Genomic DNA, 243793 nt, shown 5'->3' on the forward strand with positions numbered 1-243793 from the left:
TCCAAGTACTCTCTAATGCTTTATATACGTTAGCTCCCTTAATTCATACAACAACCAATGATATTAAGTTCTATCAGGAACCCCACTTTATAGATGAAGAAACTGAGAATGCTTGTGTTACATAGAACTTGAGTAATTTGCCCAAAAGTGGCAGAGATGGGATTTGAACCAGCCTCTTAGCCATTACACCATACCACCTCTGTCTGCTTATTGCACTGTGAAAAGAAAATGAAATCAGATTCTGCCAGGGTCTAAGCTGAACAGTTCCGCGTCTGCATGGGCCAAATTAACCTGGTAATTGTAGCATCCCATACCACCTCCTGCAGAATGGAGCCAGGTGACATCACTCTTTGGAATGACTCCTCTGTCCAGTTTTCTGGAGTGTCCAAAGCAGGACTGGCTAACCAGTATGAAATGTTTTACACCTTACAGTGTCTCCTGGAACTGCCCAAAGAAGCTGTTCCTTTCCCTCCTCCCCTTTGAACAGTCAGAGATCTGCACCCCTGCTCCTGTCTGTCTGCCTTTAGCTAACCAGCCTGCTGGGGCTTGTTACTCAGGGCATTCGTGTGAAAATTCTGGGTGTCTTTGAGTAAGTCACTTACTCTCTTTGGCCTCCAAATTCCTCATATGTAAGCTGGACATAAGGATACCTGCTTTTCTCACAAGATTGTTCTAAGGATTCAGAGAACTTGCATGATACAGGAGGGTTTTGAACAGCGGGAAGGACCAAGCATTGAAGGAGTTACCACCAAGAGACAGCCCTCGGCAAGTGATGGGGTGTAATAAGAGGGAGTGGCCAGTAGGTGGCAGTGCGTCAAAGCAGCCTGTGGAATGCCTGAAGAAACTTCTATTAACCTTTCTCCGCTAGGTAAATGAACCTTAGCCCCCCCACCCCATACATACATCTAAAAAGGGAAGCTCAGAGAGCGGAAGTGCCACTTCCAAGGACCCACCATAACACGGCGGCAGAGCCAGGATCAGACCCAGGTAGAGGTGGTCTCCGAATGTCTTCCTTCATTGAACGCCTATTTATCTTGTTCCTCCCGGGTACAAATGCTTATGTGAGATCTTTCCCATGAGTTTTATTGCTCAAAGCTGGGGGAGTCCCATCCATCCTGGAAGGCTGCCACCTTCCACTGCCTGTACTTACTGGAATAAGTACTCACCCAGCCTAAAGCGGACACCGGACAGGGAGAGGTGATGGACTAGAGGCTAGGAGACCTTGTTCCAGCTCCAATATTACCTCTAGCCTGCTTTGTGACCTTGGCCAATGCCTTCATTAGTAGGTCATGCAATCCATTTAGTGGGTGCTTAATTATAAAGGAATTTTTTAAATACCAGTGCATATCTGCCATAGTACAGCTAAACATTGTTTTTTTTAAATTGTTCCACTTGTATATAGGCATGCATGAAAATCCTGTGTGTCCGTGTGTGTGTGCGTGTGTGTGTGTGTAATGGGTCCTGATATCAAAGACAGTTCCTCTTATGCATCACAGTTTCACAGTGCTGAGAACCCCATCCAAGGACTATTCTAACTCTTTCTTCTTCAATACAGTGTCTCCTGCCCTTTGCTACCTTTACATTTCCAAGATGACCCTCAATCTGCCCAGGTACCTGGGTACATTTCTACTTTCAGCCTCAGCAGAGGCGAGGTCTGGTAAGCTCAGATCATCCGTTATTTAATATATTGAGAATGTACACAATACCACTTTATCTTCAATGCAATCAGTCACATGGGGTAGATATTCCCGTCTTCAGATGAAAAAAACTGAGGCTTAGAGAGGTGATGTGACTTGTCCAAGGCCTCACTGTTAGCAAATGCTCGAGGCCAGACTTGAACTAGGGTCAGCCTCACCCTCAGAGGATGCTGAGTGCACTGCCTGGGGCACAGAGAGGGCCCAGGGGCTCCTTCTCCTAAGGAAAGCAACAACCTCTCTTACCAGCACTTCCACTTCTTTTATTTCAAGTCACTTATATTTTTTTTCTCTCTCTCTCTCTCAAGTTTGATTGAATTTACACTTAATGAATCCAACTTTGTCGTTGAGGGGATGTTGGAGCAATAAGCCTTGACAAGGTGTGAATGATGAGGCAATCCGCTGCTCTGGGAGCCCTGGCGGGCCTCGGCCCAGAGCCAGGAGCTATCCCTGCTGCCTCCCTGGAGTCCTGGTGCACAACTCAGGCTCTGGGGAAGCAACCTGACTCCCTGCAAGGAGCACGGCTGGTCATGGGGTCCAGTCACTTTATTTCGGCCAAGAGTTCAGAACGGGCCTTTAGATTAGAATGGGTAAACCAAAGTGGGGAAAGGGGGTCAGCAAGATGAGAGAAGTGGGTGCCCGTTCTGACACTGACCTGCTTGCTCCATACTCTTGGGCGAGTCCCTTCACTTCCCTGGTCCTCAGTTTCTCCATCTGTAAAATGGGACAATGGCCTATGTTCGCTGTTGCTTTGTAAATGATGGGAGGAAGGCTCAGACTCTTACTAGAGTTTTACAAATGGCTGTTGGACAGCAAGTTAAACTACTTTGAAGTCCATCTCATGTTCTTTTACTTGCTGATAATAAACTGCAGCTCCACTGTCCAAGACCCTCCCCCTGCCCCTTGCCCCGTTGTGCTGGTAGGAGGGGACATGGGGAGGAGGGAGGATAACAATCTTTGCTAAAGGAACAAAATTAAATCTCAAAATTTTATTAAAGTGATCTTGCTTCTGTTAGGAAAAACAATATATGCGGAAGAAAAAGTGGAGATAAACCATGTATGCTCAGGAAAAGGGTGGCTGGGAGAATCATCCAAATGTTCAGTCAAGGGTAGACTTTTGCCCATTTCCCCCTAATTCTTATCTGAAATTTTCAATGTTTTTATTTTTAATGAAACAAAACACACATACAGAAGAGTGCACAGCACATAAATGTCGAGTTTAATGAAGAATTATAGAGTGAACATGTACAAAATCACCTCCATTGCCACCCCTTAGAAGCCTCTCAGGTGCCCTCTCACAAAACCATTCCTGTCCCATGACAAGCAGCTTTTTGCCAATCATCTTTTTGTTTCTACTTTTCATTGTCTTACTACCTAAGTAAGCATTGCTAACGAAGAGTTCGTCCTATTTTTGAAATTTATATTAATGGAATTATGCTGTATTTTGTGGGTGTGTGTCTATCTTCTTTAAACCAACATGTTTTTAAAATGTATTCTTGTTTTGCTTGTGGCTACAGTTGGTGCATTTATGATGCTATGTGGTAATACATTTTATATGTGTGTTACAATTCATCTGCCTATTCTAATGTTGGTGGACATCAAGTTGTCTTCTATATATTTTCAACTTTTCTACAATGAACATGTCATTACAGGTGGACTTCCTGGAACATAGTAGGTGTTCAATTAAAATTTTTGAACAAATGGCCCTGGCTGGTGTGGCTTGGTTGGTTGGAGCGTCGTCCATAAATCGAAAGGTTGTGGGTTCGATTCCTGGTCAGGGCACATGCCTGGGTTGTGCGTTTGGTCCCTGGTTGGGTGTGTATGAGGGTCAACCAATCGATGTTTCTCACATTAATGTTTCTCTTCTTCTCTCTCCCTCCTTTCCCCTCTCTAAAATCAATAAGCATGCCCTTGGGTGAGGATAAAATATTTTTTTAAACAAATGTGTGATAAATGATGTCATTTTTTTAAATTAAAAAATAGCTTCCGTGGTACTAGGCTATGAACAAAGGTAGATCAAAGGGAAAATTTTCCAGATTTTCAGATTTTCCCTGGGGCTTAGAGGAGACACATCAGGTTAAAGAAGAAGATTGGTGGATGTCGTCTCTGTTACCTAGAAAAGCCTCAAGCATATCTGAGTGTCCCATTTAAAATAAGAATAGGGCAATACTGGAAATGAAGAAAAACTCCAATAATCCTAGCTTTAGATGCATGATTAGAGAAAATTAAATTTACAGAAAGCATTGTAGTGAAGTAGGCACGGCAATTAATTAGGAATCAGAGGAGCTGAGTTTAACTCCCGACTCTTCCATCGATGAGCAGTGGGGCCTTGAAATGGCCACCCTGACATCCCTAACATTTCAGAGCCTCAGTTTGCTCATCTGCAAGGTTGGGCTGGTCAAGTGAAATGACGTAAGTGACTGCATTTTGTAAATGTCAGTATAAATGCCGGACGTTTTAAGTGAAACCACAGGACAGAAAGCAAATCTCTTAGAATGTCCATTTCCTAACATGTAACATCCGTTTCCTTCCTGCCTGCCACAGACCAGCCCCTGACTGAGACGCAGAGATACAGCAATGAGGCGCAGCCCGCCCATAAAACCGGGAGAGCAGACCAAAGTGGAATAAAAGTGGCCCCTGTTCATTATTAGGAACGTGACTTAATTGGAAAAGTTGGGAGCAGGAGTGAGAATAAGAGACTCCCTGGTCACTCCTGCTGTCTTGTTAGCACCATGAGGGAAGGGACGCTGGCCATGCCAGTCACATAGCTGGCACTCTATTTTGAATCCTCCCAAAATCCTGCAAGGCCCGGGAAGGTCTGGTTGCAACCATGCATTTGAACAGAGCCCCTGAACTTTTTATTTTTGAGGTGTTGATCTCTTCGGCAGTCTTGGGAAGCCCATAAATTTCTCCTCAAAATAATGTTTTTAAATGAAAACAATGCATATATATTTAACTGCATATGTATTTATAATGGAAATATTTTATAAGATTGCAAAGAAAATCGATTATGTTGAAATATAGTTTTCAACATTAAATGAACACATATGAAGATAGTAATAGATATATTTCTTTATTATTATATTAAATAACAAGCTCTTGAAACAGGTCTAACAACTAACACATGATTTTGAAATAGTGATGAACCTAAATGGTAGTTCGAGATACCTGCAACAGCTGTATGGGATAGGAAAACATCTGGGATTTTTATTGGTGACATGTCATAGTTCTGCTAATGTGACTGTGGTTTGCTGCTTACATTCAGAAGGGAAGAAAACGCTCCATTTCAATTATGAAATTAGTGAAAATAAAGAAAAATAGATATGCATAGTTTTCCCCATCCAAGTTTATAGACCTCCTTCTAACCATACCTCAAGTTAAAAGCCCCTGCAGGTGTTTGAAACTATTTCAGTTAAAGATAAAGTGTCCCTTACTGCACCCCTGGGTCTTTTTGGAAAAGATATCTCCTTTTACAAACACCTGAACACCCACAAAGACTCAGCATCTGTGGAGCTCAAGGTGGTGGAGGGGCGCAGGGCAGGGTAGAGTTGGGGACAGGGCAAGTCTTGTGACATAAAAGAAACCCTGAAAGGATGAATGTTTGGGTCAGATATCCCGCCACCCCCCCTCTTTGACACCAGAGCCTACAAGTCTATATCACACTATATACCGGACCACCTGACCACAGGTCTAAAACAGGACATTTTAAGACCACAAGGAGTAACTCAGCTAGTATACAGTAGTAAGTTCTGTTTTAGATATTTTGTAAATTAAAACACACACACACACAGAAAACCAATGACCTCAGCTTACTGCTTTAGGTCTCAGAAAACAGATTTCCCTCCCCCACCCCTACGCATGCACAAACCCTAAGGATAATACTAGGCAGGAAAGAAAGATAATAGCAGGAATAAACAAATTAGGAAGCACAAAAACAGTGAAATCAATAAATAAAACCAAGAGCTGATTCTTTGAGAGAGCTAATAAGAAAAGACCAACCTCTAGCAAATATAATCAAGAAAAAAGGCCCAAATAAAATCAGAAATGAAGAAGTGATTACAATGATGCATCAAAAAGATTAAAAATATTGAGGGGGGGGGCATTGTACATAATTCTTTAACAAATTTGCTTGAAACCATCAATTAAACAGACAATAGTCTAAAAATATAGAATAACCCAATTCATACAATAAACAATGTAGGTTAGATCAGCAAATGAGAAAGACTCTGAGGGAATGAGAAATTTATTAAAGAACGGCCCTCCCCGCCCCCTGAAAAGGCTGTTTGTATCCACCCTAGAGTCTCTGGAGAAATCTATCCAAATGTTACAGAACAATGCATTTCCATGTTACATAAATTATTCTTTAACATAGGAAAAATGCTTTTTTTAAAAAAACCTGCTAATTCATTTTGCAAGGCAAACGCCATCCTGATTTTAAGCCTTGATACAGAATTTTTTTTTTTTAAGGAAACAGGATCCAATATTATTTGAGAGTGCAGTTCCAGTGAACAGTGCCCAGCAGCACGTTAAAAGACAAAAACACCATGACCACAAAGGTTTCTCCAGCAATGCAAGGAAAGTTCAGCACAATACAACACACCAGATCAATAGATTACATAATGTGAACCATATGATTATCCTAATGGATACTAAAGAATGCATTTCTATAGATGTCAAAACGTTTTTAAATATAGAAATAGAATGACATTTCCTAACATAAAAATATCTATTAAAAACCAGACTGCATCCTTTATAATAGAAAAACATTAGAGATTTTCCTTTTGGAAAAAGGAACAAAATAAATGAGCTCTCTATCACCATTATTACTTAATATATATTGATATATTGCTGACGTAATAAGACATGAAAAACAAACCATAAGAATAGTTATTAGGAAGATAGAAAGCTTCATTAGCAGATGCTATGATTATGTCCTTTAAAAATCTTATGATCTCATTTAAGCTACTATTAGCAGTAATACAAAAATTCAATAACTGGCTAGATATGAATACATAATAAATATTTTAAAAAATCAGTAACTTTCTTAAATAAATGCGATAACAAGACAGGAACCAAATTTTAAAATGAGACCAGGTTCATTAACAAATATAATTAATTATATATTAAGACATTAACATGGCATACCAAAAATGTTCAAATTTTCTTAGAAAGTATAATAGAAAATTTGAATAATAAAAACATGTATGTTTCTCAACGGAAACTAAATACTTTAATATTTTGATTTAATGATTCAAGATACTCTCAAAAAATTACAAAAAGATTTCTTACAGAATTTGACAACATGCATTTTTGAAAAGAACAGTCAAAATAGCAAAGATATTCTGAAAAAGAAAAGAACAATGATAATAGATAACATTTAAGCAAGTCATCAAAGAACAATAACTGAAATGGTGTGGTAGTAGAACAGATTAGATCAATAGCTTGATTAAATCAAAGGTCCCCAAACAGACATGATGACATACAAAAAGGGTGCCACAAAATGTTTGGGAAGAGAAATGCCACGAAATAAAGGAGTTAAATGATAGTTAAGCAGAGAAATTAGTTTAGGTCTACACATTAAAATAAATAACTGATTTAGAAGGGATTAAATTTTTTTAATTATAGAAAAGCCAGTGGAAGATAAAATGGTGTATTTATCCCATTGAGGAAATTATTATAATTGGCCAAGTTTAGAAGAAATAAAAGAACTTACAAAGAGGAAGAAGAGACGGAATAAGCTATATTAAAATGCTAAATGCATGCATACACTAAAAGAAAAAGAATACACTAGGGAAAAGATTTGTATCATACGGGTCCTTAACTATTTTTAAAAATCTGATGTTCTTGAGAATCTAAAGAAAGTTAGGACTCATTCATACAGACATTCATACACACAGAGACACATAGGATTACACGTACATTCACATTAACATAAACATACACATACAGAGACACACATAAATGGTAAGTACACTTGTAGAGGGCTGGTAGACTCTCTAAGCCTCTCCTTGGTCCCAAGATTAGAATACCACACATCTAGACAGAAAAGAATACATTAAAATATGTAAGAACACCCCAAAGCCAAACAAATAAATGAGTATAAGTTATGACCAAACAATTTAAGAAATAGAAACAGTTAACATAAAGACAAATGATCAATAGGCATAAAACATGCTGCAGATTTTGTCTACTAAATAGCCAAATTGGTATGAAGATGACTTTTAAAAAGCAAACTAATGTTGATGAGGTTTCAGGAAAAATGCCACATTGCTGGTCCCTTTTGAAAAGTAACTTAAAATACCTCATAAGAGCCCCAGAACATCAATACTTCTTGATGTTTCTGACCTAATTGCCTTTTTTCTGGGAATTCATACTCATGAAATAAATCTGAGGGACAAAGATCCTCAAAGACATTCACACCATTTATGAATTATGTTAGTAGAACCCTCTAAATAGTAAAAGAAAGGGCAGGGGACAGCTAGACAATTTTGGAAATCAACCTAATGGAATGCTGTGCTGCCATTAAAATGAAAATAAAATTATATGATATGCTAAATAAAGAGTAAAATAAAATTGTATCATTTGTATTATAAAATGGTGGTGAACGATAAATTTATTTTTTAATTTCCCACAATGTTATACATCCAAAGTCATATTTTATGTTGAACATAGAGAAGACCCGATATTATAATAGAATCTGAGAAAGAGAAGAATCTTAAGGAGCTTATGGCTCTGTGACTCAAAACCAGGACTCCGGACTTAATCTAGTTGTGCATGTGAGCTATTTGAGACAAGCAGGGCCCTAGGAACTTATGTGATGAACTCTCAAGTTCCTTTTCCTTTCTTTCTCTCTTCGTTTTTTTCTTTCTTTGTTTCTTCCTCTAGTTTTTTCTTCTTTTTTTCCTTTGGAGGTGTAGGTGACTCTTATACTTCATGATCTTTATTCAAGATTACTACCACCCCAATCCCATCAAACTCATAAAGCATTCAAAATATCTGTGTCAGTGTTGGAATACAAGAATCTTTTAAAGTAAGGTGGCATAAATGAGCTCAAAATGAGATGAAAGTCCTCACATCTTGTAATGCGCCGCTCCTCTAGAATACAAGCTCTGCTTCTGTCTTCTCCCATCATTGAATCTCTAGCATATAGAACAATATTTGGCATATAATAACTGCTCAATAAATATCAGATGGTTGGCCGGAGGGATGGAGAGATGGAAAGATGAATGAGACAAAGGACCACCAAAAAAACAAAGAGAAGCAAACCTGAAAACCCTAAAATTCTAGGCAGATCATCGTTGTGGAGGTCCATACTGTGGTCAGGAAGGGCAAATCAAAAGGTATTAGTAATTGCTGCACTCAGATGTGAGAAAAAGACCATGCTCAGAGCCCTTGACAACGGCATTTGGCCCATCCTTCTCTGAGGTACACTGTAAGATGGTGCAATAAATTGAGATGGATAGTCACACCGATTAGAGAAGAGGCATGGTGTCCCCTGCTACTCAAATAATAAAAGCAAAGTAGGCTCGATTGAACCCTGAATGTCCCTGATCTGTGGGGTCTTTTATAGTTCCTGCTGGCATCTGGGCTTTAAACCTCATCCAGATGCCTAGAATCATGGGCTCGTGTTGAAAGCGAGCCAAGAGACAGTAAGAAGTGAGCTAATCTCAAGCCCGTGAATGACTCGGAGAACTGTGTCTGTCATGCTCACACAGACAGGGGCGAAAGGATATATTCTATAAAGAAGTGAGCTTCTGTGCCAAATGACTGCCTTACTAACAGATATCAACTACACGATGTGATAAACCGATGCCCTGACTCTCCAACCGAACCTTCAGAAACATAAAATTTCTCTTTTTCTCCACATCTAAGACGTAAAGAACTGAATTTGTTTCTCTTCTGACAGACTTCATTTCCAAATTCAGGCCCACCTCCAAAGAGTAGGTAAAACAAGAACAATCATCCAATTGTTATGTTCACCAGTACAAAAGAAGGAATTAATTCAGATATATAATTGAACAAATGTTCCCTAATGACATATACTTACTCCAAGAAATAGAAGGAAAAATTTTAATATCAAATATATTGTATATTTTCCATGAGACTGGAGAATATATTGAATTTATGAAAAGATAATTATCTGAGATAAGGCAGTTTTACTTTAAGATGAAAACCATGATTACAGAATTTTTAAATGTAGTAGAGGCAGTGAAGAACATATTAAACATTGAAGAAAAGTGTGTTAATAATTTAAATTGTCTGTTGAAAAAAATCTCCTAAAATTCATAGAGAAGTATAGTGAGATGAAAGAAGATGAGCAAGAACATCAGAGTAAGTTTAAAAGCAGCAATAATAGTTTGAGAGAAAAGCACTCACCAAAAGCAGGTAAAATTAATTAAAAGAGTTCACATCTAGACACAACCTGGTGAAATTTCCAAAAGTCAAACACACAGGAAAGGAGTCAAGAATTAATAGGTTTTGAATTTTTAAAATAGGATCAACCAAAATAAAAGTAAGAGAGTACATGTAACTTCTGAAAGAACAGAAAAAAAGGGAAGTAGAAAACGTAAAAAAATAGAACCAAAAATGGGGAAAGAAAACAAGATACAGTATTAAGTACAATGACAGAATTAAGAAAGAAGGTATTAATCATCACAATAAATATAAACAGATCAAACTTCTCTATCAAAGACAAAGATTAGCCCTGGCCAGTGTAGCTCAATTGGCTGGAGCATCGTCCTGTAAACTGAAAGGTTGCAGGTTCAATGTGCAGTCAGGGCACATGCCTAGGTTGCAAGTTCAGTTCCTGAATGGGGTGTGTACAGGAGGTAACTGATCGATGCTTCTCCCACAGTAATCTCTCTCTCCCTCTCTCTCTCTCCTCACCCCTTCTCTCTTCATTCCTCTAAAAAAAAAAAGACTATCATATTGAGTCTAAAAGCAAACTGTACTTAAACCAAAATAATAATGTTTAAAATAAAGGAATGGGTAAAAAATATTTTTATATATTTTAAATACATATTTTTAAATATTTTAAAAATAGTTTGCAAAAGGAATATAGGGAAAATATTAACATAAAAAGTTGAATTCAAACCAGAATTTTAAATGGCATAGACCTAAATTATTTGATGAAAGTAAAATCTTCATTTATGATGTCATGAACTGTAGGCATTAAATAACATGGCATTAAAATACACAAAGCAAACAACCATGCTGAGGAGTCTTACAAACACTATTCTATTCATACTTTCACTTCAGATCATCATGGAATAACTGGAAGCAAACTAGCCTTTCTGTTGTAAACACCTAGAAAACTGAACAGAAAATATGAAGCAACCATTTTTAGGCAAGTCTGACATCCAATAAAAAAACTACCAACCATGTAAATAAGCAGAAAAATACAACCAAAAGTGAGAAAAATCAATCATTGAAACTGATCCAGAACTGATATCAATGAGTATACAAGGACATTAAAATAGTATTACAACTGTATTTCATATGTTCAAGAAACTAGAGAAAGTAGAAAAGGTAAGTGTAAAAATGGTAGATATAAAAAAACAACTGACTCAGTCTTCTAGGGATGAACATTACAATATCTGAGATGAAATGTACAATGATTGGGTTAACAGATTTGACATTACATAAAAAAAAGATAAATGGAATTGAAGACAAAGCAATAGAAACTATCCAAAATGAAAACAGAGAATGTATCTTATGAAGTTAGTACTACTCTTCTACTAAAACCAAGAAAAACAAGTACCAAAAAAATGCAGAACAATATGTCCTCATAAGTAAAGCTTAAGTCAAGAATGAAATAAGATTGCAATTACAGGCTGGAAAATAATTATGATAACACCATGTATCAAAACTTATGAGTCTATGAGGTACTACTCAGAGGATAATTCATAATTCTTAATGTTGTTTGTTACGAAACAAAAAAAGAGACGTTTGTCAAAAACAATTAGAGGCAATTGTTTAGTTTCCTGACTTTCTGAGCCAGTGGATAGCAGTTGGAGCAAACAATAGACAAAATAAAAAAGCTTAATAGGAGAATCTGGGGAATGAGATGTGCCATTGGGACTTTGAAAGTTATGATTTTACATTCAAATTCTAGCAGGCTTTTGCAGGGAGGCAGAAAATGATAAGCCAATTCTAAAATTCACATGGAAATACAAGGGACAAAAAATAACCAAAACAACCTTGAAAAGACAGTTGGAGGACATACACGTAATTCCCAACTTCAAAACTTAGTAGTAAGTTACATAATCAAGACAGTGTGTTACTGGCATAATGAGAGATATATAGATCAATGGTATAGAACTAAGAGTCCAGAAATAAAACCGTTCATCAATGGTCAAATGATTTCCAATAAGTGTGTGAAGAAAATGAAATAGGGAAAGAGTAGTCTTTTCAACAAACAGTGCAGGAATAACATGGATAAGAATGAAGTTGGACTCTTACTTTACATCCTGTGCAATAAAATAACTAAGTTAAAGAGAAAATATGAGCTAAATTATAAAACTCTTAGAAGAAAACATGTAGATTTTGTGATTTCTTAAATAATATTTTCTTAGACCTAATACTGAAAAGCTCAAGCAAAGAAATAGAAAAATTGGACTCCATCAAAATTTAAAACTTGTATGTTTCAAAAGAGACTATCAAGAAATTGAAAAGACAACCCACAGAACAGGAGAAAATACTTGCAAATCTTATGATAATTATATATCTCTGATAACTACCTTATACCCAGAATATTTGAAGAACTTCTTTATATCTAACCCAATGGCAAAAAGACATATAACTCAATTTAAAATAACCCAGTAGGCAAATGATGTGAATAGGTATTTCCCCAAAGAAAATACTTTAGGGAAATGTCAATAAAACTACAATGAGATGCCACACCACACCCACTAGGATGACCATAATTTTAAAGATAGACAATAACAAGGATGTGGAGAAAATTGGAATACTCATACACTACTGAAAGTAATGCATAATTACTTACCTCAAAAAGTTAAACATAGTTACCAGTGATTCCACCTCTAGGTATATACCCTAGATAATTGAAAACATGTGTTCACACAAAAAAACTTGCACATGAATGTCCAGCATTATTTATAATAACCAGAAAGTGGAAACAATCCAAATTCCTATCAAGGGTGAATTAATAGAAAAGTGTGATATATCCACATAATGAAATATTATTTGGTCATGAAAAGGAATGAACTACTGATATATTCTAAAATGTACATGAATCTTGAAAATATTGTGCTAAATGAAAAAAAGACAGACACGAAAGGCCACATGTTATATGATCCCATTTCTATGAAATGTCCAGGATAGGCAAAGCCAGAGAGACAAAGTATATTAGTGGTTGCCAGGGATTGAGGGGGAGGGAACAATGGGAAGTGACAGCTTAATTGGGACCAGATTTCTTTTTGGAGTGATAAAAATATTCTGGACTTAGATAGTAGTAATGGGTGTAAAACTTGTGAATATATTAAAAACAAGCGAATGGTTCATTTAAAAGGGTGAGTTTATGGTATTTGAATTACCTCGCAATAAAAACATCTACACCATTGGGAATAGTAAAGCAGTTTTAACCAAGGATAGAGAGAAAAATATTATTTTAAGGGCATATTACAAAGAAATTACAAAATACGATGCTCTGAAAATTGAAAATTCTAATGAACTAGATTATTTTGTAAGAATATACCGTCTCAAAATAAACTAAAAAAGAAACAGAAAACCTGCATAGACTAAAAACCACAGCTGAATTTGAGATGGTTGTCAAAGAGTTGTACCAAGAAGGTACTAAATCTTATTGTTTCATTAGTAGACATTTTAAATTCAAGTTTGATAACACACACACACACACAGAAGAAAACTAATAACCAGTCATGCTTTGGGTTATGGATATAAATATCTTTAAAAAATAAAGGAATGATTGAATCCAGATGTACATTAAAAAAAATAATATACCACCACCAAAAAGGGCTCATTATGAGAATAGAAGGTCAATTCAGTATTTAAAATCCACTATTATAACTAATCATATTAATATGTCAAAGTCGGGAAGCCATATTAAATTCTTTAAGTACTTATGAGATAATACTCATACGGCCTGATTTTTTAAAAACCTACATCAAATCAAATGTCAACTTTATGCTTAATGACATTGTAATTAAAATCAGAAAGGAGCCAACAAGGCCCTTAACGATCATTGTTACTAAACTTTATTATATAAGTGCTTGCCAAGGCAATTAGCTGATAAACTGTGACAAAAGCATGGGATACATCAAAATACTTAACAAGGAGATTAGTAACATAAATTAGCATGTTCACTAAAAATGTTAAAATTTAGTCCCTTTTACTAAGGAAACGAAGCTCTGTATATTGTAAAAGTGCCTGTCAATCAATAGCAGTTATAGGTATGTTTTTTTCATCAAATCATTCTAATAATTTCCAAACCATTTGTTGATTTTTAGAAATTGTTGATGCAGTTTTTAAAACAACACACAACACTAATTAGATGGTGCTTTCTCTGAGCTATCATCTGACACGAAAGCCACACCAAATTCTTTCAACAACTTACCATTAATTGGTAGTCAGTGAGTGACTCAGTAAATCATTGTCTCTTAAGGTCCAAAATATTGCTCATAGTTCTGACTCATCTCTCAGCTTCTACTGAATTTACAGCAATTAATTTAGAGTTCTTTTAGCCTTTAAAGTATTTGGCTTTCTATAGATTGAATTTCTATTATCAAATAAGCCACAGAATTTACTATACTATTGCATTTAATTAAAGAAATCATTTATCAATCATCATGTACTTCTGCTTCATAGAGCTTCATAAACATTTGGCCAAATAAAGGCCAAAGCAACATGAATAGTTTAATAAATTAAGAAATACAATTTATTAAGGGAAAAAAAGTTAAAATTATTTTAACTTTTGTTATCAAATGACTAATGCATTTTTATAATTTATGAATTGAGTGTGTTTTCTTTTTGAATTAATACTTTATCTTATTTAAAAGGGCATATTTCTTTATTTCTATAAAATCTCTGTTTTCCTTTAGTTTTATATGTTCAAACAGTCTTAATTTGGGAGCATTAAGCTGTCCACTATAGTTTTTTTTAAATTTCTATTAAACTAAAGATACTTTTGATATTTTAAGTATTAAATTAGCTTAAAGTGAAAGCTCTTTTTCAAAAAGGGCAATTTCCCAATTGTTTGTTCCTATCACACAATTTTTGATCAATTGATAAACTTGATATAATTCTCAAACTATGACAAAGCATTATAATTTTCATTGTTTCAATTCCAAAATTCTCAGATATATTATAAATTTCTCCTGATCTTATATGATGATAAATTAGGAAAATATTTACAATCACTTAGTCACTTTAAGCATTTTATTGCGTCATCCAGGGGTAACTGAATGCAGTCACTTGGAAGGGCCAAATTAAAACATCAGAAACTTTCCTAAATTTTGGCTGAAAATGTAGACACTCTTCCTTAGTTATTCACAGGCGCTGTTGATATAAAATCTAATAAGGTTTTCATGGAAATATTTCTCGCTGAAACCATTTTTCTCATGTGTCAACAATAAATTTTGATAAATTATTTCAGATGTTGCACTTTCCTGCTTCATGAGATCAACAAAAACCATTAAATTATCTTCAAAGTCTTCAACTTCACATTTTAAATAAATTATTAAAACTATTTTATATGAAACAGTTGAGGCTTTGTCAATAATGATTGAATTTTTACTGCTTTGATTTATACATATTCCAAAAATTTATTTTCTCATTTCAGTAGATAAATATTTTGCAACAGCAAGTGCATAAATTTAGATTGCTCTAAGTGTATATTGATATTGCTCCTTTTTGAAAGTCTTTTAAATAAATAGTTTATGTTTGATAATGTTCAATTATTTTAACCATGAAGATGGCACTTTGTAGTTTTTCATTTGCTTTATCAATATTTTGATAATTTTTTCAGAAATTTTTATCATTGCCAATATTTTCTTTATGACTTATTTTAACATTTTTTATGAATTTTCTCATCAATGAGAGAAATGTTCCTATATTTAAACTACAAGTTTTAACAGAACATGTTGCCTTTCTGAGGAAATGTGGAAGTATAGCACTTTCAACTTTTAATTATACACTTTTGAGCACTCTTTGATCATCTGAGCCACATTTATACACTAACAATATAGTCACTTGTATTATTTTTATTAAAATAACCACGTTGTTTTTATTCCATTTACACAAATTATTTATGTTATTTTTCTCTTTTTCTCTTTTTTTACATAGTACCAAAATATATCCTAGGTTCTGGTTTCTACATAAAATCAGAAGCTATTCCTGGTGTAGTTCATTATTAACATTATTTCTTCTCTGTTTAAAAAGAACCTTAAGAGACTTATCCAAACTCCTCTGTATCTTTACTCTGGGTTTTACTTTTACTGTTTAATTCTAAAGCCTTAAGTTTAGAAACATCAGAACACTGCACAATTACTACTTCTGATGAATTATAGCATACTGAAAATAAACCCTAAGTAAAAACTAAACTATTTAGAAGTGGGGGCAATTACATAATTTGGACATGGTAATAAATTAAGAATTTTTCTAAAGCAGTAGATCTCAAACTGTTTGGTCTCAGAATTCTTTTACAGTGTTAAAAATAATTTAGGACAGCCTTATATCTTTATTGATGTGAATTATATCAATACTTATGATATTAGACATTCAGACTGATTACTTTTTTATTTTTGTATTTATTCAGTAAAACATAACAATAACAAACCTATAGAATGTTAACAGAAATAACATTTTTATGAAAATGACCATATTTGCCAAAATAAAACAATAGTGAAAAAAGTGTCATTGTTTAGCATTTTTGCAAATCTCTTTAATGTCTGGCTTAATAGAATTCAGCTGGATTCCGAGCTGCGCTTCTGCATTCAATCTGTTGTGATATCACGCATTATGTAGCCTCTGAAAAACTTAACGCATATGAGAATGAGGATGAAAAAGGCAAATGACATCTTAGTATCATTATTAAAAGTTTTGTCCTCTGAGACTCCTCAGAGACGCCCAGGGGTCACCCACGTACCCACAGGCTGAGAAGCACCGTCCTGAGGCACAGAGTTCTTCCTAAAGTGCAGACCATGAAGCCATTCTTCTTCCATGAAATGGCCCAAACTGCTTGCTCTAAGCACATGAGAAAAGATTTGACCCCGTAATTTTAAAATTACATAAAAATAATGAATAAAGTAAAAAGAGACCAAAATAACAAGAAAAAGTTGAACATTTCAGCATAAAAGTGAACAGCAGCATATGTATGTATAAACATGTTCCCAGAAAGCATAAGAAAAGATGCTTAACTCAGTTGTAAATTAAGAATAAGCATAAAAACAAGGTATCAGTTTCCACCTATTACACTGGTCGAGATTAAAAGGGATCATGCAATCTCTTGGTTAATGAATGCAGAAAGGAAAGTGTGAGCGGGGCCAATGGTTTGGAACGGGGGAGGGGTGGATTTGGAAGTATTTAGTGAAGTTCTTAAAACATTCATAATCTTTGATGCAGCCCTTCTGTTTTTAAGGAAATATTCAGGAAGGTTCAGAACAAGGAATGTTCAAGAAGCTCTTCACAATATTGTCTGTATCAGTAAAAATGTCAGAAAATGGTCAATAATAAGGATTTGGTACATGCATAACCCTGGCTGGTTTGGCTCAGTGGATTGAGCGTCGGCCTGCGAGCTAAGTGTCACTGGTTCGATCCTCCAGTCAGGGCACATCAGAGAAGGAAAACTCTGATTCCAAAAAACCTCCGCTGCCTTGCGGCATGCCTCTTCAGGGGAAAGGCTAAGGGAGTAAACCCCGACAGAAAATCCGGAGCCGGAGTCCCTAAGGCGGTTTGACGTTGTAGTCAATACCGGCAACTCCTGCGGCGCACCTGAAGCCAAGCTGTATTGACTCCGTCTTTCCCTTGGATCCTTCAGCTGCGAAGAGAGGGGGGGGTCTGCTGCATGGGCAACAGCAGACCCTCCATATCACCCTGCCCAGGCTCTGTAGCTTCAGCTTCACTGGAGAGGATACTCCAGCGTCATCGCAAGATGTCGATTCAACACGGGAGGAGACAGATACCGTGTCACTCCCTAGTCGGACTGCACAGCCATTCTCGGTGGTGCAGATGGACTCTTAAGAAGCTACACCATCGTCTCTCAAGACGGACGGCTGCCGACAACATGTACCATATAATAAGGATACAGCATATTCATAGGGTGAAGCATTATGCTTCCATTAAACATGATATAAATATATATTTATTAACTTGGAGACAGGCTCATGATATAATAGTAAAAGCATCATTCCAGGCAGCACAAAGAATTTGATTTCATTGTATTTAAAAGTGTATTATTCACATATCTATATTATATATAGAAAGTATATGTCAGGCTTTACAATAAAATATGAATGCTCATGAGCTTTAGAAGTTGGCTTATAGATGGGTTTACTTAATTGTTGTTTTTGCCTATCTACAATTTTTTCAACATGGATGGCTTTTACAGTAATATATATATATATATATATTTTTTTTTATTATTTTTTTATTTTTTTAATGTTGCTTAGACTACCACCCGACTAAGTTTGGTCCTTGATACTTCAGATATGAAGAAGGACTGGCTCAGGCTTTTGGAGACTGTGTTGTTGGCCAATATAAATGGTGCAAATGTACATGGAGAGAAGACTGCTGAGCTGCCTGGGTGTCTGGTGGAGAAAGAGCCCATGAGCCTCCTCCTCGGGCTGGAGGGAAAGCTCCCTTGGAAGCCGCGGACTTCAGGACAGTCAGGAGTTACCTGAGTTGCCCCATTTCATGGATCTGTGGCTCTTCTGTCATCTCTGCTGGGGCATCAGACGTTAGTCCCTGATAGTGTGGGCTCCACACTGCCCACTCAGCCCTCTGATTCCATCATCTGTTTCAATAATGACCAACCTCCATTCTCCTTCAGAACCCACAGTGCCACTGAGAAGGGCATACACAACCGTGCTCAGTTCACCCGCCAGATCTTCCATCCCCACCAGGCCCTTTGCTCAGAGCACCACCAAGAGTCATATCGCCCCACATTATGATCTGCTTACGGGCCTGTGTCTTCCATCAGACTCTGGCTTCTACCAGGCGGAAACCCATCTAGTTTGTATCTGAGGCCTCGGATGCTGTAAATCTGTACTAATCCTTGGAAATTTGGGGTAAAATTTCATTTTGCCTGCTGTTCCCCAAATTCATTCATTCATCCATTCATTCATTCAGGTATTCATTGAGGAGCATCTCTGTGCCTGATACATAACCTACTTTTCTGCCTAAATCGTGCACACCAGAAGCTGGCAAAGACCTTGGCAGTGACTAATGAGAAGCCAGAGCGACTGGATTTTGGTAGGGGCTAAGAACTGGTGCCTTCCTCCTGCTGTTCTCACCTGGCTCCCTGAGCCAAGAATTTGGACCGAGTATTCCAAAAGCACAGGACTAGGGGATCAAATAACAGCTCAACTATTTGGAAGCTGTATGACCTTGGGCAACTTCATCTCTCTGAGCCTGTTTTCCTGCCTGTAAACTTCGGGCTAATAACAGTGCATACGTCTTGGTTTTGATTATTATGTGAAATAATATATGTGAGGTTCATAGACTTGGGTTCAATAAGTGGGGTTTCAATTGTTGCTATTTTTCTCTTGGTGGTTATGTTTATTAGATGAGTCGGTTCTGGTGACACTGAAGGACTGTCTGAGACCCCACCAATAACTGCCATTCCCTAGACGTGGCTCATGGTGAGACCTGAGAACTCACATGATAGACAAAGCTACTGAGGCCCAGAGGAGATGTGACTTGCCCCAAATCACTCAGGGGCCTTATTGCTGTGGCCATCAAGACACAGGTCTGCCTCTCAGGCCACGTGTTCTCTCTGAGTAAAGAGGTGAGCCTTTTTTTTTTTTTTTTTTTAATTAAATTCCAAGAGAAGTGGAATTCCCCCATTCTCTTGCTCAGCTGCCTTTGCACGGTTAGTGAGTGGTGAAGCAGGACTGGTGTTCAAAGCACCAGCTTGCCAGCAGGCAACAATGTAACTCAAAAGGCAGGCTAGCCAGCAGGCAGCAGCTCAAGATGGCAGGTAGCAAGCCAGAGCAAAAGAGGAAAACTCCTGGTGGTCGTGATCATGAACTGCACATGCTGCTCAGAGCCCCAGCTGTTGCAGTCACTCACAGGTGTGGCCTGGATCTGCTCCTCAAAATATGATTTGGATGTTGAATCTGAGGATGCCACATATCATCAATGGGGGTAGGAGAAGCTTTATTACATAATGAAGCTTTCTGGAGAGACCAGGGAAGGTTCCCAAGCTGGTCTGTAAAATAACTCAAGAGAGCAAGAAAAGGAACTAGTTTGGGGTTTTATGGGGGTTTGGAGATGGGGCTGGGATAAGTGTTCCCAAGTGCACAGGTAGGGGCTTGTGTGGTGTGGTATTGAATTTTCCAACTATTGTTGTTGAATTGCCTGTTTTTCCTTTAAGTTCTACCATTATTTTGTTTCCCGTATTTTGAGGCTGTATTATAGGTACATGTATATTTATATAACTGATATATTTTCCTGATATATTTATCCTTATATTATTATGGAATGTCCCTATTTGTTTCTACTAATATATCTTATGTTAAACTCACCTTTAAATCTAAGGTGTGTCTTTTATAGAGAGCAGCTGGATCATGCTGCTTTTTTTTTTTTTTATCAAGTTATACAATCTCTTTTGATTGAGTAATTAGACCATTTACATTTTGATACGTAGGTTTTACATTTGCCATTTTTAATTTGCTTTCTATAGATCTCTTATCTTTTTTGCTTTCTGTTTCTCCTTTACTTTCTTATTTTTTATTAAATAAACACATTTGTGTACCATTTTAACTCATATAATTTTTAGTTACTTTCTGATTGGTCATATTGGGATTATAACATGCATGTTAATTTTTCATACTGGATTTAAGATTAATATGAACTTAGTTCTGGTCAAATATAGAAGCTTTGCTATAATATATAGCTCCATTCCCACCCTCTTTGTGTTATTATTGATGTATATATCTGTATATAAACCTAATAATACAATGCTAACATTGTTTTATACAATCATATGTGTTTTTAAAGTTTAAAGAATGAAACAATATTAACTCTCTTATTTTAACTCTTTGTTACATATTTATCATTTATGATTTGCCCTGGCTGGTTTAGCTCAGTGGATTGAGCGTCGGCCTGCGAGCTAAGTGTCGCTGGTTCAATCTTCCAGTCAGGGTACATCAGAGAAGGAAAACTCTGACTCCAAAAAACCTCCGCTGCCTTGCGGCTTACCTCTTCAGGGGAAAGGCTAAGGGAGTAAACCCCGACAGAAAATCCGGAGCCGGAGTCCCTAAGGCGGTTTGACGTTGTAGTCAACACTGGCAACTCCTGCGGCGCACCTGAAGCCAAGCTGTATTGACTCCGTCTTTCCCTTGGATCCTTCAGCTGCGAAGAGAGGGGGGGTCTGCTGCATGGGCAACAGCAGACCCTCCATATCACCCTGCCCAGGCTCTGTAGCTTCAGCGTCATCGCAAGATGTCGATTCAACACGGGAGGAGACAGATACCGTGTCACTCCCGAGTCGGACTGCACAGCCATTCTCGGCGGTGCAGATAGACTCTTAAGAAGCTACACCATCGTCTCTCGAGACGGACGGCTGCCGACGATCATTTATGATGGTTTTCATTTCTTCTTGTAGATTTAAATTACCATCTGGTGTCAACTTCTTTTGGCTTAAAGGACTTTTTATAGTATCTGGTAGGGCAGGGCAGAGCCATAAATTCTCTCAGCCTCTCTCTCTCTCTTTTTTTTAAATCTGAGAATGTCTTTATTTCGCTTTTATTTTTAAGGAGTTTCATTTAATATGGAATTCTTTGTTGACAGTTATTTTTTTCAGTAGTTTTAATATGCCCTTCTAAACACCTTTATTTTACATGGAAAGTCAGTAATTAAAGGTATTGATGCTTTTCTGTATGTGCTGAATCATTTTTCTCTTGCTGCTTTCATGAATTTCTTTGTCTTTGTCTTTCTACAGCTTGACTGTGAACTGTCTAGGTATAGATCTTTTTGTATTTGTCTTACTTGGGGTTTATTGAACCTCTGGTATGTCTAAATTAATGTTTTCCTTACGTTTGGAGTTTTCTGCTATTTTTTTTTCAAAGAAAAATTTCTCTTCTCTCTTCTTTCATTTTGGTGCTACCATTACATGTGTGCTAACAGACTTGATGCTGTCCCTCAGTTCTCTGAGACTCTACTCATTTTATTCAATCTTTTTCCTCTCTTTTCTTCAAAATGGATCATTTCTATTAGTCTGTCTTCAAGTTCACTGATTCTTTCTTTGGCCATTTTTAATCTTCTGTGAAAGCCCTCTGGGTGAATTTCTCATTTCAATTATTGTATTTTTAACTTCTGAATTTTCATTTGGTTTCTTTCAATAATTCCTATTTCTGTGGAGATTCTCTGTTTATTATTGCTATGCTTTTCTTTAATTTTTTAGACACAATTTTCTTTGGCTTAAAAAATATATATCTAAAACTACTTTGAGGTGTTTATCTGCCAAATAAAATACCTGGAGCCACTCAGAGACAGTTTCTTTTGTTTCCTCTGTTTTCTGAGTACGGGTTGCACCCCTTTGTCTTTGCTTGTTCATGTTACAGTATTTTTTGTTGTTGAAAGCTGAATATTTTAGATAATTGTAACAAGTCTGGATGCTTTCCTCTCTCCCCAAAGTTATTGTCATTAATTTTTAAATTTGTTTCTTTAGTAACCCACTTGAGCTAAAACTGTCTCCCTAGTAGTATGCAGCTACTGATGTCTCTGCACAGGTGTATTTGTTTGTTTGTTTGTTTTCTTTTTAAGCTTGGCTCCCTCAGGGTCATCCCTATGTCTGTACAACATAATAGTCAGCTAATCAGAGAGTGGCTGTGCTGGAACACCTCAAGCAAGCAAGGCTTCCATCCTCTGCTGAGATATGTGTGTGGGTAAGGGAGCAAGTTCAAAGTTCATGTCATTTTAAAGCCTGCCGAGCATTTTATTTTCTGCTGGACCCTTCCTTATACACATGTGAGCAGCCTTAGGGCCATCCAGTATTGTGGATATAGTTTGTGTCCTCTCAGGCCTCTGCTGCTTATATGTGTAGCCTCAGCCAGGAATATGGTTGGCGCAACTATGACCATAATCTCAGACCAGCAGAGCCCTTGGTCCTCCCTGTTCACCTGCCATCAGGATAACTTCTTCACCAATGCTGCTGGATGGATCTGTACAGTTCCAAATTAAATACATCCCTCCGATTTCAGTAGTGCAGCTGGCTGGCCTCATGGCCTGCTCCATCCTGGCAGAACCTCTGCACCAAGTGAGCTGAGAGGGAGGTTGAGGTTTGGAATGGCACAGGCCAGAATACCATGGTTCCATTGTCTTATACAAAGTTCAGTATATTTTCAAACATAAATGCTCCTTGGGTTGTTGTATGACTTAAGCTGCTTTCCAGAGGATTGAAAGGGCCATTTTTATCAGTTTTGTCCAACTTGTAGTTGCACTTTGGGAAGAATATTTGTTGATGGCCTTCCTTGGCCATTGCCTAAGGTCTGAATTTGAGGCTATAATTTTAAAACCAAGTTAACTGATCCCAAGCATGTGCTCTTGATACTGTACCATGTGGCTTCTATTATGTTGGTCCAGCATCTGACAAGATTTTTTTTTCATGAGTATTAACTTTATTTAGTGCCCAGGAAATCCTATAAAAAGTTTTTCTTATCCTAGTTTTAGAGCTAAAGCAAGTGAGGTATAAGGGATACTGAAGATGAATATTTACAAGTGAGAAAATTTGGATTTAGAGAGAAGAATGTTCATTGGCCAAGGATATACAGTGAATCAATGACTATGGAACTAGAACCTTGGTCTTCCATCTCCCAGCTAAGGGTCTTTGTGAATCACCCAGCTAACTTCCTTTGGGGGAGAATGGAGGATCAGAGTACTTTTCCTCCCCCACCCCTTCTTTCCCCATCCCAATGCCCATCATGGCCTTACTTGTGTTAAGCAAAAGTGCAGGTCAAAGGGCACTAGGTAATTGGCACTTCCTGCCCCTAGAGGGTGTTGCTCTTTCTAGAACATGAATGCAGGTTGCCTCGAAAGGTGACTTAAATGTTAAAGCAGTTTGGATTACAGCAATTGCATGCATTCTTTAGCTCTAGTTACAACAGGATTAATGTGTCTTTAATAGGTAACTATTAATAATTTATGTTGTTATCTTTACTAATATAATTCTATTTAAAATGTCCACTTTCATCAATTTTCTCAGGGATTTTCCTTCAACTCCTGGGTTTTATAGTTGGAGTTAGTAGCAGTCTATGAAAGCATCCATGAGTGGGGACTTAAGGCAAATTTTAGAGAAATAATGATCTGTTTTCAATGAAAGGAGATGCCAAAAACTATAGTATTAAAGCAAATAGATATCTGTGTATCATAATTACAAATGTAAAATAAAAAGCCTTCTAAACATCTCTGAAATTCCTCCAGCCTCATAAACTTAGGCTATTGGATTCTTCTGGTGACAGATTCCTTCATTTGGCTGTGGCTTACCTTGACTAGAAAGCCTAATCTTTTGTTTAAATAAAAATATCAAGTTCAAAATGGAAAGCATGCTGAAAATTTCCTTGTTGCCTGTCAAGACCCACTCTCTCCCCTTTTCTACTTTGCTCTGTGCCAGGAGGCTGACCTCTATGGACTGTATTAACTAGCTCCCTTGTCCTCTGGCTTCTAGCAGATTTGACCAATGGGAAGAACCAGTGGGACACCCATGCAGGACAAGTGAGAGGTTGTATTCATTTCCCCAGCTCTCTCCCTGATACTGTGGTTTGGCAGTGATCATAGTCCTCTTCCTAAGATATGTTCCTCCTATTGGTGGCCTTCTCCTATGGCTACACATCTCCCAAGGCTCAGGTAAGGGCTCTTTCTCTTGCCCTTGGCCCAGGAGTGGAAATGGCCTTGTTAATCTCTGGTTCTTTGCCAGCACCTGTTGCTTTCCCCGAACACCGCCCTCACCTCTGTAAATAGCCACGTGGTTAACTCCCCTGCCTTTCATTCCTTTTGAGTGCTGAGACCTGCTGGGACTCTGACTGATGGATGGATAAGGGAAAGAAGGCCAGTTAGGGAGTCCGGAAGCTTCGTTCGTGCTCCTAGCTCAGGTTCTACTTTGACAGGTGATCTCAGGTAAATCCTTTCTACTTGCTGGTTCTCATCTGTAAAAAGATCAGTTGGACAAAATTAGAGGAATTCCTATTTTTTTGCTCATGTACCTCTAAAAGAATTCTCAGAAACCACATAACCACATATTTTAAAAAGTTACCATCACTGTTTTAAATAGTTGTAAAGGTTGTAATGCCCTGCATATTGTAAATATTAGCATTTAAAAATAAAACTGTTACAGCATTTAAAAAATATATCCAATGAAATTTAAATATCATAGTCATTTTATACCTATCATCATCCATTTTTTAAAAATACATGAACAAACTCTTAACAGCTAGAAATTTTACAGTGTTCTTCTTTCTCCTTTAAATCATTTTTCCATTCTACTTCCCCCACAGAATTTTATAGGAATGTAATATATTTTTCTGCGTGTAAGTTTCATATGGATTATTTTAGCATAGTCTCTAAATCAAAAATGTTCCTGGATGGAAATTTTAAAATGTTTGCATTTCCTCTGATCATAATGCTCTTAGGGTTGAACATTCTCCTGAACTGAATCGTCAATACAATTCTAAGATACAGTTGATCACACTTTTGATAATTGTTAAACATAGAAAGTAAAATTAATGAAAATTTGTCTTTTAATTAGGTGGATAGAAGAGGGGTTGTGGTGTCTTGGTTAGAGGAAACTCTGCTCCCTGATATTTGGAATGAGCCCTAGGTTTGGTGCCCTAACCCCCACCCCCAACCCCCAACCCAGGCTTTACCACCCCGGGCAATGCCCCACAGTAAGATTTGGATGAGTAAAATACACCTTTATTTTATCAAGTGGGAGATGGGCAGCTAGCTGAGAAAGGGAATGTGGGAAAGGAGAACCAGGTTCATGCATTCACATCAAAGTTCTTTGGCCGGTCAGTTGTAGAAAATCATCCACATGGCAGCTGAAAATCTAGAAATGGATTCTCTTAAAGCTCTCTGTGGACAATTCCCTTCACCGAAGCTTTGGGTCTCTATTTGCTCATCTGAAAACTGGGGACGCCTATAGCTCTCCCTCATGGGGAATCTTTACGAATTAATTGAAGTAATGTATATAAAGCACCCGGAACGTGACAAACAGTACATCCAGAAAGGATCAGAGGATTGTGGAGGTGTCTCCTGGCTCTGACCTACCTGCTGAGTGTGATCTGTTTCCCTCCACTGAAGCCTCCCCCCTGAAGACCATGGGAACTGTCCTGATGTCTCTGAGATGGAAAGCAGAATGCTCCACCCCTTTTAACTATTTTGGTGGGGGGAGGGGTAAGTTTTACTCTCTATATAACCTTTTCCCAATGTTTTCAAAAGGTATCAGACTATATTTATCCACAGATGGCGATATCTGCCACCTCGGGAGGCGATAATTCCAGTGTACCCTCATGGTAGAAGACAGGGGCCATGGAGGTGTAGGTTTGGAGGCCACTGTGGCTACTTAATAGAACTCCCCCACTTCTCAGAGAAAGAATTCTAATCAGACTATGTGAGCCCAGAAAAATGACCATTCCTGCTTTCCAGGAATGGGAATAAAGTGTATATCCACTTATACCCTCCTGGCAAAACTAGGGCTGCCTAGGGGTCAATTTTGAATCAAACAAGCCAATGTTTGAGCTTTCTGCCTGAGAGACAAAATGAGGCATTGATATGCTAAGAAGCTGCTAACTGAGTCAGTTGTGCTGTTGGCGGGCTCTGATGTGACACCAGGCTAACATTATTGCTCAGACACCGGGCTTAAACAATGCCCACCCTGCTGACTCCCACTTTGCCACCAGAAAGGCAGCCTCCCCAGCACATCTACACGTCGACAGACTGGCGGGTTGAGTTCTGGATCCTCAGTTTCATTTCCTACTGATACAGAGAAATGCTGCTCCTTTCCTTTACAAAGAAACTGCTTGTGCCTCTTGCCCCTGGTTTGGTTTCAACCTCTTTACCATCTCTCAGAGCACGACTTTAATTTATGGACTCCTGGGCAGCTTTATATAAATGATTCTTTTTACTTTGAAATTTAGTTTTGTTCTGACATTTTTTTGAGAAGCAAGAAAATTGGTGGTAGATGTGGTCAATTGATTGTATCAACGGCCCCAGTTCTTTATCCCTCCCTGTATTCATGCCTTGGGCCATGTAATGCAGGATTCTGACTCTGGGCCCAGTTGCGGGACTTGTTTTGGCCTGTGCATGCTTATAAATATAATTTAGGCAGAAGCTTGAAAAGTGCACACACAGTTGGGCTTGCCTGCTTTTCTCCTCCACCATTGCCAAGTGAAAGTGCTCGGCTCGCCTGCTGGAGGATGAGAAATGTGTGGACCAGACCCATGTGCCCCGAGTTGTTCCAGCCACAACCAACAGAGATCAGCTAAGAGCCAGCCAACCCCAGCCATGTGAACAAGCCCGGCCAAGACCAGAAGAACCTTGCAACTGGCCAGGGGACTCATGAACTAAATCATACTTATTACTTTAAGCTACGGAGTCTTAGGGCTATTTGTTATGTAGCAATGTATTGGTGAAAGAGAATAAACATCGTGGCAGACTTACCCTCCAGGAGCAGTATCCAAGGGATCATTGAACCCACGTGCAACATCTCCCAAAGACCCTGGAAATTGTGATAAAGGAAGGAACCTTACCAGGGAGACTGAAATGCTTCCACTATGCAGGTGGGAGATCTGTGTCAGTGAGGCTGAGGATATAGCAAAGTAAATATCAGTACAGGCTCTACATTTGGACTCCGGGATCCAAAACCCAGATGCACTTAGGAGCTCTGTATCCTTGGGCAAGTTTATTTGACCTCTTTGTGCCTCAATTTCCTTATTTGTTAACACAGGGAAGATAATAAATACTACCTGCCTCATCAAGTTGTTACAAAAATTAATGGTTTTAATGCACTTAACATAGCTTATTGTAATCCCTAGGAAAGTATTTGCTAAATAAATAAATAAATAAATAAATAAATAAAGTGAGACTTTATTTATACCCACAGGTTAGTAAGTAAAAGCAGGTCTTGAGCACAGGTCATTATCCACGATAAAGCCAAAAGGTGGAAACAGCCCAATGGATGAATGGATAAACAAAATATGGTATATACATACAATGAAATATCTTTCAGTCTTTAAAAAGGGATGCAATTCTGATACATGCTACATCGTGAATGAAGCCAGACACAGACTAACAAATATTGTATACTTCCACTTATAGGAGGTACCTAGAGTAGCTGGGAGGAGGTAACGGAGAACTGTTTAATGAGTACAGAGTTTCAGTTTGGGATGATAAGAAGTTCTGGCCATGAATAGTGGTGATCATTACACAACAATGTGAATGTACTTACCGTCACCGAACCATGCACTTAAAAATGGTTATAATGGCCCTGACTTGTGCAGCTCAGTGGATTGGGCATCGTCCTGCAAACCGTTTGATACCCCGTCAGGTCACATGCCTGGGTTGCAGACCAGGTCCCCAGTTGGGGGCATCCGATTGATGTTTCTCTTCCTCTCTTTTTCCCTCCCTTCCCCTCTCTCTAAAAATAAATAAAATCTTTTAAAAAGTGGTTATAATGGTAAACTTTATATTATATACATTTCACCACAATAAAAAAAGAGTATTTCTTCTCTTGATGCTGATATTCAAGAATTTGGTTGAGCCAAGAACCAATCAGCTAATATTTTTGTTGCCTAATCTAACATATGTAATAGGCCGGGTTGGCCACACAGAAACCATTAACTTTGTCCCTCGCCTCATGGACTTCATAGTCAAGTTGGGGAAATGGAATGTTAAAATAATCCTCATTAGCAGGACCCAGAGAGTTTATAATTACTGTATTACCGGTAATACAAGGCAAGTTGAGTGCCATGCCAGGTGATGAGCCAATGACTGCTAAGAACTTGAGAGGTGTGGGCTTGTTAACAATACAGATATTTGGGCACCTTTCCAGGCCTATTAATTCAGAATCTAGGAGTTTGGGGGTGTGTGAGTAGAGGCTGGGAAATCTTTTTCACAAGCTCCTCCCACATGATTCAGATTGAGAATCCTTCAAAACCACACACAGTGAAATCAATTTAAAAGAAAAACAGCCTGTTTGAAGAATTAGATCTTATTGATAACACCGATAATTGCAAAAACTGCAAAATATTTTTACTCAGTAGAAATAAGCAACAGAAAACAAAACTGACAAAAACTAATGCTACACACAGTATAGATTGTGACTGACTAAAAATTGATGGAAGGACCTAAATCTGCTTGGCAAAATGTAGATCACAAAATTTGCCTGAGAAAATTAGACCCGGTAGGAATAATGGTCACAAAAGAAAACTCATATTGTTAGAAAAAAATAATCAGCAAAGTTTGATGTGGACAAACCACCAATCGATGTATCAAATTTTGTTGTCAAATATACAATGAAAATGATTCATTCTGATGAAAGTACAGTAATTTCTGTGTAGGTCTTCTAGCTTTTCAAACATTTCAGATATATTACTTTTCTTAATTTTTATTTGAAATAATTTCTAAAAGTTATATAGAAGAGTTGTAAAAATAGTAGACAAAAAACTCTTGCATACCCTTTACCCGGATTCACTAATTGTTAATACACAGTCATGTATTACCACTTAATCACATATATACAATATATGTACATAAATAGGTGTATATGTAGATTTTTATATAAAACATACATAATTTTTACTCTTGAACCATTTGAGAGTTGCAGACATCATGTCCCTTTTCACCAAAAGTAAGCAAGAACATCATACAACCCCAAGATATTTATCAATTCAGAAATTTAATGCAAGTAAATACTAGTATCTAATATCCTACCATATTAGAATTTCACCAATTGTCCCCATAATGTTTTTTTATAGCAATTTTTTCTTCACTCTGAGCTAGAGTCTGGTTCCCACTTCCTCTTTGCCTTCAGTTGTCAGACTTCTTTAGTCTCCTTCAATTTGAAACAGTTCCTCAGCCTTTCTTTGTCTTTCATAATGTTGACATTTTTGAAGAATGTAAGCCAGTTGTTTGGTAGAATGTCCCCGATCTGGGTTTATCTGATGTTCCCTCCTGTTTAGATTTGGGTTATACATTTTTGGCAAGAATTCTATGTAGGCACTGTTGATTCTTCTCAGTGCCTCCCATGAAGAGGTACATCATGTCCACTTGTCCATTTACTGATGAAAGATATATTGCATTTCACCTCTGGGCCTCACTCTCTTCATCTGGTCATGGAGATCACTGAGGAGTGTAACTGAATGGTGTCATGGCCCAGACATGCTCCACCGACTGGGTAGTTGTGCCATTGATACAAGCCATTGAGATCACATCATCGTTAGTAACATGATCACTAATACCTAGGATACCTACTGTGTGCTGGCATTCATTTTCTTTTCTGACCCTCATATAAAACATGCATGCATAATGTTATTATTCCATTTAACAGTTAAGGAAACTGAGGCTGAGAGACAGTAACGTGATGTGCTCAGGCACACATGGCTGGAAAAGGACTGAGCTAGGATTTGAACCCAGCGTGGTCTGAGTCCAGAGTCTGAGCCCTGCACTGTACCGCACTGTCACCTCATCCCAGTGACAATGTACCACGTGGCAGAAAGGACAGATTAATGCACCACTTTAGGGGGCTCCAGGTGACATGAGTAGAAAACAAGATGGACAAGCTTCTGCCATCCCCCTTCCTCGTCCTTCCTTCTGCTGGCCTGGGTCCTCCTCCATTCTGAGATCCAGCAGAACTAAGGTCAGGATTGCTGCTGTACTGGGGACATAAACTGCTAGACTTGGGACAACTGCCTCCAAAGCTCAGTGTGGCTCAGCTGGTTGGGCATTGTCCCGTAAACCAAAGGGTTGTGGGTTTGATTCCTGGTCAGGCACATGCCTGGATTGCAGGTTCGGTCCCGGGTCAGAGCATAGATGAAAGGCAACCCACTGATGTTTCTCTCCCTTTCTTTCTTCCTCCCTCCCCCTCTCTCTAAAATAAAAAAATTAAAAAAAATTTAAAAAACAAGAAAGAAAATTCCAAGGCCAAAGCAAGATGACTTAGAGACTGTCAATTTTGATTCCAATCACCAGAAAGTTCCACAGGGACAGCTAGAGCACTGTGGAGAGAGAATAGCTTGAATCAGACTGAGCTGCCACTGGCTGTTTGGTCAAGGACTTGAGCCTCCAATTTCTTATCCTTAAAATGAGGGTGATCGTACCTTGCCTGCCCACCTCAGGGAAGTAGTGGATCAGAAAAAAATACTGCCATCTTGTTTGGTAAATTGCTGAGAGATTTTGTAAGGCTGGATTGTGCGGTTCTCTCCTGTTGTGCAGAGACTCAGGGAGCCCAAGTCTCCTTGGAGGGGCTGTCACAAGAGAGCGCTTCCACTCTGGTTTAGGCTTAATAAAGAAACCCAGCTTGAGGAAAAAGACACCATTTTGGTGAAGTTCCTGCCTTATTCTCTTCCACACCCTTTAGAACCTATTGTTTCACACAAAAGGCATCTTCTCCGCCAAGATCTACCCACACGATTTGAGCCAAGCCCCAGGTTTTCTTTGGGACCCAAAGGCTACTTCTGAGGCAACTCTGTCTCCTCGTTCCCCTCACCACCTGTGACATGAGCTTGATATATACTTGCCACCCTCATTCAACAAGATCTCACCATCTTCCATCCTCGGTTACCCCAGCGGCTCCAGACTCCAGCAGGAGGAAATATACCTTTTGAGCATGTCTGTGCGTCAGGACCTAAGCGTGGCACCTTTACATCCCTGACCTCAGCAAATCCTCACAGTCCTATGTGAGGTTCAATATGTGAGGGGTCTGCCCAGCCCAGCACATCTTCTCCTGGGGTGGATCTCAGAAGTCTCTGTGTATTGGGTGAGCCTGCTCCCCTTGGTCATCAATAATTGGTTCCTATGGCACCTGAGCCAAGCTTGGTCAATCACATTCTCTGTCCTGAGAATCTGAATCGGAACACAGAAACACTGGTCAGTCCGTGTTGGCACTGAAGGGACAGTGGGGTGGCCATTTGGACTGTGAGCCTAGAGAAGCAGAGAGTGCCCACCTGAGGGAGGCAGGAAGAAAGGGAGGATGAGAGGTAAGAGGCAGAGACAGAGAGAATGAATTAGGATTGAGATGTCAAGAGACCTATGGCCCACAGTGATGACGAGAGCAAGCCCAGGTCCTGATGATTTTCTAGTGCCTAGCTCCAAATCTTCCCCCGCCCCTTTTTTTAAGGTATTTTATTTATTTATTTTTAGAGCAAGAGGAAGGGAGGGAGAGAAACATGTTGTGTGGTTGCCTCTCACACACCTCCACCTAGGGACACAGTCTGCAACCCAGGCATGTGCCCTGACCAGGAATCAAACCAGCAACCGTTTGGTTCACATGCCAGTGCTCAATCCACTGAACCACTCCAGTCCGGCTGCTGGCTCCACATCTTCTTTAGGCTTTGCTTCATTTTCCCTCTTTGGGTACCACAATCTACCTCCTAATTTAATAACACTTTCCTTCTTCTTCTTCTTCATTTTTTTTTTTTTTTTAGTTCAGCATGATTTTCTTACTACTGGTTACAACGGAAAGAATGTTGGTAAGACTGGTAGGTTTTAGATCCCCATTTTACCGAGACAAACTAGGCTCAAAGATTAAGCCACAAGCCCAGGATCACACAGCTCGTCAGTGGCTGAGAAACACGTGTCTCTGTGAATCCAATTGCTGACATGCATGGAGTATGTACTTTATGCCAGGTGCTTTCTAAAAGCATTACATGTGTTATCTCATTGCATCCTCAGAGCACCCCCATGGGGGAGATGCTGTCAGCACCATTTGAAAGATGAGGAAATGGAGGCAAGGGGAGATTGAATTATTTGCTCAAGATCATTAGCATGCAAGGGCCAGAGCCAAGGTTGGAACCCAGGAAGTAGACGGGATCTTAAAAATTAAGCCAAACAGGTGTTAATGCAGCAGTGCTGGTTCTGGGGACAGCAGGTTGGGCATGGCAGGGGTCAGAAGTTTCCAGAATTTGATAAATGTAGGTGTGTTGAATTGAATTATGGATCCTTAGAGAATGGGTAAGCCCTCGGAGGTCCCTGCTGGACTGTTTCCACCTAATGAAAGTGTCTATTCCTGGCAGCTCTGGCCAATGGTCATCCCGCCCCTGTGTTATGGTACCTCGGTTCCATCACCGAGCAAGTCGGGTCTAGTCCCTTGGGCTCTCACTAAATACTTGGCTCCTCTCCCTGTCCTTCTCCCCCTAGTTAACCCTTAGTTAACTTCCCAAACAGGGATAAATCATAGCTCTGGGGGACTGCAGAGTTTCCTCTACGGTTTGAGAAATGTGTGCATTCATTTAGAAACTAGATTTTGTCAGGAAGAGAGCAGGCTCAGCCCTGGTCCCCTCAGCATAACTTTCATGGCCCAGATGGAGAGAGTGAAGAAGGGACAGACCCTCCAGGCCTGGGACCCATGTGGAGGACATGCCTGTCCATGGTGGTGGTGGTGATTGAACGCACTCTGGGCTCCCTGAGGGGACGTGCTGACTGAGAGAATGTCCAGTTCCTATGGCCCATAGGTGGAAGACAAGCAGAAAGGGCTTGCTGTGGTTCCAGAAAGAGAAGGCCAAGAGGGACCCATGAGGATGTTCCCAGCGAGAGGTGCCTGGAAGCAGGCTGCAGGTCATTTCAGTTTGGTGTAATTGACCCTCGTGAGGAAATGATGAAAGCCAGAGATTTTCTCCCCACAAAATGTACATATAGACATAAATTTGCTTAAGACACATATTGCTTAGTTCATGTGTCCCCAAACCTTTCAAGGTCTCTATTTAAAGAGCCCTGATCCAGAGAGCCCCTGCAGTCTGACTAAGTTCCCTGAGAGGTAGGGTACTTCTACCCAGCCTTCCAGCAGGATGTTAGTCCATAGGCTGAGTAGGGCCCTTCCTCTTTTTCCTTCACCTGCGCATTTCGCTGTATTGCAGTGATTTTTAAACAAATGTGGTCCTGAGACCAGCAGCTTTAGCATCACCTAGGAACTTGTTAGAAATGCAAATTCTAGGTGGGGCCCAACAACCCATCTTTGCACAGGTCATCCCAGCGATTCTGAGGATCGTTCAGGTTTAAGAAGGGCTGCTGCAAGCAATTCCGGCTCTATGGTGTGTCTGCCCTACTACCCATAAAGTGCTGGGTGCATAGTAAGTTCTCAATGAATATTAATTGCATCACGTTTTCCTGACTCCCAGCACAGGCTTTTTTCCCGTTTGATACCCTACAGCTCTGAGTCTGGTGACTGAGATGCATTGTTATTTGGGTCTAGTTTCTTTCTATTCCAGGGCCTAAGGTCAGGCTTAGCTCCACTAGGCAGAGGAAAGGGCTTGGCCTTGAGGAAGGTGCCCAGAAACCTTCGCACAGTATGGAGTCAGAGACATCAAAGCTGGTCCAGGCAACATGTCCTCAGCTACCTGGTTGACTGGTGGATGGAGCAGGTTGGGGGCAGGCAGGCAGGGGGCTGACAGGCCAGCATGTATATGCCCAGGGCTCATGGGAGCCCAACTCTGACAAACTCTGCAGGCTGCCTGCCCTTGGTGCCTGTCTTACACCAGCTTTGGCCAAAGAACATACTTGCCAGGCTGGCAGGAAGGGAAATGTACACTTTTTAAAAAATGACTCTCCAACTTTTGAGGGATAGGGAAAACAGTTAGAAGATTCCTCCTAACCTCTTGTGTTTGTGTGTGTGTGTGTGTGTGTGTGTCTATTTGGTCCTGGTAAGAGTGTGTCTCTTAATTCTATGTTTCCTATGCAGGACTACATTCCCACATTTTCATTCTTCAGAAAGAGGAAGTGTCTTCTATACAGTCCCTCTGTTTCCTGACATTTAAAAAATAATAACATTTCTGGGGAGTGCAGAAAAATAATTTCTGTAACCCCTTTTGCCTCATATCCACTCCATCTATTTAAACTTAAAAATTTTTTTCTTAAGGTGGGGGCAGTGAAAAGATACTTGTTTATTCTTAATTTCCAATGCTTTTCTTTTTAAAAGTATAGTTATATTTTTCTCTTGAGGAGGGGCAAAGAAAGATTTCTCTAATGTCATATATCAGCAGTTCTTCAAATTTTTATTATAAAAATCAGTCAATTGCGGGAGATGTAGGATGGATCCAGTAATCCCTCTTGTCTCTTTAGGGAGTAGGTCCCTCACACTTAACTTTTTTTTTTTTTTAATTGACGTTTTGGGGCAGTTGAGGACAGAAAAAAAAAAAAAAATCTCCTTTAAAACTTCCCAAGTCACAAGGTGGCAGTTCCTCAAATTTAAAAAAAATCTGATTTTTTAGGGTGTTGGATAGAATTATTCTTGTTCACCTTTTATTTCACATAGAAACAGTTTCTCAAGTTTTTCTTTTTAACATAAATTTGATTGGGGGATGTAGGAGGGGGTTAACCCCCCCTTAAACTTTAAGCTTTCTTGTCTAACATCAAGCCATTTCTTCAAACTTTTATTTTTAAAATAAATGTTCTTTGAATTTTTTTTTTTAACTGGGGTAGATAGAAATACTCTGCTCACTCTGCATTTCATATAATTATAAAGCAGCTCCTTAAATACTTATCTTTAAAACCAGTCTGATTGGGGGTCTAGAAAGAGTCCCCTTAATCCCTCTTGTCTGACATAAAGCCAGCTCTTCAAACTTTTATTTTTAAATGACATTAGATTTTTTTGGAAGGGCGGCAGAGGCAATAGGAATATCTTCATGGAGTTTTCAGATTCTTCCATAAGACCAGCTCTACAAAGTTTATTTTAAAAATCAATCTGATTTTTGGGGGTGGGTGGTGGGAGCAGAAGAGTTCCCATTAACCCCTTGTGTTCCACTGAGAGGCAGCTCCCCAAACTTTTTTTCCAACGTGCAAATGACTTTTCCGAGGGGCTGCAGAAGGGGGGGAGGGCAGAAGGGCGTTGGGGGGCGGGCCCCGGGGGCGCGCGGAGGGCAGGGCGCGGCGCGGGAAAGTTTGGGGGGCGGGTGCTCCGCGGCCCCGGGGCTGGTGGGCGGGCGGCAGAGGCGCGCCCGGGGGCCGGCCGGCTTTGTGTGCGGCGCGGAGGCCGAGGCCCGGAGCTCGCGGGCCGCGCGGCGAGGCCGGCCCGGGGGCGGGTAGGGCGGCGGGGGGCGACGGCGGCCCGGCGGGGGGCGGCTCGGCGGCGGCGGCGGCGGCGGCGGCCGGTGCGGGCCGGGGGTGGGGGCGAAGGCCGGGCGCCCCCACCGCGCGCCCCCAGCGCCCCCGCCCCCCCGGCCTGAGCGGGGCGGGCGGAGGAGGGAGCGGCAGCAGCGGCGGCGGCAGCGGCGGCGGCGGCGGCGGCATTGTGCGCGCATCAGCAGCCCGGCCCGGGAGGAGCAGGACGCGCCGGGGCCGCCTCCTCCCGCACGGACCCATGAACCAGCCGGGCGGCGCGGCGGCTCCGCAGGTACGACGCGGGGCCGGGGGCATGCACTGCGCGGGGGACCCCGGGGGGCCGGGGCCCGGGGCGCTGCGCCACTTCATTGCAAGATTTGCCAAATGCAAAGTGCTTGGGCACGTTTGCGGGCTTTTTGTGGGCGCTAACGGGAGGGTCGGGGTCTGGATAGCCCCCTTCGGGCGTCGCGGGGTCCAAGGAGGGTGGGGGAGACGATGGGGTCTTTTCGGACCCCCAACTCGGCGCCCTCTCCGGCCCCGGGCTCGGACCGGAGCCCAGAAAACAAAGCGGTGAGAGAACAGAGCAGCCATTTCAGTTTGGACAATTCACATTTTGCAAAAATGCAACCCCTTCCAGCTCTCCCCCCTCCCCTCCAAATTTGCAATTTCCCCCTGACCCTCTCAGCGCTCCGGGTTTCTCATGACCCCCCGGGAGGTTTTTCCTCTCTGGACCCCCATCTTTGCAACAATCTTTTTTTTTTAGGCCATATTTCCCTTTCTCATTTTTTTTTTCTAATTTTTCTTCAAACGGTAGTTTTTTCCCATTAAAACGACGCCACCTAGAGGATACTATTTTGTAAATAAAAAAAGAAATTAAAATTGAAAAGAAATATTTTTTATTTCTTATTTTTTCAAAAGTTTACACTATAAGGCAGTGGAGGGGAAAGGGATTCTTTTTTTTCTTTTTTTCCTTTTTGGGGTGAAAATTTTCACTTTGACCTTTCCAGGAGCATGAAGACAATTTTTATTTCTGAAGCCAAATCCAGATAATATGTAAATGAAAATTAAGCTGGTATTTGAATGAATTCAGTGTTTGAAGGGATGAAAGCAGAAAGCCTCCTAAAACCAAAGTCAATTTTGTTGCCCAACTCATTTTAGTTTGAGAAAAAAACTGACTGAAATGAGGAAAGGAGGGAAATTGTTGAGTTTAGGGAAAACTGGGAGAAATTGGCTTTATGAAGCAATTAGAAATTGTACTTCATTGTAATTTGGAACTTGTTTAGCTCAGCGGGCAAAATAGACTAATTTCACCATTTGGGAATATTTAAGTTTCTCTGTTTCCAAGAAGGAACGATCTGAAAGAGAAAATAGACCCTAAAATGTTGGCTTTGGACACACCCAGAAATTGTAGGGTTTTTTTTTTTTTTTTAAATTTTGTATTTACATTTTACTGCATTTAAAATCCAAGGTTCTAAAGAAAAACAGAACTGGAAAAGTTAGAGTGAAATCCTCTCTTTTTTCCCCAGCGTTTGTTGGGTTTTGTGTTATTTTGTTTTGTTTCGATGAAATAATTAGGACTGTTTTCTGATTTTGTTTTCTGAAAGGTCTAGGCATTTCTTTTTGTTGTTGTTTATTCAGAAAATGTCAGGAACCTTTTCTGAGCAATATTAAGTGGAAGAAATGTAAATTCATTACATTATACAAATTGAGTAGCCCACAGATTTGTAGGAGAGACCGCCATTAAAATAAGATATGCATAATTAACATTATTATGAAAAAACTAACAGTGGATTCACAGAAGCTCATTTTTTAATGACATACAACTGAATCAGTTGATAAAGACAAGGCTTGAGGAATTCTTGGAGGAAGAAAATTTTCCCTTTTCTTGTGCTTGCTCACTCTTCCAATTTGAAAAATTTATTATTTAAAAAAAAATCCAAATTGGTTTCAGGCCTCTTTGATTGTGATGTGGGCTTGGTAGTTTATTAACATTCGTATTTTTTTCCACAAATTTGATTACTTTCAATGGGGAAGAAAAATCCATTAGCCTCTATCATCTTAGGTTATTTGTGATTTTTTTTTTTTAAGCATAAATTTTACTGACTTAAGAAGGAAAGATAAAAAGGGAAGGGCAGAAAGGAGATGAAAATTCTGATTCTTATCCACCTTCTCTTTTGGAACACTTTGCTAAAAAAAAATGAGGTAAAACACCAATTCATCTGATTCTGGCATCAAAATTTAATTTTTTTTTTTTTTTGAAAGAAAAAATCAAAATACAAACAAAAGCCAAACCCAAAGGTACTTGCCTTTGGAACATGAAAGCACATATGCAAATAGCATTTGATGTATTTTTTAGCCTTAAAATGGATCATATGAACGTGAGCAAAAAAAAAAAAAAAAAAAAAAAATTTTTTTAAGAAGACAAATATTGACCGAATTAAAATTTAACAGATAGATGAAAATAAGATACCCACCCAAACTTGGAGGGTTATTTGTGATGAATTACTATCTGATTGAACTTGCTGGGGATTTTGAACCAAAAACAAAAACAAAAAAAGTTCCAATTTTTCTGTCCAAAAGGGGGGGAATATTGTCAGCATTTGTCGGGTGGGATCTTGGGTGGGGAGCTGATGATGGGTCACACAGGGCTCGAACAGGAATCCTGGTGCCCCTTTCGCCAGCCACCAGATACCTTGGAAGAAATGGTAGCCCCAGTCCATGGATTCCCAACCCCGTTTTGGAGAAATTCCTATTTCTAAGGAGCTATAAATTCTGTGAAATATATTTGACAGTGGCAGAGGTTCGACATTTCCCATCATCGCCATTGCATTTGGGAGATTTTATTTTTTTAGTAACAAAATCCTTCAGGGCTGACTGGCCACATTCTGAGATATTTGGAATGAGCTTTCTTTCTTTTTTTTTTTTTTAAGTAGCATAATTACATTTTTTTTTTTCTGTTGAATTATTTAGGCCGATGTCTAGGACAGTCAAAGAATTTATAATTTCCAAGGGCTCTGGTGGCCTCCTGAGACAGTAGGCCTGGGTTTAGCAAGAGATAGAAGAGAGCTATGCCCTGGCCTGGGGAGGGATGGGTAGGCACCCCTACCAGGCATCGGAGAAAAAGTCAGAGTTGTAGATAACAGGTTATTTCTGGTACAAGGAATAAAAATAATTGCAGCATGTCCCTTTGTGTGTCCTGACTCTCCTGACACACAACTCAGATGCCTTCATTACATTCTGCTGAAATTTTGTTGTGTTGTCTACATTTTAAAGGGAACTCCTGGCTAGAAATTGGAAATCATTTCTGTTGTGTAGACCTGTTTTACCCTTGGGGGAAAAAAATGTTTATTCTGATCATGTTTGTTGTAGAGGAAATAGAGGTGCATGATGGTACTGTTGGAGGCGGGGCCAGTTTTCTTTTGTTTCTATTGGCGTCTCTCAGGATTGAGATCTGACCTGGGCTTTGCCTCTTTCACCTCCTATTTTTAGATGGAAATGCGACCAGAAATGGATATACGAGCTAATTTTTATTAGTCCATGTCTGCTCACCACACTCTCTCAGAATATTGGGCAAAAAATCTGGCAAATTGGACTTGAGGGGTGGTAATTTGATGATGGGCTGAGTTATTTTGGTGAAAGATCATTTATACTCACTTTCACAGTAGAGACTCTTATTACTTAATGTTTTGCTTCCCTGCCTAGGAGTTTTTTTTTTTCTAATAAGGTTTGAAATTTCAAGGGCCTGCTTTATAGCTTGACTTTGGACCAAGCAAGGAAACAGGGTTTGCTTATACTTGAGTCTTGCACAGTGGTGAACTTGAACAAGGCCTCTTGCTTTTTGCAGAAGGCAAGCAACAAAGATGGCTGGTCAGTGGAAGGCTGACCTCTCCCTGGTCCTAGAAAATAAATAGGCAATGGTTTGTTTCATTTGAGAAACAGAGTGTAAAAACTCCTTCATTGTCAGATACGATTTCACCCCACCTTTGACTCCACTCTTGGAACGCAGTTTCCTCTGACCCTAGAACCCTCATGTCTTCTCCTTGGTGGGGTGATAAGAGCTTCCTTGCTGTGTTCCACTAGATGTAGAAACCTGACTTTCCATGGTCATGGAGAAATTTGAATTTTTTCTGTGTTCTTGTAGTGTTTCATGTCGATTGTGTTTCCTTCCTGCTGATATAAAGTAAGGTAGATTTGTGGGTTCCCAGGAATCCTAGCTTTCTCACAGTTTTGCTGTATGACCTTGGACAAATCACTTTTTCCTTCCGAGCCTCAGTTTTTGCATTTATAAAATGAGATCTTGGGATCAGAACAACAACAATTATAAATAGGTTTCATCGCTGATTCTGACTCCAAGCTGCCTGGATCCCTGTGTTGAGAAGGATTCTGAGGTCACGTTCCTATGCCCACATCCTGGAGACTGGGGTGCAGTGTCTGCCACAGAATGGGGAGTGCACCTCTTATTTACCATACCTAGGTAGGCTGTGTCACGACCCATTAGTGGGTTGTAAAATCAGTTTGTTGCATCACAACCAGCATAAAAAGATAGAGTAGAATACAGGGGAACACAGAACAGCAGAGGTGTAGCACGATCCTGAAGGTAAGTGTTGTCTCATGAAACTCTTCTTTTATTTATATTGGCTGATGTAGGGACATCATGAGAAATGAAATTAATTGCTGCTGTGAGTCATGGTTAAAAAGAGACTGAAGGGTGCTGGACTACGTGATCCACCATGATGTGCTGCAACTGTACCTTGCTGCTTATACTTGTATTTTTCTCATTTATTATCTTAGCTGACTTTTATGTGAACCCTGTGGGGCAGGTGTCCTGGGCCACATGTTTGTCCCCTGGTTGAGCCTGCCTTCAGGGCCACCTGTGAAGAAGTCTCAGCTGCATGGTGGTCAGGCTCACACCCCAGCTTGCCGGCCTTGGATGAGACCTGAAGGACAGGTGCTAGAGTGAAGGCAGCATCTTGGCCAGATTTTCTTGATGGAAGGGAGATTTTGAGTTATTTGGAATCCCTGTCTTGGTGGGAGGGAGAGCTGTCACAATTACTTTTATTTCTCACTCATACTTCAAATTGCCAGAGGACTCTTTCTGGAGTTCATGTTTCGTCGTCGTCGGCAGCCGTCCGTCTCGAGAGACGATGGTGTAGCTTCTTAAGAGTCTATCTGCACCGCCGAGAATGGCTGTGCAGTCCGACTCGGGAGTGACATGGTATCTGTCTCCTCCCGTGTTGAATCGACATCTTGCGATGACGCTGAAGCTACAGAGCCTGGGCAGGGTAATATGGAGGGTCTGCTGTTGCCCATGCAGCAGACCCACCCTCTCTTCGCAGCTGAAGGGTCCAAGGGAAAGACGGAGTCGATACAGCTTGGGTTCAGGTGCGCCGCAGGAGTTGCCGGTGTTGACTACAACGTCAAACCGCCTTAGGGACTCCGGCTCCGGATTTTCTGTCGGGGTTTACTCCCTTAGCCTTTCCCCAGAAGAGGTATGCCGCAAGGCAGCGGAGGTTTTTTGGAGTCAGAGTTTTCCTTCTCATGTACCCTGACTGGAAGATCGAACCAGCGACACTTAGCTCGCAGGCCGACGCTCAATCCACTGAGCTAAACCAGCCAGGGCAATGGAGTTCATGTTTATGCTGTATTTAAATTGTAATCAGACTCTGTGTGTGTGTGTGTCTATATTTCTGTGTGTATGCGTTTCCTAAACACTCCAGAACTGCTGTGTTAGTCTCCTCGTCTTTTCAATATGTCAGACCGGTGGTGTCCAATAGAAATATGTCTTGAGCCACACATGTGAGCCACATATTTAATTTTAAATTTTCTAGCAATCCTTTAAAAAACGTAAAAAGAAACAGGTGAAATTAATTTTTCTAATTAGTTTATTTTAACTCAATATATCCATAAAATTATCATTTCAGTATGTCATTAACATAAAAACTATTAATGTGATATTTTACATTCTTTCTTGGGGGCTTGTTAAGTCTTTTCTGATTAGCCACATTTCATGTGTTCAGCAGCTGCATGTGGCTAGTGACTGTATTGGTCAGCACAGGGTCAGACCAGCGTTCCATCTGTCGTTACTGGGTGGCCTCAGAGAGTTAGAGATGCATCTTTCAAAGCTCTTGGTTTTGTTGATGGGACGTCCTTCCTGAGCCCTATCTCCTTGGAGGCATTTCAGTTGATAGCGGTGATGAGTTCCATTCATTTAGCCTCTTCTGGCTGAAGTGGTCCATGCCTCCCTTTTATTTGTCCCAAAGCAGTCTTTGGCCAGGGTTAGGCCAGAATGCTGTAGTTACAAATGACAAATGATGGCTAGAAACTTCAGCATGTGTGCCATTGAGGTTGAGAAGTGCAGGAGGCAGTCGTAGGAGGCAGGTTTTAAGTGAAGCATGGCCTGAAAGGATGAAGGTAAAACGAGACAGTGGGTGGGTAAGACCAGGGTTGGGGTTTGAGAGGAGGGGGAAGAGAGGGCAAAGGTGGTTTGTCAGTGAAGTTCATTTCTGAACTGAAGGCAAAACCACCAGGAAATTCCCCCAGGATAGATAGGCCTTAGGTCAGAAGCATAGAAAATTTCTGGCATTCACCCAGTTGGTGAAATGCAAAGCTGGATTTGAGGTCAACCAGACTAGAATTTGAAATCCAACCTCATGGCACAGGTTAGCTTTGTGTTGCTTTGGGGAAGTCACTTCTGGTTTTGAAACCACAGCTTCTGCATCTGGAAAAAGGGGGATAATAATCTTGACCTTGAAGGGTTGTTTTACAGTTAAATGAAGCAGCACATGTGAAAACACCTGGCCAGTCCTTAGAAAGTGGTCTTTGGAAGGGGGTCAACACTTGTTAGTTATCTCTTGACCCGGTGGCCAGCAGGTTTCCAGTTGGGGAGATTGAGTCCCAATAACAGCGAGTCCCCAAAATAAAACTTGTTGGCTTATCTTTATTGGGCAAAGTTAGGTAATAGCAGAAAAGGTACATCTTTTTGGTTGTTCTTTAAGACAGAGCAGGATAAGACATCTCCTGGGCCTTCTGCATCCTTCTTATCAAAGGTGTTCTCAATGATTTCATTCCAGGGATGCTCTAGCTCCTCCGAATAGTTCTGGATTTGTTTCAAAGCCTGTGGCACAGTGTTTAAAAGCAATAAATCTTAATCCTGGTGAACTGTGTACCTTTGAACCTCTTCTCACGCTGGGCCTGCTGTCTCTAGTGCCGTTTCCCTCTTTCATCTCTGCTCCGTGAGAAACCAGACCGCCTAGAACCACCTGCACGTGCTCTTCTGTGGAGCCCTCCCAAGCCTCCCCAGGTAGAGTTCATCTCCCCCCACTTCGCGGCACTTCCCGGATGCTCTGGACTCAGATGAGAATTGGTTGGTTGCATTTCTGTTTCTCTAGCCAGCTTGTGAGTTCCTTGAGGGCAGAGATCATGGGTTATTCATTTTCGGGTGTGGCACAGAGCAGTAGCTCAGTAAATATTTGATGACTTAATCTTATTTTTGGAAATAGCTCAGATCAGTGGGATTTGAGTCTAGTGAAGAGTAAGGTGACCTCTTTGGGTTTGGTGATTTGGTCAAAACTAGTATTGGATTAGGGAGCTGTAGCACTTTTTCTTAGAGCCGGCTCTGAAGGCATGGCCCCCTGAGAATGGTAAAGCAGAGGGGGCTTGTTGGTTGTGGGAATAATACTTCTTTGACTTTTCCTGTGTCGGGAAATTCTTAAAAAGGTCCCACCCTCTTCACTCTGTTGTATAAACTATTGCGTTAAAATGGCTTGGAGGCCATCTAGGATCAGCATCCAGATGGTCGATGTGCAGGTGGGGTGAATGGGGCTCAGTGTTTCTGAGGAGGTGGGGATGGGGGAAGTTTCGAGGTGGAAGGGGTTCGACAATACCCTGTGGTGCTCTACAAGCTGGTCTTCTTGGCCATGGGCCCAGGAACTGGACACGAAGGGGCCGTTTGCAGAGTCCCCCCAGACACGTGGACCCCTGAAACTTGAAGTAGCTAACTGTGTGATTTGATGTTCAACCAGACTCCATCTTTGATTGGTGTCTGGTGTAGATGCCAAAGATGAAGGAAAATTGAGAACATTCTGTTTATTTGCTTAATCTTTTTTGGTAAGTTTTATAAAACACTGCCATTTTTAACACTTAATGTGTGGATCAGCTCAGCAAGTGAGCACAGGATCCCAGTTGGAGGTAGACCTTATTTCCTCAGTGGTGTGTTCCCATATGTTCCTGTTTCTGAAACTGGGATGTGTGTTACAATAGATGTGATCTGTTAGCACACAGTTTCTGCCTCTTATGTTTTTCTTCTCAAAAAGCTGTTACAAAATCGATGGTGTATCTTGCATCTTGGAATTGAGGAAATAAGAATGTCATGTTCCTGGTGAAGTGGATTGTGAATTTAGGGATTTCCAGTTACGCATATATATATATATATATATATATATATATATATATATATATATATACTTAATTTAACTTCACTTATCTCTTGGTTTGGCAGGACTTCACATTGGGAAGAAGCCTCTGGAACTCTGAGTTAGCATCCCTTTCCCTGTATAACTTGGCTTCTCTAAAAGGTGTTAGTAGCCAGTGGGAGGGCAGTGGTGATCCTTTGTAAACCGTGGCCCTTCTGTACAGCCACATGCATGGGCTGTCCTGCCAGTGGCAGCACATGAGTTTGACATTTCCAAAGGTGGAATGAACAGATTGAAGAGTTCAGGGGCAAGGCCTGGCTCTTCTCTCTGCTCCAGTCTTTATCATTTTGTGATCTTGGCCAGAGTGTTTATTTCCCTGCACCTGTTCTCCTTGTCTGTAAAGTTGGGGTAGTAGTGATGATGATGAAAAGTGTGGCATAGGATTCTTGTAAGAAGTTGTGAGGGATGTGAGAAAAAAAGCTTTGTAAAGGGCAAAGTGCTTTTCACCTACAGTGAGTTACTTGTACACCATGGAATCCAGGAACGGTAAATAAGTAACATACATGGCTCTGCTCCCTATTTCCATGCCTGTGGCAGACGTTGCTAATCGATCATGCCAGTCTTTCCCATTGAGTCTGGCCAGTGGCCTCAGAGTCCTCCTTAGTATGATGCTACTGCTCAGTTGGATTTAGCATGGGATGGACATAAAGTCAATTTGTCATTCTTGATCTAGTGTCTGTCTGTCTCTTTCTCAGAAGTGCGGTGGAGCTCCTTGTCCAAAATCTCAGTGAAGACGCAGAGGTGGAACTTCAAGCCTCAGATTTCTCCTCAAGCAATGCTTTCCCTACTATTTGCACATACATTGTGTCAAAAGGAATTAAAGTTAATTTGGTCCTGAGAAATAGAGGCTCCTGACTGTTATAATTAGACACCCTCGGGGTTGTCAGCAAAGCAGGGCTGGATGACCTGCTTCTCTGCCTGATCCTGGAGTGATCAGGTTTCAAAGGGGAGATACTGGTGGCAGGGCCACTGGGTTGGGCGATGTCCCTTGTTCACTCCTCTAGTGCAGATGACATGGCAGAGGGGCAAAGCAGGCCTTGGGGTCCTTGGATGGTGACCTGAGTTTGCCATAAATTTGCTGTTTACAGACCATAAGACCACAGATCAGTTGCTCAGTCTCTGAGAATCTTAATTTCTACATCTGGGAAATAGGATGGAGTAATCTTTCACAAGAATGAAATGAAATAACATATTTGAAAATACTTTTTAAACCGAAGCCCTAATATGTGTGTGTGTGTGTGTGTGTGTGTGTTTTTTAACATGTGTTCGTTTTTGTAACTAGCACGAATTATTAGTGCTCTGTTGGGTAAATTGTTTAAACCCAGAGTCATAGATGGGTGCCCACAAGGTACATTGGGTGTTGGTCTCAGGTTTAAAAAGTTTGGTAGTTTTAGACCTTGACAGGGTATGCAATCACTTCCTCCCTGCCTCCCATCGCTGTCACATAGGTGACCCGCCTCCCATCGCTGTCACATAGGTGACCTGCCTGGCGGAGGCACTGGCGTTTGGGCCCACTAACACAGCCCACTGCCGCACCTCCCCCCCCTTCCCGCAAGCATCACACAGTGGACTTAAAAGTGCTTCATAAACAGCAAAGGGCTGGAGAAACACGTTGGCGGCGACAACTCCTTTCTTCTCTTACAAGGGAAAGGAGGGAGGCCGAGGTGAGCATGGTATTGAGTTGACAGAAAAAGGATATAAATATTTTGGCTGACAAAGCAGGAGGAGGCTTCATATATAAGCTAAGGAGAATAAATGGAGTCAGGCGGCGCTCGGTTCCCCAGCCTGCCATAGAAAACACAGGAGAACCTGCTTTCTAGTGAAGTGAGCTTTGTGTCAGGGATGGAATCTTCGATTCCCAGGGGCCAGCCCTGGGCCTGTGGGGCGGGGGGCTCAGAGGGAGAAGCAAAACCTGATACCTGTCCCATGGGTGGAAATGACTCCTGCAATGAGGAGGAGGCCTAAGTGTCCCTGAGGCCTGAGTGTGGCCCCTGGCTTGCTGGTAACATTCAAAGTCAGTAGCAGTTTTGGCCACTTTACTGGATGTGTTATTGTCCAAGACAGCATGCCTGAGGGCTGAGCCATTGCCACCTCTCAGCTTTGCGTCTCTGCCAGACAAATCCCAACCAGCCCCAAGACTACTGTAGAGAATTACGGATGTGAGTTTTGATAGGGTGAAATTTTGCTGAGAATGTGCGTTTTCTTTTATTTGGGGCTCAGAGTTCTGCGAGCCAGTCAGACCTAGGCAGGGCACTTGGAATACCCAGGAAGAACAGGTGAAGACATTTTTGGATGCTGGCAATTTTTAATTTTTAATTTTTGTAATTTCATCAGTTGGGAAAAATAACTATAAAATGTACGTGTGTTTATGTGGGTGTTTCTTATAACGTATGCTGGAATAGCAGGAAGTGAAAGCAATCTGGAATAAAACAAACTGGCCTGAAATGAAGCCTCAGGGAAGAGAGACTTCCCAGGGGTGCTGCTACTGGCTTGAGGTGGAACTTGTTGTGTGGCTGGTCTCCTTTTTGGATCAGAGGAGTCTAGAGCTGGAAAGGTAAATTAGGGATCATCTGAACTTGTGCCAGCCAATGTGCATTGCTAACCGCTAGCCACTGTGTCTCTTGGACAGTTGGACTGTGGCCAGCCTGAGTTGGGATGTATTGTAAAAGTCAAGTCTACACCGTTTTTTGTAGACTTCGTGTGTGTGTGTGGGGAGATTGAAAGATCTCAGTAATAATTTTTAAAATATTGATTACAGGTTGAAATAACACTTTATGTAAAATACATTATTCATATTAATTTCACTATTTAACTTTCTTTTTAAACAGTGAAGTGACTAGAAAATTTGAAATTCCCTATGTGGTTTATATTATGTTTTTATTGGACAGTGCAGATGGAAGCCAGCCTGTTCTCCTCAGAGAGGGGGAGTGACTTCCTCAGAGACACACAGCAGCTCCACCAGGTACCTGGACGGACAGCAGGACTCAGGTTGGGATGGAGAAGGAAGGATGATGTGGTGGTGCAGACATCAGTATAACAAGGTGGTTAGAATGAAGGGGTAATGGGAATTTATGAGAGGGCCACACACAGTAAGAGAGAGGGAGGAGAGAGGGAAAGGAGAAAGAGACAGAGAGGGAGAGGGGAGGGAGGGGGAGAGAAATTGATTTTGAGAGATGGAGATTCATAATTTGAGGGGAAAATTAAACTCTTTCCCACTTTGCTTCTCCATTCCCCTAAACATTAATTAACCACTTAGGAAGGAAGAAAGTAAATCTAACAAGGCAGGCAAAAACAAATCTAAAAGATTACCCCCAACAATTTCTCTGCTTGCCAAAGAATTTCAAAATCTGTTTTTTGCAAAGTCTTTGCGTTTTAACTGGGGTTTTTCTGAAAGAGAGTACGGTGCAGGGCATAAAAACCCAGGTCACATTAGGGGTTGTGGATTTTGGGTCCTGGGGCCTGGAAGTCATTCTGTTGCAGAGTTACATCTGTTCTCTGTAATGATTTGGGAAGCAGGGCTTCTAGAAGACCCAGAGGGCATCCTGCTGTAGTGGTGGGCAGGGCAGGTAGCAACCCTGACCTCTGACCTGGTACAGAGACTGGAGCAGGGTGTCTAGCCCCAGGGGGAATAGCAAAGCTCACTTGAACCCAGGTCTCTAACTTTACAGCCCAGTTCTTCTGTTCTTAGTGTTTTGAAAGGCATTTGAGCCCTATGTCAGAAATTCAGCCCACACATTTTTGTTTTTCAATTGGGAATGCTTTCTGTCAAAAGGCTGAAGTTTAGGATTCTTATTTATTTCACTTGATTTCTTGCAAAATAGGATTTTTCTGCCTCGAACTCTAATTATTACCCATATACCAAGTATTTATTATATGCTAGGCACTGGGCTAAGTGTTTAACATCTATTATTTCATTTAATTCAATCACCCTGGAGAGTACAGTTTTGTTTGTTTGTTTTAAATAATAAGGGTATTGAGATTCAGAGGTGAATGGAATTGCACAAGATTACACAGCTAATTAGTGGCAGTTGGAGTCAAGTTCAGATAGTCGTCAAAAGCCAGGCTTACAACAGCCTGTTGAGTCTTCAAAGCCCTAGCCCCAAACATGAGAGTAAAGAAGACTTTAAGGTGACCGTTCCCGTTTTATAGTTGAGGAAGGTGAAGTATCTTGCCCAAGGTGTGGAGTTGGTGATTGGGCTGGGACTTGAACCCAGGTCCTTTAGATGCTCCGCCCATGCCCTCTTGGAAGTTGTACTGAACCGTGGTGTCTTGGGAAGTTGCCCTCCGCACACTGTAGGGCCTGGGTCTGGGCTCTCAGGCTCTCGCTCCCCAGCTCCCAGCAGCGCCTCCGCAGACCAGCGGGTTGTGTGTTTCCTGTGCATAGAGCCTTTAATACCGCGTTTGAAAACAGTTGCAGAAGGTTTGCTGTAATTAATTACATTTGACATACTTGGAATCGGGGCCTCCTGGATTCAGAATGCAAATTTATGCCCAGACAGATGTAAGGTATGCTTGCAGCCAAGCGCTCTGGCACGTCCCAGCCAGGGCCTGCGGCATCGCTCGCTGCTCTGATGGGACTGCTGTCAGGGCCGGTGGGGTGGTGCAGGCAGGACTCACACTCGGGATTCCTGGAGCCCACAGGCTGCTGGAGGAGAAGAACCCGGGTCTCCACTCGGAGCCCTGCTCCTAACTCAGCCATGGTTTGGGGTAATTTTTTTCCTTGTCTTGGGCCTTGGTTCCCGTACTATGTATACAATAAAGGCTGGGATTAGATGATATTAGAAAGCATGATGCTACTATAGTTTGTTCAGGAGCAGCAGGGCAATTAATCCGAGTTGGAGTTTGGAGGGCAGGCTTTTCGAAGTACTTTGGATAAACAGCTGAGGTGGGAAAGGCTAGAAACAGGGAGGTAAGCAGGTGGCTATTGGAACAGACAGGAGAGGCGTACAAGGTCTCGTATTAGCACAAGGTGTTGCTGACTTCCAGGGCTCCTCATAGAGGAGGCACCCGTGCAGCATCAGCGCATCCTCCTGCCCACACACACTTACCCCACCATCTACATTAGATAGTTATTGCTTCGTACCAGATCACCCCCAAACTTAGCGGCTTAAGACAACAATAATGACTTATATTGTCTTTCATGGTTTCTGTGGGTCAGGACTTTGGGAGGAGCTCCGTTGGTTGGTCTAATTTAGGGTCTCTGTGGTTGTGGTCTATCATGGCTCTGGCTGGCTCATCTTCAAGTCTTCACTACTCTCATATTTAATGCTTAAAGCTTGGAAGACTTGAAGAGCTGAAGTCCCTCGGGTATCCATCCATCCATATCTATATCCATGTGGCCTCTCCAGCATCCATGGCCTGATTTCTGTGTGGCACCTTGAGGCTCCAATGTGCACGTCCTAGGAGAGAAAGAGTGGAGCAGGACTTGGCCTTAGCAACCGTGCGGCCTGACTTCCACCTCGGTCTGTTGGTTGAGGCAATCACAAAGACGTACCTCAGTTCAAGGGAGAGATGCACGACGTTTCTCACCTTTATGGTAATCTCCTTAGCATCCTTCTCTAGAAGGCTGAGTGCTGAATCACGCTATGGTCACCTGCGGCAGGTGGTATAGACTGTATTTCTACTCGGAGATCATCAGTGCTCATTTTACACGTTGTGGCCATCACCTTGTACTGCCAGTATTCTTAATCTTTGATGTCCCAAAGGGCAAACTAATGAGATCAAACATCTGTTGGTATGTTTTTATTAGCCATTTGCATTTCTTCTTTTGTGAATCTCCTGTTTCAGCATTTTGCCCTTTTTTCTCTTGGGGGTGTTTATCTTTTCCTTTATGTTTTTTTATTCAAAGCCTTTTGAATTTTATAGATACCGACTCTTTGTTATTTAGGTTCCAAGTATTTTTCACTAGAGTTATTTTTTTTTTAACTTTGTTATTGTTACTTAGTGGTGGTTAAATAAAATGTTTACATTTTTGTGTTTTGGATTCCGTGGTTTTTTTGGTGTTAGGCTTTAAAAGACGTTCCCACATTAAGAATTTATAGTGAAAAGGCTGCCTACAGAATGGGAGAAAATATATTCAAATCATATATGTGGTAATTTTCAGAATACGTGAAAAACTCCTACAACCCAACAACAACAAAATAACCCCATTACTTAAAAAATGGGCAAAGGACTTGAATAAATATTTATCTAAAGAAGCTATGCAAATAACCAACAAGCATACGAAAATATGTTCAACATTACTAATAATTAGAGAAATTTAAAACCACAATGAGATATTATCTCATACCCATTAGGACAGTCACTATCAAAAACAAAAACAAAGTAAGTAGTATTGGCGACGATGTAGAGAGATCAGAACCCTTGTGTACTGTTTGGTATAGCTGCTATGGGAAACGGTTTCTCAAAAAATAAAGAATAGAATTACCATATGATTCAGCAATTCTGCTTCTGGGTGTATATCTAAAAGAATTCATAGCAGGATTTCATAGAGGTGTTTGTCTACCCATATTTATTGCAACATTATTCACAATGGCCAAGAGGTGGACATAACTCATACCCATTAATAAATTAATGGAGCCCTGTCTGGTGTGGCTCAGTGGATTGAGTGCTGTCCTGGGAACCGAAAGGTTGCTGGTTCGATTCCCAGTCAGGGCACATGCCTGGGTTGTGATCCAGGTCCCCACATGGGGGCATGTGAGAGACAACCAATTAATGTTTCTCTCTCTCACTTTCTCCCTCCCTCCCCCTTTCTCTAAAAATAAATAAATTAACTCTTAAAAACATGAATGGAATGGATACACAAAATGTGGTATATGCGTAAAATGGAATATTATTCAGCCTTACAAGCGAAGGAGATCCTTTTACACCTTACAGTATGGATAAAGCTTGAGGACATTGTGCTAGGTGAAATAATCCAGTCACAAAAAGACAAATACTCGTATGGGGTAGGTAAAGCAGTTTAACTCATAGAAAGAGAAAGTAGAATGAGGGTTGGCAGGGGTCAACAGAGCAATGATGAGATGTTCAGTGGGTATAAGGTTTCAGTTTTACAATGAAAGGTTTCTAGAGACATGTTGCACAACAGCACTGTGACTGTACTTAGCACTGCTGAACTGTACACTTAAAATGGCTAAGGGGATTAAAAAAGAAGTGAAACATATAACCTAACAAATCAATAGTTTGTCTTCTACAAACATAACAGTCATAGTTGTTTATTTGCAGGGGATACATTCCAAGGTCCCTAAAGAATGCCAGAAACCATGGCTAGAACCAAACCCTATATACACTGCTTTTTCCTGGACATTCATATCTTTTCCCTTAAAGGAAGCACTATATGGCTTCTCTTCGGCGTATCCAGATCGCCAGCGTTACTACCTGAACTTTGGGACTAATATTAATTAAAAGAATTGTAACTTGATTACAAGCGCTGCAGGACCACGGCAGGTGATCTAATAACCAAGGAGGCTACCAAGTGACAAATGGGTGGGTAGTATATCCAACCTGGACATATTCGCATCCTGGGTGGATGGAGCGGGACCCTCGAGATTTTGTCACACTAAGAATGGTGTGCCATTTAAAACTTATGAGTTGTTTATTTCTAGAATTTTTCATTTCATGTTTTCACCTTTGTTGACTGGGCAGCTGAGACTGTGAAAGGTGAAACCTCAGATGACGGGCACTACTGTGCACTCATGAAATCCTTGTGCCTGTATACCATGCAAGACGTGTGTTGTGAGTACTCATAATAGAATTGTTTATAACATTAAGTACCTGGGAACAAAACAAAGACCTTATAAAAATATTCATCCTTATTTCTTCTGTGATTTTGTATAGTTTTGTTTCCTTACATTTAAATGGTTTATCTAACTAGAATGTGTTTGCTTTAGAGGAGGAATGAAAGGACCGGCTCCCCCCACAGCCCCCAAATGATGAGCTACTTGCTGTGTAATTGAATGATCAGCCAATACTTGAATGATCCATCTTTAACTCCTTGAAATGCTATCTTCATCTTATATTAAATTTCCATATTCTGGACCCTCTGTTACATTCTCTGGGTGTTTTAATACAACGCTTTTTAATTTGATCGCCTTAAAATAAACTTTTAACACTAGAATCATGTCTTAAGAACAGACATAACATATAAATTGTCACCTGTGGCGCTCACCAAGTTGGGGCAGTTTTCTGGTGAGCTCCTTCACTGCAAAGACTCCTTGCTACCCAGAGTGGGCTCAGGGCCATTATAGATTCGGAAACTGAGGTTCAGTGAGGTTGGGTAACTTGCCCTTGTGGCTAATTGGTGCTCTCATTTACCGTTACCCGGGACGTGGCAGCGGGAAGTTTGGAGCTTGGGTGTGTCCAGCCTCAAAGCGTCTGGACTTCTTTTAACAACATTCTGTGCCTCATGGGTGCATGGGTATCTTTCCGTAGGAACCCTATATACCTCTGCCTCATTGTGCCTGGCATAGAGTGGTGCTAGTAGGTGCTTATGGAATTGGATGGGAAGCCACAGTCACGGCTTATTTGAAACAGGATTTAGTAAATGGATTATTCCCTGGCTGCAATTAGATATATGCTAACATTTATTTTAATAAATTAATTCTAAATAATCAATGTAAACTAATATTACAGAAGAAATCAGAAAATAAAGAAATCAAAAGATAGTGCTGAATCAATTCTAGCCCCCTTATAATCACTATTAAAATTTGGTGCATTTCCTTCTAGTCATTTTATAAGCATGTTTTTATTATTTGAATCATAATGTATTAGACGTTTTGCCTCCTGCCTTTTCTTCCGTCTTTTCTTTGTTTTCCTAATCATCATTTTTCAAAACTGCATGATATTCACAGAAGAGAATGAACATAGTTTTTTAAAATCCTCACCCAAGGATACACTTACTGATTTTAGAGAGAGAGGAGGAGGGAGGAGAGACAGGGAGGGAGAGAAAGAAGGAAAGAGAGAGAGAGAAGCGTTGATATGAGAGAGTCACATAGATTGGTTGCCTCCGCACACGCCATGACCAGAGCTCAAACCCTGAACCTGGGTGTGTGCCCCGACCTGGGATTGAACTGCAGCCTTTGATGTGTGGGACAATGCTCCAACCAACTGAGCCCCCTGGCCGGGGCTGAAAATAGTTTACCATTTAAGCTGGTTCTACTTTTTCTCTTATGAAATTACACTGTAAAGACATCTTCATATATAAAATATTCTGATATTTTAAAGCCATCCTCTTTGAACATTAGTTTAACACATTTCCAAATATGCTGTCCTTTCTGGGGATATTTATTTGTATGAGGCCCTCGCAACCTCTGTTGATTTGGAAAATAAATGTGGTAAATTCTTTTAAAAAATGTTTCATTGACTTTATTATTATGAATAGGTTCATGTTTAATGGAAAAACCCAGAATATGTACAGAAGAAAGAAAAGACTCCATAATTCTATACTTCTCTATGATGATAGCTGTTGATTTATTGTTTATCCCTATATTAGTTATTTATACAAATATTAATTTTTCAGTAACCTATTTTTAATTTTGTTAGCCAGCATTCTCTAATAACTCATTCTGCATTTATGCAGATACTCTATTTTAGAATGATATTCCTTCCTCTTTTGAGATTCTAAACACCTTCTGAATTCATCCCCCAACCATCCATTAAATATTTTTCCCAACTATGGGTGTGACCCTTGATAGATGCCCCTGAATGAAGCCAGGCCTCTGGATTCTCCTCCTAGGCCCTCCCAACTGTGAATAGAATCCAGGTCCCCTTTCCAATAGATAAAGAATAGATCAGGCATGTGCTGCCTGCCTGGCTCCCCATCCTCCTGATGAATATTGGTCTTTGTAACTTCCCGTTTGAGATGTGAGTGCATGAAGCAGGGAGTTGCAGAGCTCCTGAGTTGTTGAACTGAACTGGACCGGTTTCCTAGAAAGCTCAGGTTCCAATGAGCCTCAGAGAACAGAATCATTATTGGAGATTATCTTGGAGAGGTATAGGATTATAGGCCTTTTTTTTTCTTTCTCTTTTGCATATATAACCTAAATTGTTTTTATTGAACATGAACCTCTTTCATCATAATAAAGTGAGTCAAGAAAATTTTTTTGAGGGATTTGCTGTATTTCTTTTTCAAATCTGCAGATTTCTAAAGTTTAGTATGAATAAATGCCTGTGTAGGAATGATAAAAACGGTGTGTGTTTGTGTATGTTTGTGTGTGTATTATGGAAATTGGTTAAACTAATATTTACCCTTGATCCAGTAATTCCTCTTTGGGCATATACCCGAGAGAGGAATTAAAATATAAAAATGTTTTATATTCAGAGATGTTCGTTACAGTGTAATTTTACAAAAGCTCAGTGGGAGGCCTGGCTGGAGTGTGCAGGGTGGGACTAAGTATTGTGGTGCACGAGGTTGCTCTGGCCCCTGGAAAAAGTTACTAGGCTACTGCTTAGATAAATGATATAGCAAACTGGTGAAGGATGTGCACTTCAGAGCCAGCTTATCAGATGCAAAACCCAAGTCTGCCCTTTTCCTACCACGTGACTTCGGGCACATTACTTAACCTCTCTTGGCATCAGTCTTCTCGTCTGTAAAATGGGTAGATTGAGACCTAGATGGGTAAAGATTAAGAGCACTAGAACAGTGCCAAATTGTTATGAGGTTGAAACCACAATTATCCATACAATGAAAAGGGATTGGACGTTAGAGATGTCCCAGACCTTTTGTTATGAATTCCAGCTGTGGCTGGTTGGTATCAGTTCTGTTGATAGACCATAGTGGGAAAGAGGCTGAGGTTGATTTGTGATGTCTAATCACAGTGTGGGGGTGGTCTAGCTTACATTTTCTACTCATGGGCTGGATGGTGTCATGGGCCCCACTTCACCCATGGCTGGAGGTTCTAAGGGTTATAAAAGGATTGAGGAATTGGCTCTGTAGTCCTTTGACCAAGAGATAGATGGATTTGAGACCATGTTTTCCAAATGTTTGTATTAAAATCTCTCAAAGCTATAATAACTAGAAGAGGGTGGTACTGGCATAAGCATGGGCACACAGATAAATAAGATAGATTACAATCCAGAAACAGACCAAACAGATCCAGCTGTGTGGTAAATTGTTCTGGTAACACCCTGTTTTGGTTAATGTTGGTTTTAAATATTTTGATGTTTGGTAAACATCTCTTCCAATTATTTTCCTTTTGCAATTTTCATGAGTCTCACTTAGATTCTACTAGATGAACTTCAGAATAATTTTTTCTGAGGTAGAAATTGCCTCAGATTGTATTAATTTTATGCATTGAATTGAATAGGAAGACATTTTTGCAATACTATGTTTTTCTGCCCAGTAATGTGGTCTATTTCTTTACTCATTCCTGCTCCCTTATATAACCCACAGTAGTTTTGTAATTTTCCACATAAGTTTTGGACATTTACAAGTGTATGCCTAGATATTTGATATTTTTGACTGCAATTATAAATGGGATGCTTTTCCTCATTGTATTACATATTTTGCCTAGTTAATGCAAATACATAGAAAAGCTACTGGTTTTAATGTTGTTGCTTTGTTAGTGGATAAAGTACAATATTATCTTTTTAGTTCTACTAGTTTCTTGTGGTTTCTAAGTAAGTGATAATATCATATGCAAACAACCATTTCCCTTCTTTTACAATATTGTCTTTTTTTTTCTTCTTGTGTTATGAGTTGAGTAGAGCAATTTGAATAATGGCAGGAATAACAAGTAACAAGTATCCATGTATTGTCTTATTTCTTCTTTTTGTGGGAAAGATTGTAATGTTTTGTAATCAAGTATGAAGTTTTATTTTCGTTTCCGATATGTATTCTTTATCACTAAGTAAACATCCTTATGGGTTGCTAAGAGCTTTTTCTTTTTAATTTTAATCAAGATAGAGGTTGAATGGAATGATTTAGGAGTGATTTTCACTGTTCCATATTTGAATTTTTTTTTTTTTTTTTTTTTGCGCAGTGGGGTGTGAATCATCCCCTCCCCCACATAAAGCTCCTTAGCAATGTGAGGGAGGAAAAAGGATGATGAATTTTTAACAAATGCCTTTTCATTATGTACCCAGATGGCCATATGGTTTTCTTACTTTGATCTGCTAATATGATGAATTATATTAATAGATTTGCTAATATTTAACCATCCTAGAAGGAACCCATTTTGCTCATGGTGTTTCATTATTTTAATACACCCTGGGTCTATTTTGCAGTGCTATTAATTAGTGAGATTGTCTTGCTTTTTTTTTAGTGTGTTGTTTTTGTCACTTTTTATGGGGGTTATGCTAGTACAGTGGGTTATAAATTGGAAATCTTTCCGTCATTTTTAGTGATCTGGAACAAGGAGGACAAATACATTTCAAATCATGTACCTGTTGGTGGTGGTCACTGAGATTGCTGTGTTGAGAAGGATTCTGAGGCCCTGTCATGTGTAAACAATTTACAGAGTGTAGGAAATGAGCGTTTAAGCATGCATGCCAGATGTTTATTTGTAGTCCTTGCCAGGAATTATTTATATTGCATGGGAATTAGCTATCTTCTGAAAGTTTAAGAGGACTTGCCTTTATAACTGTCTATCTTGTTAGGCTTTTGGAGATAATTATTTTCCACTGTAATCCTTTCTTCAATACTCTTTATGCTTTTGCTTTCTTTGAAATAGTTTTAGTCATTTATAATTTCTTAGAATTGTATTTTTTTTATTTCATCAAGAATTTGAACTTTTATTGAACAGGTTTTGTTTTGTTTTTTGTTTTTGGCCTCTGTTTGGTTATATTTCCTAATCTGATTTTCTCATAGTTGTAATTGTTTCTCTTTATTTTTCGTTGAATACAGATATCTAGGCCTATTTCTTCTTTTTACACTTAACCTCTTCAAGTTTTAAAGTCATTTGTCAATTCTAACTACTTAAAACATTTCCAGATTATTATATGTTAAGTAAATCTGTCCTTCTGCTTCCTCTCTAGATTTTTATTTCTGAATTGAATATTTAGCTCTTTATTTGTATTTTGCTCTTTAAAAGTAACAGTGCTTAATCAATGAATTTGCCACTCAGTGCACTTTTGGTTCACATCCCATAAGCCTTACTCTAAAATATGGTTACTATTTTCTTCCCTAAATAGTCTATAATTTTAGTTTTGCTTTTCTCTTTAGCCTAAAGATTATTTAAAAGTATAATTTAAATTTTTGCATTGCATTAGTTTTGATTTTTATCCATTTTTAGTTTATTGTGAGAGAATGTTGCCAGTGATGATTTTGCTTTTGGTAATTTATAGAAATTTTTGGATTTCTTTTAGAATATTAGCTTGTGTATGTGTTTAATTTGCTTGCAAAAAAAGTAATTTCTGCTTTTCGGGCTCATTGTTTGCTATAAACATATTTCTCAATTTCATATATCATTGACATTATTAATTACATTTTCAGATTCCCTGTAGAGTCATAATCATTTTTTTTGTTAACTATTTCAAGAATTTGAGAATCTGTTAGTATCCTTTGATTCTACAGTGTTTCTTTTGATTTTATCTTTTGTTCTTATATTACTTTATATACTTTATTGCTATGTTATTTAACAGAAATATACCTGCCTGCTACATTTTATTTGTTACACATTTATTACCCTTAATCTGTAAAAATAGGCCCTCCCTGACCTGTTTGATGTTTTCTACTTTCAGTTATAGTTTTTCCAGTTTTATAATGCATTTTCTGCTTTCTCCTTTAATTCTAGTGATTTTTTTTCTGGTGTTGGAATTTACCTGGTATAACTTTACATATTTATTTTACTTGTAACCTTTCTATGCCCTTTAAAAAAGTAGTTACATTTCTTTCAAATAGCAAATCGTTTTTTTTATACTTAAAAACTCAGAGTTTGAGTATCTGTGTTTTTAGTATGGAATTTACTCCTATTTATATTTATTGCAATACCTAATGTGGTGGTTGTTTTTTTTTTTTTTTTTTTTACATCTTTCATCTAATTATAGTTTTTTTCCCCTAAGTATCTATGTAACTATGTAACTGAGAAGATATATTTGATTCCTTCCCATGTGAATGGCAACTTCATTTTTGGTTACATATTTTATTTCTCAGTACTTACTCTATAGATATTCTGTAGTCTTATGTTGTTCATGTTTAAGAAGACAATTCAGAGGCCACATGATATTTTACTTTTGTGATTGATACCCTTCCACCCTTCCTGAATTTCTGTATCATTCTTTTTCACTCTTGAAATTTATGGATTATTCCAGGCAATATCTAGGTTTTGGTGTCTTATAATTAGTTTGCTAGATACATGGTATGTACATTTAATCTACAGATTTAGCTCTTAATAATTGGAAAATGTTTGTTCCATATGTTCTGCTGGTCTCATCTCTTTTTGGAGTGGCAATTTATCTATGTATAGTCATCTGTCCCTATTGTTTGTTTTCCATATTCTCTCTCTCTCTCTCTTTTTTTTTTTTAATTATTTTGGTCTCTTTTTCCCTCTGAGTTTCGTAAGTGCTTCTCTGGGTTATCCTTTGCCTCAATCACTCAACTTCTGCGCTCACTGCTGCTTCTGGTGTTGGTTTTAATTCTGCAGTGGCATTACTTGCTTCCTGGCAGTCTTCTAATTTCTTGCGCTTCCTTTCCATTTACCTCTGTTCTTGTTGTCTTGAATTTTGTTGAGCGTGCGAAGGAGTGTGTCTAAAATTTATTTCAGCTTCCTATAGTAAAACTAGGTTTTATATGTTCCTTCTCTGAATCTTCAGTGGAATGCTCATCTCCTTTTTTTTTTTTGTTACACATTTTTATTTCCTTTGCCCTCCTCCTGTGCTTCATTTTTTTATCCTAAATAAGGAAAGGTATGTTCTGATATGGTGTATATCCTAAATGATTTTGGTAGCTGCTTCCTCAGATTTTGAGTTGAAAGGGGAGGGGGCAGATGTTATAACTTCCCATGACAGATGAGTGGTCCGCAGTGCAGGACTGGGGCTGTAGGTTTTCTTAGTCTGGCTTCCATGATCTGGTTTAGTGAGGCTACACTGTGAAATGCCAGGGGTCTGTGCCCAGATTCTTTCCTAGAAGGGTCAGAGTTTAGATGGAAAGGCCTAACTGGAAGGAGCTCAGCTGCCACTGGGATTTCTCTGTAGAAATTCCCTGTAGAAATCGCCCCCCACCGTCCTGCCGTGTTTGGTTTTTATTTTACGGATTCTGTGTCGGTGTCTCAAGCAGGGTGGCTGGGAGATGGTCCGTCCTGATGCTCTTTGGTTTGTCCCCACCTCCCTAACATCCAGCAGAAGTTACTCAAGTGGGTGGCATGTGTGTGAAACCCTCTTCCAGATTTCAGGCAGTCTCTCTCTCTCTCTCTCTCTCTCTCTCTCTCCCTCTCTCTCTCTCTCTCTCTCTCTCTCCCCCTCCCCCCCCCTCTTTAAAAAAAGGTTTTTAATTATGGGAGACTACATATAACATTTATCATCTTCATCATGTGTGTATTGTACAGCTTAGGAGTATTAAGTACATTCACATTACTGTGGTACTGGTCTCCAGGACTTTCTCATCTTGCAAAACTGGAACTCTACCCATTAAACAATGCCCCAGCTCCCCCTCTCCCCAGCCCCTGCCAACGACCACTCTACTTTCTGTGAATTTGACAGCTCTATGAGGGGGGGATCCAAAAAACCCCCAGAGTTTATAAAAAATTTTTATTCTTACATGTTTAAACTTCCATCACCTTCCAAGTACGGTCCATTTTGATACAATACACCTATTGAGATGTTTTATTTCCACCGCTCAAAACAGTTTCTGAACTCGTCAGTTTTGATGCCTTTTAGTGCTTCTGCTGTTTTCTGTTTCACCTGTTCCACATCAGCAAAATGTTTTCCTTTGAGAACTGTTTTCATCGGAGAAGGAAAAAAAAAAAAGTCATTCAGGGCAAGATCTGGTAACTATAGAGGGTCTCGGGATGGGGGTCATGCTGTTCTGGGTCAAAAACTGTTGAACACTTAGCGAGGTGTGGGCAGGTGTGCTCATAAGTCACCCATAATGAAATAGGCATACGTGCTGAAAGAGTCTTCAGAAAAATTCACTGAAGCCAAATGTAGCCTCTCACAACAATGACAGCTGGTACACTGATGCACATGGGTTCCTAGAACACTCACCTAGCGGAGGAAGCCTGGACTACAAGGCGCCCGCCCTCCAGGAGATAATTCCGGGCTTTTTGGGTCCCCTTGTAGGTACCTCACATAAATGTTTGTCTTTTTATAATTGGCTTATTTCACTTAGCATTATGTCTTCAAAGTTCATTCATGTTTTTGAGCATGTGAGAATTTTCTTCCTTCTTAAGGCTGAATAATATTTCACTGTATGTGTGTACCACATTTTATTTATCCATTCATCTGTTGATGAGTTACTCCTACCTTTAGGCTGTCATGAATAATGCTGCTATGAGTATAGGTATGCACATATCTCTGAGATCCTGCTTCAGAGGTGGAATTGCTAGATCATGTAATAATTCTATGTTTAATTTTTTTTTTTTGAAAAATGATCATAGTTTTCCTCCTACTTTAAAAGAAGTTATTATGGAACGTTTTAGAAATATGCCGGGTAAACAAAGTTGTACGATGTCCGCTTCAACGTGTTGCCTTTCTGTTATCATCTGTACCTATCTGCTCTTCCCTCTCCGTGATGACAGTGGTTATATTATGACAGCTGCTTCAGGACAAAGTTACATAAATAAAATGGGGCAATCATAGCTGAAGGGTTGATATGTGGTTATATCTATGTAACTCATGCTCCTATTGAAATACGGAACATTTCCAACCCAGAATGTATCTTTGTATCCTTTGTCAGTTGCTGCCTCCTCCCTCAAAGATCACCTCTGTTCTCATTTACCTGGTATAGAACTGTGTATAAACGGTGCCTCCTATTTGTGTGTTCCTGTGGTCATTCTCCCAGGGTGGGAAGAGAGGAGGAGGTGTTAGCGGGCCCTGTGCTCTGCCTCACAGGACTCTTCTCTTTCACCCTTTTGCAAGGCGAGGCCTCAATGTCAGGTTCTGCTACCACTGCCTTTGGGTTTTGTTTTTATTCTGTCCTGCCAGTATTATAAAGGAACCCAGTGAAAAAGCTCCAGCATTTCCCCAACATTTAAAACTCATTGTATTATATTCAATACCCGCCTTTTTGTTATAAAAGCAATTATTCATATATTAAATTTTTGAAATATAGAGAACTAGAGGAAAATAAATCCATCATTGTTATTTAACTGCATAATCATGATTAGCATTGCTCTGTGTTAGTTGTGTCTTTTTTCTGTGTCCTTTTTCCCTTTGTGTCATTTAACTGTCACCATAGTGTATACAACTGTATATCCTGCTTTTTCATTCAATATTGAAATGTCATTATTTTTTTAACTGGCTCTATGAATGTCATGGTGATCATTTTTTATCGGCTCCATAGTAGCAGGGGTAGGTTGTCTTTTGTGCCTTGCACTGTACTAAGTCTTATGAGCTCATTGGATCCTCACAACATACATGTGAGGTATGTATGGTTACTCCCATTTTACAGATGGAGAAATTGAGGCCAGATGCAATGTCACACATTTGGTGAGTAGGAAGTCCAAGGGCCCAACCCCCAGATAGTCTAGTTTCTGTCCTCAAGACTTATGCACAGTGTTAAATCTGTCATCCCTTTGAGTGGGCTATAGAGGGACTTTTCCCCTCCATTTTACAGATACATAAACTGAGGCACAGAGAGGAAAAGGGGTTCACGTGAGGTGAGACAGCAGAGAAGTGGCAGAGCTGAGGCTGGAACCCAGTTTCCTGTCTCCTAGCACCATCTCCTCCCTGTTTCTGGAGGTTCTTGGTTCTGTCTTGGAGAGGGGGGGGGGTCCTGCCTTGTCCCAAGTTCTTCCTCAGGGGAGAATCAAGCTTCTGGTTTTCCCTGCATTCTCATTGGCACCGTTCCAAGCAGCCCTCATGCTCCTCGCCACTCTGGGCCTCAGTTTCTTCATCTTTGAAATGGGCCTCTCCTGTCTCCCACTCCTGTCTGGGCCGCTGCCGCGTCATCCCCTCTCTTGCGGACTTGGCCAGCCCCGCGCGTTCCCAGACGCTCGCAGGGAACTGTACTTGCGGCTGAGCTAGCATCTGCTTCCCCATCTGGTCCCAACTTTTTCCTTAATTACCCACTGAATTGGCTCTAACAAAACGCTGACAACTTGAATGAGACATTAGCTGATACATCAGCGTCCCTGCCAGAGCCTCATGGGCTTTTCCAGGACGTGACGAGCCCAGGCCCCGCAAAGCTCCGTGTACCCTGGCTGGAGTCCCCATCCAAGCTGAGTGGCGGGCCCAGTCAGGGTACAGGATTTTTATGTAGCTCATAGATGCCACCTTCTAGTGGCCAAACCCTGGGCTTTCTTGTGCTTGGGGCAGGGTCACAAACCTGGAAGGAAGTTCTGTCCTCTCTCCTGCCCCTCCCTTGGTCCCTAACCCTTCAGGTTGTTTGTTCCAAGTTACTGTTCTTCAGATTATTTTTGTTTCATTTTGCTGCTGCTTCACATTTCTGACTGGTCCTGAAGCAGCCAGACTAGTGTGCTTGGCTGGGGGAGGAAGGTTCTTGGCCTCTGGTGCCTCCTGCGTGCCTTTTGGGGCGCATTTTTTGCATCCACATGAAGGGGTCCAGAGAGGTTTGCTACCATCTTTAATTCTAACTTCTGTGACCCTCAGAAGACAAGATGGAGCTTCTGTTTTCTCACTGTAAGTAGGTAGGGTCAGCGGCTACTTAGTGGGTGTGAGAAGCAGAGGCTCCGGGGCCAGCCAGTCTGGATTCCAGTCTTGCCTCTGCTCCTTCCTCCCTGTGTGACCCCGGGCAGGTTCTCCAACCTGTCCTGTCTCAGTTGCCTGTTTTTAAACTAGAGATCAGAGAACCCCATGAGTTAATTATAAAGAGTAAATGAGTCAATACATGTAAAGTACCCAGCATGTAATCACTCAAATGTTACCTGGCTTCCCCCCTCTTTTTTAAAGCGCATGTGCCGTGGGTTAAGGTAATTACCCTCACTTTAGGGTGCATGGTCGTTTTTGGCTCATTACAGTCCCCCTTCTTGGTTTGTTAGGTTATTTCTTTTTATTCTCATGCTCCCTCTGGCTCTGCCCTTCCTCATCTCCAAGCCATCTGTTCTATGTATTTACCATGCGTCTTTTTGTTTACACGTGTTCTTGCAAAATGTGTGCTGTTGTTGTGTGTGTGTGCTTATAAAAAATTTACATCAATACCCTAGGGTCTAGATTTCATTCGGTGTCTCACTTTTGTACTCAGCTGCGAGTTTTTGAGCCCCTTCACGCTATTTCTAGCTGCTGGATGCAGCCCCCACATTTTACCCAGCTGCCTTTCAGTGATGGACAATCAGGTTGCCTTAATTTCTCCCCACCCCAAGTAGAGCTGAAGTGAGCATCCTCACACGTGCACCCACGGGGACTTCTGTGAGACCTTTGTTTTGATGTGGATGGACCCAGGGGCGGAACTGAGAATTGAGTGAAATAGAGTGTATTTGAAGGAAGGAACAGCAGTAGACATTTTCATTTCCCAATTTGAGTAAATCATAAATAGCACTTGGCCAATTAAGAAGTTGACTGTCTGTTGGGCTTTTCTTGAATCCTAGCCAAAGACCTCTTTTGTTTTTTTAAATTTTTAACTTGAAATCACATGAATACATTTTCTTCGAAAAACAATGGAGATGATAAAGAAGTAAGTAGAATAAAGAATAAAAATAGAAAGGGCCCCTTCACATCGCTCCCCATCCTCCTAAGTCCCATTTCCGGTAGGTAAGCACCAGTGACAGTGGGATTTACATGCTAAGTCATTTCTTGTACATTTATAGGCACAAATGTGAGCCATTCCTATGGTGTTATAGCTTAGCCTTTCTCACTTAATAGGATGTCATAAGGCCATTCCATGTTGGCCCCAATAGATCTGCCTCATTTTTTATCTATGTTCAGTATTTCGCTTTAAGGATCTACCGTAGCTGATGTAACTATTCTCCTTCTGATGGGTATTTTGCTTATTGCCAGTTGTCTGGCTATTATAACCAGAGAACCAGCACTTCTTGTGGTGCTGGTCTGCTGGTGATCAATTCTTCTAGCTTTTGTACTTCTTTATTTTTGAAAGATATTTTTGCTAGCTATTGAATTCCAGGTTGGCAATTTTTTTACTTTTAAGATGCTGCTTCGCTGTTTTCTGTTTTAATTGTTTCTGATGAGAAATTGGCTGTTAGTCTTATTTTTGTTCCTCTGTATGTTATGTCTTTTAACAATTTTGACTACTTTTTAGGTGGTCGCTTTCTTTCTGGTTTTAACTAATTTGATTGTGATATACCTCAGAGTAGGTTTCTTCAGCTTGGCATTCATTGAGCTTCTGGGTATACAGGGGTGGGCAAAAGTATGTTTACAGTTGTTTTGAAAAATGTGTAATACAAGAATAAATAATAATAGAATAAACTGTGTTTTGCATTTACCCACCCCTGTATAGTTTGCACCAAATTAGAAATTTTGGGCCATTATTTTTAAAAATATCTTTCCTCTCCTTACTCCCACTCCTTTTTTCCTGGACTCCAATTGCATGTGTGTTAGACCTTTGGAAGGTGTTTCAAAGCTCATCCATGCCCTGCTTATCTTTGTTCATCTTTTCTCTCTCTGTTTCATTGTTAATAATTTCTGTTACTGTGTCTTCAAGTTCATCAGTTTTTTCTTCTTTAGCATCGAATTTGTTCTACATCCCAGGCATTGTATTTTTCATCTCTAGAAGTTCGATTTGTGTCTTTCTAAATCTCCTGTGTTTCTCCTACATTCCTAACTTTACGGAGTATGTTAATGATAGCTATTTTATGTCTTTAAAGTCTATCCTCTATGGCCTTTCTGGGTCTCTTCCTATTCATCTGTTTTCCTGCTGCTTGAACGCATAGTACTTTTTGATTGGCAGACATTGTGAATTTTGCATTGTTCAGTACTGGATGTTTTTACATTCCTTGACATATTTTTGTTCCTTGTTATGTTATTGCTGGTGTATTATTTTTTTGTTGCTGCTGTAGCAAATTACCACAGACCTGTTGGCTGAAAACTTCATGAGCTTATTTTCTTATAGTTCTGGAAATTGAATGTCCCAGAGGGTCTCACTGGGCTAAAATCAAGGAGTTGGCAGGGCTGTGTTCCTTCTAGAAGCTCTAGGGGAGAATCTGTTTCCTCTTTTCAGCTTCTAGAGGATACTTGCATTCCTTGGCCTGTGGCTCCATTTCTTTATCTTGATAGACAGGAAGGTTGGGCAGAGTCCCTCTCATGCCGCCATCTCTCTCTCTCCTGCTTCCCTCTTCTGTTTAGAAGGATCTTGGCATAGGGCCTACTCAGGTAATCCAGGATAATTTCCCCGTCTCAGGGTCATCTGATCAGCAAACAGTTCCATTTATTTGCATGTATCCTGACATATTCACAGGTCTGGGGATTAGGATGTAGACTTCTCTGCCGCAGGTGAGGGGTGTGTGGGAGGCATTATTCTGTCCACCACAGCAGTTAAACTGTTGTGGGTGACCAGAGCAGTCTTCAGAATAGAGCAGGTTTGGCTCACTATAGCCCATGGGACACATCTGGTCTGCCACATCTGTTTTTATATATACAATTTTATTGATACACAGCTATGTTTATTCATTTATGTATAGTCTGTGGCTGCTCTTAGTCCAGGGTGGCCCACAAAACCTAAAATACTGGTGATCTAGCCCTTTACAGAGAAGGTATTATGGTCCCTTGTCTAGATAGAATTTTTCTCCACTCTTGAGGGCATATTTTTCTGAATGCTCTGTCTGATGCCCTTTGTCTTATGAGATTTCTCCACTTTGGCTGTTGGAAATGTGAACGACTCTTAGCCTGTGTGAGCTCTGAGCGGCATTGTGCCGGTTCCTTCTGGTGGTTCTTGTTCCTAATGTACTTGTGAGAATCCGTGCTAAAGCCGCTGAAGAATCGGAGCTCGCTCTCTCGGCACCTTCCTTTCCTCTGATTCTCTAACCTGAAAACCTAGCTTCCTTCCTTCCTTAATTCTTACCTCTGTCTCCTCAACTCAGGGAGACCCCTGAACTCTGCTCGGGTTCCCCCTCTCTGCACCGCAGCTTGGAAATCCTCCAGGCAGTCAGCTTGGGGCCATCACGGGTCCCACCTGTTTGCTTTTCCTCTCAGGGATTACTGTCCTGTCTGTCTGTTGCCCAGTGTCTAGAAATGATTATTTCACGTATTTTATCCAATTTCTTAGTTGTTTAAAGTGGGTGGTAAGTCTGGTCTCTGTTATTCTGTCATGACCAGGAGCCACCAGTATTTCTGTCAATATTATTTTGCATTTGTGAGGGTACTTTGGGAAGGCAGCATATGGGAAGGGGCGTCATGGGGTTGAAAACTCCATTTTAATGATATTACCAAACTGGCCCTGGTAAGGGCTGTGCCACTTTATACTTTTGAGAGTCTCATTCTAATAGGGGTTGTGGGTGGATGCATAATGATATGATGCTTTGAGCTCTATAAAATGCCAAGGGTTGTTGTTCTTAAGAAAGGGCTTCTCCTGGCTGTTCCTCCTTTGATTTAGGTCTCTGATAGCAATTTTGCTCTGCCCAGCTCTGCTCAGTCTGGGCATTGTAGGACTATTATTTCCATAGCAAGTGGGAGTACCGGGGGGGGGGGGGTGTGTGGATCTTTCTAAAGGATGCTACTTCCTTTCCTGATATCTGTTGAGCACTTACAGATTCTAAATAATGTCGCATGTGCTTCATGTAGTCATTGTGATATAAGTAATTCTCTACCACAATCCTGGGAGCTTGGGATGAAATGGAGAGGTTGTGTGGTTCACCCAAGGTCAAATGAGGATTCTTTCTGCCTTGAAACAAAATCTGCCAATCCATTCAGCAGACCATTCATTTTAGTCAAGACCCCCTTAGGCGGCAAGTGACAGAAACTCATACCAAACTTGCTTAAACTAAAAGGGACACGTATTGGCATACCTCCTGAAAAGTAGGTACGTAGGTCATGTTATCAGAAATGTGTTGCTGTGCATCTCTCAGCTCTTATTTCCTTGTGTTGACTTATTCACCAGACAGGTCCTCCCAGGTGGTGGCAGAAATGGCTACAGCACAGCTAGGCTTGTTTCTCACCACAGTAGAGTAGTCCCAGTGGAAAGAGAGCACCTGTTTCCCAACAGTTTCAACCAAAATCTCAAGGAAGGCTCCCCTTGGCCCAGCTTGCGTCACGGGTTCATCCCTGAGCCAATCACAGTGCTAGGGGAGTGTGTTGTTCTGATTGGGCAGATGTGGGTCATTTGATTCTCCCCCTGAGGTTGGGGACTGGAGATAGCCCTTTGAAACTGCTTAGATCGTGGGTTCCTGGAAGGATGAGATAGTCTGTTTTGAAAGAAGCGATGTTGAGTGGGTAGAAACAAAACCGTGTCCACGTCACCCCTCTGGCTTCCAACAGCAAGCCTAGCCACTCTAGCCCTGGGAGCTCCATTGTTCATGTTTCTCACAGGTCTGTTTGGTGCCTGCTTCACTGAATGGCTTGTCTCATCTGAGCTTGGTTTGACAGTTGCATTCTGCCCTTCCCAGGTTCTGGCTATTGGCTCTTCTTTCTCACCACCTGGGGCAGGTGAGGCCTCCTGGCTTTTGCTCCTTCTTGGCAGAACTGAGACTGGCACATTGACATGGAGCAGACTGGGCGAGATGTCAGCATTGGAGCCCCAGTTCCTCAGCTCCTGGGTGTAGGTGAACTGCTCCTGGGAGGTTCAATCTGGGAGAGCAAAGGAGTGTGTGTGTGTGTGTGTGTGTGTGTGTGTTGCATGGTGAGAGAGAGTCCACCGTGCTGTGCCCATGACGCTTTTGAGGCTACTGAATAAGAGGCCTGGTGGGGCCAAGTCTTACCCCACAACTGGCACCAGGAAACAAGGGCCTAGAAGGCTGGGGATGCCCCTAAACGCCCTCTTTTGTCATTAATAGGTGACTTTTCTGAGGGTGACCTGGAACCTCGTTCACTAGAGCCACCAGCAGAGGCCAATCCCATCCTCAGACCTTCCATTTCTGAGTCTTGTGAGGTGGGTGAGGTCGAGAATCCAAGCTTTTGATGAATTCCCCACACTGCTTGCTTCTACACACTGCGGGTTGAGAGCTCACTCTGGTCTTTGAGTAGGCTGAGTTTTTCTTTGAAGGATTTTTTTTTCCCCTAAGGGGACTATTTAACTAGTTTATCCAGTTTTGAGGATTTCCCTCCTTCAGATTTGAACTGCTCCTTTCAGAATAAGGAGGGTGGTCATCACTGTTTGAGCTTGGGAGCCGGTCTGAAGTGTGGGATCCATTTTTGAAGGTCAGCATTATTTTCTCCATCTAGTGCTTTCTAAGTTCAAGACATACACTGGAAATAACATGAAAAGGAAGGATGACACAGAGCGTGTCTACATTTCTAACTAACACACGCTGACCCCCAAAGCCGGTCACACATCAGGATCGCTCGGGAGAACTGGGAGGCATGGCTGTGTCAAAGGAATGGCGTCTTTGGCTTGGAAAAGCTCAGTGACTCAGACGGCATCATGTTTCATTGGTTCATGAGTTGAGACCCTAAAACTGTAGAGAAAAAAACCCGATTTTTACTCACTATGAGACTTCAAAAATTATTTTAGCCAAAGAACCCTTTCACAAATGAAATCTTAACATGGGAGCCCAGTGTATTAAATAAAAATGCTTTTGAAAATTGGGGAGGGAGGTCGAAATTATGATTTTCATGGGCCCTAGGCACTTTTTGCTTTCCTGGGCTCCTTCCTCCATAAAAATATGAAAAATTGTATTTTATGACTGCCTTGGTAGAGAGATGAGTATATTAACATTATATGTTAAACATTTTCTCTGACCTAAAAGCACAGCTTCTTTATTCTGATTTTTAAAGAAATGAAAGCGTTTTTGTGGGCCCCAGGTGACGGGGAAGTCCATTGAGGAGACAGGTCCTTACTCGTCCGACTGCCCCCTGCGTGACTCCGGAAGCAGGCAGAGGAGTGGAACCCAGTTTGAAGACCAATGCACAGACCCATTACTTAAACCTTAGTAGACACTGCTTGCCAGTCAGCATCACTGGGGAAGAATCGTGAAGTATCACAAGGGTGGAATGTCAAGTCATTCTCTTCCCCCAACTCCAACCCTGGTCTTACTCTCCAATCTTTTAAGCATCATTCCTGCCAGCTGATAATCTGTCCAGCTTCTGCTTGAACCCTTGTGGGGACAGGGACCTCATTATTGTGTTCGAGTTCTTTCTGGTCCAGCTCTGTAGGACTTTGTGGTACCCAGCAAGCCCCTGTGTCGTTCACCACTTATCCCCTAAGCCAGTGAATCTTTTAGTGCCCAAGCCACTTCTGGGTTGGGATCGGGGTCAGGGGTGTGGGGTTTGAGGTGCAGCTCTGCCACTCCACTGCTCTGTGACCCCAGCAAGGACCTCTCCCTCTCTGAGCTTGAGGTGCCCATTTGGGAAGGGAGCAGGTTGGACATGATGATCCTCTTACACATCGCTGTTGTGTGATACTAAAGGAAGACCAAGGCTTGTCCTGAGCAGCTGGTACCCGCAGCCAGGGTAATTCTGGGATGTAGAGAGCTTGTTGGCTCTTGCTTGGATGTCTGTGTCCCTGTCCCTGTGGGTCTGGGTGGGGCACAGTCATGGGTTTTGACAACAAAATTTGGGGACAAGGAAGGGGAATGGTCAGGTGGCTCGGGATGATCGCTCCGCTCTTTGTCCCCCACTCTGCTGCTGATTGACTTTTCCTGAGACTTAGGAAAGTGTGGCCCATCCCAGAGCCCAGTGGGCAGCCCTCCAGTGCCCTCCAGGAGGTTGGTGTGCTTTCCTCCCTGGGGCTTGCTGGGATGAGCCGTAGCCGAGTAGAAGTGATCCTTCCCTTTTCCCATCCCGTCCAGGCTCTCTCAGGCCTCTGGTGCTTGGAGGAGGGACGCTATGGTCCCATACCCTGCCCTCTGTACCCATGGTCCAGACTGTTTCTGTGCTCTCCCGCATGCCTCCCTTGACTCTGCCTAGATAGCTCTCTTAGACCCACCTCCTGCTGGAGCCATTGGCGTGAATGGGTTCCCAGCACGCCGAAAAGCGGGGTGCGGGGTGAGCCCCCCTCCTCCCCTCTCATCCAGCTGGTAATCCATGCCTGATGTTTGCTCACCTGGTTCCTGCTCTCCACGTTGTAATTATTGATTCCTGCACTCCCGCTTACCTTGCACCCGCTGGGCTGACCTTGCCACCGAGCACCAGCTCCAGGGGCTTAGAAGTTCCTGGAAACGTTGAATTATTACTGGCTTAATGAGTGCACCTCTGCCAGCCAGGTGTGTCCGGGAGAGGGCGTGAGTGTGTGAGGTGCTGTACAGGACACCGTCACGGCGCCGGATGAGTGTTCCTGGCTCTGGGGTCTGTCTTTTCTGGGTGGTTTTGTTTCTCACCGTTATGTTTTTACTTAAATAACTCGTCCAGTGAAATGCCGTGGGAGAAGTCGGTTTCGTAGAGTGCTTTGTCTGAAACAGCCTCCCTCCCCATCCACCTCTCTCCCTTCACACCTACTGTGCGCAGGACTGGCACCTGAGAGGGAAGCCCAGAGGCTGGGTGAAAGCCAAGTTAGTGTAGAACGCTCTGCTTTCTAAGTGGTATCTTCTCACTGAATCTTGGTTTAAAACAAAGTTTGTTTACTTTGTTATAAAGAGTAGCACACGCTCTTTATAGAAAAAGTCGGAAAACACAGAAGTCTGAGGAAGAAAGAAAACCCCCTATAGGTCCCTACCAGATGCTTATACCTTTGACGTTTTGATTGCTTTCCTTCTGGTTGTTGTTTTTATTACTATTTAACCAATAGGTGCAATAGATACAATTTTTCTCCTGCTTAAAAACAAAAACCAAAAACCAAAAAACAAACTCAACATTCTACAGTTAGCATTTCCCGGTTTTACTTGAAACCCTGTGGTTCTGGCTGTGTGGTGTTCCATGAAGGGGCTGCGCCCTGGTTTACCCAACGATACCCCATTCGGTGAGTGTTTTACTACTTCTGGTTTCCCCTATTATATATAATACTGAGAAGAATATCTTCTAAGTGAATTGGCGTGTTTGGATTGTTTCCCAGACTTTTCATCTGGAAGGAATGTTAGAGATCGCCCAGGCCCCTTCTCTAGCTTGAGTTGGACGTAGGTAACATCTGGGGGGCTCGTGAACACAGCTCTCTGGGCCTTCCCACAGAGGTTCTGATGCAGTGGCTGAGGATGATGCTTGAGGATCCGCATCCTCCCAGGCTCCCAGGTGGTGCTGATGCTGCAGATCTGTGGACCACCCAGCCTCTCCTCTGAGGCTGTGGAGATGGGACAGTGGGGGATGGGTGACCATTCCCCAGTCCAGGCCAATGGGTAGCTCCCAGGCTGGGGCACTGACCTCCGCCCCTTGCTGTCCCTGTCACCTGGGGAACCTGCAGGAGAGGGCAGCATTCATTCACACAGGGGGATCCTCTCCATCCCCATGCTGTTAGGATGGGATTTCAGCCCCTCAGGGCAGACAGCTGTCGGGTGCAGACGTGTGTTCAGCGCTGGGATGCAGGTGGGGCCGGGATAAGAGCTGGTTTAGGAAAGAAAGTGGTGAAGACCCTAATGAATTGTCTTACGTGACAGTGAGTGGCAGCATTTCTAGGACACAAGGGGTTAAACAGGCGGCTGGCACAGCCTCCCCGGAGCCAAAGGGGGAGCTCAGGAGTAAGTCATGACTGCTAATTAATTCAATTAAACTACTGTATAAGCTCCGCTGGTGTCAGTAAATTGTTAAAGTCTATTAAAAACCGGTGGAACGTGAGGAGGGTTTGGGGATGCTGCATCACCTTCCTAGAGCTCCCTCCCCGTGGTGGGGTGCACGGAACGAGGGGGTGTCAGAGGCCCTGTCTGCTGCCCCCACCCACCTGCTGCGCGTGCTGAGGCAGAGCCCACCTCTCTCCGGCCTCGGTTTTCTCGCCCCCACAGTTCAGTCATGGGCTGGCTCTGGGGCCCTCGCCCAGCCCTTCGGGGCCAGAGTTGTTAGGGTTTTCCGGTTCCTCCTGGTCAGAGGCAGCTGTCGCTACAGATGCGCTGCCCAGTGTTTGCCCTTCCTTCGCATCAGGGTCATCTGGTCAGTTTCTAGGGCGGATGCAAGGGCAGCAGACCCACAGGGGAGGTGCAGGCTCTGGAGAGCGAGGCGTGAGCAGGGTGGATTGCACCTCACACCTGTGCTGTTCCCCTGATGGGTGCTGAGTCAGGGGGCTGCTTGCAGCTTCTCGTTCTGCACCTCTTCCACGCTGGGAGCGGTATCCTCTTCCACTTTTAGGAGGAGGAGGCTGAGGCCGCCGGGGTCAAAGCAGCCTCCCTATGAGTAAGCGGTAGAGTTGAAATCTGAATCAGGGCTGCTGTACCTCAAAGCCCCCCTGGCTGACTGCTTTCTTCTGCAGATGTAGTTAAAGCTGTGTCTCCCAGCCAGACCCTACAATATTTGTATTGCAGTCACGGGGGAAAAAAAAAAACAACAACACCAGAAGGGTTCAGGCATGAGGAACCTGAAAGAGGAGCAAACATCGCTGTCCCTGGAGATATTTGGTATATAAGCAATAGTTGGCTGATTGCTTAGATACGTACACCTCTAAGAGCCAAGCTCCTGCAGTAGTGGGCCTGGCTGCTGGTCTCTACTTTTAGGGCAGTTTGTGCTCAGGGCAGCGTGGGAATCCAGGAATTGCTCCCTGGTGCTTGGACGCTGGGGTTACTGTCTGGTCTTCTGTCAGATCGCATCTTGTTCAGCCAAACAATCGGCCGGGCGGTGCTGGTGTTGAGGGAGGGTGGCTGTGGTCCTGGGTTTGAGGGTAGCCTTGATCATTAACTAATCAGCTGTGGATCTATTCTTAAACAAGCCCATTCCTCTCCCAGTTCTAGAAGCTTAAGCTTGTTCCCTTATCTCCAAAAGTTGGCGACAGACAGTATGTTCCATTTGCGGTCCATAGGGAGAGAAGAAGGGGAGAAAAAATTTAGGACTAGATAAACCCGTGAATGGACCATGCTCTGCCTTTGGACCTTTAAAGGCTCTGAAAAGTCCTGCAGTAAAGAAATGAGATTGCCCTGGTTGAGTGACTCAGTTGGTTGGAGTTTCATTCTGTACACCAAAAGTTTGCAGGTTTGATCCCCGGTAGGGGCACGTAAGGGAGGCAGCCCATCTATGTCTCTCTCTCACATTGATGTCTCTCTTTCTCTCTCTCTCTCCCCCCCACCCCCTAACCCCCTCCTCTCTATCCAAAATCAATAAACATATTCCGCAGTGAGAATTTATAAAAAGAAAAAGAAAGGAGATGAACTTTGTTTACTCAGCTACCCCCGACCCAGACACTCTTCTCCTCTTCAAGCACACCGTTTGTTTAATGACCTGCTGGCTAAGGTGAATAGACTTAAACACTTAAATTTTGCCCTAGGAGAGAGCTGCTATTTTACCTGGTTTCTCCACTTATTTTTGTCCTCAGAACACCCATTCAGTAAATTGGGTGAACCAGCACTTAACAAGGTGGTGTCTAAATCCCCTAAGTCAAGTTTTCTTAAACTAGCGTCCATGTTTGCTCTGGGATCCCAGACCCTTCAGGTGCCAGGCCCTCAAGACCTGGAATATACTCTCCTTGGGGTGCCCTTTGTGGGCATTTATGGGAGACCATGCTATTGGTAGGGGTTGGAAGTTGCCTAAACATGTGCTACAAAATCCCAATAATTCGGAGCTGCCAGTTTAAGAATTTGTGAACTGCTGCTGACCTTTTCAAAAGAAGGGTTGCCAAGGAAAATGCTAGTGTAAACAAGATCTTCAGGGGAAGGACTCTACAGTGTGTAAGGACTCAATCTATTTTTAAGCCTTCTGAAAGCTCTCATTGGAATATAAACACTGTGCTAATTATAAAACACCTTTTCTGTTCAAAACTGGTGTAAACAAGATGGGGGGCTGGGTGGAGGAGGGGAGCTGTGTTTGCTTGGCGCTGAAACCAGAGATTAAGCTCTGGCCACACTCGCTGACTTAGTTGCCTGTCTTTAAAAATCCAGATTTCCCGCTTGATTTGACAATCTGGATGCCTGGGCAGTGCTGGGCATGCATTCCCGCTGGCAACAGTCAGCAGGAATGGGCCGGATGTGGCTCTTTATCTTCCCAACTCTGGACCCCAGCTTGGTTGGCTTGGGGCAGGTACCTGCACGGCCCCTGTCCTATTGCCATTCACACCCCTGCCTTTCTAAGAATAATTCCCCCAGTGTGGAAGGGCACAGCATATAATTGCTCATTTCTTCTCCATTAACCATGGAGGAATGTCTCTGCCTTGTTCAGCAAAACTTTCAAAGATGAACAGTTCCAATAGCAACTAACCATTATTTATTGAGCACCTACTATCCATCAGGTTCCGTGCAAGAAGCTGGAACCGGCATTGAGAAAAACTGCTTCCCTGCCTCCCTGGGCTTGCTACCCACCACGGAGGCCATCATGGAGTGCACTGGAGGGTGCTTTTCAGCCTCCAGCCACATGTCACCCAGAGCTGTCCTGCCTGTCCTGTGCTGGATGGGGATTCTGAAATGATGGACGTGGTCCTTGCTCTTGACCTGCCATTGTCAGAGAGACAAGATGAAGAGTGAGGCGGACTCCTGAGAAGTCAGGCTGTTGGTTCCTTTTTTACCTTTGGGGCTGCTGAGCTGTGGTGGGGGAGAGCGGGGCCTCAGGGAGGGGCCCCTGATCAGGGACAGCTGCCGGAGGAGATGTGTGGCCTTGTGGTGTGATTAATATTGGGAAATGCAGAGAGGAAAGGAGAGGTCATCCTAGGCTCTAATGAAGAGGTAGGTTATAATGGGGAGAGACTTTATATGCAAATGGTATTTCAAGATGCTTAAAAATAGCTTCTGAGGGAGGATGCAGAGAGCAGGTGGTCTGCTTGAACAGCTATGTTTATAGTAATTGGGGAGTAGTGGGGTACCTGGGGAGTGGTGGGATGGCAGGGTGTGGGGGTGAGGAGGAGGAAGGGATGGCAGAGGTGTGGGGGTGAGGAAGAGGAAGGGAAAGAGAAGGTAAGTGGACACATGGACAGATGAACAGAAGGTACTAGGTGCCCTTGTGGAGGATCCTGAAAACAAGGTGGAGAATTGTGCTAACCACGGAAATGAGTAGGAGCAGGTATTAAGCCACATGAGGGCACAATCCGTGTCTGTCTGTTCATCACCGTCCTCAGTTCCCAGCAAAGGCCTGACATAGATGCATAGTAACTCTTTGCTGGGTGAGTGAATGAAGGTACTTATTATTTATCACATTTATATTTATGGCAGTAGTATGAGGAGATCTTATTATTCACTTTTCCCAATGAAGACGGGCTGTTGTTATGTGTCTGTGTGTCTGTATTGTAGCTTTGAAGGGAAGCAGGGGGACACCAGAAAGCGTTTTTGTAACAGCACCATGAAATATTGATCAATTTGGTTCCATTGTATGAACCTGGGACAACTTTACTAGCAGAAAATATGACCATGTTATATGGCTGTAATAAAATATCCCAGGTGGAGCCAGGCCCAGAAAACCAAGCAGCTGACCACGTGGGCAGGACTAGTCGATTCCACGTCTTTCTGCTAGAGTGAGTCTGCTGTTTATTCCTTCGTGGTATCAATGAGGAGCTCAGTTATAGACTGGAGGTAACAGGTCCCAGCAGAAAGTTTATAGAAAAAAAGCTTAACGCCGAATTCAGTTTGCTGTACTTCTACAGTATGGAAATGTCCTCTGTTGTTTAGTTGTGGGTGTGAAGTGTACCAGTCTAGTCTGAAAACTGTTCCCTGGGAAAGTTTTTTTTAATGTGTTGATTTTAGAGAGAGAGAAGAAGGGGTGGAGGGAAGAGGGAGAGAGAGAGAAAGAGAGAGAGAAACATCGATTTGTTGTTCCACTTACTTTTGCATTCACTGGTTGATTACTGTATGTTCCCTGACCAGGGATCGAACCTGCAGCCTTGGCGTATCAGGATGACGCTCTAACCAACTGAGCCACCTGGCTAGGGCCCCTGGGAAAGTTTGGAAGCAGAGGCATTATTTGATGAGTGGGTATCATGATATTGTACCAGATATGCATGTAACCATGAAGATATGCTTGTAACACATGCAGGTGGCAGGTTCCCCAACCTCCCCGCCCCCTGCCCCCACCTCAGGTAAATGACTAGGAGGTGAGAACTGCTGTTCTCAGTGTCCCTCTCAGAATGAAAGCATCTTGCTCAGCACGATGTGCATCCTATACTATACAGTCCATGAATGTGAGCCAACATCTTCATCTGGTGCCCAACCAGAGAAGCATTGCTCTGCTCCAGCTTTTCATTTTGAAAGAATTTCAGACTTAGAAGAAGTTGCAAAAATAATACAGAGTTTCCATATACCTTTCATGAAGCTTCCTCAAATGTTAGCACCTTATATAATCATAGTATAATGCTCAAATTATATTATGAAGTTAATATTAATGCAGGAAATTAATAATAATGCAATAATATAAACTAGTCTTCAGACCTTACTCAAATTTCACCAGGACCCCATATTGCATTTGGTTGTCATGTCTCCTTAGTCACTACCAGTCTGGGACAGATCCTTGGCCTTTCTTTGCATTCCATGCTCTTGACCCGTTTAACGAGTCCTGACTAGTTATTTTGCAGAATACCCCTTCGGGGTTTGTTGGATGTTTGCTGGATCACTGATTCGAGTTAATACAGTTCTGGCAGTAGGACCGCAGAGTGAGGCTGTCCCCTTCTCAGTGCATCACAGCAGGAGGTACGGGGTGTTGATATGACTTATCACTGGGGATGTGAACTTGGAACTTGGTTAAGGGGGTGCCTGTCAGCTCTCTGTAAAGCTACTCTGTTACCCTTCATATTAAGAAGTATTTTGTGGGAGGTACTTGGTGACTAGGCTGATACCTTTTTTCCTCCCCATACTTCTCTGTCCAGTCAGTTTAGCATCCATTGGTGATTCTTGCAGCAGCAGTTATCACTGTTGTGTGTTCAAATAGGGATTTCCTGATTCCATTATCCCTCCTACATTTATTTATTTGATTTCTAATATAGAAAGAGCTCTACTTTCTCTTTCATTTATTTACTTATTCACTTATTTGTATCAGTGTAGTCTCCTGGGTGTCTAAACAGACATAAACTTATGTCTGTTCTTTTATGGACTATAATGCATTACTGTCATTTTGCTGCTCACATGAGTCTCGATTGGTCCAGGGCTGCCCTTCGTGGAGGCTCCTGTGCCCTTTCGACAAGTCCCGCCATCTTTGGTCCCTTTCTCTCAGTCTCCATAGTGTCCCAGGCCCATCCTGTACGGTCCCTGCTTCAGCTCAGGAACCAACCCTTACTCCCCAAAGGAGGGCGAGCGTTTTTGTCTGTAGCCCTCATTTTGTTGTATCTCTCGCACGCACAGTGTCTGGTACATGGTAGGCTCACAGCAAATCATTTCTGGATGAAGGAGGGACTAAATGAAACCCAGAAAGGGAGGTTGAGTAGCCGGGTTACAGAGGCTGTAATACATACTTTAGTAACCCCCTCCTGGTGAGCCTGAATTCGAGAGCTGGACGGGGAGGGTCTTTTCCCCATCTCCTCTCCTTGTGCCTTAGGGTCGGGACTCACCAGTCTCGTTTTGTGCCTTTCAGCCTGTTCTCAGTGCTGCACAGTCTGAAAAGCAGCCCAGGGCATCCCCGATCTTGTAGAGCAGAAGGAGCCAAGAGCGTGGAGAGCAGCCAAGGGGAGTAGGGTGGCTGGCAGAGCCCGGACGTGCTTGCTGGTAATGACTCGGTTAAACACCGGCCACAGCGGGCAAGATGCGCCTGGGGTTGACGGCATGGGTCTGGTGCCCCCTTGGTGTGTCTGTAGCTGGGGGCCGCCGAGAGCCCCTCTGGCCTCCTGAAATACACAGGCCTCGCTTGAATATTTTATGAGTTTTTCTTTATAAAAGATTAAAACTCAGTCACATTGGCTTTGGAAAAGGCTGTGATAATCAGATTTTTATTTATGAGTTGATCGTGTGCGTGCGTGCTTCTGAAGAGGAAAACTGGCTGCTAGGCTCCCTTGTCATCCATTTTGGCAGGCCTTTATGCCAGGAGCGAACTTGGCAAGTGGTAGCCTTTTCATAGTCGAGAGGCTTGGCTGGCTCCCGGCTGCCCTGGCTGGTGTCCTTTGAGAACTGTGCTGGCCCCTTTGCAAGGGAGAACCTTCTCCAGGAGGAGCTGAGGCTACCGATACTGCCTTGGTTCAGAAGTTCAGGGTTGCAGAGTCCCTGGACATCCGCATTCTCACCGATTCTGCACGCTGGTCATGGGGAGCGGGCCAGGCAAGGATGGCTATCCCAGTTTGCAGAGGGAGAAACTGAGACCAAGAAAGAGGGAAGTGACCACCCCTTCACAGTGCCGAGGAGTCTGGAAATCATGAACATTTAAAAAAATGTCACGACGCCTGCGTGGAGCTGCAGGGGGTACCTGAACTCCAGCTGTCGGCCCCTCGTGGCTCTCCTGGGTTGGGGGCAGCAGCCTAGGTTTAATGCAGTTGAGGGAGATGTGGGAGGAGCAGGAGGAATAATTATAGTTGCTTGGAGCAGGTCACTTGGGAGGGAAAAGCAGTGTGAGCTTGCCTGGAACCTGTACTCACTGAGCACTTTCTATGGTGATCTTACTGGGGCAAGGGCAGGATGCCATTCCATCAGATATTGGAAGACCACCTGTCAGGGACAGCAAGCCTTCTGTGGCCTTCTGGGGGTGTAGCTAAGCATTCGCCCAGCCTGGTATGTTTCCAGCCCTTGCACTCAGCATATCTGTCCCCGCTCCAGCATAAGGTGGCCCAGAGTGGGAATGGGGCCCAGTCTAGCATTCTTTTTGATCATTTACTCATCATCTGAGAAGTATTTATTGAGTGCCTTCAGTATACCAGGCACTGTTCTAGGCACTGGGGTGAACCCCTGTGGGGTTCAAGATAGTGAAATGGGCAATGCAGTACAGGGTGGGGCAGAGCAGGTCTACAGTTGTTTGTATGGAGAATAAGAAAATAATTAGAAAGTAATAATACAGGAATAAACTGTGTCTCCCGTACTCACACCTGTAAACCCACTTTTGCCCCACGCTGTATGTAAGGGCTCTAGTGGTGGAAAACCAGGCTTCTCTGGGTGGCACCCTTGTCTGTATGTATTTCATCCTCAGGACAGCTCTGGGAGAGAGATGCTGTCACTATCTCCATTTAGCTGCTGAGGAAATTGAGGCTCGGAAGTTACTCTCTAACAGGCAGCAGAGCCAGGGTGGAGCCCGTGTGCCTGACTTCGCCGCCAGGGAGGGCGCTGCCTAGTGTTCCGGTTAGTCCGTGGCAGAGCTGGGCCGAGGGCTTCCGATCACCCCAGCCTCCCCACCTTGAGGCGATCTGTGTGAGGAAGGGTGCTGAGGACCTGCGGCCAGGGCCCCTTCCCATCTGGACTGGGCAGAGGCCTGGCACCTGATGGGAGCTGGGGAGCAGGTGGGGCGGTGGCTGGGCACTGGGGTCTGTGCAGCTCTGGGCCCAGAATGGAGAATTTCTGTTGGAAGAGCTCCCAGGTACCCCTGGGTCCTCTTCCTTCAGGCTTTTGTACCCCAGGTTCCCAACAGACCTGACTCAGCCAGTTGCCATGAGGATGCAGAAGTCACTTCCATGGTGTCTGAGAATTTTGCCTCAAGAGGGGACCAGAGACCTCCCAGCTGTGTGTGTGTGCACATGTGTGTATGTGTGTGTGTGGGGGGGGAGCAGGGATCCCTGCAGGGTGCAGCTCCTGCCAGACACAGTTCTCTGTAGTGCTGGGAGAGGTACTGTAAGAAGGTACTAGAGTAGATTTTGATTTTTCACTTACTTTCAGAGTCTCAATCTCCTTGCTTGTAAAATGGGGATAAGGGAGCTCACATCATAGGATGGTCATTGGCTGTTCATATCCAATGATGGATGTGAAGTGCCCAGCACAGTGCCCGGCTCATGGGAAGATCCCCGAGAACAACAGGTTGTGGTGGTATGAATGAGACTTCTTAGTGGGGCCAGTTGTCGTTTTGCTTAGCCACATACTTGCATTCCACCTGGCTGAGGGTGAGACCTCTGCCTGGGTAGACTGGTTCCCAGGCAGAAGTCAGTGTGATTCCGTTAGGAGTTGTGAGGTTATTAGGAGTGTGTGACGGGTTTCCCTTGGTAGTGTGCAGACTGCACCAGGGCAGAGACCGTGGCTCTCCCTTGGTGGCCCTGGCTCAGAACATGGCACAGATCAGGCCGTTAGTTTCTTTGCCATTTTAAAAAACTAGGTGGATGTAAAGCTTCATTGATCATTGAAGCTTTAGCATCTGTCAGACCAAGGTTGGAGTCCTGAGTTTTGTTTCTTCCAGTTAATAACTGGGTGACTGCAGGTAAATTACTTCCCTCTCTCATCTGTTTCCTCATCTGTCAAATCGGGACAGTGTTGTGCCCTTAGGTTCTGCTCTGAGGCCAGAGAGATCCAGAGAACTGTTCCTTCCTTTTGCCGATGAGGCTCAGGCTGTTCCTGTCTCCATCCATCCATTGAAGGCTCCTTCCTGGTTAGAGCAGCTGAGAATCCATATCTATTCTTCGGAGCCACCAAACACCTGCCTCTGAAGGAGAAACCCCAGAGGCGGATGGGGTCAGGAGCCAGGGTGCTCAGAACTGACAGAATTGGGAACATGCTGTGACCTCTCTTAAGGAGAGAAGAGAAAGAAACAGCACGTGGTTGGAAGGAGGGAAGAGGAGCAGCTCTTCATTCACCTTGGGGGAAACAAGACTTTCTGAATTTCACACCATCCTGAAAGTTTCCCACAAATCAAATCCTTTTTTTGGACTACTCCCTCCGTAAAATATTTTTATGACAAAGCTTCTTACAAAGCAAGAAATGCCTTCTATAAAGTGAATCATCACATCTAATGTTTCCTTTGTATAAAGCTGGTCTTTCTTATGTTGTGATATTTTGCCCTTTTCTTTCTTTCTTTCTTTCTTTCTTTTTTTTTTTTTTTGCTTCTATTATTATTTGTATTATCCAATGTGTAGTACATGTTCACTACTGAATAGTTAGGTAGTTCAGATGAGCAAAAAAGGAATAAAAAATCAAAACAATCCATAGCCTTCTCACCCAGAGATAATCGCTCTGGGTGTTGGTATTTGATGTATTTAATGTATATACTCAATAGACATATGACATGTACAGAGTTTAAAAGTTTATCATTTAGGAAGTGTTCACTGATCACTTACTATGTGCACTGTGCTAGGGAGAAATCACAGCCCAGCCAATAGATACAGTTCCTCCAAGAGGCAATTTACATAGACAAAGGGAAGGAAATATTGGAGTGGAAATGGGACTGAGGAAATGCCTAAAATTGATGCGAAAGTTGCCGTGGGCTCTGAAAATTTTGACTGGGCCCAGCAGCAGTTGGAGGCCGAGAAAGGGGCTGGAAGGGGCAGGGTGTGTTAGGAAACAAGGACATGTCTGAGAGAGTGTTGTTGTTTTTTTTAATCCTCACTCTAGGATATGTTTACTGATTTTTAAAAAGAGATTATTTATTTTTAGAGAGGGGGAAGAGAGGGGAAAAGAGAGGGAGAGAAACATTAGTATGAGAGAGAAACATCGATCAGTTGCCCCAACTGGGGACCAAACCTGCAACCCAGGTGTGTGCCCTGCACAGGAATTGAACCAGCGACCTTTTGCATTAGGGGATGACGCTCAACCAACTGAGCCACATAGGTCAGAGCTATTTATTGATTTGTTTTAGAAAGAGAGGAAAAGAGAGAGAGGGAGAAAGAGAAGGAAACATCGATGTGAGAGAAATATCGATCAGTTGCCTCCGATCCGCGCCTCCATGGAACCCACAACTTTTTTTTTTTTAATTTTATTTTTTGGTTATTCAATTACAGTTGTCCCATTTTTCCCCCATGAACCCACAACTTTTTGGTGCAGTGGGTGGGGCCGTAATCGAGCCACCCAGCCAGGGCTTTGTTGTCTGTTTTTTGTTTTTGTTTTATTTTTTTGCATGTGGATTTCCAGTTCTAGCACCATTTGTTGAAAAGACGGTCCTTTATTAATTTTCAGAGATCATTTGACTGTATTTGCGTGGGTCTTTCCCAAGCGCTCTATTCTGTTCCATTGATTGTGCGTCCTTTCTTTCACCAACAACATAGTCTTGATTATTGTAGCTTTAAAGTAAGTCTCTAACTCAGAGTGGGTAGTGCAAGTTTTCTGATTTTGTTCTTTTCCAATATTCTGCTGGCTACTGTGGGTCTTTTGTCTTTCCATGTATACTTTAGCATCAGTTCATCCATATCCATAATAAACTTGCTGAGATTTTAATTAGAGTTGTGTTGATTCTATAGATCAAATTTTTAGACTTGACATCTTAACAATATCGCGTCTTCCTTCCATGAATGTGAAATATAGCTGCATTTATTTAGATCTTTAATTTCTTTCATTGGTTTTGTAGTTTTTTTCATGTATCTTGTGCACATTTTATTAGATTTATCCTAAATAATTCTCTTCGTTGTTGATGTTAATATAAGGGGTATTGTGTTTTTAATTTCAAATTTCAATTATTCATTGTTACTCTACAAAAATTATTGACTTTTTAAATATTACTCTTGTATCCTGCAACCTTCCTATAATCACCATTAGGTCCAGTTTTTAAAAATTGATTTTTTTGGGATTTTGAACATTGACAGTCATGTTATCTGTGAATAAAGACTTCTATTGCTTCCTTCCCAATCTGTGTATTTTTAATTCCTTGTCTTGTCTTATTGCATTAGCTAGGATTTCCAGTATGATTGAATAGAGTGGTGAGGAGGGGACATCCTTGCCTTGCTCTCCATCTTAGGGGACATGCATCTAGTTGCTCACCATTATGTGTTAGTTTCTCACCACTAAGTGTGATGGTAGCTGTAGGTTTTTTGTACATGCTCTTTATCAAGTTGAGAAAGTTCCTCTCTATTCTGTTTTCTAAGGTTTGTTTTTTTTTTATTATGAATGGGTATTGGGTCTTGTCAAATGCACATCTGTTGATATATGAATGTAATTTTTCTTCTTATAAATTGATTTTCGAATGTTGAGCCAGTCTTGCATACCTAGAATAAATCGCATTCAGTTGTGGTGTGCACTTCTTCTTACACATTGTTGGATTCAATTTGTGAGTATGTTGTTGATGATTTATGCATCAGTGTTCATGAGAGATGCTGGTTTGTGGTTTCCCTTTCTTGTAATGTGTTTATCTGGTTTTGGTATTAGAGTAATGCTGGCCTCATATAACAAGTTAGCAACTGTCCCCTCTGCTTCTGTTTCCTGGAAGAGATTATAGAGAATTGGTATTATTTAAGTGCTTGTTGGAGTTTACCACTGAAACCATCTGGGCCTGGTGCAACCTTTTTTGAAAGATTATTAATTATTGACTTGGTTTCATGTACCTATATATGAATATACAAATATGCCTATATATGAATATATAAATATGTCTATATCATATACAGGAATATATATGCCTATATGTATAGGCATATTTAGATTACTTCTTTCTCCTTGTGTGAATTTTGGTAGACTATATCTATCAAGGAGACGGGCTTTTTCATCTAGATTATCAGATTTGTGGGCAAAAAGTTGTTCATAATATTTCTTTATTACCCTTGTAATGTCCATGGGATCAGTAGTGATGGCTGTTTTTTCACTTCTGAAATTAGTAATTACTTGTTTTATGTCTTTTTGTTTTGGTTAGCTTGGGGATAGGTTTATTAAATTTTATTGATTTTTTCAAATAATCAGTCTTTGGTTTCATTAATTTTCTGTGCTGATTTCCAATTTGCAGTTTCATTGATTTCTGCTCTAATTTTTATTATTTCTTTTCTGCTGATTGCTTTAAGTTTATATTGCTCTTCTTTCTCTAGCTTCCTAAGGTGGATGCATAGATTATTGATTTTAGATCTTTTTTTATATGTAATCTTATAAATTCCTTCTAAGCACTGTATTTGCTACTTACCACAAATTTTGATAATTGTATTTTCAGTTTCATTTAGTTCAAAATATTTTAAATTTCTCATGAGACTAATGCTTTGACCTGTGCCTTAATTAGAATTGTGTTGTTTAATCTCCAGATATTTTGGAATTTTCTAGCAAATATTAAAAAATTTCACTAGTTTTTTGTTATTTGTTTCTAGTTCAATCCATGTGGCCTAAGAACATATTCTGTGTGATTCCTCTTTTTTTTTCTTTCTTTCCTTAAAGCTTGTTAAGGTGTGTGTTACGGCCTAGAATGTGACCTACCCTGGTGAATATTCCATGTGAGCTTGAGAAGAATGTTTTCTGCTGTTGCTTGATGAAGTGCTCTATGAAGGTCGATTAGATCCAGTTGATTGATGGCGCTGTGCCGTTCAGTTTAACTATATCCTTACTGATGTTTTGCTTGCTAGATCTGTCAGTTACTGGTAGCCGATACTGATAGTGGGTCTGTCCATTTTTTTTCTTGCAGTTCTATCAGTTTCTGATGCACTGCTGTTAGGTGCATGCACAATAAAGATTATTATATTTTGGAGAATTAACCCCTTGTCCTAAGGTAATGACCTTCTTTATCGCTGACAGTTTTTCTTGCTCTGATTTCTACTTTGTCTGAAATTAAAATAGCAAATCTAGATTTTTAAAAAATTTTTCATTAAATTTATTGGGGTGACATTGTTTAATTAGACTTGTTTTAATTAGCATTAGCATGATATATCTTTTTCCTTATGTTTATTTTAATCCAAATGTATTCTCTGTCTTTATATTTACAGTGGAGTTTCTGTATATAATATATAGTTGGATATTGTTTTTATTTTTAATTGTATCCACTGTGAAAGTCTCTGAATTACTGTATTTAAAGCATTCCCATTATATAGTTATATTAATATCTACCATGTTTGGAACTGTTTTTTTACTTGTTGTCCTTGCTTCTTTATTTTCTTTCTTTCTTTTTGTCTTCCACTTTTTTCTTCCTTCTCTGGTTTTACTTGAACATTCTATATGACGTTGTTTCCCCCCCTCTTATAGCATCTCAGTTCTTTAAAAGAAATTTTTAAGTGTTCACCCTGGACTTGACAATATACATTTACCATTAGTCTAAGTCCATTTTCAAATAACATGGTACTGCGTCACGAGTAGTGCAGGTACCGTATAACTGAGTATTCCCAGTTGCTCCCTCCCTTCCTTTAACATTGCTGTCATTCATTTCACTTGTTTATAAGCTATAATCCAGTATATTGTTATTATTTTGAGCACAAAGTTTATATATTCAGTGAATTAAGAATAAGAAGATGAAAAGATTTTTTCTTTCATTTATTCCTTCTCTAACACTATTCCTTTCTTTATGTATATCAAGTTTTTGACCTGTGTTATTTTCATCCTCTCTGAAGAACTTAACTTTTTTTCAGGGCAGGGCAACTGGTGACACATTCCTCAATTTTGTCTTAATTTTTTTTTCACTTTTCAAGGATAATTTTACTGGCTCCAGATTTTTCTAGGTTGGTGGTTTTCTTCTTTCAGCACTTTCAATATTTCACTCCACCGCTTTCTTGCTTGCATTGTGTTTGCAGAGAAATCTGATGTAATTCTTATCCTTGTTTCTGTATGGGTAAACTGTTTTGCTTTTTTTCTCTTCTAGCTTTTTCAGGATTTATTGTTTATCTTTGCCTTTTCTGCACTTCAAATATGATATGTCTAGGTGTTGATTTTTTTTTTTTTTTTAATTCTGCTTGGTGCTCTCTGAGCTTCCTGGATCTGTGGTTTGATGTCGTCATTAATTTTGGAAAAATTTCAGTCATTATTACTTCAAATATTTCTTTGCTTCCTTTTTTCTTCTCCTTCTGATAGTCCCATTAAATGTATGTTACACCTTTTCTAATTCCCCTGCAGTTCTCCGATGGTCAGTTCTGTCTTTTCACTTTTTTTCCTCTCTCTGCATTGTCAGTTTGGAAAGTTTCATTTGTAGCACTTCCTTTTGATTCTTTGTTAAGAGTTTCCGTCTCTGCCTACACTCCCATCTGTTCTCTCATGTTGTCTACCTTTTCCATTAGAACCCTTAGCATATTAATTATAGTTATTTAAAATTATTCCTGGTTTGATCTTTTCTGAATCTGTGTCATCTCAGTCTTGCTCTGGTGCCTGCTGTATCTCTTCAGGTGGGGCTGTGTTTTTGTTTTGTTTTGTTCTTTGCCTTTTAGCCTGCCTTGTAATTTTTTGTTGTTGTTGTTGTTGAAAGCCAGAGATGATGTATCTAGTGAAGGAACTGATACAATCAGCCTTTTAGTGTGAAGTTGAAAGCCACACATGATGTACTGGGTGAAAGATAAATAGGCCTCTAGTGTAAGGTTTGTGTTTATCTGGCTAGCAGTTAGGTTGTGTTAACACTTCGCTGTAGCTGTAGGTGGCTGAGACTAAAATTTCCTTTGGTGCCCTTGTTTTTGTCTTCCCCCATTATCTCTGGGTTTCCCTAGAGACTCCCCAAGTAGGAGGAGGAGCCTCACAGGTCTTTCAACTGTAATCCTAGGGTATTATTCCGAAGCCCTAATGATGGGAAGTAAGGTGTGGGAGGAGAAGGATTTCAGAATTTTATGATTAGTTTTCAGTTTTAAAGGTTTTTTACTTATCTGTTTTTAGAGAGAGGGGAAGAGAGGGAGAGAAACGTCAATGTGTGGTTGCCTCTCTCACACCCCCACCTGGGGACCTGACCTGTGACCCAGGCATGTGCCCTGACTGGGAATCAAACCAGCAAATTTGGTCCGCAGGCTGCACTCCGTACACTGAGCCACAGCAGCCAGGGAAGTTTTCAGTGTTCAGTGGGCCTGTGCCCCTGAGCTGTGACCTTAACAAGTGCTTCGTAGGTTATTCTTGTCCTTAGGTGAGACAGGAAGTCCAGCGGGAATTGGAGTTGGGTGTTGCCTTTCCCCCATATCAGTTAGGCCCTAGGAAAACTCATTTTGGTTAGATTCTGGCAAATGTGGAATTGAACAGAATCCTCTGGGTATATTTCAGAATCCCTTCTTTTCCCCTCCCTCTGCTGGAACCGCAAGGAGATTTCTCCTCCATCTTAACCCTGAGGAATTGGTGAAGCTCCTGGAGGGAAAAACTCATGAAAAACTCCCAGGAGTTTTTCTCTCTGAAGCCAGTTCCTGCCCCATCTCCATGTGTCCCCACCAGTTACTGGCTGCAGTGGCCGCAGCAGCCATGGTAAGTGTTGATTCTTTTCATTTGCCCACCTCCCCACTTTTGGGGCCCGTGGTTTGCCCTGTGACCCCAGTTCTCTGGTGGATCTAAGAAAGGTTGTTGATTTTCAGTTTGTTCAGCTTTGTTCTTTCTTGTGAGGTACGAGAGTGATGACTTCGAGGCCGTTTCCGTGTGGAAGTGGAAACCAGAAGTCCACATCATCTCATTCTTCTTTCTCTTGGGATATTTCCTCTGGCGTGGTTTCTGTTGACCCGTCTTCCGACTCAGTGGTTCCTCAGCTGTGTCTAGTCTGCCGAGGAGCCCACCCAAAGCATTCTTCATTTCTCTTGCCATGTATGTGATACATAGCATTTCCTTTGTTTTCTTAGGGTTTTCATCTTTCTACTTATGATACCCATCTGTTCTTGCATGTTTTTAAATTTTTCCATTAGAGCTCTTAATTTATTAATCATAGTTATATTAAATTGTATTTGAAAATGTGCCCCACAGCTGAGTCTGGTTCTGATACTTACTTTGTCCCTCCAGACTGTGTCGTCCCCCCCCCCCCCCAGCTTTTAGCATGCCTTGTAATTTTTGTTAAAAGCCAGGCCTGATGTATTTTAGTAAGAGGAACTGAGATCACGAGGACTTCAGTGTGAAGCTTTAGGTTTATGCGGCCATGTTATGTTACTGGGCTGTGTATTACGTTCGCTGCAGCTGTAGGTTTCAGAGGCCTCAGTTTCTTCGTTTGTTTTTCGCCCCCTTGCCTGTTGTCTTTGGGTTTCCCTAAGAACATCTTCTTAAATAGAATCTGTGTCTTGTAGCTCTCAGTTGTCACCCACCGTTGCTATTCTCTATAACCTTTTTAAAAACTCCTTATCTAAGTATATGTTTATTGATTTTAAAGAAAGAGGAAGAGGTGGGGGAGAAGTGGAGAGAGAAAGAAACATCAACTGGTTGCCTCCTGTATGTGCCCTGATTAGGGATTGAACCTGCAACCTAGGTATGCACCCTGACTGAGAGTCGGATTTTCAGCCTTTTGGTCTGTGGGACGACACTAACCAACTGAACTGCCCGGCTAGGGCTCTAATCTTTTCGACGTAGTGGTAAGATATTAGGGAGAGGAACTGGTCTATACTCTTATGATTAAATCTCAGGTTGTTTTCGGGGGCTTAGCCCCTGGGCTGTATTTCTGAGCCTTTATAAGTGTTTCTGAGCCTTTTCTTTTTGTCCTTTTACGTGTGACAGAAAGGTTAGAGCACTGGCATGGTCCAGCTGCCCTTCCTCCAGGGCTGACAGGTCTATGATAAAGTAGTTTCTCTTGAGGACATGCTATATTCTGTTCTCAAAATTTCAAATGGTTACTCCCTACCTTTCCCACTGGAGCAGGAGCCTGTTGAGGCTACTAGGGTTAAAACCCACAAGGTGTGGTGGCTCCTCTAAGACTGGGTCCCTGGGATGTTTAAGTCTCCAGCTAGTTCACACTCAGCTTCTAGCAATTAGGCAATTACAGTGTGTGTTCCTACCAGTCACTAGCTCCACCCTCTGCTCTAGTTCCCAGTGAGCTGTATGGCTCTGCATTTGCCTCTCTCCCCAGTTTTCAGGGTCGGGGGTTGCTTTGTGACCCCAATTCTTCATTCAAAAGAAAGTTGTTGATTCACCGCTTGTTCCGTGTTTTTCTTGTCATGAGGACAGGAGTGATGACTTCCATGATTTTTCCACGTGAGAGCTGAACCTGGAAGTCCCCACCTGGTGGACTTTGATATTCTCTTGTTTCATGATTGCGCTAGAGGGCTTGGTGCCCTTAAATTTGCCTGGAGATGGAAACACAGCCAGGACCTGGGTGTGTCATAGTGCCGGCTGCTTTCCCCTTGCCCTGTGAGCCCTGCTTGGCCTGGCCGGACAGGTTAGAGTCTGTGCTTAGTTGTGCTCCTGCCTCTCATGGGGGGCATGAGCGATGGGTAAACCAAGCTGGGCTGGGCTGTTCAGGTCTGATCTGTGTTCTCTGGGCCTCAGTTTTTCCAGTGGTACAGTAGAGCGGGGGCAGAAACCCTTCCAGCTCTCGGGCTCTCATGAAACTAACACAACTCTTACTTGATGCTTCACCAGAGGTAAGGGAATGATTTTATAAGTTTGTTTTTATGGAACTGTTTTCGGGTGCCAGTTTTGTGTGTGTTGTTGCTGTTAAGCAGAGGCATACCTTGGAGATATTACCAGTTTGGTTCCAGACCAACGCAGGAAAGCAAATATAATACAGTGAGTCTCAAGACTTGGTTTCCCAGTGCATGTAAAAGCTATGTTTATGCTATGCTGTATGTGGTCCTTTAAGTGTGTAATGCCATTATGTCTAAAAAGTGTAGATACCTTAATTTAAAAATGCTTTGTTGCTCAAAAACTGCTCTCCATCATCTGAGCCTTCAGCAAGTAATCTTTTTGCTGGGGGAGGGTCATGCCTCGATATTGATGAAAATGCAGTATCTGTGAGGCGCAATAAAACGAGGTATGTCTGCAATAAAATGGCTTCCTAATAGGAGCAGTAGGGACGGTGTCACGTGAGGCTGCAGGAGGAACCAGTAACTCAGCCTGTTTATCCCAGACCTCCCTTCCTATGCTGAGTGCGTTTCTAAAGAGCATTTCCTCTGATAACAGCCCCGGCTTGTGGGGCTTCCGCATGCTGTGCGGGACCAGGGCGCTCTGAGCGTGTGATAAACCAGCGGCTCATTCACTCATCTCTGTGTGCAGCGGAGACCAGTGCCGGGCGGTCTCTGTAGGTTCTGAATCCAAAACTCGGAATCGCCTGCCTTCCGGAGCACTGAAATTTGGGGGGAAATCGCAATATATGTCCAGGTTATCTTCTGTTTATGTTCTTGATAGGGTGTCACTTAAGTCATTTAACGGCAGGAAAAGCATTTCAAGTGTTTTGCTTGCTTATAGGAAGGTTTATGCATTTAAACCTGCAGTTTGCTTACATTATTATCCTAATTCTACTACGCTGAATTTTTTTTTCTCATTTCTTAAATTTTAGACATGCATTGAACTTCATGATAGTGAATTTGTAGGTTCATGAGTCTCCTTTTTTTATAAAACCTTTTTAAAAGATGCAGGTTGGTCCTTGAATGAACAGGAAATTATTGCCATTTCAGTTTTTTTTTTTTTTTTAAAGGTGTAATTTCCATCTTGTATCCAAGCACCTGGCATGGTACCTGTGAAGGAGTATGTACTCATTAATATGTGGATTGAGTCAGTGGGGGCAGCAACATGCCTACATGTCTGTCCATGGGAACTTATAGAAGATGCCCAGAAGCAGAGAAGGCCCTGATTCTTAGCCCTCCTCGCTCAGATCGCTCACCTGTGCCTTGTGTCAGTGGCGGTGCCCCATTGGGTGACAGTGGTGGCTGCTGGTGCCTGTGGTGTTGGTGTTGAAGTGCCACTTTCCTGGGCTGAGGTTTGATGATAACTCAATAGGACCAGTTTTCACATAAAATGATTTCTCCTACCTGCATCTTAGCCTTGTTTGAGGTAAGAAAGGGAAGTCATGGCCAGATTAGTACATGCACATATTTTACATGAAAATGTGTATTCATCATTCTGCCCAAATCAGAATCCTGGTGGGGAATATGGAATTGTGCTTTCTCAGGATAAAATTTAAGGAAAATGAAGGAAGGAATAAGGGAGGTTGTGGAGTAGGAACATGACTCTGGCTCCGTTTTTATGCAGTGAGCAAGGACAGGGAGATGCTGAGGGATGGAGTGTGAAGAAGAGGGAACAGGGTGTGCCTCATTGAAGGGAGCCCTGTTCAGTCATTAATTAAACAAATAATCACAGAGCAGCTGCTGGGTGCTCAGCACAGGTGAACAAGATGGTCCCTTCCCTTGGGAGCGTGCGTGCATTCTCTCTCTCTCTCTCTCTCTCTCTCTCTCTCTCTCTCTCTCTCTCTCTCTCTTCAGGAAGGTGGGCAGTTTGGGATCACAGAAAAGGGGTACTTCCCCAGACCTTAGGATGCCAGTGAAGGCTTCCTGGGTGAAGGGGTGTTGCAGATGGAATGGGAGGTGTTCAGATGAATAGAAAACCAGCCTCTGAGGTGGACAGGACAGCGTGTGCCAAGGCTTAGAAGCAAGTGAGCAGACGGCACATTCAAAAATCTGCATGGTGGTGCGCTTGGAACAGAGGAGTGTTGGGAGATGAGGCGGGAGAGCTCAGAGGGGCAGGTCGTAAGACATTTTTCATGCCTGGTGGAGGAACTGGGGCTTTATCCTGAGAGTGGTGAGCTGTCAGGGAGGGGTTCATGAACGGACTCTTCAGGTTCCTGTTTTAGATCTGTGCCGTCTGGTACAATAGGTACTTGCCGCATATGGCTGTTGAGTCCTTGAAACATGGCGAGTCCAAATGAAGGCATGTTGTAAGTATCAGATACGTACCCTCAGGCTTCCGGGAGGGGGAAGAATGGAACAGAGAAGACTGGTTGGGAAACTCAGAGGTGGTCCAGGTGAGAGGTCATGCGGGGTTGGGTGATGGAGAGCTGGTGGTGCGCAGGGGTCAGATATGGGAGGGGCCTCGGTGTCAGAGCCAATGAGACTTACCTGTGGGTTGGATGTGGAGGGTGAGGGAAAGTGGATGACTCAAAGCTGACTCCAGCCTTGACATTTGCGGAACATGGGTAATTGGTAGTGCTGTTGCCAAATGGGGTGAGACTTGGGGAGGAGCAGGTACTGGTGGGGTGGGGGTGGGAAATGGGCACCTTTAGATACGCAGCGTTTACGATGCCTCTAAGATGAGCAGTGGTCAGCGCTGATTATGAAATCAGTGACTCATCCGCATACAGATGGCACTTGACTCAATGGGATTTGATTAAGTTACCCATGAAGTGTGGGTACAGAGGAATCCCAAAGCTGAGCTCCTGGAAGTGGAGGAGGTGAACCAGCCAATGAGGTGGGGGGAAACCAGGAGGTGAGGGTTTCTCAACAACCAAGAAAAGAGAGTTTCAGGAAGAATGGAGAGATCATCTTAGCCAAGATGAGGACTGAGGAATGTCCATGGGGTTTGGCAATGGGAGGGTGAGTTCACTGGTGACATTGGGGAGACTGATTTCATTGGTGTGCCAGGAGCACCAGGGTTGGTTACTTAGACTGGAGTGGAATTAAGAAGCATAATTGGTAGGTACAAAGTTGACAGGGGGAAGTTAAGAATAGTGCAGGAAAGGGTGAAGCCAAATAACATATACACAACCAATGGACATGAACTAAGGGGGGTGGGATTGCTGGAGGGAAGTGGGGTACTGGACAGCGGGGAGGAAAGGGAAAAGAAACTGGAATAACTGTAACAGCATAATCAATAAAATATACTTTAAAAAAAAAAAGAATGGGAGTGAGGAGGTGGAGCCATTGAGGAGTTTTGCTCTAAGTCGGGGGAGAGCTATGTGGAGGGGCATGTGGCCGTGGTGCTGATGTCATGGCCTGTTCTGTGCGTGGGATCTGGTGGAGAAGAGAAAACTGATGTTGCAGGAGAGGAGAGGAAATGGCCAGAGCAGACCTGATTTGGGGAGAGGGGCTGGGACCAGCGCCCAAGCGAGGCATTGGATTGGGTGGGAGAGGTACCTTTGGGCCAGTGCGCCCCTGGCCCGTGGTGGTAAGAGGAGTCATTTTCTTCCGATTGCTTTTCTTTTCGCAGGAATGTAGCCCTCAATGGAAAGCAGGTTGTTTGAGGTTTGAGGAGAAAGGGGAAAGTCTCAGATACTCTTGCAGGAAAGTGAATTGAGGAGGGAAATGGCTGGGTTGTACTAAGGGCCCACGTGAGAATTGTGGTCATAAATTTAAAGTAGACAGCAGGACTGGTTAGGCAAGGAGTTGACTGGGGGGTTTGCTAGGGAATAAAAGAGTATGCCGAGAGGGTTTACTGCGATGGGCCTGGGCTTAGCGGGGGAAGAATAGCAGGGGGAGGGGAGGTGGAGGGGCAGGTGGAGGGGAGATTGGCTGGGAGGGTGGAGTGAGGACTGGCAGAAGAGTCTGGGAGTCTGCAGATGTGGTGCTTGAGATTGAGATTGCTGCAGTGAGTGGTAGCATCATGGGTGCGTGAGGGTGAGGTGTAAATGCTGGGTGGGTCCTTGAGCTGGTGGAGGGGACGTGAAAGGAAGACCCCTGGAGGAAAGGAGATTAAAGAGCGGATTGGCCGGAGTCTAGGAGCTGTTCATCCTGCTGAAACTGCAGACGGGGGGTAGTGAGTGGGGCGCAGGGGAGCCTTACTCTTCAGCACATGTTGTCTATAGATGACACTGCCCCTCAGAGGGCTGGGGGGGGAGGGGTGGGCTGGCCACATGCTTCCGCGTTGTCGCCACTTCAAAGGAGGCAGAAGAAATGCTCTGGGGGGGGTGGGGGTAGCGAAGAGTAGTGAGGAGACCGATGTCACAGACCCAGCCAGTCCACCCTGGCCTGGCCTCGGCTCTGCCACCCATCTGAAGAGTGGGGATAATCCTTGAACCAGTCTCAGCCATCCAGGGTTAGGATTAAATGTACAGAATGCACAAAGTGAGCCCAAGCCGGATGCTTGGTTTCTGGAAAACGCCCCAAGTCTGGTAAGAACCGTCCTTAAGCGAAGAAGATTTGTCCTCAAACAAGAGAGAGATTGACAAATGAAGGAATAAGGAAGGTCGTGGAGAAGAAAGATGGCCGTGGCTCTGGGATTGATGGAACAGGAACGGAGCCTCCTGAGGGCCGTTTGAGGGTGATACCCGCTTCCGGTCATGTGTATTCTGGTCTGTTGGTTAAGCATCGGTCTTGAGGCACAAAGTGAGGAAACAGATAATGGTACAAGCTGGATTAAGTTAATTCCTGAGCTGTGTGTGGCTCGGGGCAGATGTGGGGTGTCGGGGAGACCTTGGGTGTGAGGATGTGCTTGGCCTTGGCCTGAGCGTGGAGAGGGAGGCCGACAGGGTATCCCATTTGTACAGCCCTTAATGCTTTATAAGCTCATTTGCTACGGCAGCTCCGTGAAGGAGCCGTGCTGGGATGAGGAGGAGAATGGGGCTCAAAAGGGTTGAGTCACGCTTTCACGCTCAGGAGCCCGGCCTGGCTCTCCCCAAGTGCAGGCCTGAGCAGCCTCAGACCCAGAGCCTGGTTTTATGAATGGCCACGTGACCAGTTGGCTGGCCAGGGTTAAAGGAAAATATGGGTGGCGTGGCTGGTGCCCCTGTGACAGGTGTGGGGCAGAGGCCAGGGTCCCCTGCCTGGTGGGAAGTGCTACCTCATGGCCCAGCCCCCAGGATGCAGACTCATCATGTCTGCTCTGATGTTTCCAGCTAGTGCCCCTATGCAAGCAGATGGACCTTTCCTCCCAGATGACACTATGGCCAGTCCGCTGCAGGTGCACTCAGGGGGGCACCTTTCCAAGGTCAAGTGTGTCGTTTTAGGAGCTAAAGGGAGAGCCGCCAGAGCTGCCAGTCCAGAAGCAGGTCCGGGAGAGGACATGACCACTGCCCTCTGGCCAACTTCCCACAAGGCTGCATTGGGATGAGAGTTATTAGCAGGGACAGAAGTGCCACCTGCTCTTTGTCTGGTCCTGGAAACCCCTAGCACTGTGCCCTGAGCATGTCTTTGTCACTTTTCCCCAGGCAAGGAGCACTGTCCCAGGGCCAGAGTTGGAAACCTTGAACTTGTCTCCCACCGGTTGGCTGCCTGACCTTTGTATAATATAAACCTGTTCTTTCTGGGCCTCAGTGTTCCTTCTGAAAAAAGAGGGGGCATGAGGGCCTCTGTGAAGCCCCCTTAACCTCTTCCCTTGATGCCCTACCCCAGTCAGTCATAATTGGTTTCATCCTTAATTGTGTCTGGATTTTTAATTGTCTGGACTGCAGGCTCTTTGAGGATGGGGTGAAGTCACTCTGATTCCCCCCTGTGTCCCCAGGACCTGGCACATGTCTCTAGAACCTGGCACATAATAGCTGCTCAGGTGTTTGCTGCCTGGATCACAGTCATGCTTACTTACTTGCAGCTCTGGGCACTCTGTCACTTAGAGGCTCAGCAGAAGCAGATTGGACCTGTCCTTTCTAACATCCCAGTGGAGGGGATGGTCTGCTTGCATCCGCAGGCTGTAATTTCTTGCTCCTCCTCCAGGGGAAGCCTCTCAAACGGAACCAGGCGCATTGAATGCTCAGTGGAAAAGGTGATGCCATGTAGTGGTCCAGGGACAGCCTCTAGAGGCAGACAGTCCTTCTGGTTCAAATCCCAGCTCTGCCTGATCTGCTGTTACCCCAAACAACTCACCCCAGAGTCTGAATCTCTGTTCCCTCTGTTTTAAAGTAGGAGTAGAAAATGTTACCTCATGACGGTGGTTTGAGGTTTAAAGAAAATAAGTAAAGTGCTTACTACAGTCACAATAAATGGAAGTAATTTAAGAAATGTGTAGTAAATACGTATTTGTTGAAAGAGTGAATGGAAATCTTCTAGAATCTGACTGCTCCTGGATTTATTTTCTTCAGTTTGTTATGGTGGAATTGCAAAAACTGGGACCTTTTGGCCATGAGTAGCAAAAAAGGATGAGAACTGGTGCAGAACTCAGAGCCTGGGAAGTGTCTTGGGCCTGTGACCAAAGTTTCTTTCTGAACCTCATCTATGTTCTGGAAATAATAGAACATATATCATTGGGTTGTTCTGAAGGATCAGTGGAGGTATAATGTGCACAAAATGCTTAGAAAAGAACTTGGCATGTTGGTATTATTTTTGTTGTTGTTTTGCTCTGTTTTCTGAAGATGCTTAGAAATCCTTTTTCCAGTATACATTTTTTAATTTAAAAATTTTTTTAGTGTTTTTCTTTCCTTTTTAGCTATTTAATCCATCTGGCATTTACTTTTATGTATTTTTCCAGCTGTCTTATGCTTACCTACTTATAAATTTTATTTATTTGTTTTTGCCACATCTGATTGAATTTAATAAAACTTTACAGAGAGTTGAAATCCCCTTCTCCAGTCTCAATTCCCTTCTTCTCCAGTGGTAACAACAATCTGGAATTTGGTGTTTATAATTCCCGGACACGTTTTATAATAATTCTTCATATGGATGAAACCACAACTCTCCCAAGGGATCTCGCAACTTACATTTTTCCTTTTAAAAAGTTACTTTGTCATACTTTCAGGCTTACAGAAAAGTTGTAAGGCTAGTATAGCTAATTCCTGTATTACTTTCACTCAAATTCCGCAAATGTTATTTCCCACATCCGTTCTCCCTCACTGTCTTCCTCTCCTCCCCTCTCTTTCCCCTTTCCCCTTAGCTCTCTCTGTATATAGCTTTTTTTTCCTAAGCCATTTGAGACAATTGCAGGCATGATAGCCGTTTACCGTTAAATACTTCAGGATGTATTTCCTAAAAGCAAGAACATTGACTTACATAACCACAGTGATCAAAATTAGAAAAGTCACACTCATGGAGAACTATTAGCAAAGTCTACAGACCTGATTCCAATTTCATCATCTGTTCGAATAACTCTTTTATAGGAAAAGAAAACCCTGGCTCACACAGGCTGTATTCACTTGTCCTGTCCTTCTTTACATCTGGATCAGTTCTTCAGTTTTTCTTTTGACTTTTGTGACCTTGACTTTTTTTTCCCTGGGCCTATTATTTTATAAAACGTCCTATAATTTGTGTGTGTCTAATGTTTCCTTATTATTAGATTCATATTAAGCAGTTTTTGCTGGAGTACCCGGAAATGATGCTCTGGCATTCTCAGTACATCGTATCAGGAGGCGTTATTACTGTTGAATGCCATTGAATGCTCTCTCCTTTGCCCCTAGATTTGAAGTGACACTTTTGCAATTCTCTAAATTCTCAAAGATACATGGCTGTGCTTCTGGACTTCTTATTCTTTTAAATTGATTCGTTTACCTAATTATGTGCCATTTTCTCAGCTCTTTTAATGATAGTACCCTCAATCTATCCTAGGTTTGCTTCTTGGTGTTTTACAACTTGTGTTACTCATGAGAATGGTATTTTTCCTCCCATTATATTCTTTAATTAATGATTGTTGATGTGTAGGAAAGCCACTGACTTGTGAATGTGTATCTTGTGTCTGGTTGCTGAATTCTAATGGAATAGTTTTTCAGTTGATTCTTTTGGATTTATTTTTTTTAATGTAGACAATTATATCTGCAAATAATGGCCAGTCCTTTTACATTGGCTGGGATTTCCAGAATGATTTTTAAAAGTTTTTAAAGATTTTATTTAAAGGGAGGAAGAAAGAGAGGGAGAGAAACATCAGTATGTGAGAGAAACATCGATCTGTTGCCTCTTGGCATGTGCCCAATGGGGGACCTGGCCCGCAACCCAGGCATGTGCTGTGACTGGGAATTGAACCTGCAACCTTATGGTTCACAGGCCAGCTCTCAACCCACTGAGCCACACCAGCCAGGGCTCCATAATAATTTTGAGTAATATGATAATGATAGTGGGCATTCGTGCTTGTTCCTGACTTTAACTAGAGTAGCTCTGGCATTATGTTAAGTGTTTGAGGAAAGTTCTAAAGAGGCAATCTTTATGTGGAGACTTTAAAAAAATTCCTAGTGAATTATATTGGTCTTCTTTTTAAATCTCAGTCTGACCTAGACAACCTACATTGAAGTTTATTTTTTAGAGTTGTCTCACTTTTGTAATTTAGTGCTATGTCTTATTTGCTAACATTTAAGGACAAATTTTGTATCTGTATTTGTGTAAGATTTGTCTATAATTTTCTCCCTTTTAAATTATCCTTGCCCAGGTTTAATAGGAATATTCTGGTTTTATAGCAAAAATTAGGCTGCTCCCCTCCCCTCAACAATTTAGAAGACACAGATATAATCTGTTTATTGAGGATTTGGTAGAATTTGCCAGTAAAATTATTTGAACGTCCCCAATAATTTTATAATTCAAATTTCTTCCCCTGATGATCGGTCTGTTCAGGTTTTCTATTTGCTCTTGAGTCAATTTTGCATAATTTTTTGTTATTTAGAAACTGATCTATTTTGTATACATTTAAAAATATATAAATATCTATTTAAAAATTTTTCTTTTTTCCTTTCTCCGTCCCTCTGTCCCCCCTTCTGATTCTTTAGTTATAGCCACCTTATCATTTCTTAATATTTTAAGTTTTATTTTCTGGGGGTGGAGGGGCATTGGCTATTTTATTGGTAATTTCAAAGAGCTTGCTGCCCATTTTATTATCAAATTTTTGTTTTCTGTTTCTTTAACTCCTGGTTATTTTTTGTTCATTTTCTACTTTCCTTTGGTTTATTATTTTTTTCCTGCACTTCTTTGCGTGACCACTTTGGAAGTATCCTGTGGCTTTGCCGGATAGTACTCTCATTGTTTGTGTGCTCTCATTGTCCTTTTTTAAAGTCTGCCATGTATTTTCATTTCTTTAAAAATAAACTTTTCTAAATAACCTTTGGGCTACATTTCCATTTTTTGTGGTTTTCTTTTTGTTTAATATTTAGTATTATTGCTTTATGGTCAGAGAGTATGGCCTGTGTGATTTCAAATTTTAAAAAATATTGAAATTTTCTTGGTAGCCTATATCCCATGATCAGTTTGTAATTATTCTAGGGTTTTTTGAGAAGATGTTTATTGTTTTGTAAGTGCATATAAAATATATGAAACTAGCAAACTGCTTTCAAGTTCTTTATTGCCTCATTTTTGTTTTTGTTTTTTTAGTCCTCTTGATCTGTCTATTTCTGGGAAGCATGTTGCGTTCTCCTCTAATAACTGATTGTTTTCCCATTTCTCCTTGTGTTTTCGACAAGTTTTGTCCCATGTAGTTTATGGATTGTAAAAGTTCATTACTGCATGTCCTTTTGGTGGTTGAATTTTATATCAATTAAAAAATCTTTCTGTTCTTTGTAATTCTTTTTCTTGTCTTTTCTTGTCATGGAGTCTGTTACCATTTCTGCTGTTTGACATATGCCTGGTGACATTTCGTTAGTTTAAAAATAAAACCTTTTTGTTTTAAAGTAGTTTAAGACTTCACAAGGAGTTGTAGAAATAATGTACCCTCTGCCCAGCTTTCTTCATGGATAGGATATAACATCATTGTAACCCTTTCTGTTGTAGCCTTTTGGGTCTTTTCTTTTAGCTGCTGACCTACCTACACCGCCCCCCCCGCACTCCCAACGGGGGCCGCCCCCCATTTGTTACACCATGGTTTTTTTACATTTTTTAATTTAAATTCTTTTCATTTAAAGTTTACATTTACTATTACTTTGTATTAGTTTCAAGTGTGCAACATAGTGGTTAGACAATCACATGCTTTACAAAGTGTCCCTGATATTTCCAGCACCCAACTGCCACTGTACATACTTATTACAAAATATTGACTATATGTCCTGTGGATTCCATGTTTCCTTAATGGGGGAATTTATATACCATTCATCTTTATTGTGATTGCTTGTCTAAGTTTCAACTAGCTTCTGCCACCTTATTTTGCTTTTGGTTTTCCATCATGTTTTCTTCTGCTTTTTGTTGGATTGCTCAAGTTTTCTTTAGTTTTCCCCTTTTCCTTTTTATTTATTTTTTCTTTCTACCACTGCTGCTTGGCATCCCCTCCCCATTGGTTTGGAAGTCATAATTCTATTTCTCATTTCTCACTTGTGGTTAAATTTTTAACAAACATACTTGAACTTGGACAACAATAAATCAATGTCTGTAATTACTCTCACCCTCCACACAAATATTTGAATTGCACTTATACTTTTCTTATCCTTTATAATCAGTTCTTGGTTAATGTGATATGGAATTTTATTTCCAGCTTTTAAAAAATCTGCATTATGTTTCTGGGAATTGTCTAAGGGTTGCTTTGAGGCTATATTTTCAGTCACTGCTGAGAGTTAACTTTGTTTTATTGGTTTTCTTTCTCTTCCTTTTAAAATTCTGTTTTTTCGTTCTTGGATTCATTTTCTTCATTGCTTTTCAGAAAAGATGTTGGGGTGGCCCCAGAATCTTTGTATATCTGAAGAGGTCATTATTTTTTTCTCACACTTGAGTGATGGGTTGGTTGGTGATTTTGTTCTAGGTCCAAAGTTCTTTTCCTCGGACCCTTGTAGCTATTACACTCCTGTCTCCTGGCCCTTGATCTTGCAGATGAGCAGTCTAATGCCAGACTGAGGCTTGTTTCTTGATGTGTTTTTTTCTTTAACCTTTATGGAAGCATTTAGAATTCTTCTTTGTTCTTGGAGTTGGGAAATTTTATCAGGGTGTGTCTGGGCGTCTTGTTTCATTTCTTCTCCTCAGTCAGCAGTTGAATTTTTTGCTCTGAAAACTGCAGCCTTTATTTGTGTTCTGTGCTCTAGAGAGGTGAGTCAATATTGGGTCAATATCAGGTCTCCAGGATAGAGAGACAGGGAGGCCCCAGAAGCTGGAGGCAGCTGGATTGCTTGGAGTGCAAGTGCTGCTGGACAGCTGGTCCAGCCTCTCCATGACTCACATTTCCCATCTGGAGAAGGCAGATGAGAACAACTCCTATCACACAGGTCATTGGGAGATGAAATAGGACCCACTAGTGAAGCATGTAGGACGGTGTCTGGCCCAGAGTTAGCTCATCTGTAGTGGGAGCTGCACTCTCTGTGGTTCTTTGGAGGTATCAGGAATGGAAGAAGAAGTGGACATTTGAGCTGGACTTCGAAGGATGGACAAGAGAAGACCTTCTCTGAGCCTTAGTCTCCTTACTCAAAATCTCAAAATGATGGGACTTGATAAATTCATTGGTATAGTTCTCCTTTTTTTAAATTTCACACAGAGGAATGGCTTGATGGGAGATAATTTCTCACTCCTGAGTATTACCTCTGGCCTCTTCTTCCCTTTTCTCCTTTCTCTTTCCCACCCCTCTGGTCCCTTTCTCCTCACCCGCCACCCCCACCCTACCCCACCCCCACCTTTGTCTCTTAAAAGGACTGAAGACTTGCCTACCTGAGCCTGGTTTGACGGAATACATGAAAAGTTAGATATCTTGTGCGTGATGTGTATCTGGCATGTCCTCTGCTGTCTCCTCTGTATCTGTTGCTACTTTATTGAGCCGTGCACTCACCTCTGTGTCCCCAGGTCTTGCCTCCAGCAGGTGCTTAGGAAGTGCTTACGGAGCAGTTGATGAATCAGGGCTCCGTGTTTACTGCATGGAGAGGTGATTGCTTCTCACTTTGCTGAGTAGGTCCCCTTGCATTTGCTGTTTTATAAAAGATTTTATTTGTGTGGAATGGCAGTCAGTTCTTTCAGGAAAACAAGAAGAACTGGTTTAGGACCATTGTGAAACTTCATTTTAATGGCAACAAGACAGGGCTCTGGCAACTTCAAAAAGGGCAATCAAGATTTTCTTGTTTGCTCAACAGAAAAAGCCATTTAGGGTGGTTACATGGGTTCAAAGTCACTGTAAATCCCATATAATTTTCAACTTCTAATGATTTTTTTAGACTCTCGGGTAATTGGTGAAAGTGTAATTTATTTAGAGGGGTGTTCTAGGTTGGTTTCGCTAAGTTGATGACTGTCCCAGGCGCATCTTGAAACATCACCAGAAGAAACTGCACTGGGGAGGAGACAAGGGGAGGGTGTGATTTCCAACACACTCTCTCTCCTGTTGGCATGGTTCACCAAGCAAATATTTTTTAGCATCTTTTCTGCCTGGCACTGATGAGACAGGAAAGAAAAGCAGGACGCCATCCTCGCCCTCTCATGGCTCAGCTTCTGGTGGAGGAAGCAGGCGGGGAATGAATGATTACAATGGAGTGTGGTAAGTGCAGACTGCACCCAGCCCAGGGGAGCTGGCGGGGCCAGGACAGCTTGAGGGTGGGGGAACAGTGTTGTGGGTGAGAGAGCGAAGGGCGTTCTGGGCAGTGGTTCCTGCACGGACAGAGGTTCTGAAGCATTTAGGATATGCCCAGCAGCTTGTGTGGGGTGAGAGGGCAGGGCACAGACCCATGTGCGCTGGATGGGGAGCCCCCCATTTTCCATCTCAGGGAGGCCATTGCCACTCAGCTACAGCTGAGCATGGCCATGTCAGAACATAGGCACAGCGTGGCCAGGTCTTCTGATTTATTTTTTTAAGAGAAGCTTTAAACCTGGAGTATTAATGTAAAATTTCCTAATTTTCAAATTATGGCAACTAATTGAAAAAAATTAAAAAAAATAATGCCCCCTTCCAACCATTCCAGGCCACATTTGCAAAACCTATTTAGGGGAAGGAGAGAAGTGAGGATGAAGAGGGGCTCGGGGGCCCTGACCTGGTCCTGACTGTGTCCCTCCCATTGGCAATGCCAGGAAAAAGAGCTTGGCCTTGAATTTGGGAATGGAGTACAGGTGATTCTGGAGAAGATCTTTTCCTGGCCTGACTTGACTGTGACTCAGAGAGTGGGAGTCAAAACGGTTTTAAAATTTTTTTTCTCACTGAATCTGGATGGGGAATGTGATGGTGGTAGTTGGGGCTGGTTTGTGTCTTTAGAACCTCCAGCCTTCTCTGCTCCCACCCGGCACGGTTCTGATACTGTGTGGAGTTTCTACCCTTTCCGCCATCGTGGAGTACAGGGTGAGGGCCAGATGAAGACACTCGTGGCCCTAAACTGGCCACAATAGCCACGAATGCTCATCTTCACTTGAAGTAGGTGAATAAATATTTTATTTAAAATGTGTATTTTTGAATACATAATACAGAGATGGCCAATAGATGTATAATGCAAGCCATATATAACTTTAAATTCTGCAGTAGCCACCTTAAAAAAGGTCAAAGAAGTGGGTGAAATGAATGTTAATAATATATTTAACCAAGCATCTCCAAAATGTTTTCACTTCAACATGCAATCTATATAAAAATTCTCAAGCTATTATACATTTTTTATTTTGTATAAAGTCTTAGAAATCGGTGTGTATTTTTCACAGACGTCACATCCCACTCTGGACTGGCCACATTTGAAATGCTCAGTAGCCACGTGTGGCTCGTGGCCACCGTATTGGGCAGTATGGATACAGCAGGTGAATAGAAGTGATCATTCCCCAGATACGAAAGAGTACAGTGTAGACCCCCTTACTGCGGTTTTGCTTTCTGTGGTTTCAGTTACCCACGTCAACCACGGTTTGAAAATATTAAACCGAAACTTCCAGAAATAAACAATTTATGAGTTTTAAATTGTGCACTGTTCCGAGTAGTGTGATTAAATCTCATGCCATCCCGCTCCGTCCCGCCTGGGATATGAATCACTCCTTTGTCCAGCGTATCCATGCTGTATGCGCAGTACAGGAAGATGTTTTGAGAGAGAGAGAGAGAGAGAGAGACCACATTCACATAATCTTAATTACAATATATTCTTATAATTGTTCCATGTTATTACTTATTCTTAATCTCTTACTGTGTCTGGTTTATAAATTAAGCTTTATCACAGGTAGGTATGTACAGGAAAGCACATAGTATATATGGGGTTCGCTACTATCTGTGGTTTCAGGCATCTGCCGGGGGCCCTGGGACGTAACCTCTGTGGATAAGGGGAGGCTGCTATACGAGGCCAGTTGCAAACCACTTATTGAGAAGGACACATCTGATCATGCTTTTCCCCTGCCTGAGCCTTGGTCAGCTCTCCATTCTCCTCAGGATGGAATTCCGCCGGCTGTGTTGCCTGTCCAGCCCCATCTCACACCCTCCCTCCCTCTGCCCCACCAGACTGACCTCTTCCTTCCTCAGACATGCCAAGCACCTTCCAGCCTCTGAGCACTCATGTTTGCTGTTCCCATGGGTCACCTCCTTCATCCCTTCCCTTTGCTTGACTTATGCCAAACCATTTCTCGGGTTAAATATGAATTGTTCAGGGAGGTCTTTACTGCTGCCCCTGTTGCCCACTGCAAACTAGATTATTTTAACGCTTGTTGCTGTCATGTGAGGGAAGAAGGGTCTCTTCTCAGCACCTACCACCATTGTAAGTATCTAGTTAGCAGTGAGGTAATGGGCTAGCATTTCTCTACCCATAAGAGGATGTGCTCCAGGAATGCAGGGACCATGAATGCTTTGTTTGCTTGTTTTATCCACAGCGGCTCATACAGTGGCTGCAGAAAATAGATGATCAATAAATATGAGTGATGTAGGGCTGAGATTCAGTCCTGTAGAGTAACCAGGGTCCATGGGAACCCCAGAGGGCTCAGACCCCTACCCGTGAGGCCAGGGGGTCAGCCCCGTGGCCCCTGCTCGAGCTCCTGCTTTCTCCTGAGCAGAGTCAGCCTCTCCCTGTTTCTCTCTTGACTGGCTTTCAGTTGCCTGTAAATTATATTTTTGGTGGCTGTTAATAAAAATATAGGGCTGAGGGGGAAAAAAAAAAGATTTCTCCTAATAGAATTTTATTAAATGGCACTAGTTTAAAAATGTCTCGTAAAAAGTTAATTAATTTGGGATTTGGGGATGAAAGGCGTGATATAAATGTCAGTTATTATTATTACAATTTCAGCCTCACACTCATGCTCTTGATCCAGCCCCTGATCTGGAGTTTCTCCTCCAGCCGGGGACTGGCAGCTCCGCTGAAATGCCAGAGGCAGGTTTGAGCTTTGGGGCTCCGTCGGGACTTTGCCAAGGAAGGCTGTCCTGCCTCTTCAGCTAGGATAATGCAAGGCCTGGAGAGCTAATGCCACTGACTGGGGGCTGGGAGCTGTTCTGAGCAGCGTGGCCTTGGGCACTCTGGGGAGCTCCGGTGGAAGCAGCTGTGAACATGAAGGTCACGTGCCTTGCCTGAGTCCGGTCGCGGAATCCTGGGACGGATGGGCTCTGAGAGATCAGAACCCACTCTCATTTAACAGAGAGAGAAACTGAATTTGAAGAAGGGTGGTGGCTTGCCTAACCCAAGATCACATAGCAGGTTAATTAAATTTATGGAGAAAAAGGCAGTGAAAGCAATTAGTGAAGTAGGGGAAACCTTCCAAAAAAAAGAAAATATCCAGGCAATTTAAAGGTGACAAGTCTAGAAACTGTCTTCCAAGGAACTAGGGAGTCCTGGGACTCATGCAGGTTCACAGAGACAGACAGCCCTTCGCACCTTCAAGACATCCCACCTTCATTTCCCTGACTGCAGACCTGGCCCAGTGTGCACCGTAATTACTTTTGAGAGGTGGGATCTAGCTGGGATGTTAATCATCCCCACAGCCCCTTATGTCTCTTATACCAATTATGGGCCAAGGAGTAAGGATCTTTGTGTGTCAGTTTCCTCATCTTGGGGAAATGCCCCCTGCAGGTGGGTGGGAGAACATGTGCTTCTGTGCCATGGAAGTGGCAGTGTGCCAGCTGGGGGTCTCACGCTCTTTGACCTATCTGTACTCACTGCGCTGAAAGGGAGGCTAGCATCTGGTTGTCAGGGGAACCTTATTGGACGCTGGTCCCACTGCAGGATTCCCGGCCAGTCGCCGCTCATTTCCAATGGTAGGGCTCACCTGCTCCTTCTCTGCAGCCCATTCGTTCTGTTGTGCGTGGCTCTGGAAAGGCCTGCTTCCTCCTAACCGTCCGTGGCTCTATAATCCTGGCTGTTTTGAGGATTCATCGATAGCGTCTCTCTTCTCTCTTTCCAAGTGGAGGCCTGCTGTTTTCCTGTACTGCCCTTCCTTCATATCGTGTAGGTAGACTGCCTGGTTCCGGGTTTGTGGAATGAAGGAAAGAAGCAAGCTCTCCTGGAACATGATCTGTCCGGGGGCTTGTTGATGGGTCTGTACTCACTGGTTGGTTGGGGTTATTCAAGGAACTTGGGACTCAGATGGAGCTGGATCGGAATCTGGGCTCCTCCTCCTGCAGAAGAGACTTCATCTCAGTAATGCTGTTTCCTCATCTGGACCGTTGAGGTGTAGAATACCTACCCCATAGCTTTATGGTAGGGATTAAAACAGGGAATGTGTGTAAAGTACTTCATACAGCACTGCGCACATAGTGGACGCTCAGATGGTGCAAATGATTATCATGAGCGTGACATTGAAGTGATTTCCACAGGACACCATCTTGGCTGTCCCAGGTAGCTAGTTCTTTGAAGTGCCTTATTACTTAAATCCGCAAAGTCCAACACAGGGCTTGGCACATAATCTCCTTCGTCGGAGAAGCTTCCAATTCCCACAGCCATGTGTTTCCTCTGATTACTAGGTGACTGTTGAACTGAGCTGAATGGAATGGAGAGCTCTGGCCTGCGTTGTGAAACTCAGGGTCAGGCCCTTGGCAGACCCTGTTTGGGACCAGGCCTTCCACGTCTCCCTGGCTGCTTTTCGTAGCGGGAACTGCCCTGATGTGGAAGCTTTTGAGCAAGTACAAGGTCTCCCAGCCTTTTAGAATGTGGGAACAGCTAATACTTGTCTTGACTAGAAAACAAGCACTGTGGTCCTATTTTTATGTTTTATTGTAGATAAAACTGTTACTCTTTAGCCCCCGCCCCTTCCCCAAAGAAAACCACAGGTGCCTCGGACTTTTGAAGGCCTTTGAATGGAATCCCTGGAAGAATGGGGAGCAGTGGGAGAAGGGCAAGCCCAGGAAATCCCCTTGGTCATCATCTTGTTGCTGTAGACAAAGGATGTCTGAATGGCAGCCTGTTTTCTTCTTGGTCGATGGCAGAGCTGAGCAGATCGTGTGGAAGGAGATTCTGCTGCTGCTGTAGGAACAGAGCAGCCTCCCCCCACCCCTCGTTTTTATTGGATTTCAATGAGTCTTTCTGCTCTGGGTCATATGTGCAGTGCAACCTCGTAAATGGCGCGGTGGAATTGTTGCTTGCTTTCTACTGAGAGCTTCAAGCACGCTCCATCGCATTGTCAACCTTGAGTGGAGAAAATGCAGAAAACCCAGGAGGATGCAGTTCTCCCAGGTGGCCCTGGGATTTGGGATAGGACTGTACTTGCTGAGAGGCACAAGCTGGTCAGAAGGCGGGGGTCGGAGGGGGGAGCAGAGACTGCCTTTCCAAACTCCATGGCCCCTGAGTGGCTCTTTGCCTGGAAATTCAGACCCTCACACTTTTCTGTGGAATTTTCAGGGCCCTCCAAAAGCTTAGCAGTTGTCAGAGCAGAGGAGGGATCCCAGGAGGCGTGTGGCTGTGGGAATTGGAAGCTTCTAGAAGGAATCTGGAGGCCCTCTCTTCTGACCTTGAAGCTAATAAGATGTTTCAGACCAAAAATTACTGGCTTAAAAAAGACGCATGTCATATCATCAGACCCACCTGATAGTTGCCAGTTAAGTGCTTGCTCTGTGCCACTCATCCATCCGCATAATTTCGAGCGCCCACCGTGTGCGAGTGTTGTGCTAGGAGCCAGCTGTGCTGGGGTGAGCAGGTGGCAGCCCCTGACATCATGGCAGTTACAGGTGCCAAGACTTAAGAAGGCAGTGCCCTCCTGCAGGTGAGGTGTGTACATGGGGTCAGATCTTTCTGATGGTGTTATCTCTGCACTTACCGGCTTGGTAGGAAACTTCCTGCTTTCCTGCATTTTGGAACTGGAAGTGCTAGGATCTGTTTTCCCTCTTCAACCCAAGAAGGGAAACTAAAGGCCTGTGGGGCGGTTGATCTCTGTCTATTTTCTCATCCTCAAAGTGGCAGAGATTAAGCTTGAAGGCAGATTTTCCAGTCCCCAGTTCAGATGTGCTTATGTTAAATGGGACAATGGAGAAGAAGGCCCTGGAACAGAGCAAGGCCACTGCTTTTGACTTCTGCATTGGAGCGTCCCATTTCCCACATGGAGGTAGCTCTTGGTTACTGCATATTGCTACCCGTAACTGGAAAAAAGTAATTAGAAAAGGAGCGTTTCCTTGCTGCTGAGGTACGAGAGCTGGGTCTGCAGGGTGGAAGTCCCATAACTTAGGGGGTCAGTGACTAGAAGGCAAAGGGTCCTCTGATGTAAAAAGAGAACTTTGCTCTCCCTCACTGTCCCTGCAGGTCCCTTCGACCTCTTTCCTCTCCGTGGACTGGAGACAGGAGTTGTTTGTACATTCATTCAAAGGCATTTGCTTCTTCATCTCAGTTCCTCTGGATCCCCGCCACAAGATCACCCAGCTTGAATGCCTCTGTTGTCAAGGTGCTCATTACCTCTCAGTTGTCCTCCTGCCCTAGAGGAGAAAGTTCCTCTTCATCCTGAGCTCAGCTGCCTCCCTCTGATTATTGTCCCCAGAGCCATGTGCTCCCCCTGCGCAAGGCCACCCTCGCACAGGAAGGGGCAGGTCTCGGGCCCCACACCGTTAGCTGCCACCACGCTCGCCCCAACTTGGAAAAGACTGCCCGCCAATGTATAAGTGTGTCACTGCCAATAATAGTGCAGAGGCTCCAAATCTGAGGGCCTTTCTAGGATCCTTTCCTGATTAATTAGGTCAGCGTCTCCAAAATCAATTTCCAGTGAAGTCGCGCCGCCTGGTAGCGCCATTCCCCACCCAGCCGGGCGAGGGAGTTGGCGGGGACGCGATTCCCTGGCCTCTGGCATAGTTCAGGCCTCGTCTCTACCTGAGAAGAAAGTCACATTACACATCTCTTCTGTGATTATCCTGACTTTTTACTTTATATGCCCTCCCCCTCAAATCTTCTATTAAACCCCCGTAGATCCTGCTTCAAACAGGCAATTAAACTAACAACGTAATTATATCCCTCAACGCTAATTGTAACTGGTTTGGGGGAAAAACAAAGAGAAAGAAGCTTTAAAATCTCTGGAAACTAAAAGCAGCTGATATAATTTCCAGGTATTTCTTGCCCCAGTGCATTTCTTTGACAGCCATGGTTGCTGGTGGGCTGGTGTCTGTCCACATAGCTTTGCACTTGGCCCAGATCACGCTCAGGACGACCTTGGGCCTGTGTCCACTCTCCTGAGCATGTGCTTGTGGCACTCCTGTTCCTGTCCTTCTCTGGTTTTCTGTCCCTCACTCTCTCTGACTCTATTTCAACCACTTTTATCCTCTGAGAAAAGAATGAGCAGGTGAGGAAGTTGAAGATGTTAGAGGAAACTGCATTTCTTCCAGTTCTTGCCAACGCTCCATCCTCCCCCATAGCCATGGGCTGCTGGACCCTGGGGAGGAGTCTCCCTTGGGGAGGCTGTGGGAGGCTGGGCAGAGCTGGCCCCAGCCCCAGGGTTTGAGCCTGTGTGTCACAAGGATGCTACAGGAAGAGATCTCCTGCCACTCCACCTGTTCTCAGTGTTTCCCTGGACCCTGCCTGGGGGCTGCCCGTGGCCAGGGAAGGAGGCAGGCAGGTAGGTAGTTGAGCAGTGGGACCATTCGGAAGAGTGTACCTCAGAGGACATCCAGCTCTGCCTTGGGGGGCCAAGGGGGGGAGTGGGGTAGGGCTGAGTAGGGATGTTTAGAAGTTTTCCTGGTGGAAGTGATTCAGTCTAAGATAAGACTTGGCTGGAGAATGTGGAGGAGACTTAGCCAGGCAGTGAGAGAGCAGCAGGTGCAGGAGCCCTGGTGTGGCCAGAGCATTAGGTGTGAGGACTGTGTTGGTGGCAGCTGGGAAGGAGTGTGGGTTTTACCGTGGCAGAAAAAGGGGACTCTGTGAAGGGCTTGCACAGGTAAATGACAGAGTCAGGCTTCTATCTTAGCCCAAAGAGACTGCAGGTGGGGGAGGGGCTATTGGATTGGAGGGCTTTGAATGGAGGCTGGAAGGCCTGTCAGGAGGTTTCTGAAGGAAGCTGGGCAGTTTTTCATGAGTGCTGACTGCCAGCCTGTCTGCCAGCCGTGATGGGGATGGACTAGCTGTGTGACTTTGAGGTGGTCCCTTCTCGGAGCCTCTGTTTCCTTACCAATTAAAGTGAGGGTAGCCATGGTTACCTTTCCATGTTGTGGGGACGTGTATCAGAACTTTTCAAATCTGTAAAGGTTCTAGCTCCGTGCTTGACATAGAGTGGACATCAGAGCGGTACTTTTGAATAGGGAGCATGTACCACTATGGCCAGGGCACTTCTTCCAAAATATACATCCCTCCTATGGGCTGCAGTAGGTCCAGAGGAGGGAAACTCAGGTGCTTATACTGTGTGGACTGACTCCTCTTAGGCACCTTAGCAGGACATGGTGGCTTTTCCATTGTGTCTTATCATCTTTGGTGTCAAGTCCTGAACCTGGGCCTCAGACCTCAGAGCAAGTGTGGGTCTCTGCCATTTCCCTTGTCTCAAAAACCGGGTTCCTCAGCTTGATGGTTCAATGTGCTGACGATGTTGCCCTTAGTGTAGGTGTAACTCAGGTTGGCACCTCAGAAATCCACTTCCTTTCAGTAAAGGTTTTCAAGCTTTCATGGCACCTGGTTTGGGCCAGGTATTCTGTCCCTCCCTAGGTTTGCCATCAGTTATGCAGATGGGACATTTTCATTAAAATTGCCATTAACTGGGTTTTTGGTTTTTTTTTTAAGCCAGTGAGCAATTTATAGATTCATTAACTTTTTACTACACTTGTGAAGCCAGGAAGAGGGGAATAAAGGAAATGAAATATTTGGCCCACCACATTTCACTAAAAGATGTGGAGGATGAAAGGCTGGATAATTAGGGCTGGTCTGAAGAAGTGTGAGGAAGGTCTGGGATCTTCCAGAAGGATCTAGAACTGGAATATCCTGGTAAGGAGCACCACAGTTTTCATCCCCCTCTTCCCTTCCGTTTCCCCTTCCCCAACCATAGATGATCCATCCTTTTGCTTGTAGCCACTGATTATTTTTTCACTAGACGGCTGCCCATCCTTTAGTGACACAGCTCCCCTGGGGAGCTCACTGCCTCTAGGCACATGATGTTTTTTATAGTGGGGCGCAGTCTGACTGCATAGAACTCTCATTTCCTTTCCTTTTGGGGGAGTTAGGTATAGCACAAGGGTTGGTATTGTACATGGGCTTTGGGGCCAGACAAGCTTGAGTACTAATACTAGCGCTGTTTCTTATTTGCTCTGTGATTTTGTGCAAGTAAAGTTGACCTCTCTGAGCCTCTGTTTCTTTATCTACAAAATCACAATAGTGTTAGGAACTCTGGGATGGCTCAGAGAAACAGCAGCAGTATTCTTTACCGCACAGTTAAGTGGTGAGGATAAAGTGGGCCGCTTTACTAAAGATGCCCAACCTACATTCACATTCCAGACTGTGCCATGGGGATGGACTCCTCACCTTTGAGAATTCTCACTAGGATTCAGCTCCTGACAGTAGTAGCAAGCCACTTTGCCTCTCAGGACCTCAGGTTCCCCACTCATAAAGTAGATGAATAATTCCTAATTAATGAGGATGTTGGGTGAGTTCAAACATATTTAATGAGCCTTTTATGTCACTGGCATGTAATAGTATCTCAGTCCACTCCAGTGGTCTGTAGTGGTTGTGGTCTATTGTACTAAAAAGGCAACAGGCTTAAAGATAATCTTCCCCAAGAGCCTCTTAGAAAATCTCATTGCTTGAAGGTAGTCTCAAGGTCAGCTTGTTCTGCTCCCAGGTGGAGCTTGAATGCCCAGAGTGCTGAACTTCCCAGTGGGTGGTATGTCCCTGGGTCTAGCCACCATGTCAGGGGGCTACATTCTTGAGGACAGACTTGTGTAGAGTCACAGGTCTTCAATCTGGAGAAGGATGTCATCCCAGGAAGTCACCTTGTCCCAAGACCTGCCTATACAGATGTGCAATGTGTGTGAACTAGAGTGAGTTTTCCCTCGGAAAGTAGTAATGATAGAAAGCTAAGCAGGGAGGAGGAGAAAAGGAGTCACGTACTTTTGAGCCACCCAGGGCAGGTGCTTTTGGGGGTACTCTCTATGTGCGTGTAAAATTATATGTATATGTAGTTTTGATTCTGTTCTTGTCATTTCCCTTTAGCACTTAGGCATTTTTCAGGTGGCTCTCTACCATTCATGAGCATCCCTTCTCATGGCTTTATAAGTAGATACCTGTTGACATTGTTTTGCATCTAGGTTGTTTCCCCAGTTTTTATTGTAAATAATGCAGTGAACATCTCTGTGCATGAGTCCTTTTTCTCCCTATATGCGACATTCATAGAACTTGTTTCTCAAAGTGGATTACTAGGTCAGAGGATATGAGAGTTGGAAGGTCTGTTGTAATAGTGCCAACTTAAAATTAGAGAAAGATGGCAGTGGCTGTGATAGCAGGGGGCATGCAGCTGCTTTGGAGATTGTGGTAGAAGAACTCCATCTGGGAGAGTTGACGTCGCAGAATGCTGCCTTCTCATCCTCTGTCGCAGCTGGTCCGTAGTGGCTGACTTGTTTTGTTTGCACAAGGACTTTGGGTCAAGCAATGAGCTGGTGGCTGGAGTGTTGACTTGCATGTGCCCAGCCTAAAACATATTTAAGGCTCCTGATTACAGAGCCCCACACTGGCCCTGACAAGGGAGCTAGAAGGCTAAGGCCCATGAAAGGAACTTGGAGACTGTGTGTAAACACGAGACCTTGAACGTGCTACCTCCACACTGAGCCTTTATTTTCCCTCTGTACAACAGACTTTCTGGCTCAGAAGACAGCGTACCAATGAGAAAGTGCTGGGTTTTGTGCACTGAAGGTGTTGTCCATGAAGTCAGTCAGGAAGAGAGATCCTAGCCTAACCTTTGAGTCATGTGTTGGTGGTTGCCTGGTGCAGACAGGGAAGGTCAGTGCTTTGGATAGACTTCTGAGAATTATATAGTGTCTCCAATGTCCCTTAACTGTTACATCATTGGACTTTCTATAGTTTCCCAGTTTTAATTAAATGTAGGCATTTTCCATATTCTGCTTTGGCCGTGAAGTATGCTAACTGTTGGGGTGGTGGTAGGTTGACTTTGAAATGACTTTTACGGCAATGGAGAAGTAACAACAATAACAATGAAGACAGTGGTAGCTGTTACTTACATAGCACTTGGTCTGTGCCAGGCACTCTTGTATAAGTGCCTTACATTTATTAACTCTTTTTATCATTTAATGATTTCATTAAATCAGTTCAGTTCATGAAAGAGAAGCAAGACCTGGGGTCTTGGAAAGGGAGACTGGAGCCAGGAGCAGGAAGGTACTTAGTATTTGTCTTGGAAGAAGACCTGGGTTGGAATCTCACTCCTGCCAGTACCTAGTGGCTTTGGGCAAAGTCACTTAACCTCCACTCCCTCCTCTCTGAGATGGAAATCATGACACCTACCTTGTAAAGAACGAAATGAAGTAATGGATGTAAAAATCCCGTCAATCACTAAACAAAGGCGTGGCATTGATAGAATGTGTTATTCCTACCTCACCCCACACTCAGCTCTGGGAACGTGGGTCCTCTTCCCCTTTAAGGATGCTGTGTAGATTCTCTCTGTGTTGGACCACGTGGAGGGCACTGGGGAATCCAGAGGCATGGCCCCTCCCGGGGAAGATGTATGGTCCAGCTGGGAAGATAGGTCATAAAAAGATGACTGAGTGTACCAGCTGGTTGATCAATACCATTTGAATGGCCCAGGCAGTAAGTGCTTTAAGAAAACAGGGGAGGGAGATGGGCCATGTGGCTTGGTGAAGGGGGGAATGGAGCTTTCAATGAAGGGAAAGGGCCCGTTCTTTCTTTGCAGAATGTAGTTCGAAACCAAGCCTTCCACCACAGCCAGGACAGAGACGTTTACAGGGTTGAGGCTATCCCTTGTGGGACATGAACGCTCTTGTCTTTTATGATATGGTTCATAAAACAGTGGTGTAAAGTTCCGGTGTGAATCTGGAGTAGTGGCCCTGAAGGTGGAACCCAGCAGGTATCAAACTTCCGTACCACAGAGCCTCCACTCCTGGTCTGATGAACCTCGTGTTTTAGATGTGGTTAGGAGACACTTCTATGCCCTTGATGGTTTAGCTCAGTGGATTGAGCGTCGGCCTGCGAGCTAAGTGTCGCTGGTTCGATCTTCCAGTCAGGGCACATCAGAGAAGGAAAACTCTGACTCCAAAAAACCTCCGCTGCCTTGTGGCATACCTCTTCAGGGGAAAGGCTAAGGGAGTAAACCCCGACAGAAAATCCGGAGCCGGAGTCCCTAAGGCGGTTTGATGTTGTAGTCAACACCGGCAACTCCTGCGGCGCACCTGAACCCAAGCTGTATCGACTCTGTCTTTCCCTTGGACTCTTCAGCTGCGAAGAGAGGGGGGTTCTGCTGCATGGGCAACAGCAGACCCTCCATATTACCCTGCCCAGGCTCTGTAGCTTCAGCGTCATCGCAAGATGTCGATTCAACACGGGAGGAGACAGATACCATGTCACTCCCGAGTTGGACTGCACAGCCATTCTCGGCGGTGCAGATAGACTCTTAAGAGGCTACACCATCGTCTCTCGAGACGGACGGCTGCCGACGAAGGAGACACTTCTAGAGTACCACTGGGAGCTTGGGCCTTCTGAGTAATGGCTCAGGGACAACTAGTCTTCCATATTATGAGTTTTCTGTAAAGGCTGGAAGTAAAAATATGCTGGCAAGTCATCCAGGCATGCATGTGTTGAGACATGGGGACTGGTTGGCCAGGCTTCCATTTCTCAGCCTTTTGGGGCTCTGTAAGCCAAGCTGGGATTCTGCTGGGTGGTGTGGAAGAAGATGATAAGATGCCTGTGAGGAAGTTATTGGTTCACACGGTGAGGCTGGACTTGGTTGGATCCCTTGATGAGCTGTGCAGGACACTGCCTTCAGGTGGTTGCAGCTCTCCTGGAGTTTCCTGATTGGATCTGATCGCCTGTGGGTTTGACCTTAGCGCCATCCCTGCTTTCCCCTACTGGACTCTGTATTACAAGGAACTACATTTCCCAGGTGCCCTTGCTCTCTGGACTTTGACTAGTAGAGCTAGAAGGATACACCACAGGCCTATTGGAAGATGGGACGAAAGTAAAAGCCCAGGGCATCTCTCCCCTCTCATTCTCTGACTCTTTCACTGTCTTCTGTGTCGCTCCAGCCCCTCTGTGATCCATTCCCATATGGCAGCCCTTGCCGAACAGCCACAGCTTCTGGTAACACCATCTCCTCCTTTTCTGTCCCCAGGCCTAGAGGTGGTAGCGGCAGCTTCCTCCTATGCCAATCCTTGGTTGTCTTTCTGTCCCCTGTTTGAGTTCTCAGCCCAGTCATCACCTGCATACTCAAACCCATATATTAAATTGTCCCATTTTAAAGACTTAGAATGGCTTCTGTTTTTCTGGTCCAGATTGTGTAGGATATGCCACCCAGATCAGGCCCCATTAGAGCATTTGCCTATTCCCATCCTGAATAATTCCATGGAAGCCATTGTAAGATCAAGGCTGCCCTAATAAATTCAGGGTGCCAGATATTTTTCCCCTGCAAAGAAAACAGAATTGTAAAATAATTTCAGAATAGTCTGGCTGTCTAGATTTCTCAGCAGGTGCCCATTGGGATGTGTAGAATTACAGCCTTTCTTTTCTTCATGGGCCTTTTATTTTGTAGGAAAATGGGTGACTCCTTCCTTTCCAACTGCGAGAAGAACTATTTTGATTTTTTAAAAATTCATGCAGTCATTCTCCCCCTCCCCCCATTTGCCTGGGCTGTTGATCTTGTGATATATTTATAGAGATTGTGGTTGGCTGACCAGGAGTTATTTTGCAATAGGAATTTGTAAGATTTCTACTTTGAGCATGTGTGGCAGACTTTTCTTTTTTAAAAAAAGAAAGAAAATTCTTTCTTAGAACATCTACTTTGCCCTTATGGAATAATTTCTCTTTCAAACCAAAGTGAGCCCCATGTTTTACACATAGTTTTCTTCTGTGTGTATTTGTTTCTGGTCGTCTCTCTTCTTTGAGATCTCTTTACTCTGAATTTTTAAAAGCCACAGCTCCTCCTTCATGTAGGAATGCTTTTGCAAATGAGAGGCAGTGACCAGAAAAAGAGTGCTCTGGGGGGTCAGGGGGCCTCAGTTTCTCTGTCCGTAAAAGGAGGGTGTTGGACTCGATTAGAGGGGACAAGCATGCTACCGTCATCCCCAGCTTTACCATGCTCACTGCAGACATCAATAATCAATCACAGTGATCTTCCTAGCTGAGTTCTGATGTGGCTCCAGAATCCTTCTTAACACATTGTCCCAGGCAGCCATGACTACTTGATTAGAATTGGCACTGAAATAAAACCTGTGTGCTGTTCTCGGACTAGCTGATTTCCTAGACCCCACTTACCACCATGGTTCTCTAAGTATTGGCAGTACGGTTCCTTTATGTTTTAAACCAGTTGATCTTTATTAAGCCCCTCTCATAGGCAGTACAGCCCTGAGTGCTGTGCAGCCCCGGAGGAGCTGTTTATAAAAAGCTGGCCTTGCTCTTGACGTTGCAGTTTGATTAAGAGCAACGCTGCAGAGGGTGGTGGTGTCCCCAGGTGTGATCAGGCATGCCCTTGGACCTCTAGGAGGCTGTCCCTGTGTTCAGGGGAGACTGTCGGGATCAGGGCCTGGGATCCAGCTAGTCAGAGAGGACGGCAGTCGGCGCAGGGGGACAGCACGCGCAAAGGCAGACACAACAAAATTAGCAAGTGTATGAACTTGGAGGGTCCTCAGAGTCCATCTGGTCAACACTCCTCAGTTTAGAGCCAAGGGAACTGCAACTCAGAATAAAATAGGGACTTGCCTGAGCTTTAATAAATGACATAGCTAAAATTTAATCATTGATAATTTTTATATAGCGCTTATCATGCACCAGGCATTATTTTGAGAGCTTTACATTTATTAACTAATTTAGTCCTATGTAACCTTGTGAGGTGAGTACTATTACTACCCCCATTTGGCAGATGAGGAAACTGTCAGAGGGTTAAGTGTTACAGGGCTCATAAGCTGTGGAGTCAGGGTTTGAACCCAGGCCAGTGCCATTCCGGGTTCTGTGCCGGGAACCACCGTGCCGAGTAAATCCTGCTGGAGGGACCAGGATACCTTTGGGTTTCTCCTTTACTGTATTAATTTTAATCACCACCATCAATGTAATCATGACATCATTCAGATCTGTGGCTCATGCAGTATTTATTATTAGCACTAGCTGAGAACGTTAGAGACTTGCAACCTTTTTATCCACCCAGCAGCAGTGGTTTGGGGGGACTTTCCCCCTCAATTTTACATCAGAGGGTGGTCTGATGTGAGCCAGGTCACTGAGCTCCTACTGGCCCAGACAGAATTTGAACCCAGGTTTGCCCGAGGGGCTGTCAGTCAAGCAGCCTCGTTGGGCAGAAGGACAGATGGAGGGCCAGAGGTGGCCTCTGCCAGCAGTCAGAGGACGGGGTCTCCTGGCAGGGGGCGGGGGCTGCTGCTCTTCCCTGAGGGCTGTCTGGACCCTCCGGCATCACCTTGGCCATCTACAGGAGCCCTTTACTTTGTCCCTTGAAGAGGTTTGAGGGAGCAGCCTCTTCCCCTTACTGCCTTACTTAAAAATGCCTAAGGGGGTGACTTTTAAACACCCTGTTCCTCAATTCTGGGTTTACTAATTTGGAGCTTATAACCCTCTATAAACCTATTTATAATAGGTTTTTTTTTTTCCCCATGAAGCGAAAAAAGTTTTCCTTTTATTCTTTATACCCCCTCCCCCCCGCACTTCCTGCTGATCTGAGGCGAATATTTATCATGTATTTAATGAGTAATCTGAGTCTTGGCTTGGCGAGACTGTACCAGGACATGGTTTATGGCTGATCTGGTTTTAACTCGCTCCAGGCGGTTTTCCCTGGAGTTTTCTGTAAAATCATAAACCTGGAGAGAGAATTTTTGTGGAATTCAGTCACATGACTTGCTCTTTTGTAAATTGAGAGATTAACTGTGTGACTGTAAAGAACTGAGACATTTTCCGTTTTTCTTTTTTTCTTTTAAAGAAAACAAACAGAGCAGCATTTATGCACCCAAAAGAGCGTGTCCACTCTTGAAGACAGGGGTAGTCACTCACCAAGGTCACCTTGCTGGGCCTTGAAGGCAGCGTGGCATAGGATTTGAGAATTGGACTTGGAATCAGAGCATCTGAGCCTCTTCCCAGCGGGTCCCTGCACCCTGCGGGCCTCTAGGCTCTCTCTTGCCTGCACAGCGAGGATGGGGACCGTCCTTCCCACATAGGGTGCCTGAGCCCAGGCCTGGCCTACAGGAGGTGCTCAGTAGATGCTAGGCACTCCAGGATTGCTAATATTATACCCACCTGAAGCCTTTTGTGCTGGATTTATAGTCCAGGCTGACGCTGTGTGGATGTGAGGGCCCTGCTCTAAGCATGTGGCCGATGAGCTCTGTCCTCTCAGCAGGCTATGAGGTGGGCACTAGCATCACTCCCGTTTCACAGAGGAGGGAACTAGGGCAGTGAGACGTCAGTTTACTTGCCTGAAGTCCCACAGCAAACGTCGGGGCTTTTGCCCCTGACTCCCAGTGACTGCCATTCCCACTCTTCATGTCCTTCTGTATGGTTGAGTCTTGGCGCCTGAGGGCTTTTTGACCGCTGGTCCTGGGGAGGAAGGCCAGGTCTCAGCTGGCCCTCCCTGGACGCGGCATCAGCCCCCTGCCTGGTCTCCACGCCTCCATATAGCCCCCTCCTGCAGCCCTCTTGCAGACAGAATTCAGATTATGTTTCTCCCCTGCCTGCAGCCCTTCATGTGGGGTGAAGGGTGGAAGAAAACTCTTTGTAGTTTCTCAGCAACTCTTCTATAAATGTAAAATTATTTCAGTATAACAAGTTAAAAACAAAAGAAACCAAACCCTGACTGAGCCTGACCACAGGGATAACCTCACACTTTCTGACGCTGCCTTGGAACCTTTTGTGACCCAGCCCAGTGGGGCGTTCAGCATTTACGCACGTGATACAACCAGGAACTATCGCCGACCCTTTAGGTCCAGGTGTGGGCTGTGGGCTCCGGCTGAGATGGCATCCAGTGGGCTCCCTGGGATGAGAACAAGGCTTGTGGTGTGGGTGCTGTGTCTCGCATGGCAGCCCAGGGCAGACTGCCACCCCTCCTCCCTGAGGCCAGGACTCCCTCTTCTGCGGATCCTGAGTCCGACCCCAGGGGTGGAGTGGACTCACCTTTTACCTCTGCCCTCCCCCCAGGTGCCCAGGTCTGTGCCTGGGGGCGACCAGGCCTTCTGCACATCACAGCTGCACTAGTCAATACACTTCTTAAACCTGCCATTGACTGAGCAGCCGCTTTGTACCCCCTTCACCCTGGGTGCTTCCCATAATACTCTGTCTCAGGTGATCTTTGTCACTCCCAATAGCTGTCAGTCCTGGAGATTTCTCTTCTCCACTGCCATCTCCAAACTATCATCCATTTCTCCCTGGAAGATGACAGTGCTTTCCTGTTGGGCCCCCTGCCTCCATCCTGTAGCCAGCAGTTGCTTTCAGAGGGACTCGTGCCTTCCAGGTGGCCAGTGAGCCTGGGAATAAAGCAGAAGCTCACTAGCCTGGTTAATAGGTGCTCGGTAATTAGTAGCTGTTGACGGTAATGACAAAGACAATGATCATGGTGATAATGTCAGTATGGAAAGTCCTGCTGCAGTCTGCATGGCTGCCCACCAGAGAGAGAAGAACCTGCCTGAACCGGGAAACGTCTATGAAATAGACAAGGCCCATGCTGGTTTCGTTCCTAGGAAGCCTGATTTATTTGACAGTTGACTTCAAGAAGCAAGGGCTTAGGAAGAGGCAGGAGGCCACCGTAACCAGGAGGAGTGAGGACAGTGTTCATTTCCCATGGCTTCCCCTGGTAGTTGGAACCTTGGCCAGTCCACGATGGCATCTCTGGGGCCTCTCTTAGCCTGTGGGCTCTGGCCTGGGGTCTAGGCTGGAGCTCTCTGGTGAGCCTGGGCCTGTCAGTGGGGGGTCCCTTCCTCCAGAGGTAAAGGCCCTTAGAGAAATCTGCAGCCCTGCGGCACTCGGTGCCCCAGGAAAGGCATGATGCGCCTTTCTCCTTGCACCTTGGCACCCGGCTTGTGTTAGCTTCATTTGCATCTAGGTTTTACTTTCCCCCATTGAGCAGGAGCTCTGTGTGCCCTGTTCTACCATCTATCCCCTTAGGGAAGCCCTTCTGACCCTACAGTGTCATTGGGTCCTGTTGTCAAAGATGCTCATGACATTCAGGCTTCTCTCCAGAGTACACAGCTCAGGTGGTAATTACAAATTGATGGCATGCAGTAATTAAGCAGTCACTGCTTGCCGTCCTCATTATTCTTGTTGCTGCTATGTCCCCAGTAACTACCCTGGTGGCCAGCACATTGTAGGCACTTCAGAGGTCCTGTTTGGGTGAATGAATAAGGAACCATGTCTGATTCATCTTAGTATCAATCTCCCAAGGCTTGCTCAGTACCACACCTCTATTACAAACTATAAATATCTGTTGAAAAACGGCATCACCCACCTGAGTTTTTGTTCGTGTGTGTGTGTGTGTGTGTGTGTTTTAATGGAGAGCTTTCTCTGGCAGCTTCTACCACCCCTCAAGCTTGGAACCCAGGGTAGTCAGTGTCTCTGAGTAACCATGTTCACTTGGGAAAGCAAATATACAAAATTAAAAACCAACTACCACATGTAGAAACATATTGCTGAATGTGATCGAAGAAGCAAGGTCTAATTAGAGATTTTATAATATATTTAGTTTCTTGGGACTGGAATCCTTTTTATAACGTGCAAAGCTGTTGTTGGCACAGTCACCCTTAATAGGTGTTTTTCAGGAGCACCTGGTGATGAAGAGCAGGGACTGCTTGTGCTCGATTTGGGGCCCTGCGTTTAGATAGAAAATCAGTTCATCTGCGTTGTTTTGGGCCTGATTTGACTTCTCAGTTCAAGAGATGAGGTGTGTTTCTGTACATGTGAGCCCTGGCCAAGCCATTGACCAGCCCTGTGACCTTGCGCAAGTCACTTGGTCTCTCCGGTTAATTCTTGATCAGAGGGGCATAGTTAAACTTTAGTGTCTCTTTGGGGTTATTGGAAGGATTCAACACAGTGTAACAATCTATAAAGTGCTGGCGGTGCTGGTGATTAATATTTTCATGTACCAGAGAGATGCAGTTCCATTTTTCTTGGCGCTAAGGCACAAGATTTTTGCCATCTTTCCTGACTCTTTCTCTCCACCCCCACATCCAGGTCATGAGCAAGTCCTGTCGATTCTACTTGCCAACATAATCAGAACCCAACCATACCACACTTGCTCCCTGCCACTGCCCAGGTCCCAGCCGCCATCATCTTCTACCTGGGCTGCTGCAGTAACCTCCTCTCTGGCTTCCATCTTTGCCCATGGTCCATTCTCCAAACAGCAGCTGGAAATGATCTTTTTAAAATGAAAGTCAGATTATGTCACTTTGCCAAAACCTTCCAGTGGCTCTGCACAGCAAAAGCCAAAGCCCTGGGCTGACCTCCTGTACCTCTTCTTTGATCCTCGCTCACTCCCGCCCTTGGGTCTCCACTCCGGCCATTTCCTTTCCCAGATACCACATGGCCATGTCTTCCATTGTTTGCCCAGTGACACCTACTTTGATCACTTTATTTAAAACTGCCACCCACAGCTCCTCCCTTATCCCCAGCCTCCTGATTACCTCCTGCCCTTCTTTAGTTTTCCCCTACAGTGCTGATTACTTCCAGGCATACAGTACATATACTTTACTAATTAATTTATTATACTTAATGTTACTGTCTCTCCTACTTGAATGTAATGGCCATGCGGGCAGGGATATACCCCAACTGCCTAGAACAATGTTTGGTACATAGAAGGAGCTCAGTAAATACTTGTCCAATGAGCAAATGACTTTCTCCTGATTTGAGTCTTCTGCTCCAGTAGGAGAGAGAGAAAGTTCAAGTTAATTGGGAGATTCATTGGATATTGGAAAGGAAAGAGATAGATGAGGCTTGAGTCGTTTTGGACCCACTCGTCCTCCTGTCCTCTGGCAGATGCTTTTGCAGGTGGGGTGCCTCATGTAGGCTTCCAGGTCAAGTGACTTGGTTTCAAGCATTGCTGAGGCTGAGCCACCTTCCTACAGGGTCATTTGTACCAGTTGGTAATTTAAAACAATTTATATATTCAAACTAACATGCATATTTTATTTATGTATGAAATACACGTGTTATGGAGTAATATGCATTTCATACTTGTGAATTTAACATTCATGTGAATAAGTAAGAAAGAATTCAAGACCCAAGAGGCATTGAGCATGCAGAGGACTGCCCTTCTCCTTGGGTACATATTCACTCTTCCCTTCCAAAGCTAGAGAGAAACCCTAGAAGTAATGAACTGTCGGAGATTTGGAATGGTCCACCTGTGGATTTGAAATTGTCCACCCAAAGCTGAGCACAGTGCTTGACGCATAGTAGGCTTTCAAGGAACTATCTGTTGAATGAATAAAGAAGTGATTGATGACATAAGATCAATTGTTATATTTCATCCAAGTGTAATTGCCAGTGCATGCAGTCCATTCATCTAAGCAACCTCATTATCTGTATTTCCTGAGAAATAATAACTAATGGATTCGATCATGTTTGCTGGCTCTTTGCTCTGTGCCAGGCCTCGAGCTCAGTGCTGGATACGTGGCCCCGGTGCGATGCTGGCTTTGTCCAGGAGGAGCACAGGGCCTGGGGGGAGGCTGGCGCCTCAGGAGCCAGGGTCCCAGTCCGTTGAGTTGGTGAAAGGCGCTGGTGGTGGTGTGTTAGCATCGTTGGAGAACAGTGAACAGGGACAAATAAAATCTGGTGGGGGTGGGGGGAATCATTGGAATCTCCAGAGAGGAAGCAATTTTTGAGTTTTGGTGGGGGAGGGGAAAGGCAAAATCCTAATTAGACCACTGCAGATATGTGTCGCGCCAGGTCCTGGGCTTGACTGGCCGAGGCGCCATCTTGGGGATGGCCCCTCCAAGATGTTGGCCCCCTCAATCCCCTCAGAGCTCGGTGGACCCTGAGCCCCCACATTTGCTGTGGCACCTCAGCCTCCCCGAACCTCTAGCTTGGCGCTCTTATCGAAGAAAGGCATTTCATTCTTTGAGATCAGGCAGCCAGGACCCAAGGAGCTGTTTTCCTCCATTGTGCAAGCATGACAAATCATTAATTTTTGATTGATTTGCTTAGAATTATGGGCGCCCCAGCATTCTTTCCGCCGCTGAACAGCTGTATAACAAATGAATATATCAGTGTGCACAAAAGATTGGAGATCTGAGAGAAGCAATTACATTGGTCACCCTCCCCCACCCTCACCCCTTCCAGGGCAGTGAAGGGAGGAAATTTTTACCAGAAATTCCTCAAGTGGCTTAAAGAAAAAAAAAAAAAGCCTTTTTATAATTGAATTAAATCTTTATCTCTTCATCTTTGCAGCAGATTTCCAAACACACACCAGTTTTCCACGTGCTTGGGTTTCATCCATCCAGGAGGAATCTTTAATAATGAAATTTCAACTTGTGAATTAGAACCAAAATGGAAAAAAAAAAGCAAATTCGACCCCTCCTCTTTCTTTTCTTTTTTTCTTTTTTTTGGTCGCTGCTATTCCTTTAAGATTTTGGAACTGTACCAGTGCACTAAATGTGACCTCCATAACTTTTAAATTAAGAATTTATGCTGGCTTGAAATTTATGAAATATTTCAGCATGAAAGAAAGCCTTTTTCCCTCAGGAAAATTGAGCAATAAATCACAGCACTGTGGATTTACTGCCCTAGAGCCAGCGAGAGATAGGATTTTTTTTTTTTTTTTTTTTTTTTGCTTCATTCTGAAAAAAAAAAAAAAATGTAATCATATAAGACAGCTTAGCTGCTATCCTCCCACTCTCTAGAATTTTTAATTTCAGCTGTTTCTGCTTGGATTTATTTCCAATATTCCTGCTCGGCTTTTCAATTTCCTCAGTTATTAAATTTTAATTCAGTGCATTAGCATTTAAATTAAAAAAGGGTTTATTTTATCGAAATCGTTGGCCAGCCCCCATCCCATAGCACATGAATTGCCTGTTTCTGCCATTTGCACAAAATGTGAAATGCAGCTAATGTATTACAACTTACATTTGCACAAATTTAGAAATAAAATTTCTGGGTTTGAAATAATATTTTCTTTCCAAGAAAATCCTTAATAAGAGAATGGAAAAGAACAACTTAACATTCATTTGGGAGGGGAGAGGAGGGTCCAATGGAACCAAAAATAGCCTTGCCCAGGTCCTAAGGAGACGCTGGTGTATAAGGAATGAATGGTGCTAGGAAAGGGGGCAGATATTCTTCTGAGGAACCTCTGTAAGTCAGCAGGAGGGTCTCTCGGCCCACTGTGCCCCAGCCCGTTTCATTTGCCATACAGGTGTTTGGTTAAAGTTGGGTCAACTCCACGTAGAATGATGGAGATGGAAGTAGAGGGTGAGCGTGGAGATGATCTGGTGGAACTGACATTCCTGTCCCCATTTTTACCTATGCAGAAGCGCCGGTCCGGGGGAAGGCAAGAGCTTGCCCCAGGTTCAAACCGAGACCCAGACAGAACCAAGGCAGGAAGCTGCATGTCCTCTAGGAGCACATGGCCCAGTGGTGGCATCAGCAGGAGAGTTTCCATTACTTACGCGATCACTACACATACCTGACCTGCGCTTAGTACTTTACCTGCATTGCTGTATTCAGGGTCATGGTGACCGGCCCTTTGGACAAGATCTCAGGGCTGAGGGAGTGTCTCATGGACACTCAGGAGATGCTGACTTGCAGCGTGGGATTCAGATCAGACCCAAGACAGGCTGGGGAAGACCCCTGGTGCTGTCCTGGCTAGCTCTGCCGCTTGCTCACCTGCTGAGTAATCTTATCCAAGTCACTCGGTTTTTCTATGCTTCAGTTTCCTGGACCCAGTAAGTGGTGGTAAGTGGTGGCTTTTGTAACTGTATCTAAGGTTGTTAATGATTACTATTATTACAGCTGAACCCATGCTAAGTACTTTTACATTACTGTATTTAAGTTATCTTTTTAAGTCTCATGCCAGCCCCCTGAGGTGTGTCCTGGGATTGCTGGATTGCCATTTTGCAGATGAGGAAACTGAGGCCTTGAGAGTAGAAGTGACTTGCCTAGGAACATACAGCTAGAACATGGCAGAACCAGGACTCAAACACAGACCACCTGACTCTAAACCCTGTGCTCTTAAACTTGAGTTCAAATTGAGATCAAGTCCAATTACACTGGATAAAGATGAATTTGTGGTTTAGGTTGGATCACATGAATTTGCTGGTATTACACTGTTTGGACCTAGGAAAATGGCTGTGTCAGAGGTGCAGTTGAATTTGAGCAGTAGTGATCGATTGCTATGATGTATTGATTGGTGACGACACCCACCAAGCTGGCCTGGCACCTTAGGGATCTCTACAACAGAGAGTTGGTGCCTTGAGCACTGCAGGCTTCAGGTGGCTGTCCCCTGTCATTATGGTGGGTCTAGACTCAGCCAGACCCAGGTGCTGTGATATTGACTTGTGCTGTCATTGACATCTCTTACTGTGCCCATTGTCCCTCGGCTCCTAAAGGGACATTTCACACCCTGTCGAGGTAACCCCCCTCCTCCAGTGGCTCTGTTTCCTCATGCACCACCTTAGTCTCTGCAGAGGGATTTGTTTAGGCAACTGTTTGAAGATGTTTAGCATTTTGTCTTTATTTTATAAAAATGGGTGGAAAACAAATGAGTGTTGTTAGCAGAGATACAAAGCTCAAGTATTTATTGTAAGCATCATCAAAGGGAAACGTAGCTGGGGATGATCAGATGTGCCAAAACAGAGACTCTTCACCCCTCCCCCGTCACGTGTCCACTGTACTTGAACTGGTCAGCTCTGTGTGAAATTGTGAAGGAAGGAAAAGGACAAAAAAGACTACATTGAAATGATGTATGAAATACTAGAAATAGGTGCTCAGAGTTGAGTCTGAGAAACGAGAGGTCATTGGGCATTTTACAATTGTTTTAGGCTCTCTGGGGCAGGATTCCCACCCCCTACCACTTGTATCTCTTACGATACGGACAGGAAAACGAGGTCTTCCCGCTCACCTTACAGACAAATTTTGAGGAATGCAAGATGTTGGAGAGGGGCTGTAATTGATCCTGTTCTCTCGCCTGCAGTGAAATGATATGCAAACCATTTTCTGCTTTGTTTCTCTTACTGAAATAATACACCGGCATCCCATTAATTTCTCCCGCCCAGGCCTCACATGTCTACCTCCCTGTCTGTCCTTCATCTTTCCACTGTCCTAGTGTGGGCAACAGGAGCAGTGTGAGCTCACCCCACTTCCCGAGTGGCTCTCCTAAATGTTGGCGGGGGATAATATATTACTGAGCTGAGGAAGGTGGGCACTGGAGTGGCCCAGACCGGGGCTACTTGTAGCTGTGGGGTGTTGGGTAAATGACTTAGACAGACACTGAGCCTCACCTGTAAAGTGGGATATGTTGGGGGACCTATTGAGAGGATTAAATAAGAGGCATTTCATGTCACCCATTAGCACCTCTGGGATGTTCTTCAGGGGGAGCGAGTCTGGGTGCCCACAGGGACCAGGCTGGAGGGCCTGGGATAAGGTAAGAGGGAGGGGTAGAGACTAGAAAACCAGCTACGTCAGCTCTAGCTGACTGTGGTGTTGTGGGACTGTGCGTTGCTGGATTAACTGGTTTTTGAAGAGACGCTGAAATGGGGCCTTTTGTGGGGGAGGTGAAATCCCTTTATTTTTATATATTTACTCTTTGGATCCAAGTCCGCCATCTGGTTTTGCCAGTCTGCAACTTCCCGTAAGCACTCATCAAAAGGTAGCTGCTGCTGTGTTTATTTTAGGTCCTCAATCCTTCATCCACAGTCCTGAAAAGCTCGGCAGCAGAAAGAGTTTTTGTAACTGTTGAGGTGGCAGAGGTTGACTGAAGGGAGAAGAGGCTGACTGCCATCTCCGTTTGTCCCACGTCGGGCTGACTGCACAGGTTTCACCACAGAAATATCTGTGTGCTTGAGTCCTGGGGGCTCCTCAGACCCTGCCCGGGTGGTTTCCAAACACAGAGCACATGTGCCAACGTCGCCTTTCTAAAATTGGAAGGATTCTGAATTTGGGAACAAATGTGTGCCACAGAGTTTTGAACCTACATTATTTGAATTGTGAACACTATTATTTTAAGTGTTTTCGCGAAGCTAGGGAATGCATCTTCAACCAGGGGTGATGGAGAAACCTGGGCGTTCCCCCCATGTTAGCAACCTCCACATCGAGGTCCCCCCCAGCACTGGCCTGGGAGTCAGGAACCCCAGGTATTTGTCGTTCAGTCCTCGGGAGACTTCAGGCGGCTCCCTCCTTGCCCCGGGCCTCAGTCTCTCCATCTGAACCAGAATTTTATGATTTCTGAAAACTGCATTTGATCAGCCTATTTCCCCTCCCCTCACCCCTAAATAAAGAGATTAAGAACGGCCACTCTCTATAGCCTCCCCCTGCTCAGAGGGTTTGGGGACAGAATATTTTAACATAATAGGATTTCCCCCCTCGATTGGTAGGAATAAATCTGTGGCTACTGTTTTATTGGAAATCCCAGCTGAAAATAAAAATGGTGCAATCCAATCTCAGATTTAGCTGGTTACTTACTTTTCAGCGAGTCCCTCGGGCTCTGTGGTTACGGGGTTTGTGTTGGCAGTGGGTGCTCAGCTGGATTTAAAGGGCCAAGCAAAGTCGGGTTGGGGGTGTGCTGACTCCCTGTTGCCACTGGGGGCATATTTTTCCAGCCTTAGAGGAAGGGAGCAGGGAGGGGGTCGTGGCCAGCTCATCCCTGTGTCTGAAGGATGGCTGGTGTTGAGTGGCAGGCAGACAGTGGGTAGAGTCTGTGCCTTCCCCCTTGGCTGATGCACGTGTCTGGGTTTCTTTTGCAGGCTGACGGAGCCAGTGCGGCTGGAAGGAAAAGCACGGCGAGCAGGTACCTTCCCCGGCCCCGGCCTCACAGCTAACAGCCACCTCTCCCTGGTCCCCCTTCCGCCTGAGATGGTGCATGGGCCAGACCAGCCCCCTTTGCTGGGAAGGTCCCATACTTCCCTGGAGGATGTGCAGTTGTGGGTGGCACTGTCCAGGCCTCCTGGTATCTTTGGGCATCTGTGACTGGAACCAAGGATGACTCAACCCAGAACTGGCCTCTGGCTGCTCCTGCTCAAGTTGGGGGGAACTTCGGGGGGAACCACAAGACTAAGCAGAATGAACTAGGCTTGAATGCCACCCCAGGGGAGCCAGTCCCATCCCAGTCTGGAACCCATTGGCCTGGCTTGAGTCCTGGCTTGCTCCCTTGAACCAGTCACTCCAAAGCAGGGGAATGGAATGCCCTGCTGAGCTAGACCAGGGGCTGGCCTGTGGGGGAGGGCTGGTCCCCAAATGAAAGCTGGGCTCATTACCAGAGAAGGTGGGAAGAGATGCTAGACTAGCCCATGCAGTGGACGTCTACCCCAGTGGTACGTGTTAGTGCTGCTGCTGCTCCCTCGGGTGGATACTGGAGGCAAGAAGAAGTCAAGGGACAGACAGGAGAGATGGAACAGGCTCTAGGATCACCTACTGCAATTGGGGTCAAGCAGAGGAATTAGCCCATGGAACAGTATATTTTTTTTAATGTTAATAGATTTTTGTAGAAGAAAGGGGTTCTGTGGCCCAATAAGTTTGAAGGACAGTGGGTTGAACACACTCCACTGATCTCTTCACTGTGGACCTTGCCAGAACCTCTCTTGTGCTAATGTGTGTGCTTGAAAACACCCAAGACAGAGAGGAGAATGCCAAGTTTCTCAAACGTACGTAACCGTGGACCCGTTTTGTTGAGGTGCATCCCACAAAGCCAGTGTTCCTTGGGACAGGCCTTGGGATACCATGGGAGCTGTTCAAGTTCTTCGAGCAGAAGAGCAACATGTTTCAGAAGGATCACCCTGGCAATTGCTCATGGAGTGAAGTGGAATAGAGGCAGTGACACCAGGCTGGAGGTCATTGTGACCCACATAACCCAGCCCCAGGTGTCTCCCACCCACCTCCCCAGTGTCAGGCTCCCCCTCGCTGGTCTGTGTTGGCTTCCTGATCTTCTCTCTGTTTCTCTAACACTCTCAACCTGGGGTCAGCCAAGTTTACCTGAAAAGGGTCAGACAGCAGACCATGGTCTCTGCGAGTTTCTCGACTTTGCCCACGTAATGCAGAAGTGACATAGATTATACGTAAATACACAAAGGGCCATGGTTGGCTGGCCCCTGGCCTCAGAGCCTTGCAGCTGAGGTTCCTTTGCCTGGAGGGTTCCTTTCTCTGATTTTTCCATAATTAGGACCCTTTCATCCTTCAGGTCTGGATTCTGTCTCCCCTTCTGCATAGAAGCCTTCCCTGACCTCCTTCAAGGACCTGTGACCTGTTTATGCTCTTTAAATATTTCACTTGTGCATTTTTCTCTGCCTCTTCAGTGCCAGCCCTGTAAGCAAGGGTCATGTCTGTCTTGTCCACTGTTAGGGACTGGCCTATAGCAGGTGCTCAGTGAGTGTTTATGGGCTGGATGTGCTGAGTGAGATGGGAGAAGATGGGGGACATGTGCAGGGATTATGGGTGTGGGCTGGCATAGAGGGGTGGGTGGCCGAGCTTTGGCCTGTGAACACAGGTGGTGACCCATGTCATGACCAGCAACTGCCCAGCACCTTGTGTTTCTCTCTTGTGCCCTTGGAAGAGGGATTTTGCGTGAGGACAGTGTATGCAACTGTGGCCTGCGGGGCAGTGGGAGTCTTGAGATGAGTGGTACCTGGTAGTGCTTCCTGGAATATCAGGGTTGGAAGGGACCTTGGGCTTTGTCCGGCCCCTCCCTCTCATTGAACACGTTGGGAGGAGAGGCCCTGCTTAGGGTCACATGATGAGTAAGTGGCCGTGTCAGGCCTTAAAGCTGCCAAAGCCAGGTGCTTTCTATACTCAGAAGCAGTGGGCTCAAGTGAGGGTCTAGCAGGCCTCTCCCACCATCCTCCCACATTCATCAAGCACCTGCTAGGTTAGGCCCAGTGCTGTGTGCAGTGGATCAGATGGATTTGATGCTAATCTATTTATCCAACAGATATTTGAGTGTCTGTCTGCTGCGTGGCAGGCACTGTTCAAAGTGTTGGGTCTACAGCAGGAGGGAACAGACAAAGCTCCATCCGTGTCTGAGGACTCTCACGCAGATGGGGTCCTTGCTTTCATGCATGAATCTGTCCCACACCAGCGTACCTGCCTGTTGATCAGAGGACAGAGTCGGGTTTCTCTATAGTCAGAGTGGCTGCCAAAGCTCTGCATTGAGCCTTCGCAGCCCTCGGCTGCAGGGGGAGGGAGAAGAGTGCTGAGGCAGGTTAGAGATGCTGGCCCCAGTCAGTGGAGTGGGCAGGTGGCATGTGTGTCATCTGTTTGCTCCCCCTGACTAGCCTAGGCTTGAGTATACTCAGTTATGGAGCCCCAAATTATTACCAAGGTGCCAGAATATACACCAGGAAGGACCAATCCAAACCTTAGGATTGTGTGTAACTTGAAGAAGTTTCTAATAATAACTACAGTCAAGTCAACACTTACATGTCAGGCTCTGGGCTAAATGACTTACATTTATTAACTTACTATTAATTTATGTAATCTTGTTGTTCTCACTTTACAGATGAGGAAGCTGAGGCACAGAGAGGTTTACGGGGTTCAGGCTGCCCAGTTGGAAGTGAGCAGTACAGCCAGGATGTTTCCCTAGGTCTGAGTTCTCCAATGCATGTGCTTAACCACTGTGCCCTTCACTTCTTGGTATGACGTGATCCGTTAACAGGTGTACACAGGGACCATTAGGGGCCAAGGGCTGTGCTGTAGGCTGGAGGCTTGTCAAGAAGGCAGGGACTCCGAAGGAGCTATCAAGTGAGTTTATATTGATTCTGTCATTAAAGCTAATAGAGTACCTTTGAAAGACCAAAGCAGAAATGTTATATAGTGACCCAGCATTTACTCCGAGAAGTGCCTTATGCATTAAACATCTAGAGGATTTCAACGTAGGCCTTAGCTGATGTTGGTGAATTCGACCCTGGCCTCGGGTTAGATTGGCCGGGTGGGCTTTAGGCCTGTAGACACTTTGTGGAGCATTTGACTCACTTAGTCCCCCTTTCAGTTGGGGAAACAAAGGCCTAAGGCTGCCTGAAGTCAGATGGCCCTGGTCAGGAATGACCTTGAGGGACCCGCAACCCTCTGACATGGCCTTCCACACTCCGCTCCCAGGCATGCCTCCGCCCACTCTGTTATACACTGGTCTCTGCTTACGTCCCAGCGCCTACTTTTGGCCCTGAAAACCTGATTTTGTTACTTCTCCAGAAGGGCTCTGGCTAAGCCCCAAAACCAACAGCATGGGCTGCTAAGGAATTAGTGTTAAATTGAGGGGGACAAGGAGAGCTGGTGTTTCTGATCCTAAGAGACACCCGAATGTGGTTTGGTTTACTTCCCTGTAACCCAGGCTGGGTTGATTTTACAAGACCAGTGATCCCAGCACTTGAGGTTAATGCTGACCTTGTGTACAGGTTACAAATCACGGAGCCCAGCTGCAGCCAAACCTCACTTATATTCTCAGGGGGAATGGGGGCTGCGGGGACCTTGACTATGGAAAATTCTAAAGGAAATGCGGTTTTCATAATCAAGTAAATGCAACTACAAGCTTGCTATAAGGAAGAATTATGCCTTTTTTTATTTTTTTTTTTTAAGGTTTTCAGAGCTGGAAGGACTCCAGATAATCTAGTCCAATGCTCTCATTCCAAGGTAGGGAAACCAGGGATAGAAAAGGTTAAGGGATTCATTTGTTGGCTGTGTGTACCAATTGCCTAACAGGTGATCAGGATCGAGTAGACAGGGATATTGTCGGGGTGAGGAGAAAACAAAAAACTCAGCCTTAGCCATTCGTTCTACAAAGACTTAACTGAGCACCTGCTAAGTGCCAGAGTCTGACCTAGTGCTGAAAATACAGCAGCGAACAAAGCATACAGAATTATTGGCCTGTGGAGCTGATGTTCTAGTGGAAGTGGAGGAGACATAATAAGTAAATAAAATCTGTAGTATGTGATGTTGTAAAAAGTGCTATGGGGGAAAAGCAGGGAGGAGGATTAGTGAACCAGAGGGAGTATTGCATCGCCAGGAAGCTGACATTTGAACAAGAATCTGAAGGAGATGAAGGACTGAGCCAAGTATTCATGGGGGAAGCACATTCCAGACAGAACAATAGGTGCAAAGGCCCTGGGGCAGGAATGTGTACATGATGTTGGAGCAACACCAAGGAGGCAGATGTGGCTGTGCAGGCTTTGGAGGCTGTTGTCAGGACTTTGGCCTTTATCCTGCATGAGGTGGGGAATCCCTGGGGATTTTGAGCAGAAGAGTGGCATGAATTTGGTTTTAAAAGGATCATCCTGGCTGCCAGAAGAAGAATAAATGGCAGAGGCAAGATGTTATAAGAAATGTTACCGAGGGTTCAGGACAAGCAGGATCTTAGAAGGAAGTGAGTTTCTAAAATGTTATTTTTTTCAGGCCTAAGGAATCCAGTTTCACAAAGCATTGTGTGAGTCCTGCATTCCAGGTACACAGCCTGCTTGGTCCTGGGATAGCGTGGAACAGCTGTTACCCCTGTGGCTCCCACTCTCCATGCTTACTCTGTAGGCATCTGTCTTCCTTGTCTTCTCTCTAGCCCCGCTCAGGGCCAAGCAGGTTAGCACAGTGTTGAAGAGCCCAGGCTGCCTAGGTTCAGATCCTGGCACTACCCACCTCCTTGCGCTAGTCACTTGATTCAGTTTCCTCATCGGTAAAATGGGAATTATATTAGCGCCTCCTTCATAGTGTTGTCAATGATAATAATACTAGTAAGAATTTTAGTATTATTATTTTTTAAAGATTTTATTTTTTTATTTTTAGAGAGAGGGGAAGGGAGGGAGAAAGAGAGGGAGAGAAACATCAATGTGTGCTTGCCTCTCACATGCTCCCAACTGGGGACCTGGCCCGCAATCTAGGCATGTGCCCTGACTGGGAATCGAACTGGCGACCCTTTGGTTTGCAGGCTGGCACTCAGTCCACTGAGCTGTACCAGTCAGGACTTAATATTACTATTATTAAGCGAAATAACAATTTAGTAATATTATTAAGTGTAATAATAATATATATACCTTTATCACATAGTAGGCATTCAATAAATGCTTGTTTTTATCACCACATTACCACCATGCTGGATTCCATTCCAGCAGGGGGTGGCAATTGATTTCTTGTAGAGCCTAGATATTGGAGAGAGGGATGGAGGTGGGGCTGGGGGTGGGGATGGAACTCGAATTTGTTGAGGGCCTACCACGATCCACCTGCTGTATTATGCAGTATGTCCGTATCTCGTTTTATCCTCCCAGCGGGGTCCTCTGAAGCAGTGCTTGCGTCCCTCTGTGTTGGAGGGAATTGAGGAGTAGATGTGTCCCATGTCACCCAAATAGTCAAATGGCTTTGGGCCAGGTTGAGTCTTGTCATTTAAGCCCTGATTTCTTTACGGGTGCATCATTTACTGGTGTATGTGTGTGGCTGCATAATTATTTTTTGAATAATGTAGTCTTATTGTTTAGCATTTTGGATTTCAATAGTAAAATTAAAGTAGCCCTAAACACACATATACTACATTTGCACAAAGTCATAGCAACAGTAGGTCCAATGCTAGTCAGTGATCAGTATGGTATCAGCAGAATGAATTACTTAAGAACTCAGGGTGTATTTTGGTCAGGTTGTATATTCCATCTTGACTCTAGTTTTATGCTCCTCTTATTGGAGCTTACTTGATTTCCAGAAATGTGTATTCTCACCCTACCAAACTTTGGACAAAGTGGGACCACAGAAATCATAAATTACAGGCTGACTCTGAAAGTTCAATTCCAAAGTGGGAAGAGGGGTCAGTTGCTTCTCTGGTGGGCAGGTTTCACTCTCTGCTTTATTAGTTACTGTTCAACCTGGACTCTGCAGATAGGGCGAATTCCTGAAAAGTCACCCATTCTTAGGTTCACCCTGTGGAGACAGCCACAGAAATGAAGACTTACTTATGCACATCAAAATCGGTGAATCATTTTTGCCAAATGGCCCTATGGCTCTTGAGCTTGAGGTGATCCTGCAGAGTGAAGTGACAGGTGTCTAGGGGCCTTCTGTTCAGTCCGCCTACCCAGCTTGGGTCTCCCCTTGCACTCCTTGAGCAAAGCAAGAAACTTCTTGTGACGCTGCAGCTATCAGTTCAGAGTGTTCGGAAGGCTTGCCTTGTCCTGAGGAGCGCAGTCTTGAGAATGGTAACTAGAATCATCTGACCTGTTCACTTCTTGAGGCCCTAAGTGACAGAGGCCCTTGATCTGAGAAAGCAACTCGGGAAATTTCCACAACCTCATCATCTGTCTGGCTCTGCCAACAAAACAGAAGAATCCTCACCCTTGCCTTCAGCTTCCTCTGGGTTCTGTGCAGCATGTGATGGTTAAGAACGTCGGTATAAGGCACACCCACCTGGACCACTCCTGCCTTCCCCTCTGGCAGTGAACTTGGCCGCAGTGTGTGTCCGCTGCTCTCCCCTTCATCGCTGCTCCACGGACTGGGGCCATGCCCTCCACTCCTTTTGTCTTGATGGGACCTAAAAATCCCTTCTACACTCATTTATGAGTGCTCCATCTATGGCCTAACAGCTCATCTTTTCCATTGTTTCACCGAACTTTTCATATATTGTCTAGCAAGTGCTTGGTAAGGATGGGGGTAAAGAAAAACCCTAGCATTTATTGAGCCCTGCTATGTGTGGGGGGCTATGCTGGGCACCTCTGTGCAACCCTGTGCTTTAATCTTATACACAACCCTTGGTGGTCAGCGTTCACATCCCCGGCTGGCACGTGGGAGAGGGCACTGCAGGCAGCTTAGGAGCTAGGCTGTGGTCCAGGCATGTAGTTTATCATCCCGATACCTTAGGAGGACCTGGGCTGTGTAGTTAGGAGTCTCCTTGGTGTGTCGGGGCGGTGTGCCCCTGGGCAGTGAGGGCAGGGCTGGGTGCTCACCCTAGAGTGTGTGGACAGAGCTGGCTATGCCTTACAAACGTCCGTCTTCCGACAGCTGGCCTCCTGGACTAGTGGGTGGACCCCTGAGGGGAGGAGGCCAGATGTAGTGCCAGGGAGGGGCACACTGGAGGGATGGCAGCTGGACAGCTCTGGGCATCATTTGTCAGGGTGGGCGGGATGTGGGAGGGGAAGTGGTCCTCTTGGGTAGAACCTTTCATTCCAGGGAGAAAGTGGCCAGCGGAGTTGTAATGAAAAAGGGGTGGTAGCTGAGGCACAGCCTGGCAGGAAAAAACGTGGGTGGCAGGGGGAGTGTATTTATTCTCTGTTTATACATCATCTAGTGTGGGACCAGCTTAGGGACTGCCCCTCTCTTCACTGATTGAGTTACCTGCCCTCTGGGGTCTGCTTTGGACCCATGGGTGCCCTGAAAGATGCAGAACAGTGGGCATGGGCCCCTCTGTTGCCACCCCTTCCCCACCTGCCAGTAAGCGGATTCTACCTGAACAAGAATTCCTGAGTCTACAGCGTCCCGACAGTTACGTGAGGGGAAGCGTGGTGAGGCGGGTCTCCAGAGAACAGTGCACCTAGCTAATGCATCTGATTCCTGCCATGGCCAGACCCCCTGGAAGACAAAGGCTGCGCTTTTGTTTAAGATGCTGTTAATATTTCTTTTCAGTGACCTAGGCCAGCTTTCCATGTACCAGGACACCAGTGAAAGAGATTTCCAGCTTTCCCCAGAAGGCCCCACCTGCTAAAAATCAGTTTGTGTTTGACAGCATTGCTTAAGACTCCTGCTTTTCTCTATTTTGGGCTTATAATAACCAAGGAATTAACTCTTAATATTTAAATCTTCATGCTGTCTTGCTGAACTGCAGCATTACCCAGCGTTGTGGCTGACTGACACCATACATTGAAGACAATTAAATTCCTAGGAATTTTCTCAAAAACTAATGGTAAATTTATGCATTGTAGGTTATTTTGAATTTCTAGACTGTTAAGAGTTGTTTAATAGGTTAATAGTTTTAATCTATTAATCTAATCTTTTCTACTTGACTATTTATTAAAATATATCAGTGATACATGACAGAAATGGAAGTGCAGATAATTCTGAGGGTTATTAAGGCCCGGGTGATGGCTTGAAGATTTGAAACACGGGCGGAATAGTAAATATAGACGCAGGCCTCATTACCAGGGTTTGTGGAAATGGGGGTTTTGTTGTAGGTTCCCTTTTTTGGTCCTTCCAGACTAGTGGACATTGCGACATTTATCCCTGTTATGCTTTCTGTCCTTGCAGCTAAAAACAGGAACCTCTTTCTATCCAAAGGACGTGTGTGAGCACAGCAACCATTTTGCAGCACGTCAGGGAGAGTTGGAGGTCAGCTGTGAACACAGAGCCCAAGTGTTTTTCTCTGTGGTAGAGATGGAGCCCCTCATTTTAAGCCTCTAGCATGTGCTCCATTCTGCCAGGACACTAAGGATACTAGGGGAGGCAAGGGAGTTTGTTCTCCATCTTTTAGAGCTTCTGGTCATTTGATCATTTATTTGTTCATTCAACAAGTGCTTTTTATTATTTTTCTATTGCCATGAGAACAGAAAACAAATTCTCAAAATGATCAAAAGCCCAAGTTGGAATTGGACAGACCTGGTCGAATCCTGTTTTTGTCCCTTGAAAGCTGTGCAAGCATGAAAAAGTCACTCTGCTTCTCTGATCCTAGGTTTTCTTATCTGTAAACAAAACTGCCTGCCATGTAAGGCATCGTGGAAGACAGTGAGACAAGAAGTGAATATGGGAAGCACCATGCCTGGGACATCATAGCCATTCAGTACCCCTTAGCCGTCCTTGTCCATATTTGCATTATCACCGGCACCTCTCACCCTTGGGTCGTGTTCTGTTGGCATCATTCAGCGGACGTCAGCTGACATCAGCCAGGGGCCAGCCACAGGACTACAAGACATAGCGGGGTGGAGCCCTTGCTCCCGGAGGTCTCCCAGAACCGTGCGGGATTAGTGGGAAGATTGGGGGCAGGAGCCCGTTAGATGCAGAAGGAGCATTCCCAGAATCACTGGTGTGAGACTGCAGGCCCCCTGAGACCTCAGCACCCCACCCATGCCCTGAGGACCCAAGCCTGCTAACTGATGATAGAAGGGTGACCCTGCATCCTCCAGAGTTATTGTCATTTTGCAGTATCAAATGATGACACAGTACACCTTACACTTAACATGCGTTATATCAATACACCTGGAGGGGGAAAAAGGCTGGCGTCGGTATTACCCAGCTACTCTATTTCAGCATTTCAGGGAGTAGGAAGTGTGTTACGTTTTGAGGAACTTTCCATTGGAAAGGTCATAGATAAGACTTTGACCCTTCAGAAATAAGCATCACATATTTATTCAGTTGACTCCTAGAAGCATCTCCAACCCATGTTACACCAAGGGACAATGGATGGGACATTGCTGTCTTAGTTCTGAGTGTCAATTGAAGAGGTTCAACCATCGACAGTTCATGAGTGGGTGGTGTTGAAGGGCGGCACCTGGAAGGCTGTGCTGGCATTGACCCTTCCAGGGCATGTGCCTTGGATCCTTAAATGAAGGGGCACTCATCGATCACCTGCCACATGCCAGGTGCTGAAATGTGACCATGAACCAATGGACAAAGTCCCCGTCCTCTCGTAGCTCATGTTCTAGTTGGGGTGACAGTGAAGAGGATGAGAAGTAACAAAGACGTTATATAAATGTAGGGTCAGTGCTGAGCAGAACGCGTGCCGCAGGGAAGGGGCTGTGGAGTGTCGGAGGCCTTGGACCAGGCAGCCAGCACGTCTCTCCTCGCGTAGGGATGTTTGAGTCAAGACCTGAAGGAGTGGAGGACTCCAGCCATGGAGGCCGCTGGGGAAGGGGAGAAGATTCCAGGCCAAGGAAAAAGGAAGCGTAGAGGCCCACCCAGGAGCTTGCCTGTATGGCCAGTGAGGGGGAACGAGAAAGGGGTGGTGATGGTAGCAGATGAGGTCAGCGGGCACGTGGGGCACATCACCGAGAGCCCTGAGGGTCAGGTGTGGAATACAGCTTTTACTCTGGAACTCTGGGTGAGATGCAGAACCATAAATGGATTTTGAGCCCAAGAGTGACGTGACCTGGCTTATTGTCATGGGATTGCTCCGGCTGCTGTGTTGAACATCAGTTCGGGGGTGTTGGGCTAGGGTAGGAGCAGGGAGACTGCCTGTGAGGTTATTGCAAGACAGAAGGAAAGAAGGCAGCTTGGACAAGAGTAGTGGCCATGGTGGGGGGTGGGGGTGGGGTAAGGAGTGTTTATTTTCTGGACATATTTTGAAGGTGGAGTTTATAGGATTTGCTGGTAGATTCAAGACAAGGATCATTCCAGGGTCTGGGCCTGAGGAGCTGGAGGGATGGAATTGTTAGTAAAGGAAATGGAGAAGACTACAGTTACTTGCTGGTGGCGTCTTAGACTCGGGGGTTAGTGGGAAGCGCCCAGAGTAGGAGTCAAAAGAACTGTTTCTTGACTTGGCGGGAGGGGCGTGGCAGCGGCTCAGTTTGGACCTGTTACATGTGGGTGCCTGGTAGGCATCCCAGGGGACGTGTCAGGCAGGCAGTTGGTGGTGCAGGTCTGGAGTTCAGGGGGCAGGTCCAAGCTGGAGATAGAGTTTGCAGTTCGTCTTCACATAGTTAATATTTAAAAGCGTGAATCTGGATGCGGTGACTTAGGGAGTAGATGTGGATAAAAATAGAAGAGGTTCTAGAGCAGATCCATGGGGCATGTCCGTGTCTAAGGGTTAGGCTGGGAAAGAGTAATCAGCAGAAGGCGGAGAAGGGGCCAGAAGACGAGAGGCCCACCAGTGAGCCCGCGCAAAGTGGGGCAAGAGTTGGACGGAGTGGGACACAGGCTCGTCCAAGGACTGGTTCAGTGAGCACTGAGACGGGACCATAGGAATGAGGTCACGGAGGTCACGGAAGGCCTCAGGAAGGACAGCTCTGGTGGAATGAGGGAGGCAGCAACCTCACGGGACTTGGACGCATTGCCAAGGAGGGGCTCACCAACATCTCAAATATATCATCCATTTGCACGCAGGTCATTGGTAGGTGGGCAGATGGGTAGAGCTGGAGGACTTGGTCAATGGACGGCCCCTGCAGCAGGGTAAACATGGCCCCTGAAGTCGTGGCCGGATGTGCGTTAATTCATTTAACACCCCATGCATCCATGCGTTCACGGAGAATGTGCTCAGGCACAGCTTGAGGCCAGTTAACCCTCATTCCTAATGAGTGGAGTCTTTAATGAAGTTGCATCCTGGTGGGAGTTAACCGAGTCATTATTTACCAGTGTGATTAGAGATTTTTCCCCTGACATTATTTCAGGTGGCTGAAGTACCAGAGTAAATAAGCAGTAGTCTTTGGACGGGGTGCAAGGGTCCTCAGGCTCAGTCTTGGGGTCCATATAGATGCACTGATCCCCATCCTGTGCAAGGAGATAAGGGGTCTGACCTTGACAAGGGCTTTGACGTCAGAGTCTAGCTCACAAGTTGTGCAGATGAGAAAACTTGAGTCAAGCAGGGACAGAACTGAAGTGTGGCGTGCTGAGGACTTCTCACAACTACTGCAACTTCGTAGAACTTGATAGAACATCAAACATTAGCATTTTGGGTGGAATGATGTAGAAATTGTGCCCAGAAACAGTTGTCTTGACTCCTGGGCACCTGGCATCACTGGGGACTCTTCCTCCAACATGGTCAGAAATGGCCTGAGTTCTTGGGCCTCAAATGTACTGATTTGTTATCTGGTTGCATTGCCTTGGGCTGCAGGGTTTAGCTGGACCTATTCCAGGCTGGGAGTTGGAAGAATTGTTTCCAGGCCAAGCTCATCACTGGAAGCTGTGTGACCTCAGGCATGCCATTGACTCACTGTGTTGATTGAGTCCCTGCTGTGCACCAAGTCTGGTGCGCAGGCAAGATGTGGATGTGAAGGGGCCTGTTCTGTGCTTCGGTTTCCGCCTCTGGGTCACAGGGCTCTTGAGAGCGGCAGGTGTGTTGGGCTGGGCCTAAGCACTTGGAGAACCATCTGGTAAGACCCAGAGGAAGAGAGTTGTTTCTGAAACCTCACCAGGCAGGCTCTGTGGGCATGTTCAGCTGGCCCGGTGCAGTAACAGGAATGAGGAAGAACAAAATAAAAGAAAGCTGAGGGTAGTGGAGGGCAGTAGTTTGCAAACTGAGCCACTTTGGAGCTATTTCTTCCAATTTAGTCTTATGCAGTGTATGAGTTTCCGGTAGCTGCTGTAACAAAAACCGGTGGCTTAAAATAATAGAAGTTTGTTCTCACTCAGATCTGGAGGGTGGACGTCCCAAATTGAGGTGTTGGCAGGGCTGCACTTCTCGAGGCTCTGGGGAGAATGGTCTCTGCCTCTTCCAGCTTCTGGTGGCTGCAACATTCCTTGACTTACAGCCACATCACCCTCCTGTCTCTCTGCAGCCATGTTGCCGCTGCCTCCTTCTCTGTATGATCCCCTCTTCTGTCTGTCCAGTCTCCCGTGTGTCTCTTATAAGGACTTGGCATTGCCTTAGGGCCCACCCAGATAGTCCAAAATGATCTCTTCTCAAAATCCTTAAATTAGTATCTGCAAAGAGCCCTTTTTCCAAATAAAGTCTCATTCTCAGGTTCTAGGGACTAGGATGTGGGCATATATTTAGGGGGACTACCTTTTACCCCACTACAGGGAGAAAGAAGCCCAAATGTGTATTCATTAGGCCAAGCTGTGCATATTTAAGAGAGAGTAGGGGTCCTGGATGCCTAATCAATACCACCCTCCTTGTTCAGGCCTCATGGGTGCTTTGGGGTCACTGCTGTGGGACCCCTCGGCCTTTCAGGAGCGCACTTTGTGAACTACTGTGTCAGTGGAAGGAGAGGGCTCTTAGGGAATTCCTTGGGCAAGGACCCACTTTGTCTGGCTTCTCTCCCAGCACTCTGGCATGAGTAGTAGCCAGCCACCACAGACGCCATGTACTTACTGAGAAATATCCTTTTAGTGCCGACTTTAGCTTTTATGTTGAAGTGTGATTTGGGTTAAATATAAAATTCATAGCATATCTTGAGCAACTATTTTGTAGTTATCTATATATAAATCTATTTTACAGAGACACAAATAGAATAGATTGTGGAGCGTCAGCATGTAGATAGATTCCGAGTGCTTTTCACTAATATACCTAATGATTCGTGCTGAGAATATCCAAGGGCTCCACTGTACATTTAAATGGATATAATTAAAATAACGAGCTCTATTTTAAAAAATGATCTATGAAAAAAACTTTTTTACAGAAGTTAGAAGGAGCTGCACCACTAATTCAAAGTGATATAAGTACTCCTGCAATTTCATTGTTATTAGGACACCTAATTAAATGCACAGCATCTGAGAAAAGCAACATTTGGGCTTGTAAATCTAAAGCATGAAGCCAGGGAAGAGAAGTTGCCTGTGTCCTCAGCGCAGCAAGGGGTCAAGGTGCCACGTTTAAGGGCGTCTGTATTGTGTGCCATCGTGCCTGTGGGCAAGGTGGATGAGACATTCAGAGAGGGGGTCTAACTCCATCTCCAGCAAGCTGGGCAGGCTGCCTGGAGGTGGGGTGTCGTCCTCATCATGACAGCTGCCATCCATGGAAATCTCTGTGCAAGCTCCCTGGCTCATCCCCTGCCGCCTCCCTGGTGAGGATCATAGTCGCCCTTGAACAGATAAGGAAACTGAGGCTCAGAGAAGGGAGTCTTTTGACCGAGGTCACAGGGTGTGTGGGCCCCCAGCCTTTCTGACTCCCACAGCTGCTTTCTCTCACTAGGACGTCATGGTGCTAGTGAGGTCCTTGAGAGCAGGAATGGGGGACACCAAGTCTGTTCTGATGGTATAGTCAAGTGCTTTCAGCACTCAGGCTGAGCTTCAGAACATGGATAGTGAAGAAAAGGCTGAGGGTGTTCTGGGAGGGGGCCTAATCTGTCCCTTCCCCTTCCCCATGGGCAGGTTGGACAGCCATTTCGGTGGGCTTCTTTGCTGGTCCTGGAAAGCACTGTGCTTGGAGCAACCAAGGTCAGGACCAGCGACGGTCAAGCGAGGGACAGTCCTCAGTGGCCTGCTCAGCGCCCCACCCCCACCCCCAGCCCTGTGGGCTGTGTTCTTGCCAGACTGGCACTGAGGGTTGGGCAGGACCCTGCCTTCCACCTTTGTGCCTAGTGAGCCCCAGAGCAGGCAGGACTGGCTGACCATTAGCACCCATGTGGTCTCATCTAGGGATAGGAATTTCGGCCGCTTCTGTTACCAGGTTCCACCAGGATGGTCATCTCTATGAGTCTATTTAGATGAGCTGTTGGATTTCCATTTTGGCAGTTGATCCTCACAAGGCTTTTTGAGTAGGTGTGGGGATTCCTGCTTCATGGACATAGAAACAGGCTCAGAGAGGGTCAAGGGGCTTGCTCACTGTCACCAGCCAGGAAGTGATATAGTTAGGATTTGCACTCCCTCTGGTCTGTGTCCTCAGCCCCTACACTGAGATCTGTGCCAGGTAAGCGCCTTCCCCTGAATCCTGTGCATGCTCCCCTTCCCCTCCCTTTCAAGACAGTAGATACCCATGGAACATCTCCCTTGGGGCCGCTGCCCTAGGCCCCATGCAGATATTGCCCTGCTGTCTCTGCATCACAGTGCTGAGGAATAAGTAGGTGCTGTGTTTCCCCATTGTAATGGTGTGAAGGCTGAGGCTCGCGGTGGGTGTGGGTGTGTGTGAAGTCCCACTTATTCAGAAACCCACAACTTGAGCAGGGCAGTGCCGAGGTTGGCCCTGGGATGATCTGGCCTCAAACCCTGGTGCTCTTTCCCTCTCAAGTCACATTTCATCCCCGCCAGGCCATCGGCCAGCCTCTGCTCTGGTGCTTCAGTGTCAGGGAGCTCCCTACCCCTAGCCTGTCCCCTCCTGTCACTGGCAGGAATGTTTTCCCTCCCTGAAGCTAGAGCTGTCTCCTTGTAACTTCTCAGACCTGTCCTGGTTATGGTCCGGGACCTCTCCGAACTCTAAGGCTTTTTTTCTGGGATGGGATAGGCATGACTCCCTCCCAGGGGGCATTGGACCTTAGTAGGGGACTTCTAGCTCAAGATATCTTCCGGAGGCAACAGCACCCAGAAAAGCCGGGAGCCTCCAATCCTCCTTCCCACCCACTAGCACCTACTCCGTTCTAGATGCTGAAGGGCAGGAATGGGTGACATGGGGCTGACGGGGGTGCAGGAGAGCACGCTTCCCTCTGAAAGTTTCTCTCCCAGTCCAGGTGTATTTCAGCTACGAGCCAGGATGCCTGCATCAGTCTTGGCGCCACTCCTTCCTACCCATGTGACTTTGGACGTTATTTCACCTTGTGCCTCAGTTTCCTCAACTGTAAATGGAGATAATACCAGGACTTAACTCTCAGGGCTGTTACTGAGGACGAGAGGAGTCAGTGTATTAGAACAGTGCCTGGCACACAGGGAACTCTATTGAAGTGTTTCTCAAATAAATAAAGGAAATCAATGCTGAGGTGATTGGATCATCCAGTTTTATGTTTCCCACGGAGAAGGGCATATGGTCAGACAGGGTCTGGCCCTGATGGGGCAAGCACACTGGGAGGGGGCGTCACTGTGCCCACTGGGTGCCGAAGATGTTCTAACTGTTCAGTAGTAACAGTAATGGTGGTTGTGTCTTGAGAGCTGTTATAGGCCAGGCACTGTGCTAAGTGCTTCTCAGGCGTCAGTTGATTGAAATCCATGTACAAACCCTGCTAGGTCCATTTTACAGTTGTGAAAACTGAAACTCAGACGTTAGGTAGCTGGCTCAAGTCGCAGAGAGGAAGTGGCTGACTCGCTAGGCCTCACCTGCAGCTGGTGTTCTTATCCACCTACCTTTTCATCCCTGTTCCGTTCATCTGAATCCTGGCCTGTATTAGTCAGCTCAGGCTGCCATACCCAGTACCGTACACAGGGCATTTTTTCCCAGTCCTGGAGGCTGGTGTCTGGGGTCAGGGCGCCAGCATGGCTGGGTTCTGGTGAGGACCCTCTTCCTAGCTTGCAGACAGCTACCTTCTCTCTTTGTCCTCACATGGTGGGGATAGAGTCAGAGAAAGATCTCTCTTCCTCTTCTAAGGCCACAGACCTATCAGGTTAGGGCCCCACCCTTATGACCTTATTTAACCTTAATTACCATGTGAAGACCCTCTTCAGGTATAGTCCCATTGGGGATTAGGACTTCAGCATATGAGTTGGGGGGTTGAGGACATCATTCAGTCCATAATACCTCCCCAGTGGCCTTTCTCTGACCCCTTCTTTGCTGGGGCCCTTCCTCTCTCTCTCTCTTTGTTCAACTTCTTCACCCTGGGAGAGAGCTGAGAGCTGGAAGGGACAGCAGATGTGATAGAACCTACCATGCTGTCATGATAGATGGAGCTGGAGCCCAGAGAGGAGAAGGGTCTTGTCCAAAGTCACACAGCAAGTCCACTATGGATCCAGGATCAGAACCTGGGTCCCTGCCTCCCCATTGGTATGCCAGTGGGTCTTGTCTTAGCAGGCCTTGAGGCTGGGCCTTGAGGATCACCGTGCAGATGCTTCTCTGGAGCGGTGGAGAAGGCTGGACACGGCCAGGGCAGCAGCCCAGGCCTGGAATATGACTTGATTTCCCACTTTGTGCACACCTTGGCTTCCCCACCTCAGAAGCAGGAGCAATGGTAACAGTCCCCTCCCAGAAGCATGACAGGCTCTTATGATAACACGGTTGAGGAGTAGATGGCAGGGACCTGACTTCATGCCTTGACCTGCCCTGGGCAAGTCATGATCTTGGCCTCGGTGTCCACATGCCCTGCCCACCTCAGAACTGAGCTCTTACCTTGAGGGTGTTTTCTGGTATCTGAAGAGCCACCTAGAGGCCAGCGTGTTAGAGGCCAAGTGTTGGCTCCAGGACATCTCAACCAACTTAGCCTTTTTGGCTTCTAGTTTCCCCATCTGTGGAACTGGAGCCGGGAAGAGCTTGGATGAGATGTCCAGGCCTTCTGCCAGGGAGCGAAGGAACAGCACCACACACTTTGCGCACGTGAAACCACTTAAACTCTCCTGCTCCACGTGCCGGTGGAGGAGTAGCAGCACCAGCCTCAGTAGATGCTTGTTAGGAACGTGGAATCTCAAGCCAGACCCCAGACCTGCTGACCCAGAATCTGCATTTTACCAACGTTCTCAACTGGTTTAGGTGCTGCACATTGAAGCTTGAGAAGTGATTGCCACCAGCCAAAGCTGCCCTTTTCGTTCTCTTATAACTCCAGTTACAGGAGTCACTGGGCACATGCAGACCTCCTGAGACCCCAGCTTCCCCATCTGTGAAATGGGTGGGGTTGGAGCCAGGCCAGCCCAGTGTTTTCAAACTGTGCTCCTTGGAGCCGCAGGCTTTCCTGGAGGACACTCCGGGGCAGCCATGGCCTTGGGCTTCAAGGGGAAGCTCCTGTGAGAGGTGGGTCTGTAGCTACAGATTTTGTAGCCCCCTGGGCTGGTGGGCTCCCGGGTAGGCCTGGGGGTGGGCATGGGGTCCAACTGAAAAGATGCCTCTTTTCCAGGGAGCGCTTGAAGCGCAGCCAGAAGAGCACCAAGGTGGAGGGGCCAGAGCCCGGGCCGGCCGAGGCCTCGCTGAGTGCCGAGCAGGGGACGATGACGGAGGTGAAGGTGAAGACAGAGGTGCCCGATGACTACATCCAGGAGGTGATCTGGCAGGGCGAGGCCAAGGAGGAGAAGAAGGCGGTCAGCAAGGATGGGACTGGCGACGTGCCCGCCGAGATCTGCGTGGTGATCGGCGGCGTCCGCAACCAGCAGACTCTCGGTGAGTGATTGCCCATCTGAGAGGGTTTGGGCTGGGACCAGAGTCCTGGGGAGAAGAGGCCCGGGGTCTCTGCCCCTCCCTGGCTGAGAGCCTTCAGTGGCTGCCCTCTGCCCTTGGCAAGAACTGGGCTCCTTAGGCTAACCTTGGCCTGCACAGTTCTAGTCTGGAGCTTTTTTCTTTTCACCTGATGTGGCAAAACCCTACTCATTATTTGAGACTTGTTGAGTCGAATGCATGGAACTCTGCAGACTGGTAAGTCCCCCATGCTGTGGGGCGCCCATGCCCCAGGTGGGTCTAGCACAGTCCATATAGCCTGGTGTCCCACGTGCCTGTCTGTATTTCCTCCTCCTCTGCTTGACTGTAGACTCCCGAGGACAGCTCCCCATACAGGTTCTGCTCAGGGGACATGCTCATTCAGGATGCAATTGGTGACAGACTAGTACTTTCCTCTGCCTCTTCTGATCTGGGCCAGGCTCAGAGAAGCTCTATGGAAATGAGCTTCTTAGAAATCATCTTTCCTCTCACTTTTCAGCATGAGCCAGGGGATACCCCTCAGGGGCTGCTTGCATTCCTGCCAGGTTCCCCAAGGCCCAACAGATATGTTTATTTAGCATAGGAGAGATGAGCCAGGTGGCGGGGATTGTGTCCAACTGGAGCGCCCACGCCTCATGTACAGAGGGGGGTCGCTTCTCAGCTGCGGCCGACTGTAACTAGGGGAGAGACAGGCTCAGTGTGGCCAGCTCTCTAGACGTGCCACCTGCCAGAAATGAGAATTTTCATGTGAATTCTTTTGGCTTTAAATGTTGGCAATGAATTCGACTTTTGAAATATGCCAAACAAAACATGCCTGTGGGTCAGAGTCATTCCATGGGCCAGAAGTTTGCAAACCCTTGTCTATAAACTAAAGTCCACATGCCTCAGCCTGGTGTCGAGGCCTTACCTTGTCTGTTTTAGAGTGCCTTCCTACTCGTGTCCCATGTTAAGTGTGTTCTTAAAAGTGCCATCATCTCCCTCTCCTGCCTGTCCTTCCTGGACTCATTCCTGACATCTAGGCTCATGTCCCATGTGTGGTATGGAGGGCCTAGTGGGGAAGTTCCCCTCTGTTTCCCCAAGTTTGGACTCAAGTCCTATTGCCTTTTCTTTCACACCTCTGGTAGTCAGCCTCGAGATCCCTATTCTACCTGTTGTTTTGCTGGTTTTGGCCACCATCAGCCCCACCTGGGTCACTGTGGCATCCCACTAACAGCCATGCCTTTGTATCCCCTTGCCCTCACCTGCCTTCCACGCTGGCTGCCAGGGGCCTTTGCCAAAACAGAACATTGAGCATGTCACACCTTGATTATAAACTTGGCATTCCCCCACTGTGTCTAGAGTCAAGGCCATAGCATGAAGAACCTCCATAGCCTGAGCCTTTTAACCTCCTTTCTGATTTCTGATCTTCCCGGACCTTTTGTTCCAGCACAGTCTGCCCTGCTGTAGTATTTCCTGCCCTTTGCCCTTGATGTTCCCTCTCCCTGGAATTCCTTTGACCATTTCTGCATGCCCCAATCCAACCCATCCTTCAAGGCCAACTTCATTGCCACCTCCTTCCAGAGGTCTTCCTTGATCTCTTCTGGTCAGAAGTTGTGTGTTGGTACCCTGTCTCTCACTTGTGCACTTCATATTATCTACTTTAGATTAGAGGTGCCCTGTCCATGCTTGTCACTGCCACAAGATTGGAAGCTCCTGGAGACGGAAGCTCCAGGATCTATCAGATCTATGTCCTTCTGCTCTCCACCCCCAACCCACAATACCTAGCAAGGTACTGGCTTCTAGGAAGCAGTGTTGACATTGGTGCTGTAACTGTCAGGATGGGGCTACGTTATGCCACAGTAACAAAGATCCTAAAAATAAAAAGTAACCTTGGTAGCTCAGAACAATGAAACTTATTTTTTAGTCATACTACATGTCCACTGTGGGTCATTTAGGGGCTCCACTCTGCTCTGGACCCATGCTAAAAGCAGCCATTGTATGGAATGCTGCCACCATGTGACAAAGGGAAAGAAAGCTCTGAAAGTACTCACATTGGCAGTTAACCTGCTGCAACCCAGAAGTGCTAATTCCATGCAGTCATTGGCCAAAACTAGTCACGTGGCCCACCCAACCCCAGGGAGGCCATGAAATGCCACGTTAGCATGTGACGGAAGGGGGGTGAACCAGAAATACTTGGTGAAGAGTGTGAGTGACTTAGCCCAGTGCCATATGAGAGAAGACTTTCCAGGGGCCTGCGTCTGGCCTCCGTCCATCAGAATTCACTCCCTAGGGCCAAGGACTTTCAGCCACTAGATGTGCTGGTTAACTGAGAAGAGGACTTCCTTCCTCCCACTGCGGGGTGGGAGGTGTTTTAGGCCTCATTGGACCTAGTTTGTGCTTCACCAGTGGATGCACAAAAGGGTAGTTGAAGTTGAATCTTGGGATGGAGCTGGTAGTCTAGATTCAGCGGGGAAAGCCTGGAGCAGCCATGCTAGGGAAACGTGGGCACCCCTCCCTGGGCCAGCTGCCTGCACAGTGAGAGGCCCCGGGGTCATTGGCCTTATGCCAGTCACCACGCTGGTTTCCAGCTCAGCTGGTGCTCAGCAGCAGGTCCCTGGCCTCGCTGTGCCTTAGTGTCCTCTTCTGTTAAATGAGGCATGCTCCGTGTCCTGGCCACCTGTGGGGTGGGAATCAGGAGAGGCAGTGGAAGGGAACATTGTTTTGTGAGGAGAATGAACTCGGCTCCTCAGACTGAGAGTGAATCCGGGGCTCTGTGAGTTAAAGCCATTGCACATTGGGTAAAGTACTTGAACTCTCTGGGCCTCAGTTTTCCCCAGGGCAGATTCATTGGGCTGTGTGAGGATTCAGGAAACATCATGTACGTAAAGCACTCAATACTGTGCTTAGTAAGTGGTTAGCTATTGTTAGTACTAGCGCTCGTATTAATAGTATAAAATACCTCTTCAAGGAGAAAGAGTAGTAATATTTCTGTGTTTCTTTACCCCAAGTATAAGAAATAAGCCAGTGTGATATAGAGAAGAAAAAAAAAAATGGGACGGAAGAGAAATTTGGCATTGAATGAAGGGTCAGAAGACAGGGTTCTAATGGGGCCTCTCTATTCCCATCTGAGAACTGGACAGGATTGTTCCGTCCCTGGCACTCCTTCCAGTACCGCCTCCCCAGAATTCAGGAACTTGGACTATCTTGTGAAATTTCTGAGTTAGCTGCTTTTGGCACACCCTTGTAAAAAGGTGTAACAGCCACAGCGAGGAGTTAGAAGTGGACCCACCATGATGGAGGCCTCACCTAACAGGCCCAGGGCGTTCCTTGCTGATCAGGGCCACTTGTCCGGCATCCTTCCAGCTCGACCTTTCTTGAGGGTGTAGTTTCTGCCAGGGGTCAGGCTCGGAGGAATGCAGTTTGGCTGCAGCACCAGGAAAGAAAAGCATTTACAACAGCAACAAAAAAATCAATGTTAGAATTGAACCTTTTGAATTCATCGAATCGCAAGATGGCACGTAGATTTTTATCTTGTGGGCCAAGTCCCGGTAACTGCTGCTGGCTCGCAGGCGTCTGTGCTGAAACTTCTAAAGGGTGGCACGACCCATTATTGATGCCTGCTGTGGATGCGGAAGTGGGCGGTGGGGCTACACATGCCATAGATTTGACACCCCTGTCCCCTTTATTTTATAGAAGAGCAAACAAAGGCCTGCGGAGTCACACAGCAGGTCGGTGACTTTTTCTTCCACTTTGTGGAGGCCCCACTGCACCTCACAGCGCCCCCTCCCACCCACTTCCGGAAGGGAATGACTCCCAGGGATCTTGCCTGGGGTGGAATGCTGGTTAGAGCCATCCCTTTGAATGAGCTTGGGCAGCAGTATGCTTCTGTGCCCTGGTGGCCAGGCATCGAGGAGTTAACATGTTCCCAAGGCAGCTGGCAGGGGACCGTGGGGCTCTGCAGAGCCACAGGCCTCCTGAGTGCCACGCTTAGGACTCAGAGCCGGGCTCTGTTGCCGAATAGAATAGCGGTCCTGTTTGGTCACCCAGGGCTGTGCCATGGGGGAACCTCCCGTTTGCCTTTTCTCTGAGCTCCATCCCCCTCATTACACCCCTCCCCCGCCACATCCTCACTGGCCCTTTAACAACCATCAGACAAACAGTGTTCCCAGTGATACAAATATTATCCGAGGCACTTCCCATGGACAAGCTGGGGTCATGGACACGTGAATGGCATTTGGCAGCTTCACAGTCTAGAAGAGCCCGGAGGGGCATCAGTGCCCAGAACACTGGCTGCCAGGCTTGCAGTGGCTGCTGCAACCTCTTTTGCCCAGCAATCCCTTGTGCTGAGAAAGGGCCCCCCTCGCGCTTAGAAAGGACGTCACTGTCATTGGAGCCAGGGTGGCACTTAGGGGCAAGTCCTTGAGCTTCCTTATTTAGCAAGAAGAGCAGAGATAATACTGACTGTGACAACTTTGTTGGCTAAAACCGGGGGTGAGTTCACAACTGCCTGTTGCCTCCTGACAAGCTGCCTGCAGAAGTCGGCACAGCAGCAGCGCCAAGGAATGGCAGAAGCACACTTGAGGTTTTGGGAGCTCCTTGGCGAGGAATGCTAATCAACACAAGGGACTACCATTGCGACTCCCCAGTTCCATGTTCATGACGTCGCTTATTGATCACTGCATACCGTCTTCACAGTGTACCTCAGAATCCTTCTCAACACAGTATACCCAGAAGTCACTGACGGTCAGCCAGAATTGAAAAATCTGAAGCAGAGAACTGCATGCCGTTCTTGTCCTAGATGGTAAAGACAAGGCAGGCTAGGGTGACAACAATGAGTTCCTCCAGCCCCTGGAACATTTTCTGGTTCAGAGAGAGAGAAGGCCCAGGTCCCATCATGGTGGTCCGAGTGTGCTACCACACAGTAGGTGCTCTTCTCTGGGCTGGACTATTGGTCCTTAATCCAGAGAGGTTGCAGGTGAAGGAGCCCAGGGAGAGCCCCAGGTGCCTGGAGACCTGGTGGCCAGGGCCTCTCAGGTGGTGCTGAGGAGCCCATGGAGGGAGCGAGTGACCCAGCCGGACTCCTCCTCAGATGAGGGGGTGGACCGAGAGGTGATTTCCAGAGAGTTAACTAACTCAGCGTACGGAGCAACCTCATGGCAGAGCTAAGGGCTCTTTGTCCTGGGAAGGGGCTGTGGGCCTGACAGATGATAAGTATTTTGGTGGGAGGAGATGGAGCAGACGCATTTCAGATGGCCCCAGCCAATACGAGGAAGTTACCAGGAGGTGATTTCAACTCAGTAAAAGGAAGGACTTTGTCAGTATGGGAACCACAATGGGATATAGGCCTGTGAAGGAGTGAGTTCCTGTCCCAGAGATGGGTGATCAGAGAGGGACACTGGTTGGGGTGTGGGAGGGGGAGTCAGGGATCACCTGGGAGACTGGATGCTGCAAGGATGTTTCTAGGTAGTGAACTTTGAGCACCAAGGGGTGGAGGTGTTTCCATACAGGCAGGGCTGCCTGGGAAGGAGGGGGGAAGCTCAGCCATAGCTCTGGAAGGAGCAGCAAAAGAGCAGACAGCCATTCAGACAAGACCATGTGGGTTTGGTCTGTGACAAGCCTGGCAGTGAAGGTGCCAGGTCCTGCTTCATGGTGCCAGCTGATAGTTTCAATAGGTTGTTGGCAGGGCTTGGGGCCTGAGCTTGCCAGAACCGACACTCGGCGTGTGTCGCACCCACTCAGAAAGGAGGAGGTTTGGCCTCCCTCCCAGGTGCATCTTGTCTCTGATGAAGACTCTGCATCTGAAGGTCTGAGGTGGGAAGGGGATCCCAACTGGAGGGTCCCCATTGGAAAAGACCGCCGGGCTCTAAGCCAAGAAACTCAGTGTTTGCCCTGCTGTGGGACCTTGGACAGGCCCCTTAACCTCTCTGAACTGTCCTGTCGGGATCGATCAGTGGGTACAATAAAATCTGCCAGCAGGTTTGTTGGGAGCAGAGTGACGTAATAGGTAGGAAAGTGTTTTTAAAAGGGGACAAAAATGCAAAACAGAGACCAGTGGTATTAGCTGAAGCCTCAGACGTTGACCTGTTTGGGGTGACCTCTGGAATGATAAGAATCTAAAGGACCTGTGGCCTCACACTTTTGTTCAATATCCTCTAAAAGAATTTTGAGAAACTGTATTCTCTTTCACATTTTTTGAATTGACATCTTACATTTTAATTCAGCGTTTGAGTAACTACAAAGGATATCATTTCTGGAGTATGTGTAAAAAAGTGTGGCGTGTGGGAATAAAACTGTGAACCCCTTTGACAGCCCGAACCCCACTGCGGCTCGATACCTGCCATCGTCGGTTTAAGAGACATGTGACCAGGCCCAGCTTTAACAGCAGTAAATTTTACATCTTTCCTTTTCTCCTTGAACTCATATTTCCAGGCCACTTCCCTCACAGGATTTTATCCTAATGTAATATATTTTTTATGCTTGAGAGTCTTTTATTGATCACTGTTTCACACTCATCTCCCACAACAAGATGTATGTAAATTGAAATAGAAATTTCTAAAAAATTTGTTGGGATCATAAAGCTCTATATTTTAAAACATTTTTTTCCCAGGTCGAGTTATTATTAGCATGCAATTTGCCAAAAAGAACAAATTTAAAGCAATCATAAATGTACAAGTAAAAAATGATCAAAAATGCACCTTTTCACAAAATGGACAGAGCTCTATTTCCTTTTCAATTGGCTCTTGTTTCTGCGAATTAACATTTCTTATATGTTGAAAGAGACAGGATTCAGCGTTAATTTAATTCCCGTGTTTTGGTTTTCCTAAGTGTGAAGGGCTTAGAAAGCTTGATCACATAAATAAGGCTCGCTCCCGGTGCTGGTGTGTCCTGCCAGCTGCCCCTACCTCTTGTTAGCGGACTCTGAGAATCCTGTGCCGGTACCAGACATGGTTGGGGGGGGTTAATGCCCTACAGCAGTAGGGATCCCCATGACTGCAGGGGCTCCGGAGGGGACCTGGCATGGTGCCACTGGGATGGCTCTGGAGCCTGGTGGCTGCCTTTGAGTCCAGTTCCTCGCAGACCACTAGCTGAGTAGCCCCAGCCTGGGACTACCTGCCCCACTAGAACTTAGAGGCTTATTGTTGAAATGGGTGTTTAGTTGCCCCAACCCCATGAGGACTTCTGGAAAGATGGAGGACAGAAGTGAAACCTGGGCATCCTTGGTAAATGTTAATGTGAACAAGCACCATCTCTTCTTGGTGCTTTCCCAGAGGCTGATTGCGTGGTAGGTAAGCACGTTGGCTCTGGTTCTAGACGGGCCTGGGCAACCTCTGGTAGTATGCGTGATTCCCTCCTACCCTCACTTCCCTCCCCTGAACATGGGGGTAGTAATTGCCTTTAACTGCTGGGCTGATGAGGATGAACTGAGCTGATATGTGAGAAGGGCCTGAGTCTGGACCCTGCTCCCACTTGTTGGCGGGGTGAGGTGGGCAAGTTGCTGCACACCTGGCCAGCTTCTGCTTCCTCACCTGTGCATTGAGGTCAAAGACCAGGCCTGTGCAGCACCTGGCACTTAGTAGAGAGTGACAGTGACACAGGACAAAAAGGTAACTGTTGAACCTAAGAGTGAGGAAGCATGCTGGGCAGGAAGCCAGGCAGTGGGGACAGGGGCTGCCTCAGCTGAGAATCCCCCAGAGGCCCTTCAGTGGGCATCCCACTGCACCAACCTGGGGTACATGGTGGCCATGGAGTTGGGTCACTATTACTCAGTGACAGATGAGTAGAATACCATGAATTTATTGAGCCCCTGCTTTGTGCCAGTCATGGAGCTAAAGACAAAGAAATACACAATTTGTCCTCCATGAGTTTATTTTTTCCCTGTGAGACAAGACACACGAAGTCACTGGATAACAGACTGCTAGGTTCCACACTGGTGTCAGGATGACAGTGTTCCAGTGATGATGCTGCCTGTGGGTCAGCTACCTCACTTGTCATACCTCATTAATCCTGACCTTGGTGATGAGTTGTAGGAATCATAGTCCTATATGTCAGTTGAGGAAACTGAGGCACGGACCAGAAATGGCATGTGTCTGAAGTCAGCCAGCTAGCGGCTGGCAGGTCTGAGCTGAGAGTCAGCCTCCAAGCCACGTCATCCACTCACTGAGCACCTGGGCTCATGGTGGGAACACTATTCATGCTCCATCCAGTCTTCTTGCATTATCCACATTTCCCAATGGGGAAACTGAGGCCCGGCCAGAAAGTGGTGGAGCTGAGACTCCATCTGAACCCGTGATTCTCATACCTGGTTGCTGGGCATCCGAATCCCCTGGGGACCCCTTTAAAAAGGCAGATTCCTAGGCTTCTAGCTCCAGCCATGCTAGCACGTTAAGCCTGGCATGGAGCCAGGGCCTTTGTATTTACGCAGGCGCCCTGGCCATTGTGTTAGGAAGGATGGGGCCAGGGCTCAGGTGGTGTCAGGCCTGCGACCCCTGCCAGGCTGGGTCCGGTGGGCTCTGCTTGGCCTCCTGCCATGGGCCTTTACCCTCTGCTCTGCATGGTGGGCTCCTCCGCCTCTGACTTGTCTGAAATATGCCCACTGGAAACTTAGTCCTTTCAGTCCACCTACTCTGGGGAGAAGGACCCAACACAGGGCCTGGGGTTAAGTGTTTATACCATGTTGTTTCTGCATGTCTGAGGGAACAAGGCAGCTCTTTAGCAAAGGAGGGGAGTCCTGTCCTTGTCAGACACATCTGTAGTAGGTCTGTGTACTTCCTGGTGTAGTGTAGGGCCACACCTTTGAGGTAGGTACTTTTAGCCCCATTTTACAGATGAACAGACTGAGGCTTAGTATGACTAAGGGAATTACCCAGGTCCTGCTGTTGGTAACTGGCAGAACAGGGACAGGGACCCAGATGTGTCTGATCCGAAACCTGTCCTCTCAGCGTCTGTCCCACCCTGGCAAGGACAAGTAGCTAGAAATTCTTCTAATGCATTCAAGTGACGATTTCCTCACATGCTTGCAATTTATTCCTTATTGTGGAGGAGCACTTTTACATTCATCGCCTTTTTTCTCAAGGAACAAGTATGAGAGTTACCTAAAGAAGTTGCCTTCTCTGTGTGACAGGTTTGGAAACTGAGACCCAGAGATGGCAAGTGACTCTCCCGAGGTCACTCAGAGAGTTGAGGCAAACCTAGAACTAGACCCAGACCTCTTGACTTGCAGGTCAGCGATGTCTCTGCTGGCCCTTGCTGCCTCTTTTTTAAAAAAATTATTTGTTTGTTTGTTTTGTTTACTTATTTTTAGAGAGAGGGGAAAGGAGAGAGGAAGAGAAACATCACTGTGTGGTTGCCTCTCACTAGTGCCCCCAACTGGGGACCTGACGTGCAACCTAGTCATGTGCCCTGACTGGGAATCAAACCAGTGACACTTGGCTCGCAGGCCGACGCTCAATCCACTGAGCCACAGCAGCCAGGGCTCCTTGCTACCTCTTTGCTTACTGCGGACAAGACAGCCATTGGAGGAGCCCCGCCCCCTGGATGCAGAGTTAGCGATCCCTGGAGGCATCCCCGTGGGTCCCAGGGCCTTGTGGTTGCATGTATTGGGTGCTGGCTGAGCGGTCCCTTTCTTTCCTGCTTTCCAGGGTCCTATGAGTGTGGAATCTGTGGCAAGAAGTACAAGTATTACAACTGTTTCCAGACCCATGTACGCGCACACCGAGGTGAGTGGTGTGTCTCTAGGGCAGAGGTCAGGGACCGCACCTCCCTGTTCTCTGCCTGTTTTTCCACTGGGACCCCTCCTGGGTGACTCCAGAGGAGGGGACGAGTGGCCTCCTTTACCTGGGAGAGTGCGCGGGGGTCAGGGGCTGCAGGACATGCCACCAGGCTTCTGTCACCAAGGCCCCCTGCCTGCCCCACACAGACCTGCTTCCTCCCAGAGTGCTTCCATGCTGCTCAGTGCCATCTCGGGTGCTCCCCAGGACGGGCCTAGAGTGGCGGAGGGGTGGCTGTCTCCCTTCTAAAGATGAGGACACTGAAGCTGAGGGGCAGGTGGGCTGACGCCTGACCCTCCCTGAGCCTGGCACACAGGGAGGAAAGGCACTGGGGCAGGGCCTTGGCGTCCAGAGGGAGATGTGTGGAAGGGCTGAGAGGCACAGCTCTTTGCATCTTGAGTTGGAGAGAGTGTCCCTGGGCACGTGGTAGTGGGTTCACCAGTCCGGCCACGCACTCACCTCCTCCTTCATTCTCTCTCTCCCCCTCCCCTCTCCCTCTCTCCCCCTCTCTACCCGCCCCCCTCCAGACACTGAAGCCACCTCAGGGGAGGGAGCCTCCCAAGGCAGTGAGTATTTCCCCCTCCTTGTGGGTTTCGGGGAGGGGGCGAGAGAGCCAGGAGTGGAAAGAGGACTCGTCCCCCCCCCCCCCCCCACTACCCAACCAGGAGGCCCAGGTGGCCTATGGGAGACACGTTGTTACAGGCTCTGGGGCCAGAGGGTCCTCATGAAACTGTAACATGGTACCTCAGAACAGCCTTGTCCAAACTTTGTTCCATGACATACCCATTCTAGGGAAGCTAATAGGTGTTCTGTCGGTAAAGGGTTCTCTGGCCAGATAACCTGGGGAAACGTTGAGTTCTGCTGAGATGCCCATGTTTCCTGCTATAGTGTTCTCAGGCCCTTCACTGGCAAGTTGCACAGGTACCTCCCAGAGGGGCCCAGCGTATAGAGTTTCCTCTGTCCTTTTGACTCCCCACCATGCGCTGGGCTCCGTAGCCCACGTTTGAGAACTTCTACTTCGGAGAGTTTTCTCATGAGCACCCATGGGCGCCAGACCCTAGGGTGCCGAATCCTGAAGCCTGGGATTGTAGGCCTTGACGTCAGGGGACAGTGTTCTGCTTTGCTGCTCAGAGGCCCTGCTTGCCCTCCCTCCAGATCTAAATCCACGGGCCTGGTAAGCAGCCAGCCAGATGGGTGTAGGCTGGGAGGAACTGTCCCCACCCAACAACCCTGAGTTCCAGAACCCAGCAGCGCCCCTCGCTCCCAGGTGTATCCCCGCAGAACTGTGTGCTCATGTCCACCCCCAGCCGTGAACTGGGCTGTCCTGAGCAGCACTATCTGTAACATCTCCAAACCGGAGCCCGAGCGAGCGAGCACCCGAGCACCCGGCTAGTTGCAGGGACGGGTCATGGAGCGTTCACACGAGGGGCTGCAGTACAGCGATGAGAAGCAGCGGCTTAGAGCCACACACACCGACACGGATGACCCACAGACGCCCGCGGCAAAGGCAGCCCCTCGCCAGAGCCCCTCCTCTGAGATCTGCGCTCAAGAGGGGCAACAGCAGGGACGCGAAGTCGTGCTGCCAGAGTCGGAACCCCGGCTGCCTTTAAGGAAGGGGCTTCTGGGTCCTGGTGTTTGAGTGGGCACTGGGTACACCGCTGTTTCGGGTTTACGAAAATTGAACAAGCTGCACACTTAGGATGTGTACTCTCTCTACGTCAGGGGCCAGCACACTTTTGTATAGGGAACCATATACCAATCATTTTCGACTTTACAGGCCACACGTTTATTTGTCACACGTTTATCTCAGCCACGTTGCACAGGCGTGAACTCCTTCTGTTCTCCATGTTTGTTATACCACCATAAAAACATTTCTTAAAACATACATAAACATGCGCCCCCCCCAAATGCAAAACAGGTGCCTGGGACTAAAGCAGGGCCTTCACTGCACTGGGTCTTCAGCACACCTACTGGGGCACTTTCCCATTCACTCTCTCTGTGTTCTTACCCGTGTGGTGGGTAGGCAGGTGCGGCTGAGGCTGCTCTTCCATTTTCTGGAGGAGACTCCGAGGCTCAGGTTGGCCCACAGCAGCCCGAGGGCCCCCATCTGGGATGAGGCCAAGGCCTACACCTCCTCCCGAGCCCCGCCATACCCCAGCCTGGTCCCTGGCTCCTTCTTCCTCAAAAGCTCCCTTCTCTTCCAGTTCCCATGGTCTGCCTGTGGTCAGCCACCCATTTAAAGAACTTCCCCATTTATCTCTCCTTCCTTGACTATTCTGGGCCCCTCAATGATGTGTTGTGTTCCGTCTGACTTCCGTTGTTTCCGCAGGCCTGCTGGTTGTTAAGGACTCTGTAGCCAGGGCTATTTTTAGTCTTTCCATCACTTTTCCCTTCCTTCCTGTGGCATTTTCTCCCCATGGCCAGTGTGCTGTATTTTATTCCCAGTGCTGCACCCCTGCCCTGACCAGGCCAGCAGTGCCTGCTCAGAAGGACTGGCGTCCTCACACCCCAGCCTCGTGACAGGAGCCTGGCCATAGAGGCCTGGAGCCAAAGGGTCCTGTTGAGGATAGCAAGTCCCGCCTACCCATTCTGCAGGTGTGAATGCTGAGTCCTGGAGAGACGTCTTACAGCTTGTTAGGGCTAGAGGTGGGCTTAGAAACCAGGTCTCACACCTTTAGTCCAGGGATCTTTCATTTGTTAGAAAGATTGTACTCATACATAAAGACATCTACCCACTTACCCATCTCTCAACTAAGAAAATAAAAGGCTAACTTCACATCTAGTTCTCTTGCTATTGTACCCTTTTATTCTTTGTTACAACTCTGGGAAATGAATGAACTGTGGTTCCCACTTTACAGATGAGAAAACCGTAGGGTGGAGGTTAGGGAGCGTGTCCGATGTTAGTCGCCCTTGTAAGCTCTGGAGTTGGGTGTGAGCTTGGGCAGCCTGGCTCCAGAGCCTGCCTCCCAGAATGGACCTGCAGCTCTCTTGGAGTTCTGAAAATGTGGTCTCACGTCCTTTCTTTGGGGATAACTCTTGTCCTCATCCACTCCTGCCTTAGGTGCATCTGAGAATGTGTTCCCTGTCCCTTTGAGATGTACTGGCATGGTGGGTGGGCGCTTCTCAGTGGCAGAAAGTAGGGGTTCCTGCTTTACTGGCGGTGGTGGACGTGGCCTGGCTGGGAGGAGAGGCCGTGTGTGCAGAGACATGGCAAGTGGGGCAGGCAGCTGCAGAGGGTGACCAGTCACTGGCCAGTATAGGAGGGGAATCCGAGGGGGTCCTGACTTCTCCATCTTTGTTCCCCAGGTGTCTGGATTATGGTCCAGATGGGACTTGATGGGGAGGTTATTGTCTAAGCCGGATCCTTGGCCATGGACCAGGATGGAAGCCTGAGCAGGGCTTGGAATCCTGGAACCACCAGCCTGGGCGAGGCCCCAGGAATCAACTCATCTGCTACTTTCCTCTCCCCTCAAATTCGGGGGGAAGCGGGGGTGCTGCATCCCGGGGTGGGCTTGCATTCTAGCTGAGGTCAAGCAGGACCAGGCCTTTCTTCTCCCCGCTCTCCCTGGCTGGCTCAGGCCTGATGGCAGAGCTGGTATGAGGGTGGCATGCCTGGACCCTACCCGATCCCCCCATCCTCAGAATGTCTGCATGTGCCAAGGCTGTGCGCACACCTCGCATGGGGACTAGTTGGTCTCTGTGGCCCTGGCACCTGCCAAGGCACTTTCAGAGACTGCAGATGCAGTGGATGAGGTGGGGGCAGAGGTGCAGAGGTGCCTCATGTCATCTGTGCCCCAATGTTCAGCTACATAGGGGTCAGAAACCTTTACACAGGATTGCCTGGCATTGCAGCCTTGGCGTGGAGGGATCTCATCAGATCCTGTAGTTGGGTGCTGAGGAGCAGAAGCGGGGCCAAGGGGCCAGTGCCCCAGCCCAGGAGCAGAGGGTAGCTCACCTGGACAGAGGGGCCGTGCACCCTGACTCAGCTGTGGCTTAGAATTAAGTCAGTATTTGAACCCTGGCTATTTCCAACCCCGGTGTGTAGCCCAAGCAAGCTGCCCAGGCTCTTTGTGCTGAGCGTCCTCAGAAAGACGGAGCGTTGGGCCATCCCTAGATCAGCTCAAGGGATGCACACACAAGGTCTGTGCTAGCAAATGTTGGAGGATTGCTGTGTGCTGAGGACAACACTCGGTGTGAGTCCAGCCTCTGACTTTGGATAGACCTAGAGATTAAACAGACTCGGGCCCTGTGTTCGTTATCTGTTGCTGTGTAACCAAAGCAGCAAACACTGATTCTCGATGATTTCTATGGTCAGAATCTGGGTGTGGCTTCACTGGGTCCTCTGGCTCTGGGTCTCGTGTGAGTCCGCAAAGTGTCAGCCAGGGTCATGGCCTCATCTCAGCTCCACTGGAGCAGCAGCTGCTTGCACACTCACCCGTGTGGTTGTTAGCAGGATGGGTTTTTCCCAAGCTCTTGGCCTGGGGGCCTCGGTTCCCCGCTGGCTGTTCACCGAGGCGGCCACGAGGTCTCTAGGGGGCAGCTTATAGCAGGCTAGCTCGTGGGAGTGAGATGGTGTGAGCCAGATGAAAGTCATGGCCTTTTGTAACCTAATCTCAGAAGTGACATCCCATCACTTGGCCGCGTCCTCTTCATTAGAAGCAAGTCATTAGGTCCTGCCGAGACTCAAGGGGAAGGGAACTCACCGCACATGGACTCCAGGTGGTCAGGGTCCTTGGGAACCATCTCCGAGGCTGCCTGCCCAGCCCTCTTAGCTGTGGGGCGAGTTATGACCCCACCCTTAGGAGCTCAGCTCCCATAGGGTGTGATTGGGGGTTGGTTTAAAGTCACTTCAGGGTTTCCCGGTCTCCTTGTGTACAGGACCCCTGACACCCCCAGAACTGATTCTCCACAGAGTTACCAGTTGGGGCCAGTCTGAGCTAGTCCCTTCTGTGGTTCCTGAGGCCAGATGAGCTGGCCCCCAAAATCCCACGCCAGGTGACTGAAGCCCTGGTCACCACATGTTCCCCACAGACAATTTCAGGTACACGTGTGACATCTGCGGGAAGAAGTACAAATACTACAGCTGTTTCCAGGAGCACCGAGACCTGCACGCAGTGGATGGTGAGTCGGGCCCCTGATTCCTCAGGAGTGAGTCACAGAAAGAGACCCCCTGCCCCTGTCCAGGGCTGCTTATCCAGCCCCCACCCTTCGCTCAGCCCGCCGCCCCCCACCCCCCAGAGGAAGGTCATGCAGGGGCAAGACCATGAGGGGAGTGGCCAGCCCCTGAGCATCCTGGGGGAGAAAAGGCCCCCTTCACACTCCATATATACTTCTGACTAGGTTAACCCAAGTGAAATTGCAGTTTCATAGATCAAAATCAGTCGAATACCAGCAATTTCATATCAATTTATTATATGATTTCATATTGAGTATTCACATGCTCTGGTGAAATTAAACCAATTTTTTAAAATGAATGATGGTATTTTAGTGTCTTATATTATAGAGTTAGAAATTAGAACAATAAATTTAGGTAATTTGTTTTTAGAAACATAAGAATCCTAAAAAATAGGGTCTTGGACCCAGGAAGGATCTTGGGGGCTCCCTCTAGCCTCACACCCCCAGCCCATCTCACAACAAGGCTTGCTACCTGCTGGCTCCTCCTTCCTCTTGCCTCCTTTACCCACCCCCCACAACATCTCTCATTTTCTCCTGCCCTGGCCCCTCAAATGGGCACTGGTGATCCAGGAATGGCAGACAGGATAAATGTCTGCCTGCCCCGGTGGGCGGGGGCTGGGGGGTCCCTGCTATGGGAGGAAGAGCGACATGGAGACACTGGTTGGGATGCCCTGTCCTGTGGCCCCTGGTTTCTGGGGCATCCATACCAGCCAGGGCAGCTCTCCTGGGCCCCAAAGCCAGCTCACCTGGACAGGGGCTTGAAGAGGCAGGTGGAGGCAGCTGTGGGCAGGAACTAACTGGGCTCCTGTTTGTTTCTTTCCTTCTGCGGCGGCCACCTCCCACCCGGGCGCAGTGTTTAGTGTGGAAGGGGCCCCCGAGAATCGGGCAGGTAAGTACTTGGTGGCTGGCCACCTCCCTAGCCCCCAGCCTGGGCTCCCAAGACCTGTTGACCTGGGTGCTAAGGGCCGTGTGTTCTCCCACAGACCCCTTCGACCAAGGTGTCGTGGCCACTGAAGAGGTGAAGGAGGAACCACCGGAGCCATTCCAGAAAATCGGGCCAAGTATGCGGGCCTCTCCTTGGGGTGGGGGCTGACTGAGGGTGTCAAGGCGTTCTGTCGCTAGAAGAGGGTGACATTGCTCCTCCAGCTGCAACATCTCTGGCCAGCCAGCCACTGGCCTTCTTATACCTCACTTTGCCCCCGTCAGATGGGCCAGTCTGTGTTAGGATTTAGCTTTTGAGAAGCAGCAGGTCAGCACAGGGTCAAGGTCAGGGCAGTGAAGGTAGCACACACTTGGTGCCCTGGCAGTCTGTTAGCCGTCCTGAGCCTCGGCTCCTCACCTGTGTCATGAGGATGACGTTTCCCCCACAGGTTTGTTGGGGGATTAAATGAGATCATGGATATCAGTCACCTGTTAATTAGCACAGTGCCTGGTACATAATAGGTGCTCGGAAAATAACTGGTTATTGTCATCTGAAGGGGTTTATCAGCCAGCAAAGCTGTCCACGGGAATGATATGCAGATGCTCTGTCCTTATTTCACTAAAACCCCAAGGGCAGGAGCCAGGCACATGACCTGTTTCCAGCACACTTGTATTGTGGGGGACGCAGCAGTGAGCAAGACAGATGTGACCCTCCCTTTGGGTAATGCACACAGGGAGGGGGCCCGTAGGTCAGTGAGCAATAGTTACAGTGTATCCAGAAGCACAGGGGGCTGTGGGTGCCAGGAACACCTGACCTGCCTTGGGAATCCAGGAAGCTTCCATGTGGGGACCAGGCTGGGAAACAAGCCCCTGCCTCCCACTCAGAGGGAGGAGGGCAGCACTTTTTCTGGGAATTGAAAGGCAAATCGATTCTGAGTTCAAATCTTAGCCTTGAATGCCGGAGAAAGTTATTTAGACTTAATCCTGAGCTGAGCTTGTGAAGAGTTTACTAAATGGGGAAGGGACTTAATCCGATTTGCATTTTAGGAAGACTGTTTGGTGGGGGACAGGGAGGGGGCGCATCTCACAAATGAGACTCATCTGGTCTAGCTAGCCCTTCAGAAATGTACATCTGTGCTTATCCCTCTCATTACTTCCTGTGCCTATCTTACTACCTTGTGAAAGATCTTTATTGACTCTGCCTTATCACAATAAGGATTAAGGCAGTTTTTGAAAAAACACACACACACACACACACACAAAATGAAAAGATGTGGAAATCTGAGGGAAGAGAAATCAAGGGAGCTCAACAGGGAACCTGAGATGCATCTCAGGGGCTTAGCTTGGTACCAGGCCCTTGGAAGGGTCTGGCTGGGTCCCTGAATGCCTTTTTTGTTTGTTTATGCTATCACAGCTGTCCTCACTTTCCCACATTTTCCCCCTTTTCCCACCTCCACCCAGCCTGCCCCCCTCAGGCAGTCCCCACACCATTGCCCTGTCTTCAGGTCTTGCATATACTTCCTTTGGCTAATCCCTTTACCTTCTTTCATCTAGTCCCCCCTACATACACACATGCACACTCACACACAGCTGTCAGTCTGTTCCATGTATCTATGCCTCTTCCTTCTTCCTTCTTTTTGCTCTTAAAGCACTCGGGAAACTACAGATGTGATAATATCTGTAAAGTGATGAGCACATTGCTTGCGTAGTGTATGCATATAAATGTTCAGTAAACAGTAACATTAAAATAATCTGGAAGGTAAAGAAAATGATGAGATCCTCAACACAAAAACTGCTAGAAGGTAGACTATGGGAAAACCCTGATGTGACTGAGACATGCTCCATGACAGACATTTGTAGACAAGATACAGAACAGGGAGCCTCAGCACAGCACTGCCCGTCCATTTCTTACCTAGCATTGTAATTGTGAAAATCAGCTGCAGAGTCCAACAGGCTCGGATTTGAATGCTGTTATCACCAATTCACTAGCTGCTTACACTCTTGAGTGTCCTCTGACTGATCTGGAAATTGGGGACAAGAACGTCCACCTTTTCTGTAGGGTGAATGCTTCAAGTGTCTAGCCAGCACCTGGCTCATACACAGGGTGTCACAAATGAGCAGATGGTTGAGAATGAGAGCTTTAGAGCCATCCCGCATATGAATCCCAGCTCTGCACTTAATCCCTGTGCGATGTCCTGCAAATTCCATAATCTCTCTAATCCACCATTTCCTTAATTCATAAATGGTGTGATGACAATAAAACACCTCTCAGGATTGTCTTGGAGATTAGCTGAGATTATATTTATAAAGGAATTAGTCCTTGACACTGACAAGGAAGCATTAAATAAATAGTACCTGTTTAATTACCCAGAAAGGTGCAGAACAAGATGAAACTTGTTCTATATGTCAGCAACTAAGCCTTTCAGACAACCTGTGCTAGGGCCTGGGAGGATCATCACAGATGATGTGGAACAGGGAATTGTGTTGAGAACATTAAGCCTGACGCTGTGGAAGTGGGGCTGCTAAGATAGTATGAGGCTATCCCTTGTTACCACTCAGGAGCTGCCTTGGGAGATAAGAATGCTGCTTCTTAGGTTTCTGTTACTTCTTATAAGCAGGCCAATGCCACAGAACCCTAAAAATAATGTGTAGATTAAGAGGAGCCAGTAGATTCATCATACACTGTGAAGGGACTAGTCACCACAAGTAGCAATCACAGGTTGGAAAAGCAGAGGGGCGGCGGGGGAGGGGGGCTGGTAGCAGTGCATGCTGGGAAATACGCCTTCCACGTGCACATCAGCTGAGCAAATTAGAGAATTAGGGACTTGGGGAGGAAGCCAAAGGCATGAAGGAGTAGAGGAATCCTTCCAGAAGAAACTGGTCTAAGGGGTCCTGTAGGGCAGCTTGCTCTCCAGCTGCAGATCTGAGAATTATTACCATCATGGTCTACCACGGGAAGATTCAGAGCAGTTTATTCGTGTCTACTGAAACGGAATAAGTCTGGATTCCTTTATAGGTTACTTGATTTTTACATGTGGATAAGGGAGATTCACGTGAAAAATAAACAAACAAAACAAACCAAACCATGGACACGGTGAAATTCTGCATAACAAGGAAAAGAGAATTTAGGAGACTCCGACAAGAGCATATCTCTGAAAATGGTCAACCACAAAACCCAGGAGAAAATTCAGTTTGACAGTCACAATTGATTTTATGACCTTAGGCCACTTGGGCTGTCTTAACAATGGGTGGCTTAAACAACAGAAATTTATTTTCTCACAGTTCTGGAGGCTGGTAGTCCAAGGACAGGGTGCCAGTATGATTGGGTTTTGTTAAGATCACTTCCAGATACCTTCACACTGGGAGGCAGGGCATCTACACCTGAATTTATGGGGGACATGGTTCTGTCCATGGCGTGAACCCTGTGAAAAAAGAGCCTGAGGTTGTACGGTAAAAGCACAGCAGGATGAGATGAAAAGGCCAAGAGGTGTGAGATGAGGAAGGATTGCAGAGAAGCTGAAAGTCTAAGGACAGAACTAAGACTTCCATTACAGTATGCCCTCACTTATCGCGGGTGTTACATTCTAGACCCTCCCGCAGTAGGTGAAAATCCGCAAAGTAGGAACCTTACGTTTATTTTAGTATTTATATATATTTTAAGGCTTTATAAACCCTTCCCTCACACTTATAAACTGTTCCCAGTCCCTTATTAACCTTTCCCACTCCCTTACTAACCTTTTCCACACTTTTATAAACACTACTTATGTTCTTAAACATATTCTACACTCTTAAACCTACGTAACTTTAACGACACACGTACACAGTACCGCAAAATCCCGCAATATAGCAAAAAATCTGCGATAAATAACTAAATATATTACTTTTAAAAATCCCGTGATACAGTGAAGCCGCAGTAAGTGAACCGCAATTAGAGAGGGGCTGCTGTATAGGTAGTAAAGAGCAGAGTCGGTCTATAGAAATGGAATTAGTGATGTGAACGACAGATTAGAACAGATGAAATAATAAGAAATCATGATAAATATGGAGAACGGGGAAGGAGTTCCAGGTAATTGATGATGATGTACCCGTGGAACAGAAACAATACTTCATAGATATAATAGAAGAAAAATTTGCTGGGCTGAAGGAAGATCTGTGTATGCAGATTTAAGGGATCGTCATATGTCAGGTAGCGTCAAGGTAAAGAAACCCATAACTAAATAGATCTTAGTGACTTTTCAAAACTATAAATATGAAGAAACAAATTGTGTGACCATCTAGAAATAAAAAAGCAAGTTGTATCCAAGTGAATCCACAGTGGACATGCCTCAGTCTTCTCTGCAGTACTGAGTGGCAAAGGTAATGAAATAGTTTTGAAAGGAAAAGGTTGTTGTCTTAAGAATTTTATGTCTAGACAAATTGTGATTTATGTGTAAAGAAAAAAGCCACCACTCAAAAACACACTATACCTCCTCTGTCTCCACCTTCAAGAAATTTGAAGTTCTACTCCAAGGAACTGAGTGGTAGAGCCCACTTAAGAGCACAATTATGAGGAAATAATTCACAGTCTGAGAGCACTTGTGAATATCAAAGCCAGGTAAATGAGAAGTAAGTTTAAAATATTGCTGATCTGATTGTAAAATTGAGTGCAAAAGACAACGCTCATTCTAAAATATTAAAAGTGAGTTTTAAAAACAAGAAAGAAGGAATACCGAGGGATACAGTAAAGGCTGTAAAACAAGTCCTACTCACAGTGTGGTCCCCAGAGTGTCTCCTAAAAGCTTACTCACAAAGGAAATGCAGGTCCCACGCCAGACCTGTGGACTCAGAACCTCGGGACCAGGGCGCAGCAACTTGTGCTATAGCAGTCTCTAGATGATCCTTATACATGCACAAGTTTGAGAAGCACTCAGTTAAACTTCCTTTCTCAATGGTGGGAGACATGAAAATATCACTTCCTGCTTGATTGTAACATTTAGAGAAATGTACGTACTGTCTAAAACAGTGGTTCTCAACCTTCCTAATGCCACGACCCTTTAATACAGTTCCTCATGTTGTGGTGACCCCCAACAATAAAATTATTTTTGTTGCTACTTCATAACTGTAATTTTGCTACTGTTATGAATCATATGCAGTATGTATTTTCATTGTTACAAATTGAACATAATTAAAGCATAGTGATTAATCACAAAAACAATATGTAATTATGTGTTTTCCGATGGTCTTAGGTGACCCCTGTGAAAAGGTCGTTCGACCCCCCAAAGGGGTCGCGACCCCACAGGTTGAGAACCACTGGTCTAAAACAATGTATTGCAGAATAATGAAAAGGCAAAGAGAAGAGTTTATGCGTGGAACAATAGAAACTTCAAGGAAATAAACCAGAAGGGTGGAGCATAAGGGGAAAAAAACACAAAACAAGTTAAACCAAGTCAGTTACAGCAATAAAAGAAAATGGCATGATCTCTTTTATGAGAAGACAAAGATTCTCAGGTTAATTTAAAATAATCTAATTAGGGGCTTATCAGAGACATACCTAGTTAATTCATTAATTTTTCTCTTTCTGAGGAAGCTCTTTGGTGTTTCCTTAACTAAATTGAATTCCCTACTCAAACTGTCTTAGCACTGTAAATGTCTCCTTTAAGAGCACCCACATGGTTGCAGCTTTAGATTTGTATGATTATTAGATTTTTTTCTTTGTCTCCTTTTCCAGACTGTAAGCGCCTTGATGGCAGGAACCATGACTCTTTTTTGCTCAACATCTTGTGCCGGCATTTAGCACAGAACTGTTTAATGAACGAAAGTACAGGGAAATAAATGTCTTTAGGCACATGCAAGCATGTAGAAAGGAGGATCTGACACAGTAATTACCAAGAATTAATGACGTTAATGCCAGGCGAACTAATAAAACTGTATAATTAAAAGAGCAGTGGTTCTTAAACTTTCCCGTGCACGAGAATTTTCTAAGGGGTCTATTAAAACACAGCTTGCTGGATCCCATCCCTGGAGTTTTTCTTTCAATATATCTTGGTTAAGTCCTAAGAACTGGCATTTGTAACAGATTTCCGGGTGACGCTGATGCTGCTGGCCCAGGGACCTCACTCTGAGTGAGAAGCACTGTGCCAGAGAACAATAGGGTAATGTTGATAATAAAGGGATTTTCGCAGTGAAGATTTGTGTCTCCTGAGCAGACAAATAAGTCTCCTGAAATCAACAAGTAAGATTATATAGGAATATAATTAATACAGTTAACCTAACAACTTTGAAGCCTACAAATAGTAGCAAATAGATCTTTTTCAATGTTGATGAATCCGTTACAAAAATTATTTAACTAGAAAAAATTTCAAAGCTTCTATATTGAAAGAGAAAAATTATAAACAGAATTAGAAGCCAATTTGACCAAAAATACTTGTAAGTAACATACAGAACAAAATGTTGGTGTCCTTATCTACAGAGTTCTTAGCGATTTAGAAAAGGTAAGTATGCCTGTAGAAACATTGGTGGTACACAGAAAAATCATGAAAGAAAAACTGCAATTAAACAGGAGAAATAGTCAATTTCCTTGCAAGTCAAAGAGGTGGAAAATACAACCAGCAGTGCGTTCTAGCTTCCCCTATCAGTCACAGTTTAAGAAGATGATAATACTTAATGCTCACTACAGCGTATATAGGAACAGTCATTTTCACATCTTTCTGATTGAGACAAAAATTGGCCCAACCTTTTGACAAGTAGTTGGTGCTGTGGTCATCAAAAGCCTTAGAAATACATGCCCTTAATTTATCCCATGGAAATAATGTGCAAAGATTATGCACAATAATCTTTATTTTGCAATGATGTGCAAAAATAATGAGCAAATGTACAAAAATTTCTACAAGGATGTGGATAACAGCATTTTTTAATATATATATGGGAAATTATTTTGAAGCAATCTAAACGTCTCCTAGTATAAGGAGACTAGCGCAGAAAATTCTGAAATCCAGTGGGAACCATGCAGCCAATAAATGCAGTAGAGATCGAAGTTTATTGATTGAGCAAGATGTCCACAAAGTATTGTCGATTGAATGCACCAGGTTACAAAGAAGATATAGATCAGGGTTGCTAATTCAAGGCCCACAGGAGCCAGACAGGTGACGTCAGTATAATGGGAGTGAGGGGCGGGGTCTGGGGTAAGTTGCAAGGTGCACGTTTACCCAAGGGGTAGCTACTACTCTTTGTTTGGGGATTATAGATGATTGAAATTTCTTTTTATTTTTTTTAAATTTTGTATTTATCAGTATTTTATAATTTTCCCCCAGTGAACAATATTACATCAGAAATTTTTAAGAAGAAAGAAGTTAGGCAGACCCAAAAGAGAGGTAAAAATAAAGTCTGGTGGGGCCTGAGAGGAAGAAGTGACCTCTTCTGCTGGGGGGTGGGGGGTGCTTGGGGGCAGGGGAAGGTCCTGGAGATGAGGGGACCCAGATGTGGCCATTGCAGAGGGCAGGGCTTGCAAAGGGGCTTATAGAGAGGTTGGCACTGGAGGTCAGCTTGGGTCAACACACATTTCCTGAGCACCGGGGCCTAGGGGTGGAGCGATGAAGGAGAACAGCGTGTGCCAGGTACTGTTCTAAGCACTTGACATACAAATTTAATCCTCACAGCAATCCTCTAAGGTGGTCCTGTTATTATCCCTGTTTTACAGATAGGAAAACTGAGGCACAGAGAGGTTAAGAGATTTGCCCAAAGTCACACAGCTCCAGATGGCAGTGCTGGGATTTGAACTCAAGTAGTAGTTGACTTAAGTGGGCTCCCAAATCTAGTTGTTGTCCCAGAGTGAGGAGGAGTTTGAGGGGAGGGAGCACGCTGCTGCTTCTGGGTGGGAGCTAGGCACCTAGTCCCACACTTTCTTTTCCTTCTTGGACAGAAACTGGCAATTACACCTGTGAATTCTGCGGAAAGCAGTACAAGTACTACACGCCCTACCAGGAGCATGTGGCCTTACACGCCCCCATCAGTGAGTACCTTTTGTTGTTGGGGGGGGGGGGGGGTGCTGCCATAGGCTCAGCTCCAGGGTGTTGCTACGGGAGGGTCAAAGTAAACCTGAGCTTGGTCTGGGCGAGTCACTACACATCCAGTTGTGACCTGGGGCTGGAAGAGGTGGGAAAGCCCCACCCTTAAGCCAGGAAAGCCTGAAACCTCCCTCAGTGGGCTGAGAGGGTGAGCACCACTCATTCAAGTCCTCCAGTGGCCTCTGAGTCATGCTCCTGAATCCTCTTCCCCAAAGCCAGCACCCCAGGATGCAGCCTCAGTCTGAACCCATGCAGAGCCTAACCCAAGCTAGGGATGGCCCACTGGACAGGCAGGCTCCCTCTTTGCCCTTAGTGATGGGAAGGGTGAGAAGCTAGGAGTGTTAAACCAGGCCTCAAAGCCCTGAGTGTTAATCCCAATGGGGCCACTGGCTTGCATGCGACCTTGGGCAGACCCTGTCCTGCCTCTGACCCCCAATCTCTCCCTCCTCTCCTGACCCAGAAGGGAAAAGGTTCTAAGGACTCTTCCCGCAGGGACACAGTGGCTTTCCATTCTCCTGCTGCTGCTGATTTCCCAGCTCCACTTCTGGATACTGGACTGGGCTCCATCCTTCAATCTCAAGTATACAGTGAGCTAGGAGGCCCCTCAGTCCTCAACCAAAGTCCTGAAAGGCAGAGCTGAACCACCTTGGCAGGGCAGATGTTTAAGGGCAGATGGAGTATCCCGGCTTTCGTTTCTCCGGGCAGAGCTGTGCGGACCCCATTCCACACTGGATGGGGAGATTGAGGTCCAGAGACAGGGAGCGGTTATGGCAAGGTCAATAGGGGGTTAAGACCCACAGTCTGGGAGCCCCAGGACCCTTTTGAAGCCCCCAAAATAGCACAGGCAGGTGGTCCCCCAAGGGCATTCGGTGGGCAGGCAGCTTCCCCAGGAAGTTCTCCCTGCTGGGCAGAGCAGCAGAGGCTGAGAGTCATCGATGAGAGTGGTCTGAGGTCCATAACTGGGTTAGGCTTCTTGTCCTGCTCAACTACTGACTGGTGGGTGACCTTATGCCTGTCACTTCCCCTCTCTGGGCTCAGGTTTTCCATCCGTGGAAGCTCTTGAGGTCTTTCCAGCCAGGGGTCCAGATTCTAGGCATCTCCAAACCCTCTAGTTGGTGGTCCAACTAGAGGAATCCATCCTGCCACTGAGACTAGGGATGTATGGGTCATCCATTTCCCACCACATATTCAGGTCCTGTGGGGTGGAGCAGGGGGAGAGTACACAGTTTCTACTTGGTGGGCACAACCCATCCACTTGGCCCACTAATGGTGCAGGTGCTGTCATCAGGGCTGTGGCTGGGCTTGAGCTCCTTGGCCTGGACCCTCTGGGAATTCCTCTTTCCATGGGCCAGGACTGGCAGCTGTGTGTGGGCATCTGTCCTGCTGCCCAGAATGCACTTAGGTGTTAGTTACAAGGCCAACCTACAGCCATGGTTTCAGCCTTCGGAGGGTACCTTCAGTGCTGCTTCTTCTGCTCTTCTCCAAACTTCTGAAAAAGTTGAATACAGTCATGGAATTAGTAAGAGGGGGAGCTTGGCTTTGAACCTTGGAAGGCAAGCTCTAGACCCATTCTCTTAACCATGAAGCTATCCTGCATCACATGTCAGATGCTACAGCGCGAAGGGCTTCATTGCTTGCACCCTGATTTTTTCCTTAATATCTAAATGCTTTTCTCTTGAAGAGCCATCCCCTGTCTCTCTCTTCCTCATTTTCTTTCTCTCTCTGTATGGACTCTCATTCTATGTCTTTCTGCATCTCTCTGATGAATAAATCTTTCTTCTCTTTTATTCACTGAAGTCTGAGGACTCTAGGATCAGCTATGTTTAAATTATGACATGAGAGATTTAGGCTAGATCCAAAAGAGGACCGATTCTCCCAGGCTGACTAATGGCCCCTCCAGTGGCCTTTGGATCTAGAGATCTGTACATTCATGGAATTAGGGGCTGGATTTGACAGTTTCAAGTGGTACCGAGGGCCAGGCCTTGAGAGACCCTGGGTCGGGAGACTATCTGGAGGGATCTAGGCAGAAGTTCTTACAAACGGAGTCATAATATGTACTCCTTTGTGTGTGACTGCTTTCACTCAGCAAAATATTGCTGAGGTTCATATACGTTGTCATATATATCAGATATTCCTTTATTTTGACTACTGAGCCATTGTATAAAAAAAGACTGGTTTGTTTAGTCATTTGCTTGTTAATTTGAGTTGTTCCAGTTTTAAGCTGTTGTGAGTAAAACTTCTATACAAGGCTTTTTATGGACATGGGTGTTCATTTCTCTTGGATAAATACCACGGAGTGGAATTGCTAGGTCATAGGGGAGAGTTCTTACCCTCCCACCAGTCACAGATTCCATGTACCTGCCAACATTTGGTGGCAGTGGGCTATTTAATTCTAGTTATTCTTGGGAGTGTATAGTGGTATCTCATGTTAATTTGTATTTTCCTGGTGACTAATGATGCAGAGAACTTTCATTTGTTGGCCATTTGTTTATTTTACTTTGGAAACTATTTAAGTCTTTTGCCTATTTTTTGGTTGGGTTGTTTGTCTTTTTATTATTAAGTTGTACAAGTTCTTTATATATTTTAGATCCAGGTCCTTTATCAGATTCATATATTGCCTGTGGGCTTTCATACAGTATCTCATTTGATGAACACTTTTTCATGTTGATGACATCTGATTTATTATTTTTTCCTATGGTTGGTGCTTTCTGGGCCCTACCCAGGATATTCTTGTCTACCTCAAGATGATGAAGATATTCTCCTTTATTATCTTCCAGAAGCTTAATAAATGTAGCTTTTGCCTTCAGGTCTGTGAGCCACTTCAAGTTATGAGCTGATGAGAGGTATGATTTGAGAACCATTTTATTCCATGCAGATATCTGGTTGTTCCAGCACCATTAGTTGGAAAGATTATGTTTTCCTCATTGCATTGGGGCCTTTCTTGAAAATCAATTGAATGTATAAGTAAGAGAGTTTATTTCTGTCCCATTGATTTATTTGTCTGTGGTCTCACTGGAGTTTTATAGTAAGTCTTAAATCAGGCACAGTATTCTCAATTTTTCAGCATTGTCCTATTTAAAGAATATTTTGTCTATTGTAGGAACTTAGTTTTTCCTTATAAATGTTAGTCTTCCTGCATTTTCTACAAAATATATCTAACTGGGATTTTGTTTAGGATTACACTGAATCAGTAGACCAGTTTGGAGAAAATAGACAGAATAATACTGTCTTCCAGTCCATGAGCATGGTATATCTAAGTATTTATGTCTTAATTTCTATCAGCTGTAGTTTGTACTTTTCAGCATAGAGGTCTTGCATATATTTCATTATATTACTTCTAAGTATTTTATGTTTTTGACATAACTGTGACTTTTTATTTTCCAGTAGTTGTTGTGTATGTAAACACAATTGGTTTTTTTAATATTGAATTTATAACCTGCAACTTGGCTAAATTCACTTATTAGTTCTAATAGTTTTTTGTAGATTCTTTGGGTTTTCCTTGTACATACTGTTGCCATCTACTAATAAAGGCAGCTTTATTTCTTTCCAGTCTGTATTCTTATTACTTTTTCTTCCTTGCTATACTGATTAGAACCCTCCAGTGCAGTGTTGAATAGATGAAATGAGTGGATATCTCTGCCTTGTTCCCGATTATAGGGTTCAGTTTTTCATTATTAAATCATTTTCGTCATTAAGCATTGTGTTAGCTGAAGTAGGTTTTCATAGGTGCCCTTTATTAGTTGAGGAAGTTACTTTTATTCATAGTTTACTGAAAATTTTTATTACAAATTGATGTTACATGTTTTCTCTTACATCTATTGAGGTGCTTCTGTGATTCTTTTATTCTGATAATGTGAATTACATGGATTTATTTTTGTTTCTTTAATAATTCATTATACCTATACTTTATTAAAATATATTAAGACTCGGTGAAACTGAAGAGAGTTACGGTGTTGGAATATTTATTTGTCAGAAAAAATGACTTCTTTCTTTGAAGCTTCTTTTTCTTGAGTAGGTATCTAAATTACTTTAAGACCTAGGGTAGTTTGTAGACTTAATTTGCTTTCAAGAACAAGTTTTCTGATTACTTCCATCTGAAATTCCCCAGAATTTTACCTGGATTTCAATATCACTCCCAAAACAGACCCCTTAGGAACCAGAGAACTAGGATTAGCAGAGTACTTCATATCCAATTAAAAGCTTGTTAACTATGGTCATAAACAAGAAAATAAATATTTCTGGTGAAGTTTTTGAAACACTTTTATTGAAGTATATTGTTATAGAATAAAGTGCCTGTATTTAAAGTGTACAGTTTGATAAGTTTTGACCTATGTGTGTACCTATGAAACCATCATTACGATCAAGATGATGGACATATTGTCGCTCCCAGAGCTTCCCTTTGCTCTTTTATAGTTCGTTGCTCACCACTTCCCCGTCCACAGGCAAGCACCCATCTGCTTCCTATCGCTATAGATGACTTTGCATTTTCTAGAATATTACATATATGGAATCTTACAGTGTGTACTCTTTTATCGTGTGTATGGGGGTGTCTGGCTTCTTTCACGCACCACAATTGTTTTAAGATCCATCCATGTTTGCATGTATCAGTACTGCATTCCTATTCATTGGTAGGTTATAGTATTCCATTGTCTAGATACAGGAAGTCCTCCCTTGAAGTCGTCAATAGGTTCTGTGATTTTAAGTGAAACGACATATGACAAAACCAGTTTCATCATAGGCTGATGGATGCAACAAGAGTGAAGTGCCTGCAACAGCTCCTCAGTGTTATAACGAAATAATATGGAGTGAAATTACATTATTTGAGGACCTAATGTGTAGGTAGCACAGTTTCCTTTATTCATTTATGGACGGACATTTGGGTTGTTCCAGTTTGGAGTTAATACAAATAAAGCTGCTGTGAACATTTCAGTAATTATCTTTGTAGGGACAAAGGCTTTCATTTCTCTTGGGGAAATGCTTGGGAGTGGAACGGCTGGATCATATGGTAGGTATGTTTAACTTCTAAGAAACAGCCAAATTGTTTTCCGAAGCAGTTTTACATTCCAACCAGCAGGGTACTTTTCATGTGATATTCTCATCTAATTTGGTGATCAGAGTAACACTGGCCTTATAGAATGAGTTGAAAAGAGAATTCCCTGAGTGGAGTGTCAATCTGGTTACATTGATTGATAATATTGTTTGAATCTCTATACCTTCTGAGACTTAAGAAAGAAAAAAAAAAAAAGGCTTGTTCTATCAAGAACTGAGAGAGAAGAGTTAAAATCTACAACTTTAATTGCAGATATGCTGTTTCTCCCTTTAGTTCTGTCAGGTTTTGATTCGTGAATTTTGAAGCTTTTGTTTTTAAGTGCTCGCACTTGAGATCATTATGTCTTGATGAATTGATCCTTTTTAAATTGTGCAATGCCCTTTTTCTATTGGGTGATACCCATTGTCTGATATCTACATTATCTGATATTAATATAGCTACTAAAGCCTTTTTAGGGTTGATGTTTGTATGGTATATCTCTTTTTATTCTTTTCTTATGGTCTATGTGTGTTTTTACACTTGAAGTGCATCCATATAGCTGGTTCTCACTCCTTTATGCAATCTGGAAATCCCTGTGTTTTAAATATTCTTTTTTTATCTATCTATTTGTCTGCCTGTCTATCTATCTGTCTTTTAGAGAAAGGGGAGGGGAATAGAGGGAGAACAAGAGGGAGAGAAACATTGATGGGTTGCCTCTCACATGCCCCCAACCGGGTATCTGGCCCACAACCCAGGCATGTGCCCTGACCAGGAATCGAACCTCTTGCCTTTCAGTTTGCAGGATGATGCCCAACCCACGGAGCCACACCAGTCAGGATAATCCCTGCTTTTTAAATGAGGTGTTTAATCCATTTACATTTAATATATTTTTGATATGATTGGATTTAACTTTACTCTCTTGTTGTATTTGTTTGCTTTACTTCTTATTGCTCCTTTTTTTTTTTTGTCTTACCTTCGTTTAGTATTAACCAAGAATTTAAATTTTTTTCTCTATTAGCTTTCTACCTATACCTCTTTTTATTTAATGGTTACTCTGTGGTTTATAATATAATATTTATCTTTAATGTATTACAATCTGCCATGAATTTGTATCATACTACACATTATGTGAGAACCTTATATCAGTATAGTTCAATTTACTATCTTCCTGTCCTTTGTTCTATTCTTATATCATACAAATAAGTCTTATATCGTACATACATATCATACATAGACTTACACATATAAGTCCAAATAAGTTATAAACCCAGCAGTTATTTTTTTGCTTTAAGCAGTCAATTATTTGTTACAGTAATTAAGAAATGAGAAAATGCTTTTTATATTTACTCACATATTTGCTGTTTTCTGTACTTTCTTTGTATAAATCTTAATTTCCTCTATTGTCATTTTCTTTTATTCCCTGACAAACTTCCTTTAACATTTCTTACATTGTAGGTCTGTTGGTGAAAGATTTTCTTAACTGAAGATGTTTTTATTTTACCTTTTGAAGGATATCTTCTCTGGATATGAAATTCTGGGTTGAGATGTTTTTTTCAGCACCTTATGAATGTCATTCTTTTCTGTTCTGGCTTATGTTGTGTCTGATGAGAAGTCAAAGATCATTCTGATTGTTATTCTTTACTTAATATATCTTTTTTCTCTGGATAATTTGAAATATTTATATTACTGGTTTTTATAATTTGTTTATGGGCATACAGTTTTCTTTGGTTTTATCTTGTATGGGATTCATTGAGCTTCTTGGATTAGTAGTTTTATATTTTTCATCAAGGAAAATTTTCAGTCGATATTTCTGTAAATATTTTCCTTCTCCCAACTTCTCTTTCATCTCCTATTGAGACTTTTATTTACATGTATGTTAGATTATTAGATGATGCTTAAGGTCAGCTAAAGCTCCCTTCAGTGTTTCAGCCCTGTTTTCCTCTGTGTTTCAATTTGGATTATTTCAAGGTTATTGATCTTTACTTCTACAGTGTCTTAATTTTTATCATTAGAAATATCCATCAAGTGAATTTTTCATTTCAGCTGTCACCTTTTTCATTTCTGTAATTTCCACTTGGTTCCTTTTTACATTTCTTTCTTCATTATGTTCATGTTATCCTTTCAATCATTGAGCATATTCATAATAGCCGCTTTAAGGCCCTTGCCTGCAAATTCCATTATCCCTGTCATTTCATTATGTTTCTATTGACTGTTTTTTATGTCTTGAGTATTACTTACATTTTCCTGCTTCACCTGATGAATATTTGTATTTATTCTGTGCTGCACATTGTGGATGCAGTGTTGTTGAGTGTCTGGGTTTTGTTATCTTTCTTTGAAAAATGCTGACTTTTGTTCTGGCAGGCAGTTAATACAGATTTGCTTGATACTTCAGAGGCTTGTTTTTAAGCTGTGTCGGTGCAGGTCTGAGGTGTAGTAGCCCCTTCTTATGCACAGTTTAACCTTCCATGGTTTTAGTTACCCACAGTCAACCGTGGTGTGAAAAGATTAAAGGGAAGAATCCAGAAATACGTAATTAATAAGTTTTCAGTTGCGCGGTGTTCTGAGTAGCAAGACGAAATTCTGTGCCATCCAGCGGCATCCCTCCCAGAATGTGAATCTCATTCCTTTGTCCAGCTTATCCACACTGTGTGACTGCCCACCCCTTCGTGGCCGTCTCAGTTACCAGATCTGTTGTCACGTTACTGCGGTGCTTGTGTTCCAGATGAGCCTTATTTTAATAACGGCCTCAAATGCATTCACATAAATTTTATTACACTATGTTGTTATAATTCCATTTTATTATCCTTGTTGCTAATCTTTTAGTGTGCCTAATTTAAAAAGTAACATCTATCACAAATATGTGTGCATAGTAGAAAACATAGTATATCTAGTATTCAGTACTACCTGTGGTTTCAGGCATCCACTGGGGGTCTTAGAATGTATCTCCCGTGGATAAGGGGGCACTGCTGTAGTTTTTATGCTAGCGTTAGAATAATCCTTCTATGGCATGGCTCTTCTGGGTCTCAACTGACTACCCAGGTTATCAGCACCATCTTCTCTCTGGCAGGTAGGAACTCGCGCATCCTCTAACCTTGTGCAACCTCTGAATTCTGACTTAGCTCACAGCCCCCCAATAGTTGTTGGCAGCCAGAGGTGCTTTCTGTACACATCAGTTTGGCATTTAGCTAAAGACTTCAAGGGGTCCCTGTGCACATTTCTGAAGTGTTTTGTTGTTGTTGTTGTTAACTGTTTGTTTGTTTTGCCTGATCCTTTCTTCTTTGTTACTGTGCCCTGCACCTTCCGGCCATCTTAGAAGCCCTGATCTCTGACCCCCGCCTCCTCAGTTCAGGGTGATGACAGCGCCTCCTTCGGGCTTCACCTCTGCGCTGTGGTCCAGAATGTCCCCCCAGGCAGGGAGCAGGCGTGGTCATGGAGGTCACGGGAGGTCATCTCTCCTGATTCACAATCCTGCGCCTCCTTCTGTTCAGGGTCTGAAAACTGTTGTTTGCTGTCTTTTATCCAGCTTTACAGTTGAATTTGGAGGAGGGCTAGTTTTATACCAGTTGCCCCATCATGGCCAGAAGTCTCCACTTATCTTTCTGAGACTAAAATCCACGAGGAGGGGTTCCCAAATGGGACTTTTTGCCTTGCCTCCCATTCATTTCCACCAGCCTTTGAGTACACTATTCCCATTTGCTGTTGATTTCAGTCTACGCCCCCCACCCCCACACCTAGTAAAGGTTTCAGGGAGACCCCCTGCCATCTCATCTCCCTCTTGGTGGCATGGTTACTTGTTTTGAATCTCTGTGTTTTCTGAATTTTTTGCTCCAGTTAAACTTTGAACTTTCTAGAAAGGAGGAACCGCTGTGTTCTCTTATTTTTAAATATCTCTTAATGTGTAAATATTAAGAGAGATATATTATATATTTCTTATAAGAACAGTCAGCCAGTCTTTCTAAAACTTTTCCTTTCTCGGTGAAAGCCCGGATAGGAATTCCAGCCTGATAACATTCCATGTGAGCAGGTCAACAGATGGTGCAAACTATTGAGTGAAATGAGTTAGGAGCCTGGGAAATCCATCCTGGCTCAATCCGAAACTGCTCTGTGACCCTGGAGTGGTGCCTGTCCCTCTCTGAGCCTCTGCCTCTGTCTGCCTTATACCCTTGGGGCCAATGCGGGGATAACATGGGAGACAGGCTTCCCTGGAGGAGAAGCTGGGAAAGGTTTAGACTCCTGGACTTTTTCCGTGGACCGAGAAGGGGTTTCACCCTTCTAGCATGGGGGTCTATGGCGCAAGAGGCCACTTCCTCGGCCAGCCCCGAGGGCTCTTGGGGACTGAGAGCGTGACCCTCTCAGGTGCTGCCCCCGGGTGGGAGCCACCGGACGATCCAGACACGGGCTCTGAGTGTTCACATCCAGAGGTTTCCCCGTCTCCACGCTTCGTGGCTGCGAAGACCCAGACGAACCAGTCGGGGAAGAAAGCTTCGGCCTCCGTGGTCCGATGCTCCGCCCTCTTACACCGCACCCCTCCAGCCACCCAAACCCAGACGTTCCGCACTCCAAATTCAGGATCTCCGGCAAGCAAGGCAACCGCAGGTACCAGTGGCCTTCGTCACCCCACAGCTCCTCCACTCCCCACCCTTCACCCACCTGCCACAGCTCTGCCTGGGGTCCTTGTTCCTTTGCAAGGGCAAGGGTGGGGGGTCCCATAGTCCTCTGGGATGAATCTGGGTTCAAGCTCTGGCTCTGGCTGGCCCTATGACCATGACGAGCCTCCTGACCTCTCTGAGTCTAAGTTTTCTCATCCTAAATCAGAGGGCTGTATAAGATATTTTGCAAACCTTTTTTTTCTTTAAACAGGAGAATATTTTTTTCCCCAAGTTATGGCCTAAGGTGTTTTTAAAAATGTTTTTAATTATTTGCCAACATTTGAACCTTAGGAGATTTTATGTAAAGCTTGATTTCTAGCTGACATTGACAAGTCCGATCTGGCAGTTCTGGGCCAACGTTCCTGCAGGGCAACAATTGGCTTGGGGCTGAGCCACAGCTGACTCCTTCCACAGAGCATGTGCTCCAGTTTTCCACAGTCCCCACCACTCCCTCCTGCCTACCCAACACAATAGCCATGTGGCAGGTGTCATTTCTCATTGTGATCACCCTGTTGTCTGTCTCGCATCCAGCCCTATCCATCCATTTATGTCACCTGCCTGGACCCCCTGCCCCTTGGCATGAGTTTGCATCCCCCAGTCTAAAAACTCATTTCTACGAAGAGCTCTGTTCTCGTGGCCTACCTCTGCCTAGTACTGCCTGTGAAATGGCTCCATGAGCGATAACCCAGCAGGAAACCAGTGGATGCCAGCTCCAGTGTTTCCGAGTCCATTCAGAGAGTGGCTCAGACCCCAGAAGGGTGACCACACAATAATAAGTTCACAGCAGCATTTCTCCCAGGAAAACTGATAAGATGCATTGTGTGCTGAGTACCAGTTATCAGGAATCCTGATTCATGCCTTGGGCCTCATGCCTCGATGGGGGATGTAGGGTGGAGTGATGATGTAGTCCTTCTGGAACCGTGGGCTTTTCAGTTGCTTTCAAGAGGCCTACAGCTCTCCATTAAATATACACATGATCAAACTGAGTGCAGAAACCCGGTAGATTGGACTGGTGATATAGCCAAGTGACCCATTGTATCTGCCATTACTCTTTGGTTCAGGGGGATACTGTTGGACAAGGATGTGGTTCTTAAAAATGTTTGAAGATATGCTTATTATGCTTAGATGTCATAAAAGGAGAGTAAGTACTTAACTTTGAATGAAATGGATTTTCAGGGACTGTGTCAAGAAAAGCCAATAGCCGTTATATTTTCCTAGAAACAGACTGGTCATCATGAACTCACTGGTGGTAGATGTTGGCTCAACTAAATAATGGGATCATGGCTTTCAAACGTTGCTTTTTATTCCTGACCTTGTGGCTGGGAGTTTTTATATCTGTAGTTTCTGTAAGGAACTGCCTGGCAGGGGCTTTGTGGCCTATGTCAGCTCTTGGACCTCAGTGTCCCCAAGTAAGCATCCAGCAAGCTATGGGACTTGCTTCTGGCTGCCTTTATGTGACCCAGAAGACTTGGGGTTGGGGCGGGGGGGGGGGGGTGTGACACCTGGGTTCACCCGGTTGCAAGCAGGACCCTGCATGGTAGAGCTGCAGGTTGTCACCGCCTTCACCGTGCCGGCAGAGGCAGCCCTTCCTGTGCAGGTGTGTGGGCCTGTGTGCGGGACCTCCCTGCGGCATAGCCCCACTGCTTTGTGGCCAGAGGTGCCCGTGGCAGGGAGATCCGATCAAAATTTGCATTGTGAACTGAGTAGCAGGAAACTAATGATAGTCTCAGTTGTCCTAAGCTCTACAGTAAGTTCGTTAGGCTGCACGAGAACCCTCTGAAGAGGGGCCAGCCTCCCCCTGCACGCACAAGGGTCTGGATGGAGAAGGGAGTCACCTGTCAAAGAGGAAGCGTCTGCCTCGAGAACGAAGTCTCCTCATTCTGCCATCTTAGAGGGTTAGCAGCATGTTCAGCCCCAGGAACACGACAACCTCACTTTCCTCTCTTTTATTTTTTTTCCCCTGTAAAATGGAAGTGAAACATGGACCTCATAGAGCTATTGGGAGGATTAAGGGAGAACATGGGTGTAAGGCATCTGGATCAGTGCCTGGCACACAGTAGGTGCTCTGTAAATGAGCACCCCCCTCCCCAATTTCCTAGGCAAAAAAATTGAACTTCCTTTGCCAATTTAAAGGTGACACTTTGAAGAAGGCACATGTGTAGCTCTCAGCCCAGGCGTTCTGTAGACGCATTTTGAAGAGAGGGTTGTACTCATGATGGGCAGCTGCATTGGGAGACACTGTTGGGATCGCAGGGTGGAGCAGGAGCAGGGCATGTAGGAGCTGCCTCTGGCTTCCTCTCCCATCACCCCGACAATCGTCCAGAACCCCGGTCCCCACGGTCGGAGGGAGCACTTGCCCTTCTGGCTTGGGGTGGGCTGGGTGACAGTGGCATTTCCCAAAGTGGGTTCCTGAAATCACCTTTTTTTTTTTTTTTTTTTTTTTTTTTTAGGGATACTGTATTAAGGAATCTGATAATTAAAAATTGGCTTCGGTGGCTACATTCATTTGGAAGGCTGGGTTAAATAAAGCAAAACAGGTTTCTTTTTGGTTGAACTTCTCAGAGCCCTTAATAGCCTCATGCAAGTTGTTTCTCCTTAAGGAAGAGGCTGGTTTGGCTGCGCGTCCCAAAGTGACTTGTTTGCAGGAGTCTTTATCTCCTGGAGCACCCAGCATCGCAGTTGTACCAGGAGCTACTTGGCAAAGCCGAGTCACCTTCCAGTTTGGATGCTCTGTCCCAATACCTCCTGCAGGTGGGGGAGGGGCGGGCACTAAATGGGTGTTTTTCCACCAGCTGGACACTATCTCTGCCCCCCCCCCCCCATGGCTTCTAGACAGTGCCTGGGAGAGGGTGGGCCACTAAGGAGAGTGCCACCCATAAGCAGACACCCAAAAAATCACTCAGGAGCTGGTCCTTTTCCCAGGGTGAACTCTGACCCGACCTCACCTGGGCCTTGGCTTCCTGGGGTGTGGGGCTGCCCCCACTCTGTCTGGCTTGCCCTCTCTCCCGGGCACCTCCTTACCACCCAGGGACCACTTGACAGGTGGAGCTGGAGCTAGCTGTCTGGCCCACCTCCTCTGCCAGAACCGCCACCAAGAGATGGTCTGTCATCCTGCCTGCTCCGTTGCGGGGCTGAAACAGCAGAATCTGGCATAGGGACTAGTCAGGGGCAGGTCCAAATTACTTAGTGTCACAAATGTGGCTCCCCAGGGGCCAAAGATGGGCAGCCCAGGCCCGTTTTCCACCTGCTCACTTGGCTGGATTTCATCTGTGTGCTCCTAGACAGGCCTCCCACACCTCCATCCCCCCATGCCTGGACTACCACCCTCTCTGGGCCCTGTGAGGCGGCTCTCCTGGGGCCCTGACCAGGTATCAAGACAACTCAAATGAGCTTGAGGAGCTGGGGGTTCTGGTTTGGGACGTTGGGTCTCCTCACAGTGCTGATTCCCACAACATAAGAGCCCTGGACCCCAGCCTCTGAGCCGCCTCTGGCATGCCCCGGCTTTGGACCCAGTGCTGATCAATCACCACTGTTTTCTCTCGCTCTCTCCTGTCCCCACCCAGCAGAAAGCGCTTTCAGTCGGAGAGTAGAAAGCAAAGCACAAAACCACTTTGAAGAGACGAATAGCAGTTCCCAAAACTCCAGCGGTGAGTGTGCCCTGTGACAGGTGCCCTGTGCTGAGGGGCTGCTGTCTCCATCTGCTCCCACCCGCAGTGGCAGCAGCAGGCGCTCTGTGGGCTGGGGTCTCCGTGAGGCATGGGGGTGGTGCTAGGAGGATGCCAGGGCCAGGCAGAAGCCCAGGGGCCTCCTCTGGGCCTCAGGGGTGTGACAGGGACAATGGCCCCTTCCTGTCTCTTCCCCATGGAGAGAGGAACTCCCCCACCCTGTAATCTGCAACATCTGCTCACATGGCCCCAGACGGTTGGGCCTGGAAGAGCCATTTCCATGTTTTTAGGGCAAATACTGCAGCTAGTTTCGTTCCAGGAGAGGCAAAGAGGGTGCAGTAGAGAGAGCTGTGCCCCAATAGAGCCTGGCCCTGCTTTGGACCAGGGACTATCCAAAGGTTCCCTTCCAGCCCCCACCAGCCCAACGTTTGCCTGAGGTTCATGGTAGTGTGTGGGCGCCCCCTGGTGGCTGCCTCCCCAAGTCCCTGACAGCGCTGAGCGTTCCTTAGAACAGAGCGCCGCTCTCCCCAGATAGAGCTGGGTCAGGCTGGAGGGGCCATGGGTGGCCACCTCTGTCCGAGAAAGGCACAGCAAGGTGGCCTGCACAATGTCAGCCAGGACAGGAAGGGAGAAGAATTCCGACGCTGCTCATAGTAAAGTAACACACTCACTCTTTTATGCAGTTGAAATTTCATTCATCATACTCTGTTTCGGCTTGTGCCTGGCATATCCTGGTCACTGCTGGGGTGTAGTCAGATGATGGACACAGCTTGACTGTCAGTCAGGGGCTTTATGAAATAGTTGGGAGCACAGACCTGACCGTGGAAGCTTCTGCATAGGAATCTGAGTTCCAGCTTCCAGCTCAGCTCTACCACTGATGAGCTGGTGTGGGAACAGCACATGTGTCCCTGCTCTGGAGAATAATCAGCAAGTGTCCTGCATACATTACACACCCACTCATGTGGTGGGGTGTTTCTTTTTTCTTTTTTGAGTAAATCAAGTGATTTGATTAGTGCTCTGAGCAAGGGAGTTGAGGTGTGCTGTGGGAGCCCCAAGAATGTGGATGTGATCCCTTAAACCATAGAGAGCACATTGACCTTTCCCAGCTCCTTCACCCTTTGCAAAAATGTAATCCAACAGCATCTCCAGGAGGAGGGCCTAAAAGCGATGGAGTTTTGCCCAAGGCCACACAGGAATAAGCAGAGTCAGGACTGGAACTGCAGTCCCCTAGGAGCCTTTGCTCAGCCAGCCAGGCTGCATCCCCCCCCCTCCTTCCCCCAGAGCTGATACTCAGAATTGGGAACCCACAGTGTAAAGGGCAGCCACCATTTACTGAGCGCTTACTATGTGCCTGGCATGTGTTCAGAGCTGTTTGTGTCTCGCCTGTTTTCATTTTTGCCCCAACCCCGGGAGGAGGGTTGGGTCGGTGTTATCTTTACTTTTTGGATGAGGAAACTGAGGCTCAGGAGCCGTGGGTTGTGGCCCCAGGTCCCCAGCTTGTACGCGGTGGAGCCAAGACTCCATCCTGGTCCATCCGGCCCCACTCTGCCGCCTCCTGCCTCTGAGGCTCCCCTGACAACACCAGGAAGTGTGGGGAAAGTTCCAGCAGGCAGAAGCTGTCAAAGGTGCAGCCCTAGCTGTGGCTACCCTGCTGTTTGATGCCAAACACTCCCATGTGGTGCCAGGACCTAGAAGCACCTTCCTGTCCTGAAGCGGGCAGCCCCGTGTGGCCCTTTCTCACTGTACTCTATCAGCTCAGGTTTTGAGAGTTTGAGCGAGTCCTAGAGGGGTGGTCCTGGCTGATCTTGCCCTGCCCAGTGTCCCAGCCCCACCCCAGGGTGTGAGCCTGCTCAGGGGCTCCCCCTCCTCTGAGGGCCCCATCCGGCTCACTACTTATTTAAAATGGAAGGAATGACAGTCCTCTCAGAACACCAGAGCTGGAAGAGACTTAGCTAAACTGTTTCTCTTTTGCAGAAACTGCAAGTCCCCTGATTTCCAATACTTTCCCTCTCCTACAGAGTAAGTGATGGTCCCATTGGGGGGCTGGAGAGGGCGAGGCAGGGCAGGGAAGGAACTCAGTGGCCACACGCACTTAGGGCCTCCCCAGAGCATCTGACCGTGGGCCGCCCTCCCAGGCAGACAGGGCAGCTAGTGACGCAGGAGGACGGTCCAGCCCCAGGTGGGTGGAGGAGTTTGGATGGGGGTCGGGCAGAGCCCTGACGGAGCAGCCTGCCTCTGCCCCTCGGCCTGGCAGGAATACAGGCCTCCTGATGCCTGTGCACCACAGCAGCCCCAGGACACTTCTTCTGAGCCCCCTGTCGGCCATCCTCTTCCTCTCTCTACCCTTTTTTCCTTTGCACCCCTTCTTCTTCCTCCCTCATCTCTGCTGGACACTAACTCAGGTATTGGGGACAGAGACAAAGGGAAAGGCCTGCTGGCACACTTGTTCACGTTCCTGTCTGCCCTTCCCTCCTGCCCTCCCCCTCGCCTCTTCCCTTTCTGCATTTTATCCTGCTGCTTCTTGCTTTTCTGTGGCTTTCTCTGCGTCTGACCCTGTTCTCCTGTTTCTTCTTCCCCTGCCTTTCCTCTCTGTCCGTTGCCTTGTCTTTGGTCCATGCATACGTTAATCCATTCATTTACTCAGCAAACAGTGACATCCATGTGCTTCCACAGGCAGACAGATGGGCTGTGGAACCAGTAAGACATGGCCCGTGCCTGAGAGAGCTCCTGGTCCCTCCTCCAGCCCATCCCCAGTGCCCAGAACAGTGCCTGGCACACAGTAAGCACTCAATAAGTGGCTGCCTGACTGCGTTAGATGGTCTCTGTATCTGCACGTCTTCCTCTCTCCATCGATCCCTCCTCCCTCGAGCCTTCCCCTCACTAGTTAGTGACAGGAGCCGATCAGGCTGGGCCCAGAGCCCCAGTGTGTGTCGGGGTTCCCAGTTCCAAATCTGCCCGCAGCCCAGCAGGAAGGCATCCGGGGTTGTTCTGCCCCTAAAACAGCGACTTTATTTCTCCCCACAGAACCCTACACGTGTGGCGCCTGTGGAATCCAGTTCCAGTTCTACAATAATCTGCTGGAGCATATGCAGTCCCACGCAGGTAAGGGACCTGCCAGCCCATGTGGGTGCTGTAACCTGTCCCTCCCCCACCCCAGCCCTCTGAAAGGCAGAGGTGGCAGAGCCAGCCTGAGGGCCCCAGGGATGGCCACTCCTCCCCAGGGACCTGCCCCCAGGGAGCCTTGGTCAGTGAGATATAATGGGGGGTGGGGTGGGGCTGTGTGTGCCCTGGGAAGACAGCAGGCTTGGGGGGAGCACAGAGAGTGGGCACAGAGCTGAAGAAGGCTTCTAGAAGGTTATGGCTCCTGTGCTGAGTGTAAAGGCCCAATAGGAGCAGACCAGGAAGGGGACATGAAGGTGGATACAGAGCGGGTTTTGAGATCAGGGTGCACAGAGGCAGGAGACGCGAGTGGGGAGGCCTGAGCCTGGGCAGCCTGGGCCTGCACCCCATCTTGGCGCAGAGGCGCCAGTGACCGACCAGGAGGGCTGGTGAGAGCACAGGTTTCTGCGCCCCGGCCCGAGTTTTGGATTCTGTAGGTCTGGTCTGGGACTTGCGTTCCTGAGGCGTCCTCAGCCTGTGGCCCCGCTGCCAGGCCAGGGACCGCAGGGGAGAACCACTGCTGCCTGCCGTCCGGTCCGCCTTCCGGTGTGCTTTTTTGCCGTCTGTTCAGCCTGCGGCATTCACTCCCTCACTGGAGCCACCCAGCCGTCAAGCCGATACTCAGCCTTTAGGGTCTTGTCACAGTGGCACTCCATTCCTTGTCTAATTGCTGTTTTAGTCGAGGAGACACCATTTGCTGTAACAGATACGTGCCCAGTCCTCAGGGTGGAACAGCGACGCACTCCTCAGTCTCATAGTGCGGGTGGCCCAGTTGGGTGCCTTCCACGTGGTGACTCAGGGACCCAGGCCCCTTCCGAACGTGGCTCCATCCGCCCCTGGGTCTTCTGAACAATCCTTCTTTACCACTTCAGATGACAAGTGACATGTGTCACAGATGCTCAAATTACAGGGGCAGGAGAAATGCGGGAGGCAGCTAGCTGCCCCTGGCACTCCACCCCCACCCCCACTCAGTAACCCCTGGAGGCAATGGAGATGATGTGAGGCCCATACGGTGAATCAGTAATGGCAGCTGCTGCTGTTCCTACTGCTTTTATTATTATTGCTTGTATCTCTCTTAGGTTTACAAATCTCATATAACCTTCCAGGTCTGGCCTGACTAGCACAGGGTAGTACAGGACTAGACCCTCTTTTAGGCTACGTCCTGTTCTGTTAGTATAACCTCTCTCCATTCATTCATTCATTCATCCATCCATTTATGCACTCATTCGGCATAAATTTATTGGGTATCTGTCTGATGTACATTAGGCTCTAATTGACATGATTTGGGGAAGCCTATTATTTATATCTAACGGACTTGTTAAAACCAGGATGAAGTTGGATTGGCCACCAAGACACTGTTCTGTGCTCTGGTGTGCCTCCATGCCCTGTGACCATGGGCAGGAAACTTTGTCCCCCTCTCTGAGTGTCTCTGTCTCTAATACAAAGGCATGTAAGGCAGTCCTGCCCAGCTGCCCTCCTCACACCAAGCTGTCCTCTTCCTGTGTCTCACACCTCCCACTTGCCCTGCACCAGGGCAGGCCTTGAATGCCAGCTTGGGACATTTAGTCATGACCTTATGAGGCATAGTGACAGCAGTTGGGAGGCTGCTCAGGGACCACCTTCTGAGACTCCCACAACCTAGCTTCCTTGCTCCTCTCCCGTGAAACCCCAGCCCTCCACCTGCCCCTCTGCCAGCTTCTGGAAGCTGAGGCTAATTAGGGAAGGCTCTGGGAGCCTGGGCTTCGCCATCCCTCAGACAGTTGGGCAGAGGCCATTAAAATGCAAATCAAGGCTGCACCTTGTGGTGGCCCCTCCTCTCCCAAGCATCTCCACTTGTTTTCCTCGAAGAGCTTTGGGCTGCTTTGTTCTGGTCCAGTGCTAGCAGAGAATGCAGGAGGCAATCCAGCTCAAAGCCAGGCTGAATCCCAGCCAGGCTGAGTCGGGATTAAAGGATTGACTCCATACAGAGAAATTAAACGTCATGATCTGCGCAGTTCACAGCGCTGCTGATAAGGGGATCAGCCTCGTATAACACCAATCTCATTAAGAGGCTGCTGACTGGCACAGGGTAATTCCCGCTAATAAACTTCCTTTCTGGGCTATGGGAAACCCTGTCTTGCCTCTGGTAACAGTTCAGGAGCCCATTTTGGCGGTAATGATGCTAAGACAGCTAACATTTAGGGAGTGATTATTATGTGTCAGGTGTGGTTATTTCATTCGATCTCTTGAACAAGCCTGTGAGGTAGCTGACATTATCCCACTGTACAGATGAGGAAACTGAGGCTCAGAGAATGGAATCACTGGTTCAGAACAGCACCACTGCTAATGTGATTGTAGCTCTTCCTTGGTGTCAGGACTTAGTCTAAGAGCTTTACACATATTAACTCACTTAATCCTCCAACAGCCCTCTGAGTGAAGTGTCTGTATCAGTCCCACTTTACAGATAAGGAAATTGAGGCACAAAATGGCTACATAATTGCCTAAGGCTATGAAGTCACAATGTTAGGCCAGGACCCAGACCCTCTCAGCAACCACCCATTTAAGCTGGATAAACCGATAGATGAGGTGGACGGTTACCAGAGGCAAAGTCCTCTCCGAGGTCCTTCCTCCCAATCCCTTTTAAAAGTACATTGAGAAAAGAACTCATGCACCCCTATGTTCACAGCAGCGCTATTTACAATAGCCAAGGGCTGGAAACAGCCTAAGTGCCTAAGTGCCCATCAGTAGATGAGTGGATCAAAAAACTGGTACATTTACACACTGGAATACTATGCAGCAGAAAGAAAGAAGGAACGCCTGCCATTTGCAACAACATGGATGGAACTAGAGAGAATTATGCTTAGTGAAATAAGCCAGGCAACAAAAGAAAAATACCTTATGATATCACCTAATACAAGAGACTAATGAACAACACAAACAAATGGACAAAATTGAACCAGAAGCATGTAAACAAGGAACAGAGTAACAGTTATCAGGGAGGGGGGAGAGAAGGGGAGTAAGTAGGGGAAGGGTTTAGTAAAGGAACTAATATATAAATAACCCATGGACATGGACAACGGGGTGGGGATTGACGGTGGGAGAAGGGGTGAGCTGGGTCGGGGGGAGCAATGGAGTAAAAAGTGGGACAACTGTAATAGAAAAACAATAAAAATAAATTTAAAAAAGTAAATAAAAGTACATTGAGGAGGACCACAGCTAAGGAGAGGCGTGGGGACTTTCCCAGGAACCCCACCAAGAGGCATGGGGACTTCCAGGCAGCAAACAGATTGGCATTCACAGTTTTAGGATTTTGGAATGGCCACATCTGATTTCCAATCTCTCTGAAGCACTTCGCCTCTCTGAGCCTCTGTCTTCTCACCTGTAAAGTGGGCTCATCAGCACTCTCCACAGGCTGGCTGGGAGTTCTGGAGATGACACGCGACATAATCAGGGCTGTGGCACATACTAAGATAAAATCGAACAAGAGCCAGCTCTTCTTTTTCCATCCCCTTCCAGAAACTACCACTTTCTCCTTCCTGCATGGGTCCCTCCCTGGGAGACAGCCTTTATTCCAGCGTTGCATCCACACTGTGCACTAGGTTCTGCTCCTTCCCTGCATCATCTCTTGTTAGTCCTTCCAGCAATTGTGTTACATCTGTGTGATTATCTTCATTTTTCCTAATGATGAAAATGAGGCTTCCCAAATGTAAAATACCTGTGTGAGGAGGAGCCAGGATTTGGAACTAGGCCTCAGTCCCAGAGGCCATGTTTGCCTTCACCCACCACGCTCCGGTTACCGTCTGTTATTAGTTCAGTCCTCTTATCCTTTAGGGTAACATACCATCTCCCCTTTATGCCCGCAGCGGACAACGAGAACAACATCGCCTCCAACCAGTCCCGATCGCCACCTGCTGTTGTGGAAGAGAAGTGGAAACCCCAGGCCCAGAGAAACAGTGCCAACAACAGTAGGTGTCTCCCAGGCCAGAGCGCAGGGGACTCGTGGAGGTCTGCCCCACGTACCTGCAGACCCTGCTCTGGTGGTTCCTTCGGCCCCTCACTCCACCACCTGTGCCTCCCATGATGACAGAAGACCATGTATAACAGTCTCCAAAGCACTTTCACACCTAAGACCTCATTTGTGTGAATTACGACCTCATGGGATGAGCAAAGGGAGGCCCGGGGAGAGGAGGTAATCTGTTTGCGGTCAGAGAGCACAAATTAATGACAGAATCAGAACTGGAATCCACTTTCACAGTTTCTTTTGGCTTCTCTTTCCTGGCATTGTGGCCTCATGTATTTTATTCACTAGAGATCCCTTTATTAGAGACCATTGCTATACTGAGGAAGAGGTTAGACTAGTTGACTTCAAAAGTCTAGGTGAATGGCACGTGCAGCAAGTATGTTGCACACTTACCACTACGTTCTATTCCCATGCTCACGGCAGGCATTATTAATCCATCAACCATAGACTTATTTTCATGAGACTCATGCATTGAAAGACAGCTAGCAGCACCCATTTGTGTGCCATATGAAACTGGTTCATAATTGCTAATACTAGATGCTTAGACTATTAGGCTGCTGCCAGACCAAGGAGCCTCAAAGGCCAGGATTAATCACCTCTCTCCTTGTGTCCCCTGCCAGCCACAACCAGTGGTTTGACATCCAACAGCATGATCCCCGAGAAGGAGCGGCAGAACATCGCAGAGCGGCTGCTGCGGGTGATGTGTGCCGACCTGGGTGCACTGAGCGTGGTAAGCGGGAAGGAGTTCCTGAAACTGGCCCAGACGCTGGTGGATAGTGGCGCCCGCTATGGGGCCTTCTCGGTCACTGAGATCCTGGGCAACTTCAACACACTGGCGCTGAAGCACCTGCCGCGCATGTACAACCAGGTGAAGGTGAAAGTGACGTGTGCCTTGGGCAGCAATGCCTGCCTGGGCATTGGTGTCACCTGTCACTCCCAGAGTGTCGGCCCCGACTCCTGCTACATCCTCACTGCCTACCAGGCCGAGGGCAACCACATCAAGAGCTATGTGCTGGGTGTGAAGGGAGCAGATATTCGTGACAGTGGCGACCTGGTGCACCACTGGGTGCAGAACGTGTTGTCAGAGTTTGTGATGTCGGAGATCAGGACAGTGTATGTGACGGACTGCCGGGTGAGCGCGTCCGCCTTCTCCAAGGCCGGCATGTGTCTCCGCTGCTCAGCCTGCGCCTTGAACTCGGTGGTGCAGAGCGTGCTGAGCAAGCGAACACTACAGGCCCGCAGCATGCATGAGGTCATCGAGCTGCTCAACGTGTGCGAGGACCTGGCGGGCTCCACAGGCCTCGCAAAGGAGACCTTCGGGTCGCTGGAGGAGACCTCACCGCCGCCCTGCTGGAACTCAGTCACAGACTCGCTGCTGCTGGTACACGAGCGCTATGAGCAGATCTGCGAGTTCTACAGCCGGGCCAAGAAGATGAACCTCATTCAGAGCCTCAACAAGCACCTGCTCAGCAACCTAGCAGCCATCCTGACGCCCGTGAAGCAGGCGGTCATTGAGCTGAGCAACGAGAGCCAGCCCACCCTGCAGCTAGTGCTGCCCACCTACGTCAGACTGGAGAAGCTGTTCACGGCCAAGGCCAATGACGCGGGCACCGTCAGCAAGCTCTGCCACCTCTTCCTGGAAGCCCTCAAGGAGAACTTCAAGGTGCACCCAGCACATAAGGTGGCCATGATCCTGGACCCACAGCAGAAGCTGCGGCCTGTCCCGCCCTATCAGCATGAGGAAATCATTGGCAAGGTGTGTGAGCTCATCAACGAAGTGAAAGAGTCCTGGACTGAAGAGGCTGACTTTGAACCCACTGCCAAGAAGCCCCGCTCCACCACTGGTGAGAACCCCACAGCTCAGGAAGACGATCGGCTGGGGAAGAACGAAGTGTACGATTACCTGCAGGAGCCCCTCTTCCAGGCCACCCCTGATCTCTTCCAGTACTGGTCGTGCGTCACCCAAAAGCACACGAAACTCGCCAAGCTCGCCTTCTGGCTCCTCGCAGTTCCGGCCGTGGGGGCCAGGAGTGGGTGTGTAAATATGTGTGAACAGGCACTTCTAATCAAAAGGAGGCGACTGCTCAGTCCAGAAGATATGAACAAACTCATGTTTCTGAAATCCAACATGCTTTAAGACTTGACTTCTGAACAAAAGGAAAGGAAAAGAGAATGGTAGAAAAAAAAAAAAAATACACAACACTGTCGCAAACAAAGAGAAGGAATTTAAGTTCTAAACACTGTGGACCTCATTATAAATGCCCCCTGGAAACTTAAGTGCTTTTTTTAGTGTGTGTGTGCATGCGTGTGCACACCCGCACCTGTGCACACATGTTCAGGCACACGTACTGTGGATGCGGGCATGGGGCTCTTTGCTCATCCACATGGCCTCAGAAGCTTCGCACACCCATGCACACACATACTACCCTGGTGCATGTACACATTCCTGCTCATGGGTGTGTGTGCATTAAACTGGGTGTGTCAGGAAAGCTGAGTGGGAAAGAGGGAACACACTTCACCTCCTTTTCTCAGTAAGGGGCTTTTAAGACTCCGTTTTCAGGTGTGCAGATTGGTAGAACGCTGATGCTGCAAAATGTTCAGGCAGCTGAGATCTGAAGTGACTTGACGCTCTCCGTCCTTCACCCCGTGGCCCCTCCTTTTCCTTCTTGCCCCGCCCCCACGCCCTCCTGAGCCTAACGGACCCCGCCCCTCCCCTCCCTGGCTGCCCTGCTATGGATTCTCCAAACTGCATCAGATGGACAGTTTCTGCACTGGACTTTGTTCTTGTTCACCTTCAGGGCATTGAGCTGCTGCCTTCGAGACGCCTTCGGTGTCCCGGGGCCGCCGCCTTAGAAACACACCTATCTATCTCCCCAAATCAGGAAAGGAGACTTTAAGAATATAAAGCTGACTTTTGGCTTTTTAATGTAAGAGAAAAAAAGACATATTTCAGAGAAGTATTGATGCTGTCTCCACTCCTTAATATTTTTTCCTAACTTTTTAGCAGTTTTTACCTTTTTTTCCTCATTGGGTTTCTTTTTTTCCAATTTAATTGGGACTCTGCTAGGAGGCACTGAATGTCTATAACTTATATTTTGAAGGTTTTTTTTTTAATTGCCCTTTTGTTCCTCAAGTCACACTGTAAACTAGCTCATCTCAGTGGTGTATTCACTCTCCTAAGGTTTTTATTGGCCTTCCCTGTACAGTCCAGTGTTGGTGTATTTGAACAGCAAAGACCATGAACTTGTCTGTGCTGTTTGGAGACCAGGAGTGGGGTGGGAGTCACAGGTTTCACAAATGTGGGGTTTGGTGGAAGCCATAGGGAAGCGTGTGGCTTAGGGGTTCTCCTGAATGTAAGCGGAAGACCCGCCCTCCTGGCTCGCTATGTCTGGTACTGCGAATGTCTGATTTATATACCCAGAGTGCATTACACTACTCACCACATCACTGACACTTCCAGCTCAGCAGGGACTCCTGAGTTGCTCCATGTTCACGTCTGTCACACCTCAGACCCACGGCCTCCCCTCCCTGCCAGAATCCCAGGCGGTTCCCACGGTTCCATTGTCCTCGGCCCTGGGGCCTCCCCGTGAGCCTCAGCCCGCCTTCCAGGACAGTAGTTGAGCATGGTGCCTTGTGGGCCAAATGACTGATGTCTTGAGGGTAGAATGGCATTAGGCCGCATTGAACTTGATGCTGTGAAAGATATCTTTCGGCTTTTCTCGCCTTGAGCAATTTAGTTGCTATACACTTGGTCCAAAAGCTGAGGGTGGCCCCTTTCCCCCACAAAGAGGTGATTCTGTCAGGATCAGTGATCAGCCCCCCCCCCCCAACCCCACCTCTCTGTGAATAAAGTGCTGGTGGTCTCACGTCCTCTGGTGCCCGTGGCTGTGGCATAGAGATGGTTACACCAAGGGCCTCAGGCTGAGGAAGACCATCGTTCTGGGGGGCCGTTCACAAAGGCACATTTTACCATCCTGGGAGTTGACTGAGTCCACTCCATCCCTTCCTAGTAATAAAGCATTACTCAACTGCAAGATACCTCGACTAAAAAAGCACTGTACAACGGCCCTCTCCCCCAGGTCCGTGGCAGGCAGGGAAGCAACATTAGTGGGGGCCAAGCCTGCTCGCTTTGCCTCGTGAGAACTAACACTCCGAGTCCTGGACATACTGAAGTGCATTCAAGTGGGCCGTTTCCGCGTTCTCTCCAGCGAGCCATGGTCTCAGCAGCCACCCTGCCATTTCCTCTCCCGGAGAAGTTCTGTGTTTCCTCCACAGCATTTCCAGCTGGGATCACGCCATCAGAAGAGCCTCCATTCACACTGGACACCTCATGACACTTCCTAAAGTGTATCAGCAGACTTCGACTGGACCTTCAGGGGCATTCCAGACGGTGGCTACAGGATTGCTGAGGAGTGACAGATGCCTACAGCTAATGGTTCCTCCAGCTTTGCTTTGCTGCTGGGGACAGGCCCCCAGCCTGGCATTGTAAACACACCAGAAGGATCTGAGCTGCTCACTTTGTGTGGTTGGTGGAAACAGCCTTGGAGCCCATCCTCCCTCGACTTAGAGCAGAGCTGTGCTGGGATGGCCCCATTTGGGGGCCAGTTAGTTAGAAAACAGGCATTTCATTTTCTTGTAAAGCCATCAGAGACCAAGTCCAGATGTGCATTTAGAGTCTTGTTTGGAACGTGGGATGTCTGCCCTCCAGAATGAAAATTTGAGTAAGGCTCCCTTAAATTCTAGGTATCTGGTCATCTGTGTCACCTGTTCTGGTCTCCCATTCCACCTTAGTTCAGTCCTTGGGACAGGTTTGATGTGAACGCCACAGGGTACCCTGAAAGCTGTCTCTTGGGGCTGCCTCAAGCACATGTGGTAACAAGGGGGTGGGTAGCCATTTGTCTCTTGCCACCTCTGGTTCCCCGGAAACTGGTGTTGCCAGCTGGAAAGACTGTACCACACAGGCAATTTCCATAGTGCAGATCTGCTGCATGCAACCAACAGCTTAACAACCCAAAGATCTCACAGGTCCAGCCACTGGTCCCCTGATTTACAGCAATATCCACCTTGTTCCAATTCTAGTTCAGCCAAAGGACTGAGGTAGGCTCTTCCACATAATCTCCAGGCACTCAACCTGGCATTGACCTACAGAGGGGTTTTGTCTTCTGCTTCCTGGTTCCGTGACAGCTGTAGGACTTGCCACCACAGGCCCGTGGCAGCTGATAGGCCAGAAACCATTTCTGGCGTGTTCTGGGGCTCCAGGTGTTCGCCTGCTGACTTGGACACAAGTCAGTCAAGCCATGTGATTCCCAGGACAGACTGGTCTTTGTCGGTCACACACAGACCCAAGAGAAGACTGCAGGGGCTTGGCCCCACATCTGAGGTCAGTGCGCCTCACCACCAAAGCCCAGGCCAAGGACCATGCCTCGTGGGTGGTGCCTCAGACTCGGAGTAAGTAGCCCAGGGGTCATGGCTCCACCAAGAGCAGCGGTGCCATCCCAGTCCTCTGAGTGGATGCTCCTGTCCCAGCACTGTTCTCCCTTCCCTGTGCCTAGGTCAAGCAGCCAGGCCCCCCTCCGATGGGAAACACAACAGAGGGGCCACCTGCTGCTCTGGCATCCAGCCCACGTGACATCCTCGTGCTTGGCATTCAAAGAGTGGCTCTTGGCTCAGAAAAGGGTATGATGGCACCTTGGGAAGTTATGGGGCTCCAGGATTCCAGGAAGGACTTTTTTTTTTTTTTTTTACACCAGGTCTGGAGGCTGCCAGAAGTGCTCTCCTTTGGTTTGCTCCTTTCCTGCACTTTGAAGAAATGCCAGAGAAAACCTCCACATGGCACATCTTCCACTGTGAAGCCAAACTTCTGTCTTTCAGAGTCCCCTATGCCTGTAGGAGGCGCACTGCCTCCTCCTGGACTTGGACGAGGCTCCTTGGAGAACAATCAAGGATACAGCGCACCTCTCTGGGCTCCATAGGTTCACGAGAAAGGTTTGACATGAAGCTGGGATGTGGATGGAGAACAGCAGTCCCATGACCAACGGCCCAGACAGGGACAGGACCTGGATATTGTCATCACGCTGGGTGTGCTTGCAGAGACAGGAAGAGGAAGTGCACAGGGCACAGCCTCCTGCCCCCTTGAGCTGGAGTGGGTTCATAGCTATGCCCTTGCCTTGGGAACCGGTCAGCACATGTTGTACCTGAAGGAGTGCTGCTAGGCGGGCTGCTGCTTTAGACAGAACCTAGAGAATATGTACAACCGGAGACAGTAGAGGGGGGCTCCTGTCTTGGCCCCACCCCAACCTCCTGGATCCCCCCGGGCCAGTGAGAGAATTGGGAGGGCGCCTGCCTCTTTCTTCACTGTGGCTAATGTTTGCTAGGCCAGTTATGGTGAACCAATGATATGGTGTTTTCCCCTCTTACGTTTCCCTCCTGGTTTCCCCTTTTCAGGGTTTTCTGGAGGGTTTTGTGGTTTTTCTTTGGCTCTCATTTGGCTCTGAGGATTGTAGTCGATAAAGGCCTGTCTTTCCTAGAAGGGGGCCCTGTGGTTTCTGTGCAAAAAGGCACCTGCTCCCACTTGGATGAGGGTGAAGATCCTGTTTGTATATTCCTAGCCCCACTGCCACCACCACAGTGTCGCTTTAAAGATTGCACTTCTGTACCAAGAAGGATCTGCTAGGTTTGCAGCTGGGCGTCAGCATCGGGACCCGGAAGGGTCCTCCCCATCTGCGTGCCCCCCTGGGCACCTTGACTCTTCAAACCAAAGTTCCTTATAGGGGCACAGCCCAGCCTTGACTGCAATCTCTGGGGCCTGAGAGCCCCGTGGCGCTTCCTGAAGTCCAGGTTGGCCAGGGACCTTGGGGTCTTGAGGCCAGCCGGAAGAGGGCACTCCTCCCACAGCCCAGGTGCCAGCCATCCCCTGCCAGGGACCTTCCCTCCCACCCAGCCAGGGAGCAAGCTCGTGGACTGGCATGGGGCTGGGACTCACCAGCCAGGAGACAGAGCGACCTGCAGGGCCGAAGGCTCAGTCCCAGCGGGCAACACATCCCGGGCCATTCAGATCCCAAGCATCAGGAAATCATTTTGTACAACCACCTGAAGCAGAGATATTTTTTAAACCGTATAAATTATTTTCAGTTCTCTTCTGATCCTACCTTCTTTTCCCCACAACTTTACATCGGTGATTCTTTCACATCAGGTAAATCTTGAGAAAGCCTTGGTGCCCCTCCCTCCCGCGCCCCACTCAGTAACCACGTGCGTGAACCCCCATCCTTTCTCAGTAGTAAAGACGTTCTAGGCAATACCATAGGCACATCGGACTGTGTCTCGCGCTTTGAGTGCAAGAAACTCAAGTCATCTTAAAAAAATACAAAAAAAAATTACAAAAAAACAAACACAAAAAAATATCTTTTTTAGGCCAGAGTTTTCTACAGGTATTAATGAATATTTTTCTTAATCCTTATAAGTTTTATGTGTTTAATATTTCTTAATACCGGTAGCATTAATTTATACTTTTGTAGCAACACAATATTTTTATAAACAGCCAGTGCTTGGCTCAAGTCTCCACGAGGGGTTTATACAGGGCCATCTTGGGACCCTGTGTACCATGTACTGTATTTGAAAAAAAAAAAAAAAGTTACCTAGTGTCACCCTTGCTGTGTTAATTAAGAAAAGGCGTTGTTTGCGGTCTCCCGTGTCGGTGTGGGTCTGACAGCTCTGCAAGGAGTCACATTGCATGGGGGTTGAGTTGACGGTTCTTGTGTGATGTGTAAGCCCCCGAGGCCAAACTTGAGGGTTTATTTAAGGGTTTTCTGTTTGTCCTTTTGGGTTTTTTGATTTTACTTGGTTTTGGTACCGTTTCTCCATTTACAGCCAAATCCATTTCGGGATGTTTCAAACTTTTACTGATGTCAAATGGAGGAAAGGAACAGAAGAAGGAAAGATTTTTACAAAGTAATAAAATTTAAAACTGCGCTGTTTCAATGTTGCTGTTTTTAACTGTCTGTTCTTGTCCAAAAGTGGGACATTCCCAGGGAGAAGAGGAACGTTCCACTTGGTTCCTTAAATCACCAAAAGCCCCAGCCCAGAATTCAGAACGCCTCTACCCCATGAATTCTTGCAACATTCTTTCCCAGTTGGTTGATGCCAAGGCAAAATGACATCCTTTTAATGGTTAGAGAGGATCAGTTGCTTAAATGATTTCATGTCAGTGTTGTATTTATGGTTTTACAATAAAACAACCTTTAGGAAGATGGCTGTGTGTGGTGTTATTTCTTGGATCTGAGGTTGGGCCATGTCATCCAATTAGGAACATGTACTGGTGAGTAGAGATGGACCAGAAGTGTGGCACTTGGGGGTGACAGCTGGAGTCCATCCCAGGGGGGACACTGAGGTTGGGGTGGCTGACTCATCTGAGCTCATTGCTTACCTCCAGCACCAGACCGGGCTCAGCCAATGTTTGATACATAATGGCAAGACATAGCCAAAGGGAGACGTGGTCCCTGCAGGCCTGGCTTGTGGAGCATTGTCCCGTGGAAGAAAGGAGAGATGTAATCTGACTCCCACAGACCCAGTGCCTAAGAAATGCACCCAAGTTCACCTTGCCCGATGGTCATTCATATGCCTCTTGTGACTCTTGCTTTGGCCTCCCAACTGATGTGTATGACATTATGTGTTGTGTGTAACATCTGTTTCCTGGGAAAGTGTCCATGGCTTTGCCAAATTCCTGATGACATCTGTGAGCACCGTCCACGTGACCTGAGGGGACCAGCCCTGGCAGACTCGCCCCACCACAGGCCTTGCCCAGAGCCTCACACTCCAGGCATGGACACCTCAATGCTTCACTTGAATAGAGTCCAGCCGAGGGCAAGTCAGGCAGAAGACACCACTGGAAGGCGAGCTGTGGTCTGAGTGCAGAGGGAGAGGTGACAATCCCTCCACGAGCAGGCCTGCTGCTGCCAGACCATTCAAGGTGTCCAGTAGTGGGATGCCAGACCGCCCAATGCCCCACGGTATCCCTGTCTTCAACCAGGTACTGGCTGCTCTTGGAGAGAGTGCTATTCGGTCAGCTGAACAGATGCCATCAAATGACACATGTAACTGCACACCTAGGCTCAAGCTGGGCCAGTCTCCCAGCGGGCATGAGCCCTGCCCCAGGAACCAGCCTTCTGTGGGAGTTTCCTGCTGTTACGTGTACCATGTGGATGAGCAAGCAGTTGAAATTTAATCAAGGGATTCTATGTAGCCTCAAACCAAAGTCCAGAGTCCTCCTGTAGCTGACAATCCCCCTACCCCCCACCTTGGAACATCACAAATAAGGCCTGGGCCTGGCCCAGACCCTTCATGCAGCTGAAGGTCCAGCCTCTGGATTTTGAAGTTTAAGACAGAACGTCTGTTAAAACAGCCATATCTATTTTGTATCAGAAATGAGTATGACTACTTAGGGGTCAAGAGAGTCTTCAGGGAAGCCACTTGCTGAGAACAGGGTCTTGGGGCCTTCCAAGATGGGCATCATGGCTCCGGACTCGGGGTCATAAGGGTGCTTCAACCGCACTGCACCCCTGCGGGATGAAGTCAGGATCCGAAGGGATGTTTTGTTGGGAAGGTCTTGGCAAGTGTCATGGAGACAAGTGCCTCCTGGACTGGGAGGGGCTGGGAGCCAGCAGGGGCGGGGCCCTGGCTCTGGCGTGCAGGCCCAGGGCTGCCGAGACTTAACTTCTCCAGAGAATTGAGAAACCCGGGTTTGTATGTGGAAACGCGGTTTTTAAATGGTGAGCTCGGAACTACAGGCTCCATCCAGCAGCTGGCCCGCACACCTGTGGCACCCTCTGCTTTTAAGCATTTGTTCCTCAGGTCACTTCAAAATCCCCCTCTTCGGAGTGGCAGCTTCAAACTGCCATTGGTGGCTCTGCTGTGTGAGGGATGCATGGAGGGGAGCAGGGTATGGCGCCATTTGTTAGTTCCAGGCTGGAGAGCATATCTGTTACGTCCCCTTGAACCTGTGCCTGGACCCCACCCACTTCTGCCCAGATAGTCCTGGCCATGACCCCAAACATGTCCCTCAACAGTCCTCTCCCCACACTCTAGACTTCGGAGGAGACAGTGGGAGGGGGGATTGATGTGGTCTGACCAAGGGGGTTGCAAGCTTGCTATACCCAAATCCTTCTGGGTTTATGTCCTCATCAAAAGATGTGGAATTCCATCCCTTCTTCCTTCTTCATAGGTCTCTTAAGCAAATGGGCTAATGGCATGAGAAGGACCCTTGACTGGTCACCACGTGGAGAAGAGGCGCTGGCCCTGCCTGGGATTCCGCTGCCCCAGGCAGCTTTCTGCTTCAGGACACGGAGCTGGGCTTGGCCTCCCAGCAGCAGCTGCATCCAGCTGAGCTCTGGGTAGATGAAGCTAGCAAGAGATATTTATCAATTGGATGTTTGTATATTCAGATGTCTGAACTGGAGGCTCCTAGAGTCGTGTTCTTGGGCCAGGTCTGTGCCTAAACCACCTCAGATGGTCTATCAATCTGAGCGGAGGAGAAGCCAGGCCAGACTGAGGGCCGCTGGTTCTGGTCCAGGGCCCTGCTGGTCATGGGGACGTAACGTGAAGGTCAGTGAACATTCTCCTTCTGGGGCAAAGGGCAGAGTGAGGGTACCAGGAGGTGGGAACTCGAGGGCCTGGTGGGGGAACAGCCCAAGGCTTTTCAGTTTTCAGCAACGCATCTGTGGCCAAAGTAAAACATTGGAGGGGGTTCCATGGGACAAAGGATGAGAATTCTTTCAGGCACTGACCTGCCTGGTCACGCTAGGGTACAACTGTATTGTCGCTGGTGCCCTTGTCAAACCTCTCCCAGAAACAAGGACCCAGGGTTTTCCCCTCTTTTTCTAGCTTTATGGGGGAAAAAAAAATCTTTTATACTATTGTGAAGTAAATAAAACTGGGACTTATGTTTCATAACTTGCATAGCTAATTCCACATATGGAAGATAGTTCTATTACATTTCCAACATGGACATTTTTCATGAGGAAGGCTCCGCCCCAGCTTTGTCTCCCTGTCCTGCCCACGTCTCATTACACTCACGATGACAGTGAACAGTCGGGACATGGAGTTTCAGGAATCTATGATTTGGTTTTTATTTAAACCCAGGTCTCTTGGCCCAGCTTGCCCAGTGCGGGGCTCTGGGACACACACGGGCCTGCAGCTTCCCTGCCGTCCTCTGGCCTCAGACTGACCAGTCAGTTGGAGAAACGCAGCAGCTCCTCGTCTCCTGTGGACACAGAGGCTCAGGGAGTAGGTGTGGGGCTCACCTGAGGGTCCGTGGGAGGGGAAGGTCTGGGGAGCGGATACCCCACGGAGGAGGAAAGGCAGCTCAGGCTGAGAGAGGGCCCGAGCCTGAGGCCAGAAACTTCCGCTCGCTGAATGACTCGGTACCTCCAAATGCATGCCACAGACTGATCTGATTCTTTGCTCTTCTGATTTACTTTAGACGCCGTTTCCCAGTGGGGAAATAAGGCACAGTAATCTTAAATGGCTGCTATTCCCTGCAATGCTATTACAGGCACACCTTGGAGATATTGCAGGTTGCGTTCCAGGCCACTGTAATAAAGCAACTGTCACAATAAAGTGAGTTGTAAGCTTTTTGCTGGTGGAGGGTCTTGCCCTCCATTTGTAAAAAATTCGATATCTATGAAGCACCATAAAATGAGGTGTACCTGCCTGTTCTCATGGCACCGCTATCATTTTCAGCAACAGCCGCCGTTAGCACTAATTGCTAAGCACTTTGTCCCATTTTACAGAAGAGAAAACTGAGGCTAAAGCTGGCACTTGCCCGGTGTGGCCAGCCTGATTGTGGCAGCACCAGAATCAGCCCAGTTCTGCTGGGCTCCTCAGACTGCCCTGCACACTTTCTGCCTGCACCTGATACCTCGGGTACCCTCTCCCAGCTGGGGTAAGGCCTAGGGCTTGGCCCTGTTTTAAAGATGGAAGCTGAGGCCCGGAGAGTGAGTGGGGAAGGGGTTACCTGGTTCAGAGTCCAGAACTTGGCTCTTGCAGCCCCTACCTACCAGGGCTCTCCCGCCTGGACCCCAACAGTCCCTTGGCCCAGCCTGACACCCCACAGGGCCTCCTACCATCGCCAGGGATGCCACAGTACTCCTTGCACTCCTTCTCCGAGTAGAACTTGTTGCCGTTGCCTTGGCAGCCCCCATAGGTAAAGCGGACACACTTTCCCTGGATGGCATCAAACGCCCAGAGCTGGATGGAGGCTCTGCAGGGGCCATGGACTATGGGGAGATTGCAGGCCGCTGTGGGGTGGGAGACAGGCACACGGCATTAGTAATCCTCACAGTTGGCTAATCTGAGGCAAAGGACCTAAACCAGGGCACCCTGCTCACCTAGATCTCCTCATCCCTCTTTTCTATAGTGCAAAACTGGAGCCCATGAGAAGAAATAACTTGCCTAGTGTCACCCATATCAGAATGGCAATTCCTCTAACTTCAGGAAACTTGCCCTGGAATTCCACCACTGGAACATCCTCTCTTAGCTCCCTGTTCGGTTGGCAGGCGGTTTGTTGGGAGGACAGAGTGATGAGAGGCAGCATGCATAGAGGCAAAGGGCCCGAACTCACCCACAGTTCGGCAGGTCTGCAGACACTCCTTCTCAGAGACAAAGTTGTTGCCGTTGCCCAGGCAGCCGCCATATTGGAAAATCTCGCAGGCCATGGAGGAGCCATTATAGAAATACCTGTTGATCAGCCCCAGGCAAGGACCTACTGCATAGCCTAATTGGCAGGAATCTGGGGAGGGGCAGAACAGCAGCACTTAGTGCTTATTGTGTACCTGTCACCAGGCTGGACACTTAACATGCATAATCTCATTTAGTTTTTTATCTCTGCACTAAGAGGAAGGATTACCAACTAATTTTATAGATGAGGAAACTGACTCAGTGATAAAGTGACTTGCCCAGGGTCACACAGAGCTGACGTTCAAAATGTCTTTTGGACTCTAAAATCAATACTCATTCCACTCCATCACAGGGGGAGTTACCAGTGATCCACAGAGCCACTATCCTCTGTGTTGGTGGTGTTTGCCCAAAGACTCTGTAATCATAGTAGCTGTCACAGTCACCAGCACTGATGCCACGGGAGCCTGACCTCTTGACTGAGGTCCCACCCCCATGCCTTGGCTCTCCTTGATCCTGCCCCTGGAATGCATTGCTCCGTAAAACCCTACCTGGATGCCTGGACACAGCATAAATTCCCCTTCATCCATGAAGCCCTTGGTCTCCTCACCTCTCCATCCTCTGAGCCACTCCAGCCTGTTAGCTGACCCTCCCTTTGGGGTCCATCACTTTCATCCCTGACTGCCTCCACCACTTGAGCAGAAGTTCCAAAAAGACGTGCGTGGTTTGTCTCTGTGACTCTAGTGCCCAGCGCAGGGTCTGGGGTGGAACAGAGTTCAGTGTTTGTGGAGTGAGTTGGAGAGTGAGTTGTTCATAAGCGCTGTCAACTACACAAAGCATCCTCACAAGAGCTGTCTCTGGTGGTCAGCCCAGCAGGTTGTTATCCCATTGTATAGATGAGGAAACTAAAGCTAGGTGGCTACACAGTGAGGCAGACAGCGTGAGAAATGGCTTCTTATCATGGAACTGAGACCATGCCTTATCTTTTCTTCCTTCACAACCCATGGCACAGGGCAGAGTACTTGATTCTCCTTTTCTAGGCCTAGTCCTTGACTCTAGCCGAAAAGTAAGAGATTTCACAGTCATGAGGGCAGGCAGGGTGAGCCAATCATGGGTCCTTCCTCTCTGGAGTATGGCAAAAGGGGGTGAAAAGTGAGTGATCATTACCTTCTTTCTTCTTGAAATCAGTTACGAGTTGCCCAGCCCCCGATCCTTCCTCTTCCTGGGGCAGCACAGCCCGCCGGGCTCTCTGTGGGGAAGAAAGAAAAGAAGCTATTGCAAGAACCTTAGCACTCGTCGGCAGCCGTCCGTCTCGAGAGACGATGGTGTAGCTTCTTAAGAGTCTATCTGCACCGCCGAGAATGGCTGTGCAGTCCGACTCGGGAGTGACATGGTAGTATCTGTCTCCTCCCGTGTTGAATCGACATCTTGCGATGACGCTGAAGCTACAGAGCCTGGGCAGGGTGATATGGAGGGTCTGCTGTTGCCCATGCAGCAGACCCCCCCTCTCTTCGCAGCTGAAGGATCCAAGGGAAAGACGGAGTCAATACAGCTTGGCTTCAGGTGCGCCGCAGGAGTTGCCGGTGTTGACTACAACGTCAAACCGCCTTAGGGACTCCGGCTCCGGATTTTCTGTCGGGGTTTACTCCCTTAGCCTTTCCCCTGAAGAGGTATGCCGCAAGGCAGCGGAGGTTTTTTGGAGTCAGAGTTTTCCTTCTCTGATGTACCCTGACTGGAAGATCGAACCAGCGACACTCAGCTCGCAGGCCGACGCTCAATCCACTGAGCTAAACCAGCCAGGGCACAATATACAATATACAATATACAATATACAGATGATATATTATAGAACTGTACACCTGAAACATATAATTTTATTAACCAATGTCACCCCAATAAATTCAATAAGCTTTTTAAAAATTAAAAAAAAAATGCATTATGACCAAGTAAGTTCAATTTTAGGGATGTAAAAGTGGTTCAACATCAGGGACTGTATTAATATAATTCAGTATGCTAATAGATTAAAGGAAGTAAACTTTGAGAATCTCAGTAGATGTTGAAAAACTTTTGATTAAATTCAATGCCCTTAAGAACCTTAGCACTATTGCTCACCTATACCCCTGAATACATAAACCATTTGTTTTGGGAATCAGGGTGTAGACAGAAGCAGGGCTACTAGACTGGTTAATGGCCTGTTTTCCTGCAAGCATCAACCTGAATTCCAGAATGGGGATCACAAGACAGATGTCTGGTCTGAAATGAAAAATCAGAACCTCGAGGTATAAAAGTGCCTCACGTCCAACCTCCAGTTGGCATGCCAAAAGAATATAATAATGGAAAAGAAATCTGCCCCAGAGTTGGAAACCAGGGAACAACAGCACTCCCGTGCAAGAAGCTTGAAGGCATTTATACACAACAGAGTATGGGTACGACTGGTTTGCAGGAAATGCTGCTGACATTGGATGCTCCTTGCAAAGGAAAAGCTCTCTTGAGGGTGAGGAGAAAGGACCTGAGACTGAACCTAACACTCCCAGCTGTGGTGGTGTGTGGGGGGGTCTATAGAACAGGTCAAGGGGTCTCCTGAGTATAGAGGCCCCTGAGGCACGATTCCATGGCAATGTAAGAAGGGATAAATAGGAAAATTCAGGCCACAAGGCAGTCTTCCTGCCCACCAGCGAGACATGGAATGTGCAAATGTAAAACTATAGTAACCTTCAGCTGTTTCCTTCCCCTTTTAAGATGCAAGTGGAAGCTGTGATCAGGGACTCCACTGTCTACCAGACCCATCTGAAGCTGGCTGCATATAAGCCTGCCTTGGTGAGAATGAAGGAAAAGAGAAAAATCATGGAACAAATTAAATAATGCAGCTGCTCAAAAGAGTCAGATTGAGTTGGAGAAATATCTCCACCAAACACTGGATGACAGTAAGAAAAAGGAAAAAACTTACACCATCAGTGAAATTCAAGATGACATTGCATCACTATAACAGGAGCCAGCAGTTATGGAATGAATAATACAAGAGATGTAGAAGGTTATTAGAGATGGAAAAGGTTTTGTTGAATTTAACTACACGGCAAAAATAATAAACTACAGTTTAGCGATTATCAGAAATAAATTCACATAATAGGAATTCTGGAAGGAGAAGCAATCAATATAGAAATAATAGAAGAAAACTTCTCTCATTTGAAGGAAGACTTGAGTTGTCCAATTATTGGAGCTCAAAGGGAATGAGGCAAAATTAATGAAGAGCCCCACCCAGACATTTCCTAGAGACGAGAGAGAAAGAGCCCAATGGCCCTTGGAAAAGATGACATTTAATGACTGAAGCTGCAGAGTGATATCTAAGATTCTAAAGGGAAAAGGTTGTAACCCAGGGATTCTTCACTCATCCAAGAAGGTGACCATGTGACATAAACACAGAAGACATTCCCAGACATACAAGGATTGAGTAGTTTCCCACTCATGTATCTTTCTGGGAAAAATTACTTGTGGAAATATTCCCACCAATTGAGAAGGGAAAATAGAGGATGTGATAGCAAAGAAATTATGGTAAATTATAAAGCCAATAAAATATATAGGTTAAATTGTTGTTAAAATGGTCGTACAACTTACTGTGAATGTTAAAAGTAATTCTATAAACAAAAGATAGAAAATATAAACATCAATCTCAGATAATATCTACAAAAACAGGGATGTAAAACGCCTGGAAGAAAGTAATGGAAGTGTGCTACAAGTCTCTCCTTTGCAAGGGCAGTCATTAGTTAGTGTTTCATTCTTGACATTGATGAGGAAGTACAGATTCTGCTGTGATCTGGATTGAGATGGCAGATTGAAATGTTCCTCAAAATTGCCCTAATACCTGACAATTAGCAAAAAAATGAATTAAAAAATACCAGCCCCCAAATGTTCATTAACATCACTCAGACAAGGAAAGGGGCATAATTTAAAGCCAAAACTAAAATTGTTGATCAAGGAAATAATTCAGATATTCTGAGGCTGAACAGGAGGGTCAACAAGGGTCAGCTCCTAGTCCTTCTGCCCTCCAGCTCCAGGCTCTGGCAAGTCATCAAACCCCTGATAACTCTCCCTAATAGTCCCAAATCCTGAGAGAAGAGAATTGAGGGGAACCCTATCATTTTCCTCTTCTGTCAAAGGAGCACTGAAAATGACTAGTGAAAGAAAAGAAGAAAGGAGACTAGAGGCTGACTCCCTCTAAGTGAAGGTTCTGGGGCCATGCAGTCTAATGCTCCAGGGAGTGTCACCATGAGACAGATGAACATCACTGACAGCCCCAGCCAGGGGGAATGAAGCCCACCTCGGATACTCAGCAGTCCTTCAAAAGAGAAAGCCCACGAGGGTATTGCAAACAACTTGGACTTCAGAAAAGTGGATGGAACACAAAAACCCAGACCTTGCATTAATTTTGAAGGGGAGGGGACTGGGGTCAAATTTAGTGGGAAAAGAACCAAGGAGTAAATAAAACCTCACACCCCATCAAATTAGAACAAACAGAAAGTCTGGCTAAAACTGACTCAACAAGAGCAAGATAAAAAGAAATGATACAGAAATAACCCAGACCCACTTCAGAAGTTCATGAATAAACAGCCTGAACTAGAGAAAGAGCCAGGTGTCATGAACTACCTAGACCTCCCCTCAGGAGTGGAGACAGCTGGAGGAAGCCCTCTCACTCAAGGTCATGTTCCCTTCCCAGACTGTTCATCATGGAGAGAGTAAGGCCCGCCCCTCAGCACGGTCATGGAACCCCAGTTAAGAACCCTCCCAGTTCCAGAGCTCCCTATTGGGTTGGCTGAGCCACTGTAACTGCGTTGCAGTTCTGCTTGGCCCTCTGCCCAATCCTCCCTTTGTCCCTTCCCTTCCACAGGTGACACCATCTTAGAAGAGAACACAAGGAGCAGAAAGAAACTCCTTAACGACCTCAAGCTGTAGAATGACTTACTAAGAACATGCATTTATTAAAACAAGACTCAAAGATGAAATGGTAAATAACAGAATGAGCTGAAAAGAGAGAACCAGGACCAGATAAATAAATTGAGAGCCCAAACAACATAAATTCGGGGCAAGTGAATAAATTAGACATAGTAAGGAACGGAATGGGTGCTGCTAAGTGGGATGACTGTCTTAGAAGAAAGATCGGTGATAATCCCAGTGAATACAGATGAAAGAAATGAGAGGAACTACTAGATGCTGGAGACAGAGATGCTCCAGGATGAAGAACAAGTGCTCCCAAGGTAGCAAAACCCAACAAAAGGGATAGATAAGGAATCCCATGCAAGAGAGTTCCCGAAATGCAAAGCAATCTAATCTAAGCATGTCGTATTCCAGGAGATTCTAATGCGAAACTCTCGTCACAAAGACATGTTCTTGTTGCTGACTTTGTCCAGGCACCTGGGCAGAAGAAACAAAGTTTTTACAGAGAGAAGAAATGTCAGGTTGGCCTCTGGCTTCCCACGATGATCATCAATGCCTGAGAACAATGGAGCAAGGCAAATGAAGCTTTTTCTGAGGAAAAGAAAACAAACCCAAGAATATGACACCCGGTGTCATTCAAGTATGAAGGACATGAGGAGACAATCTCAAACAGGAAAGAATTCAGGGATTAAAACACTCGTGAACCCTCCTCGAAAACACCGCTAGGTAAAGAAATGGCACTAATGACGAGATGAATAGAAATAAGTAGCTCAGGAATGGAGAAGCTGTGGTTATATTCACTAAGGGTGAGTGTAGAATCCATTAAAATACAGAACTACTACTACACAACTGGGAATTACGGTGACCGCAGTAATCTGGACAGCATAAAGAAAAAGGGGACAGGAGACGGGACAAAGTTTGAGAGTGCTAACATTTGTCTTTCAAATCATAGCGACAACAGATATCCTCTAAAAGCATGTCCAGTGATGCCTACCTCCTAAATGTTTTTTCATAACCTTGACTCTACTTAGATCCTTCTTTAAGGAAGAAATCTTTTGTGGTGAAGAAATAGCTACTTGAAGTTCAAGAAGTCCACTTCATTTTTTTTTTTAATGTAAATAAAACTACAATCAAAGCTTTTAAAAATTAGAAGTCGCCTCTGTAATATAATCCCATTTAGTAACAGTATATCTGAATCTGTGTATCTGTCTAGCCAATCTTCCTGCCATCTGTCTGCCCATATGCATGTCAAGATTCCTGGAATGATGTGAATTCTGGTAGTTTTGGGGCGGTGAAATTTTTTAAACATGTCAGTTTCGTTAATACTTTTCTGCATTGTCTTAATTCTCTGTAATGAGTATATGTTAGTTTTATGAAATCAATGGTAACTTTTCTTAAAAACGTAGAAGCAAACAAATAGTATGTTAACTTAATTCTATGCAAGATTAAGGACATTATCTTTTTTTTCTTTTCTTGTATATTTTCAATGTTCAAGAATACATTTCCAAATAAACGTTATATTTATACACACATATATAGATTTATACACACATCAGCAGAATAAGATATATAATTTTCAAATAATCAGAGGAAAAAGGAATGAACAAAGCTTAATCAATATGGCAAAAGGCAGGAAAGTAAAGAGTAAGGAAGCTCGGAAACTGAAAAGGCAGTGCGGCAGTCCCGCCCTATATCTTGAGAAGCTGCTTGCTCTCAGGTTTGCTGTTCGTTTGTTTTAATAGAAAGATCGATTACTTTTATTTTCATTTATTGAGTATTGTTATTTCATTATTAAATATTTTACTGCTTTTAGGCACCTTTTCTAACATGGCATTGAGTTCTAGCTCTTGGAAAGACTAATTACCTCATTTCGTATGCGAGAAAAGTGAAGGGGCAGCTACTAGCCTAAATGGCAGAACTGAGGTTGAGCCCAGGGGGGACTGCCTTCCTTCAACCCCTCTCAACGACCCCCTGCCTCACAGCAGGGCCTAAGCAAGGGCAGCAAAAACCAAGGGGGCTGGGAGCGGATGGAGTAGGGGAAAGAGGTACTCACTGGGGGCGAAGTGGGCTCTGGTTCCTGCTCGCCGGGGACGCACTCTCCTAGGTCAGAGGACAGGGCACACAGGTAAGGAAGAGGACCCCGCCTGGGGAGCACCCTAGAGCAGAGAGGACTTTGCTTCTTTCATATTGCTGCCCATATGCCAGCTGGGCATCGCACTGAGAACGGCCTTGTGCACTAGCCTCTTCACGAGTGGCTCCGCCCACGTGCTTGCGGAAGGTCATTCATCAGAAAAGCTACAGGCGGAGTGGTCCTCACCGTCGGTATCGTTTCCACCCCCACCCCCAGCATTTCATCAGCACCATCACAGAACAGCAGAGGCTAACATTTCTTGAGCACTTACAAGACACCATGCACAGCACTATTGCATTTAATGGCTTTCTCTTCTCACAGCAACTTATAAGAGAGACACCATTATCCCCATTTTACAGGTGAGGAAAATGAGGCTCTGGAAGATCAATCAGCCAGAAGCCAGCCACACAGCTCAATGTGAACCCAGGTGCTCTAACTCAGGAGGTCATGCCTTTCACCCTGACACTCTAGGACCTCCTTAGAGGTTCCTATGGATTCTGGGTATACCCTCACTTAGACATGTGGCAGTAGAGTGAACACTGAATTGGTTCTAGCCCAGGCTCTGCCAGGTACACGCTGTGTGACTTGGAGTAAATCCAGGGCCCCAGCTGTCTTCTCAGTAAAGAAGAAAGGGAGACTGAAGCCCAGCCTATCTCAGGGGGTTATAGGAAAGACCCGGGGGCGAGGAAGATGTTCTCTGGGGGCCACGAAAGTTGAGGAGGAGACAGAAGCGTGAGGGGGTGGGGGCGCTGTTCACCTCTGTTGGCCATGGTGAAGATGGAGTCCTCGGGGATGCCCACGCCCAGGGCAACCAGCCTGAACTCCTCCAGCAGGTTTTCCCGAAGCTGCGGCTGCCGCCCTGCGAGTGGAAAGCAGAGAAGACACCTAGTACCGTCGAGCCCAGGGCTACCAGGACCTGAGGTTATTGTGCCCAGTGATTTTCGTTTAGGGGAGGTTAGGAACTATTGGCCCAGTTCGATCACTTCAATGCATTTATGCAAAGATCAGCTCCAGAAAAGGAAGGCATGTCCCTCCCAAGCCCCCACCCATGCCTCCTGAATCCTGGGTTCCTTTAAGGGCCTGAAGGCTTTGGAATTCTAGATATCAAAAGAAGAGGATTCTGCCTAAAATGGGAGATTGACCTCTACCTCTTCCAGAGAGAGTAAGTGTTCCCACCTTTCCTATAACTGAAGTTTTATCAGAAGGAAAAGGCAAAACTCCCTGTTCCTCCCCACTCCACTTTCCCTAAATCACAGGTCTCCTCCCATCCCCAGCTCCAGTGAGCTTCTCTAGTCCCAGGCCTTTACCATAGAGCTTGGCGGTAATAGTGGGTCCATGGTGGTGGCTGACTTTCTTGGTCAGAATAATGGCATACTCGTCATAGTTGGTGTGGACCACATAGGACTCTATGGTGATGTTCCATTCTGCATGGGAGATGCAGGAAGACAAAGGGCTCCAGGGTCAGAAGGCTCCTCTGGCCTGCGATCCTTCACCTAGTCACCCACACGTCCTCTAGTCAGCCATCCTGTCTACCCATCCCTTCCATTTACTCGTTTATCTCTTCACCCATCTCCACCGTAGAGTCATCATTCATTCACCCACCATCATTCCATCCGTCTTCTCCCTATATCAATCCACGAATGTATCCATTTTCCTCCCTCCCTCCCTCCCTCCATCCTTCTTTCCCTCCTTCCTTTCTTTTTTCCTCCATCCATTAAATCACCAATTTATCTAATAGATGATTCACTCACTTATCTGCCATCCACACATACGTATATTCATTTACCAAACATTTATTTATTCTCTCACTCATTTACCCATCCATCTACCCAGATATTCGTAGGATTCAACCCCTAACACAATTATTTGATTCAATAAACATTTGCTGGATAAATGAATAAATTCAATCCAAGTTCCTCTATCACTTAGCACCATGCACATGGTAGATGCGTCACAAATTTTTATCAGTTGATTGCAGATGCCTGACACGAAGACTGATGAAATCTTGCTCTTATCCTCACTCACACCGTCCCTCTAATTCTGGATGTGCATGTACGAGAGAGAGAGAGAGAAAGAGGGAGGGGGAGGAATTTGGAGGAAGGCTAGATGATGCCCCAGAAAAACAGGTGGAAAGGTTACAGGAGGAGAGAAAGCTGAGACACAGGAAAGAGAACTTCAGACATGTAAGAACCGAGCAAAGAAGAGGACGGTGGGTGTCTCCTTTGACTCAGCTCACTCACTGGCTTTGTGGTAGAGGAACCTTCCATCCGTGTCCGTTTTCTCGTAAATCCCAGAGATCTCCTCACAGACACCTCTCCTGGAAATGAACAAAATTTTTTACAAAAGGTAATTCTGGTGTAGGCCATGGTTCTGACCGCCCCCCACCCACCCACCTTCTCCTCCCAGGTCCTTCCCAAATGTCTTTTCTTTTTTTAATTTGGAAAGTAATATTTTCAAATATCTTGTTTAACCCTGACACCAGCCCAGGGAAACACCCATTTTACATATGAGGGGACAGATCCATGGGGACTAATGGGACTAATCCATGCCATCTCTCGGCATCTCTCGGCAAATCCAGTACTAAAAATCAGCTTCCTTGACCAAATCTGTACATTATCCTGATGCACTGGGAAGTCAGAGTGACGGGTTAATGCATTCATGTATTACTGCATCTCTCTGGCCCCAGACCCCTTATCTGTGAAATGAGGGTAATGATAGATAGTTTTTACCTCACCAGTTTTTACCTGGAAGGATCACATGTAAAGAGCTCAGAGTAAGCACCATGTACATCTTAGCTCTTACTGTTATGATGGTTATTATTTATTGAGCAGCGTCTATGTGCCAGGCACTGTGCTACATGCTGGGGATATGGAGGAGGGCGAGACAGACCCTGTCCCCATAAGCAGCTTAAGATTGAGTGGGACAGGTGAGCAGGCAAGAGGCGCCCTGAGAGCACAAAAGAAGGCATGTAACCTGGACCTGGGGGGTCAAGGAGGACTTCCTGCTTCCAGGAGGAAGGGACACAAAACCTAGGTCCTGAAGGATCCGTAGGAGTTAGCCCAGGGAAGAGGGAAAAGGTGTCCCCAGTAGAAGGAACACATGGCACAAAGACCAAGGGGTACAAGAGGATGAAGGATTCCAGAAACTGAAGGAAGGACCATATGGCTGGGTCACAGAGCACAGGGAGCGAGTGGGACCGGGAATGGTGCATGCTGGGAGGAGCCTGGAAGGCCAGGTCAATTGGGTTTTATTCCTGAGGGCAATAGGGAGGTGATATGGAAAGAACGACTTGAATGGAAGGTTTGAGATTAGAGGTGGGGAGAAATGAAGAGAGGCTGTTGTAGACAACCAGGAAAGGAAGGGAAGTGGCTAGGACTGAGGTTGGTGACGGGGAAACGGGGGAGAAGTGAACAAATTGGAGGCATTTCAGAAGAGAACAGACGAGGCTTGGTGATGGGTTGAATGGTCCATGGCAGCAGAAAGAAGAATTAAGGGTACTCCTCTCTGGTTTGGGTTCCCAGATTGGGTCCCTGGCAGACTAAAGTGCCCTTACTGAGCTAAGGGACGGGCCAGGAGCAAGAGCAGATTGAAAAGCAGGCATAGTGTTGGAGGCACTGTCGCTGAGGCGCAGCCGGGAGGATTAGAAAGGAGCCTGACTCGGCAGCAGACAGCGGAGGGCTCTCCAGCTCCGAGCCCAGGGCCCGGCTGGAAGGCGAGATCTGTAACTCTGCAGGACTCGGAGGTGACTGAAGCCAGGTGGGCTGCTGGTGGGCCCTGGGCCCTCTTGCCCCTCCTCCCCCACCCCCCAAGCTCACCGCCAACGAGTGCTGGTCGTGCTGATCTGGTTCTCCGTCGCTCCCGCTCTCAGCAGCAGTGTGCTCACGGCCATCCTGTCCTTGAACCTCGCCAGCCACGGGCACGTGGAGCCTATAGCCATGTGGAACCATTTCCCATAGAACTAGGAGGCAACCACAGCGCTGAGGGTCTGGATTTGCCTCAGACCTCGAAGGAGACTTGGCAGGTGTCTGCTCCCCTCCCTCCTCTGAATGACTGCTCCTTGTAAGTGATAACATCTTACAGATAATTGTAGGCCACACAGCTTCAAGGAAGGATGGAGCCCTCAGAACGGAGCTTCAGGCACCATGGCAAGCTTAGAAAGGAGGTGTTTAGGTGGGGTCCCACCTGCCTGGCAGAAGCCTTATTATGTTGTGATCTGAGGTTTCTGTCGGGCACTTGAATGGGGTCCAAATCCTTGTGCCCTAAAGTCATCACCAACTAGTGGTCCCCAAGAACTGGAGTTGGGGACAGGGTGCTCACCACCTCGCAAGCAGCCCATGGCCCCGTTAGAAAGTATCTCCTTTCCTTGAGTTGATCCAGGACAAGCCTCACCCCTCTTTCTCCTGACTGCACATCAGAGGGTTGAGACAGCCCCCAGTTCCCTGCAGAAGTCCAGTGAGCCCGAGCCCCTCCACCACTGCCGACCACCTCCAGGCCCCGCTCCTCACCACCCCTCCATCCATGGCTCCTCCTTGTCTCTGAAAGTAAGTAAAATCTACAGGACACCACGGCAAGGGGCTGAGAGCCCCCCATACCAATGTGCAGACTGAGCCCTGGGTGGACAAGTTTCTGTTCCAGGTCACCCAGTAATTCGGGCCAAGCTGGGCCTGGAAGGAAGTCCTGGGACTCCCCACACACAGCACCCATATTCCCACCAGCCCCGATCTCCAGCCTGCTTCTCGTCTCCCCGGAACCCCATGTGCCCACCCTGGGCCACCAGGCCTGTGAAGGCCAAGAACCCAGGACGGGCTAACAGAGATGCTGGGGAATGAGGTGAGTGGTTGAAGGGTGAGAACTGGGGGGAGTGGGCAGGAAGAGTCCTGAAAAGCTAGGCGTTGTGGGGGTGGGGGTAGGGTGGCCGCGGGAGTCAGCAGTCAGCACAAAGCCTCCTGCGTGGTGAGTTCTAATCAAAGCATGGGTTCCCCTTGGAACCTGAGAGGACAGGTTTGAATATGAGGGCATTTGACTCAGGATGTCAGACAAGAGTCCCACAGGATGGCAGGTGCATTGAGTTGTCACTTCAACAAGTCCCAGAAGGTCAGAGCAGCAAAAGCCTTTAGGGATCGCCCCCCATGGAGTTCCAGATGGGGAGAATGAGACCCTGAGGCAAGCAAGACTGGCCCCACGGCAAGGCCCAGCTGCTCAGACACTGCCCTCACCCGCCGAGAGGCCAGCCTTACCCTAGCGAGGTTGAAGTTCTCCTGCACTTGGATGTCATCCGGCAGTGTGGGCACAGGGTTGGCAGTCACCGCCAGGCAGGCGGTCAGTAGCAGCAGAGCCCCGAGACCCTGCATGGCTCTGGCTCCTCTACCTAGGTGGTCCCTCGCAGGCTCAGTCTGGGGACAGAGGAGCTCTCTGCCTGAGACAGCTGCAAACTGAAGCTGGGGAGGGGTCAGTGAGTTGTAGGTGACTTTGGTGTTTGCCCTGCTCGGACAGGACCAATCAGGGCCTCAAGGCCAGGTCTGATCGATCCCTTGTAGTGCCCTGGCTGGGGTCAGTGGTCCGAAGGGGCCAGGCTGTCTGTTTCAGAGTAGGAAGGGCCCAGATGCAGCCCAGGCTGCGTTCACCCCCAGAAAGGCTTCCTCAGAGACACTCACCTGTCATGGGAGTATGTGAGGATGCAGGGCACAGATATCCCTGCCCTATCCTGCTGGGTCATTGTGCCTACATCTCACACTCTTGTGAGTCAGGAGGATAAACCCGATTGGGCTCATTTCTCACATGAGAAAACTGAGGTGGGGGGAGAGGAAGTAACTTATCAGAGACCACAGGGAAGTCTATAATATCTTGCCCCTAGTGTTCCTTTTCTCACCACTTGTTTCCCATAGCCCCAGCAAATCAGAGTAGAAATAATGATGGTGATGATTATAATAACAGCTCCTGTTTACTGAGCACCTATTATGTGCCAGCTATGTTCTAGCACTTAAACACCTACCCACAACTGCCCCATAACCTAGGAGCTAGTTTCCCCCTTACAGACAGGGAACTGGAGTCTCCAAGAGGTAAATGACTTGCCCAGCATCTCACATGTGCTAAGTGGCATTGCTGGGGAAGGCAGTGTCTGCTGTGGTTGAGAACAAGGACTCAAGAGCCAGACTGCCTTCTGCACCACTCACCAGCTGTGTAGCCTCAGCAAGTGACTTTCTCTCTCTGTGCCTTGGTTTCCTTATCTGTAAATGGGGATACTACTAGGTCCATATCATTGCTGTGAGGGCTAAAGGAGTTAACACTTATAAAGCACGAGGACAGTATCTGGCACATAGTTAGAGCTGAATATGCTGGTGGCGGGTTGCACAGTGTCCCCCAAACTCCCATGCACCCGGAACCTCAGTATGTGACCTTATTTGCAGATGTAATTCGTTAAGATGAGGCCATCCTGGATGAGGGTGGGCCCTAAGTCCACAACTGGTGTCTTTCTAAGAGAAAGAGGAGGGAGATTCAGACAGAGACACAGGGACACACAGGGAAGATGGTCAGGTGAAGACAGAGGCAGAGTCCGGGGTAGGCAGCTGTAAGCCAGGGCCAAGGGCTGCTGGCAGCCACCAGAAGCCAGGAAGGGGCAAGGAAGGATTCTTCTCTAGAACCTTCAGCAGAGACGTGGCCATGCTGACAACTTGGGGTCAGACTTCTAACCTCCAGAATAAACTTCTGTTGTTTTAAGCCACCTAAGTTGTGCTACTTTGTTAATGGCAGCCTTGAGAAACTATACAGAATTCATTACGTTAAAAAATTTGAATGAAAACATTTTAAACCTAGGTCTATTTTTCTCCAAAACTCAAACTCCTGCCAGGGGTGCTGCAGGCTCTCTGTATGATGTGCTCCTCTGGCGGTCAGGGCCGCTGTCCTCACTTCTTCCCTGCTCTTGGCATAAAACATTCCAGACACATAGCAACCTCCCTGCTATGGCTGGGAGTGACCCCTTCAGACAGGTGGTTCCATAAGCAAGACCCCTGTTCATGTGAGAATCCATACTTCCCCCCACATAGTGGCACCAACAAACGGCATGTTGGAGCCCCTTAACGCACTTGTCTTCCATCAGTATCAGGAACAGAGAGTCTCTATTCATCATAATAAGTGAGCGTGTTTCCTTTGCTCCTGCATTGACATCTTGGCTACTGATGTCACCTCCTTTTTGCTTTGGCTGCCAGGAAGCTCAAAGTCATGTTACAGGTTTAATCACAGCAATCATGTTGACGTATCGGTATATTTTGGGGACAATTATCTTCCCTCTTGTTCAAAGTCTTTTACTGTTTGGTTAATGGTGGTAGTGAGGAGGCAGTGTGATTTAAAAGGAGGACTGAGGAGGAGACCCAGAAGCCCTGGCTTCTTGTTCTGTGTGACTTTGGGATGACTCTCTCTCTGAAGCCCACTTTCCTCATCTGGAAGATAAGCCCCCACTCTGTCTGCCAAGGGGTTCAGTGAGGCCATGTGTGTAACAGTCCACTGTTTTACCTGTGTGATAGACCTGGGAGAAACCAGGTCCAGGATAAGAATGAAAAAATAACAACGGTCATTAACAGGAACAGAGTCACCTATGAAGCTTGCTTACAGCGTAGCGTGAGGGCCCCTCTGATCTTCACAGCATTATTAGGATTGTCAACCCCACTGACTCATGGGAAGCCCAAGGCCCACAGCCTGAAGAACAATCTGGGCCTCTTTGGACAGGGCTGCTCATTCAGCCCCACAGCCTCTCCTGGGGGATGGGAGAGGCCAGACCAGGATGTTGATTTCTTCTCCTGCCTCCAGGGATGTTTGCTCTCTGAGATTATTAACCAGCACAAACAGAGGGAGCAAACTCTGCCAAGACCCACTGGACTTTGAGCTGCTTTTTAAAAATTAACCCCAGGAGGGACACCAAGATGCACAGCTGGCAGTGTGGTCAGGAGGGGCTGAGCCCTCTTCCCTCTCTGGACACTGGGGTGGCAGATGGAGGGTCTGAGCGCCCTGCCCCCTAGCGGACCCACGAACCCAGGAGTCCACAGGAACTGGCCAGGCTCTGGAATGATTTACAAGGGGAAGGGAAGGGCGTGCCCCTCACAGGAGGCCTCAGAGCCTGAGAGGTGCCCTGAGCAGTGGGGAAGAGAGGCCTTATTTTCACGAGAAAACTCAGGCTCCAGGAGGGAATGGGATTTGTTCAAGGCCATCCAGCGCGTAGCCAAGCTGGGGGCCCGACCAGCCTGACTTCCAACACCCCACTTCACCCCATCACGTGTTCATTCGTCCACTCATTCATTCAGCAAATACACACTGGGTGTGTGTCGGTGAGCACAGGATGGAGAACTTGACAGGACTCTCACCTCACTCCTGGTCAAGGCGGCACGAAGGAGGCGGGAGGAGATGACTAGACCGCCTGGCGACTGCAGGGATGTGGGAAGCGGAGGCCAGCGAGGGGAGTCTAACCCGAGGAGGGGGAGTTAGCTAGACAGTAGTGCATGGGGTGCATGGGGGGGTATTCCAGACAGAAGGGGTAGCACCTGCAAAGGCTTAGAGGAGGCTCTGAGAGGGAGAGAGACAGAAAGAAGTCCATTTGGAATACAAAAACCAACCGACCAAAACCATAGTTCTGGAGCTTGGGGGACAGAGGAGCATGGCAAGACGAGGCTGTGGGTGTGGCTGAAGCCTGGCAGTTGGCCCAGTACCAGGCCAAGGGGCTTGCTCATTGTCTGGGGTGTACGAGGAGCACTGGCCAGCTTTCAGAAGTGAGGGGCCATGCAGATTTGTAAGCAGGAGGAATCAATGAGGAGGCAGTGGAAGTGGGAAGGAAGCCCAAGGAAGCCACGCCCTAGGAGCGTTCCAAGGACACGGAAGGAGCTGGTGACTGGACCAGAAGGGACATCAAGGACATTGGGCAGAACTCAGACCAAAGGTCAAGGTTCGGGCCTTCCTCTGCTAATGGTAGAAGGGGATGGCAGAGGGACCTTCTTTCCCCACTGAGGAGTGTCCGGCTGTGGGCTTTGCCCCAAGTGCCCGACTGTGCCCCACTCCCTTGGACTTGGAGCCAAAGCCTGTCCGTTCGTGGCTGAGCTGGAGGTGGGGAGCACCCAGGACTCTATGACCAGCGATGGGAGAGAAGGTGTCCTCACTGCGCCGTGATTTCTAGGCTTTGGTTCTCATTCCCCACCCTTGTCTCAAAGAGTGAGGCCATTCAGAGACTTGGGTCTCAGTTCTTGTAACTTGCTGGGTCACCGTGGGGCAGTCCTTCCCTTTCTGGCCTTGCCTTCCTCATCGAGACCTCCAAACAGGGGTAATATAGTACTAACTCACTTGACAGAGCTTAAATAAGAACCAAATGAGGGACATTTGTGACAGTGCTCCCCAAGTGTACACACTGGAGGGACCGATGTCATCACAGACACTTAGCACAGCTTGTAGTACCAGGCCAGCTCCATAGAGGCTGCAGAAAGGCATGAGCACCCGTGTCCATTAGAGGGCAGCAGAGGACTTCTCGAAAGACCACGGGTTCCCTTACAGATCCATAGAACCGACCAGGGGCCAGAGGCTAAGGCGAAGGACCGCGGAACTGGCAAGGCCCATAGAACTGTTTTGACCAGAGGACTCCGTGCCGTAGCCTACTTAAAATGGTGAGTGTCAAACATCCAGCTTCTACCTTGCTTATCCCCACCCCAGCTACAGAGCTGGATGCTCAGGTGGGGCCTCTTTAAAAAGAGATCCCTGGGAGAGCCTCCCGGTGAGCCAGAATTGGGTACTGCTGCTATAGACGAAAGGTGGCTGCAATCTGAATAATCACCTAATTAAGGTGTGATGTGCCAGACCGCATGCTGAGCACGCCTCAAGCACGTCTTACTGAATCTTTCCATTAAGGTTCTATCATTTTACTACGATGGCAGTCATATTTTGCAGATGGGGAAACTGAGGCTGAGAGAGCAGGTGATGCAGTGTCAAATGGCACCCAGTGAGTAGCTCTGCATCTGTCTCCCTACCACCCAAGTCACAATGCTGACCTCTGAGCGCCTGTTCCTGATAAACAATAGGACCTTGGGCCCTGGATTTTCAGAGACCTGGGGCAGAGGGTGGGCTCTTCCCCTTCACCAACTCCTCACAGCTGGAGTCAGGCTTATGTGGGTCTGGATGTCCCTTCCCCAGTCAAGAGCATGCTCAGTGTCTGCCACCCTGAAATCTGACCCTTCTCTTCCTCCTTGGGGCTAGCACTGTGCTGGGCACATAGTAGCTGCTCAGTGAACACAGGCTAATTGACTGACTTTGAACTGTGAGGTCAGACCCTGATAAGGACAACCCAACTAGAAGACAGCTGAGAGAGACTGGGAGGTTGACCCCTCCCCAAGTCCTTAATAATAATCAGTGACTGAGTGACTGATACAATGAATGATGCCATTGAAAAAGCAAAGAGCCCTTGCTCCATGGTGGGTTTCCTTGTGTCATCGATTTTGAATTAGTCTGTGTATCTGGGAAGATTCTCAAGGCTTCATCTCCCAGAGGGATGGTTAAGCAGCTGACTTTGCACCCAGACAGACCTGGTTTCCAGTCATGGCCATGACCCCTTCCTGCCTATTTGATTTTAATTAAGTTACTCCCTCTCTCTGAACCTGAGTATTTTCCTCTGTTAAATGGGGTTAAAACAAGCTCAAAGGGGTGCAGAAGAATGAAATTATGAGAAGCATGTCATGTTCTTGGTCTTTGGAGAAAGCCTAGCAAACAAACAGTAAATGCTACCCCTGGGTGGCGGTGCCCTTGGGTATTGTCAATTTAGCTTCCTGATTGTGAGAGTGGGTGGCTGAGCCTGGAGAAGCAAAAAGTGAGACTTTGGAGCTGTGTTCTTGAGATCTGGCTGCCCAGGGGACAGAGCTTGTGGCCCAGGGTCTCATTCCCTTTGCACCCCTGAAGAAAGGGCTCCCAAAGGAATAAACTTCCAAAGGCGTGTCTGCATCCAGGAAGAGGACGCATGCATTTCCTGTTCTCGGGTTGGTCTCATCTGTCTATTAAAGCAGTACCTCCAGGGGCCAGCCTGACTCCTGGCTGACTGAGCTGACATCACCCAGTGTCCTGGGAGGGACTAAAATAGCTCTTTTCTGAAACCACAAGGCAAGCTAGACTCTTTGGCCTTTTTTTCAATGAAGACAAATGAATGTCTCCCAATCAGCTGCCCTGGAAGGGAAGCAGAAACTCTTCCCCAGCTCTTTCATTGGGTGAGAGTCCCAAATGGGCACTTCTGTCCCTGGAAGAATCCTTGAAGGAAGAAGTCAGCAGAGCTGGATGTCAACAAGTTTATGAGTCTGTATAACTGGAGTCTAGATATGAATGCAATTCCTCTCCTGTGAGTAAAGGAATGGTAGAATGTCTGTGTTGAGTATCCATTAGTAGCATTAAAAAACAGTAATAATAAGTAGCACTTATATAGCACTGACTGCATGCCAGGCCCTGTCCTAAATAGTTTATATGGATCCACTTTTTCAATTTTCACATCATCCCCTATGAGTGCATATTAACCTCTCACAGGGTAAACCAAACTTATCCCTATTTTGCAGAGGAGGAGACAGAGGTTCAGAGACCTTAACTACCTTGCCCAAGCTCCCATAGCTATATGCTGGGCAGGCTGAGAGAGGGAGTGAGTATGCCCAAGATTCTGTAGCCTGGATTTCACCCAGATCTCCACCCAGGGCCTCATCCACCACGCAAGGGCTAGGCCGTAGGGGTTCATTTCTAATCCTCTTGTTTCCAGCACAAGCTTCCCAGAATCCTGCTTTACTGGGTAGTTTGTAAAGAATTCCTTTATCTTTGGGGTTGGTGAGGGTTCCTCTGGGGACGGAAAAGACCTTGAGAAGTCCCTTCTTCTGCTTCATCAAAGACCTCTGCAGGGCTTGGCTTTGCTGGGTTGTGCTGGGCTTGCATGGAGATTGATTTCTTCAGGGAGGCTGCTCCATGGGCTCAGAGGTTCCTGAGCTGGACAGAAACTGCTCCTCTATTTGCCCTTCCTCTGTGGTCCTACTGGGTGGCACTTGACCCTGTGGTTGAGAACATGTATTTAGGAGCCAGATGACTCCAGTATAAATCCCACTTCTGCCCTCTTCTAACTGAATAACCTTGGAAAATTCCAGAACCTCTTCTTGCCTTGGTTTCCTAGCTGCAACATGAAGATTATAGTAGTACTTACGTCACAGAGTTGTTATGATAACCTTATACATGGCAAATACTGGGAACAATGCTTGGCACCACATAAATTTGATAATTATCATTTATTCCATTGCTAGCAGTCGTCACTTTTATAGTCCTCCCCCCCCACCCCCCCCGATTGTCTGGAAGCTTGTTGGGAACTGGTCAGGCTAGTGTCCTCCATGCCTAGTCCAGCAGGCCTGGCCTTCAGGTAGGGACTTAGTAAATGCGTGGTGGGTGAGAGACGGCATGATCAGAGCCATGAACTAAGTAAAGGTTCTTATGAAAGACCCCTCTGCCCAACTTCCTTGAAGGCCAGCCCATGTAGATGGGCTAGGAGCTTGTCTAGCTCACATAGTAGGGCTATCGTAGCATGTTTAGAACCCGGGTCTCCTGACTCCAGTCCTGGTCTCCAACTACAGCACGAACCAGCCTCCAAGTTCCAGTAGCTTCTGCTCCTTATTTCATAGCAAGACCACCCCTACCTGCCCCACCTGTCCTCACCTATTGGTTTGCTTAAAATAAAGGAAGATGAGTTTTTGGAAGCTCGGTAAGAAGATGGAAATGGAAAAAATCCTTTAAAAGAACACAAAATACCCTTCAAAGCAGTTGAAATGACCCTGTTGTGTATAACATTAAATAAGTATGAATTGGGGGCAAATGTGTCACTAGACAAAGGGAAGAAAGACCCTGAGTGAGAGAAAGCCAGGCACATCTGGGTGTGCGAGAAGGCTGATGTGGCCAAAGCAGACAGAGAGACGGGAGCAGGATGTTCTTGGCAGAAGGATCTTCACAAACTTGCACATTGACTTGACCCATTGGGAGTCTATCGCGGGGCTGGTTGCCCAGATGAGACCTCATAGCCTTTTAAAAGCAAGTATCCCCAGGAGTGCCCTTCCTGAAGCTTGTGCTGCCCTACAATCCATCGTGCATTGGCTAGGAGTTGGGATCCCCAAGGGTCTGGAAAACTCAAACAGGGTTCTAGACATACAGCTTACTCACTCCGTAGACTTGTCAGCATCCTAGAAGCTACGGATGACCCTTCTGAGCTCTGGTGAACATCCCCACTCCCTGCCGAAGATCCCAGATAATCCCTCCCAACTTCTATACAATGTTTTAAATTTTCAGAGATCTTTTAGGGACTTGGGATTCTGGGAAATCCCTCAGGTATTTCAGGATTTCCAAGTGCTGCCGCCAATTCTAATGTTCTGAGGTACCAGAGACAATGTTCTAAGTTTGACTGTTCTGGAGTGCTACCTTATTTCATGGGGCCAAAGAAGTGCCCCCAAATTCCAGCATTCTGGGGAACGCCCATACCTTTCAGGGTTCCAGAAGTGTCCTCTGCAATTCACTAGTTCTCAGTAACGACCCCTGGATGTGGAGACGTGTTACAGGGTCCTAGGGAATTGCTCTGGTGCTCATGGATTCTGGACCAGCAGCAGTTCTAGAGTGAGGTTGCTGCCTGGGAGATGGACACACAGCTCGTGAGATGGGAGCTGAGACCTAGCCCCTTAAGCCCCGTGTCTGTCTCTGGGAAAGTAAGTGGGGGCTTGCTGAGGTGGAACGAAGGAACTGGAAAATTGTGGCTGGCTCCAGTGGGAGAAGGGATCATCCAAACACAAATGAACCAGCAACAGCCGGGGTCCCCCTGGGTGGTCCCTGTTCAACCTCCCAAGGCAGCGAAGGAAAGTCTCACGCTCAGAGCCAGGAGTCACCCCTGCTGGAAGCTGCAGACCTCCCAGTAAACACAGGGCCATCATGCAGTGAGTGAGATCAGGGCTCTGGCAGGGCAGGAACCCAGGCTCCAACCTGCAGCGCCACCCAAGCTGAAGTGGCCTCAAGATTACCTAGAGTAGAGAAGTGACTTTATGGCACGAATCAGGCTCACCCTCCTCCCTCCTTCAGGTCTCTGTACTGGTGTCATCTGCATGAGACCTTCCCTGTCCCCGATTTAGAACTGCACCTGCACTGGCAGATGGACCTCCCCAGTGTATTTTGCTCTGTGGAATTTATCACTATCTGACTTCCCACGTATTTTATCCACTTTCTTGCTTTTTGTCTGTCTTCCACAAGGGAAAGGATGTTTCTGCTGTCTTCAGTGCTGGCTCAAAGTGGGTTCTCAAAAAATATGTGTTGAATTTTTTTTTTTTTTAAACCCAGATTGTTGATTCCATCTAATTGTCATGTTGACTACAAGTTGCTTTTGGCAACTCATCTGCAACAGCCAAAACCTCGTGCTATTGTCTTTCCATATATCAGTGGGGTCAATCCTTGTGGCCATCCTGTGAGGGGCTATCATTGTGTCCACTCTGCTGGTAAGGCCACTCAGGCTCAGATCAGTTAAGTTACTTGCCCAGGATCACTCACAGATAAGTGATAATGCTGGTATTTGAACTTGTGTGGTCCAGCTGCCTGTGGTGTCTCCCATTGCCCCACATCCCTGGGCTCTGCCTCTGTGGACATTGGCTATCCACTGTCACCACTGTTAAACACCCTGATGCTCAGTCACAAGCCTTGCCTTTCAGCTGGGGGCTCCAACCTGGCCACCCATTTCAGGGACCTGTCCTGCAGAGAGAATCTCAGTCAGAGGCTCTGCATTGGGGAAGGCTCAGAGAGGCCAAGTAACCTTCCCCAAGTCACACAGCATGCTCAGGTTTAACTGTGATGCACCTTGTCTTTATCTGTGGGTCCTCACTCCTCTGGGGATAGGAGGGCATAATTAGGAAACATCCCCAGGGCTATTTTCTAGTGTGGCGGGTAGGAAAGCACTAGGCCTTTTCTTGCTTGGGCTTGCACTGGGCAGTGGGGTGGGAGCAACGGGACTTGATTTCCTCAGGCCAGGCCTGTGAGGAAGTCTGAGCTGTTCCAATGATGACTGCGACTCCCTCCCCATAGGCATCTCCAGGCTCCCTGCTCCTCCCAGTGCTCCCAAGCCCGTGACCGAGGGTGGCCTGCTCAGGGCAGAGCCCAGGGTCCAAGTCTCAGCAGATTCCAACCTGAGGCCTGGCTCAGGTACTTTCGGTTGAAGAACTTTATCACCTCCCCACACTGGTCATTTTACTGGTCCTCCTGCCACCAGCTCACCCTCACCCATCAGCCCACCTGCCACAGTGGCTGGTGTGAGCTAAATGCAAATCTAAGGTGGTGACTTATCAAGACCCCTCTGCAGCTCCCCTTTGCCCTCAGAACAAGCCCAAAGTCCGGATGTGGCCCACAAGGCCATGCACTTCCACCTCTGGAACCTCAAGGTGCCCGGGCCTTTGCTCCACAGCCCTCCACCTGCCTGGGCCAGCTGCTGTTCACCTTCTGAGCCTTAGTCATAGCTCTTTGTCAAACCTTCCCTTCAACAATTGCCAATTGGGGAATCTCCTCTGCAACTCTGGTACTCTGGCTTCTCCTTCAAAGCACATGTGTGAGGTTGTAAATGTCTGTTTGTGTCCCCCACCAAAGTGTGAGCTCCCTGGGCAAAGCCGGCTTGTTCCTTGCCAGTCTTTCCATCACCTTGATATGCCGTTGGTACCAGTGGCGTTTTTGAATGAGTAAATGTATGAACTAACAAGGGAATGAGCCATCTGGGACTCAAGTTTCTCTAACTACAAAATGGGAAAGTTAGGTTAGCCTTGTGGTTCTTTTTGTAATGAGAGCTTTCAAGGGCACCCCCAATTTCTCATGTCACATCTGGACTTTGCCTTAATTATAGACCGTCTGCAGCCTACTGGGCACTGTACCCGGAATCCTGAGATTCCTCACCTCCCTGATCCTCATCAGAGCTCAACGGGACAGGGAGCCATGTCCCCAATTAACTGACTGAAACCAGAAAGTGGTCTGGGGAGGGTGCCAAGGCTTGCCCAGGGTCTCGGAGCAGGTCTGTGACATCAGAACTTGGGGCTCATGCTCCTTCCAGCGCAAGGCCACATGAAGCTGGCACGGAGAAGCATGCCCCTCAGTCTACCACCTGCCCAGGTGGAGGCCAAATCAATTTTCTTTAGGTCTCCTTCCTGGAGCTGCTCAGCATTCGTTTTCCCCATGATGTCCCAGCGGCACAGAATTGTTGCTCAATTAAAATGCATGTAATACATGAAAGGAGATAGAAACCTGGAATATTCCTGATCAGAAGGGGACACACACTTCTGCCAAGAGTCCTTGCCTGCTCTTCCTCACAGTCGCCCAAGAACTCCCTCCCTCTGGGATGTCCCCATGGGAAGTGACAACTGAAGGATACGATGAAGCAGACTTGGAACTGAGGCCTCTTTATTGGTATGCATCTTTCATCACATGCTACCTGGTTTCTCCTGAACCCAGTCTCATTGCTCGTTGTCTGGGGTGGCACCCTCCCTTTGCTCCCTAAACCTGCCCTCCAGCCTTCACCTCCTGGCCCCCAGGAACTGTCCTTGCCCAGCTAGACTGTAGAATGGACCAGCAGTTGCTACCGTCATTTAATAGATGAGGAGACTGAAGCTTCAGAGCCAAGAGCCCAGCCCAAGATCACATGGTGGTCTCTGGGCTTCCATTTTGTTCTCAGCAGGGTGGGAGGACTCGGCTAGGGTTCTGTGTGCTCTCACGGGGGGGCGGCTGGCTCCGGCCACGTCGCAGGGAGCTGCTGATCTGGTCCCTGAGGGCCTCCAGTCTCCGGGCCAGGTTTGGAACTGTGGTCCCGCCTGAGGGACATGGTGAGACTTAAGGACTGCACTATCCTGGGCTCATCAGGTCCCAACATCCCCTGGGGAAGCCTCCGGTGGGACCCCTTTGCCCCTGCCTCCCACATACACCACAGGCTCTGGTATACATGTGGGCATGAAGGTGACCCTAGGAAGAGAATTCCAAGTTTGGAAACTAGAAAGGTCTTAGGAACTACTTACTCAACACCTGATTCAGAAATGGAAAGACTAAGGTCTGGAAAGAGTGGATTCTGGCCTAAGATCACAGAAAACACCAGGGGCTCCTCCCTCTTTCCCTTCTTCACCTCTCAGCACTGGCGACGTGTTCGGGGGCCCCATGGGCAGGGGCGGTGCAGAAGGTACCACCTCCTCCTCCGTAAGTATCTCTGCCAGGACTCGGGTCTGAGTCCAGTCGCTGTGACTCCTGGGCCAGGGTGAGTCAGGTGGTGGAGGTGAGCCTTCGAGTGTCCAGGCCTCCTCCTCCCCCTCCCCAGTTTTCCAGGCCTGGGCCCACCTTTCTCTTGGGCACTTGGCAGAGCCAGGGCTGCTTGGGGGTCCCCAGGGAGGGGGCCGGGCAGACAGGGTCACGCCATCTGGGGCCTTAGGGCCAAACACCTGCAGGAAAGACCAGAGCTGACATTGGATGACCTCAGTCCTCTCTGTGCCCCACTTCCCTGGGGCCCCAGGAATGTCAGATGGACATAAAGGGGCGGGGTATTGGTCACTTTTTCTGTGGGCGGCAGGTGGCCCTGGTAATGTACGCTCTGGAGACTAGGAACGCCCTGAGGGCAGGGACCTTGTCCGGTCTGTATCAAAGAGCGTAGGGGAGTCCGTGAGCGAGTGAGCGGCACATGAATGAGCAATGCACACGTGAGTAGTATCTAAGTGAGGGAATCAGTAACCAAGTGGCAGAGTGAGTTCCCAAACGAAGGCAGGGTGGGGAGGAGCAGGAGGCGAGGTAAAGAGTGATTCCAACCCTGAGCAGGAGCCCAAAGCCAACCACTTGCCCCCATGACCCAGCCTGGGACCCTGGAGGCCCTGGAGCTCTGGAGCCTCCTGAACTGACCCCCTAGATCAAGGTCTCCAGCTTGCCTCGACTTCCTCACCCCTGCTTTGGTCTTTCCTACCTGGGGCAGGTGGAGCTCCCTCCGTGGGCAGGCCCAGTGGGCCAGCGGTGCACGGCACAGAGGACAGAGGTGGCAGCAGGGGCAGGAGCACAGGGGTGGCAAGGCCTGCAAGAGGGCATGTCAGAGGCTCTCTGTTGTCCCTGCCCCTTGGCCCCCATTCAGGCTGGGTAGAGACTCACATGGCAGGAGGAAGCTGGCACCATCACACAGGAACATGGTGGGGCGGGGCTGAGGCCGGGCCGGTGGAGGTAGCAGGCAGAGAGGAGGCGCCTGGGAAGAACAGTGGAGTCTGTGCTTGTAGCCCTCAACCCCACCACCAGGCTGGCCCCCACATCCCGTTTTAACGAACACTTCTGGGGCACTGACTGCGTGCCAGGCACTGTTTGCAATGCTTTTCTCTGTGAATTCATTTGATCTGATCTTTAAAACAAGCCTGTAAGGTGAGCACTGTATCATCTCCATTTTACAGATGAGGAAACCCAGGCCGTGAGAGATTCCATGACTCACCCAAGGTCACACAGTGAGTAGGTGGCAGAGCTGGATTTGAACCCAGGTGGTCTCGACCCAGAGGTCAGACTCTTAACCATTCCATTAACGAACCCCTTCCCCACCTGCCCGCTGTCCCAACGCCTGTCTCTGGGCTGGCGGCCGTACTCACTGCTCCAGCTCGCGGACCTGCTGGGCCAGGACACGCTGTTCATCCCGGGCCAGGTCCCGGCTACTCTGCAGCTGGCTCTTTTCTCTCCTGGGAAGAACAGATTCCAGGACAGGGACGGGAAGCAGGGCTGGTGGGGGTACCAGTCAGCCCCGCATTGCCCTGTAGTATGAACCCCAGCAGGCAGATGGGGCCAGAGGAAGTCAGGGACCGGGGAGGCAGCTTGGCGGCGGCAGCCCAGCAGTGAGGGGCAGGCCCCGAGTCCGCGGCTGGGCCCTACCTGAGCCTCTCGTTCTCCAGCAGGAACTCCTGGAGCATGCCGTAGAGGTTCTGCTGCGCCCAGGCCGCTCGGGTGCCACTGAATCCGGAGACTGCAGGGAAGGGGGCGACGGCTGGATCCACAGAAGCCCAGACATCCCGCCGCACCCCCAGGGAGCTCGTACCCTTGAGGTCCATCTGGCCCAGCTGGGACCGTAGAAGACGGTTCTCCTCCTGGAGCTGCAATATCTCAGTCTCCAAACACTGGGGCTGCTTTGCCAAAGGGGACTGCAGAGAGAGGGGCCCAGCGCTGCCGTTTTTGGTTGTGCAACAAGGGCTTCCAGGAGTGAGGAGTGACGAGAGCCTCACCACCAGCCCATGCTTCACCCACCAGCCCTGCGCCCTGGCGCAGGCTACATCCACCTGGAGGGGGCACCTTGTGCTAGTTGCATCAAAGTGCCTACGGCCTCACCTCAGCTGCATGCCTGCAGGGCCCACTCCAAGCTGGACCCTGCTCCAAGTTCAACCCAAACGCAGTTCTGTTCAAACCTCAGTTCAGAGTCGGACCCCAAACAAGGCTCCACGTCAGACCCCACCTCAACTCAAACTTAATCATGATACCAGCTGGGATCCAGACAAGACCCTGAATCATATCCCAAATCAGATTCCAACCTTAGACCTGCCATGACTCTGCCCATGACCCTGACCCCACCCCATTATCAGGATTTCAGCTCTAACCCTAACTCAGACTCTATCCCAGATTTCAACCATGACACCAACTCAGGCTCCAACTACTGTCTGGCCCAACCATTGCCTCTGCTGTCCCTACCATTGCCTCTGCTGTCCCTCTGCCTGTGTCTCCCCCCATTCACCTTGGGGGCCGGTGGCCGAGTGACGACCCTCTGAGCTCGGCTGGCGTATCGCAGGGTGCTCAGAGTCTCAGGAAGGCACTGGGCAGAGGGGGACACGCAGGCCACCTGGGGAGGAGGATCCTGAGCTTTCCTCTCTGGGAGCCCCTTCCTCAGGCCCCACTCTTCCCTGCCAGCACCCCTCGGGTACCATGAGAGTGACCCCGCGCCCCCCCAATGAGTCTGCCAGCAGCTTGGTGAGCTTGCTGTCTCGAAAGGGGATGTGGCTTTGCTTCCGCCGTGGGTCCAGCAGCAGGGAGATGCAGTGACCTGGGAGAGGAGAGCAAGGCCCAGCAAGGTCACACCCCTGGCCCAAAGATACACGGCTGGTCTGTGCAGAGCAGGTTACCTCCACCCACACCCCCAATGCCCAACAAAGGGCACGGCGCTCAAGAGGGGCTCTGGAAATGTCTGACAAGTGGGCTGAATGAAGAGGAGCTCCCTGAGCATCTCCCCATGCACGGCCTCTGGGGTAGAGGTGGGAAGACAGGTCAGGCCCCTTCCCCTCACTGAGCCTCAGCCTTCCCACCTGCACAAGGGACAGGCTGATTGTCTGTGGGCTCATCCTCTGCACTTGAGTGTGTCTACCTCTGAAGTTAGAATGTAGCTTTACTCTTGTAGAATAAAGTTTATGAGATTTCTAGACTCATCAACAAGGTTCTAAGAGGGGAGGCACAAGCCAGCCGCAAGCTGAGGCCAGAAGGAGGCCTGTGGCTCCCGGCTCACAGCTCTCATGCACTACGACCCCTCTGGTCCCATTACTCTTCTTATTCTCTCCCCCCATCCCCACTTCATGGACAGCTACAGCTCAGGCAAGAGAAGGGGCTCAGGAAGCCGGACCCGGACCCCAGGCCTCACCCAGGGCCAGCAGGCTGCGGTTGATGCTGTTGGCCTCGAGCATCAGTTCCCCATGGGACCCTGTGGCCGCCACCTTCTCACTGCCAGCCAGGTCTACAAAGCACAGCTTCCCACCAACAGGGTGTTCCCCAGGATCCACAGGAGGCATCTGCTGGGACTGGGGGATCAGGGCTTGATGAGGACCTGGTTTCCACCATGACTTCCTGTGCACACCCACGTAGTTTACGCATGCAGAGGCGGACCCTGGGCCAGCTCCTTCCCCGCGGTGGGCGCTCACAGTTTGGCGGCTGATATAGAGTGTGAGCAGGGCATGGCTGCGGCTGGAAGCCTGGTTCAGGGTGTGAGCCGAGCTCCTTCGACGGCTAAGACCTGGAGGGAAAAGCGACAGGAGCTGGTGGCAAGAGCAGGCGGTCACCAGGGACGGAAAAGGGGCAGAGGCATCCTGGTGAGGGAGGGCCCAGCTGGTGCAAGGCACAGCAGAAAGAATGTGACATGGGGTCTGCCTCTCGCACCAACAAGTGTGTGGCAGGGGGAGCCAGAAAGAAATGAGCAGAAGAATGTCAGTCTGATTTACATTCGATAAACATCCCTCATAGTGCTGTCTGGAAGGAGGGAGAGGGAGCAGAGAGATCAGCTGGCATAACGCCGGGCTGGGCAAGAGCCCAGATTCTCAATATCCCCAATACCTGTCACAGGGTGGGTGCTCAATAAATATTGGATGAATTAATAAGACTGGAACAGAGGAGCCCTATAAGCTAGGCTGAGAGTGATGACCTTGGCCCTCAGGACACTGGAAAGCTCTGCAGGGTCTAGAGGGGGAAAGGGCTGTGGTTTACTGCACGGAAAAGCACAGATGGGAAGTGGGGAGCCATGAGGTGGAAAGACCTCTCTATGGAGCAAAAAAGAGGCCTGACTGAGGCAGAGGTTCTGGGCTCGAAAGAGGGGTGGGCCCAGAAAGAGTGTGGAAGGCAGAAGCAGCAGCTCTGGGGGACCATCCTGGTGCAGCGTCTGCATTGTTGTTTTGCTGGCTCTGACCTCGCACAAGCTCCAGCTAGGGTCCCGGAGTGCATTCAGTGAACAGTAGAGGGACGGGCTTCCCTGTACCCCAAAGCTCCCCTGAAGTTGGACGCACCCATTTGCAGAAGTTCCATCAGGGCCCCCAGACTCCCAAACTCCACCACCCGCAGCTGCTCCACATAGAAGCCCCGGGTCTTGTTCCAGCGAACAGGGAGAGGCCGGGGAGACCCCAGGCTCAGCAAGTCCCGGACCTGGGAGATGAGGGTGGAGGGTGAGAGAAGGGGCCCCAAGTCCACCCACGCCCAGACCTTACCGACAATAGTACCCCCATCTATGCTGCGCCTGACCCAAGCTCCTTGGGAAGGAAGGCTTCCATTGAATTGCGCGGTCTCCATTCATGCCAGTCGCCCACCTGCTCATTGTAGATCTCTAGATAGGAGGCGCGGAGAATGACAGGGGCACCCAGGTGCTGCACACGGTCTAACAGCCAGGTGAAGGTCCTCTGCATGATGCCAGCCAGGCTGGGCGGGACGGACACCCCCTCTCCCTGGGGGTGGAAGCATTGCCACAGTAATAACTACCTTTTCCAGCGCCCTTGGTTACTATGTCCCTAGAACAACGCCATGTTCCCATATAACATCTTTAATTCTCAGTCTATCACTTCCGTTTTACAGATGAGAACTAGTCAGTAAAAGGACAAGTCCCTTCACCTCGCTGGGCTTCAGACTCCCTGTCTGCAAACGCACGGGCTGAGCTACACTGTTCAAAGCCCTTCCCACCGGGCGTTGTCCGCGCCTTCGGTAGCTCCCCACTGACGTGACATTGGGGGGGCTCTTCTTGCGCTCAACCCACCTGGGGAGGAGGCCCTGTCAGGGTGTAGGTCTTCCCGGAGCCGGTCTGGCCGAAGGTGAAGACGGTGCAGGAGAAGCTGCGGGAGGCAACGGTATGCGGCTGGATCCGGGCAGCCGGAGGGGTGCGGCGCGTGGGGGAACGGGGGTGCGTCGGGGCGGTGCAGGGCTGCGGAGCACCCCCAGGGCCTCACTCACCCGCGCAACGCCAGCTCCCCGAGTCGCCGCACGCCGCACGCCCGGAACACATCCTCCTGCGTGCGCGCCCCGTCCAGCACCGCCCCGAAGCGGAACGCCACTTCGGGGCCCCCGCCCGGGGGGCTCACCTGAGGGAGGGGGCAGTGGAGCAGGGGGCGTGGCCCAAGGAGGGCGGGGCCTGAACATAGTTTCCTGGGGGTAGGGATGAGGCGCTCTCCCGTAGGTTTTAGGGGCTGGGGTGCGGGGCGGGGGTGGGAGGGGTTCCTCACCTGCAGAGTCCTGGTCCCTGTGCAGTGCAGCACGCTCTGTTCCCCTCGACGCAACTCGGCAGCGCTCATGGGACGCACCCTGGGGGTCCAACGGGACGGTGGATGGTCCATCCCGATGCCTCCATCGGTCCCTTCCTCTCTCTGGGCACATCTTAGCTAACCCACACCCACCTGAGCACCACTTGGATGGGCGTTTCCGGCCCCTCAGGCCCCTGCTCCAGGCTCCGCGCGGGGTCCCTGTGGCAGCAAGGGGAGTTAAACCATCCCTGTACCCAGCGGCTCCTCCAACCTCCCAGAATCTCTGCTTACCCATCGGGGGATCCGCGTTCCTCCATATCCTGCTTTGCTCACAGAGTTAGCTCTTCCCGAGTCTTGTTCCTTTTCTTTCCGGCTGCCCTCCCTTTTCCACCACACGGGGACTGGCTATACACTCCCTACATCCCCACGCCCATCCCCCCTTCCCAGGCAGTCATCCATCCGGAAAGGCTTGGGCCTGCCCAGGGCCCGCTAGTTAAAGATTTACCTACCCTCACCTCTCGTGGAGAAAGTCTTTCCCAAGCTCGGGACCCCTAGCTAGGGGGTTCTGGAGTCTGAAGATCCCTTGCTCTTACCCACTCCCATCAGGAGGGACCACGTAGACCAGTCTCCTCTGTGTACAGATGAGGATACTGAGGCAGGAATTGGAAGGGCAAACAGGAAGCCTGAGCAGAGCATGGACCAGGCTCTCCCTACTCCCTCCACATACTTCTCCAGTTTTGTGATCTTCCTCTCCCCTTCCCCCGTCCCTAGCAGCTCCAGCTTCTTTGAATCCCGGGGCTTTAGGGGTGGGAGGGACCAGGTCTCAGCTCTAGGAAGACAGGACTGGATTAAGTTCTTGACTGAGTTGACAGAAGGCCCCAAAGTGCCTGGTTAAACATTGGGCCACCTGTTTCTCCAATACCAAGGCTGACCCAAGGCCAGGACTATTGTTTAACTCTCTCCTGGTCTGGCTTATGAAACCCGCAAAGGTGTCGGTGAGTGTTCTGAGCGCTGGGCAGAGGAATCCTGTAGTCTTGCTAGGGAGTTAGGTAAGTACAATCTAGTGTGCAGGGGCTTTGGGGGTAGTTCAGAGGCCTGTAAGGGCAGGGAGGTGAGGGTCGCTGGTGAGTGGTTATATGGCTTTCTAGCAGGAAGGATCTAATAGGGAGGGTAAGGTTGAGCAAAGAGGGACTTGTCCCTGGCTCTGCCACTAACATACCTGAGTCCCTGGGGCAAGTCATTTCCCTTTTCTTAACCTGTTTCCTTCCTGTAAAAAGAGATTTATGATTTTGCGTAGTTGTTCTGAGTTTTCTTTTCTTTTTTTCTTTTTAAAATGTTTTATTTATTTATTTCTAGAGAGAGGGGAAGGGAAGGAGAAAGAGAGGGAAAGAAACATCAATGTATGGTTGCCTCTCACACACCCAGTTGGGGACATGCCTTGAAACCTGGGCATGTGCCCTGACTGGGAATCAAACCGGCGACCTTTTGGTTCACAGGCCGGCACTCAATCCACTGAGGCACACCTGCCAGGACTGTTCTGAAATTTCAACGAGACAAGGTACAGAAAGGCAGTCCCTGACATACAATGGTTCAGCTTAGGATTTTTTTACTTTATGATAGTGCAAAAGCAATAAGCACTCAGTAGAAACCATACTTTGAATTTTGCATTCTAATCTTTTCCCAGACTAGTGATATGCAGTAGGATTCTTTCTCATGATGTTGGGCAGCAGCAGTGAGTGGAGTTCCCAGTCAGCCAAAGGATCACAAGGGTATACAACCGATAGTCTGTGTGTAGTATTAAATAACCTGGCTGGTTTGGCTCAGTGGATTGAGCGTCGGCCTGCGAGCTAAGTGTCGCTGGTTCGATCTTCCAGTCAGGGCACATCAGAGAAGGAAAACTCTGACTCCAAAAAACCTCCGCTGCCTTGCGGCATACCTCTTCAGGGGAAAGGCTAAGGGAGTAAACCCCGACAGAAAATCCGGAGCCGGAGTCCCTAAGGCGGTTTGACGTTGTAGTCAACACCGGCAACTCCTGCGGCGCACCTGAAGCCAAGCTGTATTGACTCCGTCTTTCCCTTGGATCCTTCAGCTGCGAAGAGAGGGGGGGTCTGCTGCATGGGCAACAGCAGACCCTCCATATCACCCTGCCCAGGCTCTGTAGCTTCAGCTTCACTGGAGAGGACACTCCAGCGTCATCGTAAGATGTCGATTCAACATGGGAGGAGACAGATACCATGTCACTCCCGAGTCGGACTGCACAACCATTCTCGGCGGTGCAGATAGACTCTTAAGAAGCTACACCATCGTCTCTCGAGACGGACGGCTGCCGACGACGACGATATTTTCAACTTACTATGAGTTTATTGGGCTACAACTCTACCATAAGTCTAAGAGTTTGTACTTGAAAGTGATTCATAAATTGTAAAGATTTCTCTAAAAGCCAAAATAAAGCCCTGACCTGTGTGGTTCAGTGTGTTGGGCATCATCCCACACACCAAAAGGTTGCCGGTTTGGTTCCCGGTCAGGGCACCTGCCTGCGTTGTGGGCCAGGCCCCCAGTTACTCTAGACGGATGATTCTCTCACACATTGATGTTTCTCTCCTTCTCTTTCTCCCTCCCTTCCCCTTTCTCTAAAAATAAATAAATAATATCTTTTTTTTTTAAGGCAAAATAAAAATCCCTAGATGTTCTGCAAAATTCCTTTCACCTCTGAAGTTCCTTAATCTGTTATATATTTTTTAATCCTAGGACAAGAATTACTACTCCCGTTTTTCAGATGAAAAAAACAACAAGAAAACAGGTAGGCAGGGGAGGCTGTCTATGGAGAAAGCACCTGCGCATGGAAGAACTGAGGGGTATGAACCGGAAGTCTGAGCTCTAAGTCCTGGTGCTGTCTGCGATGACAGGCTGCCTCTTTCAGTTGTGAACGCAGTAAGCAAAGAGTTGCTACTTCAAATGCCCTTAAAAGGGTTAAGGACTATCAGGCATTCCCATCTCAGTGTGCGTTGGTTTAATCAGGTTGCTGTCCACCTCCAAGGGCACTGAGAGGAGCCACGCCAGAGGGATTTTGAGAAAAGTGTGGAGACAAGATATGTGCATGTTGGGGTGTGATGGGCTGTTTGTAGGGACTTTTGCACCAGGCTTCCAGCCTGCGTCAGAATGTGTACAATACTGGATGTTCTGAGCCTGTCCTCTATTCCAAGATTGCACCCTTTAGTCAAGAACAGCAGGTGCCCCATGGAGGGACAGAGGGAAGGGGCATTTGGGGAAACTCAGAATTTAGAAGCTGGCTGGACCCTGCAGGGCTGCATCCCCAGGCCTCGCTAGAGGGCAGCAGAGCACCGCGCCACCATGGGCTGGGGCTCATCACAAAGGAGGCTTTGTCAAGCGCAGCCACGCTCTTCCCATCCATTTTTTTCTGAGCTTGGGCACTGTGCAGGGGCTAACCAGTCTGATGTTGTGGAGAGGGATGAGCAAGCCTTCAAGTAATGCTCCTTGAGGGAGTGAATAAAAGCAACGTTGAGCAATTAGGGGACCCTCCCATACACGCTCCTGCTCCTGAGTCCAACCCCTTCAATCCGCTCCTCCCTTCAATCCAGCCATTCTCCCTGGGAAAATCCTGCCCTGACTCCCTGGGGCCTCAGAGTAAAGACCAAGCTCCCCTGCTGAGACCAAAGGTCATTTGGACTCTATCTTCTGCTGTCCCCTCTGTTTGTCCCTCTCCACAACCCACTGCCCCTTACCCCAGTATCCTCTGCTCCAGCCCCAAACCTTCCTGGTTTTCTGTTTGATTCCTCTAGACAATTGTTCCTGCTGTTCCCTCTGCCAGGAGCACTGTCTTCTACCTGGTGCGCTTGTCCTGCAAGCCTTTCCCTAGAAAGTCTTGTCTGTCACCTCCTTCCCACCAAATCAGGTTGGAGTTGTGTTTGTCCCCACAGACAGTACTGATGACCCTGGGTTAAGTACTGAACACACTAGATTGGGCTTCCTCCCTGCAGTCTCTGAGCTCCTGCACACAGTAGGAGCGCAGCGAATGTTAGCTGGAGAAGAGAAGGACCCAGGAAGGAAGAAGGGAGGCTGGTGATCTCTCCCAGGCTGCCATTTCCCCTCCCTTTCTCCTCTCAAGGCTAACCACAAACACTTGACTTCATGATGTAAGGACCCCTTCAGGGATTCATTTATCAAGGAGAGCATCAGCCCCTGCCACAAAGAGACTTTCCAATGTACCCAGAAGCTGGTGACACTTTCCCGGCCCCTGCCAAGCTCCCACATGAGTCGGGGTCTCACCCTGCCAGACAGCCCTGCATTGAACTGAGGTGGGAAAGAGATCGAGGTGGGGCGGTGGGGTGGTGGTGGGAAGGCAGTCCTCCTTTTATCACATGGCTCTCATCTTGCATTGTTCCAATTGTACCCTCTGGTAGAGAAAAAGCCAGATGGATGCAAGGCCAGTTGTGAAATTTTCCAAAGAAAGCTTGTTGTAATCATTCATTAAAATGTGAATGTAGGCCATAAGACTCATTTCACAAAATGCTCCAAAGCAGGGACCACAGGGGATCATTGAATTTACTTCTCTCGGGTCCCCTGCCCCCATTTTACAGATGGGAAGACTAAAAGGAAGGGCAGTGCAGGCTGGAGCAGCACTGGCATTCATGGTGAAGAGCAGTGATTTTAGGAAGAAGTGGAGAGAATCGCAGTTACCCCTTGGCATTCCTGGGCCACTCTTTCCCCTAAGTGCCTGGCTCCTCTCCTCTGCAGCCTCACGACGCTTCTCTGCTTCGTCTGGTGGGTACTGGCGTCATCACAGGCTTCCTGCTCCACGAGGAGCTTTCTGAAGGTAAAGATCATCTCCCAAGGTCCAGCTCAGGGCCCAGCACAAAGGCACACCCACTGACTGTCTGTATGTCTGCTGAAGGCAGAAAGGTCCCTGCAAGAGGAAATGAGACACCCTGAAGCCACGTTCATCTTTTGGTGAAGATGAGCATCTATGGCTGGTTGTGAAATCAAAGGACTCAGGGTTGTTGAAACTCCCTACTGTTGCCAGGATCTCAGCTCTTCTCCCTAAAAACATAAGCAGCCTTCCCCTGAGTCAGTCTACCCCCACTGTTCATCCCAGAATGACTTAGCTATGAGGTGGGTAGTTTTCTCTAAACACAATAATGTTAATGTGTAAGAATGTTAAGGGGCTTGAAGGGCCCTCTTGCACAATGATGTCTCATGTGTCTAGGACCTTCTGAGTCAGAAGGATGGGAATTAATAGTTATTGAATACTTGAACACTTCTTCTACTTTTTTAAAATTAACTTTTAAGGCAACCCCCTGAGACTGGCACTACTAGTGTCTCCATTTTACAGATAACAGAACTGAGGCTCAGAGATGATCAGTAACTTGCCCAAGGTCACGCACCTACTAAGTGATGTGAGAATCTGACCGTCGCCAAAACTTGTGTTCCGTCCTCCACAGTCTGCAGCCCTTTCCTGTGAGTTGTTTCTGCAAAGCCGAACTTGGGTAACTGAAGTTGGCCTTTCAAATGCACACTTGCCTTAGTTTAACCATCTCTGTTGAAACGTGCTCCCATCTCGGCTTTCACACTGCCTTGCCCTCTTCCCAGGGGAACGTTGAGTGATACTTTAAGGCAGTGGTGTTCCATCTCTGGCATCAGGATCATGGGGCTGGGGGTGGGGGGTGGGGGACTCCAGACCCTGCCTCCAGAGATTCTGATTAATTGGTTTGGGGGTGGGGCCAGGGCATCAGTGTTTTAAAGCTCCCCAGATGGATCTGTTGCACCACCAGGGTTGACAACTTCGGCTTTCCATTTTTCTTGATGATGACCAAACTCATCTGACCCAGTGTGTGACTGGGGCTGTATTCTCATAGTGATTTCTTAGATCTTGATGGGCATTTTGAGACCTTCCATCTGCTTTTTCTAGTACATCACCCTTCTGATGAACCTTCTCACTGTGATCCCCGGAGGCCCTCTGTTCATTTCTAGCTTGGGATCCACTGAGATATCACAGGTTGAAGAGGGCAGAACTGCACAGAGGCCCTGCCTGGAGGGACCATGGGATCCATTAGGAGTTTTCCAGATTTTCCTTCCCTTCTGGTTTTCCTCCACACAGGTGTCCAATGGGGAGAAGCAGTTGCGCATTCAATTAGAATGGTGATTAAGCACACCAAAGCACCCACTATGTTCTGGGTCACAAACTGGGTACTAACAATCTACTGGGTTACATCCTCTCCCAGGAGGCCCTCCTGGGTTGAGAAGGAAACCCTCCTCTGGGGAACTACACCTTCCCACACGTACCAGCCCCATGACATTAATCTATTTGGCTGAGTTGTGGTGTGGAGGCAGGAATATCTGTCTGTCTCAGAGAACTCTAAGCTCTCTGAAGGTAGTGACTAGTCAATAGATAAGGGCATTTCTGTTAAAATGAACTACTTGTAGCAGTTGAAACCAAATGCTGTGGGAGCACAGGTGAGGAAAGGAAATTCTGGCCGGAGACCAAGGGCTGGAGAATCTGGGAAGGCTTCCTGGAGAAGGTGGCATTAAGACAGGTTTTAAAAGTTGGGAAGAAATTGAGTCAGGAACAAGGGAGAAGGACATTTCAGGCAAAGGGAACAGCATAAGCAAAGGCCCAGAGGTGGGACAAGTTGAAAAGCAAACTGTTGCTTGGTGGGATAGAATGCCAGGAACACTGGTGCTATCATACCCCAAACTGCCCAAATCCAGAAGCTTCCACAAAGGCCTGGGGAATGATCCTGTGTAGGAACTTGTCTTTACTCACTCTTCTGGAGGAGCAGAGTCTTGGATGCCCCGGACCCCCCTCCTGAGATTATTCTGATTCCTCTGAGGAAAACCCACCTACCTCATCGGCAACGAGGAGACTGAGTCCCTGGGGCCTGGGTGGGGTCCAGGCCCCACTGCTGACTCGCCCCTCAGGCAGCTAAGGGCCTGGAACACAGGGCTGGGACTTCCACAGCAGCCCACACCCTCTGAGCTGGTCCCCAGAGAACAGCGGGAAGCACGTCTGCCAGCTGTTACCCAGTGGAGACCACCTCGCATCCACCCACACCTGGAACCTCAGTGTTCCCAAATGTGAATGAGGAGGATGGGGGCCAGAGGCGCCTAAGACCCTGCCTACTCCAGATTTCTGGGATTTCTGGGATAAAACCTTGTCCCTGTCTCCCTGGGAGAAATTGAGAGGGAGACACAGCCCCACAACCCCAGGACTCTGTCCCTAAGAGAGTTATTTCTCTCACCAAGCCCACAAGGATTTGATTAGCACCCATTTCTAGGGCTCTGCACCCTTCATTTCAACCCCATCTATCTGGACCTGTCTCCTTTCCAATTTCCATCAGCTGGGCCCTTGTGTCCTCTCCCCAGAACTAAAAGGGGCTGGATTTTCTCAGCCTTACCTCTCCCCACTGCTATTGCCACTATCATACTAGTACGTCTGCTACTATTACTATAGCTACTGATAGGGGAACTCAAGAGTTAAAGATTTTAGCTTCGGTTATAGCTGATAGGTTCAAGCGATTCAACAAGCAATTCAACCTTTGTGCCCCAATGGGTCTGTAAGCCATTGAGATAGTATTGGAGCCATTGTGTTCCAGAGAGGGAAGTCTATGACTGAGATAGAGAATTATTGATCAGCAGATAAAGAAATAAACAGTGGTACCTCGTACTCCCAGTACTCCTCGTTAAACAAGCGACGGATGATGAAGCATTCTCCCTTGCAGGGCGTCCTCGTGACTCATACATACAAGTTCTAGCAGGCGGGACGAGTCCCGAGCAAGCGCTGAGTGCTCAAACATTTTTTCTCATCAAAATGTGACAAGTATAGTTCTGGTTGTTTACTTAGTTTGTTTTTTAGATTCAGTTGTTGATAGTTGTGAATTGGAGGGTTATCAGCTGGGAGGGGGAAGGGGTAGAATGGGGGAAAAGTTTCTGGGATTAAGAAGCATAACTGGTAGGTATGAAATAGGGGGCTGTTAAGAATAGTACAGGAAATGGAGAAGCCAAAGAACTTATATGAATGACCCATGGACATGAACTAAGTGGGGAATTGCTGGAGGGAGTGGGGGTACTGGGCAGAGAGAGGCAAAGGGGGAAAAATTGGGACAACTGTAATAGCATAATCAATAAAATATATTTTTAACAATGTGACAAATGCAGGGTTTGATAAGTTCTGAAGCTGATGAGTACCAGGAAAGTTGCTGCTGGACTGCAACTCTTATCTGATTAACCTCTTCCAAACCCCTTACCTAACTTTTCCTTCTCCCTATGAAAAGGTTAGCCTGAGATGAGATGTTAAGATGGATTTTAGGGTCCATAACCCACCCTCTTCTCAGATCACTGACATCTGAATAAAACGGCCATAAAGATTCCATCCTTGTCTCTACTTACTGGTTCTGGTAGTGACAGGCAGCACAAACGCAGACTTTTCTAGCTTCACCACCACTGTTTATTGTTACAACTAGTACTTGTACTATGACTACCACCAGTACCCTACCATTCCATTACTACTAGTACTTCTTACTATGACTACCACCACCAGTGCTTTGAGTAGTACCTCTATTACTATTACTAATGTAACTTAGACTACTAATACCCTTACCATTACTATTACTACTAGTTATTATACTACTAGCCTTTTACCACTGATACCACTACAATGATGAACTACTTATTTACTGCTACTACTCGTAGCAGCACACATCATCAGTTATAGTAGGTTGGCCAAAAAGTCCTTTTAGTTTTTGCTGTAAAATAAAGACACATTTTTCATTTTCACCAATAACTTTATTGATTTGATATTTTGAGTATGTCAGCTACCCCCTGCTATTTACCTCTAGTGGGCAGAGGCCAGGGGTGCTGCTAAACATCTCCCAATGCATAAAACAGCCCCACAGCAAAGAATTATTTGGCCACAATGTCAATAGTACCAAGAAACTTTGCAAATCACTTCTGACACATTCAATCAGTCACAGCACCTTCTCCAGACACTGCACAAAACATTTTTCTGTTTCACTTGCCCTTCTACCTTTCTTGAAGTAATAAAGCATAATATGCCCAAAATGTTGCATATCTTCTTCCATCTTTAATATTTAAATGGCTACACAAAAATTCACCAATTTTGATAATTTTTTAAAAAATGCACACTGATATGACAGCTGTCATAATACAATCTAACAAAATTGTTTCAAATGAAGTTAGAGACAACTAAGCGCTACCAGAGCCATTTTACAGAAAAAAAAAACAAATGAACTTTTTGGCCAACCCAATACATAATGGGCCAGGGACTGAGCTAAGCACTATCAACTGATGTAATTTAATCATGGCAGCAGTCTTCTGTGGTATTAGTATTCTCCCTACTTTATGGGTGGGGACATTGAGGCTTCCAGGAGGTAAGTAACTTGCCTAAAGCCACAAGGATTGTAAGAGACTGAAGCAGGATCTCAAGCAGCAATGTGACTAATGGGGGCCAGGTCTGAGATCTAGAATCCTACCCCGCCTCTATCCTTTGTCTGGTTTCCTGAATACGTACATCCTTGGCTTATCTTGAGTCTTCAGAAAAGGGCTTCCTGAAATTGAAGAAGGAAAGGAGATCTACCTTTTGCAGGATTTCTAGAGTGTCATGAGCACTTCTATATAGAAGGTGCTCAATACATATGTGGCTTAGATTAATTGGATTCTAATAACAACCCTCTGAGGTAGGTTGAAGGATACAGACGTTACAGCTGGGGAAACTGAGACTCTCAGAAGTGCTGTGATCTACCCAGAGATAGAGTTGGGACTGTATGCCAGAACTGTCTTTTCATGACCTTGAATACAACATGAAATGTTCACCCCCAGCACAAACTCTTCCGTGTGCCTTGCACTTTACAGTTTACAAAGCTCACACATTTGTCATGTAATTTCATTTTCGCGATAACCCTTAGAGGGAGTGATCAACTCCGTTGCATAGATAAAGAAATTGAGCTTAAGTTGTTAAAGCAGCTTTTGAAGGTCTCCTGGGGAATCAGTGGCAAGTCCATGGTTTAAACCAACCCATCCTACTCCCTGAAGCCTGAAAGTAGGAGCCTCCCCTCTGGAAGAATCCAAGAGGCCTCTCCTGGGACAGCCCTCCTGCCCTGCTCTGCCCAGCCACCTCAGCCCCTGTGGT

At 46.3% G+C, this 243793-nt stretch overlaps 3 protein-coding genes across 9 annotated transcripts; 1 reads left to right on the forward strand and 2 right to left on the reverse strand.

Moving 5' to 3' along the window:
- The first annotated feature begins 36342 nt into the window (after positions 1-36342).
- ZNF618 (zinc finger protein 618) lies at positions 36343-195087 on the forward strand. The gene is made up of 16 exons (XM_090274609.1): positions 36343-36429; positions 128485-128528; positions 146227-146486; positions 156137-156214; positions 156793-156831; positions 161297-161386; positions 162294-162329; positions 162424-162501; positions 169651-169710; positions 170259-170348; positions 179789-180028; positions 183648-183728; positions 185721-185765; positions 186771-186848; positions 190748-190849; positions 191526-195087. Exons 1-16 carry the CDS (start codon positions 36397-36399, stop codon positions 193040-193042), a joined length of 2871 nt encoding a protein of 956 aa, XP_090130735.1. The 5' UTR covers positions 36343-36396; the 3' UTR covers positions 193043-195087.
- A 6913-nt stretch (positions 195088-202000) lies between these two features.
- Positions 202001-216042, reverse strand: AMBP (alpha-1-microglobulin/bikunin precursor). The gene is made up of 10 exons (XM_090274608.1): positions 215869-216042; positions 214447-214589; positions 212872-212948; positions 211939-212055; positions 211389-211490; positions 210554-210600; positions 204739-204820; positions 203519-203686; positions 203022-203195; positions 202001-202159 (listed from the first exon to the last, which is right to left on the reverse strand). The coding sequence occupies exons 1-10, from the start codon at positions 215980-215982 to the stop codon at positions 202128-202130; spliced, it is 1056 nt and encodes a 351-aa protein (XP_090130734.1). The 5' UTR covers positions 215983-216042; the 3' UTR covers positions 202001-202127.
- Positions 216043-227051: 11009 nt separating this feature from the next.
- Positions 227052-234484, reverse strand: KIF12 (kinesin family member 12). Of its 7 annotated transcripts, none has more exons than XM_090274615.1 (18): positions 234359-234484; positions 234141-234262; positions 233785-233850; positions 233614-233692; positions 233345-233472; positions 233151-233226; positions 232711-232845; positions 232414-232549; positions 231282-231650; positions 230575-230693; positions 230388-230492; positions 229538-229803; positions 229261-229347; positions 228782-228872; positions 228603-228707; positions 227990-228090; positions 227781-227899; positions 227052-227475 (listed from the first exon to the last, which is right to left on the reverse strand). In XM_090274615.1, the coding sequence occupies exons 4-18, from the start codon at positions 233680-233682 to the stop codon at positions 227336-227338; spliced, it is 2046 nt and encodes a 681-aa protein (XP_090130741.1). In that variant the 5' UTR covers positions 233683-233692; positions 233785-233850; positions 234141-234262; positions 234359-234484; the 3' UTR covers positions 227052-227335. The 7 variants fall into 7 exon arrangements, with proteins under 7 accessions (XP_090130741.1, XP_090130740.1, XP_090130742.1 ...); XM_090274614.1 differs by having other exon boundaries at positions 234141-234281; XM_090274616.1 differs by lacking the exons at positions 234141-234262; positions 234359-234484 and adding an exon at positions 233923-234088 and having other exon boundaries at positions 231282-231438; positions 231559-231650.
- Between the last annotated feature and the right edge of the window lie 9309 nt (positions 234485-243793).

Source organism: Furipterus horrens, unplaced genomic scaffold (assembly GCF_987537825.1).
Source record: "Furipterus horrens unplaced genomic scaffold, mFurHor1.1.pri manual_scaffold_4, whole genome shotgun sequence".
Classification (NCBI taxonomy): Eukaryota; Metazoa; Chordata; class Mammalia; order Chiroptera; family Furipteridae; genus Furipterus; species Furipterus horrens.

What these genes read in the sequence shown, in the direction of transcription:
- AMBP (XM_090274608.1), bottom strand. Translation starts at nt 215,982, where the DNA reads ATGCAGGGTCTCGGGGCTCTGCTGCTACTGACCGCCTGCCTGGCGGTG. An exon ending in ACGACCAGCACTCGTTGGCG is followed by an intron (nt 212,949 to 214,446) that starts GTGAGCTTGGGG and finishes GTTCATTTCCAG; the next exon opens with GAGAGGTGTCTGTGAGGAGA. An exon ending in CTGTGGCATCCCTGGCGATG is followed by an intron (nt 202,160 to 203,021) that starts GTAGGAGGCCCT and finishes CTGTGTCCACAG; the next exon opens with GAGACGAGGAGCTGCTGCGT.
- KIF12 (XM_090274611.1), bottom strand. Translation starts at nt 233,948, where the DNA reads ATGGAGGAACGCGGATCCCCCGATGG. An exon ending in CCCATCCAAGTGGTGCTCAG is followed by an intron (nt 233,693 to 233,784) that starts GTGGGTGTGGGT and finishes TTGGACCCCCAG; the next exon opens with GGTGCGTCCCATGAGCGCTG. An exon ending in CTGGAGAACGAGAGGCTCAG is followed by an intron (nt 229,348 to 229,537) that starts GTAGGGCCCAGC and finishes TGTTCTTCCCAG; the next exon opens with GAGAGAAAAGAGCCAGCTGC.
- ZNF618 (XM_090274609.1), top strand. Translation starts at nt 36,397, where the DNA reads ATGAACCAGCCGGGCGGCGCGGCGGCTCCGCAG. An exon ending in CCGCAACCAGCAGACTCTCG is followed by an intron (nt 146,487 to 156,136) that starts GTGAGTGATTGC and finishes CCTGCTTTCCAG; the next exon opens with GGTCCTATGAGTGTGGAATC. An exon ending in GGCCTTACACGCCCCCATCA is followed by an intron (nt 170,349 to 179,788) that starts GTGAGTACCTTT and finishes TGACCCTCTCAG; the next exon opens with GTGCTGCCCCCGGGTGGGAG.